Genomic DNA, 274,726 nt, shown 5'->3' with positions numbered 1-274,726 from the left:
TGATTGACAGAGTTATCGGTATTGGTAAACTGAAATGGTTGGTGACAAGGGTGGCAGATGAGTTGGGACTGTGGGTGACATCTTAACCACGGGGATTTATCTCTTTCTACTCGCATGTCGTGATGGTGCTGGCTTATAATGTACTTAAATTCAAGATGATCAAATTTATTGATAAAAATCAATAGAGTACAAATGAAAGCAGCAACGACGTAGTGTTGTTGTGTGGTGGTGGATGTGTGGTCGATTGCACGAGTACATAGTACATGCGTCCAAGAGTTCGATACCCTGGGGGTAGTTTGGAGAATGTATGTATGACGTCATCGAGACCTTCATACCATGACGTCTGATGGACGTCTAGACGTGCACAAATAGTCTTCACCATCTTTCCCTTCAGTGCTCAGGACACACGGGGCCGCTAGAGAAAGCTCTGTCCAATTTTGACGGTCTCTGGCTCTTTTCTTGGCACTTTAAAGATAGTCTGGCCTTGGTTGGCTAATTTTTAGTGTGCGTCTTCAAGTCTCTCTTGGCCTTCCCTGTTTTCTTATTCATTGAGGCGTCCAGTTCAGCGCTATTCCCGTGCTTTCATCTAAACTCACTCTTAAAACTTGGCACATCCAGCGGCATCATCTTTTTAAAAATTATTTCTGAACGGCTTCCATTTTCATTTCTCCTGGTAGTTTATCATTTGAGATGGTGTTAGGCCAGTGTATGCCTTCTATCCTTCGCAAGCATTTAGTTTGGACAGAGTCCAGTGATCTGCTGGTGGCGGCTGTTACTTTCCAGCATTCGCTGCCATACAGTAGGACGTATGGATTTTACTTTTGAAAAGTCTGCACGTCTTGGAGAGATTTTGTTGAAACGCCATATTTTTTTTTAAAGTCTTGTTTGGCTTTAGGGATGCGTGATTTAATTTCAGTGGTGCTGTCCCCTGGTTCTATAGGTAGTGGGTTGAACATTAGGCAAGCAAAATTATTTCGTTAAGAAAAAATCTACAGAAACCAAAACAGAAAGAAATAAAACCCGTGAAAGAGAGGCAGTTCTCCACAATATGGCGGACGCCGGTGAAAGCTGCGACACAGAAGTCGACATCTCAACTACCAAACCACAGACACGTAAAATGGTTGTTTATTTTTCCGACCAAATAGCTTGAACAAGAAACACCTGGCGACAATACATTGAAGCTGAAACTACAAAGATGGGCTCCATCTGGACCCAGGTTGAGAAGATGACATAGGACAGAGGACTCTGGAGGTCTTTGGTTGGCGGCCCATACCCCAGCAGGACAAAGGACTCTGGAAGTCTTTGGTTGGCGGCCCATACCCCAGCAGGACAAAGGACTCTGGAGGTCTGTAGTTGGCGGCCCATACCCCAGCAGGACAGAGGACTCTGGAGGTCTTTGGTTGGCGGCCCATACCCCAGCAGGACAAAGGACTCTGGAAGTCTTTGGTTGGCGGCCCATACCCCAGCAGGACAAAGGACTCTGGAGGTCTGTAGTTGGCGGTCCATACCGCAGCAGGACAGAGGACTCTGGAGATCTTTGGTTGGCGGTCCATACCCCAGCAGGACAAAGGACTCTGGAGATCTTTGGTTGGCGGTCCATACCGCAGCAGGACAGAGGACTATGGAGATCTTTGGTTGGCGGTCCATACCCCAGCAGGACAAAGGACTCTGGAGATCTTTGGTTGGCGGTCCATACCGCAGCAGGACAGAGGACTCTGGAGATCTTTGGTTGGCGGTCCATACCCCAGCAGGACAAAGGACTCTGGAGACCACCACAGCAGAGGGACAGGCAGAGATGAACATTCAAGTAACTAACAAATCTTGCAATTATAATTTTTATCTTATAAAGTACTATTATTTAGAGTAGGCTGCATCTAAATAATTATATATGTACACAGTGAGATGTATTTGGTAGATTTGCACACAGTTGTATGCTGCATTGAAAATACAATTGCCCTTTTACAATCAGTAGCTGTGTTGTTGACAGAACTTCAATGTAGGTCGCTCATTATTGAAAACTGAGGATTCGGAGAGGTATCTTCAGAGAGCTAATGGTAAAATCACACAGCTGTTCTGCTATCTAATGTGATCGTTTGGTTCATCTATATGGAAAACACGGTTTGCAGTTGTCAAGTTTAAAGTCCAAAGGTATGTTGTTGACCCATATAGGCAGCGTAAATCTCAAGTGGCAGAACCAAGGTCCAGTGATAATTTGGTTGACCCATATAGAACCCATAAAAAAAAAAAAAAAAAAAAAAAAAATAAAAAAATAAAAAAAAAAAAATTTAGTCAACGTGTTGCGACATCGTTTTCACGGACTTGAATGAAATGCGCAATTGAACTGATTGTCTCCCTGCCTATCGGGTTACGTCCCCTGGCGGGGCCCGGATGTTGAGCGGATGCGAAGCGTGTGCAGGGGCTATTTCACGTGACGTCATCCACTTGTTTTGGGCCACGAAAATGAGACGTGCACACGTGACCGGCTAGTGTTAGCGTCATTAGAAATGGCGCACGCTAAGCTCACCCAATCAAAATAAACTCGGGCTGTTAGCGTTATCGCTCTTTTCCCATTGGTCGCGGGGAGATTTGTGCGTATCCCCAATTTAGATGGCACCGTGCCATCCTTAGATTGGTCACCTTATCTGGCGGGGAGCTTGATTAGAAAAATGGTAGACACCACAATTCATTCCCTCTTGTGTAGGGCCTATCATCGCATGGTCTCATCAAACTAAAGCAAGAACCGACGAGGTTTCAATTACTTTTATTGGTTTTCTGTAAACGATGGGACGTGTAGTGTGGAATAGAAGGATAAGGTCAGGGGAGGGAGGTGGGGGGGGGGGGGGGGTTCAAAAGAGGGGAAGGGGGGTTAAAGTTGAATTCGCGTGCATAAATATCAATTTATTCAATACACGCACACATTTACCAATACATATGGGTGACGTCATATAAGTATAAATGATTTCAATTAAGTCGATATTTGAGCAGCAAACATTGTTATTTTATTTTATTTTACAGTTAGGCTATGCTTTATTTTGTATTTGTAAATCCAGTATTGTAAAACAACATAGAAACAACAAAACATTTATACATTGTATGTTTTTAATGTAACGCACAGTCGTGTTTGCTTAAAAACCTCATTACAAAGTTCCTTTTTGTGTGGCGAGCAGTCAGGGAGAGCCTTATGCTCACCCTCATTGAAGTGTCACCCAAACTTCTTCTCATATTTTATTGGCTGGGAGCCGACGGGCGCGCGCCTCCACGCTCTATTACGTATGCAGGCACGTGGGAGACAGCAGCGCGGCAGCCAAGTTTCAAGTGTTGTGACGTAGTACGCAAGTGTCCACATGGGCTCTTCCAAGATGCGGCCCGCCGTTATGTCGTGGTCCTTTATCGTGGTCGGTTGGGGCCCTTGTGGGGCACTACCATGTGGTCTGTGTGCTGGCCATTCGACTTTTTGCTGAAGGTCAAGGTCATGATGGCTGTATTTTTTGCACCAACTTGACATAAACTTAAATGTATATAAAAGTAGCCTCCATTAAACGTCACGTGATATGTATATGTATATATAAATGTGTGGATATTTGTGTATAGAAGAACGGGACAGAACATAAAGGAACGGAACAGAACGAAACGAAACAGAAAAGAACGGAACGGTACAGAATCTAAGTTGCAAAAGTAATAGAAAACCGAGTTATGAAATATTGTCAGTCTCTTATAAAAAATCATTTAAATCTTCCTATCATTGAACGATTTCTTCCCCCACCCCTCATTTTATTTTAGCTAGAAGCCACAATACCTCTCCATCTACAACGGAAAAAGCCCCACCTTTTCCACGGCTCCAGTATGTACAAACCATTTTTTCCACAGCTCCAGTTAAAAAAACACCCTTTCTACAGCTCCAGTAATTGAAAAGAAACACCTTTTCCACAGCTCGGGTAAAAAAAAACACCTTTTCCACAGCTCCGGTAAAAAAAAACCCCACCTTTTCCACAGCTCCAAGCTCCGTTCCAGATCCCTGAATGATTTACGTCATCAATACCCCAACAACACAGTTCACGTGTTTCTGTGGTACCACTAAAAATTCATTGTATTTGGCCACAAAAGAATATATTTTCTCTGCCTACACTGAACATGTGGTCCATGGCAACCCCTGAATAAATTGTCTTTGGCCCAGAAGAAGAGCATATTGTCCTGGCCAGCCTAGGTTTCAACAGTCGCTTACTCGCCTTGAGTGATTCGATGAAAGGAACCAGAGTGTTCTAGAAAACAAACATGTCGGCCCAAGTTGTGGCAGAACCTTGAACTATAAGCCTGAAAATTATTGATTATGTACATTTTATATGACAGTAGGAGATTTGGACTCACATACGACAGATTTTAAACTTGGTAAGACCCTAAGATAATTTTGGATATGAGGCCCCATATAATTCCATATAGTATATGCCAGTGTCAAATATTTGCAGTTTTTTAAAAGAAGTTTGAAAATACAAAAGTGTGTTCATAACTGTGGTGGAAAAATAACTCTGCCTTCACTGCTCGTTAAAAAAAAAACGAAAATTCTAAATAAATGTTTAAATTATTAATTTGGTGACAAAATGCCCACCACAATGCTTTTGTGGGTCCCCAAACCAGAGGCGTAGCGATTCCTCCCGGCGCCGGGGGCCACTTTCAATTTTGCCCCCCCCCCCCCCCCATATATTTTTAATATTTTGAATTCAAATAGAAGCTAAATTATATGTACCCCCCCTCCCCCTCTCCCCCCCCCCCCCCCCCCGTCGCTACGCCTCTGTCCCAAACCAATGGGGCCCTTAAGCTAAAGCCTGTTCAACTTATACGTAGATCCGACTCTGAACCCATCCCATACTTCCGTAATGTTATTGACCATGCCGCATGTCAAATACCACATATGGATAGTCTCTCCTCCCCCCCCCCCCCTCACCAATACACATACACACACAAACCAGGATTATATTAGGCACAAAAAATGCATTTTTATTTAACAGATTTTTCAAAATTGTTAGCTATTGCTAATCCAATCTGTATTTACACTAATGAGCTCTTGCAGAGAGTAGTGACATTTCGTGCTATGAAGGGACTACCTAATAAAGAAAATATTCTATAAAATAATCTATTAGATCTAATTTTAAGCTAGATCGTTCATTTAATGTTAATTTTTTTTAATTCTAATCTTTGCAGAAATGTAATATTCTGTAAAATAATGTAATATAATAAATTTAATAAAAATAAGTAGTGTGAAAATTTTCTGGTAAATCGTTCATTACATTTTCAATAGAAACTGTGCTTCGTCTTATTTTGTCATTTAAAAAAAAAGATTTAGTTACATATGTTGTGTCAAATTTACCTCAACAGAATACTAAAAATTTGATCTATGATGTTAATCTGAGCGTCACCACAAACTGCCGAGAGACGCCGTTGTCGGATAGTAGAGCATACGGCTTCAAATCCGAAGATCTCGAGTTCGAATCCGGTGGTCTTATTAGTAGCACATCTCTGATGGGTACTTGACTCACGTTAGGAAAAATAAAGGCGGCTGGGTATATGGCTGGCTACTGTAGTGACCGCACTATGCCGAGGTAGCTGTACTTCACCTGCCCCAATTGCAGTACCTTACTCACAGGAATTGCCAAGAGAAAATATAGGTCCTCTGAAGGACCGCGAATAAAAGAGATGCGGAACTGGACATAGAGTTCCCGATGACGCTTCTCACAGTGTCAGCATTACGCAGCACGCGTCTCATCTGTATCAGTGGCCTGTAGGCTTCACCTGACGCCGCTGTCCTCACCATGCACGTGCAGCTATACTGTCTCACCTTCCATACCACCACACTTTGTCACGAGTCAGCACCACGTGATCGTGGGAAACGTCACGAAGCTACCATAACTGTTTTAAACAGAACAGGACAAACTCTAGTTAGTTGCTGAAGAGCTGAAGACCGTGACTAATGAGCACAGAATGTGTAACTTTTTCAACAAAACACCGACGTTTTTTTTTTTATCAAGAAGGCGATGTGGAGTGGGGCGTCATCACAGCTGACCATAATGACCGATACATTGACTGTTTATCTACTCACCCTGTTGCACTTTTCGGGGGGGGGGGGGGGGAGGGGGAATTTCCCGTGGGGGGGGGGGGACACTGTAAAAATATATATTTCCTATATAAATTATAATTTGTTTTCTATTTCGTTTCTGGCGGATGGGGGGGGGGGGGTAGATTTGTTTGGGGAGAAAAGGTTGCCTGAAAGAAACACTGCACCAGACTACAAAAACGTACGTCAAGCAGTCAGTCTGAGTCACCGAGCTGACAATATCCCACAGTCAAAAAACTAACAATATTCCCTCAGTCATGTGAAAACTGACAATATCCCCTCAGTCAGGAACTGACAATATCCCCTCAGTCAATCCGCGAGGTGTAACAAACATACCTTACCCTTGTTTTTCCCTCGCTGAATACTCGATAAAGCCCGTTTTTCTATTAATGAGTCTACTTGATACCCAGGGATCCGGTGCGTCGCGGGCCTACAGAAGTTAGTGTTGGACAAGCAGACAATGGGATCCCCCCCAGCCGTCTATGGGGTGCTTAGCCCGGGGATTAGCCCTACATCTTGTGCCCGCGACCGAGTTCGAACACAAGGATTACCTATGAAACGTTCAGCGGGAAGAGAGATCGCTATCAGGGGAGTTTGGGGGAGGGGGTGGGGCGGTATGGGACTTGGGGGACGTTGAAAGAATAGTGGCCGAGTTAATGGTCGTTTAAGTTATCCCCCAGCCCAATATTTAGTCGCTGGAGTAGTCGTTCCAAGAACATTTCCATTAAATAAAGTTTGATTGTCGTATTTATATACACATTAGTTTACATCAATAGAGAAATATCTAGATTCGCACATAAATCATAGATATTATATATATATATATATATATATATATATATATATATATATATATATATATATATGTATGTATGTATGTGTGTGTGCGCGTGTTGGTAGAGAAAGAGAGAGGTAAATGTGCATTGTTTATTTACACATCAATATCACTGTAATACCCACTCAAACGAGTCACTTTGGCCACCTGCATCAACGTAAATATCAGAACACACGTTGACACATTACAGACAGCACAACTTACAACAGCTCCCAAACAGCCTGTACAGCTGACAGAACAGCCAGAACAGCTGTTCGCTGTCTGTGTACGGGTCTTTAGCTTGTCGACGTACTGACAAGGTAAGTCCAGTTTTTTTTTTTTAATATTAGCCAGAGTGGCCTCCAATTATCTGACACTCAATAGACGGGCAAGCCCAGCCCACATTGTGCTGAGCTAAACGCCAGCAATTTTCTAAGATTTCCGCAGCAGGACTCCTGACCAGTGGCTACTGGACAACTGGCCTCTGCTAGTTGGGCCACTGACCAGCGGTCAGCGGACAAGTAACCGGCCATTTAAGTGCCAACACATATCTTCTGGTCAAATCTATATTTCATGTGAAACACAACAGAAAGAAAAAAAAAGGGACGAAAAGCTGTTCTTAAAAGTCATTTTCTTTATAATAAACAGAACCTTATCGAAAGATTTTTATAGATCGCCTACTATTCTTGTCTACGCCGGCTGCCTGCCTTAAAGTAACGATATTATTTACAGAAAGTTCGTAAGTATATGACTCGATATACACGCTGCAGATATGTGACTGAACTCGAAAGGATATATATAAAGAACAAATATGATTACATAAGTTGACTGGTGGACAATAGTGGACCTCACTAGAAGGCGAGTTGTCAAGGATGTGACCACACCAGAGGCGTAGCGAGGGGGGGGGGGGTGCGGACCGCACCGGGTGACACCATTTAGGGGGGGGGTGACACCAAGGCAAAAAATAGCAAAATATATAGAGTAAAACTTGAGGGGAGGGGGGTGCAAATCGAAAGTTTGAGAGAGGGGTGCAAATCGAAAATTTGAAGGTTTGTCCCCGGGAAGGGTCGCCACGCCTCTGGGGGGGGGGGGGGGGGTGACACCATTAAGTGCCGCACCGGGTGTCACCCAACCTCGCTACGCCACTGGATCACACCACTCGTTAGAACGGTGCAACAGAACACTAGGCCACCATGCTAAAGAAAAGAAAAATTTTAACAACAAATCATGTTGTTAACACGACTCTGCTGGTTTTATAAATAAATTGAGTTAAACTCTCCGATAATGTACAGCAAAAATTAAATTATTTTTTTTTCAAATATCTATAATCTTTATTTTTTTTTTAAATTGGTTTTGCTGGCATATATAGTGTAGGGGGGGGGGGGACCTAAATATTTACTTTTTTTTGTTTGACTTGCAGGAATATTTTCACCTGAAACAAAAATTTAATTAGGTCACAGGTGATTAACTCTAAGATCATGCATTGTTTCTTTCAGCGAAATTAACGACTTTGATATTTATTTATTTTTTTCTCCTTTCCCGACTCAGACATGTAATTTACAGCGTCAGTTGTGTGTTCGCTTTAGTATTACAGTTTTCATCATCGGCTTGTGAGGACTGATACAGATTTACAATGGTAATATTTCTTTCTTACGTGTAGCCTACTTTCATTCATTCAAGATGGTTTACTTACACCTAGATCTAATACAAAACGTCTAAATATTAAAAAAAAAAATAAAAATAAAATTAAAAAAAACCAACCTGAAAAAGCAAATGTGTAATTAAATGATGATTCAAGGGATATTTTATCCTCGGCATGGTGGGCTGAGGGGGGGGGGGTGGAATTGCCACATGTTTTAACTACGACTTTGATACTAAAAACTAGAAAATTATCTTCTCAAAAAAAAAGAGAAAGCATGAACCACAAATAAAAACAAACTTTTTTCCACCAGAAAATATCATAAAAGCATTGTTTAAATAATGATTATTTGGTACAATTAAATATCAACATTTTTACCCTATCTTAGCTAAAGTAAATTTAAGTCAATGTACTTACTTTACAAATACAAAAAAGTATTATTGTAACAATTCTCATCTATGTTTGCTTTCATCTTAATAGTATTACTTACTCACAAAGTAAAAAGAAAGTGTTGCCTCCCTTTTCTTACAAGGTCACTAAACTAAACAGTTACTTCCCTTATCGTCTATTGTTGAGTATGTGATCACGCAACGGCAACCAAACCTGCTATTTAAAAACTTTTTTTTTTCGGGTTTGAATATACAAAGGCGAAACGATGTTTTTGTTGTGGTTTTTTTTTTTTTAACCTCTATTCGCCGGCTCTGGTCCAGATAGAGCCATCGGTGTCTTGATGTCACTCGGGCTAGTCTAAATATTTCAGTGTGCGCGTGAGCAGAGCGATAACACACGTGCAGGCAGGGTCGTGAGTCGGCCCGGGTGTAACCCACACCTCGGCTAGTGGAAATTTACAGTCGGGGTCTGTGTCTAATTGCTCGGGTAAAAGGGGTAGGGGGGTGGTGGTCGGGGTGGGGTGGGGTGGGTGGGGGTGGGGGTGGGGGTCATGACAATTCAAGCTTTGTTGTCAGGTCATGGGAATTTGTCGGGGCTGATTGAGTGTCCGCGGCGGTTTAGTCATGGGAGGGGTTTAAATGTGGGCAGGGGAGTCAGCACATCATTAGAGAGTCAGCACATCATTAGGGAGTCAGCACATCATTAGGGAGTCAGCACACCATTATGGAGTCAGTACATCATTATGGAGTCAGCATATCATTATGGTGTCAGCACATCAGTATGGAGTCAGCACATCATTATGGAGTTAGCACATCATTATGGAGTCAGCACATCATTACGGAGTCAGCACATCATTAGAGAGTCAGCACATCATTATGGAGTCAGCACATCATTATGGAGTCACCACATCATTATGGAGTCAGCACATCATTATGGAGTCAGCACATCATTATGGAGTCAGCACATCATTATGGAGTCAGCACATGATTTGTGTGTTGGACTATGAGATGGGAGTCGAGAAACATCAGGGGAGTGAACTCCTTATAATGGAGTCGACTCACTATTTGTGTGTTGGACTGACTTGGGGAGGTAGTGGTCAATAATACTTGTCAGGGGAGTGAACTCCACATAATGGAGTCGACTCACCATTTGTGTGTTGGACTGACATGGTGAGGTAGTGGTCAATAATACTTATCAGGGGAGTGAACTCAACATATGGAATCCACTCACTATTTGTGTGTTGGACTTTTACATGGGGGAGAGGGGGGGGGGCAATAATACTTATCACGGGAGTGAACTTAGCAAAACTGAGTCGACTCACTATTTGTGTGCTGGACTGACATGGGGAGGTAGTGGTCAATAGTACTTATCAGGGGAGTGAACTCCACATAATGGAGTCGACTCACTATTTGTGTGTTGGACTTTACAGGGGGGCGGCAATAATATTTATCAGGGGAGTGAACTTAGCAAAATTGAGTCGACTCACTATTTGTGTGTTGTACCATGATATTAAAGTCAATACGCATTAGGGAAGTCAACGTGTTGCATAGAAAACAACTAATCATAAGGGAGTCAACCCATTTAAAATATATAAATCCATATCTAGGAGTCAGAGTAAAAGAGTCAGATCTTGATTCACAACAGAGGAGTCACTACATAGTAGGGTATTGAACATCACGATTGCGTCGACGCGTAGTACGGAAACCAGACCCCTGCAATGGCGTCATCACACTACACAAAATAAGCAAATAAAAACAGCAGGACAGTCAACATAATTTGTTTGACGGAGTTAATCAACAGGCAGTCAACTCTTTGTGAAACGTAAGGGTAGTTACTCTTTTCAAAGGAGGCAACTTCTGTTTGGATGAGCTCAACTCGGCGTTTACTATTTTAAATGGGAGATGGTACTTAAAAAAACAAAAACATAAATATGACTAGGGCGTCAACAATACTTTAAACATCGTGTAATTTATTTTAAAAAGTGTGCGTGCCTTAAATTTGTACATCTGTAGATATGGACCACGGAATCAAATTTCTTCAGATAAAAATCTAAGACTGAAAACTAAGAATAATAGCCGGTATCGACTTTAAAAGAATTTATTTCGTTGTTGTTTTGCTACTTTTAAAGTAAAAATCTCCATAAGAAAACGTTTGAATAGAATGAAAAAGGTTTCAATTCGCACCCGGCGTCGTGTTATCGATGGCGTAGATGTACAGACAACTGGATGGAGAAATACGCAGCAAATGATGAAGATGAAGATAAATACTGTAGGGATTCCTCGGGTTGTTTTGATGTTTAACGGCCCACACGCGACTGACGTATTTACTGTATGACAGTGATGTTGACGAGTACGTGACATGACATACTGACTTGACATACGCCGTCTTGTCCAGTTGTCACCACGACAGTCAGAAAAATTGGCAGTTTGGCCAGCTGAGCCGATATCCACATGTCGCATCTTATTTTAGCCGAGCTGTCCTTACTTATGCTGTCCTTACTTATGCTGTCCTTACTTGTGCTGTCCTTACTTGTGCTGTCTTTAGTTGTGGTATCTTAGGCGTGTTTTCTTAGGCGTGCTATCTTTAGCCGTGATGTCGTTAGTCGTGATGTCGTTAGTCGTGATGTATGTCGTTAGTCGTGATGTCGTTAGTCGTGATGTCGTTAGTCGTGATGTATGTCGTTAGTCGTGATGTCGTTAGTCGTGATGTCGTTAGTCGTGCTTTGTTATGCTACTAAAAGCTCTGTGTTACCATACTAAAAACATCATACGCTATGTTATACTTTACCACCACCAACAAGTTTCCCCACAATCATTCATACTTTCAGGTTTACGTTGTCACTAGCGACACTTGTTTTCCTTCAATCCACCGTACATTATTTTGTACTTTCCCACAACCCACCATACATTATTTTGTACTTTCCCACAATCCACCATACATTATTTTGTACTTTCCCACAACCCACTATACATTATTTTGTACTTTCCCACAACCCACCATACATTATTTTGTACTTTCCCACAACCCACCATACATTATTTTGTACTTTCCCACAACCCACCATACATTATTTTGTACTTTCCCACAACCCACCATACATTATTTTGTACTTTCCCACAACCCACCATACATTATTTTGTACTTTCCCAGCAAGCTTGTACCTCCCCAACACAACCTCCACACGTCTCGTTTCACTTTCCACCACCAACACTTGTTTTCCCACAAAACCAACCGACGTCACATTTTGTTTCGCCATAACCCCCCCCCCCCCTCCCCCTCTACAAAACTCCCTATCCATCAGACGTCAGTGAGATTTCTTCACCTACACGGCGCGACCAATCTTATCGTCTGCTCCCGTAGTTTGCTTATTTCTCACTGAATAAATTTTCCATTTATCATCTCTCCCGGCTATGATTTCTCGGCTCAACTTGGCCCGGGCCACTTTTTGGCCGGGGCCAACTCCATCTTATCTAACCCGATTATCGTTATCTATCGGTGTATGCGTACACTTTTGTTTGAGAAAACTTGTACTTTTTCCTCAGTTTAAAAAATCTGGCTAGTGATTGCCTCCATTTCAATATTTTGAAATTCGAAAATATTTAATGATAGTATCATGTGGTTCAGTAGGCCTATATATATATATATATATATATATATATATATATATATATATATATATATATATATATATATATATATATATATATATATATATATATATATATATATATATATATATATATATATATATATATATATATATATATATATATATATATATATATATATATATATATATATATTTACATAAAAAATTGTTTTAAAAAAAAATTCGCAAAGATCATGTTTTTTTTAGTTTCCAAATGTTATACTTGTTTTCAGTAGCACATGGTTAATTATTTTATCAATTATTATTTTTAAAATTTATCAACTTATATTATTTTTTAGTTTTAAAAATGTTTACAGTAAAAGACCGCTTGTGACGTCAACACCCCCACAGAAACCTGTGACGTACACAACAGAAGGCCATCGCTGGGGGGAGAGAAGAAGGAAGTATTTGGTCTACACTTAGTTTGGAAGCGACGCTGACAGATATCTGGCCATTGTTGCAGATAATAAGAGGGCGCTGGGTACGTCTACTCGCCGAGTCTCCACGCCGTAATCGCGGGGGTGGAGTAAATCAGGCTTTGATGTTGGGCCCAGCGGATCCCGGAAACTTGAGTCCTGACAAGAGCCATTCATTTTTTATAAAGCAACAGGAACAGGTGTAGGACGAGGACGTCTGGCTTTGCCCACTCTATGGTTGCCCATTCTATGTTTTGGCATTGCCCACTCTCAGATTGCCCACTTTATGCTCTGACATTGCCCACTCACAGATTGCCCTTCTATGCTCTGGCATTCCCCAGTCTATGGTCAAGCATTGCCTACTCCCTTAAACGGCAGATTTTCTCTGTATCGCAACATCTTTATAAGCTAGTTCCTATTTTTTTTTAAATTAAAAATAATTTGTTCTTAAACAAAAAAGTAATGAATAATTTTTTAAATGTTACTTCAAAGTAAGATTAAAATTATATTTCTTTGAACGATACTCGTCAGAACGAATTAAAACTATTTTAACACGTTTCCTGTACTCGAAGTTTATGAGTTCATGCAGCTCTAATGAGTACCTGACATTAGCCTTCAAATAACAAAGGGTCTAGAGAGCACATTAATTGTAGCCTACCTGCACTAAGTCACATTCAGGTGTGTGGGTCAATTTACCAACTCTCTTGTTAGTTTACACGATCAGCTTTGTGGGATTGTAGGATTGTGGGATTAGTATCCCACATAACATGTAGTGTAGGACCTTCAAACCAAATTTGGATATTGTATAACATAAGACCTTAATACCGTGAAACATAAGACCTTCAAACTATGTAATATAAATTCTTTATAATGTTTAACACAGTCCCTTCACACTATCTAAGACCATTTACTGTGTTACATAAGACTTTTATACTATGTAATATAAGACTTCATATTAGGATACTGAGTAACATAATGCATTCACTTTAGGATACGTTGAAACATAAAACCTTCATACGTTTATGTTAAGATGCTGTGTAATATAAAACCTTTATACCATGTAACCTAAGACCTTTAAACTATTAACATAAGAACTGTACATTCCCATTTTAAGATACTGTGTAAAATATGACCGTCATACTATGTAACAAGATATTCAAATCCACATATTAGGAAACTGTATAAAACCTTTATTTTTAGAATACCGTGTGTCTTAAAACCTTCAAACTCGCACGGCATGGAACCAGCTAATGAAGAACCTTCGTTTATAATCAAGTGTTGCTATACCAGTGGTAACAAACCCAAAACAATCATTTCACTTCCTTACCCGCCTCTACTATCAGTTTTATGCTAGCATAACAAGCTTATCTGGCCCATATCAAGGGAAACAACTCGTTATTCGGCTTATACCTATTTTCTACCTGTGTTTAAGAAACAGCACCAGCTATTTTGTAATCAGATTTATTAAGTAAAAAATGCCGGTTGCTCTAGGAAATGTTTGACCCCGTTCACTTCCCACTATAGGAACCCTATATAAAAGCCATACTGTTTATAGCATAGATTTTTTAGACAACGTATATTAATTAACGATTCTAGAATATGCCGGAAGAAATGTTTCTTTAAATCATTATTCTATTGAGGGTGGCGGTGTCTCTGCTTCCCTCCCCCCACCCCCCGGAAAATATCCACCGTCCCCATCCGCTTGACCCAACGGAATAATATGAAATTTAAATAAGAAACCTGGACTAAAATAAAAGCATGCACTGTATCAAAACTTTAACTGGCGTCTAACCGTTAAACCTTAACTTACATCTAACTGTTAAACCTTAACTTACGTTTAACCGTTAAGCCTAAAATATAGTTGAACTTTATGAGAGGGTGGGGGACATAGATATTGAGCAGCGGCAGCCCGGCACCCTCTAACGGAATAGTGCCCACAAGTACAACTCTCGAACACAACAAATGATCAGATCTCTGTTTACATGACATCAAGGTCACAGGGATAAGAATCACCAGTAATGGGTTAGCGTTCGTTCCAGCGCTTAAAACACTGGGCAGGGCGATCGAAACATCTCGAAAAAAATTGAAGATTTGAACCCGATGATAAATGCTCCATCCGGCTGATGCGAGACAGATACACCTATATTTAGCGCGAATCTTTAGCTACAATCGTTGTTTTTGTATTTAGTCTAAAAAAAAATTTGTTTACCTGTTATACCATCGTTTATAGAAAAAAAAATTGAAAACAAACAAACCCTGACTTACTTCCCCTCCCCCCTTAGTCTCCGCGTGCAGGAAATAATTATTCACAAAAACTCTCCTCCTATCAACATTGGGCGATGATTTCATGTCGTCGCCTGCTTGTATAGACATAACCTTTCTCGTCTGCTCGTCCTCCGCCACCTCCCCCCTCCCCTGATCACCAACTGATAACCGTGCCGTACCAAACGCCGGTCCCGGTTCCCCCGTCTAACCTTTAGACCGGGCCCCAGCAGCTTCAAAGCACCCGGGGGTCGGGTTTCACTCAATTTTCAAAACTGCGCCAAGAATCGAGGACAATAGGTTGCTTCTCCAGTCAGTCCTTCTGGCGTCGGGAGCCGGCAAAACAAGGAACTGCCGGCATTATCGTTTTTAGCTTGGCTCATCAGATCCTTACAGTACAGACGGAACGAAAGCTGTCCGCACCCAGCCACCCTGCATCGCCACAATGGCAAGGGACGGCAGCAAGATGCGATGCTTCAGTTGATCAGATTCAATTGTCTCCCCTCGTCACGCAGACCTATGTTTCAATACGCGGGCGCTCAACGAGCGTTTTGTAAGCTGCATAATTAGACACGGGGCTCAATTTTGATCTCCGTGTGGGGCGGTGGCCCTCCCCCGTTCAAGGCACGGGATTTGGGTAAATATGTTTTTTAAGTACCCCGTCACCCCCTCACCCTACCCCCCTCATCGCCCTGTCTCGTTCTGCTAATTTCAACAACAATTTAGAACGGTAAAAAATACTGCGTTCTTTGTTTAAGAAAAAAAAATTTAGATTCAAGTGGAAAAAAAGTAAGGCAATGTTTAAATTATTTTTAGCTAGTAGTGGTAGCTGGGACAATTAGAAAATATTTGCAGAAGTAGACGAAGCAAGGAGAAAAAATTCTCAAGTGGTAAACGATACAGAAAATTCTAGGCCTACAATCATTCACTGTTTGTTTTAAAAAAAACAGGAAAGTTTAGCGGCAAATGAGTGTACGGCCATAATTTAAAAAATGTAACAAAAACTTCTGTTCAAAAATTAAGACAAGTCTGCTTTCCATGTAGTCGGGAATATGCTTCTAGTGGGATAGAGGGTTTGTTTTTATTTGGGGGGGGGGGGGGGGCACAGTGACAATTCATTTAGTTTATAATAAAGGTAGACATGATTTTGACATTGAGAAAGTGATTTTTTTTGTTAAGAGAATGTGAGAAATTTTTCGACCACGGATAGACGACATTGCGTTTTTCAATCATTTTTGTTTTTAAATTGTGTCAGTGAAATTTTTTTTTATTTTTTGTTTTTAAATATTGACTGAACTCAGTTAACTAGAGTTTATTAATAAATTCCCAGTGCAGTTCACACAAAAAAAGTTTTTAAAAAACGCGAAATAACAGCTACATTTCAGATTCTAACATTTTTAAACAGCAAAAGTGTGAAGTCATACTATCTGAAGCCCCCTTACCCTCATTTTACTTCATCACAAAACTACTGACCACTCCCCTCCCCCCAACCATTTCGCTAAGAGTTTGACGTCATATATGGACGACCCCTTTATCCCCCCTGGAAAAAAAACAGCTTTTTCCAACTAGAACTTATTTTTCCAACGAGACTTGTATAATAGATGTATTTATATTCGCAGGGTGACTCGCCTTTCAAGCGATTCCAGTATTTTCCGACGCTTAACGATACCGTAGCTTGTGCAACCCAAGATACCCTAGGGATCGTTGGCGGGAATAAATATCAGCCTCGATACCAAATTGAATTGTCGGCCCCATTAGCTTCTGTCAATTAGAACAGTTCGTTATTTTAAGAACATTTTTTTTGTCGATACCGCAATCAAATCGAGTCTGTCAGATCAGGGTTGAGATCAAATATATCGATACCACAATCAGGACAATGGTGAGATTAAATGTATCGATACCGTAAAGATCGCGGGTGAACTGATACCGGCGGCTAATGTTCGGTGGTAGTGGCGGTACTTTTTTTAACAACCTGCCATTTTTCACATGATGCTGGCCACGTGACATGTGCGTTTTATCGTCTGGTCACACAGTACCCAATGGTGGATTCGTGTTCTCTCCCCTTGTCTGTGAGGCAGGGGTGTTCTCTCCCCTTGTGTGAAAAAAATAAGGGGGGGGGGGGGGGCGGTGGTTCATGGAAGTTGATTTAATTACTAAATTAAAAAATAAATATCCCAATAGCTGACAGAAGGGACTGGGGTTGTTCTGTTTTTATTGTGTGTGAATTGTGTTTTACTTTTCATGGTCCGAAGGCTCAGACGCCATCTTGGTTTCAGTGTGGTGAAAGTGTCCACAGACAAAAAAAAGACAAACATTTTGTTTTGTGTAAATAAAACGAACGGTTGTTGATTGACTTTAATACTGACTTAACTTACACCTCCATAATTAACTCATTATTAGCTAATTACTAATTAATGTCAAGATTCTTTAATAAATTTACTACTACTAACAAACACATGTATTGAAGTTTTTTAAATCATTGCTTTGAGAGACTGGGTTGTGTTAGAAGGGATGGGGTGGGGTGGGCTGCAGAAAAAAAACGTAAAGATACGTTAATAGTATGTAAGTATAAAGGAATAAAAATAAGTGATATGTTACAAGGCTAGCATTAAGTTATTCACTTTTTAAGCCAGTTGGCTGGTATTTACCAGATCTGAGGTCTGCCTTGTTCATGGTAGTCCATGCCTCCTGAGCCGGAACTGTCCGTGTTCTGATCATAACAGTGAAATGTGTCAACGAAATTGAATGTGTTAACTTTTTGAGTCTACGCAATTGCGAATTCGTTAACACAGTGTCTTCACGTGATAAACCAACTTTTGTATCATTAGTTAAAATTATTTTAGTTAATTGAAATTAATTAACATTTTAAGATATATTTAATATACGTATAGTAAGTTATCGTACCTGACATAGTTAATATTTGTTACATTTTAATACTGTTAAAATTTGTGATCATTGTATTCTAATCGTGCACAAAAATCACATGAAATTTTGAAAGTTTTCATCGTTTTACACTTCAGTACTTCATCATTACGGAGTTTAGGGGACTTATTTTAACCGGGCAAAAATAATAAATGCAGATTTATCAAAATTTCAATGTTTCTATGCGTAATAGAGTCGGACAAACTGGGCTTTGCAACTCTGTCCGTATGACTGTGGGTGTGTCTGTGTGTGTGAGTGTTTGTGTGTGTGTGTGTGTGTGTGGGTGTGTGTGTGTGTGTGTGTGTGTGTGTGTGCGTGCGTGCGTGCGTGCGTGCGTGCGTGTGTGTGTGTGTGTGTGTGCGTGCGTGCGTGCGTGCGTGCGTGCGTGTGTGTGTGTGTGTGTGTGTGTGTGTGTGAACACGATAACTTGAGTAACGTTACAGCTAGGTTAATGAAAACTCATATATAAGTATTATATCAAATTTGTAGTTCTGTATCAACTTTTCAGCAATGTCCGGTAACCGGAAGTGGAACTTATTCTACATTTGGTTTTTCAAAAGCCTATGACTTGGTTACTGTTTTAGATAGATGAGCGAAATTTCACATGTAAGAAAAGTATTTAATTCTCTGCCTTCTGTCAAATTTTGAGTTATTTCCGTTGATCGGCAGTAGTAATTTACACTATTTCCGATTTCTCAAAAAAAAACTAATGTGAATTTATAAAGTACTAATAATATTCCGCACTATTATTCACAGATTGTTTGGCATTTACTTGGTGCGCAATTATTTTTACAACGAGATTCTATTCTATTTTTGAAAGTTTAAGTAACTAAAAATGGATTAAAAATCATGTCTATATCCCGAGGTGCCATCCGTAGTATTATATAAGAATTTTCGAGATCACATCCGGTTTATTTTTTAAAAAAAGAGTGCGGGGGAAAAACAAACTGCTAATTTTAAACTATTACCCATACAGGGAGAGAACGCTGTGAGAGCAGGAAGTTTCAAAAGTCTTTAAATATATTATTTAATAAAGGTATTGTTTTCCTGTTAAGCAATAACCACATCATAAGAGTTTTCCATATGTTATATACCTGTTTGTGCACGTTTATAAGGGACAAATAATATTTCTTAAATTGTGCTTTAATTGTTAAGGCTTAATATAAAAATATTACGTTTCATTTAATATTTTTAAAATTTATTTGACTGCATTAAAGATTATTTCCCTTAGATATTTTTAAACTTAATATGGGAAATGACTAACATATACAAATACCTATTGATATCCAAACATTTAAACCGTTTTATGAGGCAAAAAAAATATTTAAAAAAATATAAATAACTTTAGCTATCAAAAGGAGAATATTCCGTGATTTTAATTAGAATTGTAAGTGTTTTTTAAACAGCAATATAAATTGTTCTTTTTACTTTCTCGTATGCGTAGTATAGAAAAAGTAATGTAATCGTGCAAAAAAAATCGACATTTGTACAAATCTCGACGTTTTACACCTCCCTGAGTTGGAAAAACATAGTTTTGCAATTTTGTCTGTAGGTCTGTGTGTGTGTGCGTGCGTGCGTGCATACGTGCGTGCGTGCGTGTGTGTATGTGTGTAAACATGGTACCGTTACAACTAAGTTGATGAAATTTTATATATAAGTATTATATCAAATGTGTAGTTCTGTATCAACTTTTCAGCGATTTCCGATAACCGGAAGTGGAATTTATTCTACTTTCAATTTCTAAAAAGCCTATTACTTGAGTACTGTTTCAGATAGATAAATGAAATTTCACTTGTAAGTAAAAAATCTAATCCTCTGCCATCTATCAAATTTTGAGTAATTTCCGTTGAACTGAAGTAGTAATTTACGCTATATTCTCAAAAAACGCAGGTAAATTTATAAAGTACTAATAATATTCCGCACTATTATACACATGTCGTTTGGCGTTTACTTGGTGCGCAATTCGTTTTTCTACGAGATTCTATTCTATTTTTAAAAGTTTAAGTAATTAAAAATTGATTAAAAATCAAGCCTATATCCCGAGTTGCCATCCCCTGTAGTGTTATAAAACGATATTCGAGAAAGTTTAGTGGAGATCACTCCCGGTTTATTACTTTCTCATATACGTCTACAAAGATTAGAGAAAGTATTGAAAACGTGCAAAAAAATTAAATGAGATTTTGACAGTTTTCGCCTTTTTACACAACCCTACTTTATCGTATGCTGATTTTGACAAATGACGTTTTATAGCTTTCCGGAGCCTTAAAACTTTAGTTTTTCTTTACTGTCCGTCCATGTGTGTCTGTAAACATGATAATTTGAATATTGTTTCAGTAAGGTTGACGAAATGTTATATATAAGTATTATATCCTATTTATAGTTTTTCCTTTCAACCTTTGAGCGGTAACCGGAAGTGGTGCTTACACTAATTCCGGTCTCTTAAAAGCCAATAATTTAAGTATCATTAAAGTAAGGTAGACGAAATTTCAAATACAAGTATTAGATTGTATGCGTAGGTTTCTATTAGTCTTTGAACGACTTCCGTTAATCGGGAGTGTTACTTTACGAAAACACGATAACTTGAAAGCTGTTTCAGTTGCAAAGACAAAATTTCATATTCAAGTTAAAGATTTTATACGCGAATCGCTTTCAAATTTTGAGTGACTTCCAATATCCGGAATAGGTACTTTATTTCTTGTTCTAAAATACCAAATAACTTGAGTATTGTTTCAGTTAGCTAGATGAAATTTTATACAAATGTATATAATCTTATTCGTTATTTTCTTTCAAATTTTGAGTAATTTCCGGTATCCGGTATAATAAGTTATCGTATCGGACATAGTTAATATTTGTTACATTTTAATACTGTCAAAATTCGTGAGAAAAAACTAAATCAAGATTTTGACAAAATTAAATGACGCTTTATAACTTAATTTCATACATAGGTGTTTAACCTTATTCGCTATTTTCTTTCAAATGTTGAGTGATTTCCGGTAGCCGGAAGTAGTACTTTACTAAGCTTTTTTCCGTTTTCTTAAAAAACAAGCGTTATTTCATTTAGAAAGTATACAATTTTCGCTTTATTATACACACACTGTTTGCTTTCATTTTGTGCGCAATTCTATTCTATTTTTTTTTAAAATGTAAGGTTTAACACAATTTAATAAAACATTTTTATAGCCATTATTATTATACTAGGCATGCTGCCCAGCTTCGCTTAGGCTTTCGAAAACATTGAGAATTTGAATGCTTAATTAATTCGCCCGAAGGTCGGTCTACGACAGTGGTTCCCAACCTTTTTCGAGTGGCGACCCCCTTTTATAAAAAGTAAGTGACCCGCGACCCCCATAGAATTAAAAAGCCGAAATTAGTATGGAAATTAATAAGCACTAAAATAAGATTTTCTAGTAGACTTTCAATATGAACTACTCTTGATAACTATTTTAATAGCATGAGTATAATTGCATACTATTCACTAAACCTTCGTAGTTAAGTTTTTAATTTTAAAAAATTTTGTTAACGCCAACCTATGTCATTATAATTATCTTAATTTTGTTTTTAATCAAAGAGTAGTGTTGAAAATATATTCTCGAAAAGTCAATCAATTTTACGTTTGGGTATGAATGGTGAATACTACACCAAAATTGTGTCTGCAGTTTTTCATCTTACTCGGAATCATTCTGCAAATGAAAGAATGAATCTTGTAATTCATCGGGAATGCTGGCAACATCAAGGGAAGAAGAGAATGGGTAATGCGTAAATACAGATTCTTCTTTTCCAGCTCAGAGAAATAGCGATGCAGTTCTTTTTCAAGAGATTCAAGATGCCCAGAAATCGCTTCTTTCAAAATTTTAATTATCTCACAATCAGATTCATCTACCACACCGCAGAGTTTCTCAAATTTACAATATTTCCAAGATTTATTTTCTTTACCGATTTTGCAGCTTTGATAAAAATGCCCCGAGATTATCATGGACAGTTGTAATATTTGTTCATTTTCCCTGAAGTTTCAGGTTAAGCTTATCTTGATGTTCGAACCCATCTGCTAATGTATGATACTCTCTCCAACCACTCTATGTCGTTTTAAGTATACCAAAATGTCTTGTTTCCTTTGCACTTCCAAGAACAATTTGATTTCAGATTTCAATTAAAAAACACAATTTACAACATTTCGTTTGACAGCCAGCTTACTGTAGTGTAGAAGAGCAGAACCTCGTGATCTATATTAATGTTTTTGCTCAGTTCTTTGAAGGCTCCAGATTTTATATAATTTACGACTTATACTAGCAATGGACTCTTGATGTCGATTGGTTAGGGCAGTGGTTAGGGAGCTAAATCTTTTCTGTTTTCTGAAAGCCCGATTTTGAGCTAAACATAGATGACGCACCATCCGTACAAACACCCACAGCCGTTCTAACCCATTTTAATCATCCAATTTAAAAAAAAGGTATTTATTTTCTCCATGCTATCTTCACAAAAGAGCATGAATATAGACACAGACAAGCAACTGCGAACACGAACTCACGTCTGTTGATTTATCAACTTGAAAAGCAAACAATGGTGAAAGCTTAATTTCGATAGAAAAGTATTATTTAACATTTACGTACATGCAGAGCTTGATGAGATTTTCTCCAATTATTTTTTTTTTTTTTTTTGCTTGGCATTTTTTATTGCGACTTCATTTGATGCTTGCACTAATGCTGGTGAAAACTTCCTGTTCGATCAAGTCTCTGGCGTTTGAAACTAGCTTCTTACCGACGAAAGAAATCCATATATTTTTTGGTGTGTTCCGGATGACTCGTCTCAAATTGCGTTTTAGTTTTGAAGATTTCATAGATTCGTGACTGAGAACAACTTTGTACAGTGCGCTTTGTTTCATCTCTATTACATTTCCAGTGATGTTAATGAAGCCGAATTTCAAAAATTCTTCTAAACATTTATGTTTTGTTTCAAATTACTAAGGTTTAGTATACCAGTTGGCGACCCCCCAGAAAGACCTTCGCGACCCCCAGGGGGGTCGCGACCCCCAGGTTGGGAACCCGTGGTCTACGACCTCAAGAGTTATGAAGAGGTTCCTCCGTGGACATTTTTTTTCGATTTATAGCTCATATAAGGTACCGGTCAGTCGAGGTCAGTTTCGACCCCCACATCGTAGACTTTTCGGCCAACCGGCCCCCGTGTTCTGTCGCACCAAGGCAAGATCATGCCAAATTTGAAGCGCCTGCGGCGCCGGGAAGTGCCCTATCGGACACCCGACAATCTAGATCTAGATCTAGATTCCTAAAAGAATTTTTTTTTTTAAATTTAGCCCGAGCATAATAAAAAAGAATACATTAACCAAGTTGACTTGGTGTGTCTCGAACCCGCACCACCTGCGTGGTTTAATGTACACTAACATCTCCGCTATTTAGGCACCTTATAAAATACGGAGAATGAAACACGTATTTTAAAATCTTAACTTACGCGAATATGCCTATTCTTTCAAATTAATTTTTTATCCCAAATTAGCCAGTTCCAAACAAAGATTTTGTATAAAATAAATAAGTCTTGAAATAGTTTAGTCCTAATATAGACATTTATTTTTGGAATTGATTTTAGAGAAGTTAGAGTCTAAATCTAGATCTTATAGCGTCTACGTCTAGATCTAGTTATTGCGTAGATTTAGATTTAGATTTAGTCTAGATCTAGAATCTCTAGATCTAGAATCCAAATACATAAAATAAATTTTATGAGTTTAGGCCGGAAAAATTGTATTGTATACATTTCATAGTGTACGTAGATCTAAATCAAATTTGAATGAAATAGTTCATTTCTTTTCATTCTTAACACGGCAGATGACGTCATTAGTTAATGTATAAGCAATAGTGACGTCACAGTTTTATGCGTTCTTTTTCACATATATTAATGCTTTTCCGGTTGCATAAATAATACTGTTTCTCTACATTCGAATACGCCTTTAATTTTTATTTTTCTTCTTTAAGTAAAATTGTGGTTATACATTTAAAACATCTAACATATTATTTTCAACAAAAGTCCGTAAAAAGTTCTCCATATACCGCTGCCGATTCTGACGTGATGTCCGGCGAAAATTTTTTGCGGACAGAGAAAGAGAGAGAGAGAGAGAGAGAGATGTGCGCACATTGGGCTTTTATAAATTAGGATAAGAATATGCAAGAAAGTTTAGGGGAGATCAGTCCCGCATTATTAATTAAGTAAACTGAAACTGTGTTAACACGAGTGAATCTGTGACGAGATTATTGAACCATAGTTAGCATTTTGTCAACGTTGTTAACACTAGTTAGATGTGTTAACAGACGAAAGTCGTGTTGACCTAATATATATCCGTGGCTTCACTAAATCCACGCTTTTAATGAAGTCGTCAATTCCGGGCTATCCGATATTCCCCATTATTGGGCCATCTGACGTACACTATTGTTGGGCCACCAGAAATAAGCCATTGGTGGCCCGCCATGTGGCCGGCCTGACTGTTTAGATAACCATCCGTCCAACGCTCCCCCCCCCATCCCCACCCCCCAGCGGTCGCGTGTAATTAAATTTTGACTGGAATATAAACCTGTTTGCTCCAACACGTGTAGAGGGATCCCCTCCCCCCTCCCCTCGTTTTAATGACCCCGAGGGACGTAGATCGCGATTTTGTTTTCAACGAAATGTCTTACTTTCGAGGGGAAAGTACTCTGACAATTTCTCGTCTTCTTCCAGTCACAGCAGGGGCGCAACCGGGGGTGTAAGCTCTGAGTTATCGCCCCTTTTTCTTTACTTTTTTTTTTTTGTGTTTTTGACGTGTTTACAATTTATGCTTTGTTTCATCGTGCGGTACCCGGAATCAATACTGCCAACAGCACCTGCACTGATAGGTTGGGGATCAAATTTTTTTCAGTCCTTCAGGCTCTGTTTTCGCGTTAGGTATAAAAAAAAAATTGTACGAGTAAAGATTACGGCTGTGGGGTGGTGGGATAGTGAGGGGCTGGTTTGATGTGTTTTGTTGCAGTTGTTCAAGGAAGGTGGGCATCAGACTGTGGGGGGTTTTTTACGGTCGTTTTGGGTAAGAGGCTATTGTAAAATGTTGACGGCCGCGATTGGTTTAATCTTTGGATGATAAGGTCAAGGTGATTTTAATGCCGGTAATACAGTTGGGCGATCAGATTACCGGAGTGATGGGTATAGATGCGGGGTGCTGAAGTTCAAGGTGCTAGAGCAAATGTGCAGGGTGCTAAAGTAAGGGTCAAAATGTGCTTAAGTAAAGGTGTACTGAGCTAGAGCAAATGTGTAGGGTGCTAAAGTAAAGGTAAAATGTGCAAAAGTAAAGGTAACATGTGCTAAAGTAAAGGTAAAATGTGCTAAAGTAAAGGTAACATGTGCTAAAGTAAAGGTAACATGTGCTAAAGTAAAGGTAAAATGTGCTAAAGTAAAGGTAACATGTGCTAAAGTAAAGGTAACATGTGCTAAAGTAAAGGTGTACTGAGCTAGAGCAATTGTGCAGGGTACTAAAGAAAATGCAGTGTACTGGTGTTCAGAACACCAGAGTAAATGTATCGGAAATGTAGTGATATCATTGCAGGGTGCGGTGTAAACACTGTTAACCACGCTAGTTAAACCACATCAATGTAGAATATTCTGCCAACCATATCCTGACCAATTCCTGAAACGAAAATCTGTAAATTTTCTATCAACGATAATCATTCCTCACAATCAGAGGTTAAACCATCCCACACTCCCTCACTCCCACACTCCCACATCCAACATACTTACACTAATCTTTACAGTACCCCCCCCCCCCCTCTCTCACACGCACACATTATACTCTTTCCCACAGAAATACCATTAAACACATCAGTGGCGGAACTAGAAAAAATGGGCCACCCCGCAAAAAAAAATTTTTGGGCCCCCATATATATATATATATATATATATATATATATATATATATATATATATATATATATATATATATATATATATATATATATATATATATATAAACATACAATACGAACATAGGATACTCATTTCTGGCCTGATCGGCTTTTGAAAAAAAAATTTAATGAAATCTAATCACAACATGTCATGTGTATGAGTGGATTGGTCTGTTTTGAAAATCTGTTTTCATTTATGTTTGCCTTAATACTTCTAATCATGAAGTCGGTCAAAAATATATAAATCATGAAGCTTTGTATAAGTAATGGTGTCTAGTGTTATGTTTATTTTTATGTTTTTTTGTATTTATATTATTAGTTTTAACTACATTTCATTATTATACTATACCATTCTTTAGTACTTATTAAAAAAAAATTTAATTAAGAAAAGTAATTGCTGTTTAATTTGATTATTACAAATCTATTAAAAGGAGCTTATGAGCAGCCCTTTTTGAGTATTTTAAAAAGGGAAATAATTTATGGAAGTGGTTTGAACGTTTGCCTATCTTTCACACTATAGCTCATGTGTATATTTAAAAAAAAAAATTATACGCAACAGCATGTCTTAGCTACTATCTATTATTACTAATGTATTAGATCTGTTATTTGTTTGTTATTTACAAAACCACTATCAAGGTGCCAGTGACGAAACTAATATATATATATATATATATATATATATATATATATATATATATATATATATATATATATATATATATATATATATATATATATATATATATATATATATATATATATATATATATATAACACGCTATCATTCGTGTATTTATTTGAGACGTTTGCCTTGTTTTCTAGAACAGTGGTTATTAAATGTAAACAATGTCGGCACTTTATTTCTTGGATATTAGTTGTTGGAGCGCTAGTTTGTCTACACTTCTACCGATACGAGCCAGCTTAGTTGTTGAGGCGCTATATATTCGCTTCTTGTAAGGCTAAGAACGGGAGGGGAGGTCTGAGAAAGGAACTTAAAAGGGACAACAAAGCACCGATGTGCTTTTATCCATCAGTACCAAATTTGAGATGGTCTCAAAAAGCCGTCTTTATATCTAGCGGCCTCTCGCGCAATTGATGTTTTTTTCAAAAGAATTTTGCCGACAACAGCGTGTATTTGATTGTAGGAAAAAGAATATACAAGAGCTTGGGATGGTGTCTATAGAATAAAAAAAGTCCAACCGCAGCTACATTATTCTTTTTTCAAAACAACCATCAGGTCAAAAAGGCAAGAAAATTAATTTTAACTTAAAAAAATTTATTTTGGCCGGCTGTGGGCCCCCTAAACGGCGTGGGCACCCCCGCATTGCGGGGTCTGGCGGCACTGTAGTTCCGCCCCTGAAACACATTAAACATAATACATCATTTTAAAGAATACACATCCAATATATAACACTTCCTACAAAATACCCCCGAAAGCTTCAACGTAATCACACATAATACACCATTACACAATTCACCATACCACATACCTCATCTCATTTTAAAATACACCATAACACACACCCATCATTCCCCCCCCCCCCTTCCCCCCCCCCCCCCCCCCCCTCAAAGAAAATTTAAAAATCACCAACTGCCCATGCTTGTTAAGGAGTGAAAGGGGCAGAGCACTCCACATTTCCAAAAATCAACAGCGCTGTATGCTGGGAGCTTATTTCCGCCTTGTCTTGGCCGGGAGCAGACGGCAGACAATTTAATGGGTACCGCCTCGTCATCCCGGCGCCCCTGTGATCTACCTTTTTCCCCCCACAGTTGCGGCACATTCCGCCCGGACTCCAATTCTAGACGTGTAGAGAACGCCAGCAATAGTGCAAAGATGTCAATACTACTCGTGTCACCAAAAAAAACTTTACGCTTACGTATTGTTCTTGTCGTGTATTCATACGCTGAATATGGTAAGGTAAATGAGGGAACTATTTTCAAACATTAGTCATCACAAGATTAAGAGTATTAATAGTTATTTTTTTTTTATTAATGACGTATGTAGATTTAGGTCGTCGTTCATTCCCCGCCCCCTCTCTCCCCGCCCCCTCCAGCAAAATACATAAACACACATAAAAACACACCTCCATATTCAAGAATTGAAATAGGTTCCGCAGCTCTAGTAAAAATTATCCACAAATATTTAAAACGCTCCTGTCTTTCACAAGCAAATTTTACACTCTAACGCTCGACCTCAACGTTCCACATATCCCCTTGCTGTATATTTTTAAAACTGATACTTACCTTTATCACTAGCAAAGATAACAACACATAACACACTATGCTGCATGGTTATAACTTCTTCTTTCTTTTCTTCTTCTGCGTTCTTAATTTAGTTTATGGTGGAGGATTTTAACAAGTTCAACTTCGTGTATGAACTGGACTGTGGTCTCCAGATCCGCGTGTTCCCCTTATAGTTTATAATTGAGTTGGGTGTATAGGGGCCGGTGTTTGGATATATAAGGAACAGGGCCGGCGCTACCTATAAGGCGAACTAGGCGGTCGCCTAGGGCGCCATCCATACGGGGGGCGCAAAAACGTTAAATCGCTATTGTCAAAAAAAAACTAATAATTAATAACTTTTATAAAGGAGTAGCGATCTATTTCGGGGCCCAGGACGAACTATCAATTTTGCCCCCCCCCCCCCTTCCACCACCACCCCAAAATTAGGTCTATATAGGCCTATATTTATTCGCGATGGCGAAAATGCACCCTACCTCCCTAATTTGGGAAAGGTCGGGTCGCTTTTTACCAGTCACTTTGCTTTTTATTTTTCGCACATCTAAACGGTTATCTAATTTTAATAGGGCTTCTAAGTCTCATTATCTCTGACTGAATTAGAAATCTGTCCTGGTGTATAGAGTTTTGTAATAATGGGGTGTTCAAAGTATTGTACTTGTTTGGTAAGTTTTGATGAATCGTTTCGATTTGTGAGTAACGGCGGAAGGCTGTTGCTGATATGGTTTCGTAGGTATAAAGTATAGAAGTGTTAAAGTGTCATAATTTTTATTCGGCTGTTTTGTAGTTGAAGTTTTAGTGGAATCTGATTGGTAATAGAGAAATGAGAATGCAATTTATTTATATTTAATCATTCATTCTAGCAATGTCTAAAACAGCTACCCAAACTTGATTTTTTAAAGGCGTCCCTTTATTTAGGGATCCAAAATTTATCATAATATTATAATCGGGACCCATAATTAAATTTGTCATCTAAATTGAATAGATGTATGTTATAATAAAGCTAAGGTTTTTTATCTTTAAAACACAACATACAGTTAAGTATTCAAAAGATAAAATATATTGTTTTCAAAAGTTACATAGCGAATATTAAAGATTTGTTATAATTATTAAGTAATTAAATTTAGAGCGTTTTATGGTGTTAATCAAGCATGTCTTAGTTCCACTTGGTTAATTTAGTTATTCTTGTGAAAGTTATTTCCCTTTAATACAATTTTGGTATTTGGCTCTTCAAATTGGAGATAATTCGTTGCTTAAGGCTTAACTTTACATTCATTTCAAATTCCTGCACTTTAGGTTGACCGCTTACATATAAATACAACTTTAAGTTATTATTTTCTATTGTAAAAATTATATAGAGCAGAAGTTCTAAACAACATAGTTTGGTAGGTTTTTTTAGCATTATCAAGCACAAAAAAACAAATACATCAGTAGCCGTTGTAGATTGCAATCAGTGCTTCTTCCAGACTTTTTCTCTCGGGGATGCACTTGATATTTGGGGGGTGGGGGGAGGGGCGGTCTACATTTTCCGGGGGGTCGGAAAATAGTAAACGTAAATGTTTACTATATGCGGAGGCCCCCCCCCCCCCCCCGCCCCCCGAAGTGATGCCTGGAAGAATCTCTAATTGCAATACTTAATGTTAGTAGACATACAGTCTTTGTCGTAAATTAAACATCTAATCAATGGTCTTTTCATATTTTTCACCCTCTCCTAAAGGATTCATGTATAATTTTAGGCTGGAATGTAACATTTATAACCTTTTATTTTTCAAAAACAAAAAAAGATCGTTACATAATCACAAAATATAGACATTTTACCATTATAACTAAAGACAGTCAAGCTTAAAACAGGTAAGTTCCGTTTTGGAACTCAGCAAGGGAGGACTGCAGAGAGCCCAACACTACAAGAACTTTTTTTAGTGTGTTTTTTTCCAGACTTTTTTCTCCCGAGAGGGGGGGGGGGGTGAAGCAATTAAAATTTTCTAAAAAGGGGGGGGGGGGCTATGTCATAAAGTACAAAGCAGACTCGTGGACGAAGGAGGCAATTAAAATTTGATTTTGAAGTCTACTTATAACGTGTATGCAATTGATAATAAATTAATATGTCACTTTCAATTAATTGATTTGTTTTAGTAATTAATTTGTGTGAAAGGGGGCGTTTAATAAGTTTTGCCTAGGGCGCTAAATAACCTGGCGCCGGCACTGATATGGAACAGTCCTGAATGAAGTGTTCTGTATTCTCCGGGGCCATGCCACATGGATAAGTTTCGCCAGACCCAACTTTTAGTTTTTTTTGTGCATGTGCTGTTTTAGTCTGTTGTGGCCTGAGTCTGAAGATTATGTGTTGTTATAACTGATACTCAACTTGTCTCAGAAGCCAAGATCACGACACGTGTAAGATAACAACACACAACACGTCACACGTAGGATAACAACATATAACACGTCACGCTTAGAATAACAGCATATAACACACGTCACGTCTAGGATAACAACACATAGCACACGTCAAAAGTAGAATAACACGCACACGTCACGTCTAGGATAACAACAGCACACGTCACAAGTAGGACAACAACAGATAACAAACGTCACAAGTAGGACAACAACACAAAACACACGTCACGTTTAGGACAACAACACATAACACACGTCACGCTTAGAATAACAGCATATAACACACATCACATTTAGGATAACAACACATAACACACGTCACAAGTAGGACAACAACACATAACACACGTCACGTTTAGGACAACAACACATAACACACGTCACGCTTAGAATAACAACATATAACACACATCACATTTAGGATAACAACACATAACACACGTCACAAGTAGGAAAACACACATACACACGTCACGTGTAGGTAACAACACATAACACACGTCACAAGTAGGAAAACACACATACACACATCACGTGTAGGTAACAATACATAACACACGTCACAAGTAGGAAAACACACATACACACGTCACGTGTAGGTATCAACACATAACACACGTCACAAGTAGGAAAACACACATACACACATCACGCCTAGGATAACAACACATAACACACGTCACAAGGTGAAAAACACACTTAACACACGTCATGCTTTGGACAAAATCACATAACACACATCACGTGTGGTTCCCGAGAGCCATATCGTCACGGCCCAGCAAGTTTAGACTTGCCGAAATGTCTGAATGACCAGTGCAAAGCTGGCTATCTGGTGCAATCAATCGGCCATTGTTTCCCAGAACACTCGTCTTCCTGTGGAGCCAATGTTCCGGAGATGTTTATCTCACAACTTTGAGATCCCCTGCCGAGATTTATGGAGATATCATACAATGTAATAGCGGTATTTTTTTTCTCTTGCAGTCTAAGTAGTTTCTTTATTACTTTACATAATCAAAAAGTGTAGGAAAAAAAGAATTAAAATTTTAAAAAAAAAAAAGATGAATTATTTTTTTAAAATAATTTCCGTAATATTTTTGTTGTATTGTTTTTAATTTTTAAAATTAACTGTTTTTGTTTTATAATTTTTTTTTTTTTTTAATATTATGATGTAGCGCTGGTCTTCTTTTTTTTTTGTTCCGATTGTTTATGCAAGCATTTTTAAAGAAGATTATCACGTCTCGTACTGAAATTCTTTTGATGACATCATTTTACCAACTGTTATGTTTCTTGGCTAGTGGGCTCACATAAGAAAAAAAAGCATATAATTTTAATTAAATTTTTCCATCGCTCCTGTTTTTACTATTCTGTTACATCTTTTGTGCAAACAATTTTTTTTTTACCGGTTCTCGTGTTTTTGGTGACATGTACCCCCATGTGCTAATCCATGAGAGCGCACTGATTTCAAAATCTGAACCTTTACCCCGAATGCGACAGGCCGGCAGGCTGATGAGTTTTCAATACAAATTTAAGCCTGGGATAAAAACAACGATAACATCTCCAGCGAACAGGATGATGAGTTTCAATACAAAGTTAAGCCAGGAATAAAAACAAAGATAACATCTCCGCCAACTTGACAGGCAATAAAACTACTCCGGTACCAAGGATGAGGCATGACTTATTCAACCAGCTCCGAAAATCCCGGCCAGATCCGTGACGTAATCGCGACCCACCTCAGATCAGCGGGCCGATCGGAAATTAGAATGAAATATTCATCTCGGAATCCACGTTATGAGTCCAATTCACGAATTTCTCAATTCCAAAAATTTTAATATCTCATTTTTTTCTCTCCCTCCCCGGTTATATTTTTTTTGTGTGTGTCTCCCGGGTCCCTCTCTGGAGACACACATGCTGACGTCACGAGCAATCACGGAGATCCAGAATGGAGGAGGTTTCACGCCTGCCTCTTCTAGCGATGCTTATCTTTGCTTGTTAAAATATCCAGGCTCCTGCCGGCCAACATGGGCCCTGCCCGTTTCTAATACTAGTCCGCCGCGGAGCTTTGCCTTAATTAAACCTACCCTAATACCCTAGTAATTGATGGTGGTAATAGGAGCCGGTAATCGGAGCTGGAAATCAGCCGTGAGCAGAAGCCCGTGGTAGGGCTCGATGTGGGGGTGGGGGGTGCGGACTACAGATTCAATCAGAGATAGCCCGACGACAACGGTTCGGGGACGGGCCAGATCGGGGGGACCCGGAGCAGACGGCAGAAGCACGACAACACGAAATGGCAATCAAGGGGGGTAAGTACAGTGGGAGTAGGTTCTCGTGTACTTCCGGCCATTCTTCACCAGCCATCCTTGCCGGCTGAAAAAACCTGGCACCTTCGCGGACACCTTCAAGTAATCGTCAGTGGTTGGCCCACGTGACCTAATTATGGGAATACACTCCAACCAGTTCCGGCACTGACAATCTGATCCCCGTTTAATTTTTTTTCCTTGCGGTTTTTTTTTTAAGTTTATTTCACATGGGAGAATATGCATTAATATTTTTTCAAAGAACGGTTCCAATTTTAAAATATGAATGCCCTGGATGGGAGACAATGTTATCAGATACTCCGTCTGATTGCTGGAGGAACTAAAAGTTCGACTCTGGCGACTTCAAACGCTCTTTAGCTTGTGCCATTCATAGCTTTTGGCAGGAGTGGTGTGAGGGTGGGGCTGTGGGGGGACGGCTCACGCTGGCCGTAAAACAACACAACTAGCTTATGGCCGAAACGTCTGCTCCCCCCGCCAACCCCCCCCCCCCCCCCCCCCGGGCCACTTTGGTGATCAGTCAACTGGAACAATGCGTCAGCTCTTAGCGGTGTCGGCCATATTGTGTCGCCAGTCGTTGAGTCGGGGATGGGGAGATGGGGGGTGGGACCGTGGGGGTGGTGCTAAATCCAGCATTGGGATGGTTTACATATCAGGATGGCTGACACTGTGGGATGGTTCACACGTCATGATGGTTCACACATCACGGTGGCGTAACATTAGGATGGTTTACAGTTAGGATAAGTTACAAATGGATGGTTTATTTACCAGCGTGACTAATGGTTTTAGATTGACTGACATTACAAATCTTTCATATTTGTGGGGGTGTTCCACATTTGTAGAGTTCCAACTTTTAAAATATTCCCTTTTTAAAATATTCCAACTTTTAATAGGTTACCACTTTTAAAAGGTTCCCATTTCTAAAAGTTCCCGCTTGATTCACAATTTGGATGTCTCATTCATCACGGGGGTACCCACAGCAGGATATTTCCACCGTTAGGATGGTCTAACGTTAGGACATTATACTGACTTGAACCCGGATTCGAACCTGAAAACCTACCGAACCTTAACCTTTCTCCTGAAAGAGCGCGTGGTGTGGGGGTGGGGGGTCTGTTCTCAGACCTTTGTTGTGGTCCTGCATATGGTGTACGACTGCATACATACAGCACGTGACCTTGAAATCTTCTGGACAATCTCCATCTGTAAGGTCAAATATTCTCCGTAAGTTCCAGAACTTTTATTTCCCAGACTATCTATCCAAAGACATTTTTTAAAAACAATAATACAATCCAACATAAGCATAACCAACAATACCAATTATAAAAATGACAACTATAGTACTTATCATTAGTGTCGATACTACTGAAAATGTTTTTTTTAATAGAAAATAATATTTATAAAAATTATTTAATGTAACGCTAAATACAATAAATGTGAAAATATAAAATTATATTTCAAAGCCCTAACAGCTAAACCTCAGAAGAATATCACCAGCTGAGTTATAGAGAGAAAAAAACAGCATTACAGTTATTGTAATACAACAACGATAACCAAAACATCTTGAGCTTTGCATGGGTTCTGGGCCACTAACACCCCACCCCCTTTCCTTCTTCCAGCCAGTGTTTCTTCCAGACTTTTTTCTCCGGGGGGGGGGGGGGGGGGCACTTGAAATCTTCGGGGGGGGGGGGCGGTAAACTTTCTTCGGGGGCGCGGACACTGTTAAAAGTATATATTTTCTATATAAATGATATAAATTTCATTTCGTTCGGGGGGGGGGGGGGGGGGGGCGGTAAAAAATTTCCCTGGAAGAAACTCTGCTTCCAGCGCCCTCCTCCCACACCCTCCTCCACCCATTCCCCTGCCACGCACATAATACTTTTCTTCACTTAATGGTGAAGAATAATTTATATCCCAGTAAATTATTATAGGCTCCTCTCACATACTAGCCTAATATAGACTAAACATTCCCAGCAATTTTATTTAAATGTAATACATATATGTTTTGCTTCTATTATGTTTATTACTTAACAAGATTTTTTAAAAATAATTTTTAGAACTTAAAATACCCTGCACGAGAGCTAAAAATTACAACAACAAAGCCAAATACACGGCTACGTCTGTGTTGCAAAACAAATAGGTAAACAATCTCAAAACACTAGATACAATCATGGAAATATGAATGGGGTTCATTGAGAGAGAAAAAAACACACAATGAAAATTGGTAACGTATTTTTTAAAATATTTTTTTTTAAATTAATTCATAAAAAATTAATTAGGCATCCGATTAAGTCAAATTTAATTTCAGATTGCATTGTCTTCATGTCTTGACCCACGTGCCAAGTGTGAATCGTATCGGTCAAGTAGAAGTGTCCGAATTTTCACTCCGGCGTTTCGGTCTAGACTGACGACTGACGACTGACGAGGAAGTGAGTTAAATAAAAGCTTGTAAAAAAGAGATGAAAATGAGTTGATGAGTAGAAGAATATATCAGCTGTTGAATTAACAATATCCTTGTTGTAATAGTAATAAAAAAACAATAACAAAGTAATAATTACAATGAATATACAGTAGCAATAATAATAATAATAATAATAATAATAATAATAATAACAATAATAATAATAATAATAATAATAATAATAATAATAATAATAATAATAATAATAATAATAATAATAATAATAATAATAATAATAATAATAATAATAATAATAATAATAATAATAATAATAATAATAATAATAATAATAATAATAATAATAATAATAATAATTTGCATTTTTAATTAACATGGACTACGGTGAAACGGTTAGTAATTAAACAAAACAAAAATATATGACATTTTTCATTATTTATTAAAAAAAAATTTTAATTGGATGATAAAAATGTAAATTTTAATATCTGTAGTAATAATGAAGTGCCTAATAAAGAATATAATAAATACAACTCTGATTCTGATGAGGAAAATATTCTAAAACAGTACTTTATTTAACAATTGCATTGTATTTTAATAGAAGTAATAACAGTTGGAACGTATAATAATTAAAGAATATAATTACTCCTTTTTCTTATTGTTATTGCTTTTTTATTAATATAGCTGTTATTATTCCGTGATATAAAAAAAATGTAAAACAATAATAATAACAACAAGTGTTCTAATAACAATCAGTGCTATATCTGGGCAAGTTGACAAAGATGACGTTGTGTGGGGGACAACGTGTGTGAGTTGACCCCCCCCCCCCCCACACACACACACATCACCACCACACCCCCACCTTGGTTGGGTTTTTTTATTGAATTATTCCCAGATTTAGAGTCGGGCAATATCTCCCCCATCTCACGGTTTCACTGAAATCCAAGCCTCGGTGCTTCAAGGGTATCGTGTTACGGCCCAGGTATTGCGGCTGTCAACCTGGGCCGGGGCCGCTGCACCGTGTTGGGCTCTTGGCCCAGCGCTAGTATTGCCATCAATTACTTTTTTTTTAAGAGTTAGGGCACCGCCAAGCACACCTTTGCAGTTTTCATCAATATAAGCCCGTGTTCGCAAGCCGGGGCCACTAGAGAAACTAATAAAAAAGTGAAGAGCGAGAAGAGGGGGGTCGGCGGGCGACAGGGAGCGGGGGGAGCCGGGCGATATTAAGTGTGAGATGGAGGCCAGATGCTATCGGGCCCGGCAGGTAGGCGTGAAAAAGGTTTGAATAATTACAGAGCCCGTGTGTCTATTGCGACGGCGCACGGGTTACAAGTTTTTAGAACAATTTTCTCTGTCTTACCACCAACAAACCTAACCCACATCTTCTTTACTGGGGAGAGAGGGGGGTGGGGGAGACCCAGTCGCGGGTGACCCGGGTGTCCCCCCCCCCTTTCCCCACGAAGAGAGTTCCCCGGCTTTTATAATAACGATGAAAACGGGAGATGAAATGGGACCCGGTCGTCCCCCTTCGGTCCCCCATCTGGTCCCAGGTTTTCACTCCCAGATACCATCTGACTCAATCGTTTTCCTGTCTTTAATAAGCATAAAGCATGGCCCGCCGTGCCATCGAGATCGACTATCTCCAAATCTGACTTGCCGCGGAGCCTTGAGTCGCGCCCCAAACAGTAGATATTGTTATTGAATGGGTAGGAGAAGAAAAAAAAAGGAAAATTGTATTCTCCGCCTGAACGCCGAGGTAATAGAATCCGCTTGATATTGCCGCTGTATCGATCGATCTATGGGTATTTTATGTTTTATTCAATATTATTTAGAGGCGAAATGTGATTAGAATAATGGAGACGGATGTTCCGAAACTTTGTCTCCATCAATGGTTTGTTTTGCACCAGTCAAATGTAGACAGATTTTTTGGGTGTTTTAGATTTTTTTTTTTGGTCTATTGCTCTTAAATAATGTTCACCGCCACGATAAAGATAAAAACCATTCGTATAATTTTTATCTATTTATTTTGCCTACATTATCGGCTAGTCGTTATTCTCAACTAGATCGTTTTTAAGAGACTACAAACCACTTGTGTTGGTAATTAAATATGTTAAAAGTATGAACAGAACTTAGTAGGGCCAATTACCTAAACGTGTATTATTGTCATATTTAAAGGTATATTGGGTGCGTTTAGCGTGCTGGCAAATACACACAGGAGTTTAACATACAGACTTGCAGACACCACATGGAAGACTCATGGTGGAAGACACAGCAAGTAAGACACACCGTGGACGTCATAACTATGAAAATATCTCTGAAGACACATTATGGAACACAGACCATGGAAAGACAGACACGGAGTATTAATAGAGGCACCATAGAGATTGGCAGAAACATGCTTAGGTCTGCTTGACATGGGAAAATTAAGATCTACCCTAGTCCACTGGCTAAACACTATCTGGGGGAATTCTAGCTATTTTATCACAAAACCCAATTACAGCTATTAGCCAACATTCTCAAGCAAAAAATACAATGAAAATGATTTATCTGCAATAAAAAGATTCTAGCATTACAGATTTAAACCTCTACTGTTCACATATAACAACGTTTTTCCATGAAATAAATTCAATCCTGTGACTTCTTAAGATTTTTACCCCCACTCCACCCACTCACAAATGTCTATAAAAAAACGGATTCGAACCCAATACCCCAAACAATAGACAATATGCTCTCAAGAAGATAAAAAAAAACCTACCAGATTTGGCTCGTGTCTATTTAAAAATATTCACCACTATGGCGGATCCCGTGGACTGGAACGTGTTGAAGGCCAGATTATAAGTTGGATTAATTATGGCAGAAGCCACAATATGAGTGGGATTAAAGGTGGTCTTACACGGTCCAGTCAAGAAGAAAAACATGTTGTTAATGTATGGGCTGTCACCCCCCACTCCTCACCCAACACCCCCTCTCGCGGGGCCTGCTGGGTAAGCCACCAATGTACCCGCCTTAATGTAGGCAACCGGAAGTCACGTCCGTGTGGATGTTAATGGATGTTTGTTGTTGCATTAGTCGAACACGATGAAAGATGATGCTCGTTGATAAGACGTTGTTGTATTAGAAGGTAAATTAGCGGATCTAGTGTTTACAGGTAATGTAGTTCCACCATTATATACGTGTATATATATATATATATATATATATATATATATATATATATATATATATATATATATATATATATATATATATATATATATATATATATATATATATATATATATATATATATATATATATATATATATATATATATATATATATATATATATATATATATATATATATATATATATATATATATATATATACATATATTATATGTATATGTATATATATATATATATATATATATATATATATATATATATATATATATATATATATATATATATATATATATATATATATGTGTGTGTGTGTGTGTCTGTCTGTATGTGCGCGTGTGTGCATGTAAATTAGCATACGCCTACGCCTCATACCCCTTACAAACACAATTTCGCCCACCCCCTCCCACTAGCCACCCATTGTCGCCATTGTTTTAACTTCTCATTTATTCATTATTCATTTGAAGAAAAAGATTCAAAAAATTTTAATTTCAAATGCGACATTTATTCACGAGCTTCTAAATGATGCTTCAACTCCTTGGATGGTCCATTGAGCTACAGCATTTTTAGATCTGATTAAATCAAAACGTTAGGGAGGATGAACACTGCTCTCCCCTCCTCAGCCTAACGGGCAAAGGTGCAGGATTATAAGGGATTAAAGCCAGGATCTTAACACTTATTAGCTGTGTTCGCGAAAGATGGTGTCTATCAACGTAGTTCGTTGGTTTTTTAATTTCACGCGCGTCTATCGTTTTCCAACCCCTCACACTCGGGCTCATAATTTAAATTTTAAAATATGCATTCGATTGTCGCACTGATAGTTTAACCCTTTAGTCGACTAACCTGAAGTCGGTCTATGGCTCTTTGCTCGCTTCATTAATTATTCATAGCAATTAGCCGTGAGTCGCGACGAGCTGAACCTACACGTTAACGCGGCGTCTTGAAGAAATTTACATATCAAAAGTTCGACAAGTGGGCTTAAAGACAACGTATATTTTTAGACCAAAAGTGATTTTGTTTTATTAATTTTAAGAAGAGAAAAAGACTTTTGTGTTGGATGTGTTTTCTTTGGAACGTATGGGTGGATTATCGTAGATCTGTGGTAGGGGGGTTTATCAGAAATCTCTGGTATGCAGATTTAGGCACTCGTGTATCGCTCGATGGTACTCACGATTTGTGTAATCTTAGTTCTTATCTGGTCCCCTATGCACGTGAATAGCACAAGCCCACGTCAGTTCTGAGATTACTGGTCCTTGCCGGTTTTTAGTTAGTGATCAAAACTTATGTAAGTGCGCTCAGTTGTCAGTACTTTATGTTAATGCAACCATTACTGAGTACCTACACGTGCGTGTAGCCAGTATTCAGTGCTCCATGAATGTAGCCAGTAGTTAGTACCTACACGTGAGTACATCCGGTACTCATTAGTACACGAGAGTACAGCCAGTACTCAGTACTCCATGACTGTAGCCAGTACTCAGTACTTATACGTGAGTACAGCCAATACTCAGCAGTACCTACATGTGAGTTCAGACAGTGCTCAGTATCTTTGTATGCACCTAGAACAAAGTACCTCCATGTCAGTGCAATTCCATCAGCGTTCGCTAATTAAGTAATACCTGACTGCACTCTAAACAACCTCTAACTATATCCGGTACTTTAACACTTCGCCTAAACACAGTCCTTAACTATACTCAGGTCCACACCGCAACATAGCTACCCCCCTACTTCACACCCTACCTCATCTAGACCCATTCAATAGCACACTACTAATTACACCCACAGCTAAACAAGCGAGATACCCATCATTATACACCTCAAGCCCCTAATATCAACAAGCAAAATATGGGGTGGGGAAAAAAATTTAAATTACAGAATTCCCCATACCCAACAAATTCCTCCAAACTTGACCACAGGGGTCGCCTCATCCCCCCCCCCCCTCCAAGACATTCCTCTAAACGTGACCACAGCGGCACCCCACTTCTCGCCCACCACTGGCGACTCGTTCAGCAGCAACTAATTTCCCCCCACCAAAAAAAAAAAGCGAAATCTTAACCCGTGTGAGGGACCGAAATTGCTTTCACCTTTGAAGCTCCCCCAAGCCGGCTTCACCCCCTCGACTGTCAGTTGACGGCGACGCTCATTTCGCCCCTGCCGGTTCACGGCAGTTTCTAGCACTGTCAGCACTTGTTAGGCTTACCGTCCGGGAGCCAGCCTCGTCTTCGGCTTCTCACCAAATAGCAGACGACAGCTCGGGGCGCAACTCGAGCTTTTTCCCCCGGATTCCGTGGCCACTCGTCGATTACTTCTGGCGCTTGCTGCCCGCTCCCTCGTCTGAGACTCAAAGAATTCATTAGAAAGCAAAGAGAAAACTTGTCTGCTGTTGGGTGCAAACAGGAACTAGTTATTGGTAAGAATTATTGCCCCTTGGACGGGAATTATAAATGAGCCAATTATTAGCTTTTGTTGGGGAGAAGTGACGTGGCTAGGGCTGGTCTGCGATGGCGGGAAACACGTCATAAATATGGCACGGAGCAGACGATGGTTGGAGCCAGACCGGGTTCCATTTCTTCCAGGCGCGGGTCTACGTTACTCTCGTGCACTCCGTGACTTGGGGTGGGGAGGGGGGGTGGGGGGGGGGGGGGAATTTGACAATAGGTTTGGAATGAAAGGGCGGGGATTTGTTTTTGTGGGCATTAGGTAGAAGACATGGGGGTACTTGCAAGAAGGGTAGCAGTGGGCATTTGAAGAATTCAGGAAGTGAAATAATTGTTCTGTAAAGGGTTGGGGATAGACGGCGGTTAAAAAACATTGAGACAATTCGTTTTTAAAAACCTGTCTCGCTGTGACGTCAGTGTGTTACTACACACGTGTGCTCAGATAGATGTGAACCGCCGTGTAACAGATAAGTAAGGTGAACTGAGATAGATAGGAACAATGTCTATGCTTGCCGCTACTAAACGGTACAGCTGCTCCGTGTCGCTGATCAACATTCAAGCTCACATGTCGACTGTACCGCAACATCGGCTCCAGGAATTGGTGGTATGGGGCTACTGCTAGACCACACATAGCGGGGTGCCAATGTCATATATATATATATATATATATATATATATATATATATATATATATATATATATATATATATATATATATATATATATATACTCAGATATGCATGTACACACACACACATATATATATATACAGTACAATATAATTCTCAGATGAAAGTGATGTCTAGAACTCATGTCTACTGTGGCCCACCCACGTGAGGTATGCCTGGACTAAGGTCAACCCACGGTTCATCTACCACCTACCTTACAACTCTGTACTCATTCCGTGGTGTTTAAATTATTTTTTACATTCCTGGAATTTTGGTTTTGATTTGATGCTTTTGATTATTTGGCTGGCTAAGTAATATTCACGATCGTTTATTTTCTAGTAAACTTAGTAATAAATTAAGTAACAAAAACATGTTCAGCGTATATATGTAGAGACCACTTTTTTTTATCACATTAGGTTGTGAAAAAATTTGAAGGTTTCATAGTAAATACAACTTTAAGCATCTATGTGTGATAGAGAAACCCCATAAACAACCCATGTACAGGTTATATATAATTTTAGAACACAAATCCACTTTCTTTACATTAGTTAGCTGTTATAAAAAATTCTGAATGGTTGGTTATCTAAGAAAACGTTATTTGGCTAATGAGTCAAATGGCTCGGGTTATGGTGTAGTCCTTGTCGCATTACATCATATGGGGTGACAACAAATTTAAAAATAGTCAAATGTACCGCCAAAATAATTTTTTGGCTAGTTAAAATTATATTTTTATGGGAGGATGACACCAAACTGAAAATCCAAAATTGCTGGAGGGGGTGGGGATGGCACCCTCAGTTACCGCACCGTGCGACACCCGACCTTGTGACGCCACTAGGGTTATCCATGTTAACTGGTTGATCAAGAAATCCTAACGTGTACCTGGATCAATGCCTGTTGGCCGGTCAGAGAATATTCTAGAGAGCTCGGCCTGGGGGGCTGAGAGAGAAGGTTTTAACGTCCGCTGTGTGAGATCTGGTTGTACCGGCTTCACCTTTCGATTAACCAAATCAATTAACAGACTATCGATACCTGACTTCAATCAAGCAGATAAATAGCCGAATGATTCTCGGATAAAATCACTGGACCGTCCAGGACCGTCACGGTGCCTGCACACACCCCCGGGTTCTGGAACCCGAGGGGAGGTCGGGGAAATCAAATTGCCGTGGAAGCTTGTCCGGCCCATCCCCGGGGCTGGTGTGAAGCCAACCCCCGGGGCCGCCGCGTTCATCTCGCGTCTCATCGCTTGTTTTTGAGCTCTCTCCCGGGGATGTGTCACGTGACCTGCCGCTGATCAAACAGATGAGCTCGAGTTGACTATCTGCTAGTTGGGGGGGGGGGGGGGGGGCGTAAAACGTTGGCCGAAACTGGTCTGCTTCACCGACACCCCCCCACCCTGTGATGGTCAGCTGGACGACCCCCACCCTGTGATGACCACTTCGGCGACCCCCACTCTGTGATAGCTGGACGACCCCCACCCTGTGATGGCGGGCTGGACGACCCCCGACCTGTGATGGCCGACCGGACGACCCACTCCCTATGATGGCCGGCTGGACGACCCCCACCCTGTGATGGCCGGCTGGACGACCCCCGACCTGTGATGACCACTTCGGCGACCCCCACTCTGTGATAGCTGGACGACCCCCACCCTGTGATGGCGGGCTGGACGACCCCCGACCTGTGATGGCCGACCGGACGACCCACTCCCTATGATGGCCGGCTGGACGACCCCCACCCTGTGATGGCCGGCTGGACGACCCCCGACCTGTGATGACCACCTCGACGACCCCCACCCTGTGATGGCCGGCTGGACGACCCCCGACCTGTGATGACCACCTCGACGACCCCCACCCTGTGATGGCCGGCTGGACGACCCCCACCCTGTGATGGCCGGCTGGACGACCCCCACCCTGTGATGGCCGGCTGGACGACCCCCACCCTGTGATGGCCGGCTGGACGACCCCCACCCTGTGATGGCCGGCTGGACGACCCCCACCCTGTGATGACCACATCGGCGACCCCATCCTGTGATAGCTGGACGACCCCCACCCTGTGATAGCTGGACGACCCCCACCCTGTGATAGCTGGACGACCCCCACCCTGTGATGGCCGGCTGGACGACCCCCACCCTGTGATGACCACATCGGCGACCCCATCCTGTGATAGCTGGACGACCCCCACCCTGTGATAGCTGGACGACCCCCACCCTGTGATAGCTGGACGACCCCCACCCTGTGATGGCCGGCTGGACGACCCCCACCCTGTGATGACCACATCGGCGACCCCATCCTGTGATAGCTGGACGACCCCCACCCTGTGATAGCTGGACGACCCCCACCCTGTGATAGCTGGACGACCCCCACCCTGTGATAGCTGGACAACCCCCACCCTGTGATGACCACCTCGGCGGCCCTATCCTGCACTGATTAACTGACCTACTCACTCCATACTGAGAAAATCACCTACCCTAACTGACCAACCTCATCCTGCACAAGAAAAGTTTAAGAGACCCTGGAAACTTTACTTTTTGTGACGAGAAAAGTTTGAGACGCTCTTAGAAACTTTACTTTTCTGTGATTAGACCACCGTCCCGTTGCCCTTAGAAACTTTACTTTTTGTGACGAGAAAAGTTTGAGACGCCCTTAGAAACTACTTTTCTGTGACTAGAAAAGTTTGAGACGCCCTTGGAAACTTTACTTTTCTGTGACTAGAAAAGTTTGAGACGCCCTTAGAAACTTTACTTTTTTGTGACAAGAAAAGTTTGAGACGCCCTTAGAAACTTTACTTTTCTGTGACAAGAAAACTTTACTTTTCTGCGACTAGACCACCGTCTCCCGCTCCGCACCACGTCAAACTGCTGCAATTTCTCTAATTGTCGTCACAGGGGAGGTAATGCCCGTCTCCGCGAACACGTCGCCTCCCAGAGTAATGCAAGGGGCAATTTAGCGCGCGACGGAGGAGACGGCGCTATCAGGGAATTGGTCGCAATTCCAGCGAGATTAAACGCTCCTGGAGCTCTGTCCGAGGTTCCAGAGAAAATCGTCAACGAGTGTTTCCCCCTCTCCCTCTCTCGCGACCGGCGATAACTTATCAGATCGCCTGCGCTGACCTGGTGATTGGTGACGTCACCGGGGTTAACCCTGCCGTGATTGCAGCCAATACCCCGCTTACCTGGACAAGATTAGACGGAAATAGGATTTAACCCATCGCCCGGTCACCCGAGTGGGGAGGGGGACCCATCATGGGATTACGCCGCCAAGCGTGGGATTACCTGCCCACGTGACGTGACCCCCCCCCCCCCTTGTGTTTTTTACTTTCCCAATGAAATGATTGATCTCGTCAGGAGATTTTTGGGGCCCAACTGATACACGATGAGCAGGGGAGATAATCGGCTCATCTTTCGATGAATTTTTTTTTTTTCTGGCTTCTATCTCTGCGATGAGAGGCAATGGGGTCTTGACATCAAACACGAAGGGGGGGGGGGGGTGGAATACAGCGGGGTGGGGGGTATGAAGTGCCTGGGGTGCACGTCACCAGAAGTACTTAGTACCCCAGGGAGTACTTTATGCCGTGAAAGTGTAAAAGATAAGAAAAGTACTTCGGTGCATTGTGGTAAACACATTTTTTAACTGCTGTAAATCAAAGACAAAAAAAAATGTCCCGATCAGATTTTATTAGAATAGTAAATTTCTAAAGACGTAGTAGCTTCGGGCTAAGTGTTCGGTAAAGCGAAAATATGGTTTTTTACCATTGGGTTTATATTAAGTTGACTCTTCATTTTTAAAATTCAGCTTATAAATTAGGTAAGACTCCATTTTTCAATACTGGTCTTATATTTGGTTTTCTCTTAATTTTTACAATACAGGTTTTAAATTAGGTTGGTTCTCAATTTTTCAGCACTTTTTAAAAATTAATTTGGCTAATCACATTCGATTTAAAATTAGGTTTGCTCCCAAATCTTAGTCGTACGTTTTAAAATTAGGTTGACTCTAAATGCTTCGCATTTCTATCTCACTAGTTCTACAGCATGAAGAAAGTATTTGAGACATCAAATGGGCATGCAAACAAATTACTTATTCTGGCAATGATGGTTTTTATGGTAAATAAACTAAATAAATAGATTTCTTAAAAATAACAATATATGCTTTTTTTCTTGTAAGTATACTTTAAAATATTGATGGATAGAAGTTTAATATTAGATTATGGATTTATTTAAAATTGATAAAATTATATTAGGATTATCGATAAATATATTTTTTAAAATCGATTACAAAATATTCTGTAATTTTTATAAATATAAAATATTCTCAGATGTGTGTAGCCGTCAGTCTTTGAAATACAAAAATTGGATGAAAATTACGTACAAGACTCTAAAACAAACAACTGCTTTGTTTCTTGTGTTTTTGTGGGTTGTTGTTTTTTTTTTTTAACTCATTCGGTTACATCGGATGTTCAATGACTTGGCCATAATAAAAAAATATTTGGTTTCAACGAATAAAAAAAACCACACGGCTTTGTCTGCCGGACTCAAACGACCGGTTCAACCAATTTTCCGGCTGAGTGAAGAAAACATGCCGTAAGTTTTCAATTACTGCAATTAATTATCAAAGCTTTGTTTGTTGGCACGGGGCGAGATCAATCAGAATTTGATGGGGTAAACATCAATTAATTTGTCAGTAAACATCAATTAATTTGTGAGTTCAAATCGACCTTTCAAAAGTTAAACAAAGCGGAAGTCAGGGGGATGTATGGGTGTTGTGTATTTGAACTGAGCAGTGAGCGTATGTGATTTGTATGTAGCGATGACCGTGTTCACGTTGTGGATAATGACCACGGTCATGACAATTTTTGAAGTGAATAAATAAACTTTCTCGAATATATTCTTATATAACACTACATGATTTTTAATCAATTTTTTATTACTTGAACTTTTTAAAACAATAGAATTTCACGGAAAAAATAATTGCGCACCAAATGAACAGCAAACAATGTGTGTATAATAGTGCGGAACGTTAGCACTTAATAAATTCATGTGCGTTTTTTTTTATTGAGAAAACGGAAATAGCATAAAGTACTACTTCCGACCACCGGAAATTACTCAAAATTTGAAAGAAAAGAGAGAACCAGATCTTTCACAGATATGTGAAATTTCATCTATCTATAAGAAACAGTTTTCTTATTATAGGCTTTTGAAAAACCGGTAATCGGAAATCGCTTAAAGGTTGACACAGAACTACAAATATAATGTTATACTTATGTATGAAATTTCATCAACCTAGTTTTGTAACAATACTCAAGTCATCGTGTTCACAGACACACACAAACACAGATATACAGACAACATTGCAAAATTAAGTTTTTCCGATTCGTTGACGCGTAAAATACCGAGATTTTGATAAATCTAGATTTTGAATATTTGCCTGATTAAAATACGTCCCCTAAACTCCGTATATGATGAAGAACTGAGGTATAAAACAATGAAAACTGTCAAAATTTCATGTGATTTTTGTGCACAATACTTCTTCTATACTCTGTATTCGAGAAAGTAAAAAGGAACGACCTTATACTTAATATAATCTCTGTAACCATAGCAACAACAAACATGTATATGACGATCCCAGAAACTTCGTATATATGTCGTATATCTTTGTATCGACTTTGTTGTGGGAAGGAGGGGGCTGGTTTCGTCGATTTTCACTTTTTTTTTTAAACTCGGAAACTACTGCGCTATATTAATTAATAACTAAATTAAGTTTAGCTCATGAGCTCAGATCTGCCCAGAACCGGTTCAATCTCTATCAACCAATATAGGCCTAGATCGGTTACTTTTTACTAAAAAATATTTTACTGGTGTATCGGTTACTCTCCACTATCAATAGCTTGCTTTATTTCATGTTCAACAACAAAATCTGAAAGCAACTTTTAACACGTTGTCTAGTGTGCGTTAAAGTGAATGAATGCTAATGTTTAGGGACTTTAAACGGTTCTTTTTTTAAGAAAGGGAATCTTTTCATCACAATAGAACCATCTCGTACTTTGAAGTGGGGGCGGGGTTAAAGAGGGTGGGGTATAATGAATTACCAATTTTTTATCGTCCTCATTATTCTATAGGCAACTGTGGTTTCAAGTAGGTCGAATTAAGTGCCAATTAGGCAAATAATGGTATGCAAATATTGTTGAAGATACCGCAGCTCACGCGCAAGAACATGCAGTCAAGACTAGGGGGTCAACCCTGAACGAGGTCCTATGGTCAACGGGGAGCCGGGGATAAACTGAAGAAGATGAGACGCGATGCGAAAGTAAGAGTTTGACAAATAGCACCCCTCGACACCCCCAGCACCCCTCGACACCCCGGACACCCCGAGCCGGTGACGTCGCCCGACACAACGCCATTGTGCTCTGGCTCCAGTAACGCCCGGGTTTAGAGTTCTTTCCCCGCTTTCAAAAGGGGAGGCGATCGAGCGTGAACCGGCTGAACAGGCGGCCGTGAGTACCCGCGACTGCGACAGGACGGGATCCTTAGAGCATGTCAGCGGTGAAAATATGGGGAGTTCCAAATGTCAGACGTGAAAATATGGCCTCCACATGTCGGCCTGTTTTTCTATGGACATTCCAAGCAATGGCCAGTTTTTTTGTATTGTTTTAAATCTGGCCAAATCGCTACAATAGAGGAAATCAATCGAGTTGTGACATCTTAAGGCTGTAAAAAAAAGCACCAAATTTTTCTTTAATTTTATACCACAGGCGTTTGGTAAAATAAAACGATTCGTTGTCTTCACATTATAGTGTTGTTAATTAGCTTAAAAATGTAAAGAGTCATCAACGTAATTAAAGACAACAACTGACGTTTTGACAAACCAAGAGTCACAGTGAATTGGTTTGTGGATTTATGACCAGAGTACTGCGCAGAAAAAAAAAATAAGTTGGATTAGAAAGAAAACATGCTTTAGAATTAAAATAGAATATGAAAACGAATAGCGATTGATAGAGTTTTAAAAGAAAATGAATGTATAGATGTATATAGGCCTAAATGAAGATCATAAATTTATTTAAATCACAAACAAAACTATGATTTTAGTTTTAAAAATTGTAGACCTATACCAACAAAAGTTTTATTCTAATCGCTATTTGAAAGACATGTATCATATTTTTGAATCGCTTCTGATTCTGATTTTTAGCAAAACTAATTGGTCAAGGAATATAAATGAACTCCAACTGATCCACACATTTATCGTATCGCTCGACCAGCCTCACACTGTCTAAACACTCGGGTTAGATTCGGTGAAAGGTCAGATTTATCCCCGCCATTTTTATCCGGCTAAATACCCACAGACGCGAGCCTGTCAGGGTAAATAAAATAATTAGGCCACACTTAAAATAGTGACGTCAGCGAGGCCGGGTAAAAATAGATTATTTTGTTTATGGACCGCGTCCACCCTGGCAGATATAAATAGCCGGCAGGTGTGAAAAAGTTCCGGAGGGACAAAACGGTGCCATTTTTACGCCGCGCCGAGCCGGCAGAGGTGAAAGAATGAAAGCCATTTAAACGAGGCGTTTCCTAATTGGTGATGACGCGCGGGTCCAAATAACCCGGCACTGACACAATTCACAGTAGACATGTCTCTCCTCCCCTCCCACCCTCTGCCCCTCCCTCCCTCTCTCCCCGCTCGTCCCATCTCGTGTAGACAAACAAACCGTTTTTTTTTAAACAAATCTGAGAAACAATGATGCCGTGGTGAGAGGTGGGAACCGACATGGACGGCCGGTCAGATCTTCGCCTGGACGGTCAGTTATATCTAACCTTGGACGGCCATTTTTATCTAAGCTTGGACGGTCGGTCAGATCTTCGCCTGGACGACCAGTTATATCTAACCTTGGACGGCCATTTTTATCTAAGCTTGGACGGCCAGTTAAACCAAAGCTTGGACGGCCAGTTATATGTAAGCTTGGACAGCCAGTTATATCTAAGTTTGGACCGCCAGTTATATCTACGTTTGGACGGCTGGTTCTATCTACATTTGGACGGTTGGTGGATCTTTGGATCTGTTATAACTGGACGCCCTGAGAGGGGTGGGGTGCTACAGAATGCTCTATGAAAATCCTATGTGAATCGCGAGAAGGATGCAAAATGTAAATATCAAGTAGAATGCCGTATGTAATAAATTGCCAGTAAAATTACCTCAGCAGCAAGAGCCGTTAGAGAATTGTCTTGAAGTAGGTATTTACTCCGTCTTGACAAAAATAAATTAATTTTAAATATTTTTATACTGTTAAGACACTATATTCCCCCCCCCCTTTACATTTTGTTTCTTATTTACAAGTTGTTTTTTTTTTCCATAATGGTAGTTGTGCTAGACCGAGGGGTGGAGGCCGGCCGTTTTCCTGGGTAGTTGTGGTGGGGGTGGGGGGCTGGGTGGTGAGGGTTTGACAACTTCCACAACAGGTTGGGTATTTGAAATTCTGCTTAAGTCAAATCCCCTGGGTGCTGTGAGAAAACGAGCGTAAACATAAGGCGAACAGAGATCCGTTTTACATCATCCTGCTTATGACTGGTCTTATTCTTCTTTCTGTCAGTCATTTAACTTGAGGCAAGCCCTTGGAATAACACGTTTTTATATTTACTTTATTTTAAAATGTTTGTGTTTTTATTATTATTTTTAGTTGTATTTTTTTTATAGTTTGATTTATGAATTATCTCTTTCTCTCGATGAATTATCTAGCGACCTCCGACCAACCTTGCACGCTTTCAACTTCAAACTGGTGTTAAAAAACGGAGATTTCTCTCCCCTATATGAGTGTTATCTTCATCGTTCGCGGCAGTGGTCTCCCTTTAATGGATGTGGATATAAACACCGTGAGCCAGGGGAGATAAGGCAAAAATTTCTTCTCACACAGTCGTGGACTTTGTTCGGGCGCTGTGTCTTGACACATTATATTCATATCAAAAACAAAGCAAGGCAAGGCCGGGCTGCCCGTGTAAATAGTCGTGATGGTTTCTCTATAAATATTGCAGGCTATTTTCTGGTGTACGCTAGTGCCATATCAGGGCCGTATCTCTGGTCTCACCCGACGTGATTACGTCTTCTCTGCCACACTGGACCCACCCCCCCCCCCCTCAACCCCCCACCCCCGGGCTTGCCAGTACATACAAGTCTTGTTTACCGGACTCTTCAACCGGCCGGGCGCAATCACGAACCGGCACGGTGTTTTTCATTCCGCCAACATCCACCAAAACCAACATTAGCGCGTGGGCTTCCCTGCCAACGGCAACGCATGCCCTCTGACGGAAATGCCCACTGCGCAGACGCGAGAGGAACGTAAACGGAAATGTACCCTGAGGAGCAGGGGATGAAGCTTCAAGGGGCGCAAGCGACGGAGAAAGCTAAACTGGCAGGCTTAAAATGGCGGCTGGCCTATATTTGTTTGATTTGTTTTCAAAACAACCTTGCCGGGTGGCGGGCATGTTTGCCGTCTGCTGCTGTGGCCGGCTCGTCTAATGGGAGCTGTGGGAATACACGATTGGGTAACCGTGGGAGCAGGGAGAGGTACGATTAAACAATAACGGGAGCTGGGGATAGATGCGTTACCGTTGTGCTGGGAGCCGTGAAATGATAAAATGGAGCTGTGGGGATAATAAAGTTTCACTATGGGAGCTGGGTTAAACAATAACGGGAACTGCGTATGAATGCCTCACCGTTAAGCTGGGAGCTGGGAAATGATAAAATGGAGATATGATGATAATAAAGTTTTACTGTGGGAGCTGAAACAGCTTTCGGAACTGACAGCAGGAAAGTAATACTGGAAGCTGTAAGAATGTTAGTAGCTGTGTCGCGTAATGTATACCAATGAAATGTGTATCGAAGAAGCTGTTCGAAAATTTCATTTTAAGAACACACAGAAATTAAGTTTAGTATTTCAACTACATTATAGATAATACTAGACTTTGAATTAACAACCAAAAACGTTTTTTTGAAATAAATTTTGTTAAAAAGTATTTTGATGAAGTCAACGTAAACATTCAATGTTTTGTAAATTGCTGTTAACTTACATTCATTGACCCTTATTAGAGAAGCTATATTTAATTAACTTAACTAATTCTCTGATCTTGTGTAATGCCATCGCACCCAAAACAGCACATCAACAAATGCTGTCCCTTGCACATATTAACAAAGGCTGCACCCAGCACAGCAGCTTACAAATAACAGCACATTAGCCTTCAAATGACTTCTAAGCCGACACGGCCTTGATAGCCACTAATTGTATTTACCTCATTAAGCCACTAAGTACCTCTGGAATCTGCCCGTAGTGACGTCAGAAATTCCATTCTGCCGACTGACCATCAGCAGACGCCGAGTCCAGCCAGACGCTGCTTGGCTTCGGGTTGGGTTTCAGGCGGCCAGAGACGGGGGTGATTAGTTCAAGCTGGAACTCGGGAATCCCGGCTTAACTCCCCTACATTCCAGACCTCTACTGCTTTAATCTCCGGGCTTAGCCGGAGTCTGGTTTGGTGGTTGTAATGGGATTTTATTTCAATCAGCAGATATGTGGGAGCAACGGGTTGGGCTTTACGTTAGTAACGGGTTGGGCTTTACGTTAGTAACGGGTTGGTCTTTACTTTAGTTATGGGTTGGTCTTTACTTTAGTAATGGGTTGGTCTTTACTTTAGTAATGGGTTAGTCTTTACGTTAGTAATAGGTTGGTCTTTACTTTAGTAATGGGTTGGTCTTTACTTTAGTAATGGGTTAGTCTTTACGTTAGTAATAGGGGTCATCCATTTATGACGTCCACACGCGGGGGGGGGGGGGGGGTCCGAAAAAAACTGACTTTTGTGGACGCATATAGACTTTTATAAGGAAAAAAGTGGATTTTTGTGGACGGGGGAGGGGGGGGGGGGGTCCAAAATCCAAAAAAAATTGTGGACGTCATAAATGGATGACCCCATAGGTTCGGCTTTACGCTAAAAACGGGTTGGTCTTTGCGTTAGTAACGGGTTGGCCTTCACGTTAGTAACGGGTTGGTCTTTGCGTTAGTAACGGGTTGGCCTTCACGTTAGTAACGGGTTGCTCTTTGCGTTAGTAACGGGTTGGCCTTCACGTTAGTAACGGGTTGGTCTTTGCGTTAGTAACGGGTTGGCCTTCACGTTAGTAACGGGTTGGTCTTTACGCTAGTAAGGGGTTGGACTTAAAGCTAGAAAGGGTTGAACTGTATAGTTGTAGGAGTCTGATCTATACATTATTTTTTTCTTTATGAAAGGAATGGGTTCTTTATTTTGGCGGGGGGGGGGGGGAGAACAACCATACTGGTTTTTATGTATTTTATGGCTTCCTTTGTATTTACACTAGTAATTGTTTTGTCTGAGAGTGAATACAGGTGTATCTAAGCAACATCGTTAATTAGATTCAGACAACAACAGGTAAGTAATATGTGTTACGTACAACGTTACAGATTGGTGTGTCAACATATAACGTTGCGACATAAGCAGCATTAGGTATGTTAAGAGAAATTTGGGAACCTAAGATGAATATGTACGACAAAATTTATTTTTCATATACAACACATTATTGCGGACTTTTGTCAGATTTAACTAGACATAGATATTTTGAGCACAGTCTAGAGTAACGTCGACGTCAATAATTATCTTTAAAAATGTGACCCTAACAAAACCACACCGCTGGCGTAGTTTCTATAACAATGTAGTTGGGTGAACAATTAAATTTGCCTGTGTGCCAGTCGCGGCCCGCGGCCCGCGGCCCTACACCAATACACACACGTACTAAACAAATGGTGGTTTTTCTATCGCGATATTTCTCAACCACCTCATCAAGTCGCAATTAATTTAAAATGTCAATTTCCATTTATTTATTTTTTTATTAATTATTATTTAGCTCGCAATGGAGCGCGGAACATTTCATAGAATTTGGTAACAAAAGCTACAGAAACATATACCAGTCATTGATGTCCGTCCATAAATCTGGTCGCTCAAACTTAATGGAAGGAGGGGAGGGGGGGGGTGTAATACGTTATGAGGAGGTGTCACGATGACGGGGTGGGGCGGGTATGAAATATGTCTTCACATAAAAATACATAATTCATTTTAGGAGGTTTGAAGTGGTTTGCGTGGTGTCGTGTCTGAGTTCAATTGAACACAAAACTACGCGGGTTTTGGTTAGATGTGCCCAGTTCTATTAGTTATACACTCTTTTTTTCTTGTATCAGGGGGGAGGGGGATTAAAGGGGCCATTTTTATATGGGGATATTTTAATGAAGCTCTGGGTTTACTGGGTCTACTGGTAGGCCTGTGTTTGTGACGTTAGGGGAAGTTGAAGATTTATGCCGTGTGCGTGCATGTGTGTGTGTGTGTGCGTGTGCGTGTGTAACGTTAGGAAGGCTGAGATTTTTCCTGTGTATGGGTGTGTGTGTTTGTGTGTGCGTGTATGTATGTATGTGCGTGTGTGTGCGTTTGCGTTTGTGTGCGTGTGTGCGTGTGTGTGTGCGTGCGTGTGTGTGTACACGAGTGTGTGTGTGTGTGTGTGTACGCGAATGTGTATGTTCACAGCAAATTATTGATTTCATGTCAGTTTTGATGTATTGTCTTAATAAATTATACAACTGAGTAGATTTTTTTTTTTCACGCTTAATTTGTTTTCTTTTTTTTATTTCAGCTGTCCCAAATAACATATAAATATTTTATATATTCAAAAGTAAAATTTACAGTCCATTGAACCTGTTTCCATCATTGTTTCGATGGAAATTCCTTAACAATATAGCATCCCCGAGTATTGTTTTAGCCCTGTTCTAATTTTGCATGACCTATCTATATATATAATTCTCTTCTGGGAGACGCTAGAAAACAATCTGTAAACGCGCTCCCTACCATCCCCACCCCTACATGGTCTTAGTGAGCTGTGGTTCACGCTATGTTTACCTTCGTGGAGTCGGGTTTAGTGACGGCTATTAGGGGCAGATAATTTAGTTTGAAACGATTTTTTAAACGTTGGGGGGGGGGGGGAAGGAAAGGGGTGGGGAGGGGGGTTATGGTCCTTAACGAGCTACTTATAGTGTTTTAAAGAAATATTTTCAGTGTCAGCGTTGGTACTGTCGAATTCACAAATTATGAATTACTGAAAAGTAGAAAAAACAACAACTAAATAGCGGCGAATGTTATGCCGCGTGCCGGCTCGTGTTATTATAGAGGCCATTTTTACACGTCCGTAAAATGGGACAAAAATTGTCGACTATGTTTTCCATGTCACGACTTTTTTTTTTTTCATGTATCCGAATGTATCCAACATGAATAGAAAAAAGCTTTCCTTGGGTAACCAAAGAAAATCAAACGGTGTAACATCTTTTAAAAATAGACATCTTCATTTTAAAATTAACTAATGTTTTATAATGTAGACGTTTCAAAATTCTCAAACACATTGATCTCATATCGAAACATACATCTGGTGGCGTGAACCAATCAAATCTTTACCTTTATACAGAGGCGTAGCGAGGGGGGGGGGGGGGTGCTGGGGGTGCGGACCGCACCGGGTGACACCATTTAGGGGGTGACACCAAGGCAAAATATAGTAAAAAAATATAGAGAAAAATTTGAGGGGGTGGGTGCAAATCGAAAATTGAAAATGTGTCCCCGGGAAGAGTCGCTACGCCTCTGGGGGGGGGGGGGGGTGATGACACCATTAAGTGCCGCACCGGGTGACACCCGACCTCGCTACGCCACTGCCTTTATATACATGTATTTTCTTATAAAACCTAGCCAGTATGTATTTATAGGAATGTCATTTAAACGTACACATTAAGAAAATATAACAAAAATCAAACTGTATTTATGACGATAATTTGCCGCTAATTTTTTGGTTGTTTTGTCTGCTGCCGTGCTTCTATTTATAAGGAAGTTAACACAAACAGCTTGATGAGTTATCAAATGTAGCAGTAGACCTACTCGATATCTTTGGGTTTTTGTTTTTTTTTTTTTTTTTTTTTTTTCTTGATTTTATGAGTCAGCAGACAGGAATTTCTTTTACAAATACGTTGTACAATTTACCAAAATTTATAAAATTTGTATTTGACCGAAATTTGGACTTAAAGTACTTTACAAAATGTAACCAGAATTGTGTTTTGATGATACCCAATTACAGAAATCTGTGCTGAATATCATTCTTCTTATAGTCACTTTAATTGGCTGGTGATAGTTTGTACTAAAAACCTCGGTATTTTGTCTAGTTCTTATTTTATTTAACAAACTATGATAAAGAGACAAAATATCATTTTTTTAAAATTACAAGTCAAACCGATAAAATATCTTGGTTTTAAGCACAAGTCAGAAGCAGACAAAATGCCCCAAGGCTGAAAAATAAATCGAGTAGTTGAGTGGTCGCCCTTTAATTTGTACTGGTGGGTGAATCAGAGTTGCTTTGGCAGAAAAAAAATTACCCTTAACTGTCGCCAATTGTGTTAATTAGTTAAATACCGTGCTCCTAATTAATGACAGTCCCCAGCTCTAGCTGGAAGCAGTGTCTGGGCGGCAGTGACGTCAGCAGCTGTCGTCTGTCAGCAGAACATCCTGGAATTAATGTGAGCACCAGCAAACGATGTCTTCTGCGCTTTAGCCTCGTAACACTCAATACACCACATCTATTTTTAAATTAAACTGTGACTTTAGGTGTCACGCAGAGAAATCTCTTCGACTATTGCTGAATTGTGACTTTAGGTGGCACGCAGAGAAATCTCTTCGACTATTGCTGAATTGTGACTTTAGGTGGCACGCAGAGAAATCTCTTCGACTTCGATGTGTACATAAGAAAACAGTTCAACTGGATGCTGCATGAGAGATTTGTTTAGCATTATTTAGAACAAGTTTACAAATGGACATACGCGAATTGACGAGAATCCTTCTATCATTATTGTTGACATGGAGGAAAAATGTGTTTTTGTTAAATTTGTCTTCATGATGGCCGAAAAAAATATAAATTAAAAAAAAACACTTCAACTTGAAAAAAAAATCAACAATTTATTTTTTTTAAGATTAACTGATATAAAAGCTGTAAATTTAGAGAACTTGAAAATATTTTTTTTTTAGTTTAAGGCTACATTTCCTTTTATTTTCATCAAGCCTAAAACCTGAAGTTTTACTTTATTAGACAATCATTGATTGGCTGTGTTGTGACTGCTTGATCTACTTAAAATCCCATTTCGTAAAAAAAAAATCTACATGTCCTAGTTATACCATGTTTATGTGCTTTTTCAGTGACAAAATGTATACAAACAAATTATTGTTTGACTTTTTAAAAAAATTTTAGTCACCTAAAATACTAAAAACACCAAATACATCAAATCTTGAGCTAAGTCAAACAAAAACCAGTCAGATTTGCTTAACCGTATTTAAACATGTTTTTTTTTTAATATTTAAAGGGCTTTTCCAATAATTTCGAGTCTGTTCTTGGTTGGGTCCAATATTGCGGACACGGATTTTTTTTACGATTCTAAACCAGTATAAAAGGACCCCAATGATACCAACAACATCTCACACCGTGGCGATTTATCGATAACCAATCAGGGAGATCTGCAATAGTTAAACCACGTGCTCTCGCCAGACACGTGTTCATAAGCCGAGTCCAAAACTTTGGTACTTCTAAGTTCTGGCCAGAGGCGTAGCGAGGGGGGGGGGGGGGCGGGGGGGGGGACATATGTACCCGGGCGCCGACCTTAGGGGGGGGCGCCAAAATGGGTTGGAAAAACAAATTGAAAGTTCGAGGGGGGGTGCAAATCGAAAGTTTGTCCCCGGGCGCCGGGAAGGGTCGCTACGCCTCTGGTTCTGGCAATGTTATAGAATATATTTTGGCTGGTAACGCTTCGTTTAACATTATCCCGGGCCTAACCTAAGCCATGACTCTAAATCGTATCCTTATCTTAACTATCAAACTAGTGATATCGGCTGGAAAAAACTACAATATCATTATATGATTGATATAAATGAGTTTTTAGAGTTCTTGGAAGAAAAGCTAACTCATTTCCGATGACTAGTTCTCCAACAAAAATATTTTCAAATAATCAACACAAATATTGACTACAATAAATGAACAAATTAATTATATCACTGTCACCCTTAGTTTTCTAGAATATTTGAATGATACATGATTTAATTTAAAACACCCGAAATTCATAGTTAGATCTGACTTACTTCCCTTGAATCTAAAAAAAAAAATCAGAGTTCCTGCCGCTTTGTACGAGTTTTCTGAGTTCATACGAAGCAAACGGAAATTTGAGCGGTCGACAAACTGATGTTGATCAGCAGATAGCGATAGTTTATCGTTGTTTGCTCACGGCTCCAGATTTGATCAAGCTTACCATTCGTCTTCATCAACACACTCATCTTCACGCACTTCCGCTCTCCACTTAGCTCCTATTGAAACAGAAGCCCGGCTGTAGAGGCGACCGTACATGCGGCAACCTTCCGGTCCAGACGACACCAAAACATAGATGGCGGCGCCCTGTGGTGCAGTGTTTTGTGGTGCACGTGTTCGAAAAAAGGAGGGAGTTGTAAACAAATTCAACACCGGCCGATGAAAAAGTGGCGAATGTTTGAAGAAATGAAACGAAAGTTGTTTGTAAGAAACGGATTTTTAAAAAAAAAATACCTACGTTAGTGTTTTTTTTTTATTCCTAAGTCGATGTTTTTATTCTTTTTAAAGTAATTCTTTGTGAGAGTCAAAAAGTGTTGGTATACTGTAATGTCAGCAAAATGTAATTGTTGATGTTTCTAATCGACAGTTTTCGCTGTGTGTAGAGCTAAGGTAGGAGAGTAACTAATAGAAAAATTACACGGATTATCTAATCTAGTAATAAAACATAGTTGGTATGTATGAGGAGGTAGGGGGGGGGCTAAATAGCCTAAATGGCAAGAATTGTAACAAAATTAATTATAAAAAACGCTACATACTTCAGGCGTTCAACTATAAATTATTTTATCCTGACGGGTTAAGAGTAATGTTGCTTTTTGCCAATAACAAATATACCAACGTGAGATATCAGAAATGTTCAAATCGACCGTACAGGAAAAAAAGTAATGTTATGGTTTCAATACTATAGTAACACAAATGTAATTATGATCCATTGTCCATACGTAATTTTTGAATGAAACCATGATTGTATTTTAGCTAAGGAAGATATACAAAATTCATTTTTTTAACTGCAATAACTGGTTGACTTAAAGCAAAAAAAAAAAAAAACTACAACATAGAATAAGTCTACATTATTCGACGTGAAAAAAATGAAATTATACAAGATTATGTCAAAAGTTTAATTATTGTTAAATTCTAAATTGATTGGCCTGAATATTAGGAAAAAAACGCATTACAAAAGGTGACGCATCTGCATAAAAAAAACTATACATTTTCACGGTAATTTTCGTTTGATATTGAAAATACTAAACTAAAGCATACTAATACTAATACTAAAGCATTATGCTTTGAATAAACTGAAGACAGAGATTTAATAATAATCTCATTTGACAAAAAAACAGAACATTAGAATCAAAATGTACAAGACGCGGTGACACAGAAGTAATTTGTGTTTATTTTGATGACCCAAGGCACTTCTAAAATTAAATTTTGTTCTCAACAGACGTCAAACAACCGCCATATCGCAGTTGACAGCCGAGAAACTTAAAAACAGGAAACGGGGAAAAACAACGATTCTAGTTAGGCCCGTCACATGACAGGCTTGTCATTGTTCGATTGAGCTGTGACGTGGCTGGTCATGTGACTTTATAATCAATGTAATCTTGAATAGAGGGCCATCCTCTGGGGAATATATTCAAATTACAAACATATACAACCATAACGTCAGTTTAATATTCTAGCCAAAAGAGTTTGCGTAAAATGGAGGTTTCGTTCCCGCATCGTTGCTGGGGGGAGGGGAAGAACCCAGCTGTTGTCTTGTAGGAGAACGAGGTTCCTGTCATTAGCTTTCTAGCCGGCACAATGCTGGGTGCCCGGATGTTCCAGACTGCCTCGGGAACTGGTGTAGTTAATGCTGACAAGTTGGTCATGGGGGTTAAAATAGACACGTTGGTCATGGGGGGGGGGGGGGTTAAAATAGAAAAGTTGGTCACTGGGGTTAAATAGACAAGTTGGTCATAGGGTTAAAATAGACAAGTTGGTCATGGGGGTTAAAATAGACAAGTTGCCCATAGGGTTAAAATAGAAAAGTTAGTCATGGGGGTTAAAATAGACACGTTGGTCATGGGGGTTAAAATAGACTAATTGGTCATGGGGGTTAAAATAGAAAAGTTGGTATTGTGGGTTAAAATAGACAAGTTGGTCATGGGGGTTAAAATAGAAAAGTTGGTATTGTGGGTTAAAATAGACAAGTTGGTCATGGGGGTTAAAATAGAAAAGTTGGTATTGTGGGTTAAAATAGACACGTTGGTCATGTGGGGGGGGGGGGGGGGGGGTTAAAATAGACACGTTGTCATGGGGGTTAAAATAGACAGGTTAGTCATCTGTGTTAAAATTGACAAGTTGGCCATTGGGGTTAAAATTGACAAGTTGGCCATGGGGGTTAAAATAGACACGTTGGTCATGTGGGTTAAAATAGACAAGTTGGTCATGGGGGGTTAAAATAGACACGTTGGTCATCGGGGTTAAAATAGACACGTTGGTCATGGGGGTTAAAATAGACACGTTGGTCAAGGGGGTTAAAATAGACACGTTGGTCATGGGGGTTAAAATAGACAAGTTGGTCATGGGGGTTAAAATAGAAAAGTTGGTCATTGGGGTTAAAATAGACACGTTGGTCATCGGGGTTAAAATAGACATGTTGGTCATGGGGGTTAAAATAGAAAAGTTGGTCATTGGGGTTAAAATAGACACGTTGGTCATGGGGGTTAAAATAGACAAGTTGGCCATCAAAGTTATTACAAAGAAAGTGGCCACCGAAATGAAAACAGACAGTCGGGCGACTTAAATCAAAACGCAACTAGACCATTAAGACAAAAAAAAAAACCAACGAAGACAACAGCTTGGCCATGGGAAATGAAAACGCCCGAATATTATGACAGCGCATGCGCGCTCTATTGAGATGATGACCTACATATAAAGATATGATTTCAATTTAAAAAATCGTATTGCGATGTTCAAATAGCGTTATTGATAGAAACATAACCTAGGTATTCTTTATGCCATAGAGTTATGCCCCATATAAAGAGATAGTAAGAGCGCATCAGTAGTCCTCCGCAACTGAGTAAATACATCTTTAGTTTAAAACTAGCAAAGTTCAAACGGACTATTTTCACGTGCATTGAAAAATGATAGAAAAGTTTTACTGGGGGTTTAATTTTATTTTTCTGGGAGGGGGGAGGTGGGGGGGGGGGGGGTGTAAAAACTGCAACACATGACGCCATAGTGATGACGGATCTCTTTGATGGTCACGTGACTTAGTACGAACATTGTAATTGGCCGGCAAACTTTTTGTTTTCGGACCGCAAACTGCGTCCACGTCATTCTTCGGCCCGGCGGGCAGAATATTAGCCCGGCAGCGTTTCGTCCTCACCCCCGGGGCCACCCCGCCCCCCCCCCCTCCCCGTGTTACGACTTGCTTTAAACTAAACGGCGGGAAATGGACAACATCTGTGCCTGCTCTGATTATAGTCGTCTGCTGTTTCTACGTCAACAACAGCAATTGTAGAAATGAAAGGCTCGTTAAACGCCGAGCGCTGGAATACTCGTGAAATTAGCATAATCGGCGGGTAAGGGAGATAATTAGATGTCTGAGATAACCCCCAGTTTCGTCCCTTAGCAGGCTAATTGTTGGTCATTATCTCCGCGAGCCAGCGTCTTCACCGCCTCCGTCACTGTGATGTTTGGTGACGGGGTCAGACCTCCGGCCGGTAGTGACAGTCAAGGGCTATTCACCGTCCCCCCGGGAGAGGGGACACGAACTTCCGGGGCCCACCGTCAGGTATTATTTACTTTTGGTGTCTGACAGAGCGGCGAGTAGTCACAAAGTGACCCCCCCCCCCCTTTTTTCTCTGGCAATGGACAACGTCAGGGTACTGTGTCCATGTGTGACAGAACAGCGACTGGTCACACTGTCCTACCCACACCCCTTCCCTAACCCCACTCTGCCAGTGGGTAGCGTTAGGACACTGTGTCAATATAATAGAACACCAACTAGTCAAAGTTACCCCCCCCCCCCAACACACACACACACACACAAAATGGAAACGTTAGGACACTGTCCATGTGTTATAGAATATCAACTAGTTCCCCCCCCCCCCCACACACACATACAAAATGGACAACGTTCGGACACTGTCCATGTGTTATAGAATATCAACTAGTTCCCCCCCCCCCCCCACATGTGCGATACAACATCAAATAGTCACACACACTGTGTGATAGAACATCAACTAGTCACACACAAATGTCCATGTGTTATAGAACATCAACTAGTCACACACACTGTGTGGTAGAACATCAACTAGTCACACACACTGTGTGGTAGAACATCAACTAGTCACACACAAATGTCCATGTGTGATAGAACATCAACTAGTCACACACACTGTGTGGTAGAACATCAACTAGTCACACACAAATGTCCATGTGTGATAGAACATCAACTAGTCACACACACTGTGTGATAGAACATCAACTAGTCACACACAAATGTCCATGTGTGGTAGAACATCAACTAGTCACACACAAATGTCCATGTGTGATAGAACATCAACTAGTCACACACACTGTGTGATAGAACATCAACTAGTCACACACAAATGTCCATGTGTGGTAGAACATCAACTAGTCACACACAAATGTCCATGTGTGATAGAACATCAATTAGTCACACACAAATGTCCATGTGTGATAGAACATCAACTAGTCACACACAAATGTCCATGTGTGGTAGAACATCAACTAGTCACACACACTGTGTGGTAGAACATCAACTAGTCACACACAAATGTCCATGTGTGATAGAACATCAACTAGTCACACACACTGTGTGGTAGAACATCAACTAGTCACACACAAATGTCCATGTGTGATAGAACATCAACTAGTCACACACACTGTGTGGTAGAAAATCAACTAGTCACACACAAATGTCCATGTGTGATAGAACATCAACTAGTCACACACACTGTGTGATAGAACATCAACTAGTCACACACAAATGTCCATGTGTGGTAGAACATCAACTAGTCACACACACTGTGTGGTAGAACATCAACTAGTCACACACAAATGTCCATGTGTGATAGAACATCAACTAGTCACACACAAATGTCCATGTGTGATAGAACATCAACTAGTCACACACACTGTGTGATAGAACATCAACTAGTCACACACAAATGTCCATGTGTGGTAGAACATCAACTAGTCACACACACTGTGTGATAGAACATCAACTAGTCACACACAAATGTCCATGTGTGGTAGAACATCAACTAGTCACACACAAATGTCCATGTGTGATAGAACATCAACTAGTCACACACACTGTGTGATAGAACATCAACTAGTCACACACAAATGTCCATGTGTGATAGAACATCAACTAGTCACACACACTGTGTGGTAGAACATCAACTAGTCACACACAAATGTCCATGTGTGATAGAACATCAACTAGTCACACACACTGTGTGGTAGAACATCAACTAGTCACACACAAATGTCCATGTGTGATAGAACATCAACTAGTCACACACACTGTGTGATAGAACATCAACTAGTCACACACAAATGTCCATGTGTGGTAGAACATCAACTAGTCACACACACTGTGTGGTAGAACATCAACTAGTCACACACAAATGTCCATGTGGGATAGAACATCAACTAGTCACACACAAATGTCCATGTGTGATAGAACATCAACTAGTCACACACACTGTGTGATAGAACATCAACTAGTCACACACAAAAAGTCCATGTGTGGTAGAACATCAACTAGTCACACACACTGTGTGATAGAACATCAACTAGTCACACACAAATGTCCATGTGTGGTAGAACATCAACTAGTCACACACAAATGTCCATGTGTGATAGAACATCAACTAGTCACACACACTGTGTGATAGAACATCAACTAGTCACACACAAATGTCCATGTGTGATAGAACATCAACTAGTCACACACACTGTGTGGTAGAACATCAACTAGTCACACACAAATGTCCATGTGTGATAGAACATCAACTAGTCACACACACTGTGTGATAGAACATCAACTAGTCACACACAAAAGTCCATGTGTGATAGAACATCAACTAGTCACACACAAATGTCCATGTGTGATAGAACATCAACTAGTCACACACACTGTGTGATAGAACATCAACTAGTCACACACAAATGTCCATGTGTGGTAGAACATCAACTAGTCACACACAAATGACCATGTGTGATAGAACATCAACTAGTCACACACAAATGTCCATGTGTGGTAGAACATCAACTAGTCACACACACTGTGTGATAGAACATCAACTAGTCACACACAAATGTCCATGTGTGATAGAACATCAACTAGTCACACACAAATGTCCATGTGTGGTAGAACATCAACTAGTCACACACTGTGTGATAGAACATCAACTAGTCACACACAAATGTCCATGTGTGATAGAACACCAACTAGTCACACACAAATGTCCATGTGTGATAGGACATCAACTAGTCACACACACTGTGTGATAGAACACCAACTAGTCACACACAAATGTCCATGTGTGGTAGAACATCAACTAGTCACACACAAATGTCCATGTGTGATAGAACACCAACTAGTCACACACAAATGTCCATGTGTGATAGAACATCAACTAGTCACACACAAATGTCCATGTGTGATAGAACATCAACTAGTCACACACAAATGTCCATGTGGGATAGAACATCAACTAGTCACACACAAATGTCCATGTGTGATAGAACATCAACTAGTCACACACAAATGTCCATGTGTGATAGAACATCAACTAGTTACACACAAATGTCAATGTGTTGCTAAAATCGCGGGCACAGCAGAGTCAGCGGAGTATCTTCCGAGGACCCATCTATTATAAGGGCCCATCATGAACTTTTAAAATCGTATACGGACCATCCCCTACCCCCAACATTACCCCCACCCTCTACTACAATGACACTTTTTACTACAAAAATAATGGGATTTACAACCTTTATTTCGTGTTCATCCACTATTGTATGTTGCATTGCCTTGTATTAAGAAATTAAAAGAATGAATGTTTAGGCTAGGGGTAACGTATTTTTTTATTCAACCTTTCTTAAACAAAAAAGAAGAAAAAAGTACCAAAGTAAAACATTATATAACATTAACTCCGTTAAGATTATTTTTGCCAGTCCGCCTTTCAGTGCTTGACATTGCTTCTTGCAGAGCTTTTTTCTCCGGGGGGGGGGGGGGGGGGCATTTGTATTTCAGGGGTGGATGGCCACCGGTTTTAAAGGATATCTTTTTCCCCCACTCCGAAAAGAGATGACTGAAATAACTCTCACATAGCAAACATAATATTCAATAATTTCGTGTTCAAGTGCAATCGGTAATGTGTGAATGGCACTAAGACGGTGAGATTATTTAGATTTAGTAGCCCGTACATTTTTGTTGGACAAAGGGGGACTACTGAGAAAATATTTTGCTCAGCGCACAAAAATAGATTACCTTCTCTTTTGGAAGCTATTTATAGACCTTTCTTAGAATGTTTTTTCTGGCTGTTATTAATGTAAGAAAATCTTTGTTTTATCCCGGGTCTTTGTTTCTCAAATTCTGATGGGTGGGGTGGGTTCCAGAGCTGAATATTTAAGTGAATAGACTTGTGGGTCCAAATAAAATTGCTTCCCCATGAGATTGTTTAAATATACTTGCAAGTTGCATATTTTATTATTATTGCTTGTTTACATATTTTTTTTTTATATTCAGTAAATGTAAAACAAAATGGTAAGTGAATGATATATAAAGAAAGTGATAGTGGAGATATGAATGAACAACTTATAAAAATTGAAAATGCATACTACTATTTCTACCTGGAAATCAGGAAATAGCAGAAAATTAAACTGATGCCAACATTACAGTGTTCAGGTCTAAATGAATGCCCATTTTTGCCGAAATAAAAATAACTATATATTCAACTACTTTTGTTGTTTTTTAACTCATTATTGTTTCTGCAGACAGCTTAAAATATAGTTAAACACAATAACTAAATTGATGGGTATTCTGACACATTTACTAGTATATGCATAATTCATTTACAATAAATATATCCTTTCAAACACAATTTATTGTTTAAGCCTTTTTCTTTTTAACAATGCATGTCCATGTGTGGGTTTGTGGTCAAACATAACCTGTCTAATGGAGTGTTTCTTTCAAACACGTACAGAAAAGTGCACCTTAGAATCTCCCATGACAACACAAGAATATCTCATTATCCCTCTAATTAGATATTAAATATAATCAGACGCTAATTTGAAAATAACTATTTTCAGTAACTAAAGATGGTTAAATACTAACAAACATTAGATAAGACAGGTGATCTTGACTTCAAGTTAAATGTTTTTTTTAATCTGAGAGTTAAGACTGCTATTACTCGACAGATTATACTGGTTATAGTCATACTCAGTTATATATTGTAAGCTACTGTAGTTTTTAAGCTAACATTTTAAGATATGTGGAGTGGTGACTCAATAAAGAATGATAACTACTGTAATTATTGATTTTAAAATTTAAATATTGTATTATATTTTTTTAATTCCTAACTGCTAAATAATTTTTTAAAAACTAATACATTTTAATTTGCACAATAGTAAAATTAACTTTTTTAAGATATTCTAATAAAAGCATTGGTCACTCTTGAAACCTCTTTAAAGAAAAAAAATTTTAATTATTAATCTCTTATTTTTCTGTGCATGAAAAAAGTTTTTACATGTTTTTGAAGGCCTTGGGTAAAAATATCATAGATATTCTTTAAGTAGGTTTCTAAAATATTTACATGGCTTCAAAGTATTGATCAGGTACTCATCACAACATAATTGAAAATAAAAAGGAAACAAAAACAACACAGTAAAATTTCAGCTGTTCGCCCATATAATTGTGGTAGAATTATAGAATAAATTCAAAAAAAGTGTAAACAAGTTAATATTTAACCTAATACAAATCCTAGTGTCATGTAAACTATTTCTTCACTCCCCTTAAGCCCCCATAAATTATCGATGTTAGTTATTTTGAAATGTTGCGAGAACAAGGGCAGATGTTTGATATAAAAACCGTCTCAGCTATTTAACAAAGATCTTGATTACAACCTTTAAAAAAAAACTTTCCCTAGAAATAATGCTTGAGTATGGTGCATTAAACAAAACTCACATATAGTAAGGATTAGTGACAGCTAGTTTTTGATTTGCAACTCACAATTATTAAGGAACATAAGTAGCACCAATATGTCCACAGCATTAAAATATTGAAACAACGCAATAATAATGTCAGTTAATAGTAGTATCATATACATCTCTGTCAGGATAATCAGCAAAACTGAGCCCAATATATCATAAACAAAGATAAATGGAGCTAAACATGTTTTTAAAGTTAATGTGAATGTAACCTGAGTTAAGTGACACTAGAGGAAGTGGCAGGACAACTGTTCAAGTTGGGGATGAACATAAATAAGGAGTGAAAATGAAGACATTCATATTGTATTTCACATGCATTCATGAACTTATAACTATAACTGTATCTTTTGTAGTTTGAAATATTTTATATAAATACATATATACATTGTATTGATACCAGTGAAGTTTGTATCCCAATACATAAAAATATCCAGGTTTTTTCTTTAGTTAATAATTTATCTGTTGTGTACACATGTAATGATGGACCTCTTTAAACGAAGTGTACACATGTACAATTATGTTTGTTTCACTCCACCTAGTGAACTGAATTCTTTAGTCTCTCTATGGCCATTTAAACAGGGCACCCATCACAAATCCTGCACAAACACAGTTTCTTGAGGGAAAAGACCAGCATCCTTTAAAGTTGTTGTGCTGTCCATCTGAGACAGTTTGCGTCGAGGAAAATTTGTCACAAGTTCATACTTATCAGATGGGAAACCTTTGGCATTGCAAAGTTCAGTTAAAGCCTAGAATATATAAAAAGTAAGATTTTAAATAAGCTAGTTGAAAATAAAATAATGAAATTATCTAAATATTAATTAATGATAAAATAATTATTAAAAAATGAAACAATAAGTAAAAACCTTACTTTGAGTTGGGAAGAAGATGGCAATTCAATCTGCTCTTTTTTATTTTCTGGAAATCTCATCATAATTCGACTTGGTGGATCTACGCATGAAAAGTGCATGACATGTATTCATAGCTAGGCTAAATGTTAACTAATTCAATACAAAATTTGATGATTAATGTTAATATGTTTTTAAATATCTTTCGACTCATTACACCTAGAACAAAAATAACTTTTTAAACAAAAGTTTAAAATATACATATGCTAGTTCCTTTTTTTAAGAAATTAAATAAAATTTATGAACCGCATCAAAAATTTTCATAAACGTGTTTAAATATTAACCAAGCAGATAATCTACAGTAAAACTATCCAGTGGTCCAAGCTAAGTATCTGTTACTGTAAAAACAAAACCTACCTGAGGGATGTCCCCAATATTTTTTCCATGAGTTCTCTGACACACTGACACCTTGAGCTGCTTGCTGCCTGGATGAACCGCCTAATATATCCCATGGGTCTTCATGTGATGTGTCTACTTGAAGCGGGCGATGACTGTCCTGTAATTTATCTGCAGGGCCAGTCACTTTTAATGCTTCAAATTTCTCCGGCTGAGCATAAGACAAATTGTTTGTAGCAGATGGAGATAACTGCTTTAAACGTTCATGTTTTGATGAGCTATGGCCATTGGATGACCCAGGGGGTGTAGACATTATGACATCATCAGAATCAGAGTCATTATCCAGTTCGGAGTCTGAATCTAATATATACTGTGGAGAACTGGGTGGGCGAGGTATTTCACATAAGGATGCTTTAATTGCTGCTTCCATCTGTTCCTGTTCGCTGGCATCAACAATAGATGGTTCCTAAATTTTTAAAGATTTTAAGTTAATACACTACTGTTTAAGTATAAGAAATTACAAAAAGTGTTTTTCATTTAAGTTATTTCTAGGTGAAATTTTGTTAGCTACTATAGAATGATTATAAAATAATGTATTGTTTTACTCTTTTAGATCTTTTAATTGGAGGTGATGCAATACTAGTGTCAGGTACTGGACAGGAGGCAAGAAAATCTTTAGCTGCAACACATTAAACAGAAAAAAGTTGAATTGCAATAAAAAAAAAAAATTTAATAGGACACAAGAAAGCTGACAAAGCTTATGTTTTAAGTGTCAGGTTTTAAAAAATAGCATAAGTGTTCAATAAAAAGAATTAGCTATTATCAGACACTCAAAAATAATGAAATATCACAATTAACGTACCAATTTCACAAAAAACAGTCCCATCTGATATTTTGTTCCATACAACTTGACTTTCTCCTGATTATAAAAAAAAAACGAATAAGTACATTTCGTATGTTCCATTCTCATTTCTAACATTAGTTTATTAATGAACAATGTAGCCACAAAATTTCAATGCAAAGGTAGATTTTTAATTCTGTGTTACTCTTAAAAATCCCCATTCCTCTTAGAACAGCTAAGTATCAATACATGGAGTGTTTAAAAGTTTTACATTCATAAGCATTGTTAATTCAACTTATTGATTTCTTTTTAATGCAATTTGGGCTAATAATTTGTATGTAAACTGTGTTACAATAATGATTGGTTTTTTGTTGCCAATTCCTAGAACTAGCAAACTACTCACCTGTAAATGGATCAATGACAGCAACATGAGGCCATTGTTTTAACTTGTAAAACTGCATGAAACGCTTGCCTTCTTCACTGTCATTGTATACCTTAAAGATAAAATTAGTGTCATTGCATACTTTCTTTTAGATAAGTACAATGCTCCTAGCATTTGATTATATTGTTTTGCTGGATAAAAGTTTTAATCATATTTTTAAGTACTGATATAACTGTAGTTGTTAACTTAGATTGAGTTTACTTTTTGCAAATGTTCCATACAGTTGACTGTATTTTTAGAAATTGCTTGTTAAAGCAATTGCAAAACAGCATTTATTAAACATTTGCATTCAGTTACCACATCTGAACAGATATGTTCGTGCATAATGTTAGTGAAAAAAGGATTAATTTTAATACTAATCTAATCCATTTCTGAGTATAAAATGTAATGTACTTTTGCTTATTTAAGAAAATTACTTGAAAATTTATTATAAATTTTTCCATAAAGTACATTTTTTTTTCAAAGAAAAGTTGATTATTTTTTCTTGTCTAAATTTAAGAACATGATCTGTTTTGAATAATGAATCTTTACTAAAAGTTGTATATCATTGTGAAGTATATTCAATTACAATTATTATATGTATAGTATAGTTCCTTTTTTCAACCTAAAGGTCCTTGGAGCAAGTAGAGTTCACCTGTTTCTGTAACCTCGACATATACAGGGATAGTGTGGTCAGCACTACGCCCGGCCACCTTTACTTTCCCTAATGTCGGTTAAGTGCCCATCAGAACTGGGTGGACTGAGGGATGATCTACTACCTTGAACATGGATTTTAATTTGAGACTTTTGGGTTAGCAGTCTAGCACTTTACAGCTAGGCCACGCCATCCCAAATCATTATATGTAGGCCTACATAATGTGTAGTTTTTAACTAAACAGGGAGAGCGATACGAGTCTATTTGCAGCCTGATCACAAAACACTACTGAAATGTAAAAATCAATCATATTTAGATATTAATGACAACATTCACCCATGTCAAAACATTTCCTGGTTGCTTATCTTAATCTCAATTTAAAAAAGCTGACAACAAACCTGCCAGAAAAGAAAATTTTCCTTGATGATATTGCGGGCCTCTGTATTACTCCAGACATCTCTGTTGAGTAACTGGCAAGGAAATTCTTGTACATTTTGTACATTGACTAGCAACCATTTGTTTTGGACTGACCCAGCATCTCTTACCTTTAAAAATAATTTTAGGAGCTATTACATACAAAATCAACTTTTTTTTAAAATCAAGAGCCTTTTTTTTTAACAAATGATACTTCTTGCTTACTTTATGAAAATGTTATGAATTCTACAACAAACATATAGACAAACAAATTCAACAATTTAACAAAAACAGAAACTATTTTGATCTGAATTTTCTTATCTAACAGCTTACATTTTGAAATGTTCCTTTATATGTGATGTCAACAGGAGGGCGATATAAATCTTCCAAATTTCTCTTTTTTGATGCTTTCTTTCCCTTTAATGTTTCATCATAATGATCTATACAAAAATGAAAAGTTATTAAACATCAACTGTTGTATTGCACCATTCAATCAAAATAATATGTTGCTAGCTTAAAGTTTCCTTTCAAACCTGGCGGTCTATGGGGCACGTGAAGTAGAGTTCACTTGTTTCTGTTACCTCGGCATATGAAGAGATAGTGGGGCCAGCACTATGCCCAGCCGCCTTTACTTTCCCTAAAGTCAGTTAGGTACCCATCAGAGTTGGGTTGACTCAGGACGATCTACTGAATTTAACCCGGATTTGAACTCGACTTACTGGTTAGTAGTCCAGCTCTCTACCGCTAGACCACTCCGTGTTAGTTTAACTGCTAGACAAAGTAGTCCCCTGATTACTACATACAGTTACTAACAAATTTATAGTGTAGGTAATTTAACCACCCTTCAATCCTCCATATAAAGCAATTAAATTAATATAAGGATGTTTAAACTTACAGGCCTCAGACTGAAAATCTCTAAAGCCATCAAATACAGAAGGTGCTTGTCGCCTGGGTCTTCTCATTCTCCAATTGGCTGTACAATAATTAAAGATGCAATATGAAAAAAAAACATTTAGTCATCAAAATAAATTGTAAAAGAATGTAAAACTTTGTAGTATTAACTATTACCTCCAAACTGTATTCTAACTGTATTCTAGTAAGAAATAAATTAACAAAATAAATTAACCTATTTTGCTTGTGTCTTCTTCAACTAATACTTCAGTTCTCTGTGGGATAGGAGCTCTAACATCATCCCTGGAAAAAAGCAATTTCAGAATGTTAATACATAATAAACAAAAATTGTATTGCAGTAGCCTAGAGAATTATGTAACAGTGTTAGCTGTTTAACTAAAGTGTATATATGTCTAGAGGAAGAATGTTTTATCTTAATTTTATCTTAATATTACCTTTCATCAGATACAGCATGCAAACCATCATCCCTGTCTCTGTTAGATGGTCCAGCCCCTCCACTGTCAATATGCATACCCACAGCAAGATCTAAATTTCCGGAACATGCTTCTAGAAGATTTATAGCTATATTACGAGCAGCTCCTGTTGAAAATTAATCAATTAGAATATTAAATTAAATGTACCATTTTCTAAAAATTCAAAAAACTTTTGAATGTAACAATGGTTTTATAATACTGCCAAGATCAATTTATAATAATTCCAAAGTAGAATTAAACAAATAGTTTTTATTTTGCTTGATACAAAGATCTAACATGTAGAAGAATAAAGATTGTAACATTACAATGAAGTCGGCAATAATAGAATTTTTAATCAGATTTTTCTCAAATTGAAACAATTTACTTATAAAAAATTTCTGTAGATTTGTTCTATGTTCTAATATCTTAGAATGGGGATACAAAGAGATCAAAATGAGCTGCTGCTCAGCTTTAAAGTATTGATAAGGACATTTCAAGGGAAAAAAACATTTTACTTGATATTTAAATTTAAAAATAAAAAAAGTCACATTTTCAAAACTGACACCAAGAATTAAGTCATTCAATTGTCCTGAGGTCATTTCTAATCTGCTGCTAAGCTAGTTAGTTAGAGTGTGGATAAAATGTTAAATGCAATATTATAATTAAGGATCCCAAGAGTGTTGAACTCTGAACCCACCAAGCTGTTCAAAGTGCAACCGCATGACCACCAAATTTCCTGCTAGCACTAGCAAAAAAAAAAAATGCCTAGAAGACTACAAGGGGGGTATAGAGCCAGTTATGGGTTATAGCGCCTGCGTTGAAATGTGTGCCGATAAGACTAGCTAAGACTTTGGGGACACTGGGAGGGACAGATTTGAATTTGTTTGCAGCAACTTGTACTAGATCTATAAGTAACTTAAAGTCACTAAACTATGCTAAAATTTTAGCTTAAGGCTAAGGTTTGACTGTAAAGATTGTTTATTAATAAAATATTATTATAAACAATGTAGTACTGTAGTAGTCAATGTCAGGACATAGGTTCAATGCAAGATGAAAATGAAGGGGACTGTTATGATGCATGCTCGACTAGGGAAATTGGTGCGCATGAATGCTGGTGCGAAGCGATAATACTGAACAAGTGAAAGTGTGACGCGGTACGCAAGAAAGTGACGTTTTAGTGTGAGTTCGTTGTTGCCGGGGAAGAAGCTTTAGTTAGTCTTGTTCGTGTTATGTTAGGGTTAGGATGTCCAGTTTTAGTATTGTTTGTTCAAGCTGTCCGATGTCTATTTCTATAGTGCAATAAATGGAATTAGTAACAAATGTCATTCTGTCAAATCATTTGTAAGCATTGATTATTGATGTCGTGTCTCAAGATGCACTGTTGCATGGCTAGACATAATGAAATGGTAGTGGTACTGAAATATAATATTGGATCAGGTAGTTCTACCCTCTCACTGCATAACTGTGGTAAACATGATAATAGTAGGGAGGCTCACTAACTTAAAAGCGTCCTTGGTTGCTAACCAGAACATGGCGTAAGGATTGGACCATGACTTCCGGCGAGTTTTTCGACTTAGTTCCAGAGACCTTCTTAGAATTATTTTTAAAAATGTTTATCACGAGTAAAATGGCGGATTTTCACGTTATAAAAACATGCTATAGGTGGCAAGGCTAAATATGCCAGAAAAGCATTTTCAGAAATTGCTTTGGGGAATGTAGGCTAAATTTAAAGTCGGTGTCATTCAAAATAATATAACTTTTTAAATATAGATCTCCCTATCACAAAATTGATTTCCCTAGTAAAGCATTATTAGTTTTATCATTCTATGAAAAAATAAATCAAATATCTTCAACCCTTTTTTTAATAAGAGTGGCCAAAAAATGACAACCAAATTTTTTTTATTTTTTTGACCACGTGACCGCTATTTGATGATCACTAGTGGGGAACTCTGGGTACATGGCCACTTAAAAAGTCTAACCGCATTTGTGGTTCTCTTTAGCTTCAAGTGCCTTCAGGGGTAAGAAGAGTTGTCATGGAGAGATGTGTTGTCCATGGCAGTGAGTGTCAATAAATATTAAATTAAGTAATTTAGTTTAAAACGAACTAAAAACTTCAAAATTAGTCCCTAATGGATTAAATATGGATGTCTATCATTCAGTAGTCATGTTTAATTTGAAATTTGGGTAAATTCTAGATTTAGTAAGAAAATCTAATAATAGAATGATAGGCCTATAGATTATTTAAGATTATAGAACCCAGTTTGAGTTATATAACACAGGGACCAAGTCACAAAATGGCAACAGATCAGAAAATTTCAGCAGTAGATCTTAATCAAATTTAGATTAGATGACTATATTCTAGACAAGAAGTAACAGACAACAGTTAAGAAGCAAGTCTGAAGTAGGCCTAAGAAGTAGAGAACTGGTCAGTAAAAAAAACAAGAGAGGAGACACAGCTGACAGACGTCAGACAGGATTTGAGCCATTCTATTTTCTTTTGATTTTTTAAATCAATATGTTTGTCGGAATTTGTTACATATAAAGTATAAATCTAAAATAAAAAAAACTAAAAGGAATATTAATAGGTTAACGAAATAACCAACCCGTAACAGCCATAAACTGATCTACAAGTTCAGAATTCATAGTGAGACTACCGGGAGTAGCCATTGATACAAAGCTTTCACTTCCGGGTGAAATTATTGTGTTTCAATGAGCTAAATATACTGACGCGTAGTTTCGCAAAACTCGATTTATTAATTGCTGATTCATGTAGTCTATATTGAAATTTTTTACTGCTAAGCTTTGTATCACATTTTTTTTTAAATTATTCACTTGTTGCAATCAATTGCTTTTTTTAGTAATAAAAGAAAATATACGTGTAGCATGTGTATTGGCAGTAAAACACATTTTAAAAATTATATTGTAATCTTTTCTAACAATAATTGTAGACATTTTTATTGCACATCAATTATCTTTTTTTTTACTTTCTTAATTATTATCTATATATATAATTCTCTTCCCTACCTCCCCACCCCTACATGGTTTTAGTGAGCTGTGTTCACTCTAAATGTTTACAAGCAGAGCCAACGATTTTAAACGTAGGGGGGGGAGGGGGGGGGGGAAGGAAGGGGGGGGGTTATGGTCCTTAACGAGCTACTTATAGTGTTTTAAAGAAATATTTTCAGTGTCAGCGTTGGTACTGTCGAATTCACAAATTATGAATTATTGAAAATTAGAAACAACTAAATAGCGTCGTATGTTATGCCGCGGGCCGGCTCGTAATAATTAATATACGAGATGCAGTCGTGCAAAACATCAAAATCAAGATTTTTACAATTCTCGATGTTTTACACCTCCACAAGCAGGAAAATTTACTTTTGCAATATTGTTTGTAAGTCTGTCTGTGTGTGTATGTGAACACTATACCTTAGGTACCGTTTCAGTTAGGCTGACGAAATTTCTTAACTAAGGATCATGTCAAATGTGTAGTTTTCTGTCAACTTTTTGAGTGATTTCCGGTAACCGGAAGTGGTATGTCTCTCCAAGACTATATTATGATAATTCGAAAGTCTCTAAGAAATGTTGATGACATCAGTAAACTTCAACTTGTTAGTTGGTTTTTTAATGAGTGAACATAAAATATGGGTAATGGCAGCATAAATTGTATTAATAACTCGATATTTGCTTTATATTGAGATCTATAATGTGTTTGTTATTTCCTTTAGTTTGCTTAATACAATAATATTTTGTAGGCCTTCCAGCGGTCCACAAACTGTGAGGAGGCTCTGACCAATGCTTGAGGAGGCACAAAAAGCTTCAGATATATGAAATCTATTTACGTTTAGCCCAGTACGAGTTGTGGTTATACTAATAATTAAAATTGTTTAGGTAAAAAGATCAGAGGCCCCAATGTTGTTTTTCCAAGGGAAAGTCCAAAACCAGCTATCTGATACGAAGTTTGACTTCTTATTTGTAAGGCCAAAAGGGCTTCATTCCTGGTAATTTTATTGACAAATGTATGTTGTCTTTAGTGGACGTAAACAGTAACGTTGTCCATACATTACGTCACACACCTTGTGATTTCCGTAGACGTGAGACAAGGTGCTACATGAGGGATGTTTATGAAATGTGCGGAACATGTTACATACAGAGTTTCTTCCAGGCATGGAATTTATTTAAAAACATATATTCTTTTAACAGTGTCCACCCCCCGGAAAATTTATTCTCCCCCACCCCCGAAAATTTCAAGTTCCTCCCCCCCCCCCCCCCCCCCTAGAAAAAAGTCTGGAACAACACTGTTTATCATATAATTTTTGGATAATGGGGGAAGTATGTTTTTTGTTTAATTGACAATGTGTAACTGTCAGTGTTTCTTACAGGCCACTCTTTGGGTGAGGGGTGCCCTCCCCCCCCCCCCCCCCCCCTCACAGGTCCACAGGAAAACATTAAAATAACAAAATCTGTTTCAGCTTTAAGTTTAAATTTTATTTATTTAAATAAAATATATATTCATAACACAAAAAGCTTACACAAAAATACTATGTAGGCTATAACATGTTTAAAAAATACTGTTTTTGTCAAATACGTGAGGTTGATAAACGTTACAAAAAATGAAATAGTAACAATAATTTCGTATTGGCCTTCACGCGATTTTTCCTGAAGTTCGAGGTAAATAGCTGTGGCACTGTGCAAGAGTAAAGTATTTTTACAGAGACTGATCTGTGGTTCGTTAATGATTTAATACTTTCAACAGACTGAATGGTGGTTTAGGGCCGTTCTTACGTGAACAAAGACGTCTAAAGGCTACCAAAACCATTTACTGGAACCAAGATGTCAATAACTTACTAAGGGGGTCATCCATAAATGATGTCACGCTTTTTTTGACGAGTTGTACCTCGCCCCCCCCCCCCCCCCCCCATCTTCCCCTCGTCACAAAAAGCCAGACCCCACCCCTAAAATGACGTCACATCTCAGCCTACAACCCCCCTCAAAATTATAGTTGAATTTTTCTTAAAACATTGATATTTTTTCCAAAATCGTGTCTGAGCTCTGTCAACATAGAGTATTTTAATTCCTATTACAATTTATAAAAACCGTTTTCTAAAACGCGAAATAACGGCTAAAACTCGTTTTCTAACTTTGCTTTTTTATATTGCAGAAGTGTGACATCAAACCATCTGAACCCCCCCCCCCCCTCCCCCTCATCACACACCGTCACAAAATTACGGACCTCCCCCCTCCGAGTTTGACGTCATTTATGACCACCCCTAAACCATTCACAGGAACAAAGACGTTACCAAACTGTATATAATATGATATGATATATTTATGATATATACATTTAACGTATTTCTTTTCTGCCAATAGTCATTTAAATTGCGATATATTGGAAGGATTGAAAGCTGAGCATCTCAGCTCCGTAGACATTAAGAGCTTTTTAAAAATACAAAACATATATGTTGGTAAATAGTTATCTTTTGTTCCGTTTTCAAAGTTTCAAGTAAGTAAGACATTTTAAAAGTCAGCTGACAACAACGCTGGTCACTGTGAGGCAATGATTGATAGCCTACATCCTGACTTCTGTTGAAGTGTGTAGTCTAAGCTTCAAAACATTGAGCAGCTTGCGTGTGTAGATAACTACAAATATATAACTTTACAAACTAAATCAACATTGTTTAAGCAGTGTAAACGGATGTGTTGTCTTTAATCCAAGTCGCCGTTAAAAGAACAATCGTATAGTTTTTTGTGGATGACACATTTGGCTCGGTACATACCAAAGTATGCCAACTGTAGTAAAGGTATAGCCACAACAGCTAGCCCGAGGGCGACAGGCACAGCCACCCCTGGTTTATTCCAATCCAAAACCCCAGGGTATATAATATGCCTGTTTTTATCGAATGACCAGTAGATTACTGAAAATACTATGTAAATAGCACCGTATATTAAAGGGGATAAACAATGGAGCAATCTGATTGGTCGAGCACTGATCATGTGATCTATAATTACGAATACAAAATTGAGTGCGTGGACGTTTGTGTTTTGAATGTCCAATAAACCGGAAGTGGTACTTTTCATCTGAGGATAGAGGGCGCAGAAGAAGATGATGGTGACAATTGGCGCGGACACGCTAACCACATCAGACAAGCACCAGGAAATCTTAAAATAGATTTTGGTGTGCAGAGAAACGCTGTCTTTGTGGAATCTCCGAAAAGATTCATACGCGGACAGTCGACGTTTGGGGTCAGCTTGTGTTGTCGGTTCCTGTTGGCTTTCACTTGAAGAAAGCGTTCTGTCGTTGTTTTCTTTGCTGCCATCTACCGGGACATAGACTTTGTCGACAATGTTGTTAATCTCCTCAGTTTGGGCGGTAAAACTGTTTTTGTTCGCGGGGTTTTTAGTTTCCAGTTCGGTTTGGTTGTTTGATGTAATTTCACAGATGCTGACTGGTCGTAGTTTGAGTTTTGTGACGTCTGCCTCTGCCCGCCTGGAAATAAAGAAAAGGGGGCGTATGGTGAACATATGTAGACAGAGGCGTAGCGACGGGGGGGGGTACATATGTTCCCGGGAGCCGACCCTAGAGGTGCCAAAATAAGCTCATTTTAGCTGCTATTTTGAATTATAAATATTGTCACAGACTGTATTATTATGTATCTTTATTATATTGTGTTTTGCATGAATGAAGAGTACCTGGCTAGCGGAAGGACTGTCTGAGCGATCGTCATGTGTTTTTCCGTGTTTTGGGTGAGATCGCTCATTGACGTAAGGGGAGAGAAAGGGGTGAATAAAAGAAGAGCAAAAAGGTGAACGGGTGTTGTGTGCTAGGACTTGGGACTGGAACGAGGGCAGTGAATGTAAGATGTCTCCATGACTTGGAGTCGTGATTATTATTTGTACCTATATCAGTTGATCTTCAAATATGGATGTACCACGGATTTATCTGTACATAGTGTAAATAAAGTTGTCATTTCAAGTTGCCACTGTTGCTCGGGTTCCTGTATGAAAGCTAACCCACAACAACAAAGAATACATGTTGTTACATATGGTGTCAGAAGTGAGCGTCTACTGTCAGAAGTGGAGGCAATAAAGTGATGTTGCTACATTGTATTACTGTTACTTATGATGTCACAAGTGGTTGAAGAATTGGTGCTACATATGTCAGAAATGGAGATATTACAGTCTGTGGTCTTCCACTGTTTACCAAGTACGTCAAGTTCTTGAAAGTCATCTATCTTCACTCAAGTCAGAAGGGTTGCTGTAGTCAAGTCAGACGTTTTGTTCAAGTCAAGTCATCAACGTGATAATTTTTATCACCTTATTTCGATATTGTCTCACCAATGTCGAGTAAATATCGTCTGTGTGTTTTTTCTGTTTGGATTTAGCCGATCAAGTCTTAGTGTTTCTTTTCTACTGTTTGGATTTAGCTGTTCAAGTTTTTTCTATATGGATTAGCTGTTCAAGTTTTTCTACTGTTTGGATTTAGCAGATCAAGTTTATTTTTGTAACTGTTCCTAAAGATGTCTTATCTAAAACTGGACAAATTTCTACTCTGTAACAGGCTACTAGAACTATTTTGAATTTTTTTCAACTTTTTGGAATCAACAAAGTGAACTATTTTTGTACTATATATGTACTATGAACTTTTCTTGGATTACTAGATGTCTCTAATCAACTGAACAAAGCCAGAATACAAGAAAGGGTATTGTAAATTAATTAACATTTATCTATTGTCAACTAATGAATTTATATTTTATGTCATAAATAGAAAATATATCAAAATGTCATGTTTTGAAGAATATCTAGCACTAGCGAGGGCGCAAGGCATTAAGAAGATGAATAAGCAGATAGCCTGGGCAACCAATCGACTTGAAAAAGACATAGAAGAAGCAAAAGAAGCATGGGACGAAGTACCAGAACAACCCCGACGAGCTCATGGAAATGTATTGAGAGAACTAGATGATGTGATAGAAATAGTGTGTAATAGATCAAGAGCTATTACAGACATGCATAAAGAAGAAGACATTTCAGAAGTAGATAAAGCAGAGGAGACTGTACAACCAAAAGGAAAGAAAAAAAAAAGAAACAGAAAACAGAGAGCAGATAATAGGGCTGAAACTATGGAAAAACAAGTAGGCCTACATGAACTAGCATATGAACAAGAACTATTAGAAATGAAAGCTATAATAGACACAAATGAACCAAAATTAGAAAGTGAACAGACAGAATTTAAAGCAGAACTTGAAGAAGTAAATATTGGCAACCTTTGGAATGAAGAACTAAGTAACATAGTCCAGGAAGAATTGAAACCCAAGGAAAAAACAGAGGTTGAACTTAATAATGATTTAAAGGTGACAGATACATTAGAATGTCTTAAGATTGACTCTTTATTGACTCAAACGCAGGTACACGAGAATATTATTGAAAGTTGTATCGTAAGTCCATCAGAGAATGGCAGTCAACAAGAAATAAGTCCATCAGATAATGGTAGTAAACAAGAAATAAGTCCATCAGTGAATGGCAGTCAAAATGATTTAATAAGCCCATCAGTCAATGGCAGTGATGATTTAATAAGTCCATCGGAGAATGGCAGGAATCATGATAAACTAATGATGATTAATGAATCAGTGAACTTAATAAGCCACAATGAAGAGAACGTACCTATTGAAGATTTACTTCGAAAATTGGAGTCAAACTATAAAGAAGATATACTAGAACTCAAGGATAAATTTAACAAAGAAATGGAGAAATTAACCCAGAAATTTATGTGTGAACTAGAATCAATAAAGAAGCACAAGGAAGTTAAGAAAGATGAAAAAATATCTACAAACTACAATGTTAATAAAAATGCACAGAATGAAAGTAAAAGAAATGTAGCAAACTTTGAATACAGTCACCATGTTAATAAGAATGTCATTAATGTCATTGATGCACAGAATGAAAGAAAAAGAAATTTAGCAAACTATGAATACAGTCACCATGTTTATAAGAAGCCAAAATCTAGATGTTTTTACTGCGGAAAAACAGGTCATTACCAAAATCAATGTTGGCATAGGTTGGCAAATCAGAGAAGAAAAAATTATGTACACAGAAAGTCATGTGAGAAATACAGTAATTTAAGGAATAATGTATCAAGTTCAAATCAGAATAACAAAAGTGTGAATAGGTATACTAATGGAAGTTACCGACGCAACACATATTATGAGAGGCCAAAGCAATGCCATAATATTTATATTAAGTTGGTTGATGAACCAAACGAACGTACACAAAGCAAGATAACTACTGACGTTGTTCAGAAACCAGAGGAGAATATTAAAACAAATGAAGTAACACAAGTTACACGAAATCTAGGAAATGATTATGGTAGCACAGCTAAAAGCTACAATTTGAGGGAGAGATGGCATACAGGTCATCGTCAACTGCACGAGAACGATTACTCATGCTATAGAGGATGCTAAGATTAAATTATCAATTGACAGTATATTAATATTATACAGTCTGTAACTGTAATATATAAATATCAAATAATGTGTTTGAGTAAACAGAAATTGTGTACTATATCTAAAGAATGTAAACTGTATTATGTTAAACCTATTCTATACTATTAATTAACAGGGAATAATGTATAAAGTAAAAGTTAGAGATTATTTATTCCGCATAACAATAAGACGGAAGTCTCAATGATGAATTGAATTGTGTATTAGTCAATACCTGTGAAAGGCAGGAATGTGGTTGTGTTGTGACCTAGATATGACTGAAATGGGTCAAATAGGGGAGACAACAAAGTATATTACTCATGCGTGGTAATAACATACCTTGATGATAAGGAAGTTTTTTGTTACCACATAGGATATAGTTATTTAAATTAGGAGTTGAATTAAGTCTTTGATAATTTCAACTATGTATTATGTTTGGTAATAAGGTCATGTACCAGACTCGTTTGGTAATTTATTAAACTCATTTGTCTTGTTTATACTACAGTTATTGGGTAATTGAAATATTTTTTCCTCCTATGTGAATGTATATTGATGCATTAAATATTAAATATAATGCTTGTACATTTAAAGTTTTTGTTCAAAACACTGACATATTTTAATTATCACTGATATAGTCACTACATACTGTTGTATTTGTATGCACTATAAATTTATGACTACAAGTGCTTAGTCTAAAATGAATATATTTTACTCTACTTTGAGTTGTACACAATTTTTTGTTGTCTGGCACATGATCCTGCCCTACCAATACTGTATTTATAAATTTTGTTGTCTGGCACATGATCCTGCCCTACTAATATTGTATTTATAAATTTTGTTACACAAAATTTTATTCGAAGGGGGGACGTGTCACAGACTGTATTATTATGTATCTTTATTATATTGTGTTTTGCATGAATGAAGAGTACCTGGCTAGCGGAAGGACTGTCTGAGCGATCGTCATGTGTTTTTCCGTGTTTTGGGTGAGATCGCTCATTGACGTAAGGGGAGAGAAAGGGGTGAATAAAAGAAGAGCAAAAAGGTGAACGGGTGTTGTGTGCTAGGACTTGGGACTGGAACGAGGGCAGTGAATGTAAGATGTCTCCATGACTTGGAGTCGTGATTATTATTTGTACCTATATCAGTTGATCTTCAAATATGGATGTACCACGGATTTATCTGTACATAGTGTAAATAAAGTTGTCATTTCAAGTTGCCACTGTTGCTCGGGTTCCTGTATGAAAGCTAACCCACAACAACAAAGAATACATGTTGTTACAAATATAAAAAATATATGGGGGGGGGGGCGCCAAATTGAAAGTGTGTCCCCGGGCGCCGGGAGGGGTCGCTACGCCACTGTATGTAGAAAACCTGAACAAAATATGTAGGCTACTAATTGTATGGGCACATGCAATGGGAGGTCAGTGTCTGACACGACTAGGCACGTATGATAAATAATCAGTTAGGTAATCCAAAAATAGAGGGCCTGCACTTGTGTATGATACATCACCCACTCTCATTGTTTAATTACATTAATCTTATCGATGTCGGGTTAAATTCATGTCAGCTATTTTTACATGACCGAGATTAGTGTTAGAGCATCCAATATATTACATAACACCTGTGTTTTTTATCAGACAGCAAGAGAATATTATTATCAGTTGATTGGTCTACACTCAACAAAGGGATGTTACTCTCGGGTACATTCACACTATGAGACCACCCAGTGGGATTTCAACAGAAGTATATAAATGTTGAATTTCGTTTAAATTCACACGTTGAAAGCGGGGACGATAAGGATTGCAGTCCGAACCACCGCTCCCACGCGACGAAACTGAACAAAAAATATAGCTTTTACCTATAGAAAATAGTGCCCCACTACCCCCGGAATTTTAAAGTGGCCACCACCTTGATTACTCAGTTAAAGGCACTATTTATCTCAGGCATCAATGAAGGGGTCACTATTTCCCCCCCCCCCTCCTCCCCCACTTGCGACGAATTAAAAAAAACATTGTTTATATAGATAATATTTACTTTAATCAGTGTCGTTGTCGTCGTCCCACACCCGGAAATTTACAATTCGCCATCAGCCCCCCCCCCCCCCCCCCCCTGGTGGAGTCGAGGGCACTGATTCTCTAAGGTATATTATGAGGAACTATCCCAGTGTACTCCCGCCTCCACCTACGCCAAAATCCTGAATACGCCCTTGATTTACTTGTGTTAGTACTTTAGCTTTATTTATCGGCTAAGATCCTCAGCAGATACTAGCAGAATTACCTCCCCTGCAACAATTAAGCGCGCGTTTAGGCTTTGGCAACTAGGCATTGTCGATAAACTGCATTCCCATGACGAAAGAAAGAAAAACTTCATTAATTAAGTGAGATTGATTATGGTGGGGCAAAAAAATTAGCTATTTATTTTTAAATTTAAAAAAACGTACTTATAAAACACAATGACCAAAATGGCCGCTAACGTCATGTGAACCATGAGCAGGAAGTACGACCACACCGTAAAGTAGACAAACATCGGTAAGTCATTCAAGCTATCTTCTTGTGGTCCACTTGTATGATTCAGGTAGTTTTCAACTTTTGCGGTGTCCTCTGTGGCTGTGTACGTGTCGACAATTAAATGAATAAAGCCATACGTCGTGTAAAGGCAGAGAGCCACACGAATAATGACAAAGACCGGACGAGGCCATCTCCACTGCAAAGAAAATAAATACATGTGAATTATATATTATAGGCGAACATTTAACTATTATTGGTGATTTCATATATATATATATATATATATATATATATATATATATATATATATATATATATATATATATATATATATATATATAGACAGAGTATATGACTTCCTAACTCGTTATAGAGATTAAGGATTAACAGTTTGTATCACTGCTTTCATGGTTTCTTTCACAATTTTTTCTCCGAGGTGAGGGGTACTGGTAAAAGTATATAATTACTGTATACATTTAGTGTGTATATATATATATATATATATATATATATATATATATATATATATATATATTCTATTTACATGGGAGGGAGGTGAAAGTACCCCAGAGGGAGGGAGGAGATGCCTGTAATACACAATGACCCTTTCTTCTAGAGGTCAACACCTGGCAACCCCGGAAGCAGACGATAGTAGTCCTTTGAATGAATAACAGAGGAGACGTTTTTCAATAGGATGCTTAAAACAGTTTGCAAGAATACAAAAGTGGTTTTTGTAAGAGGTTTGAGTGTAGTGACTCCTGCTTAAAGTATTAGACATAAACCGTAGGCTTAATATTCACTGCGGCTCAGTAAATATTTTAGTGAAGTGAGAGTATTTTAACCCTGATGGCCAAACCAGGGGCGTAGCGAGGGGGGGGGGCGGGGGTGCGGACCGCACCGGGTGACACCATTTAGGGGGGTGACACCAAGGCAAAAAATAGCAAAATATATAGAGAAAAACTTGAGGGAGGGGGGTGCAAATCGAAAGTTTGAGGGGGGGGGGGGTGCAAATCGAAAACTTGAAAGTTTGTCCCCGGGAAGGGTCGCTACGCCTCTGGGGGGTGACACCATTAAGTGCCGCACCGGGTGACACCCGACCTCGGTACGCCACTGGGCCAAACCCCTATGCTTGTTGCCAAGGACGCACATACCACCGGTATCGATCAACAGGCGTAACGTGACTACCGGAACTACTAAACTGCCTACTAATGTAGCAATAAACACTCTTCACTGACACAAGTGAAGTAATTAGGTGTCAGGAAACATTTGAACACTTAATTAGAGTCTCGTCTATTGCATGTCCTAATAGATCTGCCCCGCTAAAAATAAAATTCGGGCTGCGCCCAACTGTTATTCAAGCACACTTGTTGTTATCGGCCATTTCTGGAGGAGATACCATCACGCCTTTCATTGGTCGCCCGGAGACGTGGTAACCATGTGAAAACCACACGGGATAAACAACAGATATCCACTTTTTGAATTGAGTTAGTGCCATATTCATGTAGTACTAGTGTATATCTATCACGTATAGAAATATAAAAGCGTAAAACCACCTTGATCCCCTCATATTTAGGATTTTAGCATCATGCTACAATAGAACAGCAAAGGATCTCAAACACAAAATCTTATTTTACTCAGTAGTAGAAATCTACAAACTACTATGGTAATCCTACAAACAACTATGGTAAACCTACAAACAACTATGGAAAACGTACAAACAACTATGGTAAACCTACAACCAAACTGACTACAACCAAACACTAGTCAAGTAAAGGCCCACAACCAAACATTAGTCAAGTAAAGGCCCACAACCAACCTGGCAACAGTAGAAAACCCTCTCATTGAGATACGTGTAGAAGATCTTGCGGACTTGGAACTCTCGCCTAAGCACGTGCATTATGGGATTTCACCGCTTCCCGTTACCTTGAGTTGGTAGAGGAGGGATATGATGGGTCTCCTCGCTGTGTTTACCTGATGATACAATCAATATACTTCATTACAAATTCCATTCATTTCATCAATTGGATATCATTAGCGAGTGCTTTCAAAAATAAAGAGGAGATGACAGTTTTGGACATGATGGTCAATAGGGTAGATGAAATAGAGTTCACTTGTTCCCCTGACATCAGTATATGAAAGAAATAACGTGATCAGTGCTATGTCGAGCCTTTTTTTTTTACTTTCTTTAACCTTAGTCAGGTATCCATTTTGGCTGGGTGGATTCAAGGACCTCCTACGCAATCAAGTTTGAGAATCAAACTCGAGACTTTCGGGGGTGGGGTGGGGGGGGGGAGTACGAACAAAGTACTCAAAAATGGAATATTATTTTTTGAATTGTGTCTATTTCCACATTTACCAAAACGTGTTAGATTGTAATTTTGTAATCAACGCAACATACAGGAGAGTCTATCATTAAATCTCGATAACAACTCCTTTCTCCTTTTTTTCTAAGAAAAGTCAAACAGACAACAGTGTATTGTCAAAAGCCAATGTAAAGATAATAATTATCCTTATAAGTGTACTAAAAGAAAAGATTCTGTAACTAAAACATTTTTGAAAACTTACCGTGTGAAAACTCCGAAAGTTTATTTAATGAAACAGACTAGATCTACCATATTTTAAATATCCCATTGGCTAACACTGCTTGATAGAAAGACGTGTAAAGGCCTCTTGTTTGGCGGTCGGAACAACAAACAAACGTGGCTGAAACTATTTATGCTGCGACACAAACATATCTTTGATAACCACTGGACTTATCATTGGTGTATAGACAATAGGAGATAACACAGTAGGCTTATTTTTATCGACATTCCACCTCGGCATAGGCGTTTATCTAGTTTATAGATGAATGGAAGGGGGGGGGGGTGCATCCATACCCCTTCCCACCTCCCACCTCCACCCCTTTTTTTTTTATTTAATTTTTATGAGACTAGAAATTTCAGCCTCTTTTTTAAAATTACGCAACACTCATTACCCATCGCGGCTAGATGTTAAGAGTTAACCGGACTGGTGCCACTATACCTGGCTCTAAGAATCCATTCTACTTTGCTGCTACTCATATGTACCTGGCTCTAATAATCCACCCAACTTTGGTGCCAATATACATGGTTCTAGGAATCCACCCAAATGTTGCCATTATATACTGGCTCTAAGAATCCACCCAGCTCTGCTTCGATTATACGTAGCTCTAAGAATCCACCAACTCTTCTGCCACTATACCTGGTTCTGAGAATCCACCCAACTTTTTCCGCCACTATACCTGGCTCTAAGAATCCACCCAGCTCAGCTGCCATTATACCTGGCTCTAAGAATCCACCCAACTCTTCTGCCACTATACCTGGCTTTAGGAATCCACCCAGCGATTAGTATCCTGGCTTTGTGGCTTACGTTTATAAGGTTTTACCATTATGTTTACCTGTTATGTATAGACATTTTTATGACCTGGTTTATTACAATACAACGATAAAGAAATACAAAATACGAGTCACATTAAATATTTACTTACAACGATGAATATATACAAAATGCTAGTTACACTCAAAATTTACTTTGAATTCAAGATACAAAAGTTACCTTAACATTTCGATCACTGGAGCTATATTCTACACATTAAAAGAAGTCCCTGTTTAGTATAGGCATACAGTAGCTAATCTACTCACTGAAAGGTGTCATGTATAGTATAGGCCCACACTAGCTTATCTCTTCACTAAAATATGCCATACATATACATATATACATAACGTATATTTACACTAGCTAATCTACTCACTTTAAAAAGTCCATGTATAGTAGCCTATATGCCTGCACTATATAATCTACTCACCAAAAGGCGCTATGTATAGTATAGACCTACTCTAGCTTCCTTCGCAACAACCCACACAGCCTTACATTTTCAAGAAATAAACACAGGATTCTTCCCTCGATATTTTTAAACCTCGTCGTCGGTCATAATGAAAAGTGGTACTTTTTGCTACAGAACAAACGAGCCATTAGATCTGTTGTGTGAACGAGTGAGCAAACGAATGCCCGTGCGCGAGAATATAAAAGGGGGCCAAAGAACTCATTCAGTTACATCTGGTCCAAAGCTTAGTTTAATTACAGGATTGATTAGATATATTTTAAACCACGAACTAATTTTTAAACAAATCATATAGTAAGTGTCACAGTAGCGCCGTGGTTGATGTACAATCATCCCATTTGTTGACGCTATGGACGTGAGATCAAATCCCACTTAATATTTTAGCTGACCACAGACTACTCCAGAAGAACATACAATGAAAATCTACCCCACTCCCACCTGCCCCTCCCACTCCCAACTCATGTGGAGATTTAAACTAAAGTAGGGTCGTGGTTTACAACATGCGGAAGCAGAGGCGTAGCGACCTTTCCCGGCGCCCGGGGACAAACTTTCAATTTCGCGCCCCCCAACCGGAGACAAACTTTCAATTTTGCGCCCCCCTCTCATATATTTTTTATATTTATAATGCAAAACTGCAGCTAAAATGAGCTTTCAATTTTTTTCGACCCATATTGGCGCCCCCTAGGGTAGGCGTTATGGGACATATGTACCCCCCCCCCCATCGCTACGCCTCTGTACGGAAGCCCCTTGTTGCTGTATGGCCTTTTCTGGTCAACAGGACGGGGACACAACTACGTTACACAGATTGGTTATCACTGTTACTTTGGGACATTCGCCCCCCCCCCCCTTGCCCGGAGCCATGCTGGCCACTGGTTTACTATAAGGGATAATGTAGGCCTATATACTAAATATAAGGCAAAGATAGGATCTTTGATGTCACTTGTATAAACATTTCTTTCCCCCACAAACACCACTCTTAATCAGAGGCGTGGCAAAGGGGGGGGGGGGAAACCCGGGGGACATATGTCCCTGGGTGCCGACCTTAGGGGGCGCCAAAATGGGTTGGAAAAAGTTATCGAACGTTTGAGGATGTGGGGGGGGTGCAAATCGAAAGTTTGAAGGGGGGGGGTGCAAATCAAAAGTGTGAGAGGGGGTTGCAAATCAAAAGTTTGAGGGGGGGTGCAAATCGAAAGTTTGTCCCCGGGCGCCGGGAAGGATCGCTACGCCTCTGCTCTAAATTTCAAAAATGTATAGCGTCACACTCCAGGAAAGGGGGGACGACGAGGGGAGGGGGGTATTTGTAATTTTTTGCCTACGTCTGATGATGTGAGTTGTAATTTTTTGACGATGTGTGATGACGGGGGGAGGGGGGATTCAGATAGGGTGACGTCACACTTTTGGATTTAAAAAAAAAAATATTGTTAGAAACTTCAATTTAACCGTTATTTCAGGTTTTTGAAAATATACTCAATGTTGGCCGAGCTTAGTCGACGTTTTCGAAATAAATCGATGTTTAAAAAAATAAAACAGCAATTTTTAAGGGAGGGGTAGATTGTAGGCTGGTGTGTGACGTGATTTGGGTGGAGGGGGGGGGGGGGCTTTTATGACGATGTGTGACGGGGGAAGGAGGGAGATAAAAAAATTGTCCAAAAATTTTCCCTATGCTCCGTTAGTATCATCCAGAAATGTATGGCGGCGGCGTCGGGAAAATTTCTGAGAAACTCCATCACACACACACTCCCTTCAATATTGTAGTTCTTTTTAAATATATTCTCTGAGCACGGTCAACATCGAATACATGACTTAATATTCATTAATTTTTATTAAAAATTAACAAAAAAAAATAATTAAAAACACGACATAACGGATATAATTCAGTTTCCAACATTAAATTTTAAAATGCAAAAGTGTATGGTCAAATTTTAAATCAAACCATCCCCCCTGGTGCACGGCCCGGGACAAAACGGCCCCGTCAAAACGGGTCCCGTCAATATAACCCCGTCAGATCGACCCTCAACAAAACGACCGAGTCAAAATAGCCTCGACATATTGGCTCCCGTCAAATGGGCTCCCATCAGATTGACTGGCGACATATATGCTTGCGACATTAGGGCTCACCGCAAATTGGCTCCCGACAAATGGGCTCACTACATATTGGCGGGAGCCTATATGACGGGAGCCTATTTTTCGGGAGCCTTATTGACTGAAGCCCTTTTGTCGGAAACCTACATGACGGCGTTCATTTGTCGCTGACCCTTTTGACGGGGTCGATTTGACAGGACTCTCGTGTCAGGGCCGTTTTGTCGGGTTCCCTTGACGGAGCCGTTTAGTCGTTGGTAGTTTTGACTAAGAAATAGCTTGTAAAAATTAATTGGTTTTAAATCGAGTTTGCCTTGAAGTAAAAAAAAAGTTGCATCGACCGGGAATCGAACCCGGGTCACCCGCGTGGCAGGCGAGTATTCTACCACTAGACCACCGATGCCCATGGCGTTGTGAAGAGACTAAGGATAATTATCAAAAATTAATCAATAAATTTCCTTTTGTTCTAGGTGAGTTTATTTATTTGTTTAACGTAATCACATACTGTAATTATAATTCCTTTTTCTTTTTATCATTACACTTTGTTATTAATCGTTAACTTTCTAATGTCAAAGGTCATTGCTATTCACTATTACAATTTCAGAGTGATCTGCCCTTTTGATGGCGCTGTCGATTGTAAATAGAAAAAAATTACGTCACGGTGTAGACGCCATACGCTTTAACAGTTTTGCTATACATTTCGTGTAATCGGTTTCCAAATTCTTCCGAGGCTGTTTAGCTTCTATTCGTGTTTTGTTTAATGAGGAGAAGTGGTGACCAACCTGATTAGTGAAGGAAGGTGGAGAGGTCCTGTAACCATTTTTTTCTGGGCTCATTTTTAGAGACCAGCAGTATTACAAACAATGACCATCAAACCGAAAAAGAAGGTTGCTAAAGAAAAAAATGACACAGAAACAGCTGATTCTCATACAGCAGTTGGACATGGTCATTCAATCAATCATGCACATGGTCTTGCACATACGCATGGCCTTACTCACTATCACCATGGTACTAGCTCAGAAAATAGACTTGAAAAGACGCCTCGAGTAAGAACTTCTCCAACTCGATGGCTACCCTCAACATCAAGTCGTGATGACCTGTCACATTCTCATCCTGTATTGACCCAAACTCTTTCTGCAAATGTCTCATATGAGTTTGATGGACATGATGCACCATCAAACCACAAGAGGAGGCACCGCTCATCTCCTCATAGAACAGTACGTAAACATCGCAACAACCATGCTTCTTCTGTGATCCCAGCCGCAACTAATGTTTCAAATAACACAAATAATATACCAATTTTAGCTGGAAATGTTGAAGACTGTGATGAAGACTATAACAGTGAGGAAGAACATAATCCACCACCTCCTGCTCCTGAAAATATCAATGAGGTTTGTATTCTTGTAATAGTAAAGTACTATGGACCTATGGTTAAAATTTAAAAACACATTTGCCTGCTAGATCTAGGTCTGACAGCTATAGTTCAGGTAAGCGCAACATAGCAACTTCAACTGAGTAAGTATCTATTATCTACTTGTAACTAGCAGAACACTTGATAAAATTCAAGTCATTAAGCCTCAGCTGCTAAAATAAATGTTAAATAGGCCTATATTCTACTAGATGTAGTAGTACCAACATTCCAACATACAATTTTATAAATGGGCCTAGGCCTTATTATACATTTCTTTATATTACTTTATAAGTTGTTTTATGAATTGTTTTATTTTTGTAATTTTATTTAGCCTATGCTTTCTTTTTCTTTTTAGAAAGTTTTAATTAAAATCACTTTTTTTTCAATCCTTTTGACAAATTCATTAGTGCAGATTACTTATTGTTGCCTATTTTAAGTGATAGTTTTAGGGTTTTATGTTACAAAAATTAACAATTATTTTTCAGTAAAGATTATCACAAAATCAATGTGGTCTGATTTTCAATACTCATGTATTGGTTAACTGTTCTATTGGCGTTTGTTTAGCTAGACCTAGTCACAATAATAATTACATTTTGGGCCTAATATTGCTTGGTTTATGGGATGGTTGAGTATTCACTAAATAATATGTCTGGGACAGTTGAAAAAGCTGTGCATATTGCTGATCACACATCAAATTTGTAGAAGTTACAAAAACAGGTGACTTTTGACTGACGGGTCAGGATAGGTTACTTCACATTTTGTTTGTGAAGTCTACATCACTATTTGAGCATCGACAAATTCAAAACAGATTTGGTTAATACCATGTTGCAGAATTTGTATAATAGAATCAACTCAGCTACTAACCTTTCTAAATAAATTGAATAAAAAACTATAAGAAAAAAGATAATTTTATTTCACATTTTGTGTCTGAATTAAAGAAAAAATAAGTGTCATTTTGTTTCTAAAAATTGAATGGTAATATGATAGTGCCATAAGGCCTACATTTGAATTTTTCCTGTGTCAAGGTTAAAATATGTTTTAAAAATTTTAAATTTGTATTTACAATAATTGGTTTCTGGGTACACATATAAAATAGATCTATATTATATATATTTTATATGCATATATTTTAATAAAAGACTCTTGTATTCTCTATTCTAAACAGTGATGTACTAATTTAAACATTTTAACTAAACATCGACATTAGGCCTAAAATTTTATTGCTGCATCCCTTTTTTCTATCTGAAACCATTAATAAACTTAACTTTTTTTTAATAACTAATATTTCTAGCTAGAACAATGGTTTGAAAAAGCTTTGAAAGAAAAGAAGGGGTTTATCATTAAAAAAATGGGTGAGGATGGAGCTTGCCTATTTAGGGCAGTTGGTAAGAAGATTTCATACAATTGTTTGTTTTTAGAAATAGTGTTAGTGTACAATTAGTTCAATGAAGCTTTTATATTCTAATTCCCTGTGACTAAAGTCTAGTATATAGTGTGACACTATGTATTAATTGTTTTTTTCCCCCTATTGCTATTTTACTACTGTGTTGAAGATAGACACATAATTTCAACAAAAATGTTATCTTCTTTAGCTGATCAAGTTTATGGGGACCAGGAAATGCACAGCACTGTTAGGAAACATTGTCTTGATTATATGGTATTTACCTTACATTGTTATCTTTAGCTGTCAATTAAATTATTATTTTTATAATAATTCATTCACAGTTTTTAAAAATGTTTTGAGTGAAAATTCAGCTTTTTTTCTTAAATTATTTTATTTTAGTCAAAGAATGCAGACTTTTACTCTCAGTATGTCACTGAAGATTTTACTACATATATCAACCGCAAGAGAATGGATTCGTGTCATGGTAATCACCTTGAGATTCAGGCAATTACTGAGCTATTTAATAGACCAGTTGAAGTATATCAGTATAGTCTAGGTAGGTTTTTTATAAACAGTGAATAATATTTATGTTATGTAATTTAGAACTTTTTTTTTTTTAATTTTAAACTAACTTATAATGAATTTTTACGCTATTTTATTACATTTTGGTATTTTTGTTTTTATAAAAAAAATCCAAATGTAGTGCCTTGAACAGCATTAGTTTAAAAAGTTTTTTCTGGTTGTTGCAGCTATTAATACTGTAATGACTGTGTACTTTATGTTTAACTTTGCATTGAACAGATCCAATGAACACGTTTGACACAGCTTATAAAACAGACAACCCTCCCATTCGCCTCAGCTACCATGGTAATGTTCACTACAACTCTATAGTAGACCCTTATTCAGCTTCTATAGGTGTTGGATTGGGATTGCCTGGACTTCAGCCAGGGGTAATTAAAAATCAAGTTTTACTCTTATAGGGTTTTGTTGTATTAGTAATCTATGCATAAAGATATTTTTACCTAGTTTATTTTTACATTTCTTATAAAAGTGTTGCTATTTTATTGGCTGGTTACTTTGAATTAACTAATTGATGTCTTACTCTTTAAGACTAGCTTGTATTTTATATGGGTCTTTAGTTTGTTAATTATATGTTTATTCATGCAAAACCACAACATCTTGAATTTGTGTCCTCTCAAAAAAGTACAAAAGTAAACTGTTTACTGTATTCATTGTCATTCCTATAAAGCATATGGATGCAACCACACCTCTTCAGCATATTGTTTGGTTGATTTCCCTAAGCTGGGTACATTCTGACTGCTTGTGCTTCACTGATACTAACTACTTTCCTTTTTTTCCTTGGGTTTCATTGAAACACCTGTCAGATAATTCAGTTGTTTGCACAAGCAATCTAATCCATTCTTGGTTTCTCTTTTGTGTTTCTTGGCCAATAACATTTTGTGTGTTTTCCCCCATAAATTTGTGCTTGTAATTTTATCAGACCACTTGATGTGCAATATACATTGCAGGCATCCAGTAACAAAGCTCTGGACTTAATCTAGAACCACAGAGGAGAACAGATTTCACTTTGCTGTTTACCAGTCATGTCTTGAATACTAGGCAGTTGTTCATGACATCCACATTATGTTGAGGGTCTTGAATGCATACCTTGCCTTGCTGATGCAACTTCTGATGTTTTATTCTGGTCCTGAATCCTTACTTGCTACACTTTCTAGATATCTAGGGCTCTAAGCATTAAATTTTGCAGCTAACAGTGCTGTAACATGCCATTTAATTTTGCAACCCAAGTTGCCTACCTTCATGGCCAGTTCCTGCCTACATCACTGTTATTAATGCTTTGATTCTTTTAGGCAATGAGTATTTTAATGAATAATCCGTCTATTCTTAATGTTCTTATTTTATAATGTCTAATGAAAATTTTATATTTTGATAGTTGGCAGAGCGAAATCTGATGCATGATGCAATAAAAAGTTCTGAGAATTTCCACATAGAGCAGGTAATTGGATCGTAGCATTTACTTTCTATGAAGCTTCTTGTCTTATTTTTTAAAACAAATCAAACTAGTACATTAAAATGTTAAATATATGTCTCTATAATTGCTGAGTCTTTTTTTTTATATAAACAGACTATGTTGGAGGATAAATTGAGAGAAACAGATTGGGAAGTAACACAGGACTCTATAGAGGAACAAGTAGCTAGAGAATCTTACCTTCAGTGGCTGAGAGAGCAGGAAAAAGCTTCACGCAGAACAAAGGGAACATCTGTAGGTTTAATTTTTTTTTCATCTGTATTTAGATTTTTTAAATTCTTATTTTTTTAGGATTTAGAAAAAAAAATTCTTTTTATTTTTAGAATCTGTGCAGATTTCAATACACATTTTTCTCCTTACTTTTAGACTAGAACAGCCAGTGCAACATGCAGCTCAACAAGTGATGTCACTCATAACAGTTGTGTTGATGCTGGACCCATGAGATCTCCCAGACAGTTACGTAGTGGAAACAGTAGCCCTCAACAGGCTGATGACCAGTTTATTTCTTTGCCTGGTGAGTGAAATAGACACCACCCCCAGTCCATGATCAAACAATTTTTTTTTAAAAAGTATGCTACGCTATCTTTGCCTCTTACTCTTATTTGCAATATGGGCCTTCTGGTCTGCAGAATCTTTTTTGACTTGACTTATATTTTTAGTGTATTCATATTACATTACAATGTCTAAACAGATAATTTCTTGGAGTGTGCATTGAATAATCTTATTATAGTTCCTCTATATTTAAAAAAAAAAAGTGACACATTAAATTTTAGATTTTCTTAATCTGTCAAAATTTGTTTTTAGTAATTTAAAAAAAATTGCTTTAGAACTTGATATTATGTTTAAACTGTGTTTTCAGGGTCTTCTAAATCCCCACGTCAAAGTCCACCTCAAAGTTCAAGCAATGACACAGGTCTGGCAGAAGGAGGAGCAAGCGTTAATTCTTCCACAATCATGGACCATTTGCCACCAACATTATTTGGTAAAAATATTGTAGAATTTATGTGGTATATCATAGCATAGTTTATTTGGAAAATATAGTAGAATTTTTATAATTAAAATCTTATATAATTTGTAGTGTAATATTTATATTCAAGGTTTAGTGGTAAAATATAGTAGAATTTGTTTGGTAAAGGTGTAATAATTTAATAAGTAAAATTTGGGGGCCGACTTGGTCAGGAAGAAGAGCATCAGACTCCAAACTAAAAAAAAATCCAGAGATTGGATCCCTGGGCAGATGATGCTCATTAACTTAGGACAGCAACTCATGTAGGAGAAGAGACTCCAAAATAAAACACTGCTGCCTAGCAGATTCTTCTTTACGTGGACAAAGGCTTTGGAAGCAAATCAAGAAAGAAAAGCAGGCTGAAGTCTGGCTATATTTTGCATAGCATATTAACTTGTAATACCTAATAGTGTTAGAGAAAATCCCCTTCAGTACCACAACCAAGAACCAATGGCGTCACTACGTTGGGGTCTACCGGTGCAGCACCTCATATATTGCCACCCCTCATATACACACACATATATATAGACTTGACTGATGAATCAGTAATTTAAAATACTCAATAATACCTTTTTTCCTCTGTTAATTGTGCAAAGTTTTTAGTTGCCCCCTCCCTCAGGGGATGTTTATCCATCAGGTTTGAAAAGGGAACTTTACTTACTTTTTAAGTTCCCTTTTCAAACCTGACGGTTCATGGGGCAAGTGAAGTAGAGTTCACCTTTTTCTGTGATCTCTGCATTTAAAGGGATAGTATGCTCAGCCGCATTTACTTTCACTAACTTGAGTTAAGTATTATTCAGAGTTGAGTGAACTCGGGGACATTCTGCTAACTTGAACACAAATTCCAGCTCTAGACTTGAGGATTCGCAAAATATAGACAAAATATCGTAATCATGCACAAAAATCACATGAAATTTTGACTGTTTTCATCGTTTTACACCTCAGTACTTCATCATCTACAGAGAATAGGGGACTTATTTTAATCGGGCAAAAACAATAAATGCAGATTTATCAAAATTTCGGCATTTTTTGCGTAATCGAGTCGGAAAAACTGGGCTTTGCAATTTTCTGTGTGGATGTATGTCTGTAAACACGATAACTTGAGTACCGTTACAGCTAGGTTGATGAAATTTCATATATAAGTATTATATCAAATTTGTAGTTCTGTATGAACTTTTGAGCCATTTTGGATAACAGGAAGTGGAACTTATTCTACTTTCAATTTTTCAAAAGCCTGTAACTTGAGTATTGTTTCAGATAGATAAACGACATTTCACATATAAGTAAAAGAGCTAATTTTCTGTCTTCTATCAAATTTTGAGTAATTTCCGTTGACCGGGAGTAGTAACTTACGTTATTTCCAATTTCTCAAAAAAGAAAAATGAATTTATAAAGTACTAATAATATTCTGCACTATTATATACATATTGTTTGTCATTCGCTTGGTGCGATATTCTTTTTTTCTACAAGATTCTATTCTATTTTTAAAAGTTTAAGTAATTAAACATGGATTAGAAATAACGTCTATATCCCACGTTGCCATCCCCCGTAGTATTATATAAGAATATTCGAGAAAGTTTAGGGGAGATCCCTCCCGGTTTATTAATTAATGGGGTCATAAAAAAGGTTTTTTAAACACATTATAAAAAAATTCTCATTAATGTTGCGAGAAACACTTACAAAAAATCAGGATTTTGGTGATTTTTTTCTTATGCGCACATCCCCTTAAAAGACTTAAACTATAACGTACCACATATCTGTTTTATTATGATTGCTTATATTTTATATTTGCATGGATTTGACTAATGTGGTTTTGATTATATCCAGGTCTATCAGACTGGGGTGAGGAGGACATACTGGCCCAAGTCATTGCCCAGTCCCAGCAGGAATATTTAGACACATTGAAGAAGAGAGTTAGTGGCCCCTCCAGCCGCCCCTCCACCTCCTCCGATGGAGCCTGTTGCAGCGGTGCCTCTACTAGCTACAGAGGAGCCAAAAGCTAACATCTAGTCTCTGTCTAGCTGTGAATAAAATCATTTCTACAAGTAGTTGATTTGTCCTCCTGTTATTTGTTGAACAGGTTCCTCCTCACACAAAAACTTTGGTTTGGAGTCGTTTGCTTTCCTCAGTTTTTTAACTTTTGTTGCCGTTAGTTTTAAATCAAAATTATTATACTGATGTATCTTCCATTGTTGGTTTTCAAAATGCGATATTTGTAAAGTTTTTTTAGCCAGGTATCTCTTTATAGTCACAAGAATGTATTGTTTATAAGTGCTTCATATCTTGTTATTTATTTCCCCTATTACTAACTGTTGGTTATATTCCATAATACATAAGCATAACTGTAATATATCCTACAACTAACGATGTATGCAGTAGACAATATTATGCAGAATTGTTTGTTAGTTGTCTTTTTTCTGTAAGATGCATTGTTTTCCTGAGTGTGGGCTTGCTTTTACCCTCTTCTCGGAACTGTGAAAGAGATGTAGGCATTGCACAACACAGAATTCATTTCTAGTTTGTAACTATGGAGTTGGTGCAGTAGGCTTTCAAAACTGTTGCCACTGTTATCAAATTTAGAATTTAAAAAATTGGGTAACTGTATTGCTCTTGTGTATTTTTGTGTGTATTTTTTAGCATGCCCTGAATTTCACTGAAGAAAATGTTCTTTTTCCACATTGACTAGTTTACATTTATTAATCCAAAAACTAATATTTTTTTTTATAAAACCTTTGGCATTATTATGTTTTAAACATTTCTTTTTATTTCTTTTTTTTTTCCAAATGCACGCAGCATTTTGTTTTACTCAACAAGTTTCATTTCCAAACTGCAAGATTGTATTAACACGTTAGATGCTGAAATTGCTATAGTTTAATTTCAATTTTGGATCTACTTTGAGAAAAACTTCAAAGCTTTTTCTTTTATTTAATTTATTTTATTATTTAATGATTTATGAATATTTTGTACCTATACTTAGTAAGAAATATTATTGACTATGTGATTTTATTATGCTTAAAACAAGTTTAAAAGGGTGGCTTTTTCCACTGACACATCAATAAATTGAAAAAATTAAAATGATCTTTGTTCTTTCAAGTTTCTGGTAGTTAATGCAGTGAAATGAAAATGTGTGCTTTCATTTCACATTAAAATATATGTGTGCTGCATAATTAAAAGCCAATTAGAAATATACTGATTTGAATACGTTAAAAAATTAACTCATTTTGGAGATTTGTTTTGACAAAAATTCTCATCATGCATCCACCCAACATTGACCCCCCAAAATGATAATTTTGTAGCCAATTACTGCCACTGTCTGGGTCAGCAATACCAATTCTCTCATTCGTTGCTTTGTTTATAGATGTGTGTAGAATTTGACGAAGGTCTACAGTTTTTACCCTTAAATTATGACGAGCAATCAATTTTTCAATTATTTTTACTCAGACAATAGAAATGACTAATCTCTTGTAAAATAATTACAGCTAAATGATAAACCTATTTTCTAACGTTAGTGTTAGCCGGTTGAAACTGAGTAGGGCTACTGCTTACTTGTGTGTGTGTGTGTGTATCCTCAAACATAAAAATGCTAAAAGCTTTGTTAACATTGAGAAAATAGTTTACACAGTCGCACTGTGTACGTTAACAGTTTCTTTCAAGCATCTCTTCGCCCCACCCATTCCGGTCAAAGTGAAGAAATATATACATTTATATAGAAAATATTTAAATATACATAGTTTAAACAGTGGAGACAAACGTCTGAAAGAAACCCTGGTATGTAACGCCCTAAAAAAATCCCATCCTTTCAACTATTGTAGACCCATTTATTAAACTACATTTTAATTAACATTAATTATGTAGGCCTGCTGGCGTTATTTTTAACATCTGTAGCGCCACCATGTTTTAAAAAAAAATGTTTTTCTCTCCGGTGCGTGTTGTGATGATCTCCTAAAATAACTCCACCCGGGTCTTATGAATGGGATATAAAATGATATCAAAACTTTTTTCATTTTCCTTTTGAAACAGAAACCTCGCTATCGTCTGCCTGGTGACGTCATGCGTGTTTCACATTCCTGCGGCTGGTCGCGTTTACGTTTAAGGAACGAATTGGGAGGACCCCAGTTGCATAGGGTCTATCCGTCTGCGTCAGAAATACAACTTTAGCGGTCCGTGAACCAAGGTTGTTTTGTTGTATGGATTTTTTTAAAGCAACAGCCTGCGGAACAAATAATGAAAGTTTTAAGTATTGCATGGCACAACTTTTGAGATGTAGCCTACAATATTAGGTGACAGTGAAGAAGCTAACCTAAACGTACAGAAAATTATTAAATATTCAGTGTTTATTTCAGAATTTTTTTTTCTCCGGGTGGTGGGGGAGGGAGGGGGAAATACTTCAAATAGAAACGTTACTGTATAAATTAAATAGGCCTATATTTTTTTTTCTGTTTTTTCCTAAGCGAGAGGGGGGGGGGGGCGGTAGATGGGCACTGCCCACCCCCAATCCCGGAAGAGTTGCCTGAAAGAAACTCTGTTTATAAATTATATTGAATACAAAGCAAAAAGAATGGCCTCCAATTTTAGTTATTCCACTCGATGAAAAGATTAAAGAATAACAGGCTGAAATTTTCAGCATTGATACAGGATCATGCATGGTTGCCCTCATTGCATAAGTGACAGTCGTTGTATCGAAAGCATGCATAAAACAGGCAAAAAAAAAACCCACATTTCGTTTCCACGTATCGTTTGAATCGTCCAAGCTGTTACCATATCGACAATTCAACAGCCTGGAAGGGCGCGCAACGATTCTCGTATTTTTCAAGGTTATGCAGCGTGTTTTGGCACCCGTTCAGAGAAGCGATGAAATGATTCGCTGTTGGCCCGACACCTACGCGCTAAATGGTTTCCATTCATGTACCAGGAATGTTTTGCATACAAATTAAAAAAACCCTGCTGGTCGGATAATGCTAAAATGATGGCCTGAATAATTTACAGTGAGCACACCTAAGTAATCTTTAAATTTTAAAATAAGTAGTTTAGTATACATTTATTTTCTGCTGTGATCTAATGAAGTAGGCCCAAGGCCTACTTAACAACCGTTTTATATGTGTATTGACCAGTGTCGTTGCTAAGGGAGGGTGGGTGGGGCGGCCACCCCTGGGGCCGAACTGAGAGGGGCGCCTAACGGTGTATGAAAAAAATTAAGAGCATAACTAAATGACACAGTGGAAGTTCAGTAAATAGACTGCTACTAGGCTTTGCGAACTTGTTAAACTGATCTTTGTAAAGTATCAGTAGCGTGGTACCAAAATAAATTTAAAAAATAACAAGGGACAGTGTCTGATAAAAAGCGCCCCCGACCTTTCCGAATTGAAAGAGGGGGGCGCTTTTTCGCCAGTGTGACTTGCAATAAATATATTGGGGGGGGGGGGGGGGGGGGGGCTCAAAATTGATAGCTCACCCCGGGCGCCGAATGGGTGTATGTGGGTAGGGATCGAACAAAACCGAATGAAACAGTCTTAGGGTGTAACACAAAAACGAAAATGGCTATTATTAAGGAGAAAGTCTGATATTTATAGTTAATTGTAGAACTTGTAAGAACGTGAAATTCGAGGTTATTTGTTTTTTACTTTTAAAGTATTGAAAATTGTCCCCCTTCCCCCTCAATGCCCCCTGCCTTTGCCACTGATATATAGATGTATGTATATATACTTTTTCAACCAAGTACACCTGCTTCTATTCGTACAGTATTTTTTGTGTGGAGAAAATAGCAGCCTTAAGTGTGTATTATATTAATACTAGCTCTGAAAAAATCGACTCTTGTGGACTTGTCTGTTATAATTTAACTTTAATTTTTAAACTTTATAACAAGCACACGACTTCATTTATCCTGAATGCAAGGGTTTAAATAGCATCGCTCGTCACAGTATCTAGAATTATAGCACAACCAGTGGCGTAGCGAGGTCGGCTGTCAACCGGTACGGCACTTAATGGTGTCACCCCCCCCCCCAGAGGCGTAGCGACCCTTCCCGGGGACAAACATTCAAATTTTCGATTTGCACCCCCCCCCCTCAAACTTTCGATTTGCACCCCCCCCCCCGAACTTTCGATTTGCACCCCCTCGAACTTTCGATTTGCACCACCGCCCCCCTCAAGTTTTTCTCTATATATTTTGCTATTTTTTGCCTTGGTGTCACCCCCCTAAATGGTGTCAACCGGTGCGGTCCGCCCCCCGCCCCCCCCCCCCCCCGCTACGCCTCTGAGCACAACTATTCGTTGAAAATGGACGTTTGTGGACATGGGTGAAAAATGGTCAAAGATACATGTCTGTGGACACCGTAAAATGTATGACCCCTAATAAGGAAGACAAGTAGAGAATAATTTGACACTACGGCTACAGCTTTTCAGATACACTATGACGGTCCTAAGTCTAAAATATATATTGGCAGACACAGTAGATCTTGCTCAAATCTTATTAAAATCCCCCTTTTGCATCCGTTTTTAGAAAATATTGTGCATTGATTTCATAGATTATATACAATGTGTTTTTATATCCAACACACGTGATATTTTGAACGTGCTTCGAATCAATGACATCCTAGAAAGAGGTCAAACAATTTAAAATCTACGATGGTATGTCATGCTGTTACCGTTGTTTACAATCGGTAGGTATTGGTTGTGGAAGCGTTCAAAAGTTTTGTTAAAGATTTTAAGTGCGTAACATTGTTGTTTTTAAATGACATTAAAAATCTTGAAATTTCATTTCGGGGGTGGTCTATAGGTGGTGGTGGTGGTGTGTGTGGGGGGGGGGGGCGAAATCCATGGTGGGTGATCCGTAGTGGTGGGGATTGTACCCCCAACAACATCTGCCTAGTGCCTACGATTCGGATTAACGGCCATCGGGTTCAAAGCAAAGAAATGCGATAGTTCTTCAGTTATCGTTCTTCCTCCCCAGTGTTTCTTCCAGACTTTTTTCACCGGGGGGGGGGGGGGGGGTACTTGAAATTTTCGGGGGGGGGGGGGGGGGGTGGTGGATACTGTTATATATTTTCTATATAAATTCCATTTCGTTCGGGGGGGGGGGCGGAAGACTTTTTTCGGGGGGGGGGGGGGCTCCGCCCCTCCGAAGAGATGCCTGGAAGAAACTCTGTTCCTTCCTGTCATTGACTGGATTATACAGACTCTCAACAAAGCAGATGAAAGGCATAAAATGACGTCCTCTGTACGTCCACAGCCAAGTGTCGTCAGACGTGTCGTGCAGATGCGAATCAAAAGTGACCTCAAGATGGCGTCTTAAGTAATCAACAAGGAGTTGCTAATGCTGATTTTTACGACTAAGATGTGGAGCTTTATAAACCTTCTTTCTATTTGTTAATGTGTAATATCCATCGTAGTATATTGTAATCAAATTTTTAAACACTGTGAACCTTTTCGAAAAGGATAGTCAAAATCCTATGACATGACACACACACACATATACGCACGCACGTATACACACACACACACACACACACAAAGTATGGTCAAGATCCTCCCACATGACACACAATGTATGTTCAAGATAATGTAAAAAAAAAACTCTTTTCGATGCACCAATTAACCATCAAATTTTTAGGCGCAACAAAATGTGTTGGTGTGTTTTAATTTATAGAAGCTAGTGTGTTTGCGTGTGATTGTATGTGTGTGTGTTTGTGTGTGTGCATCCCTTTAAGCTATGAGTTTCACGTTACAAATATTATTATGAATTACATCATACAAGATTGCTAATTCAGATATCTTCAAGCTGTCGCCGATCAATAATACAGCAATCTATAAAATAACGCAACACATCTTTTCTCATATAGGCCTATACATATACAATGTATACAATATATACAATATATACAATATATACAATATATACAATATACAATATATACAATATATACAATATATACAATATATACAATATATACAATATATATATATATATATATATATATATATATATATATATATATATATATGTGAGTGTGTGTGTATTTGTGTGTTTGTGCTTTTGTAGCTTATATCAGTGGCGTCACTAGGACGGATTTTAACAGATAACACAAAGCTTAATGCTTTCAGGCATCTCTTCAAGGACGAACTAGAAAAATATATAATTTATATAGCAATTATAAGCTTTAACCTCCCAGTGCCCCCTCCCGGATTTAAGTGCGCCCCCCGGAAGATTCAATTGACCCCCCCCCCCCTATTTACCTGAGAAAAATGTCTGAAAGAAACACTGATCATTACAAGCTAAAGAAAACGGTATTGGAAAAATTCGCACCGAAGCTTTGTGAAAACATTATTGTAGTTCTATGGATAAATTGTTTTGGTTGTGCACTTCTTGAAGCAGTGTAGAAACAAATCTATGCCATATTAAGGCTCAATATAGATTCTATATAAGTTTACAGTCATTGTATCACATGCAGCAATAAAATTTAAAATGCTACTTTCTTATACCCTAAATAACATTTGACAACTTAATCTTCGAAAATAAACACATACCAAAAGAAACAAAACAATAATCTAATGAAACAAAAAGTAATAACTCTATTCAAAATATTTTTACAGAATTTAACAACTACAAAACCCAAATAATGTAAATATTACATTCATTTTATATTTATTTTATAATCATATTATTAAAATCAATAGATTTAATTTAAAATTAAATTAGATTTTTAAACCCAGCACACACTATCCCTCAATCTTTCCCATTCATAAATTTACGCAAGCGCTGATTTCTTAAACAGCAACACGAAAATGCGTCACAAGTTGTCTTTCAAATAACGGGCCTGCCTAGTCTAGCAGTTGTATACTACATTGATCGAACACGACGATTCAACTCGGTGTTTTGGTACGGCGGCCTAGAAAGGCATCTCAAATTTGTCACGTGACAAAACGCCGGTCATGTGACCTAGAAAAAATTCCTGTCATTCCTAACCGATGTAGCTCACAGACTTTGTTCTAGATTCGGCCAAGCACGAGGTAGCCGTATTATTTAAAACGATAAACCAGGTTGCCTGTGTTCAGGACATGTGTTGATCGCCTACTCGCCATGGATGTGTTTTATTAATTCTGCGTGTGTTCGTCTTGTGTGTTGTTTTCATTGATTGGTTTCTAACTGACCGCCTACACTACGACGTCTTATGAGTACACAATGAAAAAACACAGCGAGAACGAATGGAATTCAACCGTATCGGACAGCACCTTGGGTCCGATGGAATCGCCACTTGATGTCCTGTCGAGGGCAGCATCAATGATAGAGACTTCAAGTGGGGGCATTGGTAAGTAGCTTTTCTTGTTTAAAATTCTATCACATGTAGTATTTCGTACTTTCGATTTTGTACCCATGCTTTTACAGTTACAGTAAGTTCAACTAAATTGTCGTAATAATTTGTTGTAGTGGATTTTTATTTAATATTGCTTAATTATTTACATATGAATGTATTTAAAATAGATCAAGAGCAGAGAAAAAATTGAAGTAATTTCAATTCTTTATTTTAAAGAGATAGAAGTTTTTAAAAAATCTTTATCTTTCTGGTTTACTTTTACACTCGTCTCACACACTCACTAGACTAGCAGTCGATGTTTTTAAAACTGTTTTCTCCCTTTGTTTGACGTACGATCGACCGAAGGAATGTGGCAAGCGAAAGCTGTGTCATATTGCGATTACTAAATCTACACAGTACTAATGTATTAAATTTAATAACTGTTGTGTTGTCTAATGTCTACAAGTTATTTGTATGTTGGAATGAGATGTTGACTAGCGACCGGGTAATAAAATGCCAGGTATGTAAAATATTTCGGCAAGGGGCCAAGTAGATGTTTGCAGAGAGGTGGCGCTCCATGTACATTTATGAAGAAAAACATACCGTACTTTTATTTATACTTCATCATTGGCGTAAAATTATTCATCCACCAAAATTACGTAATGACATGGTAGAGGCCTACAAACCATTACGAAAATAGAATCTAGAAATCTAGTACGATTTCGTAACTGTTTAGATTCATGAAAATAAAATACTCAAATGTACAATTTAGTGGTACCTGGTTTAACATTTAGATCTAGTCAGATATAATTCGTTTTTAAAATTAAATAGCCTACTAATAATAATACATCTACAGTTGTTTTAAATATAACACTATTTATTATTGTTATTTATTATTGTTATTATGCCTATTATTATTAAAATACCACATAGTAAAAATCAAACCACATTTATTACTCTGATTATTGTAAGATTTTTTCATTGTCATTAAAAAACAAGTTAATAAAAAGTCTAGTGACAATTTAAGCGCAATTTCCTTATGTTATCCATAACAATTTTTAATTTTTTGTGACCGAACGAAAGGATACTTTTTTGCGCTAAAAACCTATACGATGCTCAGTTTAAATTAAAAATATCATCCTAGGCCTACACGATGCTCAGTTTAAAAATTCTTAATTAATTTTTTGTGACCGAACGAAATGATATTTTTGAAAATTTTCTTCGGCAATATTGTTCTAAATTATGGCAGGAATCGATTGGTAAATGTTTCAAGTCGCTAAGTGGTCTGGTTGCCGAGATATGGGCCAAAAACTGCATTTTTACGAGGTTTTTTTTTGGCTTTTCCGGGAAATCCAGGAAGGAATTCCGGGAATTTTTTTGGCCCACAATCATCCTCGGAACTTGCTTAACATATTTGCTTTTGGAATTAGTCCTCGATATTGCTTCGTTGAGAATGAGATACGACTTAAAGCTGCGGACACACATCCATCCATCCATTCATTCATTCATCCATCCATCCATCCAGAAATGACGAGTTAATAATCGCAATTGTCCGTATGGAAATTGCGCTAATCATAGTATACTACCAGAGGCGTAGCAACCCATTTCGGCGCCCGGGGAGAACTATCAACTTTGCGCCCCCCCCCCCCCATTTATATACGTATTCACAATGGCTAGCAGACCCCACCCCTAGTTGTCTAGTTATTCATGTTGGCAGACACCCCCCCCCCACCAGTCATTGACCCTAATGGTTCTTATGTTGGCGTCGAACAACTGATGTAGAAAACAATCAAGTCCGTAAAGCAAAGTAACAGTCTATTTACATTTTTTCCTACCCCGTTTGGCGCCCCCTTAAGGTCGGCGCCCACGGCGGCCGTCCCACCCTCCCTCCCTTAGCTACGCCTCTGTGTTACGTACTACTTGTTGCCTGTCTGTGCCTAGTTGGCTAATGTTGCTTGATATAGGCCTAAACAAAACAGTACTCATCTTAGAGGCAGAGTTTATTTCAGGCATCTCTTGGAAGAGGGTGGGTGGGAGCAGGCACCGCATCAACCACTTTACCCCCTCGGACGAATTAGTAGGAAAAACATTTATATGGAAAATATATGGCCTATTTAACCAATGTCCCCCCCCCCCACCCCACCATAATTGCCCCACCTCGTAGAAAAAATCCTGAAAGAAACACTACTTAGGGGAAAGCAAGAATTGTGTGTTGGTGTTGCCACGATAATTTCCCGATATGAAAGTCAAAAGGAAAAAAAAAATGATTTGAAATCAGTCGACGTTTGCAGTGGCGTCACCAGGTCGGGTGTTATCCTTTGCGGTAACTCGGGGTGTCACCCCTCAACTATTTTGCATGATCTCTTTGGTGTTACCCCTTCCATCCTACCATTTTTTTAAAATAGGTTAAACATTGTTTAGCCAGTCAATTTTGTGATTTTTCGATCTAGTTTCAACCCCGAAATTGTTCCACCGTTGCGCACCGAACCCCGACACTGCATTATGATGTTACTGGTTCTGTCCTATTCTCATTGCGTGCATCTCTGATAGCTTACTATTGGCTTAGGGTTCAAATATCGTTGTTGGCTATACAGTTTGTACGAGTTATAGATGCGACTGTACGATGAAGATGATCAAATGATGTCCAATCTATTAAAAACAAATCGTTGACGTTGATGACTTCGTCAATGACATATTTAAAAAAAAAAAACTTTTTGCTTATGAGTACTATATTCTGTTACTGCAAAGCCTATGTGATTGTGCATCATTTTAAACTGCAATTATAGTTTCCTCGTTAAATTCATGATGGTTTAACAACAGACACGGAGATTGTTGTTTTCAGTAGTCAATAGACATCTACAAAACCCGTAGCTATCTGTCATTCTCTTCTAACTACCATGAAGGGTAGATGCGATTATACTAGGACTTTGATGGTTTCGTTACTTTTATCTGACTTTCACAATGGGGAAGAATGTGTGAATTAATGCGGGAAGGGGGGGGGGGGGGCATGCTAAATGCTAAGACTTCAATCCCACGTGCATTATATATATATATATATATATATATATATATATATATATATATATATATATATATATATATATATATATATATATATATATATATATATATATATATATAGTACTCTATATTTTGTTTGTATAGACCCTGATATGTGTATAACTTGTTTTTTTTTATCGGTACAAACGTAGTGTTAGACATATTATATGTATTGTTAATATACACGTGTACAAATGTCTGGTTGTCACAAATTATATACATGAGGCAAACTGTTGAAATTGATGATCGATCGCGTATACTCCGTCTTAGATTACAGCCTTTATTGGATTACACATGGTGATTAGCTTAACCACGTGAATTGACACTTTGAAAAATTCTGTTAATTTTTAAAAATCGTTCCCCCTCCCTGTGAATTATATAGTTGTTATGTATCACTTGCTTTCTTCCAGTGAAACTTATTTGCTAGTATATAACACAAACAAGAAAAAGTCGCGATGTCAAAAAATCTATTTATTTGTATATATTAATCGTTATTGTTTTCTTTTCCGATTCCGTGAAGTATTTTAGATAAAATGTTGATGGTTTTTCTATACAGTTGTTTTTAAAAAGTTAGAATATCGTTTTCCTTTAATTTTATTCTTCATCGCAACTGTAAAAACTTGTGTTTATGTGTTATACATTTGTCAATATTCACCATCTTTACTATATATGTTTTAAAATAAACATTAACATTGGTCAATATTCTCCATCTTTACTACATATATTTTAAAATTAACATTACTCTTTTTAACAGTGATCCGAAAAAAAACTTTGTAAATAGTTTTTTTAAAAAGATAAACCGCACGTAACTCTTCTAAGTGTAACCTGCTGTAAAATGTATGAATTATTTCCCTTGCTGTTCGGTTGTTGTTGTTTTTTTTTACTAAGGGTGAATAACCTTACAAATTATTCATCAAAAAGTATTTTCATGGTTGTCTTCCCTATTCTCTTTATTTCTATTCTATACATTTTGTTGCTCTGAAATCTAGTCAATTCCCACTTATTGAAATGTTTCCACATTAACCCTCACAACACATCAACCCCTCGTTAAATACTTTTATTTTGCTCTAATCGTCATTTGAAAACAAATTGAAAAAAAGTTTCTAAATAATTACAATTTGTCTTCGACTTCGATTGTTATTGGTACGGACATGTCAGTAACTCGTCAGGTCGAAAACTGATATTAATATGATGAGGCAGCAAAACCGAGAAATGGGAAAATAACACCAGAAAATAAACTGGTCTGACATAGTCTGAGAGTCACTGAGGGTGACTTAATACTAAGTGGACAAATGGACAAATACGATTAGATTTCAGAAGGACCTTAGTGGTCCCCTAACGGTCCACAAAGTCTACGAGACAGAAAATTAAAGAAATGTTCATATTTTCTCCTACGATACGATTGAATGGTTTTACACAAAAAAGTAATGACAAAATTTTCTAGCCAAGATATGGACGTAAAATTGATAACGAGGTAGATACGAATAGACCAAGAAGATGATACACACACAAAAAAAAACCCCATCATTTCGTCAGTTTTTACATCTTGCACATTTTATATAACACGAAAAGGGGTGGGGGCGGTGGCAGTTTATCATTTTTTTACGATGTGTTATTGAGTTAAGGGCGAAGGGTGTAGAGCAATATTATTTGACACTACCTTTTAGACTATTTGTGTAAAACTCGTATTTTTAAATGGTTGGATAAATAATATGGCATAAGTGCTTCTTTTTTTCAAGACAAAGTTTAATGTCTCATTTTTAAATTATGTAATACTTGCACGAGGACTATCGTTCAAAAATTGATTCCCAGACTGGAATACTTGCATTATTTTAGCTTTGTTCACCCAGGTTATGATGGAAGTTGTCGTGCTTTGGTGTTAGCTTACACAAGACGCTAATGTATTACACTAGGCCACGATAAAAGCTTGCATCAGACCATGTTAGCTTACATCAAACACCTTACACCAGGCCACGGTAGCAGTTTACACTTACATTAGACCAAAACAGCAGTTTACATAATAGATAGCAGTTTACATAAGATCATGACAGCAGCTTACATACGAACACGATAGAAGCTAACACATAATAATAATACCACGATAGCAGCTTATATAAGACTATGACAGCAGCATGTATAAGACCATGACAACAGCTTACACTTACACCAGACCACGATAGGGGCTTACACTTACATAATACCACGGTAGCAGCTTACACAAAACAAACTATGACAGCTTATATAAGACCATTACAGCAGATTACTTAGACCAAGTTGGCAGCTTACACTTACATAAGACCCCGATAGCTTACATCAGACCACGATAGCTTATACCTACCCATCTCCATCTCACACCATACCTCCATTCATCTCCCGTGTCCTACATTTCCCCCCCCCCCCCCACACACACACTACCCACCCGAATTAATAGCCTACATAAAGCCCAAAACAAGTTTCTTACATACAGCCTACACCCGTCCTTACACCCGTCCTTACACCCGGCCCACACCTACTGTCTACATCCAGCAAACATGATCCCCTTTGACGTCCTACTTCTCATGCAGCAAAGCGTCAAATTATGAATGGAAGCGACTTGCGAAGAATCGGATTTCCTCAATGAATGCCCACGGAGTTATCGACCATGCGACATTGCGACGCTCTTCTTGAGCCCCGTAAGTAGCCTAATGCACCACTGATCCAAGTTGGCAGGTAAAAATATACGCGGTTGTGCCGTTCTGGTTTTTGTAACATTGTATAATGTGGTTGCGTGAACGCTTATGATAGATGTCGCTAAAAATTCTAGGTACTGTAAACACCTTTTTTTTTGGAACATTTTAAATGTATCGCGACCCTTTTTACTTTGAGCGAATGGTAGTAATGGCGTTACTTTTTGCGATAATTTCCTTGTAAATTAATAATTAATAAATGGATTTAAGCTTTTTTAAATAAAGCTAGAAGATCATATTTAGTTGGCACCTTTTAAGGCCAGTGGCCAAACTCTACAATTATATCAAAGACAGTGGCCAAACTATACAATTATATCAGAGACTGTAGCCAAACTATACAATTATATCAGAGACTGTGGCCAAACTATCCAGTTATATCAGAGACAGTGGCCAAACTATCCAGTTATATCAGAGACAGTGGCCAAACTGTACAATTATATCAAAGACAGTGGCCAAACTATACAATTATATCAGAGACAGTGGCCAAACTCTACAATTATATAAGAGACAGTGGCCAAACTATCCAGTTATATCAAAGACAGTGGCCAAACTATACAATTATATCAGAGAATGTGGCCAAACTATACAATTATATCAGAGACAGTGGCCAAACTATACAATTATATCAGAGACAGTGACCAAACTATACAATTATATCAGAGACTGTGGCCAAACTATACAATTATATCAGAGACAGTGGCCAAACTATACAATTATATCAGAGACAGTGGCCAAACTATACAATTATATCAGAGACAGTGACCAAACTATACAATTATATCAGAGACTGTGGCCAAACTATACAATTATATCAGAGACAGTGACCAAACTATACAATTATATCAGAGACTGTGGCCAAACTATACAATTATATCAGAGACAGTGGCCAAACTATACAATTATATCAGAGACTGTGGCCAAACTATACAATTATATCAGAGACAGTGACCAAACTATACAATTATATCAGAGACAGTGACCAAACTATACAATTATATCAGAGACAGTGGCCAAACTATACAATTATATCAGAGACAGTGACCAAACTATACAATTATATCAGAATCAAAATATACAATGCATTCATTTCAGACAATCGCCAAACCGGACATCCATCAAAAACAGTGACCAAGTACACTCTGTTTTAATCTCCATAAACAAAGTATAATAAACCGCCATCAGAGACAGTGGCTACTCATACTTTTCTACAAGATTAGTGCCTAAATATACGCCCCTAATACACACACCAGTCAAAGTTCTGCCTCTTATGGCACTCAAGTGATTATTACATTTCGCAACTTTAAAAAAAAAAAAATTATTTATTTTACCACCCTCGGATGGTAAAGTGTCTATCTCAATGGTCTGTCGAAAAACTCAATATTTTTATGTTGTAAAAAAAAAAGTTTTAACTCGATCTTTTGAAGAAAAAAAAAGTCTTTTAGCTCAATTCCCTCGTGACGTTAAAACCTAAAAAGCGTTTTACACTACATTTATGAATGAATACGATAAAAAAATCTCAAGTATGAAACATGATTCATGCCGACCAGACGTCAAAAGCTTGGTATGTCTTTAGAAAACTGTTGTTGACACAACTGTCAATACCTTACAGGGGGGTCCGGGGAGCGCATCAAAAATCTTAACTTCTGTACAAATCACATACCAACCAGTTCCGAAACAAAATAGCCTGGATTCTCTTTCTTTTTGTTGGATTAGGTTCGGGTTGTTTTCTTTCACGTTCCTGAACCCATGAATGGTTCCAAGTATGCAAATGAGACTCCGGCTCGCAGTAAATATTTTGTGTGGGCTGTAATCAATGGGTTTTCAAGGATAATGCTTAATAAATTGTTATCGAATATTTCTTTTAAAATGAATGGCCAGGTATACAAAAAACAGAGTTGCCGACTCGGCTGAATAAATAAAAAAAGTTCCATGTGGGGTAATCGCAATGGGGGACAGAGGCCCGCTGTTTATCAAATCGTCTATTTGGTGTTGAAGGAGTAAACACTCCCTCCCGTTACCGATATGTTCTGATACGCAAATAAATTCATATCCCGAGTTTCTCCTTATCAAATGATGATGATGTACTGCATGGCCGATAAAATGATGTATGTGTATGTATATATATATATATATATATATATATATATATATATATATATATATATATATATATATAGGCTATATATATATATATATAATTACACGTTGCCACGATCTCAGAAGAAATATCAATGTGAAAACAACAAAACACTTTATAAAAGAAAAAGCCCAAGCTGAATCGGTTCCTTAAATTACTCTGTGAAATTTTATTAAACTAATTTATTTATTTATTTTTTACCGACAAGAATAACTAATTGTCGTCCGCTAATTAATTTCTTGATATTATCAAATCGGAAGAGCTGTCTATATTGAAAATTTACAATATGTCTGGAACCTAATAGAAACAACAAATAGATGTATCGTTAAAGCTATAGCCGAAACACTAGGCATACAAACCAGTAAACTTTTTAATCGGCAACTTGTGTAAGTGTCTAGCATCTATGATTGGACGCCGTATTCGCTGTGAAGACAACAATTTCCTGCAATGTTAAAAAATTAGGATTACTATTCCGGCTACATAATAAATGTGAGTTTCTACATTCGAATATGTCTTTTATTATATTACTGGGTTAAATAAACATCACGTTTATACATTCAGTATAACCAATACATTTTCTTAGCCTCGGACAAAGTGTGACGGACAAACAGCGAGAGGTGCGCACAAGGACTTTTATATATTAGGGTGAATATATATATATATATATATATATATATATATATATATATATATATATATATATATATCTGGATTTGAGGGTGCAAACTACATTTGTAGTTGTAAAATAACTACTTACCAGCATATTTATTATAAGTCTCCAGTCTAAAAATTCAAGTACAATCCCATTCTAGTAAAACTGAAACGTCCCTATATCCCCCTCCCCCATTTCATTTTCATTTGCCCAAAAGATCGTCTTTAAAAAAATAAACCGGTAGTGATCTCCCCTAAACTTTCTCGAACATTCTTATATAAAACAACAGGGGATGGTAACTGGGGATATAGTTATGATTTTTAATCCATTTTAAATACTGAAACTTTTAAAAATAGAATAGAATCTCAGTAAAAAACAATTGCGCACCAAGCGAACGCCTAATAAAGGTGTGTATAATAGTGCGCAATAGTATTAGTACTTAATAAATTTACATTAGTTTTTTGAGAAATCGGAAGTAGCGTAAATTACTACTTCCGTTCAACGGAAATTACTCAAAATTTGAGAGAAGGTAGAGAATTAGATCTTTTACTTACATGTGAAATTTCATTTATCTATCTGAAATAGTACTCAAGTTATATGCTTTTGAAAAATTCAAAGTAGAAAAAGTACCACTTCCGGTTATCGGAAATCGCTCAAAAGTTGATACGGATCTACGATTTTGATAAAATACTTATATATGAAATTTCATCAACCTAGCTGTAACGGTACTCAAGTTATCGTGTTTACACACGGACACACACACACACACACAGACACACAGACATACGGACAGAATTGCAAAGCCCAGTTTTTCAGACTGGATTACGCATAAAACCTCTTAATTTTGATAAATCTGGATTGATAATTTTTGCCCGATTAAAATAAGTCCTCTATACTTCGGATGTGATGAAGGACTGAGGTGTAATACGGTGAAAATTGTTAAAATTTCAAGTGATTTTTGTGCACGATTACAATACTTTCTCTATACTTCGTATATACGAGAAAGTAAAAAGGTGAAAATCTCATTTATTGTTACCGTTGTCTTTTCACTTAATGCATGAACACCCCATCGGTCGAGGATGCAAATTTAATTAGCCGTTTAAGATGTAACCAGGCTCTCCAACTCCATCAAAGGCATGTAAATATTTTTTTTACGGCTGATGGGGGTGGGGGTAGTGCACTTGCCCCCCCCCCCCCTCAGTTCTAAATGGCTCCCAAGGTTAGGCACACATCCGTGCCGTCCTATGAATGGCGGTGTATTTGTCACGGTTGGGTGGTCTCGCTCTATTCGTTAACTTAGATTTTAATCAGTTAATTCACTCGTTACATACGTTTTTTTTCTGCTGTAGGAGACTTAGATTTGTATGGTATCCATACAAGTAGCAGTAATTTCTAGGTTTTCAACGTCTCTCTGTTACTATGTCTAAAAGCATATTTATTTTTAAAGTTCTTAATGTATACTTTATGGTTTACGTTTTAACGGCTATAGCTAAAAAATATTTTTCGAACAACTGATTGAATTGGTTAAAAAAAGCAATTTTAAAAATATTATAAGGTTTTATTTAAACTTTTTTATCTGATCGCTTTATTCTGTTAAGTGATTTACTGTACCGTGTCTGCCGTACCGTCTCTGTCGTACTATCTCAGTTGTACCGTGTCTTTCGTACCGTCTCTTTCGAACGTCGTCTAGTGACCCGCGTCTCTTGTACCGTGTCTGTCGTACTGTCTTTATTGTACCGTGTCTGTTGTACCGTGTCTGTCGTACTCTCCCTATTGTACCGTATCTGTCGTACTATCGCTATTGTACCGTGTCTGCCGTACCGTGTCTGCCGTACCGTCTCTTTCGAACGTCGTCTAGTGACCGCGTCTCTTGTACCGTGTCTGTCGTACCGTGTCTGTGGTACCGTGTCTGTTGTGCCGTGTCTGTCGTACTGTCTCTATTGTACCGTGTCTGTTGTGCCGTGTCTGTCGTACTCTCTCTATTGTACCGTGTCTGTTGTGCCGTGTCTGTCGTACTCTCTCTATTGTACCGTGTCTGTTGTACCGTGTCTGTTGTGCCGTGTCTGTCGTACTATCTCTATTGTACCGTGTCTGTGATATAGTGTCTACCGTACCGTCTCAGTTGTACCTTGTCTGTCGCGCAGTGTCTACCGTACTGTCCCCGTTGCACCGTGTCTGCCGTACCGTCTCCTTTGTCGTACCACATTAATATGCTACCCAAAACCTCCACCAACACCCCCTCCGCCTTGGCGTATAGATACAATTCTTCACTTGTTTTGACGTCTATTTTGTACATAATGCAGAAGTATTTATTTATTTATTTAAAGAGTGTTGATGTACTTTCCTTGTGCTAGGGACAGCGTGGTGTGTGTGGGGGTGGGGGGATAGAGCTCTCTATTGCTAGCCCGAGGGCATCAAGTTCGGATCTCATTTAGGACTCGAAGATAATAGGACGTCCGTGAGTCCACCCAGCTGCGATGGGTACCTGACTCACGTTAGAGAAAGTAAAAGCGGATGGGCATATAGTGCTGACCACCTATCCCTTCATAGACTGAGGTCAAGAAACATGAACTCTACTTCAACTGCAATACGGATCCTAAGGTCTGAAAGTAGAACTTTACAAACAACGAACGAACTCTAAACTCTGGTATTGACTGCACAATGCTACACAAACTACTCAAATATTTAAAAAGATCAAACTTAAACAACACTATCTCTGAGAGCAGCTACTTGAACCCAACCAACAAATAATGAACGTGCCAGTTACCAATTAAAAGAAGGCTCTAATATGTTGCAACTGATGAATGCCGTTATAACCCATGCTAAGATAATTATCAATGATTGATTTAAGAAGCACCTGGATTCGTCTTCAAGCAGAAATAAACAAACAAAAACAGGCACTCGATCGTCAAGGTGTTCAGGGGACGAGGGGCCACTTTGGGCGATTCGGACACTAGGGGCCCTCGGTGGCGAGATAACAAGGGGAGGGAGATAACTCTAGTAGATCTCATTGCGACGAATCAGTGCCCCCGATAGGCCGAGCTGTGGGGGGAACGAGGTTTGTTGGGACTGTTAAGGGTATCGAACGTTATCTTTTAAAAAAAAATCTTTAGTGCTTGTTACTACGATGTAGTACTTGTTACTACGATGTAGTACTTGTTGTGATACTCGATGGAGCAGGGCAGATGTTGAGGGCATGGGTGAAGGGTGGCGGGGGTATCGGTTATTTTTTTTTTTTTGCATTCATAACGAGTTTTTTTTTTTAATTATTGGTTTGTTGTAATGCCATCTGTCAGGTTTGCCGAGAACTCTATCATTGTTATTGGCATGGACTAACACACGTAGTTTTTTTTCTTCTGCTGAGTAGACTTTAATTTTTTAAATTCTCATTACAATGTGGCGATTACAACCAAAACCCAATTAGTTTAGCCTTTTGTCATATATTATTTACTAACCTATAAGTAAACATTAATGACCAAACATTCATCGAATTCATGAAAAGATGATAAACACATACAATCAAGTTTTCATGATTCTAATGATACTGAGTGCAAATCATTTGTTGCAATAATTAACTTTCAGTTCGAAATGTTGATATTACAAAATTTTTGGGTTGTGTTCTTATATCACTGTAGATGAGTTCAAATCGTTTATCTAGTTTTTGGGGTAGCAGTTCAAAATCAAAGTTAAATTAGGTTCTGTAGCGGGGATCTACATCCTAGACTGACAGGTAGAACGTTAGATGTAGGTAGTTTGGTTAAGTGAGGGATATATTGTGTGGGGGGGGGGGGATGTTGACGTCAGCAAATACTGGGTTCAGTGAGGGAAATGTGGGAGCAAATCACGTCAGCAAATCACAAAGGTACAACACAACAGCGCGTGGACACACACCCGTGGGAGCCAAGTTTCAAAAAAATAAATAAATCCGCTAGCCTGACTGTCAACGACAGGTGGGGTGGACGGGGTGGGGCGCTAGCGTGGGAGTGGGATACCTGTTGGTGACAAGAGATCCCGGGGTCAGCGCGCGGGTCACGGCCAGCCAAGAATGGCCGGCTGTCCTCCCATCTACATCTGACAAGTTTCCGTGAGAACTCGGCTGTGGGAATGTTTTCTCGTGGGTCAAAGGTCATGTGGGGGTGGGGGGGTGAGAGGTCGGGGTAAGGCTAGAGTTAATTCTTGTCGGTTCCCCCAAGCAATACCTCGGGTACTACGGTACCCAGGGCTGTCTGTACACTGCTATGGTGCTCACACTAAGATTGTACTGTGTCGTCTATGCGGGTTGTACCCAGAATATAAATGTGAGAACTGACACAAACAAATGTACAGCTTTTATTTCATGGTGTAACAAAACTTACTTGTCTAATTGAACTGGAAGTATCAGCGTCATTAGAAATGCGAGTCGGTACATAATGGTGATGTAGGTTCGTGTAACGTTTGGTGCTCTAGGTTTGTGTAACGTTTGATGCCGTAGGTTTGTGTAACGTTTGGTGCTGTAGGTTTGTGTAACGTAGTTTCTGTAGGTTTGTGTAACGTTTTTGTGCTGTAGGTTCATGTAACGTTTAGTGCTGTAGGTTTGTATAACGTAGGTTATGTAGGTTCTTGTAACGTTTGGTGCTGTAGGTTCGTGTAACGTTTAGTGCTGTAGGTTCGTGTAATGTTTGGTACTGTAGATTTGTATAAGGTAGGTTCTTGTAACGTTTGGTGCTCTAGGTTTGTGTAATGTTTGGTGCTGTAGGTTTGTGTAACGTTTGGTGCTGTAGGTTTGTGTAACGTTTGGTGCTGTAGGTTTGTGTAATGTTTGGTGCTGTAGGTTTGTATAACGTTGGTGCTATTGGTTCTTGTAACGTTTGGTGCTCTAGGTTTGTGTAATGTTTGGTGCTGTAGGTTTGTGTAACGTAGTTTTTGTAGGTTTGTGTAACGTTTTTGTGCTGTAGGTTCATGTAACGTTTAGTGCTGTAGGTTTGTATAACGTAGGTTATGTAGGTTCTTGTAACGTTTGGTGCTCTAGGTTTGTGTACTGTTTGGTGCTGTAGGTTTGTATAACGTAGGTTCTTGTAACGTATGGTGCTGTAGTTTTGTATACCGTAGGTTCTGTAGGTTCTTGTAACGTTTAGTGCTCTAGGTTTGTGCAAAGTTTGGTGCCGTAGGTTTGTGTAACGTTTAGTGCTGTAGGTTTGTGTAAAGTTTGGTGCCGTAGGTTCGTGTAACGTTTGGTGCTGTAGGTTTGTGTAATGTTTGGTGCGGTAGGTTTATAGGACGTAGGTTCTGTAGGTTCTTGTAACGTTTAGTGTAGGTTTGTGTAACGTACAAAATAATACACCTTCACGAAACAGCAGAACTGGGTATACCAACGTCATTATCACATGCATCCTGTATGGTATGTGCTACTGTACTGTATCACATTTAGTGCACTAAGTTCAGTATCACTTGCCAGAATGTTTGGTAAGTGCTACTGTACTGTATCACATTTAGTGCACTAAGTTCAGCATCACTTGCCAGAATGTTTGGTAAGTGCTACTGTACAGTATCACATTTAGTGCACTAAGTTCAGCATCACTTGCCAGAATGTTTGGTAAGTGCTACTGTACAGTATCACATTTAGTGCACTAAGTTCAGTATCACTTGCCAGAACGTTTGGTAAGTGCTACTGTACTCTATCACATTTAGTGCACTTAGTTCAGTATCACTAGCCTGAATGTTTGGTAAGTGCTACTGTACAGTATCACATTTAGTGCACTAAGTTCAGTATCACTTGCCAGAATGTTTGGTATGTGCTACTGTACTGTATCACATTTAGTGCACTAAGTTCAGTATCACTTGCCAGAACGTTTGGTAAGTGCTACTGTACTGTATCACATTTAGTGCACTAAGTTCACTTGCCACAACGTTTGGTAAGTGCTACTGTACTGAATAACGTCAATTTTCTTTTAGGCATTACTGCCTCACCCCCCCCCCTTCCCCGCCCGTCTAAATGGGGAAAAAAATTATATTTAAAATATATATTTTAACTGGCGTCCTTTCCGCTCCCCCCCCCCCCTCCACCTCGAAAGTTTTAAGTCCCCCCCCCCCACACACACACACATGAACCCTTGATTTTAAAGACATCCCTTTTTGGTTGAACATCAACCACAAACTTTACATAACAGAAGCTTGATATATACATCACATAACAATATTACAATGGCAAGATACCAGAGTTATACTTCAATCACATTCCTTTGTTTGATTCTTTTAGTGGGGAGGGAGAGAGGGGGCTGGATGCAACACACCAATCACTCAATAATAAAACGGGTTCAATGCCCCCATTTCAATTCACTATTAGTACGGATGTATTGTCTATTTCACCCGATAGTTCTTTCAATCTGCTATAGGATTATTCAATAAAGAGTGCATGTTGAATTGGGTTCAAGTTGAAAGAGATTTTTTTTCCCAGAACGTTTGTAGAAATCTGTAGCGTCTTCATGCATGGATATACGTCCAATTAGGTTGTACGACTAGGTCCCACTAGACAGTTGTTAAATAAAGATTTAGGCTAGGTCCCACTAGACAGCTGTTACATAAATATTTCGACTAGGTCCCACTAGACAGCTGTTACATAAAGATTTAGGCTAGGTCCCACTAGACAGCTGTTACATAAAGATTTAGGCTAGGTCCCACTAGACAGCTGTTACATAAAGATTTAGGCTAGGTCCCACTAGACAGCTGTTACATAAAGATTTAGACTAGGTCCCACTAGACAGCAGTTACATAAAGATTTAGGCTAGGTCCCACTAGACAGCTGTTACATAAATATTTAGGCTAGGTCCCACTAGACAGCTGTTACATAAATATTTAGGCTAGGTCCCACTAGACAGCCGTTACATAAAGAGTAAGGCTAGGTCCCACTAGACAGCTGTTACGTCAAGATTTAGGCTAGGTCCCAATAAACAGCTGTTACATAAAGATTTAGACTAGGTCCCACTAGACAGCTGTTACATAAAGATTTAGGCTAGGTCCCATTAGACAGCTGTCTGTTACATAAAGATTTAGGCTAGGTCCAACTAGACAGCTGTCTGTTACATAAAGATTTAGGCTAGGTCCCACTAGACAGCTGTTACATAAATATTTAGGCTAGGTCCCACTAGACAGCTGTTATATAAAGATTTAGGCTAGGTCCCACTAGACAGCTGTTACATAAAGATTTAGGCAAGGTCCCACTAGGCAGCTGTTACATAAAGATTTAGGCTAGGTCCCAATAAACAGCTGTTACATAAATATTTAGGCTAGGTCCCACTAGACAGCTGTTACATAAAGATTTAGGCTAGGTCCCACTAGACAGCTGTTACATAAATATTTAGGCTAGGTCCCACTAGACAGCTGTTACATAAATATTTAGGCTAGGTCCCAATAGACAGCTGTTACATAAATATTTAGGCTAGGTCCCACTAGACAGCTGTTACATAAATATTTAGGCTAGGTCCCACTAGACAGCTGTCTGTTACATAAATATTTAGGCTAGGTCCCACTAGACAGCTGTTACATAAATATTTAGGCTAGGTCCCACTAGACAGCCGTTACATAAAGATTTAGGCTAGGTCCAACTAGACAGCTGTCTGTTACATAAAGATTTAGGCTAGGTCCCACTAGACAGCTGTTACATAAAGATTTAGGCTAGGTCCCTCTACTCTGCTTGCTAGTGTTAGTAGTTGTTAAAAAATACATAGAAGGATTAAGTTGCTAAAAGACTTAAAGGTTAAGTTTACAAACAAAATATTAAATATCGGGTTCAGGTAAAGAGGAAGGATGTCGACAGGTAAACATGTAGGTTATGGTTACAATTATAGTAGGACAAATCAACAAACATAATTTGATCGGCCTTTCTAACGTTTCAACAACTGGGGAATAATCAGCAGAAGTCTAGGATCGGCTATGCTTAATAATTCACGCAAGATGGAATCGTCCATAAAAATATACCCAAATACCGATTCCAGGCCGTGTATTCGATACCTGTGTTGACGAAATTTGATTCATAAAAGCTGCAACATTTGAGAGGGGGGGGGGGGGGGGGGGGGAGGGGGGCGCAGAGAGAAGACACTAGTGTAGTAAAAATCCAGCCAAGTCTGGCTGACTAGGTGGCTTTTTTTTTTTTAAACGGCACAACGGTTTGAGGGAGGGAGGGGCAGGGCTGGTGAACTGACCAGGTGGAGTGGCGGATGAATCGAGAAGTGTGGGAGCGAGGGCCGCCACTACAAGTCTGCCGTCAGTAGATTCTACTACGCGGAGGGACTCCCTCTCTCTCTACCTGTTGCGAGAGATGTGTTGACAAAAAGCTTTCAGAGATATTATATAAAAATATATATATACACCGTGATTCATTGAAAATACGAAACTTTTTTAGTTAACCGGAGTGTGGACCATTTTATCTGTGTGTTTCATTCATGTCTTTGGAAATATTCTTTAATTTCACCCCTACCTGTGATTTTTAAATTAGAATTGTTAAAATCTGCAGCTTGTTTAAATTTGAAGGTAATTTCGGCAATTCTGTTTTATACTTTGTAGTTTGGTAACAAAAAGTTGAACACTGGGAATTCAAATCTCGTTATCCGCAAGGGTTGTTCGCTTGTTTGCATATTTCCCCCTCCCCCTCTTTTCCCTATCATACTTTTTTCCCCACTTGTTAGTTAAACTATCTTGACGTAATTCCCCCCCCCCCCCCCCCTTCCCTAATATTAATCGCCTTTTATTGTTTCCTTCTCTAGCCCACAGTAAAGTATAAGGGGGAGGTGGTGGTGGATGTTCCATTGTTTTGTTCTCAAGTCAAGTTCCTCGACGTCAAGTTTTTTGTCTGTTTTTAGGAGGGGGGGGGGGGCTGCATTATCCTGTACCTGAAGCCACTCCTTTCAAATTAGTTTTGAACTTTTATTGTAGGATTTGTTAAAATACTGTACTTAAGTTTTTATTTTTACTACACCGGCTGTCACTAGTGTTATTTAATTACATTTTTAAAAGCCATTATAACTGTTGTTAATTTTAACCATTTTAACCATTGTCAATAGAGCGGTAAACGTCACCAGTTCGTACGTCACCGTTGATACGTCAACGTTGATACGTCACCCTTAATGCTCATATTTGAGGCAAGAAGTTTTGGATGCATGACGTGGCTTTCGTCCCAAAAAAATGTCCCCTCCCCTACGACGTCTCAATTTTAAACCGTTTAAAAAAACAACCAAATTGTAACTCAACATGTTTAAAATTACTGTAATTTTTACCGAAACCAACATCTTTAAAAATGTTTGTGTAAGATAGAGTGGTCAGCACTATGCCTAACCGATAGAGTGGCCAGCACTATGCCTAAAGTGGCCAACACTATACATAGAGTGATCAGCACTATGCCTAACCGATAGAGTGGTCAGCACTATGCCTAACCGATAGAGTGGTCAGCACTATGCCTAACCGATAGAGTGGTCAGCACTATGCCTAACCGATAGAGTGGTCAGCACTATGCCTAACCGATAGAGTGGTCAGCACTATGCCTAACCGCCTCTACATTCCCAAGACTCGAACCGGTACCAATCAGGACGGGCTGTGGAGTCCTGCGACTATAGCGAGAGAACCGAACCAGGGACATTCGGATATGCATAGATAATGCCCCAGATTTCTATTATACACATCTGGTCTGAAACGGTATTCTTAACTTATTTTTTAATAAAACCAAATTTTAAATAATGTTGAACACGATACATACAACTAATGTAGTTAACGTTTTAATTAGTAGAATACAAGCAGGTAACTAATTGCCCCAGCGTTTGTTTCTTGTACTACTTGTAGTGATGTCTTCACATGGTGAAAATTAGTTTAATTATCGATATAAATTTTCTTTTGATATCTCTTTTTCGTGATAAAAGATTATGATTAATGACACATATCAAAAGCATATTCCATTTCAGTAATTAATTGTACGCGTTTTCTCGTTAATGTAATATTAATATCATGAATGCATTCGTATTGATAGCTGTATTTTTCGTTGGAAACAATTTTCTTCCCTTTAACGCCTAGTCTAGTTTTTATATACCCACAATTTTTTTAAATCTGGAGAATCTTAATTATTGCAGCAGTTTTAAAGCATGACACCACGTTTAAATATAAAGGAAAAGCCTTATATCCTATAATTCAACCTTCCATTAACGTTTAATATTTAATTTAAACCGTGTTGCCATTTTTAACAGCGAACAACGCCTGAATCCTACAACCATTTTTTTAAACAGTGAACAAAGCTTACACCGAAAATTTTTCAAACAGTGAACAAAGCTTACACCGAAAATTCCCGATTTTTCTGCGTGAGTAAGGCAACTGTTGCTCATTTCCGATGCCACCCCCTCCTCCCCTGCACGGAGGAACATATACACCGTAACTTTTGAGTTCTTCGCTGCCGTCTGCTCTGTTCGGTTTTACCAGTGTGTGACATCACTTCCGGGCCAGTCTACAGAGGGATGCTACTCTGGAAAAAATAAAAACTTAATTGGCCTGGTTTACTTAATCGTTGAGAAATAGAATACTAGAATGGGTTAACTTGTAGATGTGCCGTCATTTTCTAAAATAAAAGTCGGATTGACCAAACGGGCGCGGCGATACAGACATGGGGTTTATTTTTACACCCTGACGTCATCTTATACCGAAATTATCTTTCGCGTCACGCGAACGAAAATAAAAAAAAAAGTATAATGTATCTTCTGGACAGGTGGGGTTTTTTTTGTTTAAAAATAAAAACATTTTCAGTCTCTAATACAGCCTTTTTTAAAATGTATTAAATACGTTCTAAGTGTACAAAGTTTCTTTTTTCAACTGCACTTTTAAAATGTTCTGATACTAGTTTTTAAAATGTTTAGATTAAGATGTTTATGTTTAGAGAAAGCGGACTAAAGATGTCCTGGCAAAATCACCAAATGAATTTTTTTAGGGGGGGGGGGGGGGAGTCCAGACAGTATTTTGGCAAAGTGGTCTGAAGTTGCCCCGAAAGGCCAACTAAATGTTGCTTTGACGTAACGGCTTACCTTAGCACTGACAGCGAACCGCAGCAAATATATGTGTCATCGTTCCGGAAATTTTTCTGTTGCTTCGGTTCACAAGAGTAGTGTTAGTGTAGGTGTGCGGGTTGTTTATGTAGCGCTGTGTGGGGCACTTGCAATAGTGGTATATATTTGTGGCACTTCTAATAGTGGTAAATATTTGTGGCACTTCAATAGTGGTATATATTTGTGGCACTTCTAATAGTGGTAAATATTTGTGGCACTTCTAATAGTGGTAAATACTTGTGACACTTCTAATAGTGGTAAATACTTGTGGTAGTTCCAATAGTGGTAAATACTTGTGACACTTCTAATAGTGGTAAATACTTGTGGTAGTTCCAATAGTGGTAAATACTTGTGACACTTCTAATAGTGGTAAATATTTGTGGTAGTTCCAATAGTGGTAAATATTTGTGGCACATCTAATAGTGGTACATATTTGTGGTACTTCCAATAGTGGTAAATACTTATGGAACTTCCAATAGTGGTAAATATTTGTGGTACTTCCAATAGGTGTAAAAGCGTGTGGTTCTTCCAATATGGTAATTACATGTCATTGTTGTTCTGCCAATAGTCACAGTTGTAAATATGTATGGTACTTTCGACTGTTGTAAAAGGCATGCTGTGCTTCTAATTTCTATATTTTGTAATACTCTACTTTACTCTACGTGTTCACCTTTTTAAACAAGATGGACTTATAGATGTCTTTAATTAACCGACCTACTATTCGTTGTTCAAACACTTTATTAATATTGTGTCCAAACAGTTTTTTGTGTTGTTGCAATATATTGTTTCAAGGCATCGAAAGTCTATTAGGATGGGACACAATTTTAAAATTTAAATGTTCTATTATCAATCCTTTGTGTTTTCCATGGTGAAGTTTTAATTGCTATTTTAAAGGCGAATTTACTTTAACACAAAGAGTTTTCATTTTCTCGTCCTATTATTTAGTCCTATTATTGTTATAACACTTGCCCTTTTATTATTTTCTTAAGTTGATACTGCGGAAAATGAAACTCTTAATAGAGATGGTTTAGACTGTTGTTTGACATAAACTTTTGGTGATCTGTAGATTAAAAGCAATGGTTTTACTTTGTGTGCCGATTTCTCTTTGGATTTGAAAACATGCACTGTCTGTGTTCAAAAAAAGTACGGACATAAAACTGATCTTAAACGAAGCAGAAGGAATTTTATTTGAGTCCGAGTTGGAGTAGAACCCCGGACCATGCACGAGCTCTCCGCCAGCCAGCACCAGATGTTTCTCTCGCTGGTCGCCTCGGCTAGCCGGCCCATGCAGCACCCCTACCATCTTGACGCTCCCGACTACAGCCGGAAGTCAAACTTTCCTGACGACAGGGGCCACCCGGCTCTGTGCCAGAGGGTCAAGGACACGGAGCTGGTTGGGTACTCTGACCTGGCCGCTCACTACAGGTACTCGGACTTGTTGTACGCCAACAGGCTGGCCGCCGAGCCCGGCGCCCTCAACTTTCCCCTGTGGAGATCCTACGAGGTGACCACTGGCTCGCTGGCCCGGCGACCCAACCCTGGCGTCAGCGATCTCCCCGCGTTATCCGGACCTCTCTCGCTGCTGCCCTCCAAATCTCTACTGGCCACGTCATCCAGCGCGGACATGTCGCCCGCGTCCCCATCCTCATCACCGCCATCCCCGCACCGCCGGGCGTCGCTCAGCCCGGACTGGAACCGCGGACCCTTGCACGCCGAGGCCCGGCATTTGACTCTGTACGAAGAGCGAGTCCTGCAGGAGCACATGGCGTTAAACTGTCTAGCGCCGTCCCCGGCTCTATGGCGCTTGTATAGGCCCGGGCCGTTGACCGCCCCGCCACTGATAAACATGTGTGGGCCCCCGGGGGACATGTTTGAACATTATCTGCCCTCCCCATCGAACCAACGCCAGCTTCATGGATATATCCCGAGACATCATCTTTACAAAGGTACGTACAACGATAATTCTTGGTTCCGGTGGGCCCCAGGCGTCCGCCTACGCAGCCCCTCGCTTCTGACCCTGACCCATTCACATAGCCCATTGTCGAATTCCTCAACACAAAAACCTAAAGTTAACAATCTGAAACTCATAACCCACAGTTAAAAATTTGTTAACAACTTCTAGTTACCTATTCCAAAGCTGGATTTAACGTTAAACCGGTAAAACATAGCTGAACACTTTAAACCAGACCAGCTTATCCTAACCTTTATCAGCCCATTCGCATTCCTCCCACTCCGTTTTATCCCTGCATTATAGTTAAGCAGTATTGATTTTCTCGAAAATTGCCGGTGCACTCAACTGTATTTATGATGTACAATAGCTTGAAAGCAGCTTGTAGTAAACTAAACGGAAACGTTTTTGTACATCTCTTGTACATCCTACTTGTGTGTCCAGTAGATCGATGTCATTTCAGTGCCAATGGTTGCAGCTGTTTCTACACTGAGAGCTGCGGACCAGCGCTCTGAAGACACGGGTTAAAGTAATATGTGCAGTGGATTGCAGTGTTTCTTTCAGACTTTTTACTCCGGCGGAGGGGGGGGGAGCATTTGAACACCCTATTTCGTTGGGGGGGGGGGGGGGCGGTAGACGTACTTCGGGAAGGGGATGACCCCCCCCCCTCCTCTCTCGAAGAGATACCTGAAAGAAACGGTTGAAAGGCTATCGTACTTTTTCGTTCCTTTAAAGTATAGACCAATATGATTTATGTTTATATTAAACTATTCAGTTTCGGGTTTTAAAAAAAGGGAATCGGTTGGGAAGGCGCTAGTATTTTTTTTTATGTGAAGCGTAGTGATGAACATGGTGGGAACCGCTGACCTCGTCTATGTGGTTTGTGTTACAGATATCAAATGGATGATTCTAATATAACATATTTTTGTTGTTTAGCTACCTTTTGTTGGTAGTTAATTGTACTACAAGTTTTCAGCTATTTGCAGTTGTAAAACAAATTGTACCGAGACTTGCCGTACCTTGTACATTGTCACACTTGTTCTGTGTTCACAAGCCACTTATTAGTCACCACACCGGAAAAAAATGGGTTGTTGTTTTTTTAAAACTCCGACATAAAACTACTTTTAACGTGCGAATTAAAAGTGTATTCCTGTTGAGTGGTTAACTTCGTGGCCCCTATACCAGATGGTTTTACTAAAATAGCTCGTGTTTCTGCTTTTTTAATTAGCGCTCCAAAGCTTAATTAGCGGGGCTAAACTTGTAGGACAATGCTAGGTGACATGAGATTAGTTTCAGAACTCATGTTGGGCTTTGTTTTTATTTGTTTTAAAGATAGGTGCGGATTACGTATGACGTCAGACATTACTGCGTAGACTTGTGACGTACACGAACACGTCAGAGCTTGGCGGGCGAGCGTGTGAGTGGGTGGTTTAGCTTACAAAGCAACAATTGATTGTTTTTTTTTCAATCTGTATGTGTGAGAGAGCTTTTAAGTGTGGTTTGGGAGAGCGGGGGGAGGGGGGATAAGCAAGGGATTGAGCGGTTATATTTCACGTGAATGTGACACTGTAGCCCCGACCTTGAGGACTAATTAGACTGGTGTATGTGTTGTGTCTGGTGTGTGTTTCGGTGAAATGGTGTGTGCACGCGGTGTCCGGGACGTGGTTTTCTCGTGTTTATACCTGGCTGCTGGCGAGCATTGTCTGCGAGCATTGCTTGTACGTATTGTACGGTTAAACAAGCCTGTGAGCTGGATGGGGAAACTTCAAAGTTCGGACTCAACCTTCGCTGTTGGAAGAATATATTGGGTATTCCTTTCTAACCACTGGACACAACTACTCAACAACTGGACAAACCTCCCCAACAACTGGACAAGCCTCCCCAACTACAAAACAAGCCTCCTCAACAACTGGACAAGCCTCCCCAACTACAAGACAAACCTCCCCAACAACTGGACAAGCCTCCCCAACTACAAGACAAGCCTCCCCAACAACTGGACAAGCCTCCCCAACTACTGGACAAGCCTCCCCAACAACTGGACAAGCCTCCCCAACTACTGGACAAGCCTCCCCAACAAGTGGACAAGCCTCCCCAACTACAAGACAAGCCTCCTCAATTACAAGACAAGCCTCCCCAACAACTGGACAAGCCTCACCAACAACTGGACAAGCCTCCCCAACTACAAGACAAGCCTCCCCAACAACTGGACAAGCCTCCCCAACTACTGGACAAGCCTCCCCAACAAGTGGACAAGCCTCCCCAACTACAAGACAAGCCTCCCCACCAATTGAACAAGCCCTCCAAGACAAGCCTCCCCAACTACAAGACAAGCCTCCCCAACAGCTGGACAAGCCTCCCCAACTACAAGACAAGCCTCCCCAACTACAAGACAAGCCTCCCCACCAATTGAACAAGCCCTCCAAGACAAGCCTCCCCAACTACAAGACAAGCCTCCCCAACTACAAGACAAGCCTCCCCAACAACTGGACAAGCCTCCCCAACTACAAGACAAGCCTCCCCAACTACAAGACAAGCCTCCCCACCAATTGAACAAGCCCTCCAAGACAAGCCTCCCCAACTACAAGACACGCCTCCCCAACCACTGGACAAGCCTCCCCAACAACTGGACAAGCCTCCCCAACAACTGGACAAAACTCCCCGACTACAAGACAAGCCTCCCCAACAACAAGACAAGCCTCCCCAACAACTGGACAAGCCTCCCCAACTACAAGACAAGCCTCCCCAACAACTGGACAAGCCTCCCCAACTACAAGACAAGCCTCCCCAACTACAAGACAAGCCTCCCCAACAACTGGACAAGCCTCCCCAACGACTGGACAAGCCTCCCCAACTACTGGACAAACCTCCCCAACTACAAGACAAGCCTCCCCAACTACAAGACAAGCCTCCCCAACAACTGGACAAGCCTCCCCAACAACTGGACACGCCTCCCCAACTACAAGACAAGCCTCCCCAACTACAAGACAAGCCTCCCCAACAACTGGACAAGCCTCCCCAACAACTGGACAAGCCTCCCAAACAACTGGACAAGCCTCCCCAACTACAAAACAAGCCTCCCCAACAACTGGACAAGCCTCCCCAACAACTGGACAAGCCTCCCCAACTACAAGACAAGCCTCCCCAACAACTGGACAAGCCTCCCCAACAACTGGACACGCCTCCCCAACTACAAGACAAGCCTCCCCAACTACAAGACAAGCCTCCCCAACTACAAGACAAGCCTCCCCAACAACTGGACAAGCCTCCCCAACAACTGGACAAGCCTCCCCAACAACTGGACAAGCCTCCCCACTACAAGACAAGCCTCCCGAACAACTGGACAAGCCTCAATAACAACTGGACAAGCCTCAATAACAACTGGACAAACCTCCCCAACAACTGGACAAGCCTCCCCAACTACAAGACAAGCCTCCCCAACTACAAGACAAGCCTCCCCAACAACTGGACAAGCCTCCCCAACAACTGGACAAGCCTCCCCAACTACAAGACAAGCCTCCCCAACTACAAGACAAGCCTCCCCAACTACAAGACAAGCCTCCCCAACTACAAGACAAGCCTCCCCAACTACAAGACAAGCCTCCCCAACAACTGGACAAGCCTCCCCAACAACTGGACAAGCCTCACCAACAACTGGACAAGCCTCCCCAACAACTGGACAAGCCTCCCCAACAACTGGACAAGCCTCACCAACAACTGGACAAGCCTCCCCAACTACAAGACAAGCCTCCCCAACAACTGGACAAGCCTCCCCAACTACAAGACAAGCCTCCCCAACAACTGGACAAGCCTCCCCAACTACAAGACAAGCCTCCCCAACAACTGGACAAGCCTCCCCAACTACAAGACAAGCCTCCCCAACAACTGGACAAGCCTCCCCAACAACTGGACAAGCCTCACCAACAACTGGACAAGCCTCACCAACAACTGGACAAGCCTCCCCAACAAGTGGACAAGCCTCCCCAACAACTGGACAAGCCTCCCCAACAACTGGACAAGCCTCACCAACAACTGGACAAGCCTCCCCAACAAGTGGACAAGCCTCCCCAACAAGTGGACAAGCCTCCCCAACAACTGGACAAGCCTCCCCAACTACAAGACAAGCCTCCCCAACAACTGGACAAGCCTCACCAACAACTGGACAAGCCTCCCCAACTACAAGACAAGCCTCCCCAACAGCTGGACAAGCCTCCCCAAGACAAGCCTCCCCAACTACAAGACAAGCCTCCCCACCAATTGAACAAGCCCTCCAAGACAAGCCTCCCCAACTACAAGACAAGCCTCCCCAACCACTGGACAAGCCTCCCCAACCACTGGACAAGCCTCCCCAACAACTGGACAAGCCTCCCCAACTACAAGACAAGCCTCCCCAACTACAAGACAAGCCTCCCCAACTACAAGACAAGCCTCCCCAACTACAAGACAAGCCTCCCCAACAACTGGACAAGCCTCCCCAACTACAAGACAAGCCTCCCCAACTACAAGACAAGCCTCCCCAACTACAAGACAAGCCTCCCCAACTACAAGACAAGCCTCCCCAACTACAAGACAAGCCTCCCCAACTACAAGACAAGCCTCCCCAACTACAAGACAAGCCTCCCCAACAACTGGACAAGCCTCCCCAAGTACAAGACAAGCCTCCCCAACTACAAGACAAGCCTCCCCAACCACTGGACAAGCCTCCCCAACAACTGGACAAGCCTCCCCAACAACTGGACAAAACTCCCCGACTACAAGACAAGCCTCCCCAACAACAAGACAAGCCTCCCCAACTACAAGACAAGCCTCCCGAACTACAAGACAAGCCTCCCCAACAACAAGACAAGCCTCCCCAACCACTGGACAAGCCTCCCCAACTACAAGACAAGCCTCCCCAGCGACCAGACTACACAACGTATCTCTGTCCTCTAATCCCCCGTGTTACTCTCTAGCCCGTGGTTTTTACCCGTTGAATCACCGACTACGTAATACCTGTATGACTCATACTGCAGTCGGTGTTGGTTTTTCTTTTCTCTCTCTCTCTCTCTCTCTCTGTCGGCTGCCACTAGGGTGTACGTTGCCCTTGAAGAAAGGGGGAAGGGGTTTAAGAAAATGGGTCAAAGTAGGAGGGGGCGGGGCGGAGTGAACGAATGTTTTATGTTTTCTGGCCTGTGTAGAATTTGTATTTAGTGATGGGAACAAGGGCTTGTGGCTGGTGGCGTAGGCCAGGGCTAGAAGAAAAGCTTGCTTTAGGTTTTGATTAGGTTGTCAACATCGGTTGAATGGGCTAATCCGAGGACACGCCCACTGTCTGAGAGGAGCAGGGGGTAACTTTGATCAGCTGAGAAATTCGCTGGTAACTCGCAAACATTTCGTATACACGTATCACAGCAACGGATTATTTTTTTTTTCTCGATAATTAACTTTTTTTTTTCGTGGATACAATTTTTGTTCATTAACCCACGCACCCCCATCCAGGGCTGACACACCTGTACTTTAGATCACACACCTGTATTCAGGTACATCAGCACATACTTTCAGGTGTAAATCCAACCTAAATCCACGCACTTAAGCTTGCATGTCAAGTTACCTTACCAAACAAAGCTTGTGTTATCCAGATGCTTTAGCTTACAACAGTTTTATCCATAGGCCCTAACATAACCGCACACAATAATCTTACAACAGTGTCATCCTACATCAGCTCACTCACACAATAATCTTACAACAGTTTTATCCATAGGCCCTAACATAACCGCACATCTTACAACAGTATCACCCAACATCAACTCACTCACACAATAATCTTACAACAGTTTAATCCATTGACCATTGACATAACCGTACACAATAATCTTACAACAGTATCACCCAACATCAACTCACTCACACAATAATCTTACAACAGTTTAATCCATTGACCATTGACATAACCGTACACAATAATCTTACAACAGTATCATCCAACATCAACTCACTCACACAATAATCTTACAACAGTTTAATCCATTGACCATTGACATAACCGTACACAATAATCTTACAACAGTTTAATCCATTGACCATTGACATAACCGTACACAATAATCTTACAACAGTATTATCCAGAGGCCCCAACATCACCGTATTAAATAGTAACCACAAACGTTCTCCTAATTTTCTCCCCCCCCCCCTTAAACAACACGAGCATTTAAAGCCCCATGTATCGGACACCCACTAGTAGATCTCTTGCTGTACTCTAAATTTTTATTTTTTGCCCTCCCTCTTTTTCTCGATTCTGGTTGATTTCATGATATCCTTTATCTGGCAAAACTTATTGACGATTTTCTCAACCTGTGGCCTATCCATCTCCACCTTCTTTTCCGATTTTTTTGCTCCACTGTAATTTGTCCTGTTTGGTACTTTGTTTAAGCACTTTGTATTTATTATTCGCGTTACGAAGATTATCTCGTCATATTTTCTCGCAAAAAGATGGTTCTCTAGTTCCCCTAGCCCTGCCCACCGTACAACACCAAGCTTTATTCCGTCTTTTGCCGATACATTTAAAACAAATTTAGCGGATCTTTCAAGCGAGGAATTTTAAAGTCTACTTGAATCCGTTGGTAAAAACCTTACATGGTAGCCTTCTTGTAATTTACATAATGGAAATCTTTTCACGTTAAGATCCTAAAGCCCTCGTGGTTGTCAGGAGATTTTCTAGCTTGGCGTGTATAGAGAAAACTTTAGTGTACCTGTATGGGGTTGGGTATAATTCGATGGTCAAACTGTTGCAAGAGGTCCACACCATCCTGTATTTGTACCCCTCCCTGCATCGACAACTTGTAACTGACCAAGTATGCCCGACGATGACTATGTGGGGTTTTCTCTAGTTTTTGTTCTTATAAACATTTGATTCGTTTCCTAATACTTTGTTGTTTTGTTGTTGCATTAATCATATGCGTTCAGAGAAACGGATAGATTATTAAAAAAATATCAACAACTTTATTTAGTCTTTGTGACATAGGGTGCGATATAAGTGGTTCTCACATTTGAATACTAATAAGTGGTTCTCACATTTGAATACTAATAAGTGGTTCTCACATTTGAATACTAATTAGTGGTTCTCACATTTGAATACTAGAGGAACACTTTGTTTAGATTATACGAACCACCAACCACATCTAGGCATATCACTGAGCCTGATTTAACATTGTGCTTCGTTGCTTTGACCAACAACCGCAGCAACTTCGGTGCTTTGACCACCAACCGCAGCAACTTCGGTGCTTTGACCACCAACCGCAGCAACTTCGGTGCTTTGACCACCAACCGCAGCAACTTCGGTGCTTTGACCACCAACCGCAGCAACTTCGGTGCTTTGACCACCAACCGCAACAACTTCAGTTGTTGTCGAGTGGTGTTCATACATGTAGACATGTAGTGGTGTCGGATACAAATAAAACAATCCATTAAATTTATTTCGTGTATAGATTCATACCACAGCAACATATTACTTCTACCCACCCATCTACTACCTCACCCAGACGTCACGTGACCCTCTCATATAACACAGAACCCCCTCATTGTCACACCTAGATCGCATTACACCCCACCCATCCACCGCACTACACTATCTCACATGACTCCACCCCTCCCCCGAGACACAATATTACCCCCCACATACCCTTCGTTTAATAACTTGTTACAAATCAATACTAAACATTTGCTTGTACTTAACCATTGTACGGCCAGCTGAAATCATATTCAAGTTAAATTAGTCATTAGTTTCTCGCTCTAGGCCATTGTATTCTATACTTATTACCATCAATTAATGTTCATCTGTGAGGGTGGGCAATGGGCTTTGTCAAGAAGAGCACGTGCTAAATTAATAACAGATGCGTATCGAATCTCTCGCATTGGCCTTTCCTTGTTAAGCAATCGTGCTTCAAGTAGGATACAGGGTTCGATAGACACTGTGACACAAATCGTGATGTCGTGCTATACAAGCGCGATACAACGTCTTTCTAGAATTATGGCGCCTTTACAGTATTCACACTTGCCACATTGTCCCCACACAATCTGTACACCTTACCACAATGTCCACACACAAACTGTACACATTTACCACGACTTTCTCTTCCTTTAGTTTTTGTTTAAACTAAAAATGGCCCCGTATTTAACAAGTCGCATCCTTTTTGAGCAGATTCCTTATTTAACGACACAAGACCTTCCCCGGGGAAAGACCTTCCCACCAAGTCACTGAAGCATGACCGTCTGAGGGACAGGCAGGAGGTGACCGGGGCGTTGGAGGCTGACAGGGACCACGCGGACCGCTTGAGCCACATCAAACGTTCCACCAGCACCCAGACGTAAGTCTTTGTTTGTAAACTACTTACTGAAGACATTTATAACCAATAAAACATTTTGTTTCAACATTACCGACTGAAGACATTTTGTTTGAACATTACTGACTGAAGACATTTTGTTTGAACATTACTGACTGAAGACATGTTGTTTGAACATTACTGACTGAAGACATTTTGTTTGAACATTACTGACTGAAGACATTTTGTTTGAATATTACTGACTGAAGACATTTTGTTTCAAAATTACCGACTGAAGACATTTTGTTTGAACATTACTGACTGAAGACATTTTGTTTGAACATTACTGACTGAAGACATTTTGTTTGAACATTACTGACTGAAGACATTTTGTTTGAACATTACTGACTGAAGACATTTTGTTTGAACATTACTGACTGAAGACATTTTGTTTGAACATTACTGACTGAAGACATTTTGTTTGAACATTACTGACTGAAGACATTTTGTTTGAACATTACTGACTGAAGACATTTTGTTTCAAAATTAACCAATAAAACATATTGTTTGAACATAACCTACTATAGACTTTTTGTTTAAACATTACCGACATTTTTAAAAATAAAATTACTGACTATAGACATTTTGTTTGAAAATTAACCAACAAGACATTTTGATTGAAAATTTCCGACTATAGACATTTTGTTCGAAAATTACCGACTGAAGACATTTTTTTAAATAAAATTACCGATTAAAGACATTTTGTTTTATTATTAACGACTGAAGACATTTTGTTAAAAATTACCAACTGAAGACATTTGTTTTAAATTCATATTACAATATACAAGTTTTTAAAAAAAAAAGACTTTTAAACGGGGAATCGGGTGGTTTTAAAATCTACTCACTTTTGAATTACACATCCTAAACTGTCACATGATTCAATTACGTCAACGCATTCTTTTGTTGGACACAAACTTGTGCCGACTTACTTGTACAAAAATGTACACAAGTTTGGAAGTTCATCGTTTAAATTACGCATTGCACTCTACGACCTAGACAAAGATCACATGTCTATGTCTGATGGCCATAAACCACAGGTCTACGCCTGATGGCCATAAATCACATGTCTATGTCTAATGGCCATAAACCACATGTCTATGTCTGATGGCCCTAAACCACATGTCTATGTCTGATGGCCATAAATCACAGATCGACGTCTGATGGCCATAAATCACATGGCTATGTCTGATGGCCATAAACCACATGTCTATGTCTGATGGCCCTAAACCACATGTCTATGTCTGATGGCCATAAATCACAGATCGACGTCTGATGGCCATAAATCACATGGCTATGTCTGATGGCCATAAACCACATGTCTATGTCTGATGGCCCTAAACCACATGTCTATGTCTGATGGCCAAAAACCTTAAGTCTATGTCTGATGGCCATAAACCACATGTCTATGTCTGATGGCCATAAACCACATGTCTATGTCTGATGGCCATAAATCACAGATCGACGACTGATGGCCATAAACCACATGTCTATGTCTGGTGGCCAAAAACCATAAGTCGATGTCTGATAAACAAACGACGTGTTGATATCCCATGGACATGAACCACAGGTCAGATGACCTTAAAACAGACCACGTCAAAAGAGCTGACGACTACACTTACTTTTGCCCTCGGCACGAGAGTGTTTATTCTGACGCTAAAATAAAAAAAAATGCACATACAGTAACTGTCTTGGAAGGTTTCCATAAGGGGGTGACTCATGCTAACAAGTATTCCTAGACAGGAAACCGCCTTTTTCTTCGATCGTTTTTAAAAGAGAAAAAAAAAAGTCTATTGATATAAAAGTAGGCCTAGTCTAGTGCCTTCATGTAGACATGTAGTTTACTTGCCGACCTAACGTTCTGCCCTTCAGACTAAAGCGCCCCCCTTCTCCCCCCCCCCACCCAATTTTTTTCTTGATAAATATATAACGTATTTATTTAATTTAAAACGTCCTAAGAAACTTTTAGGAGGGGAGGGGTGCCTCTGAGGGGGGGGGGGGGGGCTCTGTTAAAAATGAGCCTCCCAACATTTGCTTTAATAAAAAATGCAAAGCAAAAAATGGTAAATAAACAACAAATTAAAAAGAGTATGTCCTAACGCCGGATAGTCTTACACAGGTAACAGTTTTAACCCTGTCTTGGCGCATACAATTTTCTGTTCCATAAAATGGAAGCAAAGACGGTAAAACACACCAAAACAAAACAGGAGTTCAGTAGCCAACCTCAATTACGTCATGTCGCGTTATTTCACTCCTTCGTGCTTTAAATATTGTGGTTTTCTTTTCTTTTTTTATTTGTATTTTGACATGCAGCAAAGTTGAACATCTAGATTGAGGCGCCGTCATAAAATATAGCCTAGCGCCCTAGTGAAGCGGTTTTAAAACATTTTGTCACTGAGTCTACCATTAAAAAGCCAAAAATCTTGGCGCCTTCCCAACATTTTGTATTCTATAACCATACTAGCATACTAAGACAAAAACTTTTAAACAAATTCAAGACAATGGTGTAAATGCTAATAGAAACGATACAACTTTTTATTGAGTTGTTTTTTCTTTCGAGAATAAAAATGGTAATTTAGCATCAACACATTAATATAAAAGTAGAGCCCTATATTAGCAGAAGTAAAATACAACAATTTTGAATTTAAAGTAGAGTCAAAAGATAAATCTGACATGAAGAAGTCTGAAGTATATACAAAAAATGTAATCTATTTTTTTATGTTTGTAATTTCTTACAATAATAAACGAATATAATTTTTAAAAATTTTACTTGAATATCTTTTTATTTTTAAAGGATATTGGGAATATAAGTATAGGTTGTATCCCTTGGTTTATTTTAATTTTTTTTATAAATGGGAAGTAACTAACACAATTTAACATTCATTGTAAAACTTCTATTTTTCAACGCAGGGGAATGTGTCTATAGTAGTATAGTAGCTACACATATTATAGGCTATTTTTTAGCGCAATTTCCATACTGGCAATTGCGTTTAATAATGCGTCATTTCTGGATGGAAGGATGGATGTGTGTCCGCAGCTTTAAGTGGTATCTCCTCCTCAACGAAGCAATATCGCGGACTAGTTCCAAAAGCAAATATGGCAAGTTCCGAGGATGATTGTGGGCCAAAAAAATTCCCGGAATTCCTTCCTGGATTTCCCGGAAAAGCCAAAAAACTTCGAAAAAATGCAGTTTTTGGCCCATATCTCGGCAACCAGACCACTTAGCGACTTGAAACATTTACCAATCGATTCCTGCCATAATTTAGAACAGTATTGCCGAAGAAAGTTTTCAAAAATATCCTTTCGTTCGGTCAAAAAAATTTAATTAAGAACATTTAAACTGAGCATCGGGTAGGCCTAGGATGATATTTACTTTTTAAACTGAACATCGTGTAGGCCTACTCGTTAAAACAAAACTATTTCCGTTGATATAGGTTAATATAGTTGTCTTTTTTTTTAGCGCAAAAAAAATATCCTTTCGTTCGGTCACAAAAAATTAAAAAATTAAAAATTGTTATGGATAACATAAGGAAATTGCGCTTAAATTGTCACTAGACTTTTTATTAACTTGTTTCAAATGTCAGTTGCATACATATATTTTTCTTACATCAGTGTATTATTATACTTAGATATATATGTATTTCGATATACAAATAGATAAAACTAAAGAGCTATATTAGTGTTTGGAGCTAAAGTAACGATATTTAATAAGAACCGAAACTAGAATTTTAAAATAAAAACCGTATGTACTTTTTTTACTGTAAATGTTTCGATATGGCAATGAGATCGCGTAAGACTGGGGGGGGGGGGGGGTGGGAGGGCGTCAAAACACCCAGCAAAGTGTTAAGTTTATCCAAGATCTGTCCCAAGTAAAAATTATTTGCTAGATGACACCTTTGGCGACATTCGTCACAGCTATTTAAAAAATTAGCATGCCAGACAGACAGACAGACGTAGGCAGTTTTAAATTTAAATATGAGAAATATAAGAGCGGTCTTGTTTTTACATATGTCACTGACATGTTGACTTATTAGGAGGCGCAGATGAAGCCGATGAAGGCGCGAAAACTTTAATAGAAATGAACAATATATATTATAAGGATATGCCCGAATGTCCCCTGTCATTCAAATTTCACTGGCTTAAATTTGATTTTCGCAACAAAAAAACCTACTCTCTTAATTCTTTTATTTTTTTTGTCCACATTAAGAAGTCGATTCAAAAAATCATATAGTAAATACTGGACGTTTTTATAAGACTGTTGTTTTGATACACCTTAGACCTAATTTGGGATTCGACTTTAACAAGCTAAATGTTGTCACGCTGTAAGATGTCAGCTCCTCGTGTTCCGCCTTAAGACACTGGCTCCACCTGGGGCGACGCCACGATTAGCCACGGCGCTGTGTGGACCAGACGACCGTCGTGCCGTGCAGAAATCAGGACAGCTGACAGCTGATTTCTGCCCGTGTCATATTCACGTGCTGGTTCCATTGTCGCAGAAATATACCAGAATCGGAAGAATTGATTTCAGATGCTCTGCTGGTGTCATTACCAGTGTTTCTTCCAGACTTTTTCTCCGGGGGGGGGGGGGGGGGGGGGGGGAAAGGGGCACTTGAAATTTTCGGGGGGGTAGACTTTCTTTGGGGGGGGGGGGTGCCCCCGAAGAGATGCCTGGAAGAAACTCTGGTCATTACCGTTTGCTGGTTTCACTATAGCAAAAATATAAAAACACAATGTGAATCGCGAAGTCTTAGTGCTGATTCTTTACGCAATTCTTATTTTCTAAGAAACGATTTTTTTCTTGTAAGGCATACTTTTTTCCATATAGAACCGCATGCGACTTATAGACTGAACAATGTTATTGCCTAGACTGCCCTAGACTAACATAACTGCAGGGTTTTAAAGGAGATCGGGATTTCGTATTGATAGATTTCCACCGGTCAGCATTGAAGCACATATAAAGCTACTTAGTACTTGACTACTAGACCTGCTTTATGACGGGCTTTTGTTTTATTTTGCAGGCAATTCTCCAGCTTCAGTTGTGAAAACCTCCCCCCTCCTCCCTACTACCCCGCCCATGTTAGCTCAGACCCGGACACCGGCTGCCCCCTGGTCCCTCCCTATCAGCTCCCTCCTCCTCTCTTCAAATACACCCCTCACACCAATTCTCAGCTTCCTCCCCCACCTCTCCTCCCCGCCTCCCTCCCCCCACCCAACACTTTGCCGCCGTCCCCCGTGCAGACCCACCCCATCAGACACCAACCCGACCCTTCTCTCCCACCTCCCCCACTCTCGCAGGTCCGGTCGTCCCCGCCCGTGACGCCCCTCCCGCCCTATCACACGTCCTGTAGAAGCTGTAGTCCTCCCCCGTCTCTACCCCCCTACCACTCCTCATGCCGGAGCTGCAGCCCGCCCCCTCCCCCAAAGTATTCTGACATCACCAGACTGCACGTGGACGTCCAACACGCCCCCCTCAACCTGTCCCTGTCGAGTTCACAAACCGCCACCTCGCGGACACCCTACCCTGGCAGCAGTGGCGCACCCTCAACAGGAGAGGCTTACAGAGACCGAGTGGAGCCTGGAGAAACCCAGCACAGGACACTGTCAAATCAAAATGGCAGTAACCACGAATCAGCAGCTCAAGTCACCAGACCTATACAAAGTATGTCTAGTCAGCAATGCTTTTATACAAGCAAGCAACTAGGCCTATGTGTTCGCTTAAGATTATTATTTAGTATATTTATTGTTTTGTTGGTATTTTTTTTCCAACTGTAAAACCATTGGCATACTGGTTAGACACTGCTTGTCCTTAAAAGTTTCTTGTAAGAATAATATGAAATACCCAAGACCAATCAATATTTTGCAAATGATAGATGACAATTGGTATCAGGTGTATAACAACAGAGATTAGTTTTAGCAGTACAAATCGTTTTTGTTTTTTTAAGTCAGCTTGCTTAACTCATTAGATTGACCTGAAAAAAAATTTTAGTTGTAATTTTATGTCCAAGCCAAATTTTCTTATTCATGATTAGTACCTATCCTATACATTCTTAGATTTTATTTGGCTTTTGTTGTAGTTTCAGATGAAGCCATAGAGGAACATTTCCGCCGGTCACTAGGAAAGTGCTATAGTGAACCATCACCTCCAAAACAGATGACTGTGTCAGAAAAAATATGTAAGTACAACTGGATACATTTTTTATTGTAAAAGTGTAGATGTAAAAAAAAGATTTAAGGCAATATATTTTTAATCTTTATCCACAATCAAATTAATATGGATCAGTATCATCACTAGACTATTACAAGTGTGTTAGGTTAGTTTTTTTTATGGATGCCATCAGGGTTAATTATTCTACTAAGGTGGGGAATATCATCACACATTCCCCTCTTCATTCAAAAGGAACAAGTGTACAATGTATATTTTCTGTGGGTTGTACGGCACTGCTTAATGGAATGTTTCTGTCACATGTATCAACTTCATAACTCACTTGTCAGAGTTGCAATGAACTGAGGTCAAACTCTTAAACTCACTCATCAGTTGCAATGAACTGAGTTCAAACTCTTAATCAAATGAAACTTTCTTAGCAGATAAATTAAAAAAAAAAATTCCCTTAAATTTTAAGTTAAAATGTTAACAGTAACAATCTTATCATCTGACAGGCTCAGTAGATGACCACTTTGCTCGGGCTCTTGGTGACCAGATGTGGACAGAAATCAAAGCAAGATCAGAACCACCGCCTATAGATGCAGGGTCTGTTGATGCACATTTTGCTAAAGCCCTTGGTGAAAGTATGTGGAGAAAGCTCAAGGCAGAGAAGAAATTAGACGATGATGTAAATTCACAACAGCAGCCAACAAATCAACACCAGTCATCTTCACCATTACAAACACCATTAGTCACATAATTCATCAATGGATATACTATGATCATAAAAAAAGATTTTCAAAAAAAGTTTAATAAAAGTAAATAAACATTTAGGATTACCACCTGAAATGAACTATGTATTTTTAAAAACCTTCTTGTAAATATTTTTTTCATGCATATTTTTAGAATGAAGAAATCAGATGTTACATTGTTAGATTATTTTCTATTAAGAATTGTTTAGTGAATATTCCACTCATACATTATTTGAACTTACTATAACTTACACTACAAAATCTTTTATGCTTGTTCTATTATTTTCAAAAAGTTTTAATTCTTTGTACTCATTATAGTATTTGTCAATATATGTAAATACTCTGTATTTTATGTGGAAAAAATATTTATTATAAAATTTACTGGGCATACCTTTTTAGAAATACTGATTTGGAGATAAATGCTGAAATATTTGTATAAAAAAATCATAAGCTCTTCTAAAAAGATTGAGATTGAAAAATAGACCATGTTAATCTGGAACTATCAGATTTCAAAGTGTCTAAATTTTTTAATGATGTATATTAGTACTTTGTAGTAGTCCAATGCAAGGGTATTGCTACAGAACTACATGAAAGCATGCTTCAACACTTGAAGGTATTAGCTTCTATCGTGATTACAATGAAGACAGGTCCGGCAGCCTGTTTTAACAATTCTCATGTTTGCCAACTACCAGTACTAGTCTGCAGATAATCTGGTAACAGGCAAGCACCGTGTTTACAGATTGGGCATATATTATTTATAAAATACTGCTTCACTATATTCTTTTGATGGGTTTAATCATTTGCAACTTCTCTGAATTGCATTAGGTAAACATTGTAACTTTCTTAAACAGAAGTGTTTGTGCCATTTTGTTAATATATAGATGTAAAAAAAAAAATCACAAAAATATAACATTTTCAAGTGTGATGCAGCCACTCAGTATTTGAGTCACTTGTGAAATGCTTTATTTAAAACATAGTACTTGTGTATGGTTTCACTAGCTGTGAGGTTTCTCTGTATTATTAAATGCCTATTGTCAAGGTTTTTTTAATTAGTCATGCTTTGATTTTATCATTAACAGATTCAGTATATCTGTCTTGTGATATGAGACTCTCAATTTTTGCTGACAGTGTTAATTTTAATTCTGTCTTGTATTTATTGTTCTAATGCCAGACATCAAATGAATTATGTAAAAAATTGTTATTGTTTCTGTTCATTACTTTTAATTTAAAAGTACCGGTTGCCTTAAGGTCTGTCTTATTTTATTCTTTATTCCCCTACAAAAATATTTGGACTTTGTAAATAAGCAAGTATAATTATGTTTCATTATTGTTAAACACCTCACATTGTAAATAATCCCAAAAAGAAATTGTCTTCTTCTGGTTCTACATTTACACCTAATTTTGTTGATCACTTATTGTTTTGTAACTTTCGACTAAAAAACATTGACCCTTTTTAAAAAATTACAAGTGTTAGCCAAGCAGTTGTGGTTTAGCTAAAAATGCAGTCTTTGATGTGTAGTCCATTCCAATTGAAATTAATGTTTTTCCTATATCTTCATTCTATTTGAACAAGCAAACCTTTTATTTCCCATGATTGCTTTGTTTAAATAAAAAAAAAAAGATTTTTGTTTGGATACTTGCAAGTAATTTAAATTTGTCATTTAAAAATAACATTATGGTGATGTGGTACCAAAAAAACAAACAAAAAAAAAAACAGTGTTGGGTAGTTCATATTTATTGATGTGAGGAAATGGTTCAAAGTTCAGTTTAAATCTCTGCCAGTCTTGACCATTTACTTACATTAACTTTTTAATACAAATTTCACTAAATGGGTCAATCTATAAATGTAGCATATGTAAATAACTGGCGTGTTCCATTGTTTTATTTTCATGACAAAAAAGTACAATTTTGTTTTCTTGTACATAGTCTGATGAGAAAAGTATAAAGTTCACAAATCAATGGTTAAAATAAATTATATGAAAATGACTAGGTTTTTGTGTTTTAATTCTATGTTTTTGTGGTTGATTCTTTAACATTACTGGTATGTACAGTGACTTTTTGACATGCAAAAATACATACATAATACAAAAGTGAGATTTTGTAACTGTGCTAAGCCAAGCTAATATAAACTCTTCAAGTATATTTATTGATTAGCTTATACATATCTATTCTTTGAATAGCATTAGATCTGTCCATATTTAGGGAACCAGTCGATGGTATATCAGACCTTGTCCAAACCATACAACTCAATGGGCAATGGGCTGTTACCATCATGATCAGTCCTTGCAGCTTGTCAGGATGAGATTCATCAGATTTTGGCCTTTTCTTTAAAGCACCAAAAAGAAGTCAGAACACCTTCACATTTGCTTGTCTTAAGAAAGACTCTTTGCTACCTCAATTTAAAAACTAGTGTTGTTACTGTTTGTCCAGTTTTTCCACCAAAGGTAAATTTTGGAGCTGGTATTTCATGAACTAACTCAAACTCTGAAACAAAAATTTCTAAAATGAAAATATATTTCCGTGAGGGCAAGTTAGTTTTTAAGCAGTCGACAACAATTTAGAAAGTGACTTACCATTTTGAAAATTAAGCTTAAGCTGCTCGGATGTCCAGTTGCAAGAAGTGATGATAAACAAGCCTCCTTCTTTAAGCAATGACTTAACACTACAGCTGTAGGTCCTTCTGTCATCCACAACATGGGCTTGGCGTAAGCTGATTGCATCATAGGTACCTTTATCAACACAAACATCAAAGGGTCCTTGCTTGGACAAATCTTCCACAGAAGAAGTAGATAAAAGGTCACACACCTGATGAAGTAAAGTTTGGTTAATGACTTGTGAGGTACAGATGCAATTCAATGAGGAAGGAAAATACCGAACACCATGATACAGTTGATGAAAAACTAATACCCTATGTCTCATGATACAAAAATGTAGATGATAGCTGAGAATTTAGCCCTGCCTGAGGTACAAATTTAAATTAACTTAATGTCTAATCATTTAATTAATTAAACAAGCAGTATAGACAAAATATATGGCGTAAACTATCTATCAATCTGTCATTAATAAGTACAGGAAGTTCAAAGTTGAACTTACCAGGAAATTAATATCAGTAACACCTTCCTTATTAGCTATGCTTTTGGACAGTTGGATAGCTCCCTCAGAGTAATCTACGCCTGTTAAGTTTGTAAAGTTCTCTTCTGTCTGTAGGTTTAAAAAATCACTATAAAAGTTTGTTAAAATATTTTGTACCTTATTAATTAGTTAAAAATAGCCATTTAAACAATGATTAAAAAACAATTTGTAAAACATTTAAATTCTGATACAAACTCAACTAGAACTTAAAACTGTCAACACATTTTAAGATGTATAATAACTCACAAATAAAAACAAGAAAACCTCTATGCAGGATAACTAAAAAAAGGATTCTTTTATAGTAACGAGTTTTTTAAATCCTAAATGTAATTCAGACAATTATATACTTACCAGTGCAAGAAGGAGCAACCCATTACCACAACCTAGATCCAATATTTTAGCAGTAGAGGGTAAACCAGACTTATTCGCTATCCAGTTTACAACCCTATGCTGTGCTTCTTCTCCAAACCTACATAATGGCAAATAAACCATGTTTTACTATTTTCTCTTTATTATTATTTATTTATTAGTTTATCATTAATGTTTAGTAAAATTTTAAAACTAAAAATTAATTGGTAGGCGTATTATAACTTTTAAAAATTCCTTACTGATAAGAAGTGTATTTAATTTTTAGTAAAAACTAAACATAACATACTTACCAAATTTCCCCTACATCACCAATTTCATCAAAAGATTTTAACTCTCTACTGTAGGCATTATCCCAGCTAAAAAATTTTAATATTAAAGAAAACTATTATTAACTTATTTGCTTTTTTCTAGACTTTCACATCTAACCAATTTAAAAAAAGATAACCACTTTATTGAACAATTTGATTTGCCTCTTGTTCCTTTTATGATTACTAGAATTTATCCTGCTATTAAAATGGGTGAGAAAGTAGGAAATTAATAAATCATTTAGGTCTACAAATTTTTCATTGCTATATGCACTCCATAGTAATTATATAATTAACAAACGGTTGTGTAAAACCACTTCATTTAGATAAATATTACAAAACAATACAGACAATTAAATAAAAGATTCTTACTACTCTTGAGTTCCTAATTCAGAAGAACCAAAGTCAGATATTGCTTCATTTTCCTCCATAGTTGAGAATCAAGTCAGCTTACAATCTTAATATTTCTTTGAATTGCAGTTGATCTGTCAATTTAAGGGAGATAATAGTTCTAATATAACTAATATTTAAAATTGCTTCTGCCATTACTAGGTTGGGGCTGGACAGAAACTGAAAAGTGCTATAAACTTTCTATGGGACTGCACATGTTAACCCAGAATCCTAAGAAATATAAATGAGCAGTTCTTCATATTTTGTTGCCTTTTAATTTATGTTTAGTTAGAAGTAGAGTGCATTTTCCATATTCTATAGAAATGCTTGACATTTGTAATTCTAAGTAGGACTACTAGATTTTTTTAAAAAGGCTCTAAGTATACTTACAAATTAACTTATTAAGAGAGAAAAATCCAGAATAGGCCAATAAATTTTTAAATAGTTGGAATATGGGATGGTGGGCATGACTACTAATTCGTAAGATTCAAATCTGAAAGCTGTGCTTGAGTCCATCCAGATCTCGTGTGGGAGAGTATATGTGGCTGGGCACAGAAGTCAGAACTAACATCACCACATGTCGAGGTCAAAGAAACATGTGAACCCTTCCTCATTAGCCCTTTTAACTACCAGGTCTAAAAGAGTAACTACTTACAAGTTGAACTAACAATGACTACAATGCAAAATAAATAAACCAACAATTGGAAGGACATCAAGGAATGTATTGAGCTGCCTGTTGCCAAATAACTAAGAGCAGCAAAAGGCCAAGAAAGATGCCATAACAATCATTGTGAGGAAAATCAACTGTGGTCCCAAACACACCAGGGATTAAGGGATGATTGATTAATTGGAATAATTGAACAATGCAAAAAATTATTACAAAGGGTGTAGGCCTAATCAATAATATACATTTAGCCAAATTTAAGTAGTTACCTAACAGTTAAATTATACCTTAGATGGCTTAGAAATCCAACAGTTTACTCAAACATTTGATTTTTTTTTGGGGGGGGGGGCAACGACACTGGTATAAAAAAAGTGGAGGGGGCGGTAGACTTTCTAACTAAAATTTTAAAATAAAATTAGTACTTAACATAGGCCTACTAACTAAGTTATAACTAATTAATTAGTAGTAGGCCTAATTAGTAATTACTTAGGCTATTCTATAATACTAATATTATAATATAGGCCTCAATTATATTACTAGATCTACTGACTTGATTAGTCATTCGACTCATTGTCAGTCAGCTGTGTTTCCTAAGGCCTAAGCCGCGGGTCACTTAACACTACACAACAGTAACTCACTGACACTGTGTTGTTTTTGGTAGGCGTGGTATTTCTGTTATTTTTTTTTTTTTTAAATTAGTCTATTAGAATTACGCTAATATTGTAAACTGCCCAATCTAATCTTACGGTTTACGCTAGACTTTATTCTATAGTATTTCACTGTTTAGTAGATTAATATCTTAAATCTTACACACGCACATTTTATATTTCAAATACTTATTGATCCGGAAGTTGATCTAACAGCTGACCCCATAGGAAGAGTGACGTCACTGGTCACGGGATTTAGCGCCATATTGTAGAGGGTGTTTGTTTTCTGTACCCAGTTACCCTACTCGAACAGAGCTATTTAATCAATCAAAGGAATTCCTTTAATATTTAGGTAATAAATACAGTGATTTCAATTAAAGAATCATTTTTTAATTGCGTATGTGTTACTGTTTTGTAAATTATAGTTAGCTATTTTAAAATATTATTATAATTTATTAAAATTGTGAGACTGGGGACTCGAGGTCTGAGACTGAGTGACAAAAAGTTAAAGTGAGAAGTGACAAGTGAGATTTTAGATTGTTGGGAGATGCGTGATGATTAATTATTTTTTTAAAAAGTTTGTAGATCTATGTGTTGTGTAATTAATTTGGATCTACTAGATCTTAGATCCTGGATAAATTAAAAATTGATCCCCCTAGGCCCAACTTTACTTATTAACTTAACTAGGGGCCTAAACTAAGGGTGTGGGGAAATTGCGAAAAGCGAAATGGCGAGGCGGGAAAATGCGAGAAGGGCGCGAAAACGGTCGGTCACGTGACTTTTTTGTCTCGCATTTTACCACAAGCCGATACTTACGCTGGGTGGTGTTGAAATGCGAAGATTTCTGCGAAAAATTTACCGCACCCGATTTTCAGTGGTATTTGGTCCAGACTTAAAAGACGTTTCGTTTACATTGTTAAAACTTCCGATTTTTCCGTCGCTAGACATACTGATGATTCGTCAACTCCCCCCATCTTTTGTGTCGACTTAGAATACCACCTTGTTCGAAACCGACGGAAATACCGCCGACGATAGATCAACTTCTGTCTTTTGTGTGGACGCCGAGGCCGCCTGATTTACCGTCTTTGAAGATCGCCGTGCCCGGATCCGCTGCCGCCGCAAACATATGTTCTATTGTTGCATAGAAATTTTGTATTATAGCCGCTGCCTACGATTTTTTTCTAGCTTTTTTTACCATATAAATTTAAACACAAGGAAATGCCTACATCATTTGGATACAACAAAATAAAGTGACGTCACCGATATTATCAGTTGCTCGTGCTGTAACGTAAGCTATGGGCCTACTTCAAATATTTTTAAAACCAAGTTGAACTTATCTGAATTTTTTGGTTTTGGTGGTGGTGTTATTTGGGGTTTTCCATAAATGACGTCACACTCGTAGGGGGGGGGGGGGGGGGGTCTGTAATTTTATGACAATGTGTGATGAGGGGGAGGAGGGGGGGGGGGGTTAGATGTGAAGTCACACTATAAAAAAGCAATGTTAGAAAAAGAATTTTAGACGTTTTTTTCGCGTTTTAGAAAACTGTTTTAATACATTGTAATAGGAAATGATTAAAATACTCTATTTTGACCGAAATTAGACAAGATTTTGGGAAAATATCGATGTTTTAAAAAAAAACTCAACTGCTGGTGACAGCAATGAGCAAGACATTGCCAAAATTACAGAAATGATAAAAAATACAAATTATAAAAAACGGAAAACAGATTTTGAGCGTGCGGATGATGATGATGAGTACATGGGTGCCAGTGTTGTTTGTGGGATGAACGAGGAGGTCAACTGTGATGAGAATGTTTATTTTAAAACAAAAAAAATAATTTAAATAAATAAAGATGGAAAAAAAAGAAAAAAACTTTTTTCGCAAAAGTGTCTCGCTATTTACCCTTAATTCCGCAAGTATGTCTCGCATTACCTTCTCGCATTTTCCCGCCTCGCCATTTCGCTTTTCGCGTCTCGCAATTTCCCCACACCCCTAAACTAAGCTCTTTGTTGTGATTATTTGTATTTTGAAAGTATTTTCATCTATTTTGTATCAAATCAATATAGATCTAGATTCTATATTTATTAGATTGTACTTACTTAGTAGGCCCATTACTTAACTAACTTACTAGATCTAGATTCTATTTAGTAATTTTAGTTAGTATCTAGATCTAGTACTTAGTAGGTTGATCTGGTGTATATTTTTTTTAAAATCTTGATTAGTAGGCCTATAGGTCTAAATTCTAGGCCTATTGTATTCTAGGCCTATCTAGATCTATTTGTCCTATTCCTGGCACATTCATGTGACAAACTAGATCTAGTTTCCATGTTCTATAATTAACTATAGCCTCAATTGGTCTAACTAATTACTAAATCATGTGACAAACTGTTTTCTAATTCAAGTCATCTTTATGTGATATAACTGTGACTAGATCTAGATACCAAGTAGTGGGAGGATGTTTTAATTAGCTTTTCTTTAAAATATTATTTCTTGATTAAATTCGACAATTTTCACTTTTAACCCACTCAGTTGTCTATTTCAAGTGTTGATAGACCATTAAACAGGTCTACGGTTTAGGCCCTAGGGGCTTATATGAAATATTTCTTTTCCATAGACCTAAATTTAATTTGTAAGTTTTCTCGGACAGTTATTTTTTTTTTTGTTGTTCCCTGAGATGTTAGTCATTTTGTGTGTGAAAGAATATGTGGTAATTTCTGGATCCAATTTACCTAATTTGAGTCCTCTACCTATTGTTACTGTATAGATTCAGGCATTTCTATAAAATCAATCTAAGAACTGGACTTGGTTATTTTGTGCTCCATTTTCTAGGATGTAGTCAGCACTTTATCATACAAATCTGTAAGCTGATGTCATTGTTTTTTGATAACTTTTTCTGATCATTTAGTGCTGAAGTTCTTTTAATACTAAATTTTACACCATTTGTAATCTTTTTCATTCTTAATTTTAATTTTGGACAGTATTTCCTCCACCAATACAATTAAGTATTACATGTTACCATGTTAGGCAACGTATAGGCAGTTGACTCCTATTTCAGCCTTTTTTTTTTCTGGCTTTGCTTCCATTCAAGAACAAACTACAAGGCAGCAGTTGTTTGATTTTGGAGTTTATCTTTCCTAGATGGTTTGCTGCTCCCAGCTGGGGGGTTCCAACTCGGGACTGTTTGGTTTAGCATCAATGATCTGTACTGACCATGCAGATCCCTCATAATTTGCTATGAATCAATTAATTTTTTTATTAAAAGCTGTTATTGTGATGTGCACTTTAAAAATAAATTTATTTTAAATTTTTGGCTTATTACTTAGATGTATCTATATGATTGATAAAGTAAAAGATCGTGACAATGACATTAAAAAGCTTAACATAGCTTTTTCTGAACATGCACTTGTTAGATAATGAACTTGCCAAAATTTAGCATTTTAAAATTATATATATTTTATCTTATAAAATGTTACATAAGTGCTCCTTAAATATAAAAGTGAAACCAATGCTCTCTTTCAAAAAATTGAATTTAAATACCGTAAGCCTACTTTCCACAACTATCTTGTTTTCTTTAATGATAATATCCCATTAAGTTGGATAACTAGTGAGACTAGTGTCATTTACCTCCAGTCTGTACAAACAAAACCAAACCTAATAAAATTGTTATTGTTTAATTAATTAATTTTTGGTTAGATCAAGTGGTAGTAGTAGTGATAAATTTATATTAATCATTTACCAGTAATAACAAAAACTTTAAAATCTGTTCTTTCTTAACAAGTAGTAGAATATTTTGTTGTATGTATTGTTTTATCAACTTATCTATAACTGTATAAAGTTGTGGTATAAAAGGCAGGGATTTTAACACCAAATCCTAAATACAAATAAATGGTTTGATGTTTTAAAAGAAAAATTAAATTGTGTTTGTATGTTTTGTTATTATAATTAATAGAAGGATAATAATTTTCACTTTTAGGGCTTGGGCCTTTGGAGTTGTTTGAGAAGATATAGAAAAGTAGTGCAGGCATATGTGAAACAGTTCAACAGCTAGTTTCTTGCATTTTTAACTACTATCATTTGGAAGCTTAAAGGTGAGAACTAATTTTCTTAAAAGTATGTCATGTGGACTTATTCTTTTAATGCTTTACAAGCTTCAAATTCTTTTAGAGATGGTTGTGTGTAAATTGATTCTACTATTTTAAGGTGTGGGTCATGTGTGTAGAGCAGCTTGAGTACAAAGTCTCTGTGTAGTGTGTGAATACATTTGTATGCATGATAGCTGGCCCATTGCAAGATTGATAAATATGATGCTTTTTTCTTTTTATCTATGTAGGCTAATATGATAACATAATTTAGGTGCGCTGAGTCTTATTGTGTAGCATGACAATACAATCTATTTTTTTTATCTTACCTAATCTTGTTGCTTTGGGTAGCTATATTTTAAAATGTTATTTTAGGAATGTTTTATTTACACTTTTGTATGTAAACTGGTATGCTTGAAAGCTTGGTTCTAATTTAGTGATATTTTATGGTTTGAAGATTGAAAAAAAAAAGTTAGCTTTGATTATGCATTGCCATTTGATTGTTTCTGTTGCACATTCGTTAAGCTTATTTCATATGACAGCACAGTCTTCTTTGTTTTGTAACTAAGAAGTATATTTTAGAATTATTTCTAGTGTTTTCATGCATTCAGTGGTTATTTAAATTAGTTGCTTTGATTTTATTGGCTGAGTGAGTTCTGATGTACATAATTTTTACACTTAAATACTTATGTTGTGAATTGTTTGCCTTAGTTATTGTACTTACCTCACCCACTTTTGTTTTTCTCATGTTTTAGATTTCTAACATCAGCCTGAGAGATTACATCTAGATAAGACTGAAAACAATGGCATCCAGAAAGAAGGTGCTGTTGAAGGTTATCATATTAGGGGATAGTGGGTGAGTGAATATCTTTCAAATTTTTTTTTTATTCAAAAAGAACACAATCAAATTTTTTTCTGTGAAAAGAATCTGTTCTGCCTCACTATTATGGAGGGATAACTTAAAATCTGAGATTTTATGCAGCACGCCCTGTGGCATTTGGTGGGTAGTGTGGACAAACCTGGCTCCAACAACTAGGAATAGCACCAAGAAATTTAGCGCTGGCGTAGCTTCATTTAAAATATTCTGTTTCAGAAAACAAGGTTACATGTGTATAAATGATTGGTAATACATTGATAAAAATCTTCTTAAAGTGTCGTATCAGCCTCTCTTCTGAGAGTACAGCGATTGGTACCCTAGTAGTAAATTAAAATAATTTAACACCTAGAAAAACATTAACTTCACACCTTTTGCTATTAGTTCAGTTTAAAATTTAATTAAAAATACTTAGAAAATATATATCATGGATAATAAAACTTCCTTTTTTAATATCGCTATATTGGCCACATTAAATAAAAAGTTTTACTAATCATATTGCTTGCAATTTTGAAAATAGACATATTGTTAACTTAAAAAATCATTTAAAATTAACTACCATTGAAAAAATAACCACATTTGTGATTCATAGATTAACCAGAAAAAAATAAATAATGTATCCTGCTTTCACCTCATCCAAAATCTTGTCATCATCTAGACTTCTACTATTCATAAATATTGGTACTTCACTTAGTTCTTGTCTATTCGGACTGTGCCACATTAGAAAAATCTGAGGTGCATTTAGGCCCTTAGGTCTGTAAAATGCCAAGCTATCAAATACTTTTCAATGTGTAGACCTCTAATTAATAAGAATCTTTCATTTTGATAATATTTAAAAACCTATGTTGTTTTAAAATTGTCTTAGATTATAGATTTTTTAAAAATGTTATAATAATTTTTAACAGTGTTGGCAAGACATCATTAATGAATCAGTATGTTGCCAAAAAATTCAGCAACCAATATAAAGCAACAATAGGAGCAGATTTCCTTACCAAAGAGGTGATGGTTGATGACAGAATAGTAACAATGCAGGTCAGTTGACAGTGAGATGTCATATAGACAAAAAACAGCTTTATATTATTACTTTTGCTTGAACCTTTTTGATTTTATTCTATAGTACCCTTTTAGTAGTAGTTTTTTTTTTTTTCAGATCTGGGACACAGCAGGTCAAGAAAGATTTCAGTCTCTTGGTGTAGCCTTTTATCGTGGGGCAGACGGATGTGTACTTGTCTTTGATGTTACTATGCCTAACACATTTCGCTCACTAGACAGCTGGAGAGATGAGTTTCTTATTCAAGCTTCACCTAGAGACCCTGAAAACTTTCCTTTTGTTGTTATTGGAAACAAAATTGACTTGGAAAACCGATCAGTATGTTGTGCATCTAACTATACCCCTTAAAAAATATTAATATTGAATTTCAACAACTATAAAAAGTGAAGGATTTTCTTTATACTTTTAATTGAAGAATTTGATATGTATAGTGAATTTCTTTAAAGGCTTATTTAATTCCATATTTTTAATCCAATACAGGTTTCAGCACGAAGGGCCCAGGGCTGGTGTCACAGTAAAGGAGACATTCCTTATTTTGAAACGTCAGCTAAAGAAGCTATTAATGTAGAGCAAGCTTTCCAGGCAGTTGCCAAAAATGCTATGGCCCAGGAAACAGATGTTGAATTGTGCAGTGATTTTCCAGACCCGATCAAACTTAAAGATGACCCAACTAAAAATAGTAAAGAAGGTTGCGCATGTTAAAGATCAGTAACAATAGTTTCAGTCACAAGTTTGTTGATGTCTTCTGTTGTTTTTATTAGGCAGAATTGTTAGGGTCTGTAATGTTTTTTTTTATTTACTAAAGATATTCTTAAAAATTCAGTAATTTATTATATTTGAAATATGGAAAATTTTGACAGAATTTATAATAGCTCTTGTTTTTGTGTGATTGGACAATGGTAAAACTTCCATTCTTTTGTTTTAGAATGTTAAAGCTCAGCTCACGATTAATATGTAATTTAAACAGTGAGTTATTAGTCATCATTCTACTTTTGTGTTATTTTTACCCGTATCCTTTCAAATGTGATCCGAAGAGCATTTTCCTACTGTATGTGTATGTAGTTTCTTTTCTTCCCTCATCTTTATATGTTTAATAGGTTTGTATGTGTACATAAACTTCATTTTTCTGCAAGATTTTGGAAAACTGTTATTATTGGTCTATTGTAAAAACAATTCTTCAGTCAAACCTAGCTTAGCATATATACTTTTGTTTTCAGCCATTACTTGCTTTAAAAGTTGCCTATTATAATTGAATCAGATGGTTAAAACTTCCCTTCCTCCATTCATAATAACTTTATACATAAATTTTTTCCATTTATAATTATAGTGAATTTTTTCATAAAACTATTCATTTCGAAAGTGGATTTATATTGTTTTCTTGTCAATACATATTCTCTTTCTTTTGAATAGATGTGTTTTCCATTTGTTGTTTAATATCATGGAATTAACATGTACATTAAGTGGATGTTAGTTCATTCTTACATTTTGTTTACTTGTCCACATTTTAATTGGTTAGTAAAGGACACCTCCTCTTACTAAACATATATATTTAACTGCTTTGTGGATAAACAAAACCTAATAATGTCATGTTTAATGTGTGAGAGAACAAAGATTTAATGAATGCTTTTTTTGGAGCTTGATGCTGAATGTTAATAACAGTTATGCTATGTCACCTTCTAATCTATGAATTTTCTCATGTGCAAGTTTTATTTATTTTATTTTCTTGAATGCTGTGTTTGATATAACGTCTACTAGTTAACATGTATGTGAACCGGTATGCTTGAAAGCTTGGTTCTGATTTAGTGATATTTTATGGTTTGAAGATTGATAAAAGATTAGCTTTGATTATGCATTGTCATTGGATTGTTTCTGTTGCACATTCATCAAGATGGTTGATATTTCATATGACAGCGTAGTCTTGTTGTTTTTGTTTTGTAAGAAATCTGTTTTAAGAGCGGAGTTTTTCTAGTGTTTCATGCTGGTTCATTATCTTCTAAGCACAGTGAACATGTTTTTAAGCTACATGTTTGTATCTTTAAAGTAGTTAATTACCAGTTAAACCGTCAGTAATGTGATTAAATAACACACATGTAAAGAGGGCTTTAGTGTCTGTTTGTTTTATATTTACACCAAAATTAAAATTGATATTTAATTTATTGGCAAAGATTAATCTGTTTCTTGTGTAGATGGGCTTAGTTAACTGCTATTGTCCATTTTTGTTTTTAAAAGGGAAAAAATGCTATTAAAATGTTTTAATTTTCTTTATTGAAAGAATACTTCATGATCAGATACAGGGTTTTTCCTATTTGTACCACGAACATTTGTTTTGCTCATATTTTTCAAACCCACATCTTTTAGATGAGCAAGCTCTGAAGAAAAAAAAATGTATCATGATGTATGCAATACATGAACAAACATATTGTTTGTATGCATTAACTAAAATAAAGTCTAAACAGCCAAAAATAGTTTTATTTTGCTTTTATCATCTTATGACTTTTTAGATGCAGTTATTCTCTCTAGATAGTTTATACTTAAAATCATTAGGGTATCTGATTCTTGAAGCTGCTAAAACAGTACTCATTACATAGAGAAAAAGTAGATAGAATTTGTATGAATGTTGCAAGATTTTGAATGGTATAAATATAATTATTTGGGTCTGTGTTTTCAATATTAGAGTGCTGAATATTTAAGTATATCTTTACACTAATTACACACAAAACTACTCTGTGTATTGCATCATCTTTAGACAAAAATAATAGTTAGGTCTAATTTTTCAGTTTACTCTAGTAGTAGCCAAAGGGGAGGAGGTAGCTGGTTATTTACGTACTCGAAATACAGTAGTGACCAATAGACCTGTAAAGATCCTTTACATTCTGGAACAAATAGGACACATACTAGCATTACCCAATAAAATGTTTCATAACATTTCAATATGACCACCTGTTCATGTTACATAAAAGAAATTTCTAGCTGTTACAACAAAATATAAATTATGCAAATAACATCAGTTATGAGAAAGTTGATGGTTACTTTTAAAACATAATTTTGGCTTTTTGAGTTAAATAAGTTATGTAATTGTAAGCCTGTGGTATCAATATTCATCCAGCTATTCAAAAAAGGAGACTTTAAAAAAAAATCTAGATCTAAATAATCATACAATGTCAAAGGCAGTTGTAAATAAAATTGGTCATTACCATATTTGTAAAACTTTTACTTATTAAGCATTCTTATAGGCATCATATGACATGTAACATTACAATGATATAATAATTAAAAATATAATTCAGCCGTTAACATTTATTGTTGAATCACACAACTATTATTTAGCCTATATCTAGATCTGTGGGACAGCGTGGCCTAGCGGTAGAGAGCTAACCTGAGAGTCTTGAGTTCAAATCTGGGTTCAAGTCAGTAGAATGTCCCTGAGTCCACCCAGCTCTGACGGGTATCTAACTCATGTTAAGGAAACAAAGGCGGCTGGGCATGGTGCTGACCCCGCTATCGCTTCATTTGTCGGTCGAGTTCTCATAAGCAGTTGAATTCTACTTTATCTGCCCCATTTGTCTTGAGCACGAACAGAAATGATGATGAACCAGGCCTATTTTCCAAATTTGTATTGTTACAATGTTAGAGAGCTAATTTTATTAAACGTTCTTCTGTGTAGTTAAAGTTATTCATATGTCTTGGGCACGAACGGGAATTGGGGGAGGGAGGGGGTTGGGGTATCTAGATCTACATAGATTCTAGATAATTACTTTTAATTTTAATGGATAATAATTCCTTTGGTCGAAAGCACTTTTATTCTTTGTCTTTCGAAATAAACTTGGTTTGGAATTAATTTTTGAGAAATCAACGTCAGGAATTTAAAAATTATATTTATTTACTTTAAAAATATTTGATTTTTTATGTTAACTTACATTTTTTTCCAAATGAGAATAATTGAATGGAAGCTCGTCTTTTGATTTCGTAAAAAGAATAATTAAAAATATAATTGTCCATTTCAAAACATTTATTCATAGATAAAAGATGGCGGTCGAAATCGAGTCTGCTGAGTGAGTGTTTACCAATTTGTATTTTACTATTTATTTTACTTAACACTGCAGAATTTGTTTAGAATTCTACTTCTTAAACTGGTGAATTGTTTACGTTTGAATTTTTTAGTTATTGATTACTCGATTTAGACCAAGTAATTTAGACTTGAGACTAGTCTAGATCTAGATACAAAAATTTAGATTTTTAGAGTAGGCCTACAGTTGGGGGGAGACAACACATTTCAATACAAGGAAACAAAAATTAAAAACAGTTAACTTATTAAAAGTATAAATATTGTCACAATTTATTACAAATAAATGTTCCAATAATATTGATCTGTGCACCTGAAAAAAAGTAATCTACACTACAAAACGGCAACGTACATAATATTGTAAGTCAATGTCATGTAAGTAAAAGCAGGGTTGTCGGCATTGACCGAGTGCACGGTTAAAACACATGACCCGAAAACTCCCATTACTTTCTGATACCGGATACACAAGATTTGGTTTTGCATACCAATCAGTTTTTAAGTTTTTAATTTATGGTAAATTTTAAAATTCCAGGTAAATTAATTATTAAATAGTTTAAAAGGCAGGTCATTTCCTAATGTTAACTAAAAAGTTGAATGTTTTTCCTGTTGTTTTGATGGTTTTGGACTTTGTTTTTATGCTGTCTCTGCATTGGTATCAAGGCTAGTTTCAAATACTTTGGAATCTCGATTTTAAAAAAAAGATTATTCTAGATCAGGGGTCTCCAAACTACGGCCCGCGAGGTGCTCTCATCCGGCCCGCAGCGATCTTTTTGTCCACAGAAAAAAACGTTTGTTGATGATGGCTGAGGAACTTTGCCTAGAAAAATCAGACATGTTTGGAACTAACTGGCCCCCGAACTGAAATTTGATAGTTAATGCAGCCCACAGACTAAACAGTTTAGAGACCCCTGTTCTAGATGATAAAAGGCTACTGAGCAGACATATCTTAAGCCACTTATGTATGTGGAAGTATTTGTTTTTTTGGATATTTTGACTCTGACATAGTTATACTCATCTGAAAGTAGTCACAATATGTAGGTTGCATTGCCACCATTGTTATATTTTTTCATCCCGATCTGCCGGACTTTAGTTTTAATCAAATTTGCAAACAAATCTCCTAATTGTTGTTTTCAAAGTATTTTAAATATACCCATCTTTCATTTTTTTTTTTTAGCTCAGATCTAGTTTTTGTTGTAGTAAAATTTTGCCAAATATGTTTTTCCTAAAATTTAATTTCGTTAGATTAGACAAGAATCCCTTCATATGCGGAGGTCTCTAAAGCAGGAACTCTACTTCATTTACCCCTTTTGTCTTGGGCACAAATGGGAGGAAATGATGATTCAGGCCCATTTTTCAAAATTTGTATTGTTGGGGAGCTAATTTTATTGAACATTCATCCATATAGTTATTCACATTTCTGCTTTATTTATTTATTTTTCTCAACTATTTAAAAAATTACCATATAGACTCGTTATATAATGTTAATATTTCTAAAACTCAGGATGGTGATTTTTAAAATTTGAGCTGGCTGCTCAGTATTAAAGAAGATGATACTTTAGTGAGAAAATTAATAGTCACGAATTTTTTCGGCGTAATAAGGACAATGATTATCTCTTTATACTGTCACATTTAAATAATAATGAGATTTCGAGGGACTAGCAGAGTTTTCATTCATATCATTTAGGAGTCACCCTCTAGAGATAAAACTGGAATGAAAATAGGTTTAGCCATGTTTGGTTCAGAGGTCATTTCCGCTTCTCTAGCTTGATAACAGACTAAATCTAGCCTAAGGCTTAAGTCTACAAAACAATGTCCCCACATTGTTTTGAGAAAGTAATTCTGAAATAGATTAGTTATAAATCAATATAAAATTATCCGTTACTGACATGTTTAATGCTATGTTTTGTTCGTATTTACAGTGTTGTTCGTCTCATTGAGCAGTATCTGAAAGAAAACAATTTGCTCAGAACTTTGTCTTGCTTACAGGTAACTTATTTTTACCGTACAGTAAAATTTTAATACATCTAAACAGTAATGCCTACTCATTTCATTAAACTTTCAAAAAGTAAATTGGCATGTTTAAATTGTTTTTAGGCATGTTTTAAATTAAAATACCAGAATTCAACATTAAAAGCATGTTTATCCATTAAAGTTTTAAGCTGCATACTTATACTATAATTCTTAGAAATTACTTGAAAATATCAGATTTTTAAAACTAAGTAATGCTGTATAAAGTGGCATAATCTACTTATCCGGGGAACAGAAAAAAGTTTGCCAGAAAGTGTGCCTAATTTAGCCAATCAGGGCTGGGTGCACACTAAAATGTCCTATAGACTTTAGTCATAAAACTAAAATCAGTACTGAAAACCTAAGTATAAATAGCAATTTATAAAATGATACAAATTTAAAGATTTAACACTTTTGACTTTTTTCTTAGGATGAGAGTGGAATATCACTGAATACAGTAGAGTCTGTGGACAGCTTCATTTCTGATATCACAGCAGGTCACTGGGATAGCGTACTACAAGCCATTCAGACTTTAAAGCTACCTGATAATACTTTAGTTGACCTTTATGGCCAGGTAATATAACATAACTATACAGTTTGTACGGAAACAAAGCAGCTGTGTTATAGGATGTTCCGCTTTTAATATTAAGACCTGGCTTCTTATCTGCTTTTAGAATCCTACATAGTTCCTACTCTTCTCAATCCTCACTGTAGCTATTCTACTCACAGTAAATATTCATTTTGGCAACATGATCCAAACTACATAATTCACACTTATATTGTTAAATGTTTAGAAATTTGGGTTTTTTAGGCTAGCGGTGTTTAACCTATTGAACAACTAATGTCACTACTCTTTTGTCCACAGATTGTTCTTGAGCTCATTGAGCTTAGAGAGCTTGGGGCAGCTCGTTCATTATTGCGTCAAACAGATCCAATGATCATGATGAAACACAGCCAACCTGACAGATATATCCATTTAGAGAACATGCTGGCTAGATCTTATTTTGATCCTAGAGAGGTTAATGGCTTTATGTTTTAGAAAAGTTTAATTACGGGGTGCTCTTTTTATTGTGGAAATATCTATAATTTTCAGTTGTTTTTTTTCTCTCTATCTTAGGCATATCCAGAAGGCCAGACAAAAGAAAAAAGAAGAGCTGCCATAGCTCAGACACTGGCTGGAGAAGTGAATGTTGTACCACCATCAAGGTTGCTTGCTTTACTTGGTCAGTCTCTCAAGTGGCAGCAGCACCAAGGGCTACTCCCTCCAGGTTAGTATCATTGTAATATTGTGATGGACATCATTTGATAAATAACAAGCACTATTTGAAATAATATATGCAGTCAGTACAAGTGCAGTCTTTAAAATGCTGTTAATTACTTGGTTTCATCACAGGTACTACCATTGATGTGTTCAGGGGTAAAGCTGCTGTCAAAGAACAAGAGGAAGAGAAATATCCTACACAGATGAGTAAACAAATTAAGGTAATGTTGTCTACTCTGTTGTTCTTTTTTTTAAACTTTATATAATATATATTGAATCAATTTATTTTTATAAACAATTTTTTTTAAAAATATTCTTTTAGTTTGGTCAAAAAGCTCATGTGGAGTGTGCTAGGTTTTCCCCAGATGGTCAGTATTTGGTCACTGGGTCAGTTGATGGCTTTGTGGAGGTCTGGAACTTTACAACTGGAAAGATTAGGAAGGATTTAAGATACCAAGCACAGGTAAAATAAATAGTACCAAATATATTTGTCAGTTTTTTTATATACATTTATTTTTTTAAACCATTTTTTTAAACTATTATTGTAATGAGCTGTTTTTTGTTTAATAGGACAATTTTATGATGATGGATGAAGCTATTTTATGCATGAGTTTTAGTCGAGATTCTGAAATGTTAGCCACTGGTGCTCAAGATGGAAAGATTAAGGTATGTAATGAAAATCAGGGTTCGTACGCAGTCTGGAAAGTCTGGAAAAAGTCTGGAATTTAGAAAAATGAATTTAAGACTTAAAAAAGTCTGGAAAATCGCAAGTTTTTGGACAGGATTTTTTTAAAGTCTGGAAAAAGTCTGGAATCTAGTTTTAGAAACAAAACTTCGTAGTCCATATTTTCCAACTTAGAAAATTGCTATTTTTAAGTGAATTTAGTCCAATTTTTTTCCCCGCGCTATTGCGCGGGTTTACACTATGTTGTTACGTTTTTTCGCTTGTTCGCAGAAAAAACACGAATGCTCAGTTACTACGTCATTGGGAGAAGAGGGGAAGGGAGGGAAGAGATATTTTGTGTTGCGACTGACCGTGTGAATGTATTACAAGTATTTAAAATTGTCATTTAAATTTAATGAAAGAATGATCGCCTTCAGAATTGTTAGGCTCTCGATTTTACCCGCTATTTTTCATTAAGTTTGCACGCAGACAGTCATAACAAAAAAATTATGTGGGAGGTGTATGAATGATAGTTTAGATATAATTTATTTGTCTCTGAGGGTCATCCGTTTATGACATCCAAAGAAATTTCGGATTTTAACCCCCCTTCCACACGCGTTCACTTACTTTGGGTTAATATTAACATTTATAAGATTAATAAGTCGCGAGACCTCCTTGGGTTCATACCCGTATTTCTGTTTGCTTCAGTCGTCCATAAATGACGTCACACTCGGAAAAGTCGGAAGGAGGGTTTCAGAAAGTTTGACGACACGCTCTTGCAATAATGTTAGGGTAGATATAAATACCGTGTTTTCTTTACACGCTGGGATGGTTTTTAAAACACAAGCATAGATTTCAATGCTGACGATTAAAGCTAGACTACCCCGCCCCTTCTTGTAACTACGGTCACTTGTGTGAACTCACCATGACCCCAAGTTTGTAGTTGGTACTGCTGGGTAAGGAGGGTGGGGGGTATAAGTCGCATCTCAGTTCATGGTATGACGTATTAAACAGGCATACTGAAGCCTAGACTACTATGACCTCACAATGACCCCTTCACCGTGTCTTGTGGTTGTGGGGGGGGGGGGGGGGGGGGGGGGGAGGGGGGGGGAGGAGGATACCGGCATTTTTTTTTTATTGCAGACCCGTTCCTCAGCTATAAGTAGTATAAGTGTATAAGCATAAACAGTGAGTGATGTGGTTACAACCTGCATAATGTTTTTTTTTTTTGCTCCAATTTTTTTCTTTACAAGTAGCCTATATTAGGCTACTTAACAAGAGCAGGCCTAAATTAATACATTACGTTAGTATTCTTTAAAGTAATTAACTCTCACTATTATGCAATACCATTTTAATAATAGTTTAATTGAAAACATAAGCATTTTCATCATGAACAGATTACATAAGTCTAATGTTTAAAACAAAATAGCTGCGTCATTTTAATCAATTATTTTAATTATTAAAACTTTAGGTGGAGTCGAGTAGGCAAACTTAGAAAAGTAATTTTCTGTCAATTTGGCTAAAGAAAGTTCAATATAAATATATCTCAACTGCCTAAAATAAATGTCAATTTAGTACAAGTAATTATGAGAGTACAAATGGTGCATCATTTTATAAATTATTGGCGAACACATTATCTGTATAAAGTCTGGAATTTTTCCAAAAAAGTCTGGAAAATGTCTGGAAAAAGTCTGGAATTTCATTTTGAAAAAGTAGTACGAACCCTGAAAAATATATTAATAAGAAACTTGTTACTTTGGCAATGCTTCTCTTTTATGGGTACACGGCTATGATACACCTTTATTACAATTATTTAAATATCTGATGCCTATGATTTTTACAACAAATGTAAATATTAGTATTTGAGGAATGCAACAATTTGTTTAAAAAAAACATTACAAACATATCTAGTTACATCACTGGGGTCTGTAGGTTGTCCTTGAGTCCACCCAGCTCTGATGGGTACCTGGCCCATGTTGGGGAAACAAAGGTAACCGAGCATTGTGCTGACCACACTATGCCTTCATATTCATAAGTCACAGAAATATGTGAACTTAACTTCATCTGCCCCATAAATTCCCAGTCCGAAAATGGTAACTTTATTCTTACTAGTTCTATCACACAGTATATTAAAATTTATGGCTCAATAATTTTTTTTCTGATTGGGAGGTGAACAACTTTGTGAGAACATTCATAGTAAGCCATGATTTTGATTTCCTTGAAGGTGTGGAAAATTCTAACTGGCCAATGCTTAAGAAAGTTTGACAAAGCCCATGGCAAAGGTGTTACTTGTGTCAACTTTGCACGAGATAACAGTCAGCTACTGAGTGCATCATTTGATCAAACTATACGGTGAGTACATGTATTAACTTGGTTGTTTTTGGGTTTTTTAAATTAATTATTTTTCAAACTTTTGTATCCATCCCCCACCATAAGTTTTTCTTATATTTAGTTATTTGCCTTTGTTAGTAAACATTCATACATTTACATACATCATTAAACTTAAACAATATTTATTTTAGAATACATGGAATGAAATCAGGGAAAACTTTAAAAGAATTCCGAGGACACACCTCATTTGTCAATGATGCAGTTTTTTCACAAGACGGACATCACATTCTCAGGTCAGTAAATTTTGTTGTGGATAAATTTTAATAAGGAGCAGGTAATTTTTTGAATCATAAAGAAGTGGATTTGATTTGTTTTTCTTAAAATTTGTTCTCCAGTGCCAGCTCTGATGGAACAATCAAAGTGTGGAGTGTAAAAACCACTGAGTGTCAAAACACTTTCAAATCCCTTGGCAGTGTTTCGGGTGCTGACACAACAGTGCACAGTGTTCACATACTGCCTCGAAATGCTGAACAATTTGTTGTCTGTAACAGATCCAATACAGTTGTTATAATGAACTTCCAAGGACAGGTATACATTGAAGTGTTGTTTTCCAAAATTTGTTAATTGCATGTATTGTTAGTCATAATTTTTTACTAAAAATAAAAGTTTCATTAGTTAATGAAATTTATTTTACACTTTATAGATAATTCAGTTTTTGCTCATCTCTATATTTAGAGCTCAGCTTTTGCAATTGAATTTCTGTTTGTTTTTTATTTATTTTTTTACTAGATTGTACGTAGTTTTTCCAGTGGTAAAAGAGAGGGTGGAGATTTTGTTTGTGCTACTTTGTCACCAAGAGGAGAATGGATTTATTGTGTGGGAGAGGATATGGTGCTCTATTGTTTCAGTGTTGGTACAGGCAAACTAGAGAGAACACTTACTGTACGTACACTATAATTTACTATTTAAAGAAATTTTAATAAATTAATAAGCATTATGAAAAGAAATACCGCTGGCCCTGGATTTCAAAGCCCAAAGGGAAACTTCTAAGAATCAAGATGATTACAAGAATGTAAAAAAAATAACTCTCCCAAATAGAAATTTTTCTCCAAGTACATTTTCCCCAACTGTCAAAAACCATTTTCTTGAGCTTCTCTTTGATATTTGAAATTTTTAGCCATTGTGGTTAATTATGTTCTATTTTGCTCACTACCTTGTATGTAATCTAGAAACTTTTAATATACATTTTTTCTTCTGTAGGTTCATGACAAAGACGTAATTGGAATTTCACATCATCCACATCAGAATTTAATTGCTACATATTCAGAGGATGGACTCCTAAAATTATGGAAACCTTAGTTTTTTTAAAAATGTTTGTCATCAAATCTTTAATTCAATTTCACTTAATAAAATAATTTTTTAAATTGATTAAAAATAAAGAAGACATTAAATGTTTTTTTTAAACACAGGAACACTTGTTTATAGATTGCATGGAATTCTGTTAATGTGTCAGTTTTTATTTAAAAGCCTAAAATTTAGTATTCCCAGCCCCCAAAAAACCATCATCAGAAAAGTTGTGCATGTTGCTTGTGGAGTTGAAAACAGCTGTACAGTTTGCTATGTTTTGACTAGTTGTATGACCCAGTGTTCAGGAGTAAATGGAAGCTGGTAGCTAGGTAATACTTGGCTTTGACCACTGAAAATTTATGTTGCCAATTGCCACATGGATGAAGCATTTTTTTTTTCACTTTAAAATATATCTCTAAAGAAATTAGAAAGGAATGTGAAAACAAGACTGAAATGACACCTTTATTTCTAATTCAAAGTATTCAAAGCCAGTGTCACACGGGTAAAACAAGTCAGAAGTTTTTTAAGAAATGTTCTCTTGTGGGATGGGCGTATTATACAACTGGAACTAATAGAATTTGAAAAAGAGAAACTTAAAAAAAATATCACATTTCAAAACAATCTGCTTTCTAAAGATAGAAAGAACTTAATAAATGTTGAATTAAAAACTAATTTCTCCCATGGAAGAAAATAACAATAATTACAAACATTTTAAACAAATTTTCTAAGCTGGTCTCACTGATCTATAAGTGCTGGTTTGTATCAAGTGAATGAAAAATATTTATTGCACATTAGTACATATTTGCATAAGAGGGTAATGTATACATCTTAAAGATTCCTCCAGGAATTTTTTTCTCAGTTATTTACTTATTATACCCACTAAAATTTCTATCACTACACAATGAAATGCAAACATTTAAAACACTTAGTGTATTAACAAGTCTTCCATGGATGATGTAGTACACACATGCATGAAAAGACATCCATTCATATTCAACATGTTTGTGAACAAAGTAACACATTCCCTGACATTAATCACTGGTGTGTATACTACTGCACAACCTTAAATTCACTTTAACCAGCAGAGAGAGTGTGTAGTCAAAAAGTGATGAAAAAGCTGCTTACATTTATAGAAATACATATACACATAAGTTTATCTGATAGATCTAGTAAATTTAGTGATAGTCACAAGTCTATGATATTGGCAATTTTCTGTCAATAATCTAGTGTAAAAGTTAAAAAGCCTATGTCTCTAAACATTAATTAACCAAAAGAAGTAAGCCAATGAATGACTAATATATTTGAGTCAAGTAGATAAAAAAAATTGCACTTCTAAAGCAAAAAAAAATTCAGTAAAATTGAAACATTTATAATATACATTAAGTTTAAGAGGATAAAAATAATAAAATGCTTTTTTCTTTAGTCACAAAATTTGCTAACTATTATGTTGGTCTTTTGAGAGATTATTATTTTTACATTGTTTATGTGTGATTATAGACTCAAGTTGTAAAAATACATCATCCTTACTGTAACTTACAAAAATAACTCATTAATTAGTTTATCTTTAGTCCCATACACTTGCTTAGAAACAAGAGCCATATTAAAAGTTAAATGCCAAAAACTGGGCCTGTCGAGGTCATAAAAAATACATGATCCAGTTTACATTTTAGTATAATTTTAAAATCTCAAAACTAGTGCAGATTCATCATCTAAATACCCAATAAGATGTTTCCCATCAACCTAATAAGACCATAAACGCTGTCACCGGTGCAAAGAAATATTTTAAGAATTGTTTTGTTAGTTATAACATGAAAAAGATTAGCTTGAAGTTTTTAAAGTTTTAAAAAGTATCTTTATGATAAAAAATGCTAAATAAACTATGAACTGGCTGAGACTAGAATGAAACTTTAAAAATAACTTTTAAAAAATGGATAACTATTAGTTTAGTACTACAATATTTCACATAAAGCAGCGTTAATTGTAAATAAAGCATTATACCAGTGATTTAAATATTAAAAATTATTAAAAATGCCAAAGTTGCTTCAAAAAGATTTAAATAAGAAGTGTAAAAAATATGCCCAAAATAAAACAATTAGTAGTTAAAAAATTTAATTCGAGAACTCTAAAAATGTTATCGCATGATAAAGCTAGGTATGAAAGGTTACATCTGAGAAAGATGAAGAAGCTTGAACAGTTAATCACAGAAATTTCAGCTGAGTTGGCATTACTAGTTATGCCTCGATGAAGCTGTAAGGCATGAAATATTTTTAATTAAAAAATAAACATTGAGCTATAAAGAAAAATACACAGGAATGTGTTTTTTTTTAAAACTGAAAAATATTTATAACATGTCAAGTTTATTATTTAAATATGTTATTACCAATAAACCTAACTAAAATATAATGAAGTTCAAAGGAATTAATAAAGAATATCCCCCATCCATTGCCAAATGGCCATAGCGATGATGCTCATGACAATAAATGTGTTTCTATGAAGTAACACAACTGATCCTAGTTAATCATACAAAGTTGATGTCTATTTTTTCTGGACGCTTTTTGTTGCTAGACATTTTAGTTTGTCATTTTCAAATTAATAGACATATGCTGAAAAAATACAAGAGGTTATTAAGTTGTAAGAACAAACATTTTTAATATATCACAATGTTTGAAATTGCAAAACACTGACTAGAATTGCACCTATATTTTAAAATAAATAAAAACATCTGGTAAGAAATGGATTAAATCATTGTTAAAAGAGAATGACCATATACCAAAAAATGAAAAGGTGCAATATGATAAAGGTAATACTAACACACTTTTATGGCAGTAAAAATTGAAAATTCTAATTCTACTATTACTTTCAGATAAAAAATATTGTATGTCAAGTTACATTCTATAACTATTGCAATAGATTAACTATTGTAATTAAATGTAAATCCATTAGTTACTTGTATTTACAATTATTTAGCTGAAAAAAAGTAAAGCTATGAATAGTTAAGAGATTCAAATACAAATCTGGTAAAAATTTAACTTTCATAAATGCAAAAAAAAGAAATATATAGTGTAAATAAAGTAATGAACAACAAAGGATGTATAACTTGTAAAATCCATAATACTAGTAAAAATTTTGTGTATAAAACTCAGTGGACTGATTTCACTAGATAGAAGTAAGTGAGAGCGGCTCATGAAAGTACTGATTCAACTGTTCAATATTTTCTGCTCCAATACTATGACCTTGAATTGATTGTACAACATAGTAAACTACTACAAAAAGATAATAGTTTAAATTATGGGCAACAGTTGGCCTATAATCTTGATTATTTCAATTGAGAAACTAAATTGATCACCTAAAACAAAAAGGAAACAGGATATATAGCTACTGTTTCTGACAACAAATTAAAATTCAGGTTTTTCTAGGTGAAAATTTTTTTTTTCATGGAAATATTACTGTTGATAAAAGTTGAAATATAATAGCTCTTTGTAGAGTTGATCATGAACTTGTGTATTAAAAACTATATGTGGCTTCCGTGTTGCAATTTAATAAAATATAAAATGTACTGTTGAAAAGAAAGCAACAGGCAATTTTAATAGATCACTTATGCTACCATGTTGCAATGGGCAACAGTAGAGAAGTTAAAAGAAGAAAAACAAAGGTAAAGTTTATGCAGCAGTATTATCTAATCTAAAGGAATGTGAGCCAATCTTTTGCTGCAGAAATCTGTTTGGGATATAAATCTAGTTGTGCAGGGAAAATGTTTTAAATTATATTTTCAAAATATTTTTGTAAAGAAATATTTCCTTTACAGTATTGAGCTAACATCATCTAAAACACCCATAAGTAAAGCTGTAAAAAGTCAATCAGAAAAATAACATGCTACTAATAATTTAAAAAATGGTTTTGCAGTAATCACATTTTAGTAACATAAATATCAATTATTGATCAAATTTTTATATTAAGCAAAAATATAGAAAGCTTAAAGAAATTCCCACTACTTTTTCCACTAATTAATAAGACAAAAAAATACTTTAACATAACTTAATTAGGTAATTTTTAAGTATACATTTTAATGATGATGTCAACAGGCATAATTACTATAGATCAAATAATGAAATAACATTCAGCAAAATCACTCAACTCATAGGTAAATTCTAAACTGTAGACTACAGTGAAAAAAATATCAACCACACCAAAAGTTAAAATTCTATAAAATTCAAGTAGAAAACCAACCCTTACTCTTTTATAGACAGTCTAAGCTTTACATTAAGTTTAAAACCAGAACCAAACACCAAGTAACACACCAGTTGGCTTGTTGTGGCTCTTATAAATAAATTAACGAAAACTGAAAAGTGAATTATTGTGTTCAAAATGGATTTCCAACATTTTAATCTGAATCATCTCCACTGACTGCAGATGAGCTAGCAGGTTTACTTAAGAAAGTTCTACCACTGCTTTCTGACTGAGTCACTGATTGGGTTGCTTCTTCTACCTGTTAAATTAATAAGGAACATTTTTTTTAAATAACTGAAAAATTAAGAAGGTACATTTTAAGCATTAAAAATTATACATTTTAAAAAAGATTAATGAAAGATGTGTTCTAAAAAGCTTGATTAACAATGGTAAAAGCAGAAAGCTTACAGATGTTAATGACAGAATTAGGCTTGGCCCATGGTTATTTTATATTTACAAATAGTTAATTTTAAAAATTGTTTACATTGGGTTTTAATATCTACAACTAAATCAAATTCTTTCATAAAGGAATCAATTTGTGAAAGTATGAATTGTTTTGTGCCAAATTCACAAACAAATTTTTTCCCTGTTATTCCATGTTTGCTCATATGGACAGAGATGCAATTTAAATAAACCGGGAGTGATCTCCCCTAAACTTTCTCGAATATTCTTATATAAAATAACAGGGGATGGGAACTCGGGCTATAGACATGATTTTTAATCCATTTTAAATACTTAAAGTTTTAAAAATAGAATAAAATCTCGTAGACAAATTAATTGCACACCAAGTGAACGCCAAATAAAAAAGCGCATAATGCTGCGCAATATTATTAGTACTTTTAAAATTTACATTAGTTTTTTGAGAAATCGGAAGTAGCGTAAATTACTACTTCCAGTCAACGGAAATTACTCAAAATTTAACAGAAAGTAGAGAATTAGATCTTTTACTTACATTTGAAATTTCATTTATCTATCTGAAATAGTACTCAAGTTATAGGCTTTTGAAAAATTCAAAGTAGGAAAAGTACCACTTCCGGTTATCGGAAATCGCTCAAAAGTTGATACGGATCTACGATTTTGATAAAATACTTATATATGAAATTTCATCAACGTAGCTGTAACGGTACTCAAGTTATCGTGTTTACACACGGACAGACAGACACACAGACAGACACACAGACATACGGACAAGATTGCAAAATTATGTTTTTCCGTATCAGTGAGGTGTAAAACGTCGAGATTTGTAAAAATCTCGATTTTTTTTTTTGCACGATTACAAGACTTTCTCTATACTTCGTATATACGAGAAAGTAAAAATAATTGTGGCACTTTAAAAGTTAAGTAAATAAAAATGCACTGCAGGGATTTAATGGGTTTTTAACCAGTATAAAAAATTTTTTTATGTGCATCAACAATTTGTCAGACACATACCTGTAGTCTGCTACTAATGGTTTGATATGTTTTGCTGTTCAATGTATTTTCAGGTACACCTTGCAGCTCAAAATCAGAGAAACATTTCTGCAACAAAAGTAGTTCATATATATATATATATATATATATATATATATATATATATATATATATATATATATATGTGTTTATATAAATCAGGGGTCTCCAAACTACGGCCCGCGGGCCGGATGCGGCCCGCGAAGTCCTCTCACCCGGCCCGCTGAGATCTTTTTGTCAAAGGAAAAATCGTCTGTTGGTGATGGCTGAGGAACTTTGCCCAGAAAAATCAAAGACATGCCCGGAAGAAACTGGCCCCCGAACTGAAATTTGATGGGTAATGCGGCCCTCGGACTGAAAAGTTTGGAGACCCCTGATATAAATAATAAATATTATTATAACTAAAATGTAATTTACTAAATGTTTAAATACATTTTAAATAATACTGACTGAAATTATTATTTTAAAGGTTTAACTAATTATTCCAATAATTTACTCTGTTAATTGTCATAAGACAAGTCAGTTGGTATGGATGAAGTGACAGATCCAGTCTATCTGTTAACCAATCACATATCATTTTCATCTGACCACTGTACCATTGCTGTAAATAATAAGTTAAACACTGTACATATCAGTCTGTTATAAACTGTTTTAACCTTGACTCTATAATAAGTTTGTTAATTTAATGTTAAGTTAATGTCTGGTTTTATGCATGATTAGAATCTTAATATATTAAAAATTATCAATGTTTACAAGTTTGAATACATATATATATATAAATATTTCTGTTTTTTTTGTAGAAGGTGTGGTGGAATATTGGTTTGAGTTATGCAGTGCAGCCAACATACCATTTTCCAACAGGAAACTGGGTCATCTAGTAATTTTAAAAATTTCAACTAGGATAATTTTCAATTTTCTTTTTTCAACTAAGATATGGTAAAAATTTAATACCCAAAATTAGCTGAAACAAAGAACAAATATTCCAGCAATAAACAAACCTCAAACAAGGATAATGTGTAAAGCTCATCATTGATCTTATTTCTCATTTGGTCAAGATTTCCTCTCATGAAGTCAACATACGCTTTGCCAAGCTCATTTACTGGTTTCTAAATGGATAAGGAAATATACTTTAAGTCCTTTAACTAATTAAACAACTGATACTAATGTTTTTTTTTAAAATAAACTTACAGTTAGAGATAAAAGAGATGCAAAGAATGTGCCTTCATCATATCGAGCCAGTTTACTTAGTATGCTTTCTAGCACTGATAGCATCTGAAAATTTAAGGTGAAAAAAGTAATAAACAATCTCAAAGATCAAATTCTGGAACATTTTTCCAACTGTTCACTATGTATTAAGAAACATATTACCAAATTGATATACTTAAATAACTATTAATGCTTTCAAGCATTAATTATTTCTATTAACCAAACTAAAAAACTCTTTAACTGTTTAAGTTTAACTGCTTAAGTTTGTAATTATTGTAAACATTTTTTTAAAAGCTAAATTGTTTAAGCCTTACTTTTTCAATAAGACAACGTGCCATTTCTATCTGAGCTCTTTCTAGGGATTCATCAATTTTTGTATGATACTGGTGCTGTGTTTACGAAGTTAAAAATAGGTTACAGCCTAAAAATATTTTTACTACTTTAATTATCTTTTTTTTAGTAAATTAAGTTAGGTAAATTTTAAATGGATATAAAATTGATTATCATTCCTTTAATTTCAGTTAACGTTTTTAAATAGGTGCAAAAAGCTTTATATAAGAAAATTAAACAGCACTAAATGCAAAAAAAAGAAGTCTAACCATATTTTGACCATGGTCAAGGGCGCACAGATGTAGTGCTTTATTCTTGCAATCTATAATCACATTCATCATTGTGCAAATTTCAGTAAAAACTAAGTAATCAGTACTTTTTCCTCCTTTACGTAACCAGATCTCAAAACATTTAAGGGTTCTATGAAAAAACAAATTGAAGCCATGTTAAAAAATAATTTCTAAATGTTTAAAAATGGATAATAATTAAATTAGGTGTTTTCTCACCTTTTAGCTGCTGCCTCTATCATGTCTGCTGCCATCAGTTTTAGTCTGTGGTCCAGATGCTCAGCAAACACTTCTTCAGGCCAGTGAAGGTCTCTAATAAATGACTGCAAAGCATCTAGTTTCCATAACATATCTTCTGATGTTGAACAACCGTTTCTAAACAAATATTAGAGGGGTTTTTTTTTATAAAAAAAAAATTAGAAAATATTTTATGAGCAGTGTAACAGAATATAATTTATTAGAATTATAATTTTTTTGTATCTGTATTACTTTTAAAATAACTAACCAATAGTGATAGATCTCGTTGATTTTAGTTCTGTTTAAAATGCAGCTCTTTTAAATAATAAATAACATTTTTAAAATAGTAATCTATAATATCCTTCTTATCTCCTTTATTATTATATTAGTTCAAGTAAAGTGTAAAATCTGTACCTGAGTGAATTTTTTCTTTAAAATTCAAAACTAACACATTTTTTAAAAAATCTGATTTGACGCTGGTTCTAAATTAAAATACCTTTAAGACAGTTTCTACTCAATGAATCACAAGTACATTCAACTCCAGTAAAACCTTTTCCATAGAGCCTTCAATATTTTTATCAAATCAACCCAAGATTTACTGACCAGTGTTTAAAAGGGGTAAAAAAACTAACCCTTGTGGCTCCCACTTTTCTCTTTCGAAACCTTTATGTATTGATTGTGCTATTGATGATTCCATGAGATCCACATATCTGACAACTTGTGGGGCAAAGACATCCCGAAGTTGCTGGTGAAAGCTACCATTACACAGGTTTTCTAAAAATAGTTTAAACAGCTATAGGACTGATAAGTAAGATATACAAATGGGCATGTACAAACACTTTATATGGATATAAGCAAATGATAAAACTCATTTAATTAAGACTTTTGATAAACCTGTTTAATATTGCATGAGGTGATGAATGAGGCAATTAGCAAATAGTATTTCTCGCATACATGAAACATACACACCATCGGTTCTGAGATAATCATTCAGCAACTGAAATAAAGGAAAACTGTCCCATGTGTCAGGAGGTTGTGCATCCAGAACTGAGTTCATGTCCACTCCAAACAATGACCAAAAAATTTCTGCATGTTCAACAAGCAAGTCACTGAACCAAGCAAATGCCTACATTTGAAAACACAAATTATTTAATTTAAATTGCTTCTTATAATATTGAAAATATTTTTTTTAAAAAACCTCACACCAATTTCATAAGAGATTTCTTTGATGATTAGTTAATCTGATTGGGGATTAGGATATTAGTCATATTACTAATAAATCAAAACTTTTTTGTAATTTGAAATGCAAAACTTTTAGACTTAAATAAAAGGGCACATCATAAAACCAAGTGGGCAATGCAGACATGCTTTATTAAAACAAATGGGTGATAAAGTGGGGATTGAAATATCACATGAAATGTTTGCACAATTTAATTATCTTTATCATACAAATAGGAATAGATAAAACAGTATTCTTAATTTTAGCTAACACGTAATTAAGGCTTTAAATTCTTAAATGATAGCAAAAGAAAAATGTAAACAGTTTTTTAATGTGCATATAACTGTAATAAATGAAGCATTCATTATTAAGTTTATTAATTTAAATTAGTTATTTTGCATAAAATAATCTGGTTTTTTTTTTTAATTTTAAATACATTATGTTAAACTTAATAATCAATAGGAATAATATGTGCTTAAAATAAATAAACTATAATTCCAATTAATGTTTTCACAGTAAGATTTATAGAAATATATGCTCATTTGTTAACAAGTGTATCATTCTAAATTAATCTCAATTTAGTCCAGAATTTGAAATTGTTTTATTATAGTAACTACAAAACTATACTGCTTCATGCAAAGTAATGCAGTGAAACATTCAGCTGGTAATGAATACTAATATTGATATGTTAAAAAATATCTACATCATATTTATTATATATCTACATGGCTAAAACTTTGAAAACTGAATGAAAACTGAGAACAGGCCAAGAGGCTTATGAACCTTAATGTCCTGAGTTGAGTCAGCACGAAATAAAAAGAAAAGTGATAATAAAGAATGGCATTGATGTTAATTTGTTACAGTTAGGTGCATAGTAAACATGGTTTAATTAGTTAATCAAATCTGTGAAGTTTAAAAAGGAAAAATACCAAAACTAAATATGTCAAGTTTTGTGCAACATTATTTAGTCCTATCTAACAGTGATAAGCTTTTGTTAGTACAAAATGCACAAGGCCTAGCATTCTGTCCACAAATACCCAATATATAAAGGCTGGTTTGTGCATGGTTAACTTAGTTGTACATTAAAAAATAGGTAATGGAAAACAAAAAGTGATAACAATATCTAAATAACTTTACACTAAGAAAATTGTGAAATAATTGAAGCTAAGTATTTTAAAAGGTTTACTTTCAAATAAAAATGGTGCTCTATTTGCAGTAGAAGTGTTTTTAAAAAAAGGATAAATATATGTCATGTGCAAATTAATTAAAAAATAAAGTTGCCATCAGTTTAATTTTTAACATTTTTATCTTCATTGTTATTAATACCATTTTCATTATCTTTCTATTTTTTAAATTTTATACTTTTAAACAATTTGTACAAATCAAATCAAACTTTTGTGCTTACTTGCAATCTTCAGTGTTTGAATTTTAAAACTATATTGTGATTACCTACCCTAAAATGCTGAAAAAAACTACATGATTTCAATTTGTTTCTAGCCGTAGGATGCAAAAAAGGTCACTAGGTATCTGCTGTGGAATTAGATGAGGACAAAAACTCAATAAAAATATTTGAGGTGATCAAATAAAAATACCTGGTGTTTAAACAAACTATTCAATAACACATATAAGAATACAGTGTGCAATGTAAATAGTGGTAAAATAAAAACACTTAAAGATGTGGAAAAATAAACAGCAGTTCAAGATGCTTCATGGAATGACTCACCGATGAAAATGCCTAATTTAGCAAAGGGAGGAGAAAGCACAACAGCACAGTGTTAATGTGTAGTCATGCAAAATACCACTGACACATATACAACAAGCGCTCTAACAGTGGGATTGGTTAGGTACTTAATTAACTATTTCTGTTCCTCATGAAACATGATTGATGATTGAAAAGGCTACACATACTTTAAAAAAATCTTAATTACATTAATTTATAATTTATACAGCATTGAATTATTAAATATCATAAACTACTTACAAGTCACTTCACTAACCAATCCAAAATATTTGTTACAGAAAATTCTTTGAAAGTTGTGGTATCATCATAAATAGTATAAAATGTGGGAGTTTGTAAAATCTTATCCTCACTATTAAAATAAATAACCTTTTTGATGCTACTGCAATGCTTGTAATTAGTATATTGTTTCACAAAAATGCACTTTTCATTTCTGTTTAGTTTTTAAATTTTAAAAGAAAGCACAGACTAACTTTACTTCTTAAAGTAACATCTTCAGGCACTATTTTTTAAAAAATAACCTTCACTGTAAATCATGATAAATTTTTAAATACAGCTAATCCATTAATGACATCACTAAAGGAGAGAGGAGGGGGTCTTTTAACTGACTGTTTGATGATGAATAAGGAGAGGCTTAAGAAATGTGACAGCATTGTATTTCTTAAAAATGTATATAATTTTAGAATTAAGCGTAAGAGGGGGGGGAAAGGGTTGTGACATTTTCTGGCCTAACTTGATGATAGTGTGTGCTGAAGGGATAATAGGAGGAAGTAGCATGACTTAATCAAATTTAACAGCAGTGCCCACCAAAATCCTCCTAAATGACAGGAGAACCCAAATCTTAATTTTTTAATACAACTATCATTGGCTACCACTTCTTGCCACATCACATGCACAGGCAAATAGTGATATGACGCTTATTTAGTTTGTTATTGAATATAATTAAAAGAGCACCTTTTGCAAAATTAGTGGCCTATTTTGATGCTAGTGCTGAGTGTGAGAAAATATTCCAAAATTCTAAAATTGGGCTAATTGAATTTTGATTTTTCTTTTACTATTGTTTTCCTGAAATCAAATCAAGTTTTTTAGGACATAAATCTTTTCACTGAACAGCATGCAATTTAAAAAGTTGAATAGTCCTCAATATTGCCTAAAAGGTTCCAAAATGGTGCCTTTTTTAAAGTTCAAAACCATCAGTATATCACACCATAAATTACCATCTATTTTAGTAATAGTGTGAAGGTTAAATATACATGCTTTTGTTTTGTTCTATATTTTAAGACAGACAATGATTTTTAAAATCCAATTCAAGTGCATAAAGTATGCTGGATAGATGAGGCAGATATTAAGGCCCTAGTAACTAGGCCAATTAATAGCCCAGGATGGAGATTTGGAATTCAAAATGGGTGGATTACACCAACAACTTACATAGTTAAGTAACAATTTGATATTGAAGAAAGATAAACTAATTAAAAATGGATCATCATCTTTTCTTGTTCGTGCCCAATACACATGAGGAATATGAAGTTCATCTGTTTCAATGACCTCAACATATGAGGGATAGTGGGGTCAACACCCACCAGTCTTGGTTTCCCTAAAACATGAGTCAGGTACCCATCAGAGCAGGGTGGACATAGGGACCAACTCTAGCCCAGGATCTGAACATGAGACATTTTTTTTCTTCAGAGTCAGCAGTCGTTATCTCTACCATCCAACCTCGCCATTCCCACAAAACTATGGATGGTCTTGGGTCACGAACTAAATTTGTATCTAAACAATTTTTAGAACCCTGAAAATGTTTTCCTGTGTTAAAATTGTATAACCCAATGTTTTTCTCATTGGAAACAGATTAAACTTAAACCTTTTTTTAAAACCTTGTTTTATTTAGCTAATAAAGTATCTGCTTAATCTAATTGATACTAATAACTAAAATTTTTAAACACAGACTCAATTCTTCTTAATCTAAAAGTATTTTTACAAAATGCAAGAAATATGGAAAACAAAATGCTTGCATATTTATATCCTGAATATACAGAAATTTCATGCCATAATATTTTCTTTTTTAATATTTGGGGAGGGGGGGGGGGGTGAGAGAGAAAGAGAGAGGGAAGAACTAGTATGTTTAAAAACCGAACCCTTTAAAAACTCCGCTCTAAAATCTTTATATTTTTAAAAATTTAGAATAGGGGTAGAAGCCGTAAGTGCGAAAAAAAAGCTGTTATTACTATTAACCTAAACTGATTATGTAATATCAGCCCTAACAAATAAAAGTGTTGTATCAATAATATATTAATGAAAAGTTTCATAGAAACTACTGTTTCTAAGACCAAAAAAAATGTACATTATGGTGAAGAACAGATGTTGAGCATGCAAATGCTTAAGAATTCCATGTGAATTTTCAGTCAGTTATTTTAACTTGAGTAAAATGTAAAACAGGTTATAGAATGCACTAAAAAATCAGAACACTCAATTCGCAAGACAAATTGGTGACTTTCCTTTTGTTTTTTGTGTTAACTAAATGTGTACTCAATGCAACTGTTTAAGTAAACAAGTGTATGCATTAATCTCATAATTAACCTGGAAGAACCCTATACATAACGCCAAAGGCAACACTTGTTGACTAAACAATTCTTTGAGAAACCTCTGAGTATAATCTCTGAGTTTTTATTTACTGTGATATGTGCAAGCATTTTAATTTCTCTCATAAAATAATTTGAATGACTGTTTACAAAAAATTGTTTTTCTTGCTGTTGAAAAGAAAAAGTAGATCCATACAAAATATTTGTGTGTGAATTAGCATTGGAACTACATGTATAATATATTTAATTGTACTAGTAACAAAAAATTCCTGGCACTTGGGTGTTATGCACCTGTGACAGTGAAAGAATTACATTTTTTTAAAATGATACCAAGTTTTAAATGTCTTTAAAATACAAATAACTTTTATAAAACAATTGAAATTTTATGTACTAAAAATGTAATAATAAAAAATAAATTATCAACAAATATTAAAAAATATAAACCTAGTATATAATTATAAGACAGAATTAATTTTTTCATGAAGTTTTAGAACAAAGCTTTTTAGATAGTACAAACATCTAAAAGAATACTTCACTTCAGAAAGACTAAGCAACATTACTTCAAAGCAAGAAATTTTTGTTCACATAACAATATAAATATATTTAGTTAACAGCTTAAAGATCTTAATAACGGACTATATTAGGTTTTAATTCCTCAACAAATCTAACGTTTCTTGAAAAAAATTCTTGTTTTAGATCACCAGAATAAATAGTAATCAAAATTCATTTTAGAGTTTAAACTAAAGGAAAATACTGCTGAGATGCTTTAAAATGTAGTTAAAAATGTGAAATAGTATATCTATGTTGTTGGTTTAATTGGTTTTTGAGTTCTTATATTTTTTAATTTTTATAATTAAATTTGTAAACTATTACAATTGAGAGATTTTCATTTGCAATCAATCTTATTTTCCTAACTGGCAGGATATTTCATACAAAGTTATATTTTATTAAAGAATTTTAAAAACATCTAAGTTCATTTACATATTTATAAAATTATTTCTTGAGACTAAGTATTGTGAAATACAGAGATAACCGAGTTGAAATCAACTTTTTGCACATATACAACCCAACCAAAAAGGAATATACAAGCAAAGGGTACCTGAAGATTGAAGTTAGAACATTAATTACCTCTGCATGATGTTCCTCATTCTGCTGCAAAACTTCAATGCAAAGTTCTGCCAAATGCATGATGTCATCAAGCTTCTTTTTAGGAGGTACATCATCTCCAAGGACTTCTATATCATTTGAAAAGTATCAATCAGATTAGAAAACTTGATAGCAAAGACTACCATTTTAAGATTTATTGTGTTTCATATAATTTTAAATAAAGAAATGCTTCACACAGAAAAGGCACTTTGACAATTTTGGAAGTTGCCAAAACAAGTTTAAAATAATTTCAGGATTAAACATTGTCAGAACTTTGATGAAATATTTTATAACCAGATGTAGAGCTATTTAAACATTGATAATCTTGTTTAAGTTGGTAGGAATCACTATCTCAAAAAATAAAAAAAGCAACCCTTACACCTTAAAGGATTTTGTCCTTAATTTAAGATGTAAGCCTTTTAAATTTTTGTTATAAGAATGATCTTTACTTTTACTGTAATTCAACTACAATTTATTTTCTTGCAAGTATCTCTCCATAAAACAGTGGTCTATACTAAAATAAACCATTGGTCTATGCCTCAATAAAAGAGCGGATTGACAAAAAATTAACATATTACTAGAACAAAAATAATTAGGAATAACTTACACTAAACACAATATAAAGCATGTAAAAGCAGAAAAGGATCATATAGGTAGATAAAATAATTTATAAAACAAAAAGCATTTACAAGAATCTGCTATGTTAAACTATTCCTGATGTTATTTATAACAAATACATCTTAAAAAGCAATGGCTATGAAGTAAATTAGGAAAGGAACAAAAAATTACATAGAACACGCCAAATTAAATAGGTGAGGATACATAGGAAAATCTGATGTTCAAACAGCATTTAGGTTAAATGTTTAAAGAGTCATCATAGAGTTTTGAAGAAAAAAATTAGTTGTTTAAAAAACAATGATAATAAGTATTTAAAACACCTAATAACTTTAATAAATTAGCATTAAGGCTGCTACAAAAAAAAATTAATTATAAAGATACATCTTAATACTTGGTTCTTTTTTTCTAAGTACATAATTTCTTTTTTAACATTTTTTATGGGTTTAACCCTTTGAATCTGTGATACTGCATTTTCAGTCAGTGTCTTAACTCTCCAAGCCCCCAAAGACTGATAAAACAGTCTAAGACACCTTACCCCAGATCGACACACCATATATTAAAATGTGATATTAAATAAGTACGTAAATAGTACTATTTGACTTGTGGCAAGTTACTGTCATGTCTGTGCCCACAAACTATTTGTTTTTGTCCTGTTAATCATTTGTAATTTATGATGAAAAGACTATTGACATTTTACCTTTGCCCACACCTACCCATATCAAAATAAGGGTCTACCTACAAGGAAGATGGGCGTACTAAGACAAAATAGTGAATGTACAAATGACTGTTAATTAAAATAAAATTAACTTTGTTGTTATGTTCGTAGTCTTTATTTTTTTTAAATTGAGAGTCTGTTAGCTCAGGGGCACGAGGATTTTAGGACCAGGGGGTAAAGGTTCAAAGGGTTAGATATAAAAATTGGAATTATGATTTTTTTTTGTAGTAAATGGGGACAGTTATTAAATCAAACTACAGTAAAACTGCAAAGAAAAAGAAACAAATAACTTCAGTTGACCAAAGACCTACAATAACAACCTAGTTTTAATGGAAGATAAGAAACTATTGCAAGGAACTTGCAACTCGTATTCATAAACAAATATACATAAAGCTCAATGTAAACAAACTAAAAAAAAAGCATGACAACAAATTTCTTTGAACAATGAAACCTAAATTTTTTCTACAGGCTTATTAATGGTGGGTAGACAGTGATGTGAAGGACATTTCAATTAACAAAAGCTAATAAACTCCTTGAGCAGAATCATAAAAGTATACCTACCACCAGCTCCTAAGGGGGCAAACAATTAGAATAACAATAATAGTTACTGGGCAAGAAGAGATGTAAGAGACAGGAATCTACTAAGAGATTAGAATGAATTTTAATATTTCAACCATGATGTAAATATAAGTAAAGTTTTAAATCATATGTTTAAGCCATTTCTGTTAACAAATTTTTATCAAATATTTTTTACTTATTAGGAGCTATATTTATCTCTTGATCTATTTAGTTATCTATTCATCACTCACAGACTTTGGTTATTTAACTACTCTAGCTACATAATTTATTTTCTATAATATTTATATACAATTCTTTATGACAAATAGCTAAACTACATTATTTGAATTAAAATTATGAAGAAAAACACTATTTTAATGAGCAATTTAGTCTTACTATTTATGGGTGATGCTTCATTAGGAAATTAATATACTATAAAAATGTATTACAATATCATGAATTGCAATATTAGACTTTGTACGCTATCAAAAATAAGTTTTAAAATGAGATCTCAAGCCAAGAAGATCTCTTCAATTTTATATTTACAGTACCTAGAACTTATGTGTAATAAAAGTTGATAAATTCCATTTTGTCTTTCAAGTTATTTTAACACCAGTAACTACTTTGAGAACCATAATAATTTTTTAATAATGAATGTATATGTTGAACTTGTTAAATTAAAACCAGAATACGTTGTACTGATATTGAAGATATATTTAAGTTCTAGAACTCAAAGAATGTAACATTAAAATCATTAGATATATGAAATGTAACTTCTATTTGATAAATACAATTGGTTAAAACTGAACTGATATACTAGGAAAATACTGGTATTTAAACAATCATAATAAGAAGTCTTTTAAAAATAAAGACAAAAACACAACCTAGAATATGCTAAACAAAAAAGAACAAAGAATCTATCACTGTTTAGTGGAATATCTAATAAAGCAAGTGCTGTGAAAAAGTAAATTTTTTTTAACTACACATCAATATGACATAAAAATCCATTTAAATCACCTTTTTTACGGCCTGCATGCCCAAAGACGAAGAAAAGATTATTATGAGAGCAACAGGTATAGACAATTAATGTAGACAAAATATTTGGCTAACTAGACCTACTACAGATGTAAGGATGTTTTGAAAATTACAATAACACTTTGCTTTAGTGTTGACAAACCAATTATTATATGGGAGGGTAGGGGGAGGGGAAGGGTCCATTAAACTGTAACAAAAATAACATTTTAAAACCAAAGATAATGGATCTTAAAAAAAAACAATATCAATTTTGAAGATATTTATCTTTACAAAAAATGCTATTCAATTTAATTCTGTAATGAATTTTCTTTCATTAAAATTACTCATACTTCCAATTCCATTAAATAAAACCAAATACATACCTTCTATTTTTGCATATTCTGAAATTCTAGTATAATTAACAAGAGCAGCATTCTCTAAGCATTTTTTAATGACTTGTCTAACTTCTTCAGGAGGTACAGGAGTTACTATATCTTTCATAAGAACCTAGTTCAAATATAATAAAGTGGCATTAATAATGATCAGTTTTTATCACCTTAAGTTCACAATCTAATTCAAATATTCATCTGCGAATTAAACTTAAAATGTGATCACAAAGATTTACCCTTTCCAGCAATGACAAAGTAGCCTTCAGTGCTCCTTCTGGGCGACCAAAGGGAAAGCAGTATCTGAAATTCAAATAAAAATTAGTTTTCAAAGAGTAACAAGTCAGAAAGATCATAATTTTTATTTCAAGGACAGTTATTAATTTTACAAAACAAAGATTTAAGTAAACATTTTTTTTCAAAATCCTTAAAAATAACCCAGATGTAATGATAAAAAATAAACCGGTAGTGATCTCCCCTAAACTTTCTCGAATATTCTTATATAAAACAACAGGGGATGGTAACTGGGGATATAGTTATGATTTTTAATCCATTTTAAATACTTAAACTTTTAAAAATAGAATATAATCTCATAAAAAAAACATTGCGCACCAAGCAAACGCCGAATAAAAACGCGTATAATAGTGCGCAATATTATTAGTACTTTAAAAATTTACATTAGTTTTTTGAGAAATCGGAAGTAGCGTAAATTACTACTTCCAGTCAACGGAAATTACTCAAAATTTAACAGAAGGTAGAGAATTAGATCTTTTACTTACATGTGAAATTTCATTTATCTATCTGAAATAGTACTCAAGTTATAGGCTTTTAAAAAATTCAAAGTAGGAAAAGTACCACTTCCGGTTATCGGAAATCGCTCAAAAGTTGATACGGATCTACGATTTTGATAAAATACTTATATATGAAATTTCATCAACCTAGCTGTAACGGTACTCAAGTTATCGTGTTTACACACGGACAGACACACACACAGACACACACACAGACATACTGACAGAATTGCAAAGTCCAGTTTTTCAGACTGGATTACGCATAAAACCTCTTAATTTTGATAAATCTGGATTGATAATTTTTGCCCGATTAAAATAAGTCCTCTATACTTCGGATGTGATGAAGGACTGAGGTGTAATACGGTGAAAATTGTTAAAATTTCAAATGATTTTTGTGCACGATTACAATACTTTCTCTATACTTCGTATATACGAGAAAGTAAAAAATGATAAATAAATTATTTTGAACATTTAAAAATAACAACTATAGATTTTAATGTTTACTTTTAATTTCAAACTTAATTATTCAAACCTAAAATGTGTTATTTGGTTTTCCAAAAGTATCCTTAATCTTTCTTTGATTTCATCAAATGTTGTTCTTTCTGCTTGTAAGACTGTGCCTATTCCATCAGGCCTAATATAAAAAATATCATGTTAACTTTGTAAATGTAGTGTTGAGCAGAAATACATTCATTTTAATTAAACCTAAATAAAAAAAACATTTTTACCATTATTTACATAAATGTAATATAATTGCTGTGTAAATATTATAAGAATAAATTACCTATTTCCATGAACATGTGAGGCACAAAAGGCAAAGCTATAATGAATAAGTGTAGGATCAATTAAAATCCCCTTTTCTGCTCTCTCCAGTAAATCATTCAAATAGCATAGATGTCTGTGACAACCTCTTACTCCATAGCGAGAGCAATACTCATCTAATACAAATACTTGACCAGGACTAAACCATCCCTATTAGAGTAAAACAATTTATAAAAAAATAAGAATTTGTTATTCAAAATCATGTAGTGAGGTTAAATTGTCTGTTAATAAATTGGTATTCATGGCAATGGTTCTTTTTATACAAGATGCATAAAATCTTCAGTCATATTTAAACATTACCTTTAATCTTCAAAATTAGATAATTATTTTTTGAAGAAATAATATGGAACTATATTTTAATAAATACACTTTTTGGCTAAGGATATTTATAATTATTAATATTATGTTTGTTAGCATAGTAGACAAGACAAAAGAAACTTTACAAAACAAACAGACAAGACAAAAGAAACTTTACAAAACAAACTGATAAACTAAATGTAGATTTACCAAACAAGTGTAAGCATCAGCCAGCCTATAGTCCAATGTTAAAGTCTGTAGTATACTAAACAGTTCATGATGTTCAAAATTGCATGGGTTGGCAAGAACAAATTCATCTAGACCGTGCTTACGAGCTCTGTCTGCATCTAAAATAGCAAACAAAAATGTTTAATGTTATCATTTAATAACAAAAAAGTGCTTTTATAAACAGCAAGGACAAGACGGTACCAGAGGAAAAATATTCATTTCAGTTATTTTGTAATGAAGTTTGGCCAAAAAGATATTTTAATACAATAGTATGACATGCTTTAACTACTTGATATGACTTTTTCATAAAATTTTTCTTATTAGTAATATTTAGTTGCAAATTTGGAGTAGATTTTAATTCTAATGCGGTATACACTTTTGAAAGTTCATTTTCAAAGGGCATTTTATGTTAAACGTTTTTTAAAAACTAAAATAAAACTATTTAGACAATACAAAATTTAAAAACAAAAAATGTTAAAACCAGCAGTGGGTCTACTTAGGATCTGAGAGGAATTTTTAGTACTTTGTAATAATTTTTAATATTTTAACTAATAATCTTGTTTTTGAAATCCAAGTAATATCTTACAGTAAATGCAGGATAGGAGAGATGAAGGGGGCAGAAGTATTTCTAAGTAACTCATGTTAAACAAAATTGTGATTAAGGATAAATTAAGTACCATGGGATACTTTTTTAAAACTAAAAATTACCCATTGACCTTTTCTTAATAAAGTAGTAATAAAGAAGTTTAGAGCTTCCCAACAAGTAAGGTACATTAGTATTAAGTTTTAAATAAATATACAAACACAAATTGATATTAAACTCTCTGCAATAGGCCACATACAATTTTTAAGTTGGGAAGCTCCCAATTTATAAAGCATAAACTTACAATTAACATACTCTTCTTCTAAAAACAGAGCTAGATTTTAACTGACAATTTAACACCACTAAACCTAAGCTAGAAGTGTTCTACAGCTATAATTTACCTAGATAACTTTTTTGGTTTTGTAGAAATTTTCATTTTTATTAAATGTCTGCTTTTGTGAGAAATCATAGAATTATTTTGTAATCGTTTGATCCCTAAAATGGTAATTTTTCCTGTTGTGCATGATATAATAATTTCCACCAATCAATGAATCGAAATTTAAAATTATATTGTTTAGTAATTAATGGTGGCAGATAACATATTTTTGAGGTGTATTTTTAATGGGCTATTTACCAAGAAAAAAGTTCTATACACAGAGTAAATAACACTTAATGATAGAAAACTGCAAATTTGTTGCAGTATATTTTGCAGAGATCCACAAAAATATGGGACTACATTTATTTTTAAAATTAAGTTTGACTTCATTAAGGTAATTAAATTTCAAATTAAGCTTTCCAGAAAAGATTAGAATTATTATCACTTAGATTATTACTCAAACTTACAAGGAAATTAGTTTTTCATGTAAGTATGATATATGTCAATATAATCATGGAACAATGATCTACTTTGTTGATGAAAAGGTAAAGTCTGCAAACTTTCAAACTTTTAAATACACTTAAAGTAAAAATAATATAACAATTCATTAAAAATTTAATTAATAAAATAGTAAAATGAATTTTTTTAACTTTAGTTTCAAAACCAAAAACTTTACAAATAAAGGTTGAGCTTTAAAACAATTGAGAATATAGCCAACTGTCTATAAAACATCTTCAACGCCTGATGTGCTATGTTTTTATGACAATAGAGAATCCATGAGCTTGATAAAGAAAGATTTTGTTTGAATTATACTATCTACTTTTTAAAAAGCTGAACCCCCTATCTATATCCACATTAGGTTAGGGTTGACCTACAACTACTACTTACTTTTAGTATCAGTTTGGCTGTCTAAAAGAAAATTATACATTTTAACAAATTACATCTAAACAGCACAAATATGCATCACCATTTAACAGCCAAGAAAAGAAAATGTACTTAAAATCTTTTGACATTACTATTGCATGCTTAGAGCTAACATAAAACATTCTAATATTGACAATGATTTGCTCTTTAGATTTCAATATGCTAAATTGATTTTTCCAGTTCTCCCATAAATTTGACTAAAAATTACCGCAAGTTTTATTTATTATTATAAAAATAAAATGACTTAAATATTCTAATGACAACAATTAAAAATACATAAAAGTTATTAGCTCAGATTTTTATGTCCAGTTGAAATAAAAAATAGTTAAAATAATGTCACTTCAGGTTATTTTGAATAAATCAGCTATGTATGTCATTTGTTTTAACTATGCACATTACAAGAAACTAATTAAAAAAGTATTTTGATTTTTAAACAATATCTTAGAAATAATACAACAAGTTCCATTTTACATGCATAGAAACAGCTGAATTTTTTAAAAAGCATATTAGCTTCAAGATTTTAAATTTATTACCTCCTTGCATACGTGAAATCTGTGTGTTTGAAATTTTGTTTGTTTGTACTACTGGTGGTACAGGTTTATGTGTTTGGCCAGTTGCTCTGTAAATTGCTTGGACCCACAAAGTACGCTCTGATTCATCTTCAGTAGCAAAATTTAAACTGTCACCTTCTTTTACCAAGTTGAAGAAATTTTTCCCACCATCTAAATCTGAAAAAAAAAGGTTATAAGTTGCAACACGTTTGCTTCAATAAATTTATAAATGTGGCTGTACCCTAAAACTGTAATCTGTCAAAAAATCTATCTCCACAGACATTTAGCCTAGTGTTATTAACTTTGTTTTTTGTGTTTTATTCTCCACATGCACATCTCAAATACCTTGAAGTGGTTCACAGTAATCTACAGTGAAACCTTCTAATTGCATCATTTCTGTAGGATCAGGCTTCTTTTCTCTATATGAGCACATTGCAAAAGTATACTGTGACACCTGAAAAACAAATAATAATAGATAATCTTAATTTTTTACTACACTTATTTTAACACAGCTAATTTAATGTTTGTACATACTTTAAATTACTATTTTATCAAACAAAAATTTACTATATTTAGGGAGAAATATCATACCTGAACAAGAACAAAGTACCTTTTCTTCCACTTTTTCCAAACTGTTTTACCCAAAGCATACAGATACCTATGAAATATAGAAATAGTCTAACAAAACAAAAAACACAAATGCAAGTAACATATTGGCCACAAATCAAAACCTGTTATGCATTGTTATATATGCAACAAAATTGATCTGCTTACCCACAATGCTTCATATTTTGTGGTTTGTCCATTCTTACTGCTATTTTAATTCTAAGATCATCAGGAAAATTTTTTGTTTTATGCATGTGGTGCCATTCTGGAGTTCGAGAACTATTAGCAGTAGGTCTAATGACAACCTGTAACATTAGTATAATTAATGCTAGATCTAGATAAATCTTTAAAAATACTAGTTAAATAATAAATTATTATTAGTTAGTTTTTCTTCTGCATGATTAGCATTGCCAATCAAAATCAGATTGGCTGAATGTTTAGATCATGGCTTACTGTTTTAAATCTTATATCAAAGCTTCAACACTTTATATTCTAAAAAGAATATTTTGTATAATAAACATAGTAATTCAAATTTAACTTAAATTTTGGGGTGATGAGGCTTGAAATATGTATCAACATAATAATAAATTACCTTTCCTAATTCTTTATCTTCTAAACTAAGCATTCCAGAACTTTCAGTATAAAGTTTAACTTTAACAACTGGAAGTGGATGTGTGGTTGTAAAGTCACCTTGTGTGTCCCATCTGAAAAAAACCATTTATGGATCACTTTTATGAGCCAGTTTATTTTTTTATTTCATAATGGAAAGTGAAAATAATGTTTTTAAAGAAATGTTTAGGTCAAAAGATTTCTCTACATAAAAGTAAAAAATTAAAACTAAAACTGACTGTGGTTTTGATGCCTCTGCTTGATCTGTTTGTAGCTTTTCTCCTCCTTCCACCTCCATTGTGCAATAGACAATTTTATTTGGGGCAAGTGATTTCAGTCCTTTAACTTCAATTACATGAACCTTCAAACACATGTTTTGTAGATTAAATATATATTTGAAACAGAAGCAAGATACAATTAACATTTCCCACAACATGTTTTTATTCCTGAAACTCCTGTCCAACTAGCATTGGCCCAAAGTAAAAGTATTCACAGGGGAGATCAAATTTTTTTAAAACTTAATTGCAGTGTGAATATAAAAACTTCATTATGCATTTTCGTATTGCTCTGGTCCATTTGTGATGGATTTATATTTAATTAATAATTTAGCTAATAAAACAAAAAGTTTATAAGAGACGCCTAAATAATTAAGTTTTTTTGTCATAAATGTTATATTAAAACACAAAGACATACTGACACATCAATCATAGGGAATTTTTAATTGATTTATTGAATTTTATAATAAAAATGCATTACAGCAACAAAGAGGGCTTTGCATTAAAATAAACTCTTTCAAATGCCACAAAATAAAACATTAACCAGAATAGTGTAAAGAAAAAATTATATTGGTTCAAAATAAATAAACTCTGATTTTAAAACTGTGATTTTACTTCACGATTACTGAGAGTATGCTAAATAATACAAAATATTTTCACACACAAACTGATCTGAGAGTTGCCAAGATGATAGTGAGTTAGCTCATCACTCAGGTGGTATAGGTATGGAACCTAAGCAGTCATTATCAATAATTTTTGTTTCAATGTTCCCACCCAGAAAGTGGACAGAGGGTAATCTCAAAACACATGAATGGCTCTAAATCATAGCTATTTTTTTTACATTTGCAGTTCGTGCTAGAAAGAAATTGAATGTGACTTCACTTCTAGCAATTTTATTTCACCACATCCTGCAGTGATGGAGGAATATCAACACCAATGCAATGCATACACAAGGGACGTGCTACTGCTAACTCACGCACAGCGCTGGTGATTTGCTAATATATACATAAATTAGCAAATTTTGTAACATTGATTCTCAAATATTAAATTTCTAAGAAAAATGTAAGGCTAATATTAACAAAATTGTCAAAACCAATTTTTTTGGTCCATTTTAACAAAAATGATCTGGTCCCTTAGGTCAATTGGGTCAACATACCAAAAACTAAAATTTTAAATTGTTGTTAACAAACAAACAAAAAAATATCAATTTACCTCTAGAGTAAATGTCAGTACAACATCCATCTTGGAAAGGCCTGGATCATTGTCTTCATTAATGTCCGATTTAGAAAGTGATGAATGTTGGGCCCTGTAACAAACAAATTATGAACCATTGGTCCAAACAATGGTCTACAATAACCAAACTTTTTTTTTTCATTTTTAAAGGGAGAGAATAAAATTACTTTTTTAAAATTCTATCAGTTCTTTGCCTTCATAAAAATGAGTACATTAACAAGAATTAAAAATGAAAATCATAATTAAGAAAAGTTTTGTAGGTAAAATATCTTATTTTAGGTTAATTTGTAAAATAAATCTGAATGCTGATCTCAGGTATCTAAAGTTAGTGCTTTTTAAAAGCTGTGTTTTTTTGCAAACTCAGATTTGAATGACTTTTACAAAGTTTATGATGTGTATAGCTTTATAATTAAAACTATCTTAAGTTCTAATTTGGATATGTATTTTTTTTTGTGAGTAACAATAACAGACATTTTAAGAACTTAATTCTTTTTACCTAAATAACTATATAGCGGTATACAAATTGTTTTGCTTACAATCTATTATGCTAATTTGAGAAGTATGTATTTTACAGTATATTATTATTGCAAAACATAATTTTCATTTTAATTACTAAAATTAACTTTTTTTAGTCATGTCAAAATATTTAATGAACACAGTACCATGCACTATACATAAATATATGTTTACACTTTAAAAAGCAAAGAAATGTTTGCACATGCTTTCAAAAAAAGTGCATTAGTTTAAACAAAGGACTTTAGGGCCATGCAAATATTTAATTTCTGAAATTGATACATACATTTTTTTAAAAAGTTTACAATCAAATTTTTATTGATTCATTTATATATATAATAAAAAATGTATATTATTAAGCTGATTACTATGTAAAATTGGTTGCTATATTTTGGTAATTATAAATGCTGATAACTAAAAAAATTAACAATAAAGGAAAAGATATATTAGGATAAAGATTATATTAACAATTATAAGCTATTCTAGTAAAATGGGTGGTTCTAGATATTAAACCACCTACCTTCTTTAATCAATTAAATAAATGTAAAAAAAATAATATAAATAACACTTTGGCTAGTTAAACAATTTCAGTGAAATTAAATTTGCATTAAAACCATGATTAGATACAATTTTAAAATCAATGCTTAAAATAAGAAAGGCAGCTTCAGGGAAAAAATTGTAAGACATAAAACTAAGCTTTTACTTTTAGTAACAGGAAATGAGATGAGCATAATTTGTAGGAATAATTAAACAGGGTTTATAGATGTCTAAAACATTATTAACAGAGCACAATAGCACTTTGAAGAACACCTTAGTTTAAAAAAAAACAACCCAGGTTTAGTTTGCTTGATTTAAATAATTTAGTTTCTCATTTCAAAGCTACATGAATCTCACTGTTACATTATGGATCTTACTATCTTATATATAACTATGACTGGTTTATTGAGATGATTCTGTTTGTGCCCACTTGTATAATTTGTGCACATCATACATGGACAAGTAAGATTACATGGGAACAAAAGCAAAAATGAATTTACATTTTAAAAATTCACCTTTATTTTCTGGATCTAAAGTTAATATGTAGGGAAAACTTATTCTAGGGCAACTAACACTCCACCCAGGACAATATATTCAGACTGGGAACAGAGTATGTAGATAACAGGCACCCCCTTAATTCTAAAAGATGTAGGCACAAAATTATGTTGATGTGAGGGTTGCTAAAATAAAAGCTTTTCTCTTCAATGAATGAGCATTGAGAAAAACTTAACGAAAAATAAAAGTTATGTTAGCCTTATTTTTCCCCTACGTTAGTAATATTGTAAACCATTCATCTAGACATATTGAGAAAAAAATATATAAAGTAGGTTAGAAAAAAAAACATATAGGTCAATAAAATTATTCAAATATACTAAATATATTAAAGGCATTGAAAACTTGTGAGAGAAAATTGCTTAAAATATAAAATATTTTTAAAATGTCACAAATAAACATCTTTAAAAATTATCTACCTATATAAAATCTTTAAACTCAACAAATTAACTTCTATTCTTATAAAAATGTTTCCTCCGTTTTTACTTTCTTGTATTTTGAGTATAGGAGGAGGATTGTAATAAAAAAAAAATCAAAATCAAGATTTATTTTACACCATCCTGAGTTAGAAAAATCCAGTTTTGTAATCTTGCCTTGAGTCCATTTCAGTTAGGTGAAAGAAATTTCATACATTAGATCTTATACATAGGTTTCTATCAACTTTTGATCCATTTCCTGTAACCTTATCTGGTACTTACTTCGCTATTTCGCTCTCAAAAAACCAATAACTTAACTGCAGTTTCAGTTAGGAGGACAAAGTTTCACAAAAAGAAGTAGTAGCTTGTATTTGAATGTTGCTGTAAAATTTTGAGTGATTTCTGGTTACAACAAGCGCTACTTTATTCTATTTCCATGTGAACATAATTACCCTTTTAGTTAGTATAAAATATTATGTTTAGGTTACTTAAATTTTTTAATGATTTCTGATATCCGGAAGTGCTTTATTCTATTTCCGGGTTCTAAACTATCAAAAACTCAAGTATTGTTTAAGTTAGTTGGACAAACTTTTGGAATCGAAAATAGTATTATACCCTTTTTCTGTGTACTTTATTTCCATGATTAAAGACAGACAAAATTTCATATATAACATAAATATGTAACATATAATAAACCAGTATTTAGTTGAATTTCATCTTTTGATTAATTGCCAATATCTGGAAGTGGTACTTGATTCTTAAAATACTCATAAGTTGTAAGTATTAATAATATAAATACGTTTCTATCTAAATTTTAAAGCCAACTTTATACAATATTCTCATAAGGCACTTAATTTGAAAACCTTTTTAAAAAGTTTTCTTGGTTTTGTCACAAACTTACTTACTATTTCTATAGCCCAATTCTACTCTAAGTGCCATCCCAACTCTTGGAGATATTTCCTGGTTTTGTTTTGATATAACTGCCTCGAATTTCCAAGTAAAAAAATGAAAGGGTGTTTTTAGATTACAAGTAATAATTTATAAATACTGGAATACATTTTTTAAAGAATCATTAAAGCTTTGTAGAAGGTGAGCTAATTTTCTTAAGTTTGTTTAAGCACAAAGTAAATTATTGTCATGATGGATGAGTCGGCAAAAAAAGCTCATGGTTGATAAATTCGAACAGTCTCGAGTTCAACCCCACTGGCAGATAAATCTCGATCCCCTTCAACACTAATAATTAAGAACTAAGAAGAAGAAGAAGAAGTCATGATGGATAATTCTATCAAAATGTAATAATTCATACATATATATTTATACAAATTTGGATTCACACTTTAACCCTTTCAGCACTAGTTACAGTTATCACATTTTACAGTCTAAGGATTATTTCACACCCAATGGCATTACATGTTTGCTATTTGATATATTTTGCTTTTGATAGTCAAACCAAAGAGAGATGGCAAAGTTATTTCAAGCTATTTGATAATTTTTTCAAAATAATTTTTTTTTCTATTGTGCAGTACACTTTGAAGACAATCATACATTTATGTTATATGATTTTTTTAAAATTCTGTTAATTACCAACAATTTTAAAAGAATAAGTATATATTCATACCACTGGTTCAATTTGGGGTTGTATTTTTAGGCTTTCAGTTAAGTAAAATGTGTAGTTATATTCCAATTTATTTTAAGACATATTCTCACAGAGTTAAGTCTCTTTTCCTATGGTTGGGGGTAGAAATTAAGTGATTGTGAAGTTAAGGCTGAAAGGGTTAATTACATCATTAAGCACAAAAGTGTATAGCATCTAAGTTCTACTTGATGGTATGTTATGATGAAAAATGTTTCTGTATTTATTATAATCATAGTAGTAATTTGTTTTTTTTTTAAAGAACAAGGCACTGTAGTGCAAATACAAGTAATTTAACAAGAACTGAAAAACTTGTTTTATTTCTTAGTTCAAAGAAGCAGTGCTAAAATCAGCTTTGATTCACTTTTATAAAAAAAAATATATTAGAACATCAGAGAAAAGATAGAAGTCTCAGTTGTTGTTTTTTTTGTTTAGTTTACTTGATTTTTTTTTCACTTAGTATTATGCTAAATTGATTACATGAAATATTTCCCATAAAACACATAATTATAATTTAAAATCTTGTAAATATTCAGTCAATCAAAAAATAATTAAGAGGTGAAAGGTATGTGACGCCTAGCTAGTATGTGTTTAGCAAAAAAAAATTATACAAAAACCCAAGCACAAAAAATACCCTGTTTGGGTATTAAAAAAGATCCATTTACTCTACACAAAATTTTTAAAAATATGTAAACATGCTATATCTGTTCACCTAAAACTTGCCCTTTGATTCCAAGGTGGTATAAAAAAAGCATTTGATTAAAAAGATCTTACAGTACATATTTTAAAATATCACCATTCCATAACTTAAAAAACTAGCAATTAGCTTATGTTTAGCCATATAAAATAAACTCACCATTTCCACAAAAAAGAAAAAAAAAAGTATAAATATAAATAAATCAAAGGCAGTAAACCATTCAGCTGATTAGGGTACATAATTTACAAGAAAAAAATGTCCTTATTAGACTGATGAAATGGTACAGAAAAAAGAGGTACACCATACATATTTAAGTATTTAAAAGACCATTTGGTTTTTTATTTTTACAGATAACTGTTATATCCTTAAGAATTTGAAATAACGAAACTTTCTTTGAAAATTAAAAAGAATTTAAATGAACATTGTTTACAATATGGTTGAAAAAATAAAGTTTGCTTTGTAGACTATTGAAAATTGCAAAATGCTGTTGCTTGACATCTATAAACTAAAATTACAATATTCTTATCACTACTTATCTACTTTTTTTTCTTGATGAACAATACTATTATTACAAGTGCTATATGAAATCAATCCACATACTAAGAAATAAGTTTTAAAAAATATTTCTACAAGGAAGGGTTTTCAATCTAGGGGGTTAAAAATGACCACAGATTGGTCCACTTGCAAAGTACATTCCCGAATAATTTATTGATCTAAAGGACTATATAAAATAAAAGAAACCCACAATAACAAACAAATAAGGAGTGATGAAAAAAACCATAAGTATAGGAAACTCAGCACAAATATGTTTGCAAATAAATCATAAATATAAAGAGTTGCCAACACTATTTTTAATACCTTGTAGGTGAAGTTTGGGCAGCAGGCCTGCTCAGCAGAAAGGTTAACAGTAGAACAAAGGGTATATATTGATTTAAGAGTTATAGATATGGCAATATGGGCAATGTTTACCAACAACCATAGATCAGCTGTCTTATTTTTATTAGTACTTAAAGCTGAATTGTTTTGTTTTTTTTATTTTGTTCAGGGAATAATGATGGCTAAAAAGGTAGATTTATAATAATAATAAAAAATTACAGTGTTTCCAATGGTAATCATTATTCTCTGATTTAAATTTTTAAAAAGGCAGATTTTTAAAATTTAAAAAGCTATTGAAGAACAGTAAAAACTTAGAGAAAAAAAGAAACAGAACAAAGCTCAGACCTGATTAATTATAAAATTGTGATGTAAAAAAAAGTTGACAGGCAGAAATTTAATATTCTTCTTTGCTATAAACAAAAAAATGTGCTTAAAAGCTTTAAATATAGTTTAAAATGTTTTTAAGTATTACTTTTTAAAAAAAACTGACAGCATAAAAAAAAGTATTTGTGTGTTTAAGAAGTACAGTCGACTGTCACAAAAAGTGAATTTTGAATAATATTCTAGGATATAAGGATAAAGTACCTTTTGTATTAAATATTTTAAATATAAATAACAAATAAATATGCTTTTTTTAAAAATGATGGTACAAAACAAAAACAAAATACGTGCACAAATAAAAATACCTGTTGTAGCGTTTCAGCTTTTGCAAAGAGTACTTTGAATCAGTTCCCCCCTTTGAAACTGGCAGGCTTTCAAGGTTGGACTTTAGAAGATTGATGGAAGACTTAAGCTCCTCTAAATACATGCTTTCCATTTCTTTCACAACAAATTTTGGGTGTCTTCTAGTCTGTAGGTAAAAGGAAAAAGAAAACAAATATAAAGGTGCTTGTGGTATTAATATACTAAATATTGCATCTAAGTTTTGAGTGATTTTATTATGTACAGTATATTTGTTCCCCAATTATTATACTTGGTAATAAATTAAAAACAGCTAGGGAGTGATAATACTTACTCTTGCCATTTGTTCAACATTATGAAGTCTGCCATCTAATTCACGCCTTACTTGTGCTGCTTGTTCATCTGCATTATCTAACTGAAATTAAAAAATTAGATGTTAAAATTAACCAAGTACAATAGAGATTGAGGGATTTTTCAGATGAAAATACCTTTTGTTAGTGTATATAGATCTAGACATCAAATTGCTCAGCTATTATCTCCCCAGTAGATATCAAACAAATAAAGTTTTTAGCTACATATTATTTATCAAAATCTTTTTAATATAAAAATGAATATAAAAATAATTTTTACAGATGAGTCAAGTTAAATAGTATTTACTTAATAACTTCCTAAATATTTTCAGTTTTTTTTTTAAAAGTGTTACATTTTTTAAAACTATTACTATTAGCAGTACTATGAGGATGGGGGGAGAGAGTTGCAAACCTAGAAACAAGAGACTTATTATTTTAAACACATGCAACTATTTTGTTTTTTAACGCTATTTTGTTTTCAATAGAAATCCTGTTACACTTCTGAAAATAAATTGCATTACTTGTTTCACTAACTTTAATTTGTTCTTCAAATACTTTTTACCTAGAAGTCTATGCATAAAATGAAAAAATTGTGCAAAAATAGGGAACAAAAAAAAAACTTCAGATAAAATGTAAATGCAAAAAGGATTTTTTTTGTGCTAAATTCAGGGACAGTGCAGCTTTCTAAAAATAGAACTTTGTTAACCTAGAATATAAATGATCAATAGGGCTATGAAACGTTTAGAGTAGGGACGAATAATGATGTTGATGAGAAGCCATTTGAGGGATGCAATCAATAACAATAGGATGCAAGGAAGGATAGAAAATATACATAGAGAGAGAGAGAGAGAAAATAAAAAAGTGGGTGGTATGAGATGGGATTTAAACACAGTTTTGACTTGTTTTCCCAATAAATTGAGCGTCATTACATTTCTACTGTTTAAAAGTCACAACTTGGTATCTTCAAAAAGTTCTATTTCTTTTAGATTTTAAACTTGCTACAGTCTATAAAAAATTAAAATAATATAATCAGTATTCTGTAAATGCTGAGTTAAAATGATGAGAATATTCTGTAATCTAGTCTGGAAAATATTAATTTATATTATAAAAAATTTCTGATCTTTTAAGTTTTCACAGCAGACCCCTAATTTCATTCTGGAGAAAAAAATCACAGCTAACATAACAATGGGTGATTATGACCTTCAGAGTAATCAGGGAATAGCTATGGGCCAAAAGCCAAAAATGCTTTTTAGCCACTAATCTTTAGAATTAACTTTTCAGTTCTATTTTTCATATAATTACTGACAAGTATAAAAATATATTTTAGCAAAGATTCACAATGCTTAGAAAATGTACATAAAAATAAACATTACTTCAAACAAAACATCTATTCAACTCTTATTATCTAAGGATTACATGTGTTAAATTTAAATAAAATAGAAAACCTTAGTTTTCCTTCTGTTTAAATGGGAATGATAAGCAAAATAAAAGCTCTTACCCATTTTATTATTAACTGGCTATAATCATCTTGTCCACTGTCAAAAGTGACCAGTGGCTTTAGCCACAGAAAACAATCTTTCTTTCCCATTAAAACTTTATGAATTTTAATAGATTTATTTTGTAGAGCATGCCCAATGTTTTATAAGCCACTGTTCCTAATTAAAAAAGTCAAATTCCCTTTTCAAATTTGATGGTGTATAGGGCAAGTGAAGAAGAGTTCACTTGTTTCTGTGACCTCGGCATATGAAGAGATATTGTGGTCAGCACTATGCCCAGCCGCCTTTACTTTCCCTAATGTGAGTTAGGTACCCATCAGAGTTGGGTGGACTCAGTGACGGTGTACTGACTTGAACCCGGATTCGAACTCCATACTTACAGGTTAGCAGTCCAGCTCTCTACCGCTAACCACTCCGTCCCTACTGTTCATAAGCCTATGTTCATAATTTTTATACCTCTGAGGTAAGGTAGTGATGAAGAAGAAAGAAATAGATCATGAGCCTGATGTGGCTTTACAATAAAGTGTACAAAAATAATACTTGAAAATGATAATTGCTTTATACTAAAATATACTTTGCACCAGTTTTAGTCAATACGAGCCGAACTGCGGCATATCATACGCCGCTATTTAGTTGTTTTATTTTCTACTTTTCAGTAATTCATAATTTGTGAATTCGACAGTACCAATGCTGCCACTGAAAATATTTGCTTTAAAACACTATCAGTAGGTCGTTAAGAACAATACTACCCCCCACCCTCCTTTCCCCCAACCCCTACCCTACACCCCCCCCCCCCCACCGTGAAAGCAGCCTCTTCTTAGTTACCTCCCCTAAGTTTAAAATAGTTTCAAACTAAATTATCTGCCCCTAATAGCCGTCAATAAACCCGCTCTATGATTGTAAACATTTAGCCTGAACCACAGCTCACCAGACCATGTAGGGGTGGGGTGGTAGGAAGCGCGCTTACAGCTTGTTTTCTACCGTCTCCAAGAAGAGAATTATATATATAGATGGGGGAATGGCAATTATTATAATTTTATAACATTTTATATTTTTTCTCAACACTTTCTTCTTCGTTCTTAATTTTTAAAACGTTTGACTGCTTTTCTTTCGGGATGTACTTCCATAGCTTTTGCGTGTCCAAGAAACATCTGCAAGGCAGCAGTTAATTTTAAAATTTTTATCTCTCATTTGCTTGGGGTCAGAGCTTGGGGTTTTTTGAGTTGGCAATCATGTGCTCTCCCACCTGACCACTGTTAACATTTAGTTACAGACAATGTTAAATCACTATAAATTACTAGCACTGCAAAGTATAAATACACTAGATATGTTATTGAATTAATAATAATATACAGGATGAGTTTTGAGAGGACTATTAACAGAGAGGTTAATAATTGTTTTACTAGGGCTCTCCTCTTTAAAATCTTTATAATACTGCTGAGCTCTTTTATTAGGGGTGTCAAACTGATTTATTAAAACAGTCCCAGAGCTTTTTTGAAAGTTGTTATCTCAAGAACTCAGGATTCTAAGATATTGGGTACTAAATTTGTTAATATATCTCAAGTAGTAAAAAAGTTATGTTTTAAAAGTTGCTTTTTAACTTTTTTTTTCAACACCATAAAAGGTGCCATGTTTTAGAGGTTACATCTGCAAAAGTATATGACACAAAATCTTTTGAACTCAACACAAAGCCACTTACTCAGAGAACAAACTCAATTTTTTTCAAACCTCAAAAAATGTACATCATTTAAATTAATTGCATTAAAATTGGCTTTTCTCACTTTATGATAAAATTAAAAAGGGAAGTAAAAAACACACATTTTGTATTTATTTTTTTTAAAATCCACCAAAAAATGTCTGATGAAAGAGCATACTCGATAAGTATATCAAAATGTAGGGGAATAACACTTCTTTGAATTTAAGTAACCTGTATGCCATGTCCGTTTGAAACACATGTTTAATCAGAAGAGTGAAAGGGTTCACAATCTGTCAAAAATGCTTCTGCTTTAAAAAATTACAAAAAATAAATTATGACACCTGCAGTACATCTGGCTATATTGAAATACAGAACAACCATAGCTCTTAACAGGTAAGCAGTGTTTGTATCTGTAACTTATTTATATGCGATCCAATGGTGGCTGGAACAGTGCAAGGGTCCCATAATGAAAATTATTTTTGTCTAAATAATTAAAAGTTTCTAGAACCAGACAAATTTTTATGAAATGTAAAGTAGGGCCTATACATTATGTACTATTTAGTTTAAAAATCATCTATGAACTTGGCGCGGTTTCCTACTTTAAACTAAACCCTTATATTGTTGACAATGGCGACAAAAAATTACGTGGAAGTCTAATCATTGAACAGAGTTGTATCTTTAATAATAAAAATATAATGAAGAAATAAACTATAAAACTAGACTCACAAACTTGTTTATTAAGTAGCTATGGCTTTCTTTCTTCCACCGGGCCTAGAGCGATTTTAGTGATTACTATAGTGTGTTTTGTCGAGCTCTGCCTTTTGTGACCTTGCTCAGAATCACATGCTAATTTTCCAATTTCTTAGTTTTTATAACATTTAAAATATTTAATCTATTATGCATTTTTTTTTTGTTTAGCATCACACTAAAGGCTATTCAATTTTGCACATTTTACAATATTTGTATAGAAATAAATTGAACAGTCAGAAAAGGCCCGCGAGTTGAATGAGAGAGCGGTCAAAATCTGTTACTTGACTGCTGTTAAAAAATCATCTCATTGATACTTTTCAATTGGTAAATGAGATATATTGAGTATTATCAAACACAATAAAATTATGCATAGTTTACATTTTATGTGATATAATTTATACCAGCCTATTGGATAGCAGGATGTCTTTGCTTAGGTCTCCATTACCACGTAAAAACCAAATTGTTTTTGCCTTTTTCAAAATTGTGTTTAATTATACAGAAAATACTAAAACATCAAATACATCCAATATTTAGAAGTCTGACAAAACCTAACAGTCAGGTTTTTATAACCATATTTATTTTGAAAACATAGATTTTAAAAATATTTTATACCCCTTTAAGAGACTATTCACGCTCATCTCCATTAAACTGAACAACTTTGTTTTATCATGAGTAGGTATAGATTAAGAGAAATAAAACGGGGATTCAATTCAATACAACAAAGGCATTATTTAGTGAGAGTGCATACATTATTCAAGATCTAGTCGCCTCTAGAACACAAACTGAATAAGACATAAAATAATGATAGCTTAGGGCAGCAAATGCTAAATTAATCACAAGTGAAATTGCTTTCATTAAGTAGTGTGTAAAATTGCTTTTTAAGTAGTTGTATATAACTCCATAGTCTAAGAGACCATTGGCTAATTCAAATTGTTCATTCGAAAACCAAGCACAACGTCTGGGTAGTAAGATGAGTAGAGCCAGATGCATCAGACCCTTCTCTCCACGTAGCTGATGATTATATTTTGAATAGCGCATTTAATTTCAGAAAAATATGCTGAATAAAATCATTTTCAATAATCATATCAATAAAATTATTTTATATCACCAAAAACAACTGTAAAGAATTTGTTTCTAGCTAGTGGTCAACATTTGACATGTTAATTTTTTTTTCTAGTATTTTTAGATTTTCAGGTGAAATAAAATAAACAGGGAGTGATCTCCCCTAAATTTTCTCAAATATTCTTAAATAACACTACTGGGGATGGCATCTCGGGATATAGACATGATTTTAATCCATTTTTTTAATTACTTAAACTTTTTAAAATAGAATAGAATTTGTAGATAATAGCACACCAAGTGAACGCCAAACAGAGCTACAAATTTGATATTATACTTATATATGAAATTTCATCAACCTAGCTCTAACGGTACTCAAGTTATCATGTTCAGAGTCACACACATACATACAGTCAAGATTGCAAAACTATGTTTTTCCGACTCAGGGAGGTGTAAAATGTCAAGATTTGCAAAAATCTCTTTTTTTTTTTAAAGATGGTTTAATAGAAATCTGTGAAATTCAATGAATAATGCATACTCAATTAAATTTAGTTTTACTTCAAAAGCTGTTATCCTAAAATATGTATGAACAATGAAGAGTTGAAGCTAAATTAATGGCCCCTATTATTATACTCTAAGTGATACAAAAAAGTAATGTAACAGTACTGAGGCAGAAGACAAAAACAAGTTTAATACGCTGTTTTACTTTACATGTTTGACAAACCAGATTGTTTAAAGTGAGAGTTTCCTGCTAAGCACTTGCATTTCATAAGCATTTCAGAGTATATTGCATTAAATTTAATCAAATCTGATTTTTTTACATTTTTATTTGCTAAAAGCTGAACGAGGTCTTATACAATCAATTTTCTGAAATTCAGTATTTTAACTGGAAATGTTGAGGGTTGTCTTCAAAGCCATTAATTTGGTAGCCAATTTTGTTCCAGCATATTACTTCAAGCACACATTGCATTTTATGAGCACACATTTTCCATATCTAGTTTTCTGATGTTAACAGAATGGTAACTGATATTTTCTAGAATGAGTATTATCTTGACAGTGCACAGCTGTTACAATGTGTACAACACACCTGGTACATTAAGTACAAGCATTCATGCTTCTGCTATAAAGTGATTAAATTGTTTAACCACATTTAGTCTTATCAGGAAACTTATTCTTACTTCAGGACATACTATGAGATTTTCAGGAGATTCCATGAGGTTCTGGAATTTTTAGGGGGGGGGGGGGGGGGGGGGCACTTGAGCCATGAATGTGGCTAAAACATATCTAGTTTTATATATTACAATAGATGAGTAGCCAGTGTCACATCCGATCATGTTTCAACTCTACACATTTAAAAACAATTAATAAAAGCAATAAAAACAACAACAAAAAAAGGGGGGGGGGGGGAATATTTACTCCTTTGTATGATAATTTCTTACATTCAAATTTAAAACATTAAAGAAGTGTCTCTGTGATCTGTCAAAATATGATTAAAAATAAGTGCATGTTGATAAAATCTTATCCATACAAATGAATGTGTGAAGCTTGCTTCAATCTTGAAAAACCAAGGAGTGAGAAAAGTGAAAATTATTTGCTTTCAACCTAAACATGACAATAAAGCTACTGATGAGAAAATAGCCATACTTAGAAAAGGGACAAAACTCAGTACTTTCAAGGTGTATTTACATTAAAAAGCAGATAGGCCTATATCAAAATATGGATTCCATTAACATGTAAGATAGCATAGGCTGATTAAAAGAGAGATAGCAACAATAAACTACCATCATGTTTTAAAAGTTAAAAGTATTTGGTTTGTTCATTTAGCTATACCATACAAGCATTGCTAAGTCAATAAAACAAAAAGAATGGCTTTTACTTTAGAAAATGGAATTCAACATAAAGAAGTAGTGTTCATGGTTCAAACTTGGATACAAAACCTTGACAGAATAGAAAGAAGTGAGCTATTGAATAAGGATCTTGATTAAATGATTATGTAAGTTGTAAAACTACTAATGATTATGTAACAATTCTTTGAGCCTCCCCCCCCCCCCCCCATACATGCCATCATCATATAAAATGGTGGCATAACAAAATTCCAACTCCCCCCTATGCTCCAATTAATGTAATTATAATAAATGTCACTAACATGTTATGTTGCTTGAACCCCCTACCCCATTTAAACCCTTACATTTCTAATTGTCACAAAAATAAGTAAAGGCCCCTCCCTTCAGTGACTCTATCAATGAATGACCATAATGTTTGTGGTAGTTTTCTATTACTACCTTAAATAGATAAATTCCTCAATGCATATCTACATTTTTATTGGTTTTGTGCACCAACAATTTTTCAATATTCAAGGCTGGGCATTCACAAACAATTACTAATTTGTATTTTCTTAAATATTAAGTTAACTACAAAAGTTATAAAATATGGAAGAGCCCAGGTGATGAGAGTGGTAGATTTAATTAAACTTGTGGTGAGGAAGGTTGATGTTAATGCTTTAAACAAAAATATTAAATATTGATACTCTGCTATGTGTGGGTATTTTCTTACTAGGGCTTACAGGGAGCCCGAGCACAGCTCCTCCGAAAATTATTATTTTCCCCGCAGAAACCTCAACAAAACCTCTACGTATGTTGTGATGTAAGATGAGGACAGGGTCGACAATAAACCAGCACGAAGTCTGTGTATAAATAATTAACTTCTTAATTGCTTGAAAGTACATATGAGACCTAGGCTGTCTATTAGAGAATGGACCCCCTAACTTTCCTAAACCCACCTTTTATATTTTATACCCTACCTAACCTTTAAGTTTCCTGCCCTATATGTCACTTCCCTCCCAATCGTTCCTATGTTACAGAATTGTGTGTACTATTTATTTACATTCTTTAATCTCAATGTAACTAATATAGACTATAGTTTGAAGGATAATGAAAACATGTAAACAAAAGGGACACTACTCTAAATATTTGCAAATACTTAAATGTAACAATCCTAAAACAAGGTTGGGTGTGATTTTTCTCTATATACGGCTTGGCACTCAAAGTTTCTGAGCAGCTATCTTATTCTTAGCACTTTGTATTTATTGATGAGCCTCCTGAATAAGAGAGTCAGGGTAACTACTTGATACAGCGGTAAAACTGCACCAGGTGCATCTGCCAGCACCATAACAGTTGAGTGACCCAGAGCACCCCAGTGAGCACTATTGCCCTTACGTTTATTTTAAAGCATGCGATATTCTATGGTTACAAAAAGCACCATGGTGCATACACACAATTGTATTACAGATGAAATACTGTGTGCTTCTGGGCGGTAGCTTGGACAAACTCTGCGCAGTAACAACTGTATTCCAATAAATATAATGCCTGCTTTGTTTACATTTAAATAACTCAGGTTTTAGAAAACAAGGTCACACGTCTAAAAATACACGATTGGTTACACATATAATTTTCTTAAAGTTAAAGTATTGCATCTGGTAGCAGCAAAGCTTGAGGCAGGATTGATAGTATACATATATGTATAGACAGAGAGATAGGTAAAAAAATTTCATATGTATGCATGTATTGTTTAGTAGTAATGCATAAAACCAATTTTAAACACTGTTCCATAAGGATTAATACAGATTGTTAATGTTTTAGCTTTTTAAATCTGCATCAGTCAGTGTGTGTGTAAGTTAACATATCCTTTTCTGCCAATCAGTTACACTGTAACTGATTGGCAGAAAAGGATATGTTAAAATATTTGTGGCTGAATTAAAAGCTTTAACTAAATTTAGAAACTTTATACTTTATTGAGTTAAAAATATTAATCCTATTCATTGATTTATTTTTATTTAATTGTAGGCCTATATATTTATCAAGTAATTATTAGTAATGTAATATGTCTTCTCTACATTATAATCTAAAGCTTTGAGGGCAATTCAGTTAGTAAGTAAGCAATACTAAATCAATTAAAATGAATAAAAAAATCTACATCAATACACCTAATTATTGTTAAATGTTTTAAAATTTATAATGCCAGTTTTATAACATATAATGAATGAAAATTTTCATTCATGACTGCTTTTGATAGACTATTTGACATTACCAAAGTAGATTTAAATCTAGAAAGTTTAAGTAACTTAATTTGGAAACTGGTTACTTAACTGAGCAATTATATTAAAAAAGAGTAAATTTGCCAGAAGATTAACTTAATGACTTAATGAAAAGTAAAACTGAAATAGCTTAGGCCCAGAATATATTTTTTAAATACATTTTGAACAAAACCATAGGCTTTATTCTTAAAACATCAATTAACTTTCCTGCAATAATTGGGGGTAGAGGTTGTTATGTTGTCCAGTTAGTAGTAAAAAAGAAATTGGCCTATAAGGTATTTACTAATTACTTTACAAAGTGACTACTCAGAAAAAGATTTTTCGCCCCTGTGTCTCCACTTGGTCGGCAAAAGATAGTTCTGCGCATGCGCAGTGACCTTAATAGCTGAGCTAGGGTGATGGCTAGCGTTAGGGCTAAGGGTAGGTTTAGGGCTAAGGTTCTGTGGTTGGTTTGTAAACACAGGCGTTGGTTTGTAAACACACGCATGCGCAGTACCATCGAAAACATCGCCACGAAGGCAAGTCGTAGTTTCTCTCAATTGCGCATATCTTTTTCCGGCTAGAATCGGCCTTTATTTTATGTTGTTTATTTACATTAACTTGTATAGGCCTACTTTTGAGTATACTGTAGAGATTTTTCCTACCAATTAAATTTTTTAAAAAGAAACAAGGGTTTAAGGTTATTAGTATAAAATATTACATGCATCTACTATTAGCAAACTAGACTATGATTTTAGTTGGTATTAAAATGTTTAAATACATTCTGATTAAACTATTTGCAAGTCAAGCTACATATAAATTATAGGCTATAAATCTACTTGATCATTAATATTATAAATTATGCCTAATAAACAAACACGACTATTCTATAAAAAACATATAGGGTCAATAACTGGTGAATGGTATGAAGAATCAGCTCGTTTGGTTTACTATATCTACAAATAACACAAAACTTCACTTTACAGAAGTGTCCATTGTCCAAATGCATGTTGCAATCATTTATAATGAAGAAGGTCTAGTCTAGTCTAGTAGTATAATATCCCAAAAAAATGTTTAAATTTGACATTTATTAATAAGCAAAGCTGTGTACCTGGCATGCATTGTAGAGAATCTGATGTTCATACTTTTTAACATTCAAAATATTCTGGAACATTTCATATAACTGTTCTTTGCTGAGAATTAACTCGGATGCTGCAGTAGAAATCCTTTGTGGCTGTTTTCGAGGGTCTTCATCCCCACGATAAATTGCATCAAATTTAGCCATCCATGAACTTAAAACTGTTTCTTTACTCAAGCCATCTATTTCTGGTAAACTCCTTACTCGCTTCTCAATATTGTTTTTGAAAACTTCCCGAAAATCATTTGCTGAGCAACCACCACTGCGTACCATGTTTGCTACCCTGTCACTTTTTAAAAACACTTCGTAATAGCTTTGAACAGCATTAGTGAAAGCCTCATCTGCTACTATATGAGTTTCTCCTATTAAAAATGCATGAAAACGTTCTTTAATTGTTTGAAGCTGAGCTTTTGTAACTTTAGTTTGCCTTCTTGCCATATCTGTGGGTTGTTTAGCATTGAATGGATAAGCAATACAACGCATAACAAAAACATACAACTGAAGCCTCCTTTTACGTTCCTCCTCTTCTCGTTCGCTTTTGTCAAATTCTTCAATTTTTTCTCTATCACTTACTAGAGATGGGCTGGGACTTGACGGTCTGATACTGTTTGAACGGGAATGTCCACCCACAACACTCAAGTTATCCCCGCTAGCAGACAAGCTTCTCTGCTCAGCACTTGGTAGACTAAGCACATCTGAATTATTTTCATCTCCATCTTCAACCGCAGCATTATCCGATTCCTCCTCACTAGAAGAGGGATCAAGCATGTTAGTGGGTTAGTAGGATGAATGAAATAGTATCTTATTAATCAAGAAAACCATGCAAAACCAGTATTATTGTTATACAGAACATCAGACATTGATATGTGACATTATTAGCTTCGCGCATGCGCTTTGTTTACTTGTGTACGGAAGCAAACAAGATCCAAGTGATACTTTTAAACAATAAAATTTTAAAGTTTATGTATCTAGCTAGAATACGTTTTTAAAGTTTGCAATAAATATGATAAAATACTTAAATAATGTAAAAAATTTACTTTTTTAGTTATTTCTCGCGAGAAGATCCGTGCCAACCGTCTATGAAGTCCCCAAAAGTGTTCAATATTATGGCCGCCATAGTGGATTGGAAAGTTATCACAAAATAATTAATTTTCAGAAATATAATAAGTTGGTTGTAAAAAACGTTTCTTTTTATGTAATTAAAGTGAACTTTTAGTAATTACATATAAATCTTTAGGTGTGCAATCCATTTCTAAGCTCCTTATAAAGGTACAAATGGACAAATACTGTGTAAACAAACGAATTTGTTCGTTTGTTTTGTTTACGTCGGTTGTTTGGAAATAATATTCTCATTCTGTTACCGTTTGTAACAGTAAAGGATTTTGGCTATTTATCAAAAATTGCGTCTATTTCATTTCAAACTGTGATATGGATTAACTGCTTTTCAAAAAAGAGTAAGTGAACTTCTAGTTAGTGTTGTTGTTTGATCTAGAATTGTAGTGGCCTAGGCTGAAAGTGAATCATGAATGAGAAAATTGGAAGTTGAGCCTAGAAATTAGAAATAAATTTATTAGCCTAATTCTAGATCTAGACTAGTTTCTAGATTTAAATCTAGAATCTAGATCTAGTAGTAGATTTCTAGATCTAAATTTCTAATCAGTGCAAGTCCATTCTAGTTACTTAGGTTCTAGACTCTAGATCTAGAACTAGACTCTAGCAGCCTAGCTGCACTCTAACTCTAGCTAGGCCTATTGGGAAATTTTTCCTAATTATCATAGAATGATAAAATGGACCCAGATTAATCCTATAATATACCCAATTGATAAAAATATCAAATTTATCATTCTAGGCCTAATAGTTTTTTTTATATGAATTTTCAAAGTTATGTGTTTAACTTGTTATGTTTCATTGTAACCTGCATTCCAGACGTGTGATTGGCTTTAAACTTGCATACCAATGTTGCTATTAAAGATATAATGATAAAACTTTGCACATTTGTACTCAATGATATAGGCAATAGAAGTCTACAAATAAAATAAAAATTAGAAAAGAGGTAACTAGAAATAATGAAGTTAAATTAAGGGGTGTGGCACTGTTCTATAGTGACTGCCTTACGAGGATTTCCAGACTGCACAGCTAGGTTGCTATTCCATATACCATCATGAAACTTTATATATTAGGACTAGAGCTTGTACAAAATACAATCATGCAAGTAAAATAAACATAGCTAGAGGAAAACTATAAATAGTGAACTTGAATATGGTACAGCGCAATTAGACTATGATGATTAACTACAGGCTAATATGTTACACTTCTTTGTTGCTACTATAAAAATAAAGATTAAACTTTACATATTGATTCTGGTGTTAGTAATAAGAATGCTAGTATACATATTGTACAGGTAATGTATAGAGTTAGAACTTACAGGTCAAATACAGCACAATATGATCAAGATACTTAACGATTTGCCATAAACATTGGATTTGTGTCCGTGTATAACATGGTAAAAATGTTATTATTAATTTAGAAAATTTTGGTTCTTGTAATGTTTCTGATGAAAAGTGTTGAGGTGTGCTAAAACTCAAAGATTGACATTTCACAGTATTCTTATTTATAAAATGTTTAGTGAAGTTGACGTATCCTTTGATAAATTCTTAAATGACATTAATTAAAGTGTTCATGTTTTCTTTCTATTATAGTTGCCTATAACTAAAACTGTAATGCAGTGCAGTTTATAAAATTGGGCATTATTATTTTTAATTTAGGCCCTTTATAGTACTTTATAGATCTAGATACTACAGATAGGCCTGTCAGTATTTACATTAAGGCCTAATAGTTTATATATTATATATATATATATATATATATATATATATATATATATATATATATATATATATATATATATATATATAGGCCTATATATATATATATATATTATTACACATCTCTAGACCCATTATTGTTTTAGTGTTTTCATTTCCATTTAGATCTAGATCTAGATTCTATTTTTTTTTTAAACTGTTTACAATAAATATAGATTTTTTCTACTTGAAAATGCCTTTATAATCTATTTATCTGCAATTCGTTAATGCTAGTTTGCTAGATCTAGTTAACCTGGTATTAAGAAGGTTAATAAAAATCTGGCTAATTTAAAATTTTATAATTTATTTAGGCAGCAATTAGGCCTAATTACATTCTTTCCATTTTTAATCTAATAATTTAGATCTAAAGTATATTTATTTTAAGCCCATTTTAATTTTATTGTAACAGTCCATTTAAAAACAAACAGCTATTTAAAAAACATCGTATGCGCATATCTATTAATATCTCGTAGCCCGGCCGCCATTATGAAATTACGCATGCTTTCTCGTTCCTACCCCTACGAGTTTTATCGCGCTACTCCTCATTGGCCCGTGCTTAAAAACCCTTCAAATCGACATTTCTATTTATCCAAATGGTTGGCATGCTATTTAAGCCTATTTTCATGCAACTTAAAGGATTATTTATATCTGAAATTTAGTTGTCAATGCGCCAGTTCGGTAGCGTCGGCATTTCGACAAATATTTGCTATTATCGGTGATCGCTTTCGGTATCGGACAATGTAAAACGGGAGCTAATTCATTTATTAGTATGTATAAAAGATGAAATTCAACTCAAATATTCACATCGAATACATTTTATTCTTCGATTCCGATGGCGAGAATTAACATGTTAAAAAATGGCGAATTTCAACAAGTACGATGAAAAAGTCAGGATGTGGTCGTACCGAATCGAAACAGCGGAAGTCGAAATGCCTAAACTCTAGCAGTCTATCTAGATCTAGATTCTAAACTCAAGACTGCTGTAGTGTAAAACTCACCCTCCATTTTAGCGTATTTTATTCCCCGCATCACGTTCACCTCCAGTTGAGCGTATTTTATTATAAACAACCGAAACACAAAAACATTAGGAAAACATTGGGCTTATGCCTCATTTCTTTATGAAGTTTTGATTTCGTTTTGATAATTTATTTTTGTCAAAACTTGAGAAAAATCCAAATTTGGAATATTGAATGCTACCTAGATCTAGATCTATAAGCCTAAACTTTTATGAACTGAGGCCAACACCATTTCAAATAACTATTGCCCAAGCTAGGCCTATGACGTATGGTGAACCCTCGACCGTGTAGGGATTTTTCTCCAGCTGTCGATCTCACGCTATTTAATTGGAACTGTCCTAATGCTTTTTTATTACCTTTTCTAATTAAAACACATTCATATAAAAAAATAAATAGATATAGATCTAGCTCTAATCCTAGTGTTTTTCTAACGTTTTTGCGTGTTTCGGTTGTGTTTGTAATAGAATACGCTCAACCTGAGGTGAACGTAAAGTGGTGAATAAAATACGCTAAAATGGAGTTTAACCCAAGACTGCTTCTGTTGTAACTTTCTAGTAGTGGTAGATCTAGACCTCTAGATCTAGATCTTTTTCTACAACACTTTAGTACATTTAATAGTTTTTATAGAGTTCAATATTTTACAACCTAGAGTAGACCTAAGACCTAGAATGCCTAGACTGTTTAGTTGCTGACTGTGTAGATACCAGTAGGTAGACATAACTATGGTCCTGTCAAAAGCAGAATTGGTCTGCTAAATCACACTAAAAATGGCTTCTTCTCTTTCCGCAATTTTGATTTAGGCTAGTCGAAGTTTGTTTGGCTAAATTTAAATAAGTGAATAGCTTAGAACCTATGTAGGCCTACTATTAGTTTTAAACTTTTTAAAAACAAAACAATTTGAAGTAAGAGCCATGGAAATGCAGCTAGATCTAGATCTATTTCCCTTTTTTACTTTCAAAACTGGGCCTACATGTTGATAAACTGAAAAATGTCAGCCTCCGAGATTGCTAGGGTTTTAAAAATGAATACAATGTTTTAGAGATATTCAATGGAAAGAATCTTGGAAGAAATGTTATTTTAATCATAAATTAGATCTAGACAGTAGATACATTTTTTTAACTAACTTGGCCCCTAACTAAAAATAATAAAAATATTATAATGACTCACTTTATTTTTTTGTTCATGTGGCCTATTACTAGCAGCTAGTAAATAGTAAGTGAGGAACACTTGAGCTTGGGAAGCTAATCTAAGAATCCTCAATAGTTTAAGGTTTTCTTAGCATCAACTAGTGTTAAATCAAACCAATAGTGTTATAACAGTTTATATATATTATATATATATTATAGTAGGGTTGGGTTATATTTAAAAATGCAGTAGGGCCGCCATAGATCTAGATCTAGATGTTGGCTAGATATCCTAATATATAAAAGCCCATATGCATAACCCCCCCCCCCCCCCCCCCGCATGTCCTGAGCCAAGCCACTAAGAGATCAAAATGATAAAGATACAGACTTTTGTCGAAAATAATATGTTGGATGTTTTAAATGTATAAACTAAATTTTATTTAGGGGGCTATTCATGGTCAGCTGGGAAATTGCCTTGGCCATATTTTATAGTAAAACTATGCATAACTAGTACTGCCATTAGGCTTTTTTCTCATTTTAATTATTATTTATCAATTTAACTCTGAAACAAATAAAGATTAGATTAGTAGAAGCAGTAGAACTTAACTAAATGTCACAGACATCCTCTCTTGAAGACCTTCTCACTCACTACTTGTTAAAAATGAGCACTCTGGAGTTTTAGTGGGAGAATCTAGTTGGTACCAGATCTTGATTTTAGATCTAGTAGCTAGGCCAATGCAAAAATTTAATTTCAGTAAAACAATATAATAGTTACATATTTGGATAGGGGCTGTCAATCTGATTACAGATCAGTTTGAATTTTCAAAATCTGACCATAAACAAAAAAGTTATGAATTTTTTAGTCATTAAAAAACAGCAGTTTTTTCAGACAACCGGGGTAGACCCTGAAAGAGGAAAAATACTGGGAGGGTATGGACCAAATTTTTAAGCGTTTTTCACTAAAAGTGGTATAAAAGCCAGAATACTTTATCAATTGATGTAATTTTAAGACATTTTATAGATTTTTGTATGCTGAATCCAATGATGCTATTTTAAAAAGTGTCCTTTGATTACTCAACCTACTAATCTCATAGATTATGTAATACCCCCCTTTAAATTTTTTTTAAACATCTAATAATCAACGTGATAAGAAGTCATTCTTTAAATGTAACGCTGTTTTAATCTAAAATATGACATTTGTATATGCTCAAGCTAATGGTAGATTTGAAATGGTCCAACATTGTTACATAACTATCAAATGTAAAGGTTATGTAATCCCACCCTTTGCTCAAAATATACCATGAATTTGTTTTAAAATCACTTTTGCTCATTGTCAGTTAACTTCAAGTTAATAGCCTACTAGAAGAAAATATAACTAATCAAGTTTTTCAATACAAAGAGAAGAATGCTATAGTAAATTTGTGATTAGGTAACTTCTTAAAAGATGTTATGTAATCTATGTGCAATACTATAGGCCTACTCTGTTCCAAAAATAAAGGCCTATCTCATTATAATTATATTTCTTGTTATTTTAAATATCTTAATCCTTTTTGCTATAGAATTAGTCTAGTTACAAATGTGTCTGATCAGAATCAGAGTGTGCTTTATGGTAATTATGTAATATTATTACCCATATTAAAGTTAATCATTTTTACAATGTCAATAAAATAAACTTTGGAGGAAAAAATTTTTTTTTTTAAACTTGCACAAGGTATAGATCTAGTTATAGATACATAACATAAATTTATATTTATGCCCAATGTTTATGCTAGTAGTAAGTATGTTTATGTATTTTGTAAGCCTACCAGTAGGCCTTTTACAATTAAAAACTTTCTTAAGAAAAAAGCACGTGTTTGAGTGCTTGACTGTGTAGATCTAGTAGATTCTAGAAATTGTGTAAGATTACCGTGTTTGGCTATACACAGACACGTGTACCACCACCAGCTTTTGCCTAGATTTAGTTCAATCAGACATGTGGGTAACCAGGTCTTCTGACCAACGAATTTTATTGCCCTATTACGTAAACACGACCGTTGGATAGGCTAGTCTGCCAACCCCAACCCGATGAACGTGTCAGATGAATAGTATGTAATCTCAGAGACAAAAGTCTGGCAAGATTTCCTGATCTATGCCCGAGGGTTAGTAACATCCACAAAGTGAAGGGGGGGGAGGTGGGGTATGAAACCACCGTGTACCGTACGGGTGTTATACAACATCAAAAGCTATGCTCGTCGGCTTGTCGCGTCACGGACTAGTGGGGGCGGGGTGAGGTTATGGGTGTTACATACAGTGTAGGATGGTCAGTGGCTACCCTCATCCACCCCACCCCATTTTGGTCGATTTGGCAAGCTAGTGGTATTAAAATTTGTAGAAAAGAGCCCCGGATATAATTTAATTTATTTTTAAAGCCATTTTTACGAAAAAGTAATGTACACAATGATGAAACGTTACACGAATCACATCACAACATTGTTTGATCGGGCCGAAGCTATTCGGATTAATTTCTAAAGAAGATTAATTTTGACGATTAGTCTTCAGCCGTAAATACTAACAAAACTTTTGTTTGACGTTTCAATGGGTTAAGACAAAGTAATGCAACATGTCTGTGTGCTTATAAATATAAAGTAGCAATAGCCGTCGAGTCAAACACGGGAACACATGTATCTATCTTTAGACATTGTTTATAGTCTCATCCAATCGGATCAAGCGCCTAGCGTCACGTGACCACACACTCGGCTGTGCCACACGATGTGTAGATCACCAATCAGTCGGACGGCGGCCGACGCGTTAATTTTTATTTTCGTTCGGTTTTAAAATGTATGGACGGCTTTATTACGAGGTGCTATATTACATGTCATACATTAAAATAAACGGCGGGATTTCGGGAATACAGCTCAGGGTTCAAATGTAAAATATGTCCAATAATAGACCGGGAAACTTGGTTCAACTTTGCGGTCCGATATCTCCAAAAGTATTTAACTTATTTTGACCACGAACCCTGAGCGTTATATGTCTACATTTAATGTATTCGTCTGCCAAATTTGACTGTTGTAGTACGTAAACTCGATACGTGTATAAAAATTTTGTAACGCGTCATCAAGTTAAAGACGGCGATTTGAAGCACAGCAGGGCGGTTCAGTCAGACAGCGGTCGGCGCGTCATGTTTATATTTTCGGTCCACTTCAAAGTCTATAGACGTCCTTATTATAGGGCCTTATAGGACATATCATACATATTAATAAACGTCGAGATTTCAGGAATACAGCTCAGGGTTCAAATAAAAAATCGGTCCTTAAATAGCTCAAATAACTTAGTTTAACTTTGCGGTCTGATATCTCCGAAAGTATTTAACATATTTTAACCAAGAACCCTGAGCGTTATACGTGTACATTTAATCTATTCTTCTACCAAGTTTCACAGTTGTAGTACGAAAACTCACAGAGTCTATAGACTCCAAGTAACACCCCCCTTTTAAAAAGGTGAAAAAGCCTCCCCCCTAATCGGCACGTCGCCGCGGAGGGTAAAAAATGCGATTTAATCGGCGATTTCTTCAACGTCTGAAATAATAGAGAAATCAAACTAATACACTTAAAAAGGTAATTCAATTACGAACAGAATGATGTATAACATGTTAACATAAACACAATAAAAGCATGCAAAAAACAGAGTTAAACATGCAAGGGGTAGGAAAAAGCCGATTTGTCCGATTTTCTCGGCAGCGGCATTGGCCTAGCTAGATCTAGTGGTAGATTTAGTAGGATTGTAGATCTAGAAAACTTATTAAAAAAGGTGTGTGACTAAATTTGTTTGTAATAAAAGATCTAGATCAGGTCATAATTTCTATTTCTCAGCTCTGGTGTTAGGGTCATAGGGGATATGTTATACCAGTGTCAGATGCTAATGCCACAATTATAAAATCTTGTTTTTAAAAAATAGTGTTAGATTACTGGTATTTAACTAAAGACTTGATAATGTCAACCCTAACCCAAGTCCTACCAATACTACCATAGCCTTAACCCTAATCTTTAACCATTAAATTACACTAAACCTGAGCTTAATAAAATTCTTGTAATAACCTATCACTACTAACAGGCCTATTTTGTGAAAAGTCAGTTTTTCAGACATGGGTAATACCAATATTCCTGGCCTTTGACTAGGTTTTGGTTTAGGGATATGGATTGGATAGCATTGTTGACATCAACAAGTTCAATTTAGAATCAGTATGTACTAATTTAGTTCAGCTGATTTTAAGCACAATTGACTTGGAATTAAAATACTACTTTCCAGCAAATGCTAATGCTTATAAACTGGCTTTTCTTATGTTTTATTTACTATTTTCATTCATGTATAGATTTGTTAAATTGCATCAATAGTTTCTAGAAATAATAAAAGACTTGTAATAACATTAACTCAAATTTCTAACAACTAGCTTTAACTAATTTACTAAGTAACAGAGATTAATGACTCATTAGATATTAAATTGTATAAATAAAAAATATATTTGTTAAGTTCGAATAAATACTTACTTAAAATAATAATTGTAAACCTGTGTGTGTATTTTAAGAAAGAAGAAGAAAGGGTCATCCATAAATAACATCACTCTTAGAGAAGTGGGTGTTGGTAATGAGGGGAGTCACAAAGTATGGTAATGCACCATTTGAAATTAGGCACATGGATTTGGACCCGATTATAATGCAATATGACATTATAATTTGACTTAAAAGGATGACTAATTAAGTTTTTCTGCATTAATTAAAATTTTCTTAAATTTGTAGGTAGTCTTATCCAACTATTCCGCACTATCATAATACACGTTTTATCATGTTCAATAGGTTTTTGCAAAAGTTTTTAGTCATGCAACTTTATTGTATTTTTTAAAATTTAAAGTATTAAAAAAATTGCATTAAAAAAACATTTTAATAACAAGTTTTCATGTAATAATGCACTAAAAAGGAGTAAATAAATGATTTTCTTGAATTATAGTTTAAAACTCTACTATTAAAATAACTATAAAGAAAAGCGTTGGTCGCTTCTTAAATATTAGTAAAGAATCAAATTCATACTATAGCGACCCACGCTTTTCTATTTAGTCATTTAAATAGAAGTTTTATAATATATTTTTAAAAAAACATTTATTTTTTTCCTTTTTAGTGCATTATGAGTATTACATTAAAGCTTGTTATTAAAATGTTTTGTATGCATTTTTTTTTAGATCTATTGTTGAATTGTGATCACCATGGCTACACCATTTTCCTTTAAATAATTAATAAAGTTGCGTGCCCATTGTAACATGTTTGACCAACAGTGAAATAGTAGAAACCATCTTAGGTTTGTATAAAGAACAAAACCGTTTCTTGTAATATGTCTGAATATCCTTTGTTTTTACACATTTCTACAAGCCCCTGTTTGTTTTGTTTGTTTGTTGTTGTTTTTTTAAAGGGTAATACCTAGCAGAAGTAATAACAAAGAATTAAAACATTTCATTTTAGTAGGTAGCAATAAAAGCTCTGATATCTACATGAATGCATGCATAACAATCTACATCTGCCACAAGACTATAAAAGTTGCCTATCATCTTTCATGATCTAGATATTCATCATTGAAAGTAGAAAATATGTAGTTATATAGCTGAATTAAAAATGAAATTACCCATTCAGATTTCCTGACGTAGTGCAAGAAGGAATAGTGTGGTCTGCACGTATAACCACACAAAAATCTTTAATTCAGTTAGCAAATAAATTACAGTAAATTTTGGTTCTGTTTAAATAAAAAATCTGAATATGCAACTCTTTCCTCTTTTTTGTATCAGCAATTTCTGTTTCTTTTAGGTGAAATTGTGTTTTCTGCCATGTTGGAAGCAGTTCATATCACTAAAGTGGATGTAACCAGTCCACGAACTCAGCTGGTACCATCGCGATGAGTGTCACTTTGAGAGTTGGAGCTGTTAAAAACAGTGGGGGCCAAGAGTCACATTATGGCAGTGGAGATGAGGCATCTTCATCATACACAGAGTAAAACTTTTATATATTTTACATAGTCAATTTTTACTAATGGGCAATAATTGCATTAAGTTATCAGTTAACCTCTAATCTTAATTCATATCCTTTCAAAGTTTGAAATTCATATCCTTTCAAAGTTTGAAAACACTGAATAAGGTACATATAAACCAGACATATATGAGTTTTGATGGGGTGAACAATTTGCAGCACTTTTTTTTAGAGTTTGGCCATATCCCAAATTGCATAGGTTTTCTTTCTCACCTATTGACAGTCTCTCTCCTCTGCCCCTAACCCATCTCAAAGAACTGCAATGTGGGTGTAGGAGTCAAAGGAAGAGTCATAAAATCTATATCAATTTACTTGTTGATAGTAAAATCTTTTGTCAGTTCATATGGGTGATATATATATAGATGGATGGATGGACATTAAAAGCTTTTTAAAAAATCAGTAAGATATTATACATAACAACCTCAAATTTTGTAATGCAAAAATAATTTTTAAAAGTAGCTTTACAAATAAAAGCATACATTTAACATATTATTTTTGTATTTTGTATGGTTATTGCCATAGGCTTTTCCTTGGTCTGCTTTGTCCATCCATATCATGTATTGTTGACATTCTGCATCCACATCAGCCCTTGTACCGTGTCAGCTTTCTGTCTTGATCCTATTACAATAAATTACATTGAGCATGGTAAATGTGGTTAAAATGTTTATATGATTATGAGTTGGGGACAGAAAATCATTAATTACGCTAACTCTAAGTCAGAATAAAAACACAGTAAATGCAAACTAGTTAGGTTGATTTAAACACAGAATACAAATTTTAAAAGCCTACTTAATTCAGGCCACATATTAACAAAGAGCTTAAATGTTTATGCTAATTTATATTATATTATATCATATTATGCATATTATTGCATCTAATTTTTGCATTTTGAATAAAAATTGAAAATAATTTGAGTTATATAATGTATTTAATAATATATAAATGGTATATATATTTTTCTCTTAAATTTGTATTTTTTAAACACTTCAACAATCCATTTAGGAAAAATTGTTAGATTTTTTTCTCCTGTCTTTTCCTGGGGCTTAATTTTTTTCTCCTTAGAATCATAGGAGCTTTTTAATAGTGCAGAATCACAGCAAAACATGAAGTGGTGTGACAGGTTACCTAATAATAATAATATTGACCAATGTGGGAAACAACCAACACGCTATTAAAAAAATACAACAACATCCGAATTTTAAATATTAAAACGTATGCGTACAACATGAAATTTCACTTTTAGTCCATGCCTTAACATTAAATCAAACTCCTTTTTAAGGTTAGACGTATTTTCCTCATTGTCCTGGTTTTTTTAATTAAAAAAGTATAGCAACCATTTTTATTTTAATATTTATCACATTTTAAAAAAAAACTAAACTAAACTACACATTTTGATTCAAATTGATTTTTGAATTAATAAACCGGGAGTGATCTCCCCTAAACTTTCTCGAATATTCTAATATAACACTACGGGGGATGGCAACTCGGGATATAGACTTCTAGACATGATTTTTAATCCATTTTAAATACTCAAATTTTTTAAAAATAGAATATAGTCTCGTAGAAAAAAGAAATGCACACCAAGTGAACGCTAAATAAAGATGTGCATAATAGTGCGCAATATTATTAGTACTTTATAAATTTACATGCGTTTTTTTGAGAAATCGGAAATAGCGTAAATAAGTACTTCCGGTCAACGGAAATTACTCAAAATTTGACACAAGGTAGAGAATTAGATCTTTTACTTACATATCAAATTTCATTTATCTATCTGAAATAGTACTCAAGTTATAGGCTTTTGAAAAATTCAAAGTAGAAAAAATACCACTTCCGGTTATCGGAAATCGCTCAAAAGTTGATACGCATCTACGATTTTGATAAAATACTTATATATGAAATTTCATCAACCTAGCTGTAACGGTACTCAAGTTATCGTGTTTACACACGGACACACACACACAGACATACGGACAAGATTGCAAAATTATGTTTTTCCGTATCAGTGATTGCAAAATTATGTTTTTCCGTATCAGTGAGATTTTTTTTGCACGATTACACGACTTTCTTTATTCTTCGTATATACGAGAAAGTAAAAATGTGACTTCATCATATTTTTTTCATGCCGATTTTTGCCTTATAGGCAATATGTTTGGTGTGTTTATTTTATTATATTTGTGTTTATATGTAAATGTATGATATAGATATATATATATATAATATATATATACTTTAAATATATTTATTTATGTTATGCATATCTACAGTGCTGATGTTCTTGATATTCCACTGCCTGAACACACTTACCAAAGACCTCTCCCACCCTCCAGCACGCATGCTCTTAATAGCTTTAGCTATTTTGGTCTTCCTTATCAGGTATTTGGTATATCATATTTCTATATAACCTTGTTAAGTGTGTTCCGTTTTTATATATATATATATATATATATATAAGCAGAGTGTGTGTAATGCTCCCAGAGCATCCTGTTGTGCTTAAAAATGTAAGATTAAGACTTGTTCTTTAAGTAATCTGATTACTTTCATAATGAAAGTATTCAAACTACAGACTAAAAAATCTTTCTTTTTTTGGGAGGAAAAATCTCTCTGCTAAATCCGCATTTCAATTACCATTGATGCACAGTGAGTTTGATAGTATGTATACTGTCAATCATAACATTTTTAATGCTAGTTGACTAGTAACGTAAATGGGAATCCAGTAGATATATACACTACTTTTTCATGGACAGTAGATTTTAGCCAAGTTATTGGAATTGAAGAAGTACTACCTGCTGTTATTTTAGCATTATTTTTGTTATAAAATAGCATTATATTTCCTTATTTGAGATTGAAAATATTTTGTAATGATAATTTAATTTTTTTTTAAATAGGATCATAATTATGGGATGCCACCACCTCCATCTCCTCCCCGACCAGTTTCGCCTAGGCCACCATCACCTCTTCAGGTTAATGGTGTTGTTCAGCTTGAAGAAGAGGTTAAAACAAGTCTCCCTGTATCTGTTGCAGAAGAAGTTGTGGAAGATAGTATCACACGATGTATCTGTGGTTATCTGCATGATGATGGTTACATGATTTGTTGTGACAAATGCAGGTATGTAGCAGCTGTATTTATAAATTATCTTCAATTTAATTCAAACTGTTTAAATCCTAAAAATAATTTATGTTATGCTTGCTATTTTAGGGTATATTTGTCACTCAACTTTCCAACCCCATTATTTATTTTCTTTAATGTCCTCTAATTTAGTGTTTGGCAGCATATAGATTGTATGGGTGTTGACAGAAATAACATCCCTGAAAGCTACTTTTGTGAGATTTGTCAGCCTAGAATTTTAGATGCTATGAAGGCGAAAACTCTGCAAAAAAGAAAGAGGGAAGAGCTGGCAGGTATGTATATTAAATATAGTAAACAGTGTTGGGCAGTGAGCCCTTTTAACACAAAAGTATGTTTGTTGTTTAAGTCACACTCCATAATAGGTCCCTCCACAGCTGACCTTCAAGTTTAACTAGATTGTGCAATACATTGGGCATGAAGATAACGACTTGTGGAAATTAAACTGCTTATTTCTACATTGCTTTGGTGTTTTCCGCTAGACTGTCAACTGTTTGAATCTGAGTTTGTCAGTAGAACATCCCTGAATCTACCCAGCTCTGATGGGCACCTAACTTACATTAGGGAAAGTAAAGGTGGCTTGGCATAGTATTAACCGCACTATCCCTTCATATGCAGAGGTCACAGAAACAGATGAACTCTACTTGCCCCATGGGCTGTCAGGTTCGAAAAGAGAACTTAACCTAATATCTGCCGATCTTAAGAGTAATGTTCCAGCCTGCTAGCCTCATATTACAAAAGAGAATAGAAATTTTTAAGAAATACTTCTAGCATAAATATAGTAGGAGTGATCTCCCCTAAACTTTCTCAAATGTTCTTATATAAGACTATGGGGGATGGCAGCTCTGAATATAGACATGATTTTTAATCATATTTTAAATACTTGCAATGTCTATAATAGTGCGGAATATAAGTAATGGATAATTATGCGTTTTTTGAGAAATCGAAAGTTAAGTACTACTTTCTGTAAACTGAAATAACTCAAAATTTGACAAAAGGCAGAGAATCGGATCTTTTACTTATGTGTGAAATTTCGTCTATCTGAAAAAGTACTCAAATTATAGGTTTTTGAAAAACCAAAAGTAGAATAAGTTCCACTGGAAATCTCTGAAAAGTTAATACAGAACTACAAATTTGATCTAATACTTACATTTCATCAACCTAGATGTAACTGTACTCAAATTATTGTGTTCACAGACATATGGACAAAATTGCAAAACTATGTTTTTGCGACTCATGGAGGTGTAAAACGTCAAGATTTTTTTTTTGCACAATAACAATACTTCTTCTATACTGTGTATAAGAGAAAGTAAAAAGTGGGGTTTTTGTTTTTTTTAATTAAAAAAATGTTTTAGGATGCTCTTTTTCAAGCATTAGATTTTCAACTAAACATGATTTTTAACTTTATTCCTTTTTTTTTAGCCCGTAATGTCTTGTCGGATTCAAGTGCTACTGATACAGATCCTGAAGAACCTGCAAATGCTCTGGCTTCTATGGGACGGAAACTTCCTTCTGGAAAGAAAAAAAGTTTAAAACACAAGCGAGCTTCAAAAGTTAAGGACAAACCTCCATTGAAACTGAAAATAGGCAAACCACTTTCACAGAAAAAGGTGAAAAAAGCAGGGAAAAAAGAAAAAGAAAATATCAAAGCATCAAAGCAAAAAAAGGTAATTTAAATATTATATTTTTTTAATTTTAAAACTTACTGTTGTGCCAAGAATGCTGAAATTTTTTTTAAAATTTACTTTCTAGTTATTCAAGCAAGGCTCTCAAAAAATAAAACTGGGGAAATTAAAAAACAGGCCATTACTGACACTAGAGCAATTGAATGCAGATCCATGGAATAGTAATTTAAGGTAATGGTTGTTTTTATTTGTGCTATTTAGCCAATCTTTGCATTTGCATGTTTTCCTTATGTTTAATTTTTATTCACTATTTGATAATGATTTTCCAATATTCCAGCCCTTGGGTTGATTCATATGAACATGCACATGAGAACCAGTACAGTCCGGCTGTTAAAGAGTTTTCTTGTAACTCTCATCTCATTGGTCACTCAGTAAGATATGCCTTTTCTTATTAAATCTTGAAATATATTTTTAAAAATCGCTCACGTGAGTAAAGCCAGGAATACTTGAAGCAAGAGGAAATTTAAAAGTAAATTTTCCATTGGGAATTCAATGGGAAAAGGTTTTCGCTACTGAGGAGGTACAATATTATAATAAATTTGAAGAATAAAATGGACTATCTTTAACATTTTTCTTGCTTTATGGTGTTCATCCAGATGCCAATGTTATGAATAGTGTCACCAGCAGATATGCATTTTTTAAAACTGCTTATGATAATGCAGTCAGTAGCATGTGTTTTTTTTTTTTTTAATTTGGTGAAAATTTTGTTCCCTTCTTTAATTACAATTAGACTTCTGGTTACTTTATGAAGCTTTATGTGAAGTTAAGAGAGCAGTAATAAAAATTGATTAACTGGCTAAATCACATCATAATTGACAACTCCTTTCACATATTTATGAAAAATCTCAAAAGTTATTTATTGAAAAAATTATGATATTAATATGCTTCTAACTATAAAAGTATGGAACGTCCAGCTCTTGTTTATTTTTCTAAGTAACTTTTGGTTATTATCTTCACAACACTAAATTATGAAGATCCGCTCTGGTTGTGAATGATGTGTTGATATTTAGCATTATATTGTGGTAAAATGCGAGGCAAATTAGAGGGAAATTTGTTCTTTAAAAAATATGTGAATCCTTATAAAAAGAGTCCATTGGAAAATATATTCTTAATATATATATGTATGTTTTTTACAGGTGGATATATCATCCATAATGCCTGATCATATGTTATCACAACTAACTTGTGTTTCTGTAGCTGATGTTAGAAAAAACAGAAAGGTATATTTTTTTATTTTATGTATTTGAAACTGTTCTGTTATATATTTCAAGTAATTTATAAAAGTAATTATGAATTGATTAGAATAAAGTTGATTATAATACATTTGTAACTAATATGTACATGCTTTTGCCTTACTAAAATAATTCTTTGAATTGAAGAGCCATAATTAGGCTAGGTATATGTTTAAAAATAATTTATTAAACACAATCAAGATGATTGTAATAAAATAAATAATGTTCTAAGTAATTTATTTTTGTCCTTTGATTAAGGGTTTGAAAGCAACACAAGAGATCCCTGCCGGCCAGGTGGTTATTGAGTACAAAGGCAGAGTCATGCTTCGTCACGATTATGATAAAGAATATGCTTTTGTTAATTCTTTTAAAAAGTAAATAATTATTCTTCTTTAACTATCTAAAAGAGTATTAGTTTCCCATGTAGAGGTTTGAATTTTTTTTATTATTATGAGTTAAAAATATCTATATATATTTTTTTTTCTCTTCAGACTTCAACCATTTGTACTTTTTTATTCTAAATTGGATGTTGATCTCTGTGTTGATGCCAGAATATTTGGCAATGAAGCTCGTTTCATCCGTAGATCATGTTCCCCAAATGCAGAGGTTACATTTTGTCTATTTTTGCTCTAGTTATTTTCATTATATAGCTTCATATGTTTAGTCTTTGAAATGAGTAGGTTCAGATAATTAACTGTAAGAAAAAAATTCTTGTCCTACAAGCCATGCATAATTGTAGAGCAAGTAATGCTGATAACAACTTTAACCATCAAGGGTAGCCTGGGACTAGTGTTAAATATGGGGTTAAAATATCAACCTGCAATATCAGTAGAAATATTTAATATTAGTGAAAGTATTTGATTATGACTGAAACAAAAATATTACTTTTTATGTATTCTATGACAGAGCAATAAATATAACATTAGAACGTTATTAATTATAATGCTGTTTTTTACCCACAGGTTAAGCATATTTTTACACAAGGGAAGGTTTATTTTGTGATTGTGTCTCTAAGAGATATTTCAGCTGGAGATGAAATTACTATTCCATTTGATTACAACTATCAAGATTGGTAAGATCAGTATTTTGACACTTGACTTTAAATACACTTACATGGTTTTTTCTTGCCAATTTTCACTTTTTAGTACTAGAAATAAGCCTACATTTAAATAACTGACTTTTTTTTATGAATGATAATAATGGGTTGGATAATGAAGTGGTAGAGCCATTAACCTTAATTGGGACTTGTGTTCCTGGTTCTAGTCCTTAAGGTTTCCTATGAATCCATCCAACTCTGGTAACTACCTGACATTTACATTGGAAGAGTTAATGCTAATCTTATACAGTGTGTAGAGAGACATTTGAAGTCCCTCTGCTGAATAGATTGGTTTGTTAGGATCCCTTGCTTACTAAGTTACAATAAATGTATTTAAAATGGCATGTTTTCAACAAATAACATTTTTGTATCCTCAGTTCATATTGTGTGGAATGTGCTTGCATGAAAAACAATTGTGCTGTTACAAAATATTGGAAAAAACAGAAAAACGCTTACAAGTGAGTTGTGTTTAATCAGTCATTAGATTACAAACTTCAATTCACCATTGCTCAAACTCAATTTAACAGGTTTATTAGAAAAAACTCAATCATCAATCGTTTTCTATATTGAATAGGTCTTCAACAAAAGAGTTTACTTTGAAACGCAAGAAACAGCTAACTGGTGGTGATGCAAGCAGAGATTGTTCTAATGACACTTCTAACTCAAGTTCTTCTCATACCAGTCCAAGTAGAGTATTATCGTCACCAGTGAAAGCATTGCAGATGAAATTAGCTACATCTTCCAGTCCTCCTAGATTAAGTAGCCCTATTAAACTTTCAAACGTATCCACTCTCTTGGCTGCTTCAGCCCTTCTTGATGAACAGCCTGATATTGCATCCAGTCTTAAGCTTGAGGTTCCTGAATCATTACAGGTTACTTTCATATTCTTTTTTTTTAACATGTAGAATCATCCTTTTTTTGTTTGATTTATCTTGCTCTTCTATTATTTTGCTTACTTGTAGTAATATAACACTTAATTTACAGCAGCAAGCACCACCACCCCCAGCTCCACCTCCCCCACCACCAAAGCCAGTGGCAACGCAAAGAAGAGGAAGCCGTCTCATTGAAGAGACATTCAAAGAAGAGAAAGTAGAACCAATAGCTCTCTCCCAGATGAAAGAAAAGCATGTTAAAATAAAGGAGGTTTGTTACATTTTCATCTTTTTTTTTAGCTTAAATTATACTAGGTTTTTGAAGAAGAAAAAAAGCATTTTACTTTTGATAATTATTGTTTTTTTTTTAAAAAGTCAGCCTTAATAATTTTTCAATCTGTTTTCAAACTGACATTAATGAAACTTATAATTGAAATTTTATCAAGCATAGAGCAGATATTTTTAAATCCTTAATAGAATATTTACTTTTTTGCATAATTCTTTCAACAATCTGGTTGAAACTATTTGTAATTGTTATCCTAAAGTAATAACCTTTTAAGAATATTCAACTAATGGGATGTTTTTTTTTAGTCTAAAACAAAAGATAAAGAAAGCAAAGACCATCATTATCATCATCCAGAAATAAAAAGGGAGAGGCGCCCATCTTCACGGAGGCAAAGTTTAGATGAACTTGAAGATACAGTAGATCCCAAGCTTGAATCTTCTGCTTCTGCTGGAAATGAATCTGAAGACTCCAACACTGGGTTTGAATGTCCTAGAAAAATGGTTTGTTAAAAAGTTTTTCAAAAACTATTATTTAGTTTTAAGTCAAGTAGTATTTAATTAGATTTTTAACACTTCTGTTTTCATAACACTTTTTTTAGACACGAGAGGAAAGAAAACTGGATGCTATTATGAAAGCATTTGAAAAAATGGAAAAACGTGAAGAAAGAAGAAAAGAAGCATTGGCAAGAGGAGAAATAGGAACTAAGAAATGTTCAGAAACAAAGCCTAAAAAGGTTTGTAATTTACTGGTATTAAAATTTCAAACACTTGTCAATAGAATCACAAATAAACTAACGATGCAATTAATTCTATTATATTCTTAAAGGAAAATGATGGACAAAACAGCAGTGGTAGCACACATTCTCGTTGTACTTCCCAAGACAGCCCTTCTGATACAGATCCCAAAACTGAGCCAAATGAGGAAAATCCTGAAATAAAATCTCCAGAATCTTGTACGGATGTTAAACCTGAAAGTCCTGCTACTGGTACTCCTCCAGCCAGTAGTGCAAATACCACAAGCTATTTCTCTTCAGCAGTTCTCACTTCTATGCAAGATAAGCCACTCAAAGAAGAGCTCCCGCCCAAGCCTGTTAGAAAGGCTGGGAAAAGAAAAAGAAGGTGAGTAAATTGTCCCTTAGTACTAAAATAGTATTAAAAAATGAATAAGTGCAATTACCAACATTGACACTGACTTAAACCCAAAAAAAATTTGCCTCATACAGAAGAAGTAGAGTGCAGAGCACAGCGGTTATCTCTGATGCTGCATCAATATCAACAGATGAAGGAAACAGTAACAGCAGCTTTCCACCAGCTCCATTATCAGTGCCTGTTCCAATTACTCCTTGCCCTATGAACAATCCCAATTCAGAACCTGATGGAGGTGTTTTCAAATTTATAAAGACAAAAAAGGTATGGAGCAAAAGTGTATATTAGGTATAGTGTTCATTTACCACAAAGCAATGTAATGATGTTGTTTTATTCATTTTCATGCTTGCTTTATACTTGCTTGTTATGGTTTATTGTTAAGATTTATCAAAACAGATTTGTTGAAAGTAGCCTACTAAGAAGTAAATGTTTTGTCCAATTTTCTAAGATAGTGATTTAATTCTGTTATCCATTTTTTTCAGCACCTTTATGATGAGTGGACAAATAAACAAGAAGATGAAACAAACAAAAATGAAGAAGAAATGTTTGTTCATTGTTTACCTAATCCACATGTAAATACAATGGAACATCTACAACGAAGAAATTCCAGTAGTGCTGGCTGCAATAGCAAAGGTGCAGAATCGAGTGCTGGTTCAGCAAAAAAGGTATTTTTTAAGCCTAAATTTTCTTGGAATGTGTGTTTCTGTGTTAACTGAAAAATGTAATTAAAATGAATTTCTTTCTCTAAAAGCGGTGGCTGCGCCAAGCAATGCATGAAGTTCCAACACCATTCATTTTAAACCATGGCCTGTCCGTAAGCACAGATAGTGGCGGAGCCTCCCCAATTCATGGTAGTTCAAGTCCAAATCCTGGAACAGGGTTGGGAAGTCCTGGGGCAGCATCTCCTTTAGGTGTGTATAAGAGGTTAATTGCTATAATTTTTGTGGCTCCATAGCTAGTATTGGTCTAGAGCCTGATCACCTTTTATTAATATGGAATACAGCAAAATAAGTTACTCTATACCTATGATGGGAGTTATTTTACCTCCATGTGCATATTTTTCAGCTGATCTTTAATTTTGAGAAATTGTATTTATTACAGACTTTGTGACACCACTTAAAAAGCGAAGGTTAATGAGGGAATCACTTTCAATTGAAAGTAACGGGCCTTCACCTAGTCCTGGCATCTTATCAGAGAGCTTTGCTTCCAATAACATTGGCATCACTTCAAAAACAAATGGAGTGAAACAGATTTTCCCAGCGCACCGTCACAGTGTAGATGATGTAAGGAGCCCTCTTATCTCAGAAAATGAATCTAGAAGTATAGATGAACTGAAATATTGGCATTGATATTTTTTGGGGGGAGGGGAGGGTGGGGGATGGGGTGTAAATTAAATATTGTAAATAGTTTGTACATATGTTCATTATTTTCTAAAGGTTGTGAAATGGGAATGGGGTTGAGTGCTTGTAAGTAGTGAAAAGGCTGAGTAGATGTGTATGCTTGAATCTTGCCTTGTGTCTCTGAGTAAATAAAGGCTTACCTATTCAATGAAATCAAGTTTAATGTAATCTCTTTTATTTCCAGTTTCATAGTATTTAAATTTTTAAAGTTGTGTAAAAAATTCCTATGTTATTTATTTTTGTTTGCAAATTGAGTTTTAATTATTTTCTATTGTTCTTTTTTTTCTCTTTTTTCCTGTTGGGATTCTGCAGAGATTGTTGTTACATAAAGGCTACCCTCATCAAAATGGCTTTAAAGAAGCAGTTACTCTGAACGATGGAAAGAAGTCATGCACTGCCTCATCCTCACAATGTGCTTTGTCATCAGCCCTCCTTGAAAACAATTTGCCCACTGTGAACACAGACCAAAGAGTTGAGTCATTTCCTGATCTGGACACAATGCTACCTGTACCAGTTTCCTTAACTTGGGCTAATGGTATGTCTGAGGCAGTGCCAATCTCTTCTGTGTCATTGCCATTCACTCAGCCTAAACCAAACACAAAATACCCTCTTAAATTTAGAGGTATTTTTGAAAGAATGGAAGTAGACAGCAGTAATGAGCCGCCAAATGAGCGAGAAATTCAACCAATAGCCTCAACATCTAGAATAGAAAACAATGGACTTGATTTGTTGCAGCCCCTGTATAAAAGTATTGAAGAGGATACCAGAATTGATAGCTCCGCATCTACAGTTGTTGTTGTAAATAGCAGTGGTGTGTACAATGGTGTAAATAATCTAATAGATGAGGGAAGTGAGGCTGGCTGTGTTACAGCCAAGACAATAATGGATGAAGACAGTCCAGCAACTGTTCGTGTTGATTTAAATGCTCATGAAATGGAACCAACTTCATTAACTGATAGCACTGCTGTTGTTAATCTCAACAATAGATTTTTTGCTAGTAGTCAAGACAGGCTGAGCTTCATAACTCAAGGGGAATGTCAGGTAAATAGTTCTGAAGATATTGTTGAACCTTTGACCGGCCATAATAGTGAAATCTGTGATAATGTCTGCACTGACTCTGCGAGTGTGCATGTAAGTGAGAATGACATCCAAAGAACTTTGAACTTAAGTCACACAGAAGGTGAAGTTGTAGATAGTTCTCAGCATGTAAATAGAAATGTGTTAGGACAGTTTTCAGCAGTATTTGAAGAAAGGAACTCAATAAATCCTTCAAGTATGCTTGGCACTTCAGTTGGTTCTAGGCTTGATGCGGAGTGTATTAGTTCAAGTGGTCAGACCAGCTCGACTTTGGTAGAATCTGTGTCAGAGGAGCCGATGTGTGATTCTTTTGAGGAATCTGAACAAAATATGGAAAGTGTTAATAACAGACATTGTGATTCCAACAGCATAAATGTTGAAGACAGTAGCATGCATGATGATCCTGATGAGAATAGCAGTGATAATGTGCAGTTGAGGAGTTGTGACTCCATGGGAATAAATTCAGTATCCAATCATCCATCTACTAGTAGTATGAATGAAAGTAATGACATTGAAGAGGAAACAAGTGATACTGCTGTCTCTGAGTCACACTGTAATGGACAGCCCTCTTTTTTCAACAATGCTGTTGATAACAATGTTGACTCAACAAGTTCAGAGACACACAGGGAAGCTATTCGCAGACCAATTTTTCATACTTTAACTGTGGACACAGGTAATATAGACACAGCAATCCTGGATGGTGGCTGTGACAGTAACTATGAAAGATTACCCAGTGCGGAGGGCATGTGTGAAAATTCAGTTACTGGGGATGAGTCCTCTATGGAAGGTTTAGGTGTTTCTTCTTCAAATGGTTTGGATTCACAAATGGGTAACAGTGCGTGGGAAAGCTACGGTAGGCAAAAGGACCTTCAAATGGAAGCTTTCCCAGACAATGCTGTTTCAACAGTGACTCATGATTACAATTCAGGGGTATCACAAAGTGTATCCAGCAACCAGGAAAGGTCCAATCAGTTAACTGTCGATGAACAATCTAACCTGAGTTTAGAAGCACAGCCCACATCTTCTGCTTCTACAGATGTAAATATAACTCTTACAACCAACAGTACTGTTCCCAGTTGTCATGTACTAAGCAGCACTCCTACTCCACGATCTTTCACTTTATCACCGTCGTCCTCATCACTTCTATCTTCACCGCCATCAGTCTTCGTTAATGAAAGTGCTTTAAGTTCCACATCGCCCAACTTGTCCACTGCCTCGCCAACAATTATGAGAGCATCAAGCTCCAATCATGTACCTGTGACAAGCTCTCCGCCTATTTCTTCAACAGCAGAAGCAACTCCTGCTGTGAAAAAAAAGGTAATTGTAAAAAGAAAACTTTATTATTTTTGTGCCATTTTCATTTCAGCATCGAGTCTAATAGCTATTCCTTGACTGTCACAAAATCTACTTTGTACCGGTTCCCCATACCTTTTTCTTACATTATAGGTTATGCACGTTGTGGAAATTTTAGATTTTAAAAAAAAAATGCTTTGATCCTGGTGGATTTCTGGCATTTGTGTAGATTATATTCCCTTTATTCCTAATGCATTTGTAACTATGTATCACCTGCCTTGTACTGATGAGGCTACAATTTTCTCTTGCTGGAAATAAAATATAAAATGGAATCTTTTGGAAATTGTATTATGGTGCTGAAATTGTTATGTCACAGAATTAGATCTTTCTCCATCATGCTGACCTCTACTTATTTTCACTGCAAGTTGACAACAGGACTAGCCAGGAAGCCTTGGTGGTATGTGTTAGAGTTAACTCACTAAAATGGAAGTGACCTTCTACATAGTAACATATTAGGCAACCCTTACTACACAAGACATGGTGGAATAAAATACCTAAAACTTCTATTCTGCTGAAATTAAAATTTAATGACAATGGTAAACTTGATCCTTTTTTTTTTTTTTTGCTTCTATAGGTCAGTCTTTTAGAATACCGCAAAAGATTAAAGGAAAAGCCTGCTTCAACAAGTGTAGAAACAAAAACACCAGAAACAACATCACATCAGTACAAGATGTCCTCATCTCACACAGCCACATCATCCACATCACCATCCAAGTCATTTCTTTCAAGTAACACTCAGAAAATGCCTACCCTTGCAACATTACCACTGTTTCGTTCAACTGATAGAAGGAAAGGTATGATCTATAAAGTATAAGATTTGTTAAACTTGTGAAATTTAATGTTGCCCATTAATCAGTGTCTTTTATACAATTTGTCTGAACCCAAATGCTTTATTTGTTGCATTATCAGATGACAAAAAGAAACCCATTCCAAAAGTCGAGAAACAGCTAAGTCTAACTGAAAGGCTTCGCTTGGAGTTCGGTCTTGAAGACTGCACAGAGGAACAAAAAAAGAAATCAGGTACTTAAGAATTAAGTAATAGTGGATTCACATTCTTTCACTTTCAACATCAAAGTGTGTTCATTCTGTTACATATACAATTTTCTTTTTTATTCCCTTAAAAACAGCAGAGGTAAAGAAGAAATATTTTTTTTACAGTTTTTCACTTTTCTTGCAATATTTTAGATGACTCAGAGGTTGCTTCATCAAATGGAGGTAGAGATGACTCCTTGCCACCCCCACCTCCTCCTTCTCAGCCAGCTTATGCATCAGCTAGCTTTGTTGCATCTTCATCCCACTCAAGACCAGGATTTCTTGGTAAAGGTTATAAAAATATAAAAGCATAGATCTTGCATTTTAACCCTTTTTAACTTGTTTTTGTAATTGCAAAGAGATTTTTTTTTACACTTAAGCACTGGTTATTCATTTATTTTTAGCATCTTTTCCAAACCATATTAATAATGAAGGTAATATACATTTAAACGAACTTTCAATTGCAAATCTTGCAGCTACACAGACATCCATTGTAAATGGTGGCCCAAGCACAAGTTACAACTACCATCAGCAGCCAAGCATTTCATCAACTTCAACCCCTCCACCTGTCGTAACACCGGGAAGAGAAGGATTGGTTTATCCAGGACTGGTTACTGCAACTCTATCAAATCATACACCGCAACAAGCCCCCTCTTCTTCTTGCCATTTAAGCGCCTCAAACTCTCAGCAGCCTCATACAATTTCATGGACTGCTACCCAAGGACCCACATCTTCATCTCCAGCTTTGTCAGTGAATCACCTTTCCTTTAGACCGCCTCTACTTTCTCAGACAATTGTAAGTGGCAATACAGTTCCAGAAGATCATCCACCACCACCTCCACCCCCTCCAAGACCACACCATCGACCATCTCCAAGCTCATCCACATCATCATCATCAGTAATGCACAGACATAATCTTCAAAGCTCTAGTGGAAAGAGTAACAAGGCAGCACCATCCTCATCAGCAGCATCTTCATCACGCTACCCAGAAAATAGAAGCAGGTACTAAGCTGTAACTAGCTGAATGTAAATTTTGTACTATAAACTGAACCAGATCTAAAATGGTATGAGCTGATGTCTCTAGCTATTTGGTCAATTTACGCATTTAGATATATTATTTTAGTAGTCTATTGTTTACATATTTGTTTCATGATTCTTGCCACAAAATAAGTAGTAGCACTCTATAAGTACAAGTCATTCATTTAAAATCTTCTAGAATCATTCATTAAGGCCTATAGTGTAGTATTGTTCAATTTTAAAAATTGTAAGCCTAAACTCTATAAATTGACTATTGTAGTTTCCTATGTTGTTTTATCTTGTTTAACTTTGTTTATACTCTTTTTTTTCCCAATCACTGGTTTGTGTGCAGTATAAGATGAATATATTGCCATACTCTGTGCTTTTATGTTAAAATTCTCTAAGCGCATGGTCATTTTAACCAGAGAACAGCAAGCAACAAAATCAGTTTCACGCGTTTACCTTCTGAAACTACTGCCAGAAAATTTTCTCACTACGAATCATTCCGTCTTTGCTAAATAAAACATTATATTTTAACATTATGTATAGCTGTTTTTGGTATTATGATCTTGAATTAAGTGTAAACTTTTTTAAATGCTATAATTAACAGTAAAAAAAATATGTACACTACTAGTTATGCATTTAAGGGTTTTATGAGATTACCTTTGTGAGTATTTAATAATTAGTATCATCTGCACAACTTCTAGTTCAAGACTCTAAAATCACTTTCTGCCACTCAGTACTTTAGTGAATACAACCATATACTTTTTTATGAATTAATTTCCAAAATATTTTAACATTTTTTAATTATCTGCTTAATACATGTTTCTCTTATATTACTGTACACATCTTAAAAGTTTTTTTGCTAGATGAGTGATTTATTTTGACTGCTAAGATGATCTCACGGCTCCTTCCAATAGCCCTATGAAGTAAAGAATTATCACAATTAATTGTGGATACATGATTCTACCTATTGTTTACCATACTTGCGTTAGTCATGCTTTGAATCAACTATCGGATTAGGCCTATATCTAAACTAAATTTGAGCCAATCCAGACATTCACTGAGTATTATAATCTACAGAATCTAATTTTTAATTAGCTTGATTTAGGTCTCTACTGATGTTGTATTATTCAGGGACTCTAATAGGTGGCATAATGTGAATTTCCAACTGCGTCAAATCACATTTGATGGTTAACTCCTATGTATGCTTGTTAACCAAACCAGTTTGTGACGCAATTTCTTCTTTTACAAAATACCCCTTTTCAGCTTTCATAGTGTTTAGTAGTAGTTAAAATAAATATCGAGTTGAACTAGGTTACAAAGTTCATAAAATAAGTAATGAAACCAAATCATAGAGTTTGTAATAGTAAACCTTTTGCCATATTTTTCCAGTTAGGTTTTGTCAGCTGTGCGGTTCCCCTCTACAGATCAACATTGATGTAAACATTGCTAATTTCTGTTAAATGTTTAACCCAACTGTTGAAAGAAACTGACTATAGTGCTGATAAATCTTGTTTTGATCTTTACTTGTAAATAGTAACTCAATTGCTGTAAATAAAAGTTGTATTTAAATAACTAAAAATATATATTAAAATGTGCTTGATAAACATGTGAAAAGTTTTAGTTTTCTGTAAATAATTGGTTTGTGATGTAACAATTATATTGTCTAAATGAACATAGATTTCCTACTCGCCCGTTGAATAATCTGATTTGCTTTTGTTAACTATTCTAAATACTATTACTAAAGAAACATCTGCTTTGTTATGATGAAAATCCTGCCATAAGTACATGCCTATTTGCTAACTTAATCTTCAAAAAATTTAGTTCAAAATAATAGGACCATATTTTGGACCATTTTGTGTTCTATTGTACATATGCCTTTGGCTCAACTTTTCAGGAGGAAATTCATTGCAGTAAGTCCCAAACTTTCATAAAGGGAGAAGGGAGGGGTTTGTTGTGTACATACTTTGTTGTCATGACATAAAGGTCACTCATGTTTCTTGCTTATGTCATGTAATGCTAGAGTGTTTGATGTCAATGCTTAATGCTCTAGTGTTATAAATAAAAGTTTTAAATAAAATGCATTGAAACATGAAAATCTTGCAAGCTGTTTCATCTTTTTGTGGTCAAATCATGGAGTGTTTTCTTTTAAGTTGACAACAGAATGCATTTCATTTAGTGTAACTTTCACTATAATTTTATCTCAGTTCTTTAAAAAAAGGAGATAATCATTGTAGTGTCAGAGACAAGTTGGGCACAAATAAGGAGCAGAAATTGTTGAGTTTAGATCACAAGCTACCTAATGGGTTTAGAGCAAATATCTTAATCATGTGGTGTTTCTCAGAACAATTGGATTGTTATCTATGTACATAAAAATAAATGTATGTCTGTCTTATGCACACTACTATTCATTCAGATCACCATCAAACTTAGTAAGGCTGCTGAGTACACTCCAGAAAAGGTTTCGGCCATTAAAAAATTTAAATATCAGAGGGTCGACACCTAGGGCTCATTAGCGGCTATTTTAGTTATAGTCTTTGATTGCGCATCCTAAACAGTGTGGTCAGGGGTATTTCTTGAATCAACTGATCTGCAGTAGTGTACCCGACAATGGCACCTACATTTGTTATAAAAAGCACCCTGTACTTGGGATACTAAAATTCTAACCCACCCCAGCAGAGACTGGTCAAGTACTTTTTTACAGACCACACCCTGAGTGGACAAACTCATACACCAATAACTATGTAATGCTAAATTTGCTTACATTTAAATGAGTGCTAATCAAATATGTAAAAGCAAAGAATAGCTTTTTATATCCCAAACTGATACCCCTTGCTGATTTTTTATCTGCACCACTGATCTTAATTGACATTTTTTCATCATTTTACCAGGTCCCTTAAAATCTTTTGAAAACTGAATTTACAGTGTAGTTTTACTATCTTTATTTTCTGATGCATTATTGCATGGTCCAATGAAGACACAGAAGACAGAAAATGAGCTCATGCATCTATACATCACTGGTAAAGTCCCTGATCCTTGCCTAGAGTCTACAGCATTGAACAGACCATATTATCTCTGCATATATCCAAGTTGCAGAAACAGGTGAACTCTACATCATATTCTACTGACCACCCGGTCCTAAGGGGTAACTATTACACAAAAAGTGATAATAGCAATATGTATTGAGATGTCTAGAGCGACAAATTCTTTTACTTTTACCATAATAGGTTGAGAAAATTATTTGTTTATCTATTATTACAGCATTTAAAAGCTTATTACAAAGGTTTTTTATACCTCAACAGGGTTGATCATTATCGCAGAAAAAAGTATTGAAAAAATAAAGGGGATTATTAGATTTAGAGCACACAATCACTAGTCCAAAGGCCCTTAAAATTTTTTTTTAATTGTTTATATACATTTTTTGCAATAACATAACCAACTCAAACTCTCCAAAAAGAGATGGTGGAACAACTAACTTTGTAGAAATCAGAGTAAACATTAGAAATCAGAGTAAACATTAGAAATCAGAGTAAATATTCAATATACAAGAAAGTCAGTTTTATGAAAAAATTGTTTAATAAAAAAACAAAATTATAACCCCTCTCTGTTTTTAGGCCTATATTTGACGGACCCTTTAGTCTTTTCAATTCGAGTCCTGAAATAGATTAAGCAATTCTTATTCAAGAGAAAAATGTTTTTTAAAAATTTCTAATTTGGCACAGATCATTACAAAAAAAACATGATGGAGACATAATTACAGGTATTGGGTGTTATTATTAAATCATGACTGTGAACTAACCGTCTAAAAAACGTATGCTTTGTTGTATGGAACAGCTGAGCAAGTTCATTGACTGTAGGACCCTCTGGTCTGTTCTTTAACTTTTCATCAAGTAAATACTGAACTTTTAACACAGAATCATTCTGGAGAAAGATAATTCCTTTTATTAAAAGATAGATCTTTAAGAATACAGTTCATAATTAAATTTAATTCCAAAAATGATTTAAATTAGATAAAGAAATTAAAATATTATATGTATAGCATCACAACAGCAAATTTTAAAAAACTCAACAATTAGTCATTTATTTCTTTTCAGTCATCAACAAAAAATTTATAACCCATTATTGCTCCCTTTTACTTATTTATTTTTTAAATTTCTATTACCATTTCAAGTTCTGTTTTATCTCTGGGTAATGGCTGAAATATAAAAAATGGTTTGTAAAAGACTAAAAAATTATTACAGATATCCTATAATAATGTAATTATTGTAATTCAACACAAAATGATTTACAGCAAAAAGAAAATATAATTCATTAAATGTTACAATAAAAAATCTTAACTATAATTCCGAAACAATGTATTCATAAACAAAATTATAAAGCACTATTTATTTTTAGTAAATGCAATCAGCTTAGTATAACTTAAGTAATGAGGACAATGGATTGTGAATAACCAAGGTGCAATTAAAGCACATTTTCAGTCTTTAAGTGTAACTCCTTTTTTAATGATTTGATAAAAATAAATATGAGAAGTAATTGCTGTTCTTTTATAAAATTAAAAACTGGATGCTGAATTTATGCAACTTGTGTGTACCTGTACTCCTATCTATTTTTCTTTTTTAAATTGCCTCAAAGCAACCACCACTTACTTGTGTATGCTCGTATGGGTGTTCAGGTTCAGGATGCCAACACATAATCATACTATTATTAGGTGAAAGTGCAACATCTGGTCGTCTAAATAACAAAATTTAACATTACACAGAATATATAGCAGGTTTTACATGGCTAATGTTTAATAAAAAGATGATTCTTTAAACTGCATTGTTAAAAGATGGTTTAAACTGCATTGTTTAAAATGTATTTCTATTTTGATTTTGTTTTGAAAGAAAATAAACTTAGACCATACCTGGCTTTATTGTGCAATGAAGATAAATGTAACTGTCTTGACACTGAAAAGTTTGAAATTGATGTTAAAAAAAAACAAAAAATCATTATCAGTAAGTTTAAGGTAGAAATATATATTAGATCTAGATCTGTATATTACTGTATAATAATTGTATATTTCTTTTACTCTAAACAACTGCTAACCGGCTAGGCAGGGCAAGGGCGGCTAAACGGTGAGCGGAAATAAATGTCACAGGAAAATGTCACAGATTTTGCTAGGGAAAAAGTCACTAAGGAAAAATTTTAATGGTAAAAAAATCACAAAAATCAGGAAATATTTTGATTTCATTATTGAGAATTGTAAAATTTATATTTCCGGTGTTTATTATTGTGGGTGGTGTTTTTTTTGGTAGCATATTTATAAGCTTTAAATGCTTTATAACAATAATAAGTAAAATACTTAACTATGTCTTTATGCCATTTCATGCTAATTTAAAGTTAGTATTTAAAAAACATGATGAAAACCGAGAAGGTTGGAACATCCTATTAAATTCTATCAAATAATATAAAAACTTATATTACTACATTTTTAGGAGTGTGAAGTTATTACTGTATGATACGACATACATATACATGAAGTATACAACCTACGCCTTGATTCTATATTAATATTATAATTGTTATTGTAGTAGGCTATAGACCTATGGTAAGGCGTGATAAATCTAAAATACTAAAATGTTTACTACATTGTACATTACATTGCACTTTCTGAATATTTAGGCCTAATACATTAAAAATAATAAATAATTTGCCATCTTGTGATTAAAAATGCTTACTTTTTACATGCCCCAACACATCTGATGTGTTTGAGTCAACAGTGTACCAAGTGTAGACTGTAGTTCATAGACCTGGAGCTCCAGGTTCTAACCCGGAGTTATCACAACGATACCAGTATCTTTTCATATTGAAAACATGACGTGTGATACTTTTTTTTAAATAAAATTTCCAAACATTGTCACTGGCATGATTGCTTGCTTACGTTTACTATCCCGTGAGTGAAAAATCTCATCACGGTCGGCGGGGTCACTGTGAGTTCAGCAGGCCTAAAGCATACGTAATAAAATGAACACAAGTTCACAAGATCGTCTGTGTCTTCACTTCTCTCTCCCCCCCCCCTCAAGCAAATTGAATTTTTTTTAAGTTCAATTTGGTTTAATAATATAGACTTAGATCTACTATCACGCATGCTATATAGCTGTAAAAACAATTTACTAAAGGGCAGTTTGATTTAGCTAGATTGCTGCTAGATCTAGGACTATCATCATCTGACCCACCACTGACACATGACACTGTACTGTTTTTTTACAAGTACTAAACTAGATTCTTAGCTATTGAAATAATACACTTAAACTAGATCTAGATCTATGTCGGGAAAAAAACGGGCAGTCCTGTTATCTATTTTAGATCGCTTGCCGCCTAGTGTAAAGATTTAGCATAATAGCGGAGCGAACCATGCAAATATGGACTAACAAATTCCATTCAAATCCACATTTGTGACTTTTTTCTTTTTTTTTTTCAAAGTGACTACTCGAAAAAAGATTTTTTGCCCCAGTGGCTCCATTTGGTCAGCAAAAGATAGTTCTGTGCATGCGCAGTGACCTTAATAGCTGAGTTAGGGTTAGTGATAGTACTGATAGTGATAGGGTTAGAGTTAGAGTTCTGCGGTTTGTAAACACACGCATGTGTAGTACCATCGAAAACATCGCGACGAAGGTAAGTCATAGTTTCTTTCAATTGCGCATGCATATCTTTTTCCGGCTGAAATCAGCCTTTTTTTTATCCAGTGGCTTTTTTCCTGTGGTTTTAATTTTTTATCCAGTGACTCTTTTTCCTGTGTTTTTTTTTTTTTATTTTATCCTGGGCATTCCTGGGACTTCTTTAAAGTACAATCAGCTAAACAACCCAAAATAATGTCCTTGGCCAATGTAAATCAAGTTATAGTTTACCCTAGCAATATCATGATTATGGGGTTTAAAAACATTGAAAGATAACCAAAATAACTTACATTTAAAACCTGAAACTAAGTTATTCTTTGATAAACAAACTCTAAACAAGGGCAGCGCCATTTTGAAAAATGACCTCCTGTTCAATGGAAATAACCTTGTGCGCTTTTTACGTGAAAGTAAAAGTTTTTTTGTGTAATTAAGTTTTGGAGTCACGGAACTGGGCGAGTTGTAAGAGCCCTAAAATGTATTCGATGTATTTTTTTTTTATTTTTTAACATAAAATTATGGCTAGAAATCTAGATTTGGATCTAAGTTAATTTTCTAATTTCAGTAGCTACAAAATTTCGATCAGTTTATTTTTAGAAAATGTGGAAATGTTTCGAGCCCCTAGCTTTCGGAAACACAATGTACAGTAAGGCGGAATTTTTTACTGTCAAACTTTTAAAATATTTATCGACTTTTAAATGTTAATAATATTAATAGTAAAAAACAGTAAATTCTGGTCAATTGTGAAATAATATTTTTTTAAAAGACCTACGTTAAAATAATATAGGCCTATATATCATTTTTATAAGCTTTTTTAAGTCTTTATCTGTCGAAATCTGGTATTATATATATATACAGAGGCGTAGCGAGGGGGGATACATATGTCCCCGGGCGCCGATCTTAGGGGGCGCCAAAATGGGTTGTAAAAAAAAATTAAAACCTCATTTTAGCTGCAGTTTTGTATTATAAATATAACAAATATATAGCATAGGGGGGTGCAAAATGAAAGTTTGAGGGGGGGGTGCAAATTGAAAATTGAAAGGTTGTTCCCGAGGGGGGCGCCCAATTGAAAGTTTGTCCCCGGGCGCCGGGAAGGGTCGCTACGCCTCTATATATGTAAAACATGTGTGTTATATTTTTAGAAAAGTATCAGTTACGGGGAAAAAAATGACCGTTTTGCGAGTACAGATCGACTCCATACTGTTTCATTTAGTTGCGGCTTCGCGTCTTAGCATCGTAGGAACATAATCTTAATGTCACGCGAAAGAGCGAATTTTAGCTGATCGTTTGATGTATTTTTTTTTTAATTTCCTGTTTATGTTACCAACCCAAGTTGGGCATATTTATTACAATTTTTCCAGCAACTTTACCAATTTCTACACTTCTGTGTTATTTATTTTAGAAAATATTGGTTTTCAAAAATGGTACTTTTTTTTTACCAATTTTTGTTTTATAAAAAATCGCATAACTTTTTTATTTGTTGAGATAGTTTTATAAAATGAGTGTCATAGAACTTAGAATTGAAAGTTCTTTAAGGACATACTCGCTACAGATGTCTGCAATCAATAGTTAATTTCAGTTTGGACTACCTACTCGAACCTTATTTTTGGGAGATAGTTTGCAATTTTATCGTAACCTGTTTTCCAGTTGTAATTAGCCTTTTTAATTTCTTTATACAGCGTCCCTTTCAGAGTTTCTTCCTGGCATCTCTTCGGGGGGGCTTCGCCCCCCCTCCCGAAAATTTTTTACCGCCCCCCCCCCCAAAAAATGAAATGAAATTTATATAATTTATATAGAAAATATATACTTTTAACAGTGTCCGCCCCCCCCCCCCAAAGAAAGTCTAACGCCCCCCCCCCCCCGAAAATTTCAAGTGCCCCCCCCCCCCGGAGAAAAAAGTCTGGAAGAAACACTGGTCCCTTTTGGTGTGTTTTGTCTATTTGTTTGTCAAGTGTGCGTTTTGTCATGTGAGATGAACATCAACAGTGTCGACATATCTCGATCCTCTTAAGATCCAGCTGGGCCGAATCCAAATTTCCTGAAACCCAGTTTAAAACTTTTGGACTACGATCGTTGTTCAGTTACGTTGAAAAAAATAGAGATACTTTTAACACTAGCCATTTTTTTAAAATCAATTCTAATATATAATAAATACTTTTAAAACAAATAACAATATCAGAGCTATATGTGGATTTAAGAGGGCCCATCGGTTAATATAATTATTAGAATACCGACGATTAAGTAGCTCTGTAGTGTTTTTACAAAACCACGACAAGGTGCACGAATATTACATTTTTCAAATAAATTTTCAACTTTTTCTTTTGATTGGATTTTGGGTCCCTAAACGATCTGCCCTTCTTCCCCCTACACTGGTAAAAGTATAATGTTTACTATATAAATTCCATTTCGTTCGGAAGATGTCTGGAAGAAACTCTGTATAGGGTCCAAAAATGTTAGTATTAAATAATAATTGTTTATATAATTTAGAGAGAAATAGCTATTTTAGAAGATGTTGAGACTCAAGTGTCGGGTGCATTTAGGGGGGGGGGGGCTGACTTGTTGTGACGAACTGACGATCATGGGTGGTGAATACTAGTGAATAAGCTACAAATACATGACGTCGTTTATGCACTACCCCTTTTATTCATTCATTAAACAATGGTCCGGCCATTCTCAATAACAGGAATTATGCTTACACACACAAATCAAAGGCAATGTCACATAACATACATTACTCAATACCACCACGTCTCCCCCCCCCCCCTCCCATTCGTATTACGATCATTTGAATTAAAAGGGGCATTGTTTTCACATCTCCCCTCTCTGAGTGCTGTAAGTAGCCTACTTCTATTCTTTAAATACAATGTAACATTTCCCTAACTCTTGTTCATATCAACAATAGGCTATTCGTGAACAGGGGGAGAGAACGACCTATTTGTGTTACGATTCGACAAGCAAATATTTGAAATGAACTCACGAGCTGAAGATTGACAGCATGCGTGTTGAAATAACGAGATTTGACTGGTTGCGCTTTAGGGGGCTCAAGACAACAGCGATGGACCCATACGGGGCTTTGTGATTTTAAAACATTAACACTGTACGCTTTTGTCAATACGTGGTTGCTGACGTGTCGTTAAAATTAGTATTTTTAAAATATTTAGCAACATCATTTATTTTTATTACAGGTCATAAAAGCCATTAGTCTTTTCGTCATGTCTTCGTCACCAGTAGATAATTAGTGAAGTCGTGCAGGCTATTAATTAGACGAAATAGAAATAAAGAAAAAATATAATGTCACGTTTTGCGTGTTGTTGGGATGTGGTAGGTGATTTTATTGGCATGAGCAAGAGTGATTTGATGGGGTAGGGAAGCTTCTAACAGATGGAGGCATTGGAGATGGTGAAAGGTCTCATTAGCTGGGGACGTAGATATTATTGAGGAAGGTGGTGACATTTTATAATCCTAAGACTATTATAACTGGAACACGAGCACCTTTACTGACCTGAGATGGTCTGGTGAACTCGAGCACATTTACTGACCTGAGATGGTCTGGTGAACACAAGCACATTTACTGACCTGAGATGGTCTGGTGAACACAAGCACATTTACTGACCTGAGATGGTCTGGTGAACACAAGCACATTTACTGACCTGAGATGGTCTGGTGAACACAAGCACATTTACTGACCTGAGATGGTCTGGTGAACACAAGCACATTTACTGACCTGAGATGGTCTGGTGAACACAAGCACATTTACTGACCTGAGATGGTCTGGTGAACACAAGCACATTTACTGACTTACGGCACTGAGGTGTAAATGACGTCACAACTTTGAGATATTCGTCGAGGGGAAGAAGGCTACGAAATTCTGCTGTAACATTGTATACGTTTATTGTATTTTTAAAAGGACAAAAATTATATAAAACAGGTTTTCTTAGAATTATGGCTATGGGGATGTTAACCTGCATTTCTTTTTTGGATTTGTTTCCATAGCCTTTGTCCAACCAAGAACAAACTACAAGGCAGCAGTTGTTTGATTTTGGAGTTGTCTCTCCTAGATGAGTGGCTGTCCCTATATGCCGACTAGACCACGCCGGCCCCATAAATTCCCTTTGATCTGTATCACTTATGCCATCTATCTCTCAGCACTAATTCATAATTTAATTACTCAATCAAGGGGATCACGCGATGCCTTGACCTTTGTTAATGGGCACCCATTTGCCTTGAGATGTAACGCGACATCGCATCAGCTCTGAGCTTCGGTCAAACATTACAGCCACAAGGGTGTTGACACGTCGTGTTTGCTACCAGACGATGGGTGTTTATTCTCGTGCACATCATTTGCTGACTGCTTGTTGATAAGTCATTAATTACGCTTGACATTCGACCTCGTATATAGTCGTAATGAATTGACCTAAGGAAAAATGGTTCCAATTATAATGAGACACAATGCATGCTTCGCAAAATAGAAGTTGGTCCCAGCAAACCTTGCCCGTGGGGCAGAGGCGTGGCGAGGGGGGGGGGCGGGGGGGACACATGTCCCCAGGCGCCGGCCTTAGGGGGGGGGGCGCCAAAATTGGTTGGAAAAACAAATTGATTTGCACCCCCCCCCCTGAGGGGGGGGGGGGTGCAAATCAAAAGTTCGAGGGGGGGGCAAATCGAAAGTTTGTCCCTGGGCGCCGGGAAGGGTCGCTACGCCTCTGCCTTGGGGTGTGGCCCTGAAAAATACCGAACATGTTTTATTAGACTGCACTTTGAACCAAACAGACGCGGCCTAGACTCGGGTCCACCAACATACCTCTTAGAAAATATGTGTTGTATTTGTCAATAGGCATTTTTATTTTAGAATTTCAAATCAAATTCCGTGTAGAATGGTTCTCAATTTTTTAAATTTATTACCATAAAACAGCGCCCCCCTCCCCTCCGTAGATAGTATGTTAGTTTACTGGTCAACGTAGAGAACCACTGTAGACTCCGTGATATTTATGTGGCTGTAATGTCCGTTTTCGTTTTATTTTTACCCAAAATATGAGGAAATACTTTGACTGTGTATTCAATAAAGCAACTAAAATTGATGTCTGTGTCTTCGCCACTCCCACTAGTTTCGCGCCGATCAAAGTCGTCCTCCCCCCCCCCCCCCCAATACGAGAGATAGAGTGGCTGAAAACAGGTCAAATTGTATTTTTCATGGAATTCCCACCTGTACGAAAGGTAACAAATCGCTGTGGGCAATTTAGTTTTTTTCCCCTCACAGTTTTACTATACAGCAATAATCAGCCCCCCCCCCTCCCCGGAACACGTCCAACCCACTCTTTCTCTCCTTCCCCCCCCCCCCCCCGAAATATTTTAAAAGCCATTATATAGAAAATATAGAAAACCACTGTGCGCCCTCCACACCCAAGACCCGTACTCCATCACCCCAAAGATTTAAGTGCCCTCCCCCGAAAAAACACTGTCGGTAATTTATTACAAATATAGTTCAAACTGGATTATTGCTGATTATTATTAATTATTGTAACTAGAGGCTGCGTGGGTATTTCGTTGCGATTATAGAATCGCGACTAAACCGGGCCTTAATCCCAAAGGATCGAGCACATATTACAAAAAAAACAACGAAGGTAGACAGGGGGGGGTAGATTATCATTTTGTTACATTATATTACGTGAGGTGGGGGTGGTGGTATAGTGCAAAGTTATATAACACAGATTTCTATGTTCTTTATTCTTATGCTAAATGTTTTGCCGCTTAGAATTGTTGGATCGATAGCTGGACACTAGTGGCACATATTTATTCTATTTATTTTAATTACAAAATAAAGCGTTACCCGTACGACCTTTTTCACTAAAGATGTAGCAAGCATTTTACTCTTACTCTTCCAGCTTTTTTTAAAAAAATATTTTTTAGTATGACATTGTGCCGCAGTAAAGTGCAGTGTTTCTTTCATGCATCACTCTAATCCAGAGGCTTAGCGATGGGAGGGCGTGTGGGGCGGCGGCCCGGGGCGCCGATCCTAGGGGTTGGTGGGTGGGGTGGGTCAACCGGAGTAGGAAAAAAAATTTAAAAACCTTATTCTCAACTGCTTAACTAAATTATCCCCCGTCAAGATTTAGAAAATAGACTGCTACTTGGATTTACACTTTTAAAATGCTTTCTACATCAAAAATGTGACATAATAATAATAAAATAGGTAAGTGATAGTAAATAGCATCCCGACCGTTCCAAATTGGAGGGGGGGGGGTCGCTTTTTACCAAGGTGATTATTAATATATTTAGAAAATGGGGGTGGGGAGGTTGGGACAAAACTGATAGTTCGCCCCGGGCGCCGGAATGGGTCCCTACGCCTATGCTATAATCATAGAGAAGCCCAAGTTTTATACCGAGTAAAATAGTTTGTTCAACATTAGACATTGTAAGTTCAACAATAACATTCCATCGTACAAATTTACATCGTTATTTTTCATGGTTAAAATATTTCCGGTCAATGTTCTCATCGAGACTTAACGGGTCACAGAATGTCATCGAGATGCGACGATGAGTAGGCCTCTATCGTCGTATAAAGAAGAAAAATATAATGGAGCATTTCACCGTAATGTTTCATTGAGGATTTTTTTTTTCTCACAGTTCTATATCTCACCATTCACAAGGAGTATGCCTTTGCCTTTGATCTATTGAATTCTAATGTGGATTAAAGAAGTCAGAACCTGTGACATCCGCTCGTTTGATTGAATAGCTACGGGGGGCAGGTCATTAAATATGCGTAGATAACTCCGTTTTTCCCCAGTCAGAGGAAGGGGGCTTAACAATATTTAAAAAAATTCTTTGTAATAAAGATTGACTTTGATAGACGTCACACTTTTTAATAAACAAAGGAGTGTTCGAACAGTTAACGGGGAAAGGCAAAAAAAAAATGTCTTAAGTGTCATTAGTAGCTAGGCTTAATCGCAAACGTAATTTTACCTTAAACTTTCTTTTTTCTAATTGCCTCAGACATGTAATTTGCAGCGTCAGTTAACCATGCCTTGTTCGCTTTAGCATTACAGTTTTCATCATAGGCTTGTGAGGACTGATACAGATTTACAATCGTAATACTTCTTTCTGACATGCAGATAGTTTACTTGTGCATAATACAAAACCTGCCTAATACAAAACGTCTTATTTCAATTATATTTTTAAACCTGAAAATGTGTAATATGGTGATTCTGTGGAAAGTAGAATAAATTGTAAAACAAATAAGTACCTAGGCTTAGACAATTTGTCTTCGTTAAGGTTATTATTTTTTCAGTAAAAGTCTATTCGCCTTATTTTTTTCCTCTTAAAATATGTTATGAAATGTCTAAAATATTGTTTTCAATTATGGAATAATGTATTCATAATTTAATTTGTTGTTTAGTTAGGTTGTACCACAAAAGATATTGAATGCTGTCTGTTTAAACAATCACAAAACGTAATCCTATTTTTAAAAATGTTTTATATTAATTCCTTCCAACATAATTACATTTTAGGATTTAATTATATGCTCAAGTGTATACGAGACAGACGGGTTGGGCGAGACTACCAGACTCCTTGCTCAGCAGTATAAAAATAGAGCTACTGTTTCCACATAATTCAATTTAAAAAAATGTAAATTAAAGTTAACTACTGTAATAAAAGCTATACTTTTTAGGACCATTAATTAGTTCACCGGTTGGAAATTGTAAACAGTTTGTTTTGTGTTTTATTCGGTCTCCGTGATTTTTATTTGTCTTCTCATTACTGTTGCACTATCACGAATATTGTTATCCATATAATGCTCATTCGCGTGGGCCACACGTGCATTGATTATCCCCTCATTTGTTGTCTCGGCTATTGTGTGTCACGAGGAATCAGCATGGGATTTTGTATCTTTTTTGCTTCTCTTTATTATCTTGTCATGGAATATGTTGATGATCCATGCAGAGGCGTAGCGAGGGGGGGGGGGGCGGGGTGCGGACCGCACCGGGTGACACCATTTAGGGGGGTGACACCAAGACTAAAAAAATAGCAAAATATATAGAGAAAAACTTGAGGGGGGGGGGTGCAAATCGAATATTTGAGGGGGAGGGGTGCAAATCGAAAGCTTGAGGGGGGGTGCAAATCGAAAGTTTGAGGGGGGGGGGGTGCAAATCGAAAATTTGAAAGTTTGTCCCCGAGAAGAGTCGCTACATCTCTGGGGGTGACACAATTAAATGCCGCACCGGGTGACACCCGACCTCGCTACGCCACTGGATCCATGGATATGAGACGTGTGGGCGAGTGTTTTAAAAAATGGGGGGGAGGGTGGTGCTGCGGGATTCGTGTTACTTGTTGTGTGTTGACTAAAGACAGATGAAAGAATTTAAAAACTTAACGTTGTATCCCCCAGGAGGAAGAGACTCGGTGTCCCCCCGCGTCGTTTACCGGGTTGGGGCTGTGAACCGCGGATAATGACGGTAGGGTTAGTTCTGGGTTGGATCCCAGTGACGATAGCAGTGTCAGTTTCGTGATTTGACAGTTGGTTTAAGACATGTTTTAAAATCAATTAGGCCGAACGATTAATTATAGTCTCAAAATATCACGTGACGTTGTATATCACATGACACGTATGACGTAAATAGTCCTTTAAATGGTACGTCCTCTGACGTTTTCTGTTTTATTTTTTTTACTTCATAAATAGGGCTTAGAACTCTCTGCATAAAGGATGAAATTATCGGTGTCTTAGATGTTACTTGCCTTTGATTCTACTCAAAACGTTTTTAGCGTGTGGATAAGACTACACATTTTCTACAATTCATTGGCTTATTGTGTTTTATTAAGCAAGCGTGCAACCACTTACACAACGTGCCCCCCCCCCCCCCTTTTTTCAGTGTATCTATCCGGTTTTTCGCAAACTATTAGATTTTGTACAAGATGTTTTAATTCAGTCTTTGTTATGAAGTGTATAAAAAATACACACACATCTCATCCATTTCAAAGTTGCCAGATAAAAAACTTATACGTGGCAATTTTTATGGACATAAAATGTATTACTTTTTATGTAAGTTATAAAAATTAAAGCTATTTATAATCGATCTTTACACACACACATACATATATATATATATATATATATATATATATATATATATATATATATATATATATATATAATTATGTATATTTGAACAAAGTACATTTGACGACGTCTGGATGGGGTAAGTAGATTACATCATTGGGAAAAAAATCCCTACAAAGATTTAGAATAAAGCTGAGAAAAACTGGGGAAAGCCTTGGGCTTTCAGGAGACGCGTCAGGAAGGAGAAGCTTGAACATAACAATGGTTGGGATAAAAATGGAATCTGGGCATCTAGTTCGATGGGAAGACAAAATCTTAGCTCGTGTTCCCCAGGGGAGCGTGAAGAAACATCTAGAAAAAGAAGAGGTCGGCAGCAAATATCGCGCCACTCGGCTATGTTTTGGAGGAACATGTTTCTGGAAACACAATACAAAACGAAACTTCTTTCTCAACTTTGAAATTAAAATCAAACATAATGTTTAGTTAAAGACAAGCCGGCATTGGTTTACAAAAATAATTTGGCTGTTGCAATGACAATATGGCAACTATATCTTCAACAAGTGCGTCAATGGTTTTATCTGTTAAAATTGTCGAAAAACTTGAGACAACCAATCAAAAAAGGTTTATAGTCGGAGGGGGGTTGTGAATTGTGAAGTAGTATATTAAATGAAAAAATAAAGTGTAAGGAAAATCTGCAGTGGGGGAAAATCCTGTATTTTGTGTAAGTTATGATTCAGAGTTTCATAGAAGCAAAAAACACGTGGCGGAGTTGGTTTTTTTTTATCTGTAACATTGATTTGGATCTACCCCATTTGTAACCACGGGGACGGGAATACGAGAATAATACAATTTTGTTTTCTATTTCTTCCAGGTAGTGGGGCAGTGGACATGCAGTGCCCCCCCCCCCCCTCCCCCCCTTCCCCCGAGGTATCTGAAAGAAACTGTAAACGTCTGATAGTGGAGCAGCGATCCTTTCAGACATCTCCACGGGCAGAATGACGGGGTGAGGGGGGGGGGGGCACCACCTGAACGACACCCTGTAAATAGTTTAATTGAGATGTAGATAGCCCATGCACGACAAAGACCATAGGCTATTACATCAAATCTTGGGGCGAATGCTGAGGGCAGGGCTTGATAGGGAAAGGGTAGTCTACACATCGGCAGTGGTTCGTCTGAGGCAATAGATCAAATCTTATACCATCTGATGAAATGGTCTACCAAACGGATGCCCGGTTAGCCTTTAACCATTCTTCCATCATTTAGTTTTGTGACGCCCGGTGACGGTAGAACGTGTCAGGAACGGTCACGTGGTTAGTTATAACGTAACGACAAGGAACTCGAAGGTCATGTCAGCTGACACGTGTCTAAATTTATCACAAACGCCAGTCAAACGGGATTACCAAACTTTACATTTTAAGAAAACGCACATGAAATACGGGGTTAGCGTGTGAACGTTTTATGTTACTCAATAAAATAACTCCGAAAAACCGAAACGACTTGTCAAAAACCCATTCAAGCCGAACCCACTTGTAACAAAATGTTATTTCAGCTCTTCTTAAACTGACAAATCATAGCATTGTTTGTAAGAAGGAGCGGGAAATACCTCTTCTAATCTAAGACACAGAAGGGACCGTCTCAAGTGGTCTTTCATCAAGTGATCTAGTCTGATTTCGTCTGCTTCAATCCCACTAGTCTCAGCTTGACTTTGATTGCCCCCCCCCCTCCCCTTCTCTCCAACGTTCTAAAAAAACATCAACATTGCGCGTGATTGGTGAGTAGATTCAGAATCGCCCACGGGTCGGCTTAGAGTAATATCGTGGTGTCTTATTTTTGTATCAGTGTGTGTCCTCTTGTGGGTAATTTTTATCTCTTAAAATAGACGAGCCGAAAACAAAACTTCCGGGGGGGGATGAGAGTCACGCGATGCTAAATTTAGCTATCACCAACACAAATACACTATTGGTTACTATAGTGGAAGGTCTATGGGTATTTATTTACGTGCATTGGTTTTGGGAAAGGGTACTTTCCTTTTCAGTCCGAACACGGAGATTACAAAGTGTTAGAGTTTTGGGCCACGCTGGTTTTTGGGTGAGGTTAGGCAGGTTTTTTTTTTCCAAGCATCTTAGAGGTGAAGGGGGGGGGGGCTACCGCCCATCGGATCACGAATAATAAATAGGCCTAATTTATATCGTAGCGTCTGCCTTCTTTCCATCCACCCCCCCCCCCCCGCCAGTTTTTTCCAAACTTTTTTCTCGGGGGGGGGGGGGGGGGGGGGGGCACTTGATATTTTGGGGGGAGGAGGCGGACATTTTCCGGGGAGAGGGGGGCGGACACTGTAAAAAGTATGTTTTCTACTATGTAAATTCCGATTCGTTCGGGGGGGGGGGGAGGGGGGGAGGGGGGCCGAGTCCCCCTTCCCGAAGAGATGCCTGGAAGAAACTCTGTCCCCTGGCCAAAAATATCTGAAAGAAACCATGGGTTTAGGTATTGTAATATCTACCAAAGATGTAAAAAATACTTTTTCTATTTTTCTACTGTCTTTCCCTAATCTAATGTTTAACTGGAAAGTGTCTAATTGTTTAAAGCTATTAAAACGTTAATCAAACAGATAGAAAGATATGCCTACATAACACATACTTTAAAATAACGTAACATCCCTACACATAAGAAAAGCTAAATTTAATTTAAAAGACATTTCAAAAACATGAATTTGCGCTTTACTCTGTCATGTTTGTAATTTCTAAGGGAAGTGTAATTTATATAAATCAGACTAATTAATGAGTTTTACGATGCATTTTTTAAACACTGTTGGGTAGTGGCGGAAGATACATCAGCTTTAAATATGTGCGCATTAAAAAATAGTTCCGGGATAATCGGATACAAATACAGTCACACTTTTTAAAAAACTTTCCGGTAAGAATGGTTGCATCAACATCAGAAGATCATGGATGTGACTCCACTAAGATTCTATTTAAAGCTCGCTGTTAGTGTACACTGCCTGATGTGGGTATGCACATGGCTGAGATAAAACTGATACGAAAAAAAAAATTCACCTGTTGCGTGAAGTCTAAAAATAGATTGGACCGAGCACAAGGTTGTTCGTGTGATTGCAGTATACAAAATAAAACCCTGGTGGCCTACATTTTTTTTTCTGGTTGAGATATACCACCATGGTTAAAGAAAGTGTTAATACTCAGTAGCCGACCAGAGTTTCTTCCTGAGCCCCCCCCCCCCCCCCCCCCGAAGAAAGTCTACTCCCCCCTTCCCCCGAACGAAATGGAATTAACATAGAAAATATATACTTTTTAACATTGTCCGCCCCCCCCCCCTAAATGTTGACCTCCCCCCCCTGAGAAAAAAATCTGGAAGAAACACTGATATATATATATATATATATATATATATATATATATATATATATATATATATATATATATATATATATATATATATATATATATATATATATATATATATATATATATATATATATATATATAGTGTTTTGTTTTTAAATAATTTCATTTAATTTAACAAAGAGCCCTTGTATAGGCATATCAAACAAATGTTAAAGAGTAAAGCTAGACCCCGCTATGGTACATTACGTTAGATCTATAAATAGCCCGGCTATTAATATCTAGGCTAGGTCTCATCGAAAGTAAGAGCCCATTAAGTATTAAGCGTATGGTATTTAGTTCTTAGATCTAGTTCTTTTATGCTAGGGGTCATACATTTTTAGGCTTATGCTCATAGTCCATTGAAATAACGCCACAGTGTCAATAGTTCAAGGGCAATTTAAGCTGGTCTCGTGGATAGTTTGGTTAAAGTTGTCCATGCTATAACCTTACAACCAGTGTTTCTTTCACTTTTTTTCTAAGTGGGGTGGGGGGGGGGGGGTGGGGGCGAACACGGTAAAAGTGTATACTTTCTTTATAAATTACGAGCCGACCCGCGGCATATCATACGCCGCTATTTAGTTGTTTTATTTTCTACTTTTCAGTAATTCATAATTTGTGAATTCGACAGTACCAATGCTGCCACTCAAAATATTTGCTTTAAAACACTATCAGTAGGTCGTTAAGGGCGATACTACCCCCACCCTCCTTTCCCCCAACCCTTACCCTACCCTACACCCCCCCCCCCCCCCCCCCCCCCCCCGTGAAAGCAGCCTCTTAGTAACCGTCACTAAACCCGGCTTTACGAACCAACCCGGCGTGAACCAAAGCTCACCAAGCTTACAGCTTGTTTTCTACCGTCTCCAAGAAGAGAATTATATATATAGATATTTCGTTCGGGGGAGGGGCGGTAGACGTGGTTTGAAGAGATACCCGAAAGAAACACTGCTTACACCAGTGGTTCAAGTCGTCCACAACCTTACACCAAACTATCTCCGCCCCGTGTCCTCAAACTTCAATCATCGTATGCGGATTTACGTAGAGCGCAGTAAATGCTCAAATGTTTGTAAACACTGCTACACGGATGTTATCTGTTCTGTACCTGTTGGGCCGATCACACTGGGAACACAAAGTGGACATTGCAGACGTTCATTTGTTTGGGCAATTAAAATTGTACTAAACTAGTGCACAACTGAAATATATTTTTATTATTAAAAAAAAATAGCCGTGGATCGGAATTTTGACGTCATCAAGAAGGTGATCTTTTTAAAAAATTAAAGCCCGAGATTTAAAATACAATCAGTCTTAATGACATCAAAACAAAAACATAAAAAATGTGAATCTATAATTAACATAACAAAATATAGTCTCGGTGACATAGGCCATAAAAAATGCGAATCTATAATTTTCATAACGAAAATTGTTTTCGATTATATAGGCCAAAACAAAATATTATCAATCTATAATTTTCATAATAAAAAGTAGTCCTTATGACATAAATTAAAACCAACAAAAATAAACCGGTAGTGATCTCCCCTAAACTTTCTCGAATATTCTTATATAAAACAACAGGGGATGGTAACTGGGGATATAGTTATGATCTTTAATCCATTTTAAATACTGAAACTTTTAAAAATAGAATAGAATCTCAGTAAAAAACAATTGCGCACCAAGCGAACGCCTAATAAAGGTGTGTATAATAGTGCGCAATAGTATTAGTACTTTATAAATTTACATTAGTTTTTTGAGAAATCGGAAGTAGCGTAAAGTACTACTTCCGGTCAACGGAAATTACTCAAAATTTAACAGAAGGTAGAGAATTAGATCTTTTACTTACATGTGAAATTTCATTTATCTATCTGAAATAGTACTCAAGTTATAGGCTTTTGAAAAATTCAAAGTAGAAAAAGTACCACTTCCGGTTATCCGAAATCGCTCAAAAGTTGATACGGATCTACGATTTTGATATAATACTTGTATATGAAATTTCATCAACCTAGCTGTTACGGTACTCAAGTTATCGTGTTTACACACGGACACACACACACACACACACACACACACGGACACACAGACATACGGACAAGATTGCAAAATTATGTTTTTCCGTATCAGTGAGATGTAAAACGTCGAGATTTGCAAAAATCTCGATTTTTTTTTTTTGCACGATTACAAGACTTTCTCTATACTTCGTATATACGAGAAAGTAAAAAAGGGAATCTATAATTTACATAACAAAACGCAGTCTCGATGATATAGCCAGAACCCCCAAAAAAATATTGCTAATCTATAATTTACGTAACAAAACACAATTTGGATGACATAGGCCAAAGAAAAAACTCGTGAATCTTTAATTTACGCAACAAGTAGCCAATAGTTTAGTCACATTGTTTTTCCAATGCTTAATTAAATTAACTATAGCAGCCGAGACATAGCAACAACAAAAAACTGAAACCTTGTGACGAACCCTTAAGAGCCATTCACCAGTTCATGTCAAGCCCGGGAAAGCCCACTGGAGTCTGGTACCCTAGAGGGGGAGATAACAGAAACACGTGGAGTGGCGCTTCAAGCGGTCCTCGACTCTCGGTGTTGCCCTGATAACCAAATTGTTGTCGTCTGATACCTCTAGAAACCCAGCCACGCCGTTAGCCTCGACATCTTGAGTGATAATTCTCTCCTTCAGTTTTGACAGGTTTGAAGCTCGACATTTTTTTAGAGACTGAAATACATGATATCTATGATACCTAGATTCGGGCTATTTATGGTTCTTATCAACATTGATACAAGACAATACAGTATCGTATTGGGTTGTTTTTTTTCTCAGCCGGTATCGTTGTTAAAATAAGAGTTAAAATTAATGACCAGAGATAGGATCAAGGTTAATTATGGTTAATGTTAGGGACAGAGGGTGGAGCTAGGGTGAAGGCTTGGGTTAGAGTTAGAGGTAAGAGACTATAAAGAACAAAAAAAAAGCTAGCCTCGATTACATCGTGTCAAAATATTTATAATTACCCTCTTTTATAATAACAAAACACTTAGTGTTGTGTGGGGGGAGATGGGGGTTGAGGGGGGTTGAGTCATTAGTATTGGCGACTCATAGGTATTCTGTTCCATAAAGTTTAAAATAAGGAAGGTTAAGGTTAAGGAAGTGAACTGTTACGGTTAGGCTATATACGGATCTGTTACGGTTAGGCTATATACGGATCTGTTACGGTTAGGCTATATACGGATCTGTTACGGTTAGGCTATATACGGATCTGTTACGGTTAGGCTATATACGGATCTGTCACGGTTAGGCTATATACGGATCTGTTACGCAAACTTGAACCACTGTTTTGGAGCAAAAAAAAGATGACGAGAAAATGTAAAAACAAAAAAACGTTAATGAACACTCCAAAAGAAAAAAAAACGACCATTCTTGGAAATGTAAGGGAGAGAATGCAAGTCTTCTGTTGACCCGGAAATGTACCAGGTTTATTTGGAAGGTTAAAGGACATTTTCTCCGTTATCATGGCGTTGTGTGCCAAAGTTCATCAAGTGGACATGCTTGTTACTTTAGTGTGATTTACAACGTTCTAAACGGAACGGTGGCAAATTAAGTTTCACTTTTTCTGGAGATTAATGGCACGTTATATAATCATGACAGTCATCATTTGTTTCAAAATAAAGAGAATGGGGGATGGAGGGAGGTATACCTTATTTAACACAAGTTGAATGGTGCGATTATTTTTAGGGTAATAAAAAAATCAACCAGGATATGAAATTCAAAACATGTATATTGTGGTTGAGAGATAATGTGCGTGATTATTAATACGATGGTGTCGCGTTCTGTTCTCAAATTTCAAATCCTGGGTGCACCTAAATGGACAGAGAGTCCATCGTATGAGGTAGGGAACCCTGAGAAAGAATAAGGAAACCAATACAAGAAGGTGTAGCAATCTCTTTGGGAGGAACAGAGAAACTAAGAGAGTGAGAGACATGAATACAGAGAATCAAAATGAGAAGAAAACCGAAAAAAAAAAGAACGGGAGAGATACGGAGGCGGAAACATATGGAAACAAGACTCACTAAGACAGAACTAATGAAGAGCGACTCAGACAGCGAACCAATGAGAACCTCTGAAACAGGGAGCCAATGATCTCGCGTGTCTTACCCGGATTTGCTTGTGTTGTCACACGCCCAAGAATGCACCGGCGTAACCATGTGACATTTGAATGAAGTTATGCAAACACTGACCCAGTTCTATCTATATATTCACACTCTATATTTAGCTTCATCTTTGACCCTTATGTCGAGTATTCCTCCATAAATCCTTTGAAAATGTTCAGCATTTTCTCACGGTGCCAGATAAGTTGTTCCCATTCCGTCCGCCTTTCCCCAGCGGTTCTGAAAATATCGCTCTGCGGGCATTCCAAAGCATGTGTGGAATGCTTAGACTAATTACAAACATTGACAAGGCGTGCTAACATTCTTAGAAAACATTACATACGTCTCTAGACTTACACATGCAGTGATTTATCTACCAATAGGAACAGAACTTTTAGTGGTTATATAAAAATAATATTGGTTGTAGAGGAATTCCTTGCTTGATTCGACATGATAGGCGATACTTGGGCCCAGTTCGGAAATGTACTCTGATATCGGGATTTTGGCTTACATTCTTGGCTTAAATTGCTGGGTTAAAATTCCAAGCTGGCTGCATTTTTAGAATTGTGGATTTGAACAGTATGTAGTCCAGTGCTGTGCAACCTTTTCACACTCATGCCAAATCATAGCACTTCCCAACATTCCGAAAGTGCTTACACTCGCATACAAACCTATATATATATATATATATATATATATATATATATATATATATATATATATATATATATATTATAACGGGTGTAGGACAAAAGAAAGACCGACATTGAAAAGGCTGACAGGGCAAAAGACTGACATGGACATAAGGTCGACAGACTATAAGGCCGACAAAACAATGTGGTCGACAAACCATAAGGCAAACAAACATTAAAATCCCAGTATCGCAAAATATGTTTCACTACACAGTTCCTTTTTTATACAACCCTCAAAGAACGAAGTCAAAGACCGCCGGCACCACCGCCCACGTTTAAAAAGACGGAACCTTCAAGAGACTGTGGAGAATGGGAGTGCCTTAAACACAAAAGATCAACATATAAACATAGCGAAATATGGGTCACTACCGCCTGGCATAACCCCCTCTAAGTCGACGAGGTGAGACAACCATCAAAGAACGAAGCCAAAAACCGCCGGCATCGTCGCCTACATCGGCCTACATGCAATAAGGCGGAACGCCAGCAGACAATGCTAATTGCTATCCTTATAAGGTAAACAATGCGAGAGATGACGAGAGTGCAGAAAGGATAATCATGTAGGTGGCAATACCGCAATATTTCGCGAATAAAAGAAAGAAACCAAATGAAATACTGCCTTGACCCTACTACAAGTTAAATACTGACAACATTGTAATCTTACTCCAGTTTCGTAAATTGCGGATTACTTTATAGGCCTACAGATTTTATACTACATTAGGTTGGTGAAGAACAAAGTGAGCTTTTTATTAGCTTTATTTTACTACAATAAAAACTAATTGCTGATATACTTGAGTGTTAACGGGGCATAGCATACAATTTATCTAACTAGGGCCTATTTCTTTTCTATGTTGTGCTCTAACGTCATCATTATGTAACTTGTTTCTATTAAATACTAACACTTATGTAATTGGAGTTTCTTGTTTTATAAAACTTGTGGGTTTTTTTTAATGTCGGTCTTTTAGATATCGGCTTTTTTTCTTGTCCGCTTTTTGTCTTGCCGGCATTTTGTCCGTGTCGGCCTTTTGTCCATGTCAGCCTTTCGTCCGCATCCCAATCAGAACCAAACAAATGCTAGTTCAATTTGTTTTGTTGTATGTCTTGCCTGCCGCAGTTTGATTTTATAATAGATCTAAATCTAAAATTTTGGAGATGTTATATATTATTTTTAGTAAGAGGGTTTTTTTTTTCTTTCTTCCTGGGTTGCTTCTACTTTTATAGTTTCGTGAAAATTTTTCAGTAGCCGAAACTATCAATGTTTTATTTTTACATTTCTTCCGTTTTAAACTTTTTGCCAAGCTTTTGTTAAAGAGAAATATTTCGTTCAAATACCAGAGCACTCCCTTTGCTGAAGGAGTGTTGTGGTCTTCAACCTGTACTGAAGGAATGGCGTGCACATTTTTCAGACACTGCTCGTTATGTGTATTGTCTGAATTAGCTTTAATCTTTATAGAATGTACAATGTCTATTGAACAAAATTACTAAATTATGAGTATTTTTCTTTCTTAAGACTTTCAGTACTTTCAACATAATATCAATGTTTATTTAGGATTCGGTAGTGATTTTAAATGTCATCTTTCACAACGTCAGTAATTTAGATCCTTAATGGCGGACCAATTCATCCTGTTGGCCAAAGAAGAGACAAAGTTCGTCTAAATTTATAATTGTCAATCTTCTTAAAATAGACAATACAATGATGCGAGTTCAATGTTCAAGCATGAAGCCTTTCCTGTGCATAAGGAAGTTTGTTTTCTAGCCTAGGTTGAGTTTTTGAAAAGTTTATTCCCTAACCATTTGATTAATTGATTGGCGGAGACTTCTACCGGATGAACGCTAACCAGTTTCATCGCAACAGGTGGTTTTAAAAAAAATCCAGTATCTAGCTTGAGTTTAGGTCAATGAAAAAAACTTGTCAAACAGCCAGAGTCTCTCCTTCCCCCCCCCCCCCCCACGAGAAGAAAGTCTACCGCCCCTCCCCCGAACGACATGGAATTTATATAGAACATATATACTTTAAACAGTGGCCGTCCCCCCCCCCTCGGAAATTTTAGTCCGCCCGCCCCCCCCCCCCCCCTGGAAATTTCAAGTGTCTCCTTCCCCCCCCCCCCCCCCTCGGAGAAAAAGTCTGGAAGAAACACAGCAAGCAAGTAGTTTTGTTTTTTTAAATGTAAGTTTCGTTGTTGTTTTTTTTTATTTTTTTTTTAAATAAAGGTTTCCATTCGTTATGCATAAGGAGTAAATTGTTTAGCCACTTCTGGCTAGTGAAGACACAATGATTTATAAGTCCATGTTTCACGCGATAGAAACTTGTACTTGTAAGAATGAAGGTAGGGCTCATCTAATGTATGTGTTGCTATTATTTTTTTAAAAAATACTGTGCTACTTTACCTGTGTTTTTACAAGAACTGAGCCACGTACCATGCAATAAAAAAAGCCCAGTACCTGCATCACGTGATAACTCAGCACTCGATGAGTGTGGTAATCATTTTCCTACTAGGAGTAACACGGGCGTTTTTTTGGCCGGGCGAAGATAACTTTGAGATAATGAGCTGCACCTCGTGGAGTGGGTAGAAGAAGACTCAGTAGAATGCAGGCTTGCAGGAACTCCTACAGCTAACCTATCCCAGCCCGAGTGAGAGGGACGTCTTGTTGGTGCCTTCAGGGAGTGTGACGCTCTAACTCAATTAGCGCTACCCGCAATCTTATTAAGGAGAAACTCGTGTCTGTTCAAGCCCAACGGAGCAGGAGATGCGTGCTAACAAGAAGATTCGACCAAATGTCATCGTCGGAGATAATTGAAAAAAAGAAAAATTCTTGATTTAATATCGATTGGTGCGTGTATGAGCGTTTGTGAAAAAATAGGGGTGGGGGGGGGTAGATGTCCAAACTCAATTTTTTTTTAAAAATCCATTTTAAATAATAATTTAAAAAAAAAAAACAGTAATGTATTCCTTTAATTTAAATGTCACTAGTATATGTAGTGTCGCAATATCACAGAAATTAACATATGAAGAAATTGAGATCTATGTTTTCATCTATTTCCGTTCAGTACTACTGATAACAGTCTACACAGAATTCAACAATTTTTTTTTTAAATAAGATTTTTTTTTTTTAAAAATGGACTACGCCCACAGCATAATGAAGAGTTTCCGTGCAACAAGTATCCACCCCCACCCTCACCCCCACCCCACCCCCACAAAGACGGATATGTTTCCCCGAGTAATCCCAGACGTCATTCTATTTCTGTCCTCCTCAAAATAGACGATCAATAAACTCGCGAGATGTTCTCGTTGCCATTTCCGTTTAAACGGTGTCTAGGGTGGGATATACTCTCGTTTTTTGTTTGTTTTTTTTTTAAAGTTGGGATTGAGAAAAATAGAATCAGTATAAGCTAATGCTTCTGCCCACCTGTAGGTTGACGAGGTATAGCAAGTCCGTCAGTGAAAGATTTCGGGTACAGTTGGCTTAGGCGTACCTTGTAGCCACAGCTATTTGTTTGTTTTTCTATTTTACTTATCTGGGAATCAGCAGCAGTGTTTCTTTAAGACTTTTTTCTCCGGGGGTAGGGGGCTTGATTTTTTTTTTGGGGAGGGGGGGGGGGGCGGCACTGGTTAAATTATATATTTTCTATATAAATACCATTTTGTTCGGGGGGGGGGGTGACTTTCTTCTCCACCACCCGAAGAGGTGCCTGGAAGAAACCTTTTTCAGTAATACGCCATAATGGTATAGATTCAGACCAGCTGAGAATGCGGCTTAAAATTCCATTCAGATATAGGGTGCAATCGCTACGAATAGACAAAAGAAAAAAAATCTGTACAAATGATGATTGATTTGTTTACATGAAACATTACACACTACACACGCACGTACAGAGCATTTTTATTCACATTCTCTCATTTCGAAGAAGCTTAGCCCCCCCCCCCTTTTTTTTAAATTATTCACGAGAAAACCTTTTTACCAGGAACAAGGGAGTTGTACTAGAGTTGATTCAGGGCCAAGATCTGGTTTCATGCTAAAATAAATGTCTCTCCTACATTGGTTTTTCTAAACGAGTTGATTTTTGTTTGGTTTTTTTTTTTTAGCCAATGAAATATAAGATGGGCACATTTTTCTCCCTTGATCTGAAAATCAGTGTGGTTTGGTTATGACAAGCATACATTTAAATGCGCGTGTAAGAGCATTGAGGCGGGAGTTAAGGGTTGGGTGGTGCATTTTAATATTTGTTTTTATATTCACATAAAAAGCTAAGTAAATGTCTTATTTAACTCACACCGAAGTGATATTTTAATATAATATGATCTGTATCTTCATTTGACAGCAAACTTGTACCACATATATATATAACGTATAACATTGTACGATCTATATGATCTGTATCTTCATTTGACAGCAAACTTCTACCAGACAGATATAACGTATAACATAGTACGCTCTGTATCTTCATCTAACTACAAATTTCCATCAGTGAGATTATAACATAAGATCTATATCTTGATCTGACAACAAAAGATCCATATCCCAGCAGGCCGTATTGAAATGTTCAATAATACAACATTTAAAAAAATGGTACAGCTGTCGGTGAGTTAGGTCTACGTCACACCGCCCACACGTTACCTGCGTGTCGTCATCAGCGCTGCATGCTAGCTTCCCCTTCTCTCACCCCTCTCCCCCGCAGTAGACCCTTCCTTTACAAATAGGGAAATGCGAGCGTGACGTCAATTTAGAATGATGTCATCGCTGGTGGGGGGGGGGGTGTTAAATTGTTAATTTGCTGCAGGTAAGTCACGTTTGCAGCAAAGAAAAAAAAACGTATACAATTCAAACATATTATTATTAAACGTTTTAGTCTGTTTCTTTACAAGAAAAGACAAACCACCTTTTCTCACAATGTAACATTTATTAACAGCACGATGGAAGGTTCAAACCCTTGTCAGTGCAAGCATTCTTTAGCTATGAGTGTTGGTGGTAGAGGCCCAAGCGAACACCTTCATTGATGGAAAGCAATAAAAACATAGAAACATACGCAGTAAATAAAGGTTAGTCGATTGGGAGAATACACATTGTAGAGCAATTAGTGCAAATATGTGCTGCCTACAAACGTACATGAAAATATTTATAGGCAGGTTTACTTATTTTAAAAATTTCTTTACAATAACATTAACAATTGGAGTTTATTGTTATGATGATAAAGATGTAACAAGAACAAAACTATAAAACAATCGACAGGGTTGGGTTTGTGTCTCATTTGTATACCACCAAAGGTGACTCTCACAATCTTCAACCGTATACCACTAAACGTGACACTAAAGCTTCAACCGTGTACCACAAAACGTGACACTAAAGCTTCAGCTGTGTACCACAAAACGTGACACTAAAGCTTCAACTGTGTACCACTAAACGTGACACTAAACGTGACACTAAAGCTTCAGCTGTGTACCACTAAACGTGACACTAAACGTGACACTAAAGCTTCAGCTGTGTACCACTAAACGTGACACTAAAGCTTCAACCGTGTACCACAAAACGTGACACTAAAGCTTCAGCAGGGTACCACTAAACGTGACACTAAAGCTTCAGCTGTGTACCACTAAACGTGACACTAAAGCTTCAACCGTGTACCACTAAACGTGACACTAAAGCTTCAGTTGTGTACCACTAAACGTGACAATAAGAAGCTTCAACCGTGTACCACTAAACGTGACACTAACGCTTCAACCGTGTACCACTAAACGTGACACTAGAGCTTCAGCTGACACCCAGGAGCTTCAACCGTATATCACGGAACGTGACACTTAAACGCTAGACGGAGTACGAGGTTCAAATGCTCGAACAGAAGACACTTTAATCAAGCAACACTCCAATGATAGACGATCCCACCAGTCCGACTCGCCTACTCGAAATTATGTTTTACGATCGATCGTTAGACGACAGTAGGTCAAAACTGGCCTGATTGTGTTTCGTTTGTGCTTAATAGGGTCCCGGTGTGTGGGTGGGTGTGTGTGGGTGTGTGCTTGCTTGCGTCCAAACTAAATGGCTAAATGAAGTATGGTATGTGTGTGTGTGGGGGGGGGGCTGTTTTCATTTGACTTAATGGAGCTTCGTGAGTGATTGTGTGTACGTGTGTATGTTGTTCTATTGTCTCTGGCTGAATATATGTGTGTGCGTGTCTGTATGTATGTTGCACTGTTGTCTATTGCGTGTGCTTATGCATGTGTATGTTGCAATATTTTGCCTCGGGTTAAATAGTGTATCGTGTGTATGCATGTGTGTGTGCGTGCGTGTTGCACTATTGTTTCTGTCTAAACAGTACCATGTAAGTGTGTCCGTGCATGCGTGTATGTCCGTATGTGATGCACTACTGTCTATGTCTAACTGATGTCTCATGTGTGTGTGTGCGCGTGTGTATGTTGCACTATTGTCTCTGTCTAACCAAATTCTTATACATACGAGTGTGTGTATGTTGCACTATTGTCTCTGTCTAACCAAACATTTATACATACGAGTGTGTGTATGTTGCACTATTGTCTCTGTCTAACCAAATTCTCATACATACGTGCGTGCGTATGTTGCACTATTGTCTCTGTCTAACCAAATTCTCATACATACGTGCGTGCGTATGTTGCACTATTGTCTGTCTAACTAAAGTCCCATGTGTGTGTGTGTGTGTGTGCGTGTGTATGTTGCACTATTGCCTCTGTCTAAATAAAGTCTCATGTGTGTGTGTGTGTGCGTGTGTATGTTGCACTATTGTCTCTGTCTAACTAAAGTCCCATGTGTGTGCGTGTGTATGTTGCACTATTGTCTCTGTCTAACCCAATTCTCATACATACGTGCGTGTGTCCAAGTGAGTGATCTCCTCAAGAGACGTGAGACAATGCCATGTATTAAAATCCCAGCTGGCAAGCCAACAAAACAATCACTGAAATAGAACCGCCTACTCGCCAGATAAGAGCTCCAGAAAACGCCCAGAATTTTTTTATTTCACGTTATCAAATTTAAACAGAAAACTTCTGTAGGACACGGCAAGGGCACAGACAGCCTTTACATATTACATTACTTCACTATCGAAGTTATTTTTTTTCTTCTCTAAACTTCATTTAATTCAAAAGGCAAAAAACTGAACCCAGCACCCCACCCTACCCACCTATATAATATTTAAAACAAGAATTCTTAAAGCGACATGGGGTTGGGGGCGACAAATAACACGAATCTTAAAAACATTTTCTATAAATCTGTCTATCTAAGCATAAATGTATTCTATGTGTATAGCCATCCATGAATAATAAATTAGGCATATTTATCAAATAGTTTGATGCATAACAATCTATGCGTTAAAGAGACCGATTTCTGTATCAAAAGGTGCTTATTAAGTGGCAATGTTTACCCAAATAAGCCAAAAGGATGATGTTACAAAGACCGGTAGCACTCTAGATAAAGACATGGTCGTTTCATTAAGGAATCCATTGTTCCCGTTAAAAGGGTTAAGGGAGTGGTGTCTTTGGTTAAAATATCATTTTGAGACCAGCTCTCTCGCGGAAGAGCTGCAAAATCCCCATCGATCCAAATATAGACACACAAAAAAAGCTATGCTTTATGTATTGATTGTGAATTTCCCGTATAATAAGTTCTGATGTGGCGTGTGTTATCCCAGCCTGGGAGTAAAGAAAAATCAGGACAAAAATATTTTGTTATAATCGATACAAAAACTGTATAGTTAACACATTGGCCATTAAGGATAATGTTATGTATAAGCTTTTGTGGTTATTCAATAAAGTAATGCAAAGCTTAGTTGATTTGGTTCTTTCTAGCAAAATATGGCGGTATACAAACAAAACAGTATGTATTGCTATAATGGCCCTGTACATAGACCTATATATAGCCTATATACAAATATACATATATATGTGTGTGTGTGTATGTGTGCGCGCGCTCTTATAATGGGCGTAGGAACGTGTACTTGTTATGTCGGGGGGTGTGTTTCGATCATAAATTTTAAAACCGTTAATTTTAATTCATTGCCCTGGTCTATTTTTAACCCGCCTATGTAGCCACTGTGGGAATATAACTGATTTACAACCCAACAAAGCCACGCCCTCTCGGGCTAGTGCCCTGAATGGCCCACTCCGACACACGTCGTTAAAGTTGTATTGAGTCGTCGGCAAGTGAAATTACCTGGGAGATCAAATAAACTCGAGGCGGCGGTCGGTAATGGAGCTTCCTAGACGCGATTCGGTGCGCTGTTTGTGAAGGGTGGCTGTTGGGTTAGGGTTACCTCGGGCTGGATGGAGAGTTTTATGGGTATCGAAACAAAGAAAAACAGAGAGGTTCAACTTTAAAATATATTGATGGACCACCATGGAAAAAATATGATGGGTTTTGGTATGTTGGGGGGGGGGGGGGTGGCTGCTACTAAAAACTATGGACTATATTGGACTTAAAACTATTTAGGGCCTATATGCTATTGTGAATTTATTGTGGCGTTTAAGTTTGTAAATAGAAGTCGCGAGAAACTGGTTCCAGTTTCTATAATGAAATGGATTCTTACATAAATCCCGACAGGCCAATACCAGTCGGTTCCATTGATGGTCCCCCCCCCCAGGTATTATTGTTTTGATAAGGATTACAATTTGGATTAAGGTCAGGGATAGGGTTCTGAATAGCATTGGGGTCATGGCTAGGGGCAGGAGTAGTCGGTTAATTCGGGTCATGGTTGGGGTCAAGTCCAGGTAGTGTTTAGCAAACATATCCTCTAGTACGTCATACCGACGTTTCAATAAGTGCAGTACTAGATCTACCCCCCCCCCCTGCATGCTGGTGTAGAGATATGGTAAACACGAGACAAATAACACTACTAACTCCAGCTTTAGAACTTTTATGATAAAAATACATCGTAGGTACTTTTATAACAAAAAAATGTATTGTGCATACTTTTATGACTTTGTACTAAAAATAAAAAAAGGAAAACAGCGAAGAAGTTATGTGGTGAATTAATCAACCAGCACTAGTAAACAGAGCATGGTATTTGTAAACCAGCCCACGACCCTCGACCTGTGACACCTTGACCTACGGACTTGACTGGGCGTCTTCTTAGGGCGGTTCCCTGGCCGGGTATGTCTGTCTGTCTCCTGTGGTGTTTGTTCAAGTCTGCCTAGACTTGTCTGCTTTAACACAAAACTGTTTTTACATTTTGTCGCACTTGCGGTGTTTCTTTCCGAAGAGACGCCTGAAAGAAACACTGCGCGCTTGGTATATCTGTATCAAAATGTTTATGTAACTTAAAGTCTGCTTTAACATGACGTCTATTTTAAACTGATGTCCGTTTTAAAGTAATACCCGTTCAACAGAAATGTCCGTTTTAAAGTTATGTCCGTTTAATTAATATCGGTCTTGTTATATATATACTTATACATGATGTCTGTTTTACATAATTTCTGTCTTGATAAGTCTGTTATTTACTACACGATTAGCATAATGTCTGCTTCAAAGCAATGTCTGCCCGGGAATGTTTGTCTAAATTCCCTGGCTGCGATAATGAAGTCTGTCTCTTTTCACTGCCCGGAACAATCCATCGAGATTAAAAGGCTAAACGGTTGCGTAAGAAAGAAGTGCCGCGCTTGATACAGATTCACGGTAGATGTGTCATCCGCTCGCGTGCACACACACACACGCACACACACATACAGATAGAGCGCGCGCTCCTGATACACACACACACACACGGCAGATGTGTCATCGGTACTCAATCACAGGAAGGATAACTCACTGTCATTGAATCTCTCTCACACACACACACACACAATTTGAATGAGTCGTTACTCACACGCAAAGTGTGTAGGAGTCACCAGTACTCGTGCACGTGATGGATGGACCATTGTTTCCCCGGAAAATTAGTATTGTTAGAAAACATCCCTCCCCCGACCCACCCCTTCACACAGCATCCGCTTGGTCACATCGGTTGATAGGACAGATTTGTTTTTAGTTTTCATCCTGCACTGTGTACCGGTATTGTGGTCAACACACACACACACACACATACACACCCACTTACACACACACAGACTCTCTCCCTCACACAGGCTTACAATCAATGACACGGACTGAAGTTATTTTAAAATTTTCGCCTATAATAATGCCTACAGTTATCAAGAGTATTTTTAAATGCCTGTGCCATAGTGTATATAAATTATAGGCATTATACACACACAGTACAGTTGTCTATAATATCATTATACTTGTAAAATGTTAGCATTAAATGTAATTTAAAAAACTTTTTCAGACGCAGAGCGTATGCAAACTCTCTAAGTACCGGTATGATTTAAATTTAAAAGACAGGATATTCGTTGAGATTTTAAACGTGTGACTTGTGTCTACACGATTCTCTAGCCAACACGGATGACGTTAGGGGGATTTAAATGTTTGCAATGTACTTTTTGATTCACCGGCCAGAAATAGCGACATTTAAACATTGTTCTCGCGTTTAAACATAACAAAGACAAAGAATGCCGGCGACTCCGCGAAGCAAACGCGAGGTGAGACGTGTCTATTCATGTCTAGACTCGGCCCGACTACCACCGGGAATTCCCACTTATTTTTGGCAATGATGACACTCTTAGCCACTCAGCGTGCGAAGCATCCCTTCGCCAGACTTCGCCCGGGCTTGCGTATTGTAAATACCCCATTCACAGCTTTTTTAATTCATTCGGCCTGAACGCATGCGAGGAGAGGGTCTTATGTCATGCTGTTTCTTGTTTGCACAGAAACGAAACAATTTTGTTCCTGTTTTTTTTTAAATGCTGTCTGGCTACTATATAAAGCCTGGGCTCTTCAACATTTGAAACACTGATCTTCGTAAAAAGTACCGGTATGTTATGAAATCACAACATTTGATTTGTTATTCTTGAAAATCTATGGTTACTGCTGTAAGGACAGTTTGAATGATTACACATTACAGGTGTAACTTTGATAACTGTTCTATTTCGGTTTCACCACAGCCTTGGACAGAGAGAAATAATTCACGGTTGGTTCCGACCGATTACGTGTGAAAAGCTGACGGATTTACCCGTGACGAAGGTCTATAATTATTACAGCAGAATTAGAATATAACAAGAATACCTTGGCCCTAGTTTCACAGGCGCGGCCCGGTATAAAAGTGGACGGTTGACATTCGACTTGATTCAAACCACAACAGATTTCACTAGCGGCAGGAAAATATTCACAAACTGTGTTTCTTGACAACCGAATGGATTGGTTATATCGTGACGTGTGAGGTTTGCTGTTTTATCAAATCAACTGAACAGTGAGTGGTGTGTGTTTCCTGTGAGGTAGCCACAAGATTTCACAGCGGTCAACGTGGGGGTTTTCTTGTTGGGGCGAACCCTCACATTCCTGACGTCAATAGGCGATTACTAAAAATCAGCTTTGAACTTTCCGTCTGCTGGCTGTGTGCATCGCTGTGGGCGGAGCTAAAATTGTTCGCATTGTTGTTAAATACTGCGATCAAGCATTCGCCTTTTTCATTCTGTACGTGGACAGCAGAAGGTAACAGATCATTATAAACAAACTTGTGTGGAGGTTTTTTTTAAAAATTCTACACTTGTGTTTTTTCTTTGATGGAATATTATTATTAATCAAGTTTTAATTAAAGTGTTGGTGATTTACGTTTATATTTAACACTTGTGAGTTAAAACCAAGATGGGTCGTCGTGCGGCTACTTACGGCTCACCTATCGACACAGCCATGGAGAGGTACCACAACGACATAGGCAGTCGTCTGTCTGGTGTCTTCGTCCCTACTCACCCCGTCACTGAGGCGTTAACGGGGGACATGTGCATGCTCACCCTAGATACGCGCCGACCTAACAGCGTACACCGTGCTGGCAAGTCCACACCTTTAAGCTCAAAAAACTCAAACAGTCTCAAGTCAAACATGAGCTTAACCGGTTCATCTTCCAGTGTGGTGAGTTCATCTTCCAGAACAGACAGTGAGCGAGAGAACATTCCCAAAGACAGGAAACGCTTGGTTGACAAGTTGACGCATGCGCTCTTTCAGAAGAAGCACACTTGTGCCCGCTGTAAGAGAAAAAGTCGAAGCTGCATGCCGAATAAAACATTCACAAACAACGAGAAGCATTACATGTGTGAACAGTGTCGCCAACAGTCACACGCAGTCAAAAATTTGTTTAGTCAGTCGAATTCTAGAGCCTCAGAAATTTCAAACTCCACTTCTTCAAAATCAGCATCGTCGGGTACAACAGAGCAGAGCAGGGTAACACCCCAGCCTCGAACTGAAAACATTGACTCTGGATACGAAACTACGGCCACGTCTTGCTCAACACTTTCTTCTGACTTTTCCACATTCAGTGCCCCGGCAGTGTACTCAACAACCGGGGTAAAGCCCGGATGTGAAGACTGCGGCTCAGCAAGACACAACCCATCACCCATCGTTGAATCCCATCCTGAACTTCAGACACAGTCCTCTGTGGCCCCTATTATCAAACACAAACAGGACAACGAGTCAGATTTTTATGAGTTTGTGTGCGTGTCTAATGGCGTTTCGCCTAACCTGCGGCAAGTCAAACACAAAAACACCTCCCATTACGACGGTTATCTTCCCGACATCGACTACATGCGCTTTGAGAAGTTCGAGATCAGATCCCCTCTTGCTGATGTGACCAACTTTGAAGGCCACACCGTGGACGGTAAACACTGCACTTTAGAGAATGCGCGTGACAGCCTGGAGCAGAAGTGCTGCGCCCTGTGCAGCAACACCAGCAAACCCTGCTTCCGGCTCCCCCAGAGGCGAGGCTGGATCTGTGAGGACTGCCTGGACGACATTTTCTGAACTGCGTGAGACACTTATAAAAAACTGTTCGAGAGAACGCAGTGTCTCATAAAACATTTGAAAGTATTGTAAAAAATCCAGTTGTTATTATTGAATTACCAGTGAAATAGCATTAAGAATTTACTTCCATCATAGTTTACAGTTGTCAACATTTTATCGTTTCATCATTCATTGTTAAACGAATACACTATATTTATTGTATAGTTAATTTAATAATGTACCCTATCAAGATGTCTATCACATCATCAGTCTACCCTATCACATCATCAGTCTACCCGTCTACCCTATCACATCATCAGTCTACCCTTCCATCGGTCTATGTCTATCCTAAATACTATCATAACAGTCTAGCAATGTCATTGCACAGTTGTTCTATTAGTCCCACTTAAAATGTGCTTTCCCAACACTCAATTTTATTCAACAATTTCTCCAAGTCCAGTAAGCTATTCAAATGTGTTTATATTGCTAAACATAAAATCTCTAAGTAAATAGTTGAATGTCATCTTCTGACAGGTGTAACATTGAATGTTTGTAAAATATCTCCATAAGAGAACTGTAAACATTAATCGATAAATGAAAAAAAAAACGCCCGATCAAGCATGACACAGCTGTTTAAAGAATAAGGTGTCACATCATGATGCAATATTAAGTAACATGTCGACGATCTACATTTCTAAAAATAACTATTGCATTGAATTTTTCGTCTCTTCTGTTTTATTTCAGTGAAGTGATTTTGACTGAAAACAAAATGAGCAACTTTAATGAGACATTTATTTTTATGCATAGTTTATACCTAAATGGCTGCAGGATACGGCCAAAACTATTTGCAACAACGCTTTTAAACACGAATTCAGCAATGTAGTCAAACTTGATTTTACTTGGTAAAATTTAGCAACCAGTCTAGTCAGGAAAATAAAGTAACGGTGTATAATTCTAATTCTACCCACGCGGTTACCCGCCCCTGGTGGGGGTAAAGTAGGTCAGAGACAAACTTGACAAACTCCGATCAAAAACGCCCACTCCTATAGTCCTAGGTTAACATTCTTTGCATACCTCCTTGTGTCCTCCGCCCATGCCCGTCTCTTAGCGGCATTATTGATTTGATACTGTTGATACTGTTCATTCAGACACACAGCGAGGCTTGTGTAGAAAAACGTACGCGACTGTGAATTAGCAGTCAAAAAATGTCCTAAAAACGAGGCACGCAGACGTGTCAAATAGTTCGCTTCCTTTCGTTTCGTTACAATGAATGAATGAAAGCTAAGTCTTGGTTGATTTACTTTAAACGCTGTTAATTATGTCTTAATTAAGGCTAAATATTTACCTTAACGTTTCTTTTATCTGACTTAATTAACACAATTAAATAAGAATCTGTATATAGGCAAATTGAACTGAAAAGTGTAAACACAACTTCTGCTAATTAGATCTATAACGCTTTCAAAAGAAACAATATTTTATTACACTAAGTATGGAAGTGCAGTATACCAATCAGTAATCGCACTGATTTGCAAATTATGTATATGTATTTTCTCTCTTTCGTTGGTACAGGCTACCCTGTGGTGTTTTTTGTTTTAACTTCGTTTAAATTATAACGAAAGCTATTATTATTTTTACGTGCAATATTTGGTTTCCACTTATTTCAAAATCCGTTATTAATAATTAATAACATTTGCTCATTGAATGTATATAATGTACAACAAAATAATTTAAATATGTTGCTATGTAATATTTTAAATTTGAAATTACAATTTCTATTTATTGCATCTTGTTTTGAATGCTCTGAACTGAGAATAAAAGTCAGCTCAAATAATTAACGCAGTTTTAAATATTTGTATATGTGTTACTGTTGTTCAGTATTCAATCTATATGTTGTCACGTCTAATAAATCTGCATACACCATTTACACGTTGGAACATTACTGCAGACCATACTGTTGTAACTATAATATTTTCAACGTTTAAACTATCACATGATACACAACCGTGTCATAATCTCTTTACACAACATTGACACAAGACGTCAGTTTTTGGTGTGCTTGGATGTAAGAACCATTGTGTAAGAACTTGCACACAATAACAACACAGAAGGAGCGTGGTTAATTTCGAAAACATCATCATCAGCAACAATCATCATGTGATGTGCACATAATTAGACCTATGGCCTATATATTTTTAAAGACCTTCTGATTTACACATTTTAAATGCATTCCCCACCACACTTTCTTCACGCGTGATTGTTCGATAAAGATAGCCACGCGGAATGTGGTTTGACCGGTGGTCACACTGAGTCACACTTCCTAGCGGTGGTGACCGGTGGTCACACCCCACGATGACACAGTGACCAGTCCTCACCCCTGGGTCTCTGTCTCTCACTGACTCATCTGAGGGCGGGCACAAGGACGTCCAGCTGGCCCGGGCGTCACCCAGCCCATTGTTCTCTGTTCGGCCGGAATGTTGGGAACTGGACAATGAGCCGGCCAGGCCGATTCATCACCGTTGAGGGTAGCTGTCTCCTTCATCCCACAGAGATATCACTACAGCGATTCATAAGATTTCCTACACGTTTTTTTAGCTAAACTTTTTAAAAAACTTTTCCTTTGTTTTTAATATAAAACAAAATATTCACTTATCTTTGAGGATCGTTGTTATATTACACAGAAAGCCGGTTGGGGTGAGGGTTTATCATTGTGTAGCATCGACTTACATGGAGTGGTGGTCATGTGACGTATTGTTTTTAATTAATCAATCGCTAAAAAACATCTGTTACTAGTTTCCTGGTTCTTTATTTTATTTCCCAAAATCTTGCAGGAACAATGTGTCTGATTCTTTTTTTTTTTTATTCAAGAACAGAAACACCGAAGAGCTATTAAGTATTTATTAATATTATTCCAAATGTTCTTATGTAGTTCATTATTTTCTGTGAGGGTGTGTGGTGATTAATTGATTTATATTTAATATGAGGGTTGTTGACAATGAGATCGTCGTGTAACGTTATATTAAGTATAGTGGTTGGTAAAAAATTGCAAGTTTTGTGTTACAAAATATATATGACAGTATTAACATGGACTCTCAACGTCCAACATTTTAATTTGTTGGGCTACCTATGTGAGTAAGCCTCTGATTTTAAGCAATGAAAATAAACTGTATTGCTATCTGTAGCCACACACGATGTTTAGTTTATGGTGATGATCCGTACCATTCCAAACGCATAGATAACAAAAGTAATGAAATTGCTGATGTAGGACTGTGTTTATAAATTGCAAAATGTTGATTGGAAAGGGTAACGCATTGAAAAACAAAAAAACACGCGAAACTATAGGCCTATAGATTTAATAAAGCAACTAAAATAGGTTTTGTTTTGTCTGTATTACGAGAGTAATTGTTTATTCCACACTTTGTTGATTTAGGCTGATGAAACATTCGATATCACGAACTTATCGGTATTGATCGATTAATGATTGGTAAAATGTCATGCCTATAAATGGCATTACACGCATAGACGAGGAGAGAGGGATGAAGGAACTATTTTTTTTATGAATACAATTGATGAAAAGCACACAAAAATTAGGCTTATTTTAAGGAGGTAGGAAAACAATTTTTAGGATTATGGTTTTCAACTTTTTTTTAAAAAAAGGGTGGGGGGGGGGTCAGCTTAAGTAGCGTGACGTCGTAAATATTTGAGGGGCGACCTCTTAGGTATGTAAATATCTTTTTATCACCAGCATATAGGTAGACTGGTTATAGATTCTACATATTATGCAGAAATAATTTATTCTTAACGTAGGGCTGAGGCGTAGCGGGGGGGGGGGGGGGGGGGGCTGGGGGTGCGGACCGCACCGGGTGACACCCTTGAGGGAGTGACACCAAGGCAAAAAATAGCAAAATATATAGAGAAAAACTTGAGGGGGGGGGTGCAAATCGAAAGTTTGAGGGGGGTGCAAATCAAAAGTTTGAGGGGGGGGGTGCAAATCGAAAATTTGAAACTTTGTCCCCGGTAAGGGTCGATACGCCTCTGGGGGGGGGGGGGGTGGCACCATTAAGTGCCGCACCGGGTGACACCCGACCTCGCTACGCCACTGACGTAGGGCCTACTGTAAAACCTTCTGGCAATAGAATTATTAACAGACATAAGACAGTGTGTCCAACAAGGTGTAAAGAGGATTAAGTCAAGTAAGTCACAAGAGTTTTGACACCAAGGTTTCTTTCAGACATTTCTCCAAGGAGAGCAAAACTTATGGAGGGGGTGTGTAGTTAAAATCTCCATACGTTCGAGGGATTAAAGTATTGGCTGTATTTTAAATATAAATAGAGGAAAGGGGGCGATAGCGCCCCCCTCCCTCCCCCCTCCACACACACGAAGATAGGCCTGAAAGATAAAGCATTTTGAGTGGTGAGGACATTTGAACTATTGTTAGTTCTTGAAGAATTAAAAAATAAGGGGAAATAACTCTAAAATTCCAATGCTAGATGGCTCCTAACGGGATTCACATCCTCTTCAAAAAGAAAGGGCAAAACAAAATATTCTCTGAATCTATAAGTTCCAAAGAAACTACGTAAACGCAGTGAAGTAGCTAGGGAATTGCTAGGGGTGGATAATCACACGAGGAAAATTTTCTATCGAATTAAAATAGACTGAATTAAACATAACTCTTCCCGCCCCTAACTTAAAAAAAAAAAAGCAAAAAGCCATCGGATCCATAAAGATATCTAGATCTATCTTCTTTTCATCCCTAACAAATCACAAAAAAATCATCTTTGATAATTATGTTGAAGACACAACATGCTGGGATTTGAGCTAGCGACGTACAAAAACAATTTTTGCCCCAGGTTTTCTTCCAGGCATTTTTCTCCATGGCGAGTTGGTACACTGCTTAAAGTAGGCCTAGATCTATGTATTGCCTACTAAAGTATATATTTTGTCTATTTCGTCCAACGCGGGGGGGGGGG

General features: G+C 36.1%; 10 protein-coding genes and 1 non-coding gene across 22 annotated transcripts; 5 read left to right on the top strand and 6 right to left on the bottom strand.

Moving 5' to 3' along the window:
• Positions 1 to 66,849: 66,849 nt before the first annotated feature.
• On the bottom strand, positions 66,850 to 74,803 carry LOC131939503 (UBX domain-containing protein 7). The gene is made up of 12 exons (XM_059297833.1): positions 74,711 to 74,803; positions 72,090 to 72,234; positions 71,870 to 71,937; positions 71,639 to 71,716; positions 71,077 to 71,183; positions 70,728 to 70,874; positions 69,657 to 69,747; positions 69,275 to 69,331; positions 69,018 to 69,091; positions 68,434 to 68,878; positions 68,040 to 68,119; positions 66,850 to 67,917 (listed from the first exon to the last, which is right to left on the bottom strand). The coding sequence occupies exons 1-12, from the start codon at positions 74,772 to 74,774 to the stop codon at positions 67,759 to 67,761; spliced, it is 1,515 nt and encodes a 504-aa protein (XP_059153816.1). The 5' UTR covers positions 74,775 to 74,803; the 3' UTR covers positions 66,850 to 67,758.
• Positions 74,804 to 77,304: 2,501 nt separating this feature from the next.
• On the bottom strand, positions 77,305 to 88,071 carry LOC131939495 (uncharacterized). 3 transcript variants are annotated; one of them, XM_059297824.1, is made up of 4 exons: positions 87,854 to 88,071; positions 85,901 to 86,055; positions 84,018 to 84,280; positions 77,305 to 78,591 (listed from the first exon to the last, which is right to left on the bottom strand). In XM_059297824.1, exons 2-4 carry the CDS (start codon positions 85,979 to 85,981, stop codon positions 77,811 to 77,813), a joined length of 1,125 nt encoding a protein of 374 aa, XP_059153807.1. In that variant the 5' UTR covers positions 85,982 to 86,055; positions 87,854 to 88,071; the 3' UTR covers positions 77,305 to 77,810. The 3 variants fall into 3 exon arrangements, with proteins under 3 accessions (XP_059153807.1, XP_059153806.1, XP_059153805.1); XM_059297823.1 differs by having other exon boundaries at positions 87,908 to 88,071; XM_059297822.1 differs by lacking the exon at positions 87,854 to 88,071 and adding an exon at positions 86,650 to 86,822 and having other exon boundaries at positions 77,306 to 78,591.
• Positions 88,072 to 90,354: 2,283 nt separating this feature from the next.
• On the bottom strand, positions 90,355 to 90,425 carry Trnag-gcc (transfer RNA glycine (anticodon GCC)). The gene has a single exon. It is a non-coding gene; the product is annotated as a tRNA-Gly (tRNA).
• Positions 90,426 to 90,651: 226 nt separating this feature from the next.
• On the top strand, positions 90,652 to 98,933 carry LOC131939492 (OTU domain-containing protein 5-B). Its single transcript, XM_059297819.1, has 10 exons — positions 90,652 to 91,413; positions 92,725 to 92,818; positions 93,026 to 93,090; positions 93,217 to 93,373; positions 93,619 to 93,767; positions 94,772 to 94,834; positions 94,964 to 95,101; positions 95,234 to 95,381; positions 95,727 to 95,849; positions 97,701 to 98,933. Exons 1-10 carry the CDS (start codon positions 90,886 to 90,888, stop codon positions 97,874 to 97,876), a joined length of 1,641 nt encoding a protein of 546 aa, XP_059153802.1. The 5' UTR covers positions 90,652 to 90,885; the 3' UTR covers positions 97,877 to 98,933.
• A 5,795-nt stretch (positions 98,934 to 104,728) lies between these two features.
• On the top strand, positions 104,729 to 143,965 carry LOC131939508 (uncharacterized). 4 transcript variants are annotated; one of them, XM_059297840.1, is made up of 6 exons: positions 121,933 to 122,240; positions 125,776 to 126,732; positions 134,908 to 135,073; positions 140,104 to 140,744; positions 141,160 to 141,258; positions 141,743 to 143,965. In XM_059297840.1, the coding sequence occupies exons 2-6, from the start codon at positions 126,006 to 126,008 to the stop codon at positions 141,985 to 141,987; spliced, it is 1,878 nt and encodes a 625-aa protein (XP_059153823.1). In that variant the 5' UTR covers positions 121,933 to 122,240; positions 125,776 to 126,005; the 3' UTR covers positions 141,988 to 143,965. The 4 variants fall into 4 exon arrangements, with proteins under 4 accessions (XP_059153824.1, XP_059153826.1, XP_059153825.1 ...); XM_059297841.1 differs by lacking the exons at positions 121,933 to 122,240; positions 125,776 to 126,732 and adding an exon at positions 104,729 to 105,175; XM_059297843.1 differs by lacking the exons at positions 121,933 to 122,240; positions 125,776 to 126,732 and adding an exon at positions 105,587 to 105,680.
• LOC131939509 (EEF1A lysine methyltransferase 2) lies at positions 143,953 to 147,726 on the bottom strand. Of its 3 annotated transcripts, none has more exons than XM_059297844.1 (7): positions 147,658 to 147,726; positions 146,158 to 146,270; positions 145,771 to 145,836; positions 145,463 to 145,580; positions 145,073 to 145,180; positions 144,553 to 144,784; positions 143,953 to 144,463 (listed from the first exon to the last, which is right to left on the bottom strand). In XM_059297844.1, the coding sequence occupies exons 2-7, from the start codon at positions 146,214 to 146,216 to the stop codon at positions 144,369 to 144,371; spliced, it is 678 nt and encodes a 225-aa protein (XP_059153827.1). In that variant the 5' UTR covers positions 146,217 to 146,270; positions 147,658 to 147,726; the 3' UTR covers positions 143,953 to 144,368. The 3 variants fall into 3 exon arrangements, with proteins under 3 accessions (XP_059153827.1, XP_059153829.1, XP_059153828.1); XM_059297846.1 differs by lacking the exon at positions 147,658 to 147,726 and adding an exon at positions 147,390 to 147,474; XM_059297845.1 differs by lacking the exon at positions 147,658 to 147,726 and adding an exon at positions 146,566 to 146,853.
• LOC131939510 (ras-related protein Rab-7a) lies at positions 147,725 to 155,587 on the top strand. The gene is made up of 6 exons (XM_059297847.1): positions 147,725 to 147,838; positions 151,459 to 151,573; positions 152,320 to 152,420; positions 153,344 to 153,470; positions 153,589 to 153,807; positions 153,970 to 155,587. Exons 3-6 carry the CDS (start codon positions 152,368 to 152,370, stop codon positions 154,189 to 154,191), a joined length of 621 nt encoding a protein of 206 aa, XP_059153830.1. The 5' UTR covers positions 147,725 to 147,838; positions 151,459 to 151,573; positions 152,320 to 152,367; the 3' UTR covers positions 154,192 to 155,587.
• A 1,842-nt stretch (positions 155,588 to 157,429) lies between these two features.
• Positions 157,430 to 165,231, top strand: LOC131939499 (WD40 repeat-containing protein SMU1). The gene is made up of 13 exons (XM_059297829.1): positions 157,430 to 157,541; positions 159,472 to 159,538; positions 159,990 to 160,133; positions 160,425 to 160,577; positions 160,677 to 160,827; positions 160,953 to 161,041; positions 161,143 to 161,283; positions 161,391 to 161,486; positions 163,709 to 163,836; positions 164,007 to 164,108; positions 164,211 to 164,403; positions 164,605 to 164,757; positions 165,076 to 165,231. The coding sequence occupies exons 1-13, from the start codon at positions 157,516 to 157,518 to the stop codon at positions 165,172 to 165,174; spliced, it is 1,542 nt and encodes a 513-aa protein (XP_059153812.1). The 5' UTR covers positions 157,430 to 157,515; the 3' UTR covers positions 165,175 to 165,231.
• A 377-nt stretch (positions 165,232 to 165,608) lies between these two features.
• Positions 165,609 to 207,517, bottom strand: LOC131939497 (calcium-dependent secretion activator 1). Of its 3 annotated transcripts, XM_059297826.1 has the most exons (28): positions 206,606 to 207,517; positions 196,406 to 196,486; positions 196,077 to 196,240; positions 195,373 to 195,399; positions 190,146 to 190,239; positions 188,898 to 189,019; positions 188,642 to 188,753; positions 188,218 to 188,354; positions 188,035 to 188,101; positions 187,789 to 187,897; positions 187,426 to 187,620; positions 184,992 to 185,128; positions 184,447 to 184,634; positions 184,195 to 184,296; positions 183,111 to 183,174; positions 182,869 to 182,992; positions 179,563 to 179,669; positions 175,841 to 175,852; positions 173,868 to 174,024; positions 173,531 to 173,672; positions 172,881 to 173,036; positions 172,644 to 172,794; positions 172,359 to 172,433; positions 172,027 to 172,110; positions 171,837 to 171,944; positions 171,335 to 171,439; positions 170,821 to 170,907; positions 165,609 to 169,648 (listed from the first exon to the last, which is right to left on the bottom strand). In XM_059297826.1, the coding sequence occupies exons 1-28, from the start codon at positions 207,398 to 207,400 to the stop codon at positions 169,544 to 169,546; spliced, it is 3,807 nt and encodes a 1,268-aa protein (XP_059153809.1). In that variant the 5' UTR covers positions 207,401 to 207,517; the 3' UTR covers positions 165,609 to 169,543. The 3 variants fall into 3 exon arrangements, with proteins under 3 accessions (XP_059153809.1, XP_059153810.1, XP_059153811.1); XM_059297827.1 differs by lacking the exon at positions 175,841 to 175,852; XM_059297828.1 differs by lacking the exon at positions 195,373 to 195,399.
• A 202-nt stretch (positions 207,518 to 207,719) lies between these two features.
• On the top strand, positions 207,720 to 235,093 carry LOC131939466 (mucin-4). Of its 3 annotated transcripts, none has more exons than XM_059297773.1 (27): positions 207,720 to 208,086; positions 217,465 to 217,647; positions 219,948 to 220,056; positions 220,569 to 220,789; positions 220,943 to 221,082; positions 222,230 to 222,474; positions 222,560 to 222,663; positions 222,770 to 222,863; positions 223,629 to 223,712; positions 223,983 to 224,098; positions 224,216 to 224,330; positions 224,687 to 224,796; positions 225,198 to 225,278; positions 225,395 to 225,692; positions 225,808 to 225,963; positions 226,284 to 226,478; positions 226,577 to 226,711; positions 226,804 to 227,096; positions 227,201 to 227,387; positions 227,606 to 227,788; positions 227,875 to 228,034; positions 228,225 to 228,406; positions 228,836 to 230,917; positions 231,528 to 231,747; positions 231,863 to 231,973; positions 232,139 to 232,270; positions 232,459 to 235,093. In XM_059297773.1, exons 2-27 carry the CDS (start codon positions 217,553 to 217,555, stop codon positions 232,992 to 232,994), a joined length of 6,384 nt encoding a protein of 2,127 aa, XP_059153756.1. In that variant the 5' UTR covers positions 207,720 to 208,086; positions 217,465 to 217,552; the 3' UTR covers positions 232,995 to 235,093. The 3 variants fall into 3 exon arrangements, with proteins under 3 accessions (XP_059153756.1, XP_059153755.1, XP_059153754.1); XM_059297772.1 differs by having other exon boundaries at positions 225,805 to 225,963; positions 232,462 to 235,093; XM_059297771.1 differs by having other exon boundaries at positions 225,805 to 225,963.
• A 1,469-nt stretch (positions 235,094 to 236,562) lies between these two features.
• On the bottom strand, positions 236,563 to 240,117 carry LOC131939489 (large ribosomal subunit protein mL42). Its single transcript, XM_059297814.1, has 6 exons — positions 239,952 to 240,117; positions 237,909 to 237,951; positions 237,652 to 237,736; positions 237,168 to 237,200; positions 236,805 to 236,926; positions 236,563 to 236,660 (listed from the first exon to the last, which is right to left on the bottom strand). The coding sequence occupies exons 1-6, from the start codon at positions 240,010 to 240,012 to the stop codon at positions 236,597 to 236,599; spliced, it is 408 nt and encodes a 135-aa protein (XP_059153797.1). The 5' UTR covers positions 240,013 to 240,117; the 3' UTR covers positions 236,563 to 236,596.
• Positions 240,118 to 274,726: the final 34,609 nt, after the last annotated feature.

This window comes from Physella acuta, unplaced genomic scaffold (genome assembly GCF_028476545.2).
Source record: "Physella acuta isolate Inbredline_101_S28 unplaced genomic scaffold, ASM2847654v3 ptg000281l, whole genome shotgun sequence".
NCBI lineage: Eukaryota > Metazoa > Mollusca > Gastropoda > Physidae > Physella > Physella acuta.
Note: the sequence above shows the minus strand (reverse complement) of the source record. Positions and strands in the feature narration are given on the sequence as shown.

Coding starts and splice junctions, on each gene's coding strand:
- LOC131939508 (XM_059297840.1), top strand. CDS start 126,006: ATGCACGAGCTCTCCGCCAGCCAGCACCAGATGTTTCTCTCGCTGGTC. Junction 126,733..134,907: donor GAGACATCATCTTTACAAAG/GTACGTACAACG, acceptor CTTTTTGAGCAG/ATTCCTTATTTAACGACACA. Junction 141,259..141,742: donor GACTGTGTCAGAAAAAATAT/GTAAGTACAACT, acceptor ATCATCTGACAG/GCTCAGTAGATGACCACTTT.
- LOC131939495 (XM_059297824.1), bottom strand. CDS start 85,981: ATGCACGTGCTTAGGCGAGAGTTCCAAGTCCGCAAGATCTTCTACACG. Junction 84,281..85,900: donor GGGTTTTCTACTGTTGCCAG/GTTGGTTGTGGG, acceptor TTTTCTTTGCAG/TGGAGATGGCCTCGTCCGGT. Junction 78,592..84,017: donor TTGGTCATTGTGTTTTATAA/GTACGTTTTTTT, acceptor CTTTATTTCCAG/GCGGGCAGAGGCAGACGTCA.
- LOC131939492 (XM_059297819.1), top strand. CDS start 90,886: ATGACCATCAAACCGAAAAAGAAGGTTGCTAAAGAAAAAAATGACACA. Junction 93,091..93,216: donor AACATTGTCTTGATTATATG/GTATTTACCTTA, acceptor ATTTTATTTTAG/TCAAAGAATGCAGACTTTTA. Junction 93,768..94,771: donor TGCCTGGACTTCAGCCAGGG/GTAATTAAAAAT, acceptor ATATTTTGATAG/TTGGCAGAGCGAAATCTGAT.
- LOC131939466 (XM_059297771.1), top strand. CDS start 217,553: ATGAGTGTCACTTTGAGAGTTGGAGCTGTTAAAAACAGTGGGGGCCAA. Junction 222,664..222,769: donor CCATGGAATAGTAATTTAAG/GTAATGGTTGTT, acceptor CCAATATTCCAG/CCCTTGGGTTGATTCATATG. Junction 228,035..228,224: donor TGGGGCAGCATCTCCTTTAG/GTGTGTATAAGA, acceptor TATTTATTACAG/ACTTTGTGACACCACTTAAA.
- LOC131939489 (XM_059297814.1), bottom strand. CDS start 240,012: ATGGCGCTGCCCTTGTTTAGAGTTTGTTTATCAAAGAATAACTTAGTT. Junction 237,201..237,651: donor ACCCATACGAGCATACACAA/GTAAGTGGTGGT, acceptor TTTATATTTCAG/CCATTACCCAGAGATAAAAC. Junction 236,661..236,804: donor AAGCATACGTTTTTTAGACG/GTTAGTTCACAG, acceptor AATCTATTTCAG/GACTCGAATTGAAAAGACTA.
- LOC131939503 (XM_059297833.1), bottom strand. CDS start 74,774: ATGGCTACTCCCGGTAGTCTCACTATGAATTCTGAACTTGTAGATCAG. Junction 72,235..74,710: donor TCAGTTTATGGCTGTTACGG/GTTGGTTATTTC, acceptor AATTTTCAACAG/GAGCTGCTCGTAATATAGCT. Junction 71,938..72,089: donor CATGCTGTATCTGATGAAAG/GTAATATTAAGA, acceptor GCTTTTTTCCAG/GGATGATGTTAGAGCTCCTA.
- LOC131939497 (XM_059297826.1), bottom strand. CDS start 207,400: ATGCTTGATCCCTCTTCTAGTGAGGAGGAATCGGATAATGCTGCGGTT. Junction 185,129..187,425: donor GATTTCACGTATGCAAGGAG/GTAATAAATTTA, acceptor TTGCTATTTTAG/ATGCAGACAGAGCTCGTAAG. Junction 172,434..172,643: donor TTGACCATGGTCAAAATATG/GTTAGACTTCTT, acceptor TCGTAAACACAG/CACCAGTATCATACAAAAAT.
- LOC131939510 (XM_059297847.1), top strand. CDS start 152,368: ATGGCATCCAGAAAGAAGGTGCTGTTGAAGGTTATCATATTAGGGGAT. Junction 152,421..153,343: donor ATCATATTAGGGGATAGTGG/GTGAGTGAATAT, acceptor AATTTTTAACAG/TGTTGGCAAGACATCATTAA. Junction 153,808..153,969: donor TTGACTTGGAAAACCGATCA/GTATGTTGTGCA, acceptor AATCCAATACAG/GTTTCAGCACGAAGGGCCCA.
- LOC131939509 (XM_059297844.1), bottom strand. CDS start 146,216: ATGGAGGAAAATGAAGCAATATCTGACTTTGGTTCTTCTGAATTAGGA. Junction 145,181..145,462: donor GGTTGCTCCTTCTTGCACTG/GTAAGTATATAA, acceptor TTAAACCTACAG/ACAGAAGAGAACTTTACAAA. Junction 144,785..145,072: donor TTACTGATATTAATTTCCTG/GTAAGTTCAACT, acceptor TTACTTCATCAG/GTGTGTGACCTTTTATCTAC.
- LOC131939499 (XM_059297829.1), top strand. CDS start 157,516: ATGGCGGTCGAAATCGAGTCTGCTGA. Junction 157,542..159,471: donor GTCGAAATCGAGTCTGCTGA/GTGAGTGTTTAC, acceptor TCGTATTTACAG/TGTTGTTCGTCTCATTGAGC. Junction 160,828..160,952: donor CCAAGGGCTACTCCCTCCAG/GTTAGTATCATT, acceptor GTTTCATCACAG/GTACTACCATTGATGTGTTC.